This window comes from Tachypleus tridentatus, chromosome 4, assembly GCF_004210375.1.
Source record: "Tachypleus tridentatus isolate NWPU-2018 chromosome 4, ASM421037v1, whole genome shotgun sequence".
Classification (NCBI taxonomy): domain Eukaryota; kingdom Metazoa; phylum Arthropoda; class Merostomata; order Xiphosura; family Limulidae; genus Tachypleus; species Tachypleus tridentatus.
The window spans coordinates 95912681-96144095 of record NC_134828.1 but is presented as its reverse complement, the minus strand read 5'-3'; the positions used below and the strand labels follow the sequence as shown (position 1 = coordinate 96144095).

Here is a 231415-nt window from a genome sequence, read left to right as displayed (position 1 = left end):
AATATTATGCAGCGAGAATGAGGAACAGCACACAGATACACTGGATACATAAGATATATGGATGGGTAGGGACTTACGGGCCACCCTGTACTATTTGAGAAATATATGTATTCTACAAGACCATCTACATCTCAGTACAATCCATCTTATTCCTTTGTAACTCTGGCTGTGTATAAGGAAGGTGATATTTAATTAAAAGGTTTTATTGTTTACTTTTTTCTTGCTTAAATTCCTCTCTATGTAGCAGATATCTTGTTATTTAAAGTAAACTAAACTTAATATTCATCCCAAGAATGAAACCATCTGAGAATTTCTTCGTAATGTTGGTTTCTCTTCAGAGTCGTCTTTGTTACGTAAACATTATGCTTTGTTGACAGTAATAGCTGGTTTTGCATGAAATGTTAAATCTTAAAAAAAAATTCGAAGACCCAGTAATTAGGTATCTGTAGTTTCAGATGAGAATTATAAAAGCCTTTGTGCCATGTCAACACAGCAAAGCGACAACAACAGTAGTGACATTGGAAAAACATTATACATATACTGCTTAAGAAATACACTGTAGTCACCTTGTCCAATTTTAAAATATGACCTCGTAATTTTTATTATTTTTAAAACTGCGAATTTGATCAAATTAGAATAGTTATATCATTACAATTTAATATTCATTCTAATATGATTATTATGTGTGTCTAGTGTGGATGGTTGCAAAATCGAGAGGTCTAACGCTCGAATTGCAATAAACTTCTGAAGATGCTCTACATTTTCAACTTTAGGGAGGGGTTATTAATCTTTCTGTTTAGTTAGGCGTAGCCAGGATACTGCTTTGAAAATTGTAACAGATGTTTTAGAAACATGTTCTTCTAAGTATGAAACACCAATTTCTTATAAAGCTCTTTAATGATGAATGTAATTTGTTTCAAGTAGAGGCTAACTAGATATTTTAATGCCAGTAAAACTATTTATTTCTGGAGTGAAACGTAGTAACATACATTACAATAACATTGATAATCATTCTAAACACCTCAATCCTCACTATTTCATTACTACTTTACACTAACAAGACTGTTGTATATCAGTTTCAGTACATTTTGTCTATTGTTGCCTACAATGAGTTTCTTTCGTTACCAGAGATCACCAAGCAAGCTGGGTTTAAACACCCATTTCGTCTGTTGCTATCTATAAAGATCATAAAGAAAATCTTAACTACTAAAATAGTTTAGGTAAGTTTTTTTTTTAATTTCGTGCAAAGCTACTCGAGGGCTATCTGCGCTAGCCGTCCCTAATTTAGGAATATAAGACTAGAGGGAAGGCAGCTAGTCATCACTACCACCGCCAATTCTTGGACTCTTCTTTTACCAACGAATAGTGGGATTGACCGTCATATTATAACACTCTCATGGCTGAAAGGGCGAGCATGTTTGGTGCGAACGGGATTCGAACCCGCGACCCTCGGATTACGAGTCGAATGCCTTAACACGCTTGGCCATGCTGGGCCCTAACTATTAAAATAAATAACATTGTTATAAATCCAGATGGTCTGATAATATCTGGAAAGGAGCTAAAGGCATATGTTAAAAATGAAACAAAATGGGTGCTATAAACTCAACTGGTCTAGTAATCTTTATAGACAGCAACAGACGAATTGGGTGTTTAAACCCAGCTTGCTTGGTGATCTCTGATTAAACAATAAAAAACAATTTGAACCAAATTTTCCAATAAACATTACTGAGACAAACATAAGACCTGTCACAGATTATGAAAACACGTTACTAACATATGAAATATCCCTACAAGAACTACTTAAAGCAATAAAAAACAAAAAAACAAATCTGCAGGTGAAGATGAAATACAAGCTATCCTTCTAAAAAAGGGCACTCCGAAATTGTTTGACCACCTAAAAACACTTTTTATTCTATCCCTATCCTTAGGATACATCCCAGTTTCTTGGAAGCTCGCAAGTATATTAATGTTCCATAAGGAAGGAAGCCAGCAAATAAACCTAATAGCTACCGACCAATCAGCCTGACCAATTGTGTAAGCAAAATTCTAGAAAGAATAGTCAGTAATGGACTCTCCCCATTCTTGGTGATAACATCAAAATTATCGAAAAAACAAAATAGATTCAGGAAATTTAGACAAACAACAGATCACTTAATCAGATTAACCGAAATGATAATAAATAGCTTCAATAAAAGAATGCACTGTCGCTTGTTTCCTCGATATCGAGAAAGCATTTGACACTGTATGGCACGATGGTCTGATGATCGGAATAAATGAAATGGGACTACAGCGTGGAATTATTTTCTGGATATCTAACCTCATGGAAAATAGAAAATGTAGAGTGAATGTTGAGGGTACCTTTTCTGAGTATTTTACTCCAGAAGTTGGAGTCCCTCAGGGAGGGGTGGTTAGCTCTATACTCTTCATCATGTATGTAAACAATATGCCATTGAAGGATCCAAATCATGGATTCTCCTCACAGTTCGCAGATGATGTAGCAGTCTGGAAAAGTGCCGCAACACCAACGATAGCAGCCACAAGCATACATCCACATCTAAATAGAATAAGTGAATACTGTCAAAAATACAGAATAAAAATAAACACAGCAAAAATACAACTTGTCGTCTTTACGAAATTGACAAAACACAAAAAACAACACCCAGAATTCTATATGAATGGCACACTATTTCAGACTGCCACATCGGCAAACTTTTTAGATCTAACCTATGATTCAGAAGTAACTTTGATTAATCATGTCAATGAAATTAAAAATAAAGTCTGGCGAAGAACTAACTATGCTAGGAGTCTAACTGGCTAAAATAGTGAAGCATCAACAGACAACATACTAAAAATTTACAAAACATACATTAGACCAGTAATAGATTATGCAGCTCCAGCATGAATAACTGTAAGCAATAAAATAATTAAAACCAAACTACAAACAATCCAAAACACACTCCTCACAACTGCATACAGAGTTCCAAGAACTATATCATCTCAATTCGTACACAAATATTCAAACATACCAACCGTACCAAATAGACTCTTACATAGTACAATAACGTACTTCGATAAAAATTAGATGAAAAACGAACTCCTATGCGAACTAGATAGGTACCTCACACATGATGAAGTTAATCCTGAGCATCTCTCCCTAGTCAACTTATATTTTAAACATAAAAGAAAGAAATGCAAATAAATAAATAGACAAAAATTATAAAAATTAATTAAAAAACGAAAGGGGAAAAGAAGTGCCACCAACAAACTTGACATTCTGCTGATAGAGTAAAATAATAACTATATATGTACCACAATACATGGACATTGCCCTGAAAAGGACCAGAATAATATTCAGTTCAATAATTACAAATTCCAATACTGCAAGACCATAAGTACGGGGAGTAGGAAGAGGTCAAAGAGAGCCTGACCCTCCAGGGTGTTAACATATCTTACCCAAACACCGAGAGAGAGAGTAGTTAAGAGATGACATTTCTTCTGAAAAGGCCAACTTGGATTACATTATGGTTTTTAAGATGCTTTTAAACTATGTTTTTCATCAGTTCGATATTTTTTGAACCATTTCAAATGTACACGTATATACATATTTAACATATTTGTTCCTAGAAGCTAAAACGTATACATTCTTAAAATAGGATTTTATTCATATATTATTTCTTTCTCTTTACGTAAATGCTGCTAAAAACTAACGAGGACTATATATATATAAAACATATATAAAGAGCTATTTAACAATTAGAAAGCCTTTAGCATCAATTCTTCAAATATTAAAATTTTATTGACATCAGTTGCTAGGAAATTGAATAACGCATAAGAGGTACTGTTAAAACTAAAGACATGCGTTTGTTTAATCTAAAAATAATTTGCAGAGAAACTAATAAATGGTATCATCTGATAACTCGAGACTAAAGACACACAAAGATATTTTAATAAGAAAAGTTTTCAATGCAAGTCACTGTTTCATATTTGTAATAAGTAAAAACTTGAATGCCAGATAATGTTAAACGTCACCCAAGAAGGATATATTTACAATTTCCTCTGGTGTGCTTCAAAATTTCATAAGGTTGGACATAACCAAAAACACCTTTGCTATTCCACCAAGATCGGGTCTATAACAAGGAAAAAGCATAGAGTGGCAACTGAAATGTAACTCTAAACGAAGAAGTCGCTTGGACCAAAACTGAGAATTTTTGAATAAGTTATGCTGCGGTTTCATTTGCTTAACATACGTTCTTTAACAAACTTTTGATGTATTCTCGGCAGTCTATCTTTGCCAAAATTAAAAATGGCTGCATCAAAGATATAAAAATGTGAAGGACCATTTAAGCGTCATAGCTATGATCCTGATAATCTTACGTAGTGCTTTTAGTTGTAAATGAAAAGATATGATCAACTCGTGTTGCCAGCATTTTTAAGAATAGAATTCCATTTAGAAAAAAATGTTTTAACTTAATCCTTTAAAGTAGCAAGCATCCTCTTCTCGTCCATTAATGGCTATATTTCAAAGAAAGAATAATCTGGAACGAGTTGTTCTTAGTATCTTATATAAAAATGTAGTGTAGTTCATAACAAGTGACATAAATTGTCGGTCATTTGTTTGTCCATTGAAAAAATATTACTTTACTCTGAGTTACTTACACACAGTCTGCAACAAATGAGCGTATTTCTTACACACAGTAAAGTCAAATAAGACCATTGTCATAACCTCATAAATTTCAACAAACATTTATTTAATGTTTTTATAAATCGATTTAAAGAACATTATATGTTGCTATTTTGAAATAAGGAAACACTGCCGTTTAATAAAATAATTTTAAAAAATAACAAAAAATGCCTTAAAAGTTTTAGCGACTTCTAAAATTGATTATTTATTTACCAGGTTGATCAAAAGACTGGAAACTGTTTGTTTGTTTTGAAGTTAAGCACAAAGCAGCACAATTGGCTGTCTGTGATTTGCACACAGGTATAGAAACCCGGTTTTTAACGTTGTAAGTTCGCTGTGTCACTTGATGGAGGGAGGGATGAAACCTTACAAGTTTAATAAGTGTTCATATAATAAGCCTAAATACTTAGTGTGGGATCATATAGTCTATAGCCAAGGGCATAAAAGTAAAAATTATCAATTCGTTTTGAAACTCAAATCATTTCTGAATTAATCTATTTTCTGTTATATCACCAATGTTTTAACAAAACAACAAACCTCTTTAATCAACGGAAACCTTAATTAATAAATCAACTTTTTTTTTTATTTTGCTGTCTATATATTTCATTTCTCATTAAATAGACTAACAACAATAAATAGGTTATACTTTTCTTGCTAAGAAACATGGTACAAGAGCCATTGTAGATTATAGTGTTACTAAAACACATTGGATTTTTCTATATATTACAATTTCTCAATCTAACTGATTTATACCAGTAATTATTCCATATATATGCTGCGAATTCATTTCATGAATGATCTTAACTTTGATTTTTTCACACAGGAAGTTACCGACGTATGACTGCCTTGATTGTACCATTCTGCCTCATTTGTTAATCAAGCTTGATTTCGCAACATGTATTTATTTCAGTTAGTCATGAAATGTAAAGTTATGGGGGTGAAGTTCATTTTTCACGAGCTACACACTAGTAAATATGATAATGCATAATATCACGTCATGTATTATCATTCCATCTTTGAATTTTATTTATTTTATTATCAATTATAATTCGCATCTTTCAAAGTCTTAATATAATTTTACACAGAAAACATTCAGGCAGAATTATTATTAATAGAGTACTAGTAAATACTAGCTATTGACGTATATATTCGAATAGTTTAGTTTGTTTTGAATTTCGCGCAAAGCTACACAAGGACTATTTGCGCTAGCCATTTCTAATTTAGCAGTGTAAGACTAGAGGGAAAGCAGCTAGTCATCACCACCCACCGCCAACTCTTGGGCTATTCTTTTACCAACGAATAGTGGGATTGACCATCACATTGTAACATCCCTACTGCTGAAAGGGCGAGCATGTTTGGTGTGATGGAGATTCGAACCCACGACCCTCAGATTACGAGTCGAGCAGTCATCTATTTTTCTACTTATCAATACAATGCAATCAGTATAAGAAGTGTGTTGAATCACTTGCCTCGTTATATTAAAAATTAGCTGTATTACTCGTCCAACGAAACTTATGTAAATCCATTATTAATGAAAGATTATCTGAGCACATGAAAAGTTGTTTTCCCTATATGTAATTGTAAAAAAGCACCGATAGAAAGTATAAAAAACAAAATGTGAAACCGCAAATTTGCATGTATTTCTGCATGAACCCAAAAATCCTATGAGTCTTGTTGATTGCTTTCCCTTCAACCCAAATTTGGTGAAGATCCATCAAAATAAAGCAAATTACTGGTAAAAAAGGCAAAAATGCCCATAAAGATTAAAAACGCAAAAGTGAAAATCTGTGTGTGCTCTCCCATGGACCTAATAAGCCTCTATACCAAATTTGGTGATAAACCATCCAAAATCTGCGAAGTAATTACATGAACATACAACAGAAAATAGACATTACTATTATATATATTTATATATATATATAATTATTTAAAAATAAATAAATATCTTCAATTAATACTGCTAACACTAAGCCTGTTTTAATACAACTTTTAAAGCAAATCTGGTTATATCAAGAATTCAACCATTATAATATACTGAAGGTGAAGAATACCATAACGATAATTTAAAAACTTCATAAGTAAGAAAATCTTTCAATAAAGATTCACCTTATCATCGGGTTCTTTTATACAGCAAACTATTATTTTGATCCAAAAGTTATTAGTGACATATAGCAAGAGGCACTTGCAATAAAGTTGTATTTTTCTTCTATATATATTTTCACAGTAATAAAATATTTTTCGTATTTAATTACCGTTATAAATTCCCACTTATTTTTTATTTTCAAAATATTGTACTTGTGTACTTCAAGAACGTTTCATCACGCTTTAAAACTAACGTTTATTCTCATTGTTATTCTAAGTCGTGTACAAATAAATAGCACTGTGAGATAATCTAAAATTGCAAATCAAATATTTACTTTTAAAGAAACAAAGGGCAAGTGATTAGGGCGCTCGACTAGTAATTCAAGAGTCACGAGTTCGAATCCTTATCGTACCAAATATGCTCGCACTTTCCGCCGTGGGGGAATTATAATGTTACGGTCAATCCTACTATTCTTTGGTAAAAGAGTAGTGCTAGAGTTGGTGGTGGGAAGTGAGAAACAGCTGTCTTCCCTCTAGTAAATTAGGAACGGCTAGAACAGACGGCCCTCGTGTTGCTTTGCGCAAAATTAAAAACAATAAAGAAATATTTTTTAATGTTATATGAGCATCTAAGTTATTAGTTTTTGTGTTGTTTTTGTCACATCCCATGTAGTATCTTGAAAATGTCGCATACGTTGTAATCCGACCACCTGTCTTCCTCGCAATTCATATTTCACATGAGTATTCGAAATATCTTTAAATTTAAGTAGGAAACATCATTAATTTAAAATAGTGTTACCTAAAAGATACTAAGCTGATATTTTGTAAGGGTTTAATAGGAAGCTATTCAAGCATGCATTAAGTGGTTGTGGTTAGAATGGATGCAAGTACAGTGTCAGTTTAGCGTTGTTGTTGTTGTTTCCAGTGCAGCAACCACTTCAAGTAGGGATATATCATTAAAAAAAATACTCATATTCTTAAACATAACAGGACATTCACCAATACAATCGGTTGGTTTTGGTTTCGCTATGCATTTGATCTAAAGACTGCCAAAGCATACCAAGCAATAGTTTTATGCTAAAAGATCTAGTTTTATATTTGTTTGCTTTAGTTTCAAAGCCTTATTTATTGCACTCTTCTTTGAGTCAAACGATTATTTAAACACAATTATTTCATGTGCACGCCAACAGCTAGTGTACTGACATAAACCTATTTCAGTTCAAAACCTTGAATTTTTATTTTGAGATTGGAAGAGGCGAAAGAAATATAATAAGCATCAGATGTATGTTGTGAATAATCACTCCAATCTTTGTATACATGTATGTATAAGAAAGAAATTTTCCAATCTTCCATTTTTTTTGCTCGTCAATCTCTTAAACAAAAAGCTGGAATCCCGTAGAATAAAATAAAGTATTACTTGAATAAAAACCGGTGAAACTAAAAATCCTTTCTTGGTTAACTTTCACGTGTTAATAAACACACTGTGCATCTATATACATGTATATACGCACGTATAATTTCAATCGTTTCTTTATATTAGCGTGCAAATATAAAATAATTTTCGATATGTGATGGTACAGACTTTATTTTTCGTTTTCAATATTAATTCAACTTTTCTTAATTTAAAAACGTGTGTTCTGCGATCTTTTTTCAGGTTTTTACTCATCACACTATTTTCTTATTATCCCACAACTGTGCTTTATAACTGATTTAACATAAAAGATGAGTATTAGTGTTTACGAATTTTCTCATTATTTTCAAGCCGAACTGGATGATGAAGTTTGATTTTACCAGAAGGTTTCGAACTTCGACTTAAATGAAGAGGAACATGCAAAACTATGAATGTATTGTGATTGTATTGCTCTCTTTCTCTAGTTGTTTGGGTATACCAACTTGTACACCCGGGAAGGTTAGGTACACTAGACCTCTTCCTCCTTATTGCTTTGTTTGTTTGTTTGTTTTGTTTTGTTTTTAATTTTCGCGCAAAACTACACGAGAGCCATCTGCGCTAGCCGTCCCTAATTTAGCAGTGTAAGACCAGAGGGAAGGCAGCTAGTCATCACCACCCACCGCCAACTCTTGGGCTACTCTTTACCAACTAATAGTGGGATTGACCTACACATTATAACGTTCTCACGGCTGAAAAGGCGAGCAAGTTTGGTGCGATGGGAATTCGAACCCGCGACTCTCTGATTATGAGTCGAATGCCTTAACCACTTGGCCATGCCGGGCCCTTTGATTCTTAATAAGCGTTATATTTACACACTTTGTTCACGTGTGTATCAATCTGTTTGTGTTTGAGACATTTATTGTTTTTTGGAGACTATCCAGTGCACTTTTTCTCATCTATTAAACCCTTTAAACGCAAAAGTTTGCTCATCTTGATATTTAGCATCTGTAGTAAAATAACGACAGACAAAACCAGTAAATTTTGTCAGTAGATGCAGAGTATTCAAGCCAAGAATATGTTTTATACCATTCGGGTATGAATTTTTGTCCACTCTTTTTAGACACCAGAAGGCTCACTAAAACCTCGTCGAACTGATTCATCAATAAGCGTTCATGATACTTAAGCCTGACCAACTACTCTAAGAGTCGTCCTACACAGAGTTGATTTCCTACTGTTGTTGCTTGGCTTATGTAATTCTTCAATGCTGTCAGGTTCACACAGAAAAACTAGAAGGAAGGAAGCTAGTCATCACCACTCACCGCCACCTCTTGAACTACTCTTTTACCAAAAAATAGTGGGATTGACTGTAATATTAGAATACCCCCACAAAGGCGAACATGTTTGGTGGGTAGGCGATTCGAACACAAGACTCTCAGAGTACGAGTCGAGCGCCCTAATAACCTAAGCATGCCAAGCCCTGGGAGTAAAGGGAACACTTATTATCGTAAGATATATCTGGTTGAGTTCTAGCATACAAGAAAAAAATCATCCGGTAAGACGGTTATGCGCCTGCGAACGTGTTATCTTGTTTACACATTACGTTCGCTCTGAGTACCTAGAATACAACAGGGGAGCAAAAAAAAGTTAGCTAAGTAAAGGCTCTCTTGCCCCTGTAGTGCCGACAATTGTTATTTGAATTGTGAAAAAATCTAAAGAAACCAGAAGAAAAGTATTTGAGTGAAGAACGGACTTACAAAGCGGCAGAATCAATTTTTCTTCTGTAAAAAACACAAATCGTAACAGATCAAATATATTTGATATTGTCAACTGTGCATGTTAATATATTAATTAATTTATCTAAGTTACTTGAAAAAAATCATCTGATTATAAGAGTGTAGGCAAGTGATTGATTCCAACCAGTATACGAGGTCTGTTCAAAAAATACGCGGACTGACGTCATAAAACAAAATGTACTTTATTTGGAAGTTACAGGTCTGGGACCCCTTCAAAGTACTCTCCTCCCCAACGCACACACTTATCCCAACGGTGTTTCCACTAGTTGAAACAGTCCTGGTACGCTTCTTTTGTAATGTCCTCCAGTTCCGTCGCATTTGCCTAATCTCGGGAATCGTCTCAAATCTTCTTCCTTTCAAGGGTCTTTTGAGGTTGGGGAACAAGAAAAAATCACAAGGAGCAAGGCCAGGTGAGTAGGGGTGGGGGTGGGAAAGAACAGTGATAGAGTGTTTGGCCAAAAACTCACGAGTTCTGAGGCACAAATTTCGCAGCAACGCGGTGCATCTTCAATTTTTCGGTCAAAATCTCGTAACAAGATCCAACTGATATTCCACACTCTTCAGCAAGCTCCCTGACAGTCAGACGTCGATTTGCCCGCACCAGGGTGTTGATTTTGTCGACGTGTGGGTCGTCAGTTGACGTGGAAGGACGTCCAGGACGCTCATCATCTTCAATGGACTGTCGACCATCCTTAAAACGTTCATGCCACTTGAAACATGCCGTACGCTTCATAGCAACATCACCGTAAGCCGTGTTAAGCATAGAAAAAGTTTCAGTCGCATATTTTCCAAGTTTAACACAAAATTTCACAGCAAGTCGTTGCTCCTTCAGGTCATTCATTCTGAAATCCGCCAAACGAAAAAATCGCACTTCACTTAAAACCGCGTAGCTAATACACAAATGAAGATATCTCCAATCGGGAAATGGCGTCGTAATCAGGTGATCTGTGCAAACCTAGCGACACCAAGCGGATTCCCCTGGAACCAACTGGAGTACTAATTTATTAGTACTTACCAATGCATGAAGCGATATGTTAATTCATATTTTACTCTAATTTGTAGGTTGGAGTTTTTAGATAACATGTAACTAACAACATCTACAGAACCAGAGTTTAAAACGAATGTATCTGCGTCACATAGACAAAGATCTTTATGTAGACATGAGGAGTAAATTACCCAGATTAACATATGACAGTCTGATTTCATATTTGTTAGAGTTTTCAACAGATTTCAATCTAAAGACACGTACACTGAAAGGTTAATATCGTATGTTTACAAAGTACGCGTTTGATGTTTTATATTTTAGTGACTAGAGTTTCATTATTACAACAGACAATTTGATCTCAGATACTTTCCGCCTGGCATGGCCAGGTGGGTTAGCGCGTTCGACTCGTAAATTGAAAATCGTGGGTTGGAATCCCTATCAAAAAACAAACATACTTTCTAATTTCACTAACTGCATAATATAACAATTTATAAACTTTGAGTAACATGAATATTTTGCGTTTCAAGTTTTTACGCAGCTTGCGATTGCGATTTATGGATAATTAACCTTCATTCCTGCTGTGATTTGTGTGAAGAAAACGTAAATCTGTGACATTCCATGTGAATCTGTCGTTAGTTTGTTTGTTTGTTTTTTAATTTTGTGGCAATGTTACACGAAAAATATCTGCACTAGCCGTTCCTAATTTAGAAATGTAAGGCTAGAGGGAAGGCAGCTAGTCATCATCGCCCACCGCCAACTGTTGGGCTACTCTTTTACCAACGAACAGTGGAATTGACCGTCACATTATAACTCCCCCGCTGCTGAAAGAGCGAGTATGTTTAGTGTGACGGGGATTCGAACCCATTAATCTCAGACTACTAACCATCTGGTCATGCCGGGCACTAATATGCCATTAGATACTTTTGTAGAATTGTGCCAGTGTGAGCATGTTGTGGAACGATATCCACATGCTAGTTATACTTTATTAATAGGCTATGTACTCACCCAATAGGCTATCTAGGCTTACACAGATATGAGTTAATGAACATATTAAAAAGTAATGTAATTCAGATGATAAAAATGGTATATAAACGTAAAAAATACAGTTTAAGAAGTATATTTTTGAAGTGAAATATATTACATTGATTTTGCTCTATCCAAGTCACTTTGAATTAATTTTACGTTTTGAAATAGTATTTTATATAATTTCTAAGCCGTAACAAATTTTTTTATTGGCATAAGATTCATTTTGTTACATTACACTTTAACAAGTACTATAGATTTGTTATTATGCAAGTCCTGACATGCCCAGGTAGTTAGGGCGCTCGACTCTTAAACTGAGGGTTCCGCATTCGAATTCCCCTCTCAAAAACATGTTCTGCACTTTCAGCCGTAGGTACGTTATAAGTGACGGTCAATCCCGCGATTCGTTGATTAAAGAATAGCCCAAGAGTTAGCGGTGGGTGGTGATTACCAGCAGCCACCCCTATAGTCTTTCACTACTAAATTAGGAACGGCTAACACAGAGAGGCATCATGTATCTTTGCGCGGAATTCAAAACAAACAAAATCATTGTGCAAAGCCATACAGAAACTTACCAAACAAACGGTGCCTCTTAAAATGCATCATATAAATAAAGTTCAGTTACAGCTATAATGCAAGACATTTTTAACAGCCAGAATTGACGATGTACACGGAACAGGCTGAAGAATAGTTGTAATAATTCTTAAGTTAGTTAACAGTGTAGGAACTTTCTTATGTTGTAATTAATTGAGTTTACAGTTTGTTCAATACAACAAGTATCGGTGTATTGAACACATATTGAACTAATATTTATCGTTATAATAGTGTGAAATTACATAATATTTATGCTAACAGTCCGGAAGTTAGCAATAATAAATTAGGTGGAAGGCACTGAGGAAAATGCTATAACTCTCAGACTACTCTTTCACCAACGAATAGTGAGATTGACTGTCACATTATAATGCTTGCACGAATGAAAGGGCAAGCAGGTTCAGCGACGGGACCTCGAACCCACTAGTCTCATCACTAATGTAACAGTCAGTTGTAAACTTCGTTTTAAAATATTTAGGAAAATAAACATGCACAAAATCTTTGCTAAGTAAACAGTTCGATTGACACCAATCATGGTACATAAAGTTAATTCGTATATGTATTTCCTTACAATTAACGTTTAGCTAGTGTGACATCAGTCTCCACACAGAATATGTTATAACGGTTATGTTGAACTTTGTAAGCAAAACATAAATAGCGACAAAATATTGTCAATAAATTGTGCAACTTTTGTTTTCATAAATTTTTCTGCCATATTGATTACCATTCTTTTTAAGACCATAAGTGAAATAGAGTATTCGACATTCAAACAAAATAGTTATTTGTTTCAGCTGGAACAAAATATCAAAAGCACATCAAACTTTAATTGAATCGCTTTTCCATACTGAAAAAAATATTATTCTGAACCGACTGAACTTCTGACTAACTATTGTTAATATATTGTTGAAATACTAGAATTATAATTCGTTGTTTGTATTTCCTTGTTTGAAATTAGAACAAAGCTACACAGTAAACCATATGTGCTTTCCCTACCAAGGGCATCAAAACCCAGATTCTAGTATAGTAAACCCACAGACATATCGATGTGCCACTGAAAGAGGGGTTGTTCTTTATAAAGCTTACAATTTCTTACATATTGCTTAGTAATAGGTATGATAATTATGTAAATACTAGTGTATTGTGTTAATAAATAATTCAGAAGTGTAACATCACTTTATTTAGAGTTCGCGAATACGTTTTACATACATTGGCTTAGTTTGTTATGAATATAGCGCAAAGCTACTCGAGGGTTATCTGCGCTAGCTGTCTCTAATTTAGCAGTGTAAGACTACAGGGAAGGCAGCTAGTCATCACCACTTACCGCCAATTCTTGGGCTACTCTTTTACCAACAAATAGTGGGATTGACCACAACATTACAACGCCTCCACGACTGAAAGAGGGAGCATGTTTGGTGTTACGGGGATTCGAACCTGCGACCTTCAGATTACGAGTCGAGTGCCATAACCACCAGGCCATGACGGGCCTACATATATTGAAAAATGCATTTTTAACAGCGTGTAGTCTAATTAAATTGAGATGTTTTACTTAACGGAAATGTTTCAATACACATTTAGTGTTTTATAAAGAAAAGAGGATATTTACTACGTGTTGATTAAACGATTTATTTTCAATATTATGTTTTATACCTAATTTTTCAAATCAAATCTACAAGGCTGCGAATTTAAAATTTACAAAAGTTGTTTTAGTTTTCATGAAGGGATATTACATAATTCAGGTATGTACGTAGATATCGAAAATAATATTAATTATTTATATTATGCGAGAATGTTTTGGAAATTCGGAAGAAAAACCTTTACTTAGAACAATTTATTATTTTGTTTACAACAATGAACAATTTTTATTATTATTTTTCGTATGTCTAGATACTAGAACGATCGATAAGGCTCTCACGTCATGATTGCCCAGTAATTGTCAACATTTTGAGCATAGCAAAATGTAACCCGATCTAACGAAAATGGTTTATTTATGTGAAATTACATTCGACGTTTTGTGAAAAGTCTGTACGTAAAGGAGAGAAAATGATATTGTTTTCAGATTCAGAGTACATGAATTACACGTAAAAAATTCAAAACAATAAAAATTTGTGATATCAACAATATTGATGATGAAACTGAACCTGGAATTTTGTCATCCACCTCTCTTCTTAGTCGACCCAGCATAGCCAGGTGGTTAAGCCGAGGATCGCGGATTCGTATCCCACTTACACCAAATATGCTTACCCTTTCAGCCGTAAGGGCGTTATAATGTAGCGGCCAATCCAACTTTTCATTGGTAATAGAGTAGTCCAAGGGTTGGTGGTGGGTGGTGATGACTAACTGCCTTCCCTCTAGTCTTACACTGCTAATTTAGAGATGTCTAGCGCAGATAGATTTCGTGTAGGTTTGCGCGAAATTCAAAACAAACTTGGCTCCGCATATCCAGGTGGGTTAAAGCGTTTGAGTCGTAATCTGAGGGTCTAGGGTTCGAATCCCCGTCGCACCACACACGCTCTCCCTTTCAGCCGTGAGGGCGTTATAATGTGACGTTCAATCCCACTATTCGTTGGAAAAAGAGTAGCCCAAGATTTGGTGATGGGTGGTGATGACTAGCTGCCTTCCCTCTAGTCTTACACTGCTAAAATAGGGACGACTAGCGCAGATATCCCTCGAGTTGCTTTGCGCGAAATTAAAACAAACAAACAAACAAATCAAAACAAACCAAACTAACACTTCTTAGTAAAATGTCGATATAACATCATCTTGCGTCAATAAAATTGAAGTGTCTTTTACTGGCCTTTCTAACATTTGATTTCAGTATTAAAAATGACAATTAGAAATAATACACATACATTGAAATTTGTATTTCGTAGTTGATTTAGTATTGTTGAACATGCATGTCATGTCAGTTACCTCTTTCCTGTAGATGAAAGTCAGTTATATTTGCCCTGTAAAAAATGGTAAGTGTAGCTAATCTATAATAGTGATTAAGAACATTTATTGTGTAACAAAATGATTTACTACAAGGTTTATTAAATAGATATTAAAATTAAATATAGTGAAATAGGCATTGTATGTACATAAAAAATATGCATATTAAAAAGTGTCCTTTTCAGGAAATGAGATGTAAAAACATTAGAGAACGTAAACACTTACCTGTATGTTAAATCATTCGATATTTATAAAAACTTTCAGCATTATGTTAAATGTGATAGTAACACCAGCCAGAAGAAAAGCATATGCCATTATGTTATATGTGTTGACTTTTAGGTGTTACCATGACACTGTTTTAAAATATATTTTCCTTTTGAAGATATAACATTATATTGTTTGTTTGGAATTAAGCATAAAGCTACACAGTGCGCTTTGCCTACAACGGATTTCAAAACCCGGTTTCTAATGGTGTGAGTCTACAGACATATCGCCGTGCCACTGAGGGTATAACATTAGAAAATTCAAATAAAACTAGATTTTTTTTTGTTATAAACTAGGGTGTTAGCATTCAATGTATCATGAAATCTCATACATTTAAGATGTTGAAAAATTATTTTGATCTGACTGATTGTCGTAAAATACGGTGGGTTTACGTTTTTAAACTAAGGTCATGTCTGTATGTGCACATGCGTTGAGAGAACGCTGACCACGTGACGATCTTTGTAATTCTTAACAACTTTTAATGACACTGACTGGATTATATAATACTTTAGGATCCGGCATGGCCAGGCGTGTTAAGGCAGCCGTTGGGGCATTATAATGTGACGGTCAATCCCACTATTCGATGGTAAAAGAGTAACCCAAGAGTTGGCGGTGGGTAGTGATGACTAGCTGCTTTCCTTCTAGTCTTACACTGCTAAATTAGGGACGTCTAGCACAGATATCCCTCGAGTAGCTTTGAGCGAAATTCAAAAAAAAATATATATATATAATGCTTTTTCAAGTACAAATATTGTTCACTATCAACTAAAAATTATATAAAATTTTACTTGCTGAGTTGGAATGAATGTAATTTGTATGTATACTAACCCAAAGAATTGTAAAATATTATACTTATGGTACCTGGAGTTTTGTATGTATGATTTGTATAATTTTTAATTTAAAATATTATTCACGATACCGAAAATCTTAGAAACAGTCACTTTATTACTTGATCTATAATTAAAAGCTCTTATATTCATTAGGATATGAATAATTTTAAATAAAGGATATGGAAATAGAATTTCTAGTTTTTGAAAACGGAAGCGTTACTTGGATTAGGTAAACGATAAAAACGTTAAATACAGATATTGTATCAATAACTTTTTATTATGTTAAATCATTAATATAAAAATAGTTTTTTCACATGTAAATCAATCTAGTAACTGTTGGCATATTGAAACAATGAGTCCATCATCCTCCATTTACAGAAGTTCTACTCTGAGTAGCTACTTACAAAGCTACCATAAACACAAAATACTGAAAATGGAACTTTTATATTATTGTTTGATATTTAAATAAGCGTCCTTTATAGGTTGATAATTGCAAGACTTGGACTAGATATTAAAAAAAATACTGTAATCAGTAAGCTGAAAACACAATTGCCTGTCTTGTTCGGAATTTATTACCAACCTTTGTAAAAATGTATGCAATTAAAGGTACGCTGAAATCTGTATGCTGTCTTACAGAGGTATAGTTGCACTATCATCTTTTGCAAATCACACCCACTATATATCTAGTAAGATCATCTGTCTAACGGATCGCCTTGTAGTATTATCTACCTATAAAAACATCATTTGCCCTTGTAAAACATAAGTAATTAAATATATGACAGAAATATAAATCTTTATGTAATCCTAAGGAACACAAATCACCTTTGTAAGGCACACGATAGGACTGGAAACCCTTGCAGAACTTGTAATAGCAAGAACATCCATTTATAATAATACATCTGTAAAATCCTTGTAACACCGTTCGCATATAGTAACACATCCTCTGGCGCCAAACGTTGAAATTATCTCTGCTTAAGAAGACAATCTGCATCAGTGACATCTTCTGCCTATAGTATCTGATCCTCTGGTGTCAAACTATGTTATCATCCCTCCCAAAGATACCTGCGCCCTCTGGTACCACTGCATGTCCTCAGGTAGTAGTTGTTTCTGGTGTATGCACAATATGGAATAATATGCATTACACTCAAATGTATATTATGTAATACTTATGTGATACCTGGGTATATGTTAAAAATAGTTATGTAATACTCAAGTGTGTATTATGCAATAGTTATCTGACAGTCTGTTGTATATTATGTAATAGTTATGTAACATTCAGCCGCATTCTTTGATTTCTTGTTACTTGGCGACTTTCTAATGAGGCGATATTCTTTGGGCTCTAGGGATACATGCACCTTACATATAATAAGGAGTATTTCTACTGTTATTTCGTTTCTCTATCTCAGATACTTGTGTTGAGCTTCTAGAAACTTCCCCATTTCCAACATTAGAATCCTATCGTTCAACGCTCAGAGTAGGCTTTTCCGTCATTTTTGAGCAGTCTGTGTTTTTCTGCTTTTTCTAATATAAAATTGCTTAGTCCTTGAAAATGTATGTATTATATCATACATTTTTGAATTTCTTCTGCAAATATTGTGTAATTGAATTGTTAAAATTAAATAACAAGTTAAATATATATATATATATATATTCACTAAAATATTCATTGTTGTGTTTGTAATTTTCGCGGGTAGCAACACACGAGATCTATCCGCGCTAGCCATCACTAATTTAGCAGTGTAAGATTGGAGGGAAGGCTGCTAGTAAGCACCACTCACCGTCAGCTCTTGGGCTACTTTTTTAGTGTTTGACTGTTACATTATAACGCCCCCGCGACTGAAAAGGGCGAGCATATTTGATGTGATAGGGAATCAAAGCCGCGAACCTTGAATTACAATTCGAGTGTCTTAACCATCTGGCCATGACGTGCCTTATTATTGTGAACTGAATAATGAAAATTGTTGTTTATCAGTTATCAAGTAAGTACAAAATTAATACATGTTTTTATGTTTCTAATTAGTCCAGTTTGACTAATTTACAATTAGAACTTTAGGAGAAGCTTAATTTAAAGATAATCGTCTTACTTTTAATATTACCATTAGGTCTATTAAGTAATCATACATTTCATAACTATTAATGGAAGACAGTAACATTTTGTAATTTTTAATTATAGCCTTTTCCTTTAAACCAGGAGTTATTAAATAATAATTTAGAAACAACGTACCATATATTCTTTTGCTGACATTTTCTTCACCACTAAAATCATTTTCCACATAAATATACTTGAACTGGATTTCCACTTCGTTTCCCTTTGTCCAACTGCTTAAATCCAAAATTTTAGTCTTTTCTTTATCTTGGAAAAACATGTCTGTTGGTATTGTTATAGCCTAGTAAAAATATTCGGTAGATGGCACTTTGAATTAAAAACTAATATCGTGTTTTGACTCTGAAACTCGTATTGACATTGTGAATGTATCCTGATTAAATGGTGTATTAAATAAAGTATTCCAGCAGCGTGGGGTGATTAAACTTTGTTGAACGCCAAACTTCAGGATGTGTGATGAGTAATCGATTATTTGTAAAGTTACAGCAAGTTGTAAAAAGAAATAAAAAACTACCAGTATGTTCTAAGGTTATAAGAATATTACATTTTGCGCTCACTAGACGTTTTCTGCATGTCTTTTGAAGTTTTTTTATCTCGCTTTATTTACATAAAAATATAATTGCTTCACAAAGCTTTCTTTTAAAGATACATCCTTGACTCACACAATAAGTTTAATATAAATTGTTCCAGGAATTTGTAAATACCAAAAAGTACAAACAAACACACGCGTAAACTACAATAATCTTACTCTTTAAAAGAACATTGTTCTCGTGATTTTACAATACCGTTTGTTAATTCGTGTTTTTTTTTTAGTGTTTTTTTTAGCAAAGCCACAAAGGCTATCTGCTCAGCCCACCAAGGGGAATCGAACCCCTGATTTTAGCGTTGTAAATCCGAAGACATACCGCTGTACTAGCGGGGGGCCCGTTTGTTAATTGTATAAAAGTTATCATAGCTGAAAGCCATAAATGTAAATTAATGGCAAAGATGACAAGCCTTATTACTGGCCATTCTTGTAAGTTCCTTTTTTTTTTCCTACTTATCTACAGTGGCATTTCCAAATAATTAATATAGCATTTATTTTCGCTGTCATAATTAAACACTGTTTTTTTAAAACTGGCATGAATTAATATTTTTAAACTTTTAACACATTTTTAAACATTATTACCTAAAGAATGAACTTGGATAATTTTTATTTTTTATTTTCCTTTCGGAATGACAACAATTGATGTTTATAACCTTCCTACAATAGAAAGTTTAATAGTTTTCAACAATAGCAACCACAATTCTAGACATTCCAACACTGTTTATACAAGTTATTAAGATGCCTGTAAACATTCAGTTTTTGTTCTACAAGAGGGCATTTATCTAGGGGGTTACCACCAGTCTTTCGCTAGTGCTGCGGTAAGTATAAAGATTTACAACGCTAAACTCAGGGGGTCAATTCCCCTCAAGTGGACTCAATACATAGCCTGAGGTGGCTTTATTATGAAAAACCCACACTCGTTACTGAATTAGAAAATTCATTGATACATTAGCGACGAAAGCTTAAAAACTGTTTTTACTGCTAATATGACTAACTTTTAAGTTTTTAACACTTTCACGCAAAACTATAAACCATTAGTTTACCACCCACGTTTTATTGATTTAAAAGGTAAAATAAAATAATCGGCGTAGAAAAACTTGTATAGTGTACTTATCTATAGAACAAAACGTGAATGAACTTTCAAGAAATGCATGAAATGTTACGTTCGAAAATTTCATTAGATTTTCGTTTTTATGTTGGCAGGTAGAAACTGCGCTTCATTTTATAACGGCACATATATAAAAATTTGTGTGTAAAGTTTTTATCTTCTCTGTTATTTAAATTGAAAGGTTGCTTCATGTTCCTGAAAAAAAATTGTATTTCTTAAATTTATATTTTTATTATTACTTGTTTCTTCATTCCTTTATTAGCTCAGCGGTAAACCTGAAAACTTATCATGCCAAAAACTAAGTTTCAAGACCTGTGGTGAGAATGGTAGAGATATTTCATTGTGTAGTTTTATACTTAATAACAAAAGAACAAAAATTCTTTCCGCAAATACCAACTGAAAAGGGTGAAGCAATACAGACTCCCGCCATCTAGTGAAAAATGTTGACTTTTTTAGTGCAATATTAATAGAATTTCTTTTAAACATAACGTCTCATATACAATTCCATCTAAATTACAAATATGGCAGGCTTATTTGTTTTCCAAATATATTTAAATCTTATAATTTTAAAATACTTCAAAACAAACAAAAAACAATGGAAAACATTACTAGTGAAAAATACTAATTTAGACCAATTTCACATACAAGAGCTGGTTTTTCAAATGTTTTGAACATGTTAAATCCAAGTATCTTATTCACCAAACTCAATTATTGGCTTGTTGACTTCCAAATCACTAAAACATGGCCGCTATGTCAATCATTAAATGCCAATAACTTGTAAAATAACGTTGATATAATTATGATCTTTGTGTCTAATCCCATATTTATGTTACATGTAATTATAATGGGTGTATCTACCGAAATCATGAAATGGTAAAAAATGACACTAGAGACATCCTTAAGCTGGAGGATTAGTTCTTAAGTTCATTTCAAAATATACATTATCAGTTTGTTTAACACAAGGTAATGTTATGACCATGGTGATAGATTCAACATCTGAACATTTATACAAGAACTATCATTTTTATCACGGAAGTTCAGTCTATTCTATTACCAAAAACCTGGACAGACTCTCCAGCCATATCAGAACACAAAGCAGATCTATCAGGCTTGTTATCTATCCATCTTCTTTGCAATTGCCCCCCGAAACAAAATATGATTTGTTGTTGAGGGACTCAAGAAAGAAGATGAAACAAAAACGTCAGATTCAGCTGAAAACAAACACACCTGCTACGAGAGTATATAGCATGGTATTTCTTTATTGTTTGCACATAAACACAAATTGTGTTTTTGTTTTAGTGCGTGATATTGTTAAGCCAGTGCTTTTGTTTGGAAATTTTGACAAAACAATATGTAACAAGATGTGTATTAATACAAGCACATACAAAATACATCCCAGTGCTTAACGTCCGACAACGGTTATCCTTCTTCCTGCTTGTCTATAAGACCCTAGATTCTTTCCATACAACAAAAGGGCTATTTTACTACGAACAGAAGGAAAACTGTTCGGAAAAATCAATAACGATCACCACCTATTCAAAATAGTGGTAAAGGTTGAATGAGATGTGAAATTATCCGAGGCTCAGAAAAAACGTGCTTGTAAAGCGTACAAACAACATGAATACACAAAATTCTAAATTCAAAAAAAAGAAAAAAGGTTTAATGAACATAAATAAAAGAAAAAATCAGTTTAAAATTTCATCGAAAGAAAACTTACGATGGAACTTATGTAATCTTATTTTCTGCACAAGATCGAAAAGTAAAAACCAGAACATTAAAAGGGTACATAATAACAACCATGAAACTAAGTTTCAATGAAAACGTGAAAACGGGATTTAAAATAAAAGAATGATTCGAAACAAAAAATGAGAATCCTCAAGACATGGTCGATGACACCATCAAGAAGACAATACACGGACCAAAACACTCAAAGAGAGTAAGAAAAGAAATGCATATGTAGATAAATAAGATGTATAGGTATTATCAGTGAATAATTAATTAGTTTACGATACAGATTAGGGAAAGAAATTACATGTAAAATCTAAAATCATAACTACAGCAGAAACCCAAATTAAATTAAATGTTTAAACTGAGAAAGATTCTATATTGGAGAAACAAGTAGAAAAATAACAACTAAATGCAAGGAACATTAAAAATATAAATGAATAAAAAATAACTAATAAAATAAAAATGTTAAAATACTGAATGCAGAGAAAGATCTTAACATAAGAAAAAATTATAAGCACTGAGAATCAATATATTAAACTTTACACTGGTTGGTCATAGTTAAGCACAATGAGCTAGCTGTGCTCTGCCCACCACGGATATCGAAACCCTGTTTCTTGCGTTTAAGTCCGAAAACATACCGCTGTGTCACTGGGGGTCAAATCCTAAAGTCTATAAAACACCAGTTATGTTTTCTTATTTCTTTTCAATTACTAACGTTTAAAACATTTGAGTGGATAAATTTTGTAATTACATTCAAAAGCATTTGATTGGATATGTTTGTATTTTGAATGTTACACGTGATTATATTTTACAGTTAGAGATGAAACCTTATATTGAAACAAATCTGTTAATATTATTTCGTAATAATTATTTATAACTTACCGACGATCTGGACTGTAACATTCAAAAGGCGTTATAAATTTACGGTCAATCCCACTTTTCTTTGGCAAAAGGTTTGGCGGAAGGTGGTGATGAATAGCTGCCTTCCCTTTCGTCTTACACTGCTAAATTAGGGACGGCCAAAGCAGATAGCACTCGTATATTTTTTGCGCGAAATTAAAACAAACAAACAAAACCGACTCATTATTTGTAATGTACCTGGTGTACCTATCAAACTTCTCCATGGTTCCCAGTTACTCCTACAGCTGTTACACGTGATAAAGAAAATCGTTACGGTTATACCTGACCATGTTTGCCAAATATTGTCTTGCTGGCTTATAGGTGGAGTTATGAACACAATTTCAAACTTGATATCTGGGGAATCTGATGTCAGATTTGTGTTCAGTGACTCTGTAAGCCTACTCTTATACTTTTCTGGGGGTATTTTAGTTTTTGTCTCCCTTGATAAGAAACTATGCCATACAGATAAGGACACCCTCCCCAGGTTCTCCCGATTTTATCTGTCACGTTTAGTCTTGCTAGCTCTAAGTGTATGGGAGAAATTAATTAGACACACATACTTATATACAAAGCTACAAGTTGAATTAATATCGGAGTCAGTGCGAGTCTTTCAGGTCTAAAATGAGATACGATTTTCACTTTTACGCTATAAAGGTGACGTGACCTAAAACTGTTTCTGACCTAATAAAGCTTTCTTTTTTGCAAATTGAAACTTTTAAATGATAGAATTCATAAAACTTTAAGGTCGAACCATACAACTTCAAACAAAAATTCTATAAGCACTTATTCATAATTATTGTTAAGTGTACCTAAAAAAAGCTATTAGAAACGAAATAATTGCTTGCTATTCAACAATAACTTGTTCACTTCTTTAATGTTAGAATTTTCGCTCACTGGAACACCTTTTCTTTACTAAACAAGAACATTTTGACGAACAGGGAGGTAAATAAATTTTGTTTGCACAATGCAAAAATTATTCATTTATATACAACGAAGAATATCTGACTTCTTTAACCTTTAAGATAGAAAGCAACCCCAACTAGATCTGAAATCCCTGCAAGAAACTACAGAACAAAAAATAATATAGAACAATTCAAGTAAGTTTCGTTCTTAATAGGTAAAAAGCATGTTGAAATAATAGTGAGGAAATGAAACTGAACCAGCCTACCAATCAGAAAATCCTAGATGTCCCCTTAGAGATCACAGATTAGGATCAAAATGTTGAAACATGATATGAGTCAAGTGGCACACATACTCTTTCCATTTATTTGGAGCCAAATCACATTCAGATAAAAAATTTACACACACATCAGAATACATAAAATGTATTTGAAATGACAGAAACTATAACTTACTTTGCATCTCACATAAGAAATAAAAAATTTGTGAATCGTTAATAATTCTACTCTTAAGGTTATGAAATATTCATAATATATGTCGTATTTCATTGTAATGATATTTTTGTGTAAGAGATCACAGTTTTTAGTAATGTGATAGAATCCAATAAAAATCACAGATCTAAAAGTTTCAACTGTCATAATATGAGTATTAACCCGTGGGAAGAGTTGTTTTTGTTTTTTTCTCTAAAGTGATTCAAATATATCTTTCTAAATTACATCAGTAGAAATTATAAAGCACAGCTATCAGTTGACTATCGCTTAGCGCAAAACTACACAATTAGCTGTCTGTGCTGTCCCCACAACGGATATTTAACCCAGTTTCTAGCGTTATAATCCTCCAGATTTACCGTTGGAACACTAGAAAGAAAGAGGGACTGTGAAACTTGGATAAGAAATTCAAGCCAAATTTAGCAAAAATAATCTGAATATAGAGAGCAAGCGTTAGATAAGTTATCCCTAATTTAAACACATACATGAATAAATCCCCGCATGGCCAGGTGGTTAAGGCAATCGAGTCGTAATCCGAAAATCGCGGGATCCAATCCCCGTCATACCAAACATACTCGCCCTTTCAGCCGTAGGAGAGTTATATGTGACAATCAATCCCACTATTCGTTAGTAAAAGAGTAGTCCAAGAGTTGGCGGTGGGTAGTGATGACTAGCTAGCTGCTCTCTAGTCTTACACTGCAAAATTAGCGACGACTAACGCAGATAGTCCTCGTGCAGCTTTGTGCGAAGTTCAAAAACAAACAAACATGAATAAATTTCATTGAAACTGGCCAATGTTTTTTTTTTATTATTATGAGAGACGAGAGGTTATTTTTGAAAATGTTTTTAATAAAGATAAATATGAGCGAACACTGTTTTGTCAGGTTTTTCCTTCTTACAATGCTCGTTGTTTGAAAACTTGTAAAATTTAAAAGATTTCAGTTTACACATATGTCTACCATATTTGAATATTTCTTTACCTTCTTAGCTATAAGAAATGCATTATGTATAAACATTTGTGCTTAAATTGAATTCAAGGAATATATTTAAAAAATGGCAGAACACTGTGTTCTTTAAATACATCCATCCAATTCTTTCCGCCAACGATTCTGTGTTGGATCACCTTTTACATCATTATCAAAGTCAACATGGTGCTTTTTTTTTTCTTTCATTTCGAACAACGTCACTCTATTTGCTGTAATAAAACTCTATTTTAGGTATTTATTACGTAATAATAATGAGTGTAAAACTCATAGTACAACTCATAGTTATACCTTCCGTTAGTTTCTTGACATGTATTATTATCAACGCAAATATTCGAATAAAGATTACTATAATTTACATATAAATATCTTTTAAATAATAATCAGAACGTAGACATAAATGTTTTTCTAAGTATAATGGTGTTTAATATGAAATATGTGTATATTACAGTCTCAGATTTATATTACAAGTTATTTTTAACTTCTGATTAAAAGGTAGCTACCTACACAGATTAGAACTACAAAGTAACTTGGGAAATAATATTTATTTTATATGACAGTGTAACTGGCAGTATATGCCGTCCTAAAAGTGAAGTGTCTATTCATTATAATATATTGACTTATCATTTGGGTCCTTTCGCTTAAACAATATGAAACTGAAAAATAAAAACTACAAAAAGTACTGAATATTTAATAGATCATCAGCAAGTGTTTACAAATCTTTCACTGAATGGCTTCCCATGGCATGGTGGTTAGCACTCTTGACTCGCAAACTACTTGTTGCAAGTTTCAATCCCGTTTTCGAACATACTAGCCCTTTCAGCAGTAGGGACGTTACATTTTTACGATAAATCACACATTTTCTTGATAAAGAGTAGCCCAAAAGTTGTTACTGGGTGGTATTAACTAGCTGCCTTCCATCTAGTCTATCTCTTCTGAATCAGGAACAGCTACCACGTTTATCTCACGAGTATAAAGTAGTTTTACATGAGTGACTGTTATTCTACCGGTAATGAGAGATACAGGTGTGTGCTGTATTAACAATGGCTGTTTTAATTTCCTTATTTTCATATTACGATCACTGACCAGTGTTTTCAGTTTTTAAAGTTGAGTATGTGGTTATTTCTCCCAACATAACATTTATTATCTCTCTTCTAATTTCTGATATTTCTTTGGAGTTCAGTCATTCCAATTTGAACAAGTCGCTTGGGTTTTCCAATTTAATGTTTTAAGAAATCATATTGAATATTATAAAACCACATTTCCTAATTGATTTGAGGTTATCTTGAATCTGATCAGTGTGTTCCTAAGAGACAAGGAAGATCCGAAAATAATGTTGAAATTTTCAAATCACCATCTTATGGTTTCTAACTATTTGACACATATGTTTAGGTAATAATTTCATCCTTGGCTGTAAGTTTGAAAGACGGGAAATTATTGTTAAGAACGAATTTTATTGTGTCCTTGATCAGCTTCTTGCAGGACCTTTTCTTTAAGAAACTTAATCACAGTAGAATGTAAAAATGTACCAAATTGTTCTTCAGAAATATCCAGGATCGAATCACAATCAACACTGATTTAAATGTTTATTTATTTTAAATGTTTGCTAGAGGACACATACGTGTAAGATCGTAAAAGTAATTCTGGAATCTAGGAACTTTCTATACTCGACAGAAATGAGAATTTAATATGAAAACAATATTTCATGTGATCAAGCAAAAGAGTTTGTGCTTTTATAAGCCAATCAGGAAGTTAGCGTTTGTAAACAGTCAAGAAATTTGCTGTCAAAAGTTATTAGTGAATTAGGCTTAGAGTAGTTTTAAACTTTGTAGTGGATCTTGCATTAGTTTCACCATATGATCCATAAGAGTGTGTGTAAGCGTTTTCTTATAGGAAAGCCACATGGGGCTATCTGCTTAATTCACAGAGGGGATTCGTACCCCTGACTTTAACGTTGTAAATCCGATTCAGAAGAACCCGCCTAATGAAAACAAAATGTGTTAGAACAGAAACATTCTTTATCAGGACTATCATGAAGGAAGCAGTAGATTAGCAGTTGAAACATTGGATAAAAACTAATAAGTATCCAGTAGCTAGGTTATATAAGGAAATAACTACAAAATATAATTGAACTAGAGTGATCATCCGAGCTATCAAATATTAACCATGGTAATGATTGATATCCGATCGCTACAACCTTGCCGTAAGTACATAATTTAATTTGTTGACCGCATATCATCTTTTAAATTAGTTCTAGACTTACAACACTATCTAGAACAAGGTAAACGAAATTATACCCAATGAAGCTTTCAGCACTCGAGTGAAAAGCCTACACACAAAAAAACAAAAAACAAACATGCCCAAACATCGCATTGAAAAACATCTGTGCACTTTATATTATTTCTTAATATTACTACTAGATGGCAGTAGTTAACTTCGGTTATCCATCCACGTGTAAAACGTCATAGGCTCACGAGTAAAGAACAAGACTTTTGTTTAATAGTATCTATTCGACCTACTCGACAGTTCTTACTCGGCTCGTGAGGTATCTAGCGGTTATTCACGGCCGTTAAGTAGTTAACGAAGCCCCACGATTGTCCAGTATTCGTGACCTTTCCTTGAAGCTTGTCCGGTGGAATAACGATAGTATTATTAACAAAATGCTTTCTTCTCACCTTGTTCATTAATGTGATGTAACGTAAGGCTAAGAAGAAATGGTTAGGATTGTTTTGTGTAAATTTTCGTTCTCTTATTGGTGGACAGTGTCTTAAGTTTTCAGGTAAATTCACCAGGCGATATAATATTTGACACATTCCCCATTTTTAACGTCTCTATTTTTTTTAATATTTAAAATTATGAAAATATTTTTTATCGTTTTACTTTAAGGCGTGACTTCACTGCCAAAGCATTTCCGACCGTTAGATACGAAGCATGAAGTGTTTCGGAGAAAAGCCGAAAACTCGTCATTGCAAGATTTCGTTGTTAGACGAAACCGAGCTAATCCAGGAAATACAGGTAGGACTCAACGTTGTTTCGTCATCCATTATTCAGAACTTGAATAATTCCTTTTGAGTTTGATTGTCGGTGGTAAGAGTGAACGTGCAGATTTAGTGTTTTTTTAAAGGCTAAGTCAGAAATAAACAAAAAATACATTGAATAAGTAAGGGTGTGTGGTAGTTGAAATAATGAAATCAAATTAAAACATCTTCCATATGTATTACACAGGAATAAAATATTAGAATCATGTATCATTCCTACGTGTATCTAAAGTCTAAGCTTTCAAATCATTTATAACATGTACTCGAAGCTATTTATTACAATTATTTGAATTAATATACATGTTTTTATTCTATTGAAAATATTTCTAATGTTTGACGAACGTTAGATATCTATAACCTTTAATATTAAACTTTAAAAGCAATGTACACGTGCTAAAAACACGTGTAAAAAAAAGTGATTTGTACATTCCGAATTGGCCTGGTGTGGTCAGGTGGTTAGATCACTTGACTCGTAATTCAAGGGTCGCAGATTCGAATCCCCGAAACATGAAGAGCCTTTTAATGTTAGCTAATAAAATTTTATTGCGCATTTTAAACGATACACTTGGGCCTGGTATGGCCAGATGATTAGGTTGCTAGACACATAATCGGAGAGTCGGGGGTTCGAATCCCCGTCACACCAAACATGCTCGCCATTTCAGCAGTGATGGAATTATAATGTTACGGTTGGTAAAAGAGTAACCCAAAAACTGGGAATGGGTGGTGATGACTAGCTACCGTCCCTCTGTTCTTACACTGCTAAATTAGGGATGGCTAGCGCAGATAGTCCTTGCGTAGCTTTGAGCGAAATAAAAAAAAAAAAGACTTTCCCAACCAATCTATTAATTATTGGAAAAGTCGGTACTGCGATAACTGTATTTTTATTTGTTTTGTTTCACTCTTGTCAACTGCACGCATGCGTAGAATGTTCATAACTACTTGTTGAGAGGTTTAATCTCGTTAGGCTTGTATTTTAAAGTGAAGATTACAGTAAAGGTATTAATAAAATATATTACTAATATTACAGTTACCTCAGAGGTTATTTAAATATTAATACTACTTTTCATGTTTATTTCTCTTGCAACTTGTTGAGCAGTTTCTGAACAAATAATACAACTTGTGGTTCTATATTTGCGATTGAACTCCTGATGGTATAGTTCTTTTCTTGTACAAACCTGAATATAACATTCAACATATTTTTGAATGATGCTGGACAAGAAAAGCGGGGACAAACGTAATTTTTGCCAAAAACGACTATAGAAGTTGGGTTGGAGATTTTTTTCATAGAAAGTGTGGCGGTAGTGGTATTTTCGAGGACTTTTATCAACATTTAAAGCATCTTACCTGGTCTGTAGCTAAAAACTGTATTAGGATTACGTAGCTTGCTGCTTGTGAAGACGGAACTTCAGGGTACGACTTAAATTATGCACCATCTGAAGAAGCATAATAACTAAGTGACACTAGACCCCTCAACCCACCGAACTACCCTTTTAAAATACTGAACAGCAAAATAACATGAAAGAGAATGAAATCGAAATCTACCTAACAAACGTTACTTCTTGAAAAGTTTGATATTTTACCATATTTACGTACATACACATATATATATATGTTATCGGTAAGTCTATACCGTCAAATGTTAAATGTATAGTTATAATGGTAAAATCTATACCAACGTATTTACAGACTTCGGAAAAGATGACAAAGTAACAGAGTTGTTACAGAAATTGAATCTATGTTTTCGTCAGGTTATAATAAAAGACCTTATAAAATAAAATATTTAAGTACTTGCGACTGAAAAACCTATTTTTTTAAGACTGTAATAATTTAATTCACTTCTTAAACTGCGCCCAAAGGTCATAAATACCTCATGAATAGCTATTTTTCTGTCAACTATTTTATTACACTGTAATTTGCATAGTAATTATCTTGACTACGTCAATCAAATTTGAATATAACAGCTAACTAGATGTCTGTCGATATTACAAATGTGCAAAAAGGTTCCTAAATATAGAATGAAATCGAAATATCTATCTCGCCAGTGAAACAGTGGTTGATTTTTCTTCAGTTAATTAATTAGCCCTCGAAAAATTCATTCTAGTATCTACCGTGAGGGTTCGGGATTGTCATTACAGCTGTTGTAACAGATCGACAAGCGTTCCGATACTGGAAAACCAAGCAATAGGTAAAGAACATTGAAGGGCACTGGATCCCCGAGGCGAACCAACACCATAACATTTTCCCAAGAACTATCGCATCTATAGAGCAAAAGATTCGTGGAATTATATTTCCTTTACAGTACAATAGTAGGTCGTATTTAAAGTTACCAGGATGTAATGCGTGACCTTTCAATTATGGTGTCATCTGTAAAACATAAAAATATATTTTATACCTCTCCAATTGTTTTTCTTTTTGTGTTCCTTTTTCTTTCTTTTTTTCTTGAACTTTTAAGATTAAGAAAGTCGCATGTCCTTTTAATTTCAAGGCGTAAACGAAATATATCCATATAATAGTTACCTAACAACATCTCGGTGTACACTAGCAACTGGCCAGTAATTAAAAAACCAACGTAACGTTTGGAGTTAACTTTTTGCGCAACACATCAAAATGTTTTTACAAGCTGTGATCCCTTTTGAGGGTTAATAACACAATAATCGAAACAGTTTTGTAATCTTTAGGTTTATTCTTTTTTTTTACTGTGGTTGTTGGAATATTTAAAGACATTTCTATAGTCAAATATAGCGAACTTTATAACGTAATGATTCATCAATATTGTATATTGAAGCTAAAACTAACAAGTTTTCATTACAATTTTTTAACTACTTATATTTGATCTTTTGCTTACTTATATGTGTGTGTGTATATATATATATATATATATCACTGATTACAAATCATATGTGTGCAGACATGTAGGATCAATATTATGCTTCAAGTGAAAGAGGTTAAATTCTCATTTATATTAAATGCGTTGTTTATTCAAATATATTAAGATGAAGTTTTATGTTTTGTATATTTACAAACTATAATTATGCTCTGACTATCTGAAAATAGAACAAATGTGTAAGACAATTCAAAGTAAATGTTTGTTCCGATTGAAAGTCACATGTCACTTTTTTATGTGAATTCACATTTGATGATTTTTTTTTCCTACATAAGATACAAAAGGACTGTCTACACTAATCCAGCTATGGCTAATTTTGTACTGATAGACATGAGAGAAGACAACAGCACCCGCTGTCAAATTTTGGGCTACTCTAATGAAACAGTGAAATTTTACCGTTGCACATAACGTACCCATGGTTCAAAAGTCCTTAGCACCGTAATCATAGCAAAGGGTATGATTGGTTTGTTTTGAATTTCGCGCAAAGCTACATGAGGGCTATCTGCGCTAGCTGACTGACCATCACTGACCCACGGCTGAAAGGGCGAGCACGTTTGGTGTGACGGAGATTCGAACAAGCGACCCTTGGATTACGAGTCAAGTACCTTAACCATCTATCTGGTCATGCCAGACCTACTCAACGGGTATGAACCAGGAACAATCGAATTCATAGTCCGTCGTGCTAACTGTTGGACCACACCAGAACGAATAACTTTGGAGTTGAATCAATTATTAGGGACATTTGTTATTGGGTGTTTTTTCTTTCAGAACTACTATGTGAAAAAATTCCTGTTCAATACACTTCTGGTAGTTATTTAGGAGTTGTTCATTTCGAAAACGAATCCTGAACGATTTATCAGGATACGTGGTATTTACAGGGGTTCCTTCAAATAATGCTCTGAATAATTTTCAGACGTAAAACAAAAGACAGTGTTCGAAATCCAGTTACTTCTGAAATGCATTTGTTTTCAGATTATTTAAAACGTTTTTTATTCACATTTGTTAAATAACAATATGTGACAGGAAATGTTAAAAACTAATAGAAATCGTGACACGTTTTGGTTTGTACATATTACGTGAAATGTATATAAAGTGAGTCCTGTTCCCCCTTCCCAGTGGCAAAATGGCGAGTATGGAGACTTGTAACGCCAAAAAACTGCTTTTAATACCAGTTGTGGGCACAACACGAATAACCTATTGGGTAACGCTGCTATCATCTATAAACAAAATAAAATAACTCTAAGAGCACAAGTAACTGTAAAATATTGGTCCAGTATTAAAAGCTATGTGAATGATAACTATATGTATACATTCAAAAGTCATGGTTAAAAACACAAAATAAAGTGTCAAACTTCGAGATGAAGTCGGCCCGGCATGGCCAGGTGGTTAAAGCACTCGACTCGTAATCCGAGGGTCCGGGTTCGAATTCCCGTCACACCAAATATACTCGCTATTTCAGCCGTGGAGGCGTTATAATGTGATAGTCAATCCCACTTTTCGTTGATAAAAGAATAGCCCGAGAGTTGGCGGTGGGTAGTGATGACTAGCTGCCTTCAATCTTGTCAATCGCATAAATTGAAGAAATAGACTGCTCACATTTGAAACGCTTGACATTGTAACAAATGGAGTCCACGTATAGATGTATCCTTACCCAGTATTATATACTGTTTTGATACAACAAATAATTTCCAACGAAAACGAAGTTTAAAATTTAGCATTGAATTTATCCGTATAAATATATATATGTATAATAAAAATCAGTTTGAAACAAAAGACCAATAATCCCCAAATATAAAAAAAAACAGATTTGCACCCTCACGAGTGGGTGGACATTTACAAAAATCATCAACCAAACTTCATACGATCGATCAGAAAGGGACGTGGTATACTTTAACTACAAATATATATATTTGTCACTTTAGTGCAGAATTGCAACAACGCCAGCTGAAACTATTAATATAGACATAATTAAATATATTGATGGTCGTCCCACGGGTTAGCGCTGCGTTTACAGAAATGACACTATAAAACAAGTTAGATTCCGTAGAGCCATGTGGAAAATGTACAGTGAGGAATGGCGTTAGATCCCAAACACTTTCTCCCCCCACTATCACAGTTGTATGTCTGCGGACTTAAAATGCTAAAAACCTGGTTTTTGATATTAGTGGTGGGCAAAGCACAGATAACCTATTGTGTAGCTTTGTGCTTAATTTCAGACAGACAAACAAACCCAAACTTTATCAGTTTGACACTTCCTTATGTGAATAAAAATGTTAGAGTCCCTTCAATCTATAACTTTAGCATGGTGATTGAAAAAGAGCGCCGTAGTAAAAGCAATAACCTCTCCTTTCGACGTACCGTATCGTTTAGTTAAATCAGCATCTTTGCATCAGTCTGGATTTTGGCGGCTCCCACTTTGAGAAATACTGGTTAAAGACACTGTATCTTTGTTGATAACTTCGACTAGAAGCTTGTGGCTGAATTCAGCTTAGTGTAGGGCTTAACTTTTTTAATTAATCTTAAAATAATAATCTATGCCAATGTATAACTACGAATTAAGAGAAATAAGCATTTAAAGGTGTTATCTTTATCATTTTATCTTTTCTTTTTTTTTCAGTATCAAACTTAGAATGCTTAAATTGCATAGCACAGTGTGTTCGGGTTTTAAATATAAATAAAGCTACAGCTAATTAATTTGTAAAGTAGTTTTATTATATAAACAACACATGTGATAAAAACATTCCTAGTATGTCGCATTAAAATAATTTAAAATTCCTAAACATTGATTGCACTTTACTCATTCGTGGACTAAAACTTTTAGTACAAAATATCTACGCATTATTTGTTTATTTTATTTTTGTAGTTCGCGCAAAGCTACACGAGGACTATCTGCGCTAGCCGTCCCTAAGTTGGCAGTTTAAGACTACAGAGAAGGTAGCTATTCATCACCACCCACCGCTAACTTTTGAGCTTGTCTTTTATCAACGAATAGTGGGATTGACCGTCACATTATAACGATCCCACAACTGAAAGAACGAGAATGTTTGGCTTGACGGAGATTCGAACCCGCTACCCTCATATTACGAGTAGAGTGCCTCAACCACCTGGCCGTGCCGGCTCGTATAAAGACGTGATATATATAAAAGAACCAACCATATAAAACACAAATTAAAATTAAGTAAGTTAAACAACAAAAAGTGTAGAAAACTTTGCCTTTTTTCATATTCGTGCTCATTTATTGCTTGTTCGAGTCATGATAAAAGATTGTTTTTGATACCTTATGTTTATATGGCTGCCTCCTTGTTATAAGTTGTCTTTTTTTAAGCATACAAAAGGTTTTGATAAGATGCCTTGCAGTTTATAGTTTTGTGATTGTCGTTAATTTATTCGGTAAAACTAACTAGGGGAGTTTTTGTTGTTGTTTTTTTAATTTAAGCAGAAAGCTACACAATGGTCTATTTGTGTTCTGCCCACCACTGTTATCGAAACCCGGTTTCTAGCGTTGTAAGTCCGCAGACATGCTGCAATGACACTGAGGAGGCTGAAGGACTACGTCTGTAAAGAGGAAAATAATATTAAAGCATACACGATTTTATACATTAATAATACTGTCCTCTGCCTACTCAGTTAATATCAGATGTTAGACTACCCGGATGGACACAGCGCAAATAGCTAATTTTGTAACTTTGCGCTTAAAAAAAACGAAACAAACATGATTATACTTTATTTGCTCTATCCGTTGTATTACTCCTTAGTTTGTGTAGTGATAAAGAATCTGACCATTTATTGGGGGAAAATATTTTTATTTCATTTTTAGCGTATAACGTCACTTAGTGTAGTTATTGAGCAAACTGATCTTAAACATGTCGTATATGTAGAGTAATATACGTTCTCAGTAAGAATAAATTTCAGTAGCCTAATTTGTCGAAACAAAACAATTATGGTGTTTTCTCAGTGCAAAGCTACAAAATTAACGAAGTGCGTTCTGTTCACTGCAAAAAAATGAAACCTGGAATTTAGTTCTGTAGGTCTTGTACTTGCTTCTGACTCAGCGGGGGACAAACCAGTTCTGAAATGTCTTTTTTAAATATATAATTCCTGTTTAAAACTTGACGTTTTTGTCATAATTATAGAGCTACTGTTTGTAGTCAAGTCATCAGTAGGTGTCACCCTAAAACGTGAACATTAGTTGACAAACAAAATTATAAATATCAAAATGAAAAAGAATTATATTAAAAAATAAACAATAAGTGATTTACTTAGTTGTAAATGAAAAGAATATATTGCCTTGTTCATTTGACAAACAAATAACTAATCCATAGCGAAAACATGTGACATCGAACACCACGGGTTAAGATGATATAGTGATTTGCGTCTCTTTAACGCTAGAACAATCATTTTCAGCACTTTGAAGTCTGGATGCTTTATACGATTGACGGTTACATTCTACTATTTGGTATAATAAGTGTAGCCCAAAAGTTGATAGCTGATTGTGTTGTTCAAAATAAAGGAATGCTAGCGAGGAAAAAATGAAAAAAAAACACGTTGCGTAGCCTTACACAGAGTTAAATATACAAGAAAAACAATATTGTTAAGCTGTTTTCAATGTTTTCTTGTAGAAATTTAAATACGTCAAAGAGGGATTTCTGTCACCAGTTTTTAATGCACTTGATACAAGAGCCTAATAATAAATTTAAATGCCGACAGAACGAAAGTTTAACGATTCTTAAACAAGAATTTCAAGCTTTACCAATATTACTTTTGTCGCTGTTTCAACTTCAAAACAACTTGTCTGTTCGTCTTGGTCACCCGCTGTTACAGCGGTAAATTTTAAGATTTACGACGCTAAAATCAGGGGTTCGATTCTCCTCGGTGGACTCAGCAGATATCTCCATGTGGCTTTGTTGTAAGAAAACACACACTGTTCGTCTTGTATATACATTATCCTAGGCATCTAAAAACGAACTGTAACTAACTTTTATCATTGTTATTCCATATGTAAAACCTGAGATACAGATGTTTTTCTGTATGTATACCCTGTCCCCATGATATAAAGTTTAAAGACATTTGTTATAAAATGCAGCATATCTAAAGGCTAGTTTCATTCGCCATAAAATAGAAATGAATATCAAACAAGTATGTTTATTACTGAAAGAAGACTGGCTCACTAGTCTGTTTAATTTAGTGTTTTTTAATTAGATTATTTAATTTATTATTGAAAGGAGAACCATGTTTATAAAAACATAGCCAGAACTTTTCATTTAAAAGTTATGACTGTCTGTTAATTATTATATTAAATCTAATGTCTTAACATGAGACTTCCATACTTCAGATTTAATCGACAAATATCTGCGAAATAAAGATGTCATAAGAATTAAAATGTCATAACATTGAATAGTTTCTTAAAGTTTTTCAAAACAATTTATAGAAAACAAAAGTAGCATGTTATTCGGTTTAATAACATATTTTGAAGTAGCCGACACTTGATTGGGGTGCTAACCCTCGTCTTGTGTTGTTTTTTGTATTACCTGTAAGATAGCGTTGTTGTTGGCGCCAACATGGCTGCAAGATATTGGCTATTATCCAGTTTTAAAGGCCATATTTAAGCCATGTAGTGTACAAGGAAAAAAACGTATTGCCATTTTTTTATTACACTTTCTTTCTAGTTATTAAATGCAACCCGAGGCTGGAAAGAAGTTTGAAATCGTTAGGAGACAACGGTATTTGAGGAAAGTTTCAATTTCACCAGTATTATTTAATGTTTTTGTGCTGACATACTGGCGTTAATGTTATTATAATATCATAGATACACAATGGGAAATTCGGACGTAAACTTTCATACCATTACTCTTGTCATTCCGAATTGTCTTCCGGAAATATTTGTAAATACTTCTTATAAAGAAAAAATAAACAAACGGTACTCATTTAGTAAGGCACTTCTTGTATATCCACGCTAGAGGGAGAATATTTCTATACCTATAGAAATATTCAGTTTTATAGCAGTTTTTTCCTTAAATCAACGTGCGTACCTTAAACAGTAGCTGGGCTCTGGTATGGCCAGGTGGTTAAGACGTTCGACTCGTATCCTGAGGATCGCCGGTTCGAATCCCCATCACACCAAACATGCTCGTTCTTTCAGCCGTGGGAGGCGTTATAATATGATGGTCAATCCCACTATTCGTTGGTAAAAGAGTAGCCCAAGAGTTGGCGGTGGGTGGTGATGACCAGCTGCCTTCCCTTCAGTCTCGCACTGCTAAATTTGGGACGGCTAGCGCAGATCGCCTCGTGTAGCTTTGAGCGAAAATTCAAAACAAACAGACAAACAATTAAGAGTAACTGAAGTAGAAAAAACAATAATTATAGAATTGATCAGTTTTGTATTTAAGAAATAAAGAAGTCCTTCATTCACCGAATGATGTTCGTATTCCTCATGTTTCATACAATATCTCATCTCTGTATAGTTAACTGATACTGATATGTTTTATTTTGTTTTTGCCTGTACCAAGGCAAAAATGAACGACTGTTTTCTGTAGATGTGCTATATCATTTTATAGAGGTTGTGACTAAATAGACCTGCTTTAACATTAATCACAGAAACATCTGAGAATTATTTATTCAGATCTTAATGTATCGTCTAGTAAATATCTAAAGCAGAATAGTATTTACAAATACACACTTTTGAATGTGATATTATTACTGAGATTCTTTTACGTACGATATTTATTATATCAGTATGAAAAATCTCGCTTTTACAATGTGCAGTGTGACTTAGATGACTTTCTGTTTGTTTGATTTAAACAAATAATAAACTTTACATAATCAGCTGTTAAAAATCTCTAAGTTGGTAGATACGGGAAGAATACATTGGTAAAATCTACTTATCCCAACTCTGTGATCCTAAATAGTTTTCTTAGGGTAAGTTTGCGTTTTGCATGCAAAAATCTGGACTGCTTGCTGTTTACAGTTTCGTTTCTTTTTACTTAATTACATTCTCAACATGCATCTAATGATAACATTATAACAACTTGCCTCGTGGGAAGGTAAAAACAGCGGCATAAACAAACGAATGAATTAGTACTTACTGCTTTGTGTTAATTTTTGTTCATTACTACCAAACATACGAACACCTCAGGGTTTTGCCTAAAACATAATGTATATGGATTTAATAACGTATTTTGTTGTTTGGAGGCGGCACCCGTGATGAAGTCGAGTCTTTTATTATATATGTTATTTCAGGTTTGCTTTTGCGTGTGTACATGCCTGTTAGATTTCTTACCTAGAGTAATTAACCAACTAAGCTAAAATTGAAGCTTAAAATATATGTATCTGGTATGTTAAATATATACAATTAAGAACTAAACAGCAATAATCGACTATAACATACAAAAGAATGGTTTCGGATTTCTGTGTACTACGTGACTTCTGTATGTTAATTAGCAATCTATGTAAAGTGACTGATGCAGTGATTTAGTCTTATTTTTGAACAAAAAGTAGGTTTGGTTTGTTTTGAATTTCGCGCAAAGCTACACGAGAGCTATCTGCACTAGCCATTCCTAATTTAGCAATGTAAGGCAAGAGGGAAGATAGCAAGCTGTCACCACCCACCGCCAACTCTTGGGCTACTCTTTTACCAACGAATAGTGGGATTGACTGTAACCATTATCACTCCCTCCCGGCTGAAAGGGCAAACATGTTTGGTGTGACGAGGATTCGAACCCGCGATTCTCGGATTACGACTCGAGTGCTTTAATCACTTGGCCATGCGGGCCAAGAAAAAGTAGGACTATCTTTTAAGTATCATCAATAGTATATACGCTAAACCAAGTGTGAAAGTTCACCATTCTTTAATTTGAAATGTGACTACGTCATAACACCCCACAAACTTGTAAAATTTAAAATAATTAATTACGTCAGTATAAATGTATTTAGGACTAAACAGGTACTGGATTGATAACAGTCAAGGATGAGTTTTAAGTAAATCCAAAATTAAAATATGCGGTTACAACGTGATAGTCGCCCCCACTGATTCAAAAGTAATTTTGAAATTCTAGACGATAAAAATCGGGTTTAAATACCCGTGATGAGCAGATCGCAGGTAGCCTTATTTGTAGCGTTGCGCTTAACAACCACCAAAACCATACCAAAATAGAAAAAGTAATAAAGTCTGTAAGGCACATAAAAATAAGTAATCAGCCGTAATCAGCCGCCCAGATGAAGCTGGTTTGATGGAAATGTTGACTATTTAATTATTTTTGTCGCATCAGAGATTTTAGCCGTATCTGTATCTATTATGGTTGTATAGACAAAATAAGGTTCTTAGTTTTCACTTTGAGTATATGTGGCGCCATTTGTAGCTCAACTATTAAGTTTTCGTTCTTCAACTAACAGCAGTTTTCGAGTACGGAACTGTTATTTGATAGAACTGATTTACACGAAGTACTCTTAAAACATTTAGATGGGTAAGGTTTTATACGTAATTATTACTTAGCGAAAAGAACTGAATTTGATGTGTTTTTACGATCATTCTTCTTGTTTTTCACTGAATAATGTTAGTTTCACTGACAATGTGTATTGCTAAGCGTAGAATGAGTAATATAAAATAATAATAATAAAAACAGGATAGAAATCTGAATTAACTTGTCTGTATAGTTACTGTTGTGAGGATAGGTATAAAAATCGGCTAGGGTTAAGGGTAATGAAAAAGCTGCCAACCTTTCGTCAATCCCTAAATGTTAGGGGATTACATCACTAAATGGTTAAACATTTATTGGAGGGAGTGGCTACCTTAGTTCAATCAGATTTGGAAGTTACAAGAAACCCTGTGATTATACAGCGTCGTAATCCGATTACAAAAAACGTGTCCGACATAGTTGTTGGATGAAAGGAGAAAACAAGTGAGGGGAAAACCGGAAGATATGAGAGCGAACGAAGAAATCCAGAGAGGAAAGGAAGATACGCTGCCAGTTAGTTATAAGATCTAATTTAAATGTTATTTATATATTAATAAACAGAAATTTCTTCTGTTTAACTTTGGCTTGATTCACTTCCCAATAGAAAAACGTACAACTTTAAAATTGAAAGAGAAAGTTAAAACAGTCTGTGTTCTTTTACATTATTCGGGGAACAGTATTTGGGGAATTTTGTCACGACATCTATTTTTCAGTTAGTGAACGCTGATATCTAGAGGTTAAGACGATGACTAACTCGGCATCCAAACCATCACAGACCTGGAAATATTACTCCGGTCAGACTACATCAGTAAAATCTCGTATAACTACGTTCAGTACTACGTCAATAGACCAGAAGGTACTAAATCTTTCCATGGAATGTACGATAACATCTATATTATATAATTAATGTTGGTGCCTCAACACATTCACACATCGTTCACTTCTGGTGCTAAAAGTATAAACCCATCGATATTTGGTGAAGACATGAAACATTATTCACAATGATATAAACTGCGTGGCGGTTGCTGACATTTTCCATCTCAAGCGGACTTGCGCATTATAGCATGCACTTTGTCCGCTCAAACATTTTCAAACCAGCAAAACTTGATTTACATTAAATTACTTTTTATTAAATATTAGCTTTAGGGTTAATGTATTTTGTTAACACTGCATTCTATGCTTATTCCCCGAGCGATTTTTACAGTTAGAAAAATTTATAATAGTTTTTCAAATACACTATATTTGTCGTATAGAATTTCAACAATGCTTTCACGTATTCGGCTCATTAGGCCAGCTGGGACACAACAAGTTCGGTAGTGATTGAAACACTATTAATATGAGCTTTTTATGACAACAACGGTTGTTATTGTGTGAACGCCTTTTGAAGCTGGTAAAGCATGATTGTAATTAACTTGGTTCTCATAGATACAACAAACATAGTGCAAATGGAATGGTACTAATATTACATATTCTTGCAATTCTTGAACATGCCAGATGGACTAGATATGAGAAACAATGCCAACGAAAGTAAACGGAAAGAACGTGTACTCTCGCCCGTCTCTCCTTTTCGAGAGAGGCCCGGCATGACCAGGTGGTCAAGGCACACGACTCGTAATCTGAGGGTCGTGGGTTCGAATCCTCATCACACCAAACATGCTCGCCCTTTCAGCCGTGTGGGCGTTATAATGTGACGGTCAGTCCTACTATTCGTCGGTAAAAGAGTAGCCCATGAGTTGGCGGTGGGTGGAGATGCCTACCTGTCTTCCCTCTAGTTTTACACTGCTAAATTAGGAAAGGCTAGCGCAGATAGTCCTCCAGTAGTTTTGCACGAAATTAACAAAACAAACAAACCTTTTCCAGAGTACACGTGTGTCTATTGGATAACATCAAATTTCACCTTCAAAAACCCAAAATCCTTCCGAGATCCAAAATGGTCAACGATCCAGATACTTGAAAGTGGGTTAAAAAACCGATCATGTTATATATAGTTATTAACCCCAAATCGCGAAAATACTTTATCTCCGAATTCAAAGCGATTTCGAATCCAGATTCAGATCAAATATTCGCCCCTTCATGTATTATCAGGTTATTGTATGTATATAGGATATACTGTATTTTCGGTTCAACCAAATAGGATCCATTACGTCAGAGACTAAACACTTAACTTTTATGAAACCGATTTTATATGAAGAAGCTCATAAAATGATGTTTAAACTAATCTTATGGCTTAATAAAATTAAACTTAAATAGCATAACAGGCCTGTCCGTGATCACAACATTGAGGAAAATGTCGGATTTTAAAACATATTATCTATGTTTTATATTATTACGAATTACAACTTTTACACTGAGTACGAGTATTTATTTTAATTAGTTGCGGCTTTATTAAACCTAGTGCACTTGAGATTGATTTAGCCCAATAGTTGGTGGTGGGTGGTGATGACTAGCTGTCTTCCCTCTGGTATTACACTACAAAATTAGGGACGGCTAACACAGATAACCCTGTGTGATGGTTAGCTGTCTTCCCTCTGGTATTACACTACAAAATTAGGGAAAGCTAACACAGATAGGCCTCGTGTAGCTTTGCCCGAAATTCAAAAAAACGAAACAAACATTTATAAAGAATAAGTAAACAGAAAACGAAACTTGTGTAAATATGTTTGTCTGTTATGTGCTTAGTAGGAGCTTTGTCAAAGTGTGCTCTATATTTCTTTAGTTTTAAATATTTATTTTATTGTTACAATACATTGATTAAAAGTTTTTTGGTAAATTGAATTTCATTGTTTTTCTTAAACAACAGAAAGATGTTTCATTGTTGTTTTATCCATTTTTTTGCATTCCACATCATAAAGACATGTTATTATAACATTAGGAAACTCGCATTAGGAAACCATGTTATTGAAAATGTCATTAAAATAAGTATCGTTTCTTTCTACACTTTTGATTCTTTCTGTTGCTCATGGTTATTTAAATTGCACAGTACTGTGCAAAAGTATTAGGACAAGATATTATTTTGTGGTGTTAATTCTTCTATGCTATTACAGAATGTAAATTTCAACACTATGGTAATGTTTCACTGATCCTGTTGACAACTGAATAAGCCAGGGTGAGAATACTTATCATTCTTTACAATTCTCATATACTTTTACCAAGGGCATGTCATAAGAGTTCTGCTTGAATGAAGATACTGATCAAATTTAGGATCTAAAATAATTTTCATGTTATTCCATACAGTGTTTTAACTATATAAAAAGAAGCTATCATATGTTACCGGTGTATTCCAGAAGAAATCGATTTAATAGCACTCACAAATACGTTTAGATGAAAACGGTGTTTAACAATACATATTAAGTTTTGTTGTTACGTCACGACCCAAAAATATAAAGAATTGTCAGTAGAGCAAAGAGTTCGCGTAATGCTGGATGGACTCTCCAACAATTTGCTGCATACATAAAATGCTCCCCAAGTACGGTCCTAGTACATCCTAGATCTTGAGATCAAAACAGATAAATGTTACATGCATGTCTGTCTGTGAATTATATTATAATAACAAAAACTACTTTTCTGTGTACTTCTCTGTTAGTTTGTCTCATTAAACTTACGCACGTACATGGATAAGTAATACCCACGTGCACCCCCTCAGGGTACACTTAGTATTTGTTTCAAAATTTAATATTTTTAAGCTCTCTCTCTTGGTGGTCACACGCACACAGACCTATAGATACTCATTCCGATTATTATAAATAACAACACTTCGAAATAAATTCTTGACCGTTTATAAACAAGTACCTGGCCAGGTTTTCACACTAATATTGATAAATTTATAATATTATAATATTTATTTATTAATAAATCAATATAACGGAATTGAAAGAAAGAACTAGAAAGTAAAAACGTAATCCAACTCCCAAAAATTTAACAAATACAATTATCAAACAACACCTTTCAATTTCAACATCGAGTGACAAACACCAAAAACTGCACCCTCCAATAATCACTTCATAACCTCTGTCACTAGAGGATCAGCACCATGTGTGTGAGCATTTCCACCTCTTCTTTCAATACTGACAGAGTGCTCAAGCGAGCTATAACAGACGTACTAACTACCATAGTAAAACAGTTCTTTTCAAACACTAGTTAGCTTATATTTGAAATTAAATTGTTGCCAAATTAATTTTTCGATACCAAATTGAGAAACAAACAAAACCACAGCCTCAATGTAAACTGACAAATTCTATTTTGCTAAAATTCATAGAAAGTGGTTGCGAATGCATTAAATTCCGGAGGCCCGGCATGGCCAATTATGTAAAGGCGTTCGACTCGTAATCCGAGGGTCGCAGGTTCGAATCCCGGTCGCACCAAACATGCTTGCCCTCCCAGCCGTGGGGGCGTTATAATGTGACGGTGAATCCCACTATTCGTTGGTAAAAGAGTAGCCCAAGAGTTGGCGGTGGGTGGTGATGACTAGCTGCCTTCCCCCTATTCTTACACTGTTAAATTAGAAACGGCTAGCGCAGATAGCCTTCGAGTAGCTTTGTGCGAAATTCAAAACAAACAAACAAAAACTTACAAGATAGCACCTAGCAAATTAAATAACGCGTTGAAAGACCACAGTCATAGGTTTTATATCATTAAAAACGTTACACTTTTATAACACTAAACTTCAAGAATAACACAGGTCAACAAATTTTTTCGAAATCTCAGTTGCATAAGATTTTTTTACTCATTCTTACCCTTTGTGACCTGCTAAATTCAAATATGAAAACGGTTCAGCTCTACATGCTCTAGTTTTAATGCAATTTTAAGTTTTTCATTCTAGCCTTTTGTGGTCAAATTAACACGTTTCCTGCGATGCCTATATTGGCAAACCGGCAACTGCTGCGATGCTCTTGTACATCTGACAGCTTCAGTGCTGCATGAGCTATGATAACGTGAGGTTGTCGTTACACTTGTCTCTAGCCTGCAACTTAGTTGAAGGTAAGACAATAGTGGGACACCGGTGGGTCCCATCGCAGGAAACGTGTTAATTACTTACACGTTTATGTTATCAACAGAGATATTAAAATTGTTTAGATTTTGTTTCAGATCTGATCATGGCTACAAGGAGACGTCAATGTGAGAACAAGCCGGACGCTTTTTTGTTATATTTGTGGATGCTTCACGCTTATTCGTCAAAGGCGTAATATAACATCGTTTCTGAGGCGTGCTTATAAAGCGTACTTTGGACTTGCTCTTGGTGACCAAGACAAGAAATGGGCCCCACATATTGTGTGTCATAACTGCGAGAAAATGCTGCGTGACTGGACAAAAGGGAAACGTAAGGGTTTACCTTTCGGGATTTCCATGACCTGGCGAGAACCGATGGACCACACAACTGACTGCTATTTTTGTCTGGTCAATACAAAGGGCATTGGCAAGAAAAACAGACACAAAATCTCATATCCTAGTATCCCCTCAGCAATCCGACCTACTCTGCACTCTGATGAGCTCCCAATCCCAGTTTTAAAGGATTTCTTCCATCTGAAGATGTGGGTAGTGACCAAAAGCAAGAGACTGCTGATGAAACTCAAGAAATACTTTCAGAATCTGGCGATCCTTCTTATGAGACCCCACAGTCATTAACTCCTCAACAGTTTAGCCAGCCAGAGTTGAATGACCTTGTGCGTGATTTGGGTCTCTCCAAAAATGCAGCTGAAGTGTTAGCTTCCAGGATGCAAGAAAAGAATCAGATGAGCCATACAACTAAAGTGTCATACTTCCGAAATCGGGAGCAGACTTTTGTGCCATTTTTTACAGAGGAGAATATGTTTGTTTATTGTCATAATATCTCAGGTCTTCTCCAGGAATTAGGGATGCCAGTATACCATCCAATTTCTAGATTGTTTCTAGATTGTTCTAAGCAAAGTTTGAAGTGCATTCTACTTCATAATGACAATGTCTATGCAGCTGTTCCAATTGGACACTCTGTGTATTTACGAGAGGAATATAATGACATTAAGACTGTGATTGACCTACTAAAATACCACGAGCACAACTGGACAATTTGTGTGGACCTCAAAATGGTTACTTTCCTCTTAGGTCAACAAAGAGGATTTACAAAGTATCCCTGCTATCTTTGCATGTGGGACAGCCGAGCTCGAGAAAAGCACTGGAACCAGAAGGAGTGGCCCATACGTGAGACTCTGAAGGCAGGTATGCCAAATATTGTCAACGATCCAATTGTCAGTCGAGAAAAGATCATATTTCCTCCTCTCCATATCAAGCTGGGCTTGATGAAACAGTTTATAAAGGCGTTGAATACTGACGGTGAATGCTTCCAACACATATTTTCTGTGCTCCCTGGTTTGTCCTTCGAGAAGATCAAGGCAGGTGTTTTGATGGACCACAGATTCGTGCACTTGTGCATGATCAAGAATTTGCCAGAAAGATGAACGACAAGGAAAGGACTGCATGGCTTTCATTTGTGGCGGTGATGGCAAACTTTCTCGGTAATAAAAAAGCTGACAACTATGAAACTTTGTAGCGAATATGTTGTCAGCTTTTCGCGATCTTGATGTAACGTGAGTGTCAAACTCCATTACCTGTACAGTCATCTTGATAGATTCCCTGAGAACCCAGGAGCTGTAAGTGACGAGCAAGGCGAGCGGTTCCATCAGGACCTCAAGACCATGGAAGAGCGTTACCAAAGGAGATGGGACAAACATATGATGGCAGATTACTGCTGGAGCATTAAACGAGAATGCCCTGAGACAGTCCACAAACGCAAGAGCTACAAGCGGAAATTCATGCCTGAGTAGACTGCAATTGAGCTTTGCCTGCTCATAGTAGCAAATGTCTTATCTACTAATCAGTTTTATATAAATAAATTGAATTATAACTTTATATAAAATTGAATTTATATAAATAACTTGAATACATTTATACTATCTTGCATTTTCTTTTTTATTACCCAGCTATATTAAAGAGTTTTATAACATATTTTATCACATATTTTTCATGATAGACTACGACGTCAATGTGATGATGACGAAATTTTGAGATTTTCAAATACCTTGATTGCAAAAAAAGTAGAGCACTGAGTAAAAAACTAACTTCAGATCTGAAATCAGGGCAAGAAATTATGTAATACCAAGTGTTTGATATAAATGCAACAAAAACTTTGTTGACCAGTGTAATTATTTCGGCTCAAATTTTCTAAGTGCTATAGATTTTTTTGACAATTATTTATACACATTTTTACATAAGCATCAGACAAAACTATATTTGTTTTGGTGTTAATTTCACAGTTGATTACAAACATTTTCCTCAATCTGGTATTCAGATAACTGTTAGTGTTTATTAACAAGGTGGTGAGGGGTGCTTGTAAATACAAACAATTGGGAGTTAACACCAGAAGAGTATCGTGTTAAAGATACTTCTTCTACGTGACATGACTAAGAAACTTGTTTCTTTTTCTAATGATTGAAGTAAATGTTTCAAAGTTCTAAGGCAGCTGTTCGTTTATAAATAAACATCATATTTACATTTTTTCTGTTTCTAATTTTTTCACGCCGAATACTTTGTAATTAACAGCTGTGTTATCCAATCCAATAAACATGGCCTTAACCCCCAAACAGCGGCCATCATCAATTGATTCTGCTATCTACAACATTCCTGCTGTTTAAGGGTTAAGCAGTGCCTAGCTAATCGCCGTTGTCATAAACATGGGCCCACAGAAATATCTTCTTGAGGGTGGGAGGGCAAGTCATATATATAGGGGGATCAGCTTTCACAGTGTAAGTCAACAGATTGAAATAATTTCATTATGTGAACTTAAACGCAAAGTTCACAGTTTTAATCAAAACAATTCTTAAAAGTTTAGTTTAACAACCATATTAAGTTCAATCAACATTAATAGTGAATATGAGACTTTACTTTGTTTTAATTTTCTTACGTTTCGAATATTTTTAAATGTATAATTTAACTGTCGATGGTGTTTATATAATTTAATGGTGTTTCAAAATAAATTTTGCACTTAAAATAAAGTGTGCTAATATTGTATTCAACTTTACAGTTTAAAATTATTTGAATATGAATTATATTTCTTTATTTCCGGTTTTATTTAGAGGGCTTTATGTTTTTCGTTTTTCTTCTCCACGCTTTTCGTTTTTAATATAAAACAAGCTTATTTTTTACTAAAGTATTACGTAACCCATACTTTGTGAATAATGTCACGTTACCACTAACTTTTCAGCCTGTTATGTGAATAAAGAAAATACGCGGTGAAAACCCATAATGCTTGAATTTTAAACCTCTTGTAAGCCTTTCAGCAAATCGGCTAACGCTAGTCAGACAATGATGATTGGATAGTAAAGAAGTGAACTGTAGTAATTCGAAACTAAGATTGTTCCACTAAAAGCTGTTTAACCGTTTGACCTGTAACGTGCTTCAGTGTCTCTTTAATCTACATGTTTTAGTTCTGTCAGTTATGCTATTTCCCCTAAATAATAACAGCATCGTTTTTATTACACTCACCCCATACTCTGGTCAGAAAGATTGGATACGCCCACATTGTGGTAGGCGGATTAAAAACTCAAGTAATTCATGTATTGATAGTTTCTTGTGGGCCTAGCTTCATTAAATTTATATAACCATCCCACAAAACCTGGAATAAAAGTTTGTATGGAAACTTTCAATGCATATATACACACACCTCTGAGATAACATTTATCATTATCGGTTCTTTTGATCGTTAACGTTAATCACGTGTTATATATAACTGTATTTTTATAAGTGATCTCAGTATTCGGAACCTTTTTTACAGAAAATTATACGGTTAAAACCGCTCAACATAAAGACTAACGGTTTGTTCCAGGTGTGCAGTAATAATGGTTAAAGTTTATTATATCATCGATGAAAGTTATTAACATGTTATTCCAACAGCACAGTTCCCCTTCGGTAAGACTACGGTTTTATAACGCTAAAATCAAGGGTTCGATTCCCTTCGATGGACTCGCAGATAGCCCGATGTAGCTTTGCTATAAGAAAACACCTACACACAGTGCCCCTTCAAACTGGAACCTCAGCATTCGTAACGCATGTAATGAAACATCCATACTTCTCAGTTGAGTCGCGACAGCTTGAGTAAGGAGGCCTGATCAACTGATCCCAGTGTTCTCCAGACGTTACGCCTATGGATTTTGTTGTCGTGTTTCTTCAGTGTGGCTTCATGAAAGATTATATTTACATTAATAAGATTGAGAGTAAGGATGAATTGCGTTAAATTTCACAGGCCTGCGAATTTAAACTTCATTAAAGCTGGTTTGGTTTTAATAACCAGTTTTCCATAATTCAACTACATTTTGAAAATAATTTTCTTTTCTTTCTGTTATGTAAGAATTTTTACAAATCAGGAAGGAGAAAATTACTCGGATTATCACTTCGTTAACCACGATGAACATGTTTTATTATTATGTTTGTGTTCTAGAAGTTTTACCAAACCTATCGGAAAAAATGCTTATTCAAATCATTTGAACGGTCCTGGAGGATATTCTTCAAAACACAAAATGTGTGTGCATATTTACGGGTTTTACCTCCCATTGGGTCAATGGCAACTTTATTCACTTACAATGCTAAAATCCAGGGTTCGATTCCCAAGGTGAACAAAGCGCAAATATCCAGCTCTGTAGCTTTGTGCCGGGCCAATTAAGCAGTCAGTTTTTTTACTATTATTTTTCCAACATTTTTATTCATGTTGTCCTTTTCTATTACGTTAACTCTATTCCTCTACTCACCCATCCCTTCTAGCTTACCCTGCCGAGCTTAAAGCTCTCGTAGAATGCTTTGTACTATTTTACAAATTCATCTTACTGCTCCGTACACTTTCCTGCAAAAACCTCAGCATATTGTTGAAAAGACCACATGGATAAGTTTTATGGATTCTTCTTAATTATGTCATATTTCGAATTGAATTAAGTTTTGATAAAAATAAACGTTTCGATTACATAGCGTTCTATCCTCTTAATGGCTTGATGCAAGAATCGTATTATTGGACAAGATTTACGTTATGTTCATACTGATAAGAGTAAGGGAAAAATAATTTATTAAAATTATCAGTCAAGCTCCTTGGTCTGATGGTTAAGACACTCGACTCGCATTGTGGGGATCGCAGGTTCGAACCCCACCGCCGATTATTCGCTCTCATTTGGTAATGAAGAAGTTATAATTTGTTAAGTAAATTCCATTTTTTCATTGGTAAAAGTAAGTCAAAATTTAGTGAGGGGTGCTGCGAGTCCGCCTTCAGTCTAGAGTATTACTTCTAAATTAGAGCCAGCTAACCTTGATAGCCCTCCAACAGCTTCGATAGAATAAGCAAGTGCTCCTTGTAACAATTTATAGTGTAGTTGCTTTTCGTCACATTATTTTACCACTACCTTTCCCCTTTCCACGTAGCGCAACTATAAACCTGAGAGCTTCCTTGTAATGCTGGAATTCTGGGATACTGCAGATAGCCAATTACATCGGTTTTCGCTAAACATATATTCACTTTAAGAAAGTTGATGTTTTATTTGTTTTGGAACATCGCGCCAAGCTACACGAGGACTATCTGCACTAGCTATCCCTAATTTAGTAGCATAAGATTAGGGGAGAGTCACCTAGTCATCACCATCCACCGCCAACTCTTAGGCTACTCTTTTACGAACGAATAGTGGGATTATATCGCACCCACGGCTGAAATGGCGAGCACGTTTGGCGTGAAGGGGATTCGAATCTGCAACCCTCAGATTATGAATCCAGCGCCTTAACCACCTGGCCATGCCGGGCCGAAAGTTCACGCCAAAAATATCAAATACATATGGTGGTTAGAGTAATTATTTAATATTTTATAAGCAGTTTGTAAAGGCGATTCTAAAATGCAGGTCTAATCTTACACATGTACCGAGTTTTATGACATTATAACTTGTATAATAACTTCTTTTGTACCATCGTACCCGAGATATTGTTAATACCCATGTGAATTTTTAAATTGTCATTTACTTTATCAGTTTTTAAAGCTTATTTACTTTCTAATCTTATTTTTCTAAGCATACTTAATCTTGAATAGACTATTTTATTTCTTGACTCACCAGTTAGCTGCTCACGATGTCTGCAGGATAATAATGTTACTGCTACTGATAATCCATCTGTATCCATCCAATAAAAATATCAGTAATATCCTGTAAACATAATATTGTAAACTATAATTACCAAAATAAAACACCAAGACATTTTCTTGGGAAACGAGTTCTTCATTGTCATTGAAATTTGTCATAAATAATGTAATTCAAACAACACCTGCACAGTGCATATGCCAACTTGGTCATGTCTGTTGTATCTAGTTAAAATTAATACGAATACAATAAACTTGCCGATTTCCTCTTTGTATGATAATGCACATTATTCTGATTACATACTGTACTTTCAAAAGCTTGTTACGACCAATAACAAAAGCCTGTATTGTCTGTATGAAGACTTTAGAAACGAACCGACAAGTTTTTATTTTTATTACATTTTTTTATCTCTTTTAAAAGCGGCGCACGTATTGAATTATCTGACATGAGGTAAAGTATTCGACCTTTTGGTATTTTTGTGCGACAACGTTATATTCAAAATTTATTTTTCTGAAATTCTCACAATTAAGTGCCACTCTCAACACCAGTATGTATTTAAATACATTTAAACATTAGTTTTGTTTTTTAAGATAATTTCCTTCAAAACTTTTGTAAAAGATTAAGCTACATAATAGACTCTATACTTTTGTTCATGAAAGTATTTTCCGTAAAGCATCGTCCCACTCTGGTACAGCGGTAAGTCTAAGGATTTACAACATAAATCAGGAGTTCGAATCTCCTCGATGAACCCAGCAGATAGCCCGATGTGGCTTTGCTAGAAGAAAACACACACACCGTAAAATATCACTGCTATATGTTCGATTGAAAAATGAAACTGCTTATTATTACCACCACAGTTAGCTTTCAATTGTGCTGTTACTTTTTTTATTATTATTAGTCTTTACTTGTAAAATATGAACATAATATAAAAATAACAAAATTTTATTTTCTTGGTATGAACTTTTCTTTAGACATAGCCTCCTGTCGATCATGTTCTTTTTGTCACACTTAAACCATGAAGTTCCATTGTACAAATAAGACTTGGTAAAGAATGGTGTAGTTTTGTTCTTTTTGTTATGTTACACAGTCCTCATAGCAACTAAAGATTGCTTGTGATGACAATTGTAAAGATTTTGATCATGTAAACTCTCTTGAATTCATACCTAACTGTTTCTCGGTTGATATCGAAATGGCTTTCTGTTGCTATCTTTCCTTTGTATTTTAACGTTAGCGAGTACGTCATTGTCCGTTGAGTTCTAATGGTGACTTCGATGTTTTTAATTTTTAAATATAACATCTCCTACTTTGTATATTCTTCGCCAAGGAATATTTTATCAGATCGTGTAAGATAACTTCATACTGAAATTATTATTTTTAATTGTATTTTACGGTATAGAATTTGGAGGTTATTTCAAAAAAATAACGTAGAAGCGCAATGGTTATTTCGCTATAAAGTCTTTATTTCATGTACATACGGTAAGAATATCCTGCAATTTATTTAAAGGCAGATATGAAGCTGATATCTTTGATATATCATCTTGAGATAGTCATCCATGAATGTTGTCTCAGCATAACATATTATTACGTAGACGATATACGTGGATTTCTAATTGCTCAAATTCCACTAGAATCATAGAACAAAGTTTTCTTCGATGGTTTATGTACGTGTCATTTATGGTCAGTATTTACCTTTTACTTGCATTCTTGTGTACACTATTAAAACAAATAATAAAACTAATGAAAGTAACACTTTTGATATATAGCAAGCAACTGCGTTTTTCTTTGTGTTTCCTTTCTTTCACGCTATGAATACATAATTGCAACTCGATTTATGAGACTCGATTTAGTATTCATAATAACTCCTCCATCCAACCTGTTGTGGTGTAAGTATCATTTAATCAGTAGGGGCGTTGTGATAATGTACTTAGAAGATTTAACCTTGTAGTCCTAATGGGTGAGGTTTGCATGGTGATGTATGCTGCCTTAATGTAAACCATATATAGGTTTGTGTGCTTCTCCAAATCTTGTAAAGAATTTTTTGTTGTTGTTATTAACATAAAGGAGCACATGATATATCTGCTTTGTGTCTATTGCAACAATCGAACCTTCAATTTTAGTATTGTGAGACCCGAAGCTTACAATTGAGGCACCAGAGTGCTGCACAGAGTGACAGTTCAATATGTTCTTTCTAATGTTTTTTGTTCCAATTCACAATCACATAAAAAGCAATAAATGTCATCTTATATACTTGTACGGTGCACAAGTTACGATAGTCTATTATGTTATATTATTTCAAAATTATTATTTATAGCCTTTCTAATTTTAAAACGATGGATTAGTGAGCACAACTCATCACCAACTATTGGGCTACTCTTGTGTGACCGAATAGAAGGATTTGATTGCCACTTTTATGCCGAATTCACGTCATCAAAGTGAGGAGGGCTTTTTTTTTTTATATACCGTTTCCAGACATGCTAGCTCTATCAACCGTGGTGGCGTTATAATCGAACAGTCAAATCCACTTCTCGTCATCTTCCCGTTGGCTAACTTCCTTCCTGCCAGTCATCACTTCCAACTTAAGGACGGTTAACGCAGGTAACCCTTGATGCGCAAAATTCAAAACAAACACTTTTTTTTAGAACAGGCCGTCAATCGGATTCATAGTCTAAACACAATAATTACTGTAAGCCACACTTGACTCGTGATATGTTAGGATACGTCTGCATGAAACAGAACTGCAGCAATCAGTGAATTTTTATCTGTTGTGCTTCTTTAATTCTGTCGTTTTCATGCTACCTTAACTAATTTACAGCTCAAAAAAAAGAGTTACGAAATAGACCGTTGATTTTTTGTGTCTTTCATTCATCATGATACCATCCATGATCAAGTAAAATTATACGTTTGCAATTATCAAGGTATTTCCCCTTGTCATCTTTTTTATCTTAAAATTTAGTGCTTTTAGTTCCTGTTATATTTTTGTACTGCATGTTAAAGATTTGCAAATCGAAAAGTCATGTTTCTGAATAACTTATTAGGTAGGGGTTTTTAATGGATAATTCTTACATATTAGTTTTTACCTGGATAGAAATGCTAGTTCTATAGAATTCTGTTCAGTACTTAATAGATAAATTAGTTTTTACTTTCACTCTCTTGCGTAAAGGTGATAAAGAAATGAATCGTACATATTCTCCAGTTGGAAAGCATCCGTTCCTCCCCTCCCCCTATTTGCTTATCGTTATCAGTATCTTTATCTAAAGCTTATTTAGCAACCATTATGAAAATATCTTTCTCATTTTTTTGTATCTTTTTTTAACGAAGTAAATTTTCTTATTTTTTCAGACCGTCAAAATGGTAGTAAATATGTCAGGTTAAATAAAACGTTCTCCTAACGACTAATGAATGTTTTACTAAATGATGTGACAGTTGACCTTAAAATTCAAATTACCTCGTAACTAATCCCTGAATGTCATATAAATCTTTCACTGGTTGCTTAGTCTCCTTTCATTGATTATCTCGCTGCTTAGAATAATTCCATAACCATTGTGGCTTTAGTGGGTAAACAAATGAGAATTCTATTTCTAAAATAATTTTAGTGCAACAGGGGGCGATTTGTTTATTTCAAAGTTTTGCATTGATGTATTATTTTTCTCTGTTATTCTCTCCAATTTACTTTCGCACTTAAAAGCCTGCAGTTTATTATCAATATACAGAGTTTAATAACTACTAACGTACAAACTCTAGCTGTTTGAGGAACTAGAAATAAATATGCTCGAGTAACAGATAACTAATTACCAGTATAGAAACTCTAGCTGTTTGAGGAACTAGAAATAAATATGCTCGAGTAACAGATAACTAATTACCAGTATAGAAACTCTAGCTGTTTGAGGAACTAGAAATAAATATGCTCGAGTAACAGATAACTAATTACCAGTATAGAAACTCTAGTCACAGATAGCTGCCACAATGTAAATTCTAGCTATTGGAAGTAACTGATAATAACAAAAATCTTGCTAAAAGAAATAGATAATGTACATATTTTACCAAAATATAATTTCCAATATTCAAACTCTATCAAATATAACTACCTTCAAATAAACTTTTCGTAAATATTGTTGTCAATTTCGACAAGAGTTGTAGATAAATGCCAATATACGAACTTCAGCATCCTCAAGTTTATTAAATCTAGCCCTACAAACAATGGGCTTAGCATGACCAGGTGGTTAGGGCGCTCGACTCGCTCTCTAAGGGTTGCAAGCTCAAATTCTCTCACATCTAACATGCTTGCTCTTTCAATTGTGGGGAAGTTATGATTTACGGTTAACTCCACTATTCGTTGCTAAAAGAATAGCTCAAGATTTAGCGGTGAATGGAGATTATTAGCTGCCTTTCCTCTAGTCTTACACTACTAAATTAGGTAACGCAGATAACCCTCGTGTAGCTTTGCGAAAAATTTAAATAAAACCAAATCATTCCAGTTTTTTCTCTTTAGCACAACTACTTTTAGCTAACAATGCGTTAGTCAATAAACAGCGAAATAAAACCATTTTACCATCTAACGTTCCTGTTATTTGATTAAGTTGATTCTTTTAACTGAAGTTCTTGCCATTTAGTTTATTATTTTTATAATACACATGTATTTCAATATATAATTTTACCTATTTTTTCATAACTCAGTAAAATGTTACGATGAACCATAAGAAAAGCAAAATAAATACCGAGTTTGTTTCTTTCTCAAGTAAGAAACGTTGATACTTTTATTGTAACAAAATTTCTCTTTCATTAAAATAAATAAATTCATGCATCTAAAAAGTAACTTGCTAAAACAGCTTATTTATCGTTTGATGTCTAGATTCCGTGCTGATGATATATGTTAACACGAAGCCTCCAATTTTCTCAACTTAAGATTGTCTGGTACAACCTTCTTACAAGAAATTATTTTTACCTAAGCTTTTATTCGTTTTTTGCACTATAGATTTTTTGTTAAAGCGAAAACTGATGCTCCGTGTGGGAAACTTTTTAGCGTGCTGTTCTTCTATTTGGATGCACAGTTCATAAAATGTATATGATATGTGTTTAAAGTAGTTAAGTAAAGTAATTTAATAAGTTAGGTACGTAGAGTTCTGAACGAACGTAATAGCCGAAACGGACCTCTAAATGACTGCGAGGTTAATCTTATGTGGGTTAATACTGTTTCACAAAATGTGCTTACCGCCAAATAATTCTAGTACAAAAGATACTTTGAGGTAAATGTAGTAAAAAGTTGATAAACCGATCGACTTATCGTGTAAGAGACATCAGACCAAAACCTATGTTTTGGGAAAAATATGTTTTAATTACAGCTTATTATCTGTGCAATACCTTACAAGACGTTAAAGTATATTTGATGGCAACTTAAAACTCAATAACAGTAACAGTATCGGTACTCTAAATTACTATAAAGAACTGAAGAAATTTGCACATTCAATATTAACATATAAACACTGCTTGCTGCTTGAGGTGAAGCTCTGAGAAATGACAAATCATTTCCCTAAATATCAGGTCATCCCTTAAGTAATGTCTGATTTTAGGTTCAGAAAAAGAGAAAGGATTTCAAACATTTTAATATTATTTAACCAGTAATGTATGTTACATTATTATTAATTACTTCCTACCAACAATTCACAAGCTTCTGAATGCCACTTGTATAAAATTTTTGGGCTTTGGAGAAAAAGAATGTAGGGAAGATAGTTTTGACATCTTCAAGTGTTCCAAGCTCTTTATCATTAAAATAGTTCTGCAAACTTCGGAATAGATGATAATCAGATGGGGCAAGGTCTGGAGAATAAGGAAGATGTGGAAGTTTTTCCCACTCTAGCTCTTCAATCTACCTGTACCCCCCGCTAGTACAGCGGTAAGTCTACGGAGTTACAACACGCCTTTCCCCCCCCCCGCTAGTACAGCGGCGAGAAGTCTATAGAGTTACAACACGCCCCTTACTAGTACAGCGGTAAGTCTACGGATTTACAACGCTAAAATCGGGGGTTCTATTCCCCTCGATGGGCTCAGCAGATAGCCTGATGTGGCTTTGCTATAAGAATATAAGAAAAACACATGCACTCCTTGATCTTTGCAGATGCGTTCCTTGCTGTATGGGGCCGTGCATTATCCTGGTGTAACACCTTTACGAGTGATCAAAGCAGGTCTATTTTCTTCAATGCAACATTCAAGCGCTCTAACTGTTGAAAATAGAAGTTTGATGTAGTTGTTACATTGAGTGACAGTAACTCAAAATGGATCAAACCAACAATATCCCACCAAACGTTTAACAAGACTTCCTAAGATGGAGGTCCATTTTGTGCTGTGCTTTAGCCAGCTTACCTGCACTGAGCCATTGCCTGTGGTGCTTAAATTTTTATAAAATATCCATTTTTCATCTCCAGTCACTAGCTTTTCCAAAAAAAAAAAAAGTGAATTACGTTCACGAGAGTACAGAGAAGTGCAAATGTCCACTCTTGCTCAAAGGTTGGAATAACTTGAAAAGGTGTAAAAACTTGGAAAATGGGTCCCCCATGATTTGACACCTTGCCAAGCTGTTGCAGACGACGGTGAATTATTGAATGAGTTGAATTAAGTTTGTGCTAATTCTTCAACTGTTACAGCACAATCTTCATCAAGTGCAGCCAGCAGCAAGTCATCATTAAACTCAACAGGACGACCTGAACGTGGCACATCACTTAAGCTGTAGTCACCTAATCTGAAATTCTGAAACCACCTTTGACATTTTCTTTCATTGAGAGACTTCGCATCATAAACACCTTGAATGTTTCATGTAGTTTCTGCTGCACTATTACCTTTTGTAAACTCATAAAACATTATATGTCTAATGTGGTCCTCAGACACATCGATCATCATATGGGTTTATTTGGTTAATTATCTAAAAAAGTGGAGTTGGGTTAGTTCCTTTTATTTGTCTGAACATTTTTATACACGTTTTACTACATATTTTAGTTATTAAAGCCTTCTACAAAGACAGAAATAATGATGCACTTCCTGTATTAAATTTTCAGACATTATTTATAGGACGACCTGATAACATTTCCCTTTGCAATGTGCAGTACTATTTACATTCCCTTCCTTACCCATATGATGGCGTCGTTCCTACTTTTGTGTTCCTAATATTATTTTTGCAACGTTTACTGAACTTTAAAGTATTTTTCACTCACATATGGTGACGTCGCCCATAATTTATTGGTCCTAATTCCATTTGTTCGTAAATTACCCCAACGAGCGCGCACGTGTTAGTTTTTTAATTATGTACATACTAATCAGTTGTATCCAGTTGCCCTATTATTACGACTAGTATTTCAGTTGCTTTATTTTCTCTATTATGACTTACACATTTGTCTCTTTGCTAAAGAGAATGTTTACTTGTTTAATGTTTTTATTAGCGTGTTTGTATGCCCTCAACTACGTGTGGAAGTTATGTTTAGGGTGACATTGTGCATTTCTCTAAGCTTTCCAGGTTTGCATTGTGCCAAATTACAACTGTTGTTACAAAGGAAAGAAGTTTAGCTGAAATTTTTCACTAGTTTGAAATAAATCCTTCATTATTAAAGGTTCATATGTTGTCAGAAAGTTTATTGCATTTTATAAATGTAACCTTCCTTACTTTTGGAAAAACATGCTTATACTGTGTAAACAGACAGGCAGAATACATTGTTGAAATGAACCCTTTTATATTTGAAGGTGTGTAATTGAAAATGCTTAATTTAGTTGACGTGAATGATTAATAACAATTTGCGAAAAAATATTTATACAATGAGTGTGAGGCCGTGTTGATTTATTCACTCTTAAACGATTAGTTATGGCAGGTTAAAAGGTATTCAAAATCTCGTCAAGCAGGTTTGTTCCAAATTATGTCCACGAGAGTTGTGGTTTTGCAGCCTATATTTCAAAGGCTAAAAGTTAAATTATTACTGGTTATATGCGTTACATATTTTTCACACGTTTTTTTGCATTATAATATAAAAAATTAAACAAATGTAAATTGAGCCTTTATTTTAAATGAAAACGATGAATTTGATACAACAGAAGAGTATAAAAAAATAAAATGTAACACCAAAGGCAGAATAGGGTGTTTTTGAACTACAATTGACGGTTAGATAATTATGTTTGAATAAAAAAAAAAATTAGGATTGCAACTGGGCACAGGTAGTGGGTCCCCCGTTTTCTGCCTTCAAGTTTGGCATTGCAAAACGATAAGTAGGTAAGAAAGCATACGTTTAGGCACGCCGGAGGCAAACATGGGTGTTTTTTTTTCTAATGCACTTTTTTGTTCTGCTATAGGTAATGAAAGGAAAAACGTTGTTTTTTATCTCAGTGAAAAAAAGCAAATTTTTATAACTTAAAGTATGAGAGGTAAAGTCCATAGAGTAATGATGGACCTCTAATCTGAAATGTAATATAATAAATGCATTCTTTTACTTAACACTGATTTTATCATTTACGTGCATTCTAACAGTAGGTGTTAAATGTGACATTTAAATAACTCCAATAACTGAACGCAATCTAGGATACTAATTTTTACAAATGTAAATAGCTTGGAATACGTTTTTGTGTATCGCAAATTAAATACATGTCCAATGTTTTATGTCTCTCGATAAATCATTTATAACGTTTTGAGATTACAAAAATTTAAAGTTCATTTTCGCACTTGACTGATAGAAGACATATAGGGTATTATATAACATTGCGCTAAAACAAAAACAACCATCACCATGGCTTTGTAGTGAAATGTGTTATTCCATTCAACCTGCACCACATATAAAAATTCCAAGTACCTCAATTATGCAAATAAATTGAAACTTCGTTTATATTTCATTGGTAAAGTTTTACATATCTGAACCAATACCCGTTACACCAAACATGCTCGTCCTTTCAGCCGTAGGGACGTTATAGTGTGACGATTAAATCCCACTATACGTTGGTAAGAGAGTAGGCGAAGTGTTCGCAGTGGGTGGTGATGACTAGCTGGTTTCCCATCTGGTCTTACACTGCTAAATTAGGGACGGCTAGCGCAGATACCCTCGTGTAGCTTTGCGAGAAATTCAAACCATACTGAACCAAAAATCTGTTTGGGAAAGCATTAAATATAAGCTGCTAAAACTACATCCATATTTAATATTTTCCAAGAAGATATCCATTGATATGTATATAAGTACATACCATAAGTTAAAGGTATTTTCAACGAAAAACTGTTAATTCCTAGATAGACATTTTGTTGTCTTATTAGGTGTCATGTATTGATGTTTGCATTTTGTAAATCGTATGATCTTACTGAAACTCGCTTTTAAAAATAATCTGTAACATCTCTTTAGAAAATATACATACATTTAGTTGATAAAGATTTATTAATGTTGGTGACTTTGAGTTTTAAAAGATATTCAGGGATATCCCTAGTATTTAACAAATTAATATTCATTAATCTGGGGCATCAGGACCATCCAGAAAGAAGTATGCAACAAAGTATGCCAGCCATGATAAGCAAAGTACAGCATTTTGTAATAGTTGATAATTCACAAAGTACAGTGGCAAGAGCCGTCCACGTGCTCCAGTCAACGGTACGAAAGAAGTATCTTCGTCTATATATCATTTCAATACTTCTACTGACGTGGTAGTGTTGGTAATGGCGGGTTTTAATGCTGTTAAACTGCTCAATGGTAGTTTAGTAAATCCATTACAATACTAAACTGCTGATAAATAAGAATCATAAATCAGATTTAACGTTTTGAAGTTGCGGCAATGATGAAATTCATTCTGTCTAATAATATTTTCTTTGCGTGTAATAAATAATTACATTTTACTAAAATTTAAATATTGTATTTATGATAGATAGAATGGAGTTAATTGTTCAGCTTAGTTGTTTTAATGGGGAAATAATATTTTTAAGACTTAAAAATGTAGCAAATCACTAATTGGATTAAATATTTTTAAATAAGTAATTTATCGAAGCAGTTTAACATAACAGGTAGAAAGAAAACATCATTTGTTATGTTTCGCAAATCCTTTTGAGAAGTAAAGCAAAGAATATTAGCCTATACAGGGGTTAAAACATTTTTGTATAAATCAATAAAAGTAAAGTCCAACAGATCATATCACTACTAACATAGAAAGCTAATTATGTAGGTTAATTTCTGAAACTTATAATAATTTAACAATTAACCATTGAAAGATCATATATCACCATTGTTTTAGAAATTTGACTATGAAGGTTAATTTATGAAACCTGTCGTAATTTAATGAGTTGATAACCAGCATGATATTTTCATCAAGGTAATATCAGAATTTGATTGATAAGGTGCTATCACACCCACTTTTTTAGGTGTTTTCGAACGTATGAAGTAATAAAATTATCGTTTCACAAGTTCCCTCTTGCAACAATCTTTAACTGTCTTTTACAGGTGGTACCTCTCTTACGTTATATGCATGTCTGCGATAGCCAATTAGTACTTGAATTGATATCCACCTCTCTTACGTCATAGACATCTCTGCGATAGCCAATTAGTACATGAACTGTTATCGTTGCCTTAACTACTACTTTTTATACACATCGCCCCTTTTGAAACAACATGATGAAACGCTTGTGTTTTTTTGCTGTTTTTTTATGGTAAAGAAGCAAATATTTTATCATTATTTCTTGTATTATCCCAATGCAATTTTTAAGACCACAACAGAATTTACAACTAGCTCTGTCCCAAATCAGGACATGAATTCTTACTCCATTTTTGCATATGTTTTTAGGCTATCGTTATACGACCTTCAAGGGACCTCACGAGAGGTATCCATGAACCTAAGAATAACAACGATTTTAAGTAGTTGGGAAAGTCAAAAGTTACCAAAAGGTAAACAAAATTTAACGTGAAAACAAATGAAACAAAAAGGTGAACATAACTAAAGTATTATAATTAAGGAAAGGCAATAAGTTATTTATGATTGATATCCATTCTCCAAATAATTCATGATAACATTTAGAATTTATAGATCCAGTTTCTGTCTTGAAACCGGTTCCTTAGTGCAACAGAGTATGCTTCAATTATAAATATTTATACATATTAAATTACAGATGCCAGCAAAATATACAGCTGTATATAAGGATGGCTGTAGAGGGTGTATAATTTTCCTCGGCTGAACACCATGTCAAATGCAAGCTTTTTTGACTCTAAAGTGACTACATCACTAATGATAGACATGAGTATCGTGTTCTACGTAATTGAGTACGTTTTCATAAAGCTGGCACAGTCGTACCCCTTTTCATCTTGAATTGTTTGGAATGTGAAGTAAAAAGTGTAATAGTTTAAAGTATATACACAGAGTCGATGGAAAGGAGCATTGGTCACTTCAATGTAACCGTTACCTTCATCTCGCCCTGTGGATAACCTGTGTAACAGGTTGACGAAACCACTGCTCTAAGCAATTGTCTGTTGTTATTTTGTTTCAATCTTCCTTTTATTACTACATACAATTGCTTAAAATTGTGATAATTGTGATATTTAGTAGAAGGTACTAAATCTTTCGAAGATACTTGTACGTGAAAGCACAAACGTGAAGAAGTGGATTCAAACACAGCACAGTAATTGGTAATTAACTGAATTTTTTCAGACTTTTGTTACACGTACCAAAAGTTAGCAGAACTTGTACTAATTTGTTTTTACGTGTTTATAAATGAGATTTTTTAATGTGTTTAGGTAACTAACTTTAAAACGCACACACACAAATGTGTGTGGAGAGAGAGAGAGAAATAACTTGAATATTTGTGTAATTCAAATCAAATTGAACTTTTTCAAGCAGCATTAAAAATTCTTTAATTTCACTACATCTACAAGTTCCCCAAATGAAAATACCTTTCGGAATAGTTTTGTTTTCATACAAAAACAATAAATAAGAAACTGGCAAGAACTTAAATTATAATTCCTCAAAAAAACAACAATAGAATTAGGTCATCTGAAGTTTCAAAAGAGTAAATAACTTGTGTGTGAAATATATATATATATATATACATCAACTACAACTGACCATAAAACCATAATATTAAATAAGTAAAAGTAATTTAATAAAACTAACTCTAACAAGCAAGTCAATTTCTATTTTAAGGAGTCTGAGATCTTGATAAAAAACAATGCTTATATTTTCACCGTTAAAAATAAAAATATAAAAAAAGCTTTACCCTATCTTTGGACCTCAGTGCCATATCCTTTTGACAGACTAGGATATGTGACATAATGATAAGCTGATCAAGAAATAATTGTGTTAGTATTTTGTGTAACATGCAGACAGAGATACATTCACATCCATGTAATACTTATTTTTCTTAGTATTTTTCTTCGCGAAATGCGAAGTCCTTTAAAGAAAAACTGGCATTTATTTTCACCATGGACACTAAATAAAACAATCATGGTATAGCTATATCAATATAAAACCACTATTACAAAAAAATGTAGTTATTTCCTCCCTCAGCTCATTTTAAATACCTCAGGTATCTGATGACCAATGATATAGTCTATGTCATGTATGTATGTATGTCTGGATAGTGATACAAAAAATTAAATAGTCTTGTCTCATTTCTCACTTTCAAGCGCATCGCAAAGATTAAAGTGTTGAAAATTGTAAATGAGCCTTAAAAGGGTTTGAACGGAGACATTTGGATGTTTTTCTCACGTGAAGAGTCACCAGACAAATGAGTCGCAGCCAATTAAAGCCAGCAACTACATGTTTGGGTATAATTGTTCTAACAGACTTCATAAAACAGTGATGTGTATTGTACCTACAATGTATTAGTACAGAAAAACAACCCAGTGGCCCAGAGTTGTGTCTGCAGGTTAACAACCCTAAAAATCATGTTTTGATATCCATGGTGGACAGAATATAGTTAGCCCATTATGTAGCTTTGTGCTTAATTTCAATTAAACAAGCAATACGGAGAAAATTTGAGACTATTTTAATATCAAAGACACATTTAGTAGACCCACAATACACATACTAATGTTTGTAGCGGACAGATAAGACTTGTACTCGATTATAGTGAAGCTAAATACTGTATTTTATTTATTTCTTGGAGAAACATACAGTAAAGTACAGGTAAATGTAGCGACCTCTACATCCTGTGGAATATTAACATTATAGGAGAGACAGTTTTAAGCTTCCATACTTAGGTTTAATTGGTCCTCACTGCAGCCTGATGTCTGTCTAACAATGTTCGTCTCCACTGTACTAAACTGGTCGGCCCATTTCTCGAAGACCAAATGGTGTGTTTTGCACATTCATTGTACTTCCGCTGGCCACGTATGGATGCTCTTTGTAGATGCATTAAATTTTTTCAAGGTGTTTTAGACACGGTTCTTCGAGAGAAGTAGTCGAAAATTCTTCAAGAGCTTATCAATACCCTGATGTTCAGTATTCAACAACGATGCTAGTAACCTTTGCTGTTCGTGGTAACTATTTCATACTAAAGGCGACTGATTATGTCATGAACTGTAAAGCCATTTCTAGGAAAGGTTCATTTAGAAATGTACGATGAATGAGAAACCATTTGCATTCCATATCACATGATAAGATCAGATGTTCAATTTGCTTTAATAAATGAACTGAAGAGAAGAGGGGTGAATGACATTATTTTATAAGTTTTTTTTCTTGTCATAGTAAAAATATCATCACAAATTTTAATTTAATCGTTTTGTCAAATATAAATATCGATATTCACAACTTGTTTCTAACACTTTGTATTCTATCAACTGGAATGACATGACATTGATATGTATCAAATAAATTTTATGAGAATTCAGAGTCTGAATTATACCCTTCAAGTTATCTAAATTATCCGAGTAAATCATTCGATTCGTTAGATCAAGCTAGCTTTCAAAGGGGCTTCTGAAGCATGAAATCAAGCATGTGCCACAGAGGGTGAAGGGGGGGGATGCTTGTTAGAAAAGATGAGGCAAAAGTCATAGATCAATAGAAATTGGAACTAAAATATTCTAAATGGATTAGACAATATTTTTTTTTTACGGTCGTGATTTTACAAACACTCAAACTATTTGCAAGTACTAAGATTGACTCAGCAAGTGTTCTTCGTCTAGGCATAAAACTTATCATTTAGGCTTAACATTTGTTCTTGTTAACGGGGTACCTATATCTACATCTTTATTGAAGAGATTTGAGAAACAGTGTACTGCAGTTTTATTTATTGAGAACTGAAATTTAATATCGCACCTACCACCTTCGCAATGTCACAAATTACTAAGGTTACCTTTAAATCTTACTTTTGGTGTTTGTTTTTAAAAGAGCAGTAATAACCTCGAAAGTCAACTTAGTTTCATTTCATCACCCAAGAAAAGAATTTTTACAGAGATTCACGTAGTTCTACATCATATTAAAGTGTAATTCAAAATTTTGATGAAATAAAACTATTTGCAGATGGAACGGTGGTAGGTTTACTGACTTATAGATTAGAAGTCCGGATTTCTATTCCCCGTAGTGGACAGAGTGCAGATAATCCAATGTGTTGCTTTGCACTGAGAAAGTAATAACAATACAGTTTCTTTGTTAAGTACAAAACTATACAATGGGCTGTATCTGCTGTGCCCACTAGAACTATCGAAACATGGGTTTTAACGTTTTAACGTTCTAAGCCTTCAGACTTAGAGCTGAGCCACAGAGTGAAAGTAAAAGAAACAAAGTTCTGTGCAAGAGTTTAAACAGTATAAATTCTAACAGTATTTAAAAAAACAAGCGTTTCGGTTTGCACCTGTATATTGTTCAAAAATGTCACGATAAATTATAAGTAATTGTTTTGTTGTTTTTGAGTTAAGCACAAAGCTACACAATGGGCTATCTGTGCTCTGCCCACCACGGGTATCGAAACCCGGTTTTTATCGTGTAAGTCCGCAGACATACCACTGTGCCACTGGGGGGCGTTTAATAGAAATATTGGCATCACTTACTGTTTTCCCACTTTGAACAGAGGTTTATTTTGTTTTGAATTTCGCGCAAAGCTACACGAGAGCTATTTGCGCTAGCCGTCCTTAATTTAGCAGTGTAAGACAAGAGAAAAGGTAGCTAGTCATCACCGCCCACCGCCAACTCTTGGGATACTCTTTTACCAACGAATAATGGGTCTGATTGTCATATTATAACGCCCCTACGGCTGAAAGGGCGAGCATGTTTGGCGTGACGGGGATTCGAACCCGCGACCCTTGGATTACGAGTTGAGTGTCTTAACCACCTGGCCATACCGAACCTTGAACAGAGGTACTAGTGAGTAGAGAAATATATGAACATTACAACAACATAATCGCTACGTATTTTCGAAACCAAAGATTTATGCCAGTTTTTAAAGTCAAAACTGTATTAGCTTATTATATCAATCTTAGAAAACTCGTACGTTGCGCTTAAAACTCTCAACGTACGTGAATTGCGAGGATCAAATTATATGTTTTTTCACAAAATTATAAGCTGAATATTTCTGTTTCTCTTGATTAAAGTTTACAAAGTCGAAGTCGCAATTTACAGTATATTTTTAGAACATGCATTTAATGGTTAACGAACAATTAAAACTTCTTGTTTGAATAAGCAAACTATCTAATGAACTGTAAAACTTTTTATCCATTCCTATGTAGCTGTATTAGTTTGCACGCTTTAACAACTTTCATGACATTTGGGCAATTAACTTAGAGAAAATAACACCTGCTTTCTAAATGAAAATAATAATAATAATAAACTTATTTCAGTTGGTATTTTTGGACCTAGCGAGGCTGCAATGGTAAAAAAGTTAATTTAATGTTTTGATATTTTTATCAGGAAAATAAACGTTTTAATTTTCTATCACCAAAATACTTAAGTGCCTTCAGTAAACACTATAAGCTGCTAAAACATTTATGACACTTATATGAAAGTGTAAAAATGGATCTCTTTCTTTGATACAATGCCCCCAGTGGCACAGAGGTATGTCTGGGGAGTTACGACTCTATAAACCGGGTTTCGATACCCGTGATAGCCAGAGCACAGATATCCCACTGTGTAGCTTTGTGCTTAACTACAAACAACAATGATCCTGACATAAAGCTGATTTTCTTGAAACATTAAATGAACTTATATGATAAAACACGCGAAAAAATATGAAAAAACACACACGCACCTTAAAAATTCTATTGCTGACAGTATGATGCATATGACTGTATATTTTGCTATTAAATATTTGAAATAATACGTACTTTTAACAGCTTTTATGCAAAGGGTTGTGTATTAAAGTACAAATAATTATTTATAGCGTCTAGATCTGAACCTCAAGAAATATCTTATCTTGCGCAGGCGTTTCGATGTTTGATATCTTACAAACTATCATTTACTTCTGTTTTACTGCCTACATTCTAACTTCAAACTCTGATCACTAAGTAAGCACAAAACAGGATTTTGTTATTTGATTACCATCCTTAGATACCCTTCAGTATGTTACTACCACCTCCAGTATTTTCTGTTATCTGCTTTTACGAAGTAACACAACTTCCAGAAATGGCAAAGTGTCCAACAGACGTTGGGTAGTTATGATCCTACGGTTTAATTAGGTGTTGTGTGAAAGATTCATGACGAGCTGTCATTCGAGAAAACCATTACTCTCCACATATTGCCTACACATACAAGTGTTATGAGATTGTACTGTTTACATGTCTGAAATTTTAAGGGACCGTGCGTTAAGTTTCACGATATAATATGTAGTCTGTTTCAAACAAGAGAAACGAGTTCTTGATACAGACTGTGTTTGTTTGTTTTTTTAACTTTTTGGTAATATAAACTTGTGTATTACACACTCACATGGGTGGATGGATAGGTAGATTTAGGTTACCAGCTGACACCGGTACTCACGGATTTTATGTTTACCTACTTTTCAACGGTTTGTCCCATTAAAAAAAAACTAATTTACATATTAGTTTACGCACTGCATATTCATGCATTAGTAATTTTTCAAGTTTGTTGTAAGCAAATGTACAATGTTAAGAATTCTCATCTATTTAACCTAATTTGAAAGTTTTTTTTTTCTTAGAATAATACATGAAATAATACAAGTTACACGAAATTTCATGATGTGAAAAATAAGTTAATGTAATGTACAAACAATAAAAAATTAGAAGCTGTTATTTGAGTATGAACAATTCTTTCAGTTTTAGAATGTTTATTAAAGTCGAATTGACAAATATTAAAACCACAATGTCACTTTAATTTGATTATACAAAAATAAAAACAATTGAAATAGATGTATAACAAAAGTAAGCAGGCACTTGTTCATAATGGTGTATACTGCTACAAGTTTCACTTATACAATTTATACTGTAAATACGTTTTGTTTGAAGATACAGCTATCGAAATAAATTTATTTTAACAAACGACTCTTACAATGAGAAACTTCAAACGGTGTTATGCATAGGATGGTTCTTTCTTGCGTACGTGATTTGTGTACAGGTTTTAAAGCGTTTATTTCCTAATATGTGGTTCATTTCTTCTTTTTTTTTCGTGTAATTTATCGCTATTTATAACACATGTAAATATTTATTGAAACTAATAAACAAAAACTAATACAATTTGTAACAGGAGTTGTATGAAGCTCAGCACGGTGACTGGGGTGTAGCATAGTATTTTTACTGTCTAAAATTTGTGTTTCTACATCCAACGTTCTTAAAATCTACACCATTAATACAGTATCTAACACTAGTGCCTACATCTCAACTCGTGACGTTAGTGTCTACACATCCAAAGCTCTAACGATAATGCTTATGTTAACGTTATGGCCAGGAGCGTAGATCCTGGGGGGATGGGTGGGACACATCCCCCCTTCATTTTAGTGGGGGGGTATGGTGCATACAATCATCCCCCCCTACAGTTTGGTCTGTTGAATTGTTTTATTGCATCACAGGCCTACAAATTGTGTGTTTGTTCTTGTGATTTTCGTGTTCGTACCAATCGAATTACATAATTAGGCCTAGATGTAGGCTTTTTCAGTAGTCGAAATGCACATCTTTAATATAGGCGTGCTTCTAAGCTTTTCGATCTAAGCGATAGTTCATAAGTATCAGTCAGTATGCCTAAGTATACATGCAAGTATCGTGGAAACAAGGTTACTTTGTGACTGCATGTTTACAGCTTTTAGGATCATGTAATCACAGATTACCAATTTGCAAATTTAACAGTCCACATAAGTGGTTGCAAAAATCATCCCTCTCATCGGGTGTAAAAAAATCTACGACCCAGGTTATGGCGATAATTTGACATTACGTTAATTAGTCTTTTCTTATTGTTAGGAAACATTTTTATTAATTAATATTTGTAATAATAAAAAGCAGTAGCAATTAAGTAATTACACTTAAGTTATCATACAGGCTGCAAAACCAACAGAGACAAACCATCCAAGTTTTAACATTTATTTTCATATCAAAAAATAAAAAAGCTTAACCTTAATGTCTAACGCCTTCAAAGTTCTAACATTACCACCCTCACTTCTAAAGTTCTAAAGATAGTGTCTGTACGTCTACGTTCTAACATTTGTTTGCCTATCTTAACAAAAACCTGATACTGATATCTTCTCTCTAAGCTCTAATACAAGTGTATATATATCACAAATTCCAACGTTAATCTCTACGTTTCAAGCTATAACATTAGGATTTACATCCTAGTGCTAATCTCTACAACTTATAATTTTGATATCAGTGTTTATATTTCTGAAACCCTTACAATATAACCTACACCTTCAAATGAGCGTGTTGCAAGAAAAACGAACACGAAAGAACTTTGTGCTAACACTTAAAACTCAAGAGATTTACATGACTTGTTGGCACGTTCTTGAATGAATGTTCTGAAACCGTGTATTCAATAAATAAATTGGTTAGACGCCAGTTAACTAGTCTTAAGTACAAACTTATACGTTATCCTTGCATAATTTAATCCTGAGAAGAAAGTTAACGCTAGTCAAGCTATGCCTAATAAAATTAGTAGTGTATAAGTAATATAATACACGTAAACTGATCTCTTACATTTCAGTCGTGTTTTACTACACTCACATTCAAATTTGGTTCAATATGCAGGAGTTCCCCGTTAGTATAGCGATAAGTCTACGGGTTTACGAGTCTAAAATCAGGGGTTTGACTCTCCTTGGTGGACTTAGCAGATAGCTCGATGTGACTTTGCTATAAGAAGACACACACACACACATTCAATATCCAGTAAACATTAGTATGTATAAAATAAATGGAAGCCGTTTACAACCTGTCACATGTATGACTGTATATACCAAACCTTTTAATTACCGTTTATTTAGTTACACTTTACCCTCACATTTATGGAAGCATACTATTGATAGAAATCTAAGATTGGCACATTAGTTACTGGAGGTTTGTCAGTTGTGTGTATATAATAATCTAATATATAAAGTTAAGTTTCTTTATGTTTATCCACACCTTTCAACCATCTGTTCCTTAATATGTTTCCACATTTCTAAATCCACTCAACTTGTCAGGGTGAAAAAGGATGTCATGAGGGTGAGTTTGAACCCCATCTAATTTCGGGAAAAAAACCTGCTAAAATAGCAAACATGACACAGTGATACAGAATAACGTGAGGAAAATCATGAGGGGACTGGATCCCCTCTCCTATTTCGTAAGTAGTTTTGGAAAACTCTACCAAATCAACACAACTTGATACAGTGATGCAGGATGACATATGAAAGGTCATGAGGAATGGTTAAACCCCAGTCTAACTTCATATTGATAGAATTCTTGAAAACAGTATTGTTTTTTAAATATATTGATACCATATTCATTTTTATTGTACCTTTAATTTTTGCTATGTTAAAAAACAACAGAAATACAACCTCCTATCATTTTTTTACAAACGAGTTTTTATTTAACCCGTTCCACTGACGGATATTCTAACTTGTATATACTATTTTGTTGTTACGTTTACTTTTAACTACTTCAAGACCATACAAGTATTAAAAGGAATTTATATGCAACTGAAGTAATTTATGCGGGTGTTTTTTTCCACTATCACTAGGTATTTCTGGATGCTTCTCCCCATATAAATTATAGCTCCATAACGTAATGTTTCAAGCAGTGTATTATGATATATATTCATTCTTTACTTTAGCTATCATTAATCAGTATTAACTACCTCAAACTGATATTTTTAATCACATTCGCCTTTTACTAGCCTTCAGCTAGTTAACACAACTTGCCTTTACTTCCATCAAACTTTTTTAATAAAGAGGTTCATAAGAGGTTTAAGTACTACGATGTTCCTCCAAATGAATTTGTACATCTATGCAATAAAAACTACCGATTGAAGACAATTTTTCAGAACAGATATTACCAACTCGACATTCATTTCTATATAAAAGAAGTATTTTGGAGCACAAATAAAGAGAATAAAGAAAACTCAGTCCTACAATTCTTAACGCTTTCCACAGGTGGAGTTGTCGTCCAGAAATCTTTACTTGATGACATCCGAATTTTCCACATGTAGCTGAGCAGAATATAGTTCTATAATAACTTTAAATAAAGGTGGAATACTTTGTGTACATCCGCAGTATCTTAACATATGTGAGGACTCTTTTAGCTATCGTATTAGTACCTTATAGTCTGCAACTGATTCTCCTTGAAACTAATTTTGTAGCTCTCGATCACCTCATAATACATTTAAACGTCGTTGACCTTACAATGTTATGCATGGTGTTTATGTGGACACGTTTATTCACACCTAAACAGAAATACTCTAACATTCATTTGATATTTAACAACACATGAATTAAAACCACCAGATCAAAAAAACCCAATGGCACAATAGTATGTATGTGGACTTACAACTCTAGAAACCGGGTTTCCATACCCACAGTGGGCAGAGCCTAGACAACCCATTATGTATCTTTGTGCTATGCTTGACTTCAAATAAACAAAAATCCCAAGTTTTAAGCATAGCCGTCCCGATTATGAGTTGTTAGTATGTGTTTGAAACATAACCATTTCTAATTTAAAATACTGACTAGAATAAGGATAACCAGAAGACACCACCTGTGCTTTTAGTTTTAAACGAATAAAGGAACTAATTGTTACTTTAAATATGCAAACACAGTTGAAAGTGCAAAATGTGTTTGGTGACATACGTAGGTTCGAACCTTGAACTTCTGTGTCGCCGGCATATAATCACTAGATCACATTTGAAGCCATCTTAGTTACATATATATATTTTATCACATTACATACATACACATATATTGCATTTTGCGTTAAGGCCTTTAAGCAATACAGTAAATTATTCAAAAACAATAATAGTCTAAGAATAGTGTTTTATCAATGCCAAGTGATAATATGAAAAGCAAATATAGGTTTGGATATATTTTCTTCGTTTTGTATAAGTAATTATTTTCCTTGAACAACCAACTGTGCTTCAAGATTTTTACATATAACCCAACAAAATAATTAATATTAGTGCTAAGATATTTTTTACCCTAACTTAACGTATTCTGCTCATGCTCACAACCTCTACTTCTGCCATACTTAGGTTGGTATGACTTATTAGCCTACGTTAAAGCGATGCGAAAACAATTTGCTCTAATTAATCGTCCTGTCTATTCGGGTTGTAGGTGTGCAATTTGATTGGTAGATAATTTCTACTCCCTGTTACTCCTATCTTGATACTCATGAAGAACACAAAGAGATGTAAATAGAATAATGATCCTACTTAAAAAAGGTGTTTACTGTAAGAACTTTGCTTAAGTGCTCCCAGTGGAAAACATCAGGTAATAGCATTAATGGTTAAGTGGAAACCACGTTCATATTTCAATGTCAGTTAATCAGAAAGATTAATTGCATCACAGCCCGACACTTTTTAACATAAGATTAGTTTTCATTTTTTCTTTCTTTTTTTCCTTCTTTTAACAGGGAACCACTAGAGGCCAAGACCTTCTAGATGTCGTCTTCAAGCACCTGAATTTGTTGGAAACGGCATACTTTGGCCTACGTTTCGTCGATTATTCAGGTCACACTGTATGTTACCAATAGAAGGTTCTCATAGTTACGATAAGTTTAAATATATCAGCTCTTCGAACATATAATGCTCAATAAGACATTTTTATATATCACCATTCGTATGAAGACTTTGATGGCTAAGTTTTAATTCACTTGAAAAAGAAGTGACAGTTTAGAACTTAGAATCGTGAATTAGATCGTGGTCTTAATTTTCTATTTATCTGAGTAACTTATTGTAATAAGTAAAAATCTGTAAAATCTGATCATTTCTGAGCAGTTAGGTTTTATTTAACCAAGTTAAAATTAACATGTTTCGCATTAATTTAAATCATTTATCCATCGAAATTACATGCATATAATCCCAGATCAGTTTCTAAGTACGTGTGTAATTACGTAGTAACTACTAATCTTATGGCTCTAACCTTTAGCTTTCATCACGGTTTTATTCTTACATACATTTTTCTTTTCTAGTTCTTAAAACTTCCATTTCTTAAAACGATTAACAGTTTGGTTTGTTTCGAATATTTGCACAAACTTGCACAAAGCTAGCATTGTCCGTCCCTAATTTTGAATGGATAAACTATAAACTGTTATTCGACGGAACCAACCAAAAGTATTGTGTTATCCAATGGAATAGTTGTCTCAACTCTTTGCTGCAAGAACACCCTCCGCACTTTGGAAGCATGTGTGCGCTTTAAGAGTATTGGCCAAATCTTGCTATTTGATCAGACAAAAGATGGTTATGACTAAGTAACAGGCCTTCGCTCTAATCTATCAGTTCATAATTAGGAACAATTATGTGCATTACTCATAAAGTTGTGTAGCTTTATGCAAAATTCTGAAACAAAAATAAATTAATCGATGAAACAATTCATCATTGGTTATAAAACTAACAGAAAGCTGTCTTGACATACACACAAACATTTATAAGAATAACCATTAGAGCGTATGAAACGTACATTCCTATATTAGTATGCAATACCTCTCACACACTTGGCACTCAAAAGTTTATATATGTCATCGAGGCATTTCTGGCAGTCACTGGATTTAATATGTAGAGCCATCTAGAATAAGAGGTGGTAGTAAAATGTCACTGAGAAATTAAATTTAAGAATTTTTTTGTCCTTTCAGGTTTTCTACTGCTGAACAATTGAATAAAATTCCATATTTCTGCCTAATCGGACAACTACTTCACCCCTCCTCAATGTAAAACAGTCCTTTGCTATTATGTATATAATATGGCTTTACAGTTCGGCAAAACATTCACTTGGTGTAAATTGTGTTATATTATTTATGTTTTATTTCGCTAGTCTTAATACCTTGTGGTGTTAAATTGTTTGTAAAGAAACTAATTCATGAGATATACTTCGAAACTATTTTATCAGCCATAAGCTATTAACACTTTAAAGTTTTTTTATGGTATAACATTAATTTTCATTAATGTACAGTAAAGTAACCTTTTAAATTTATTATTTTTTATCTATCGCCCAATTATTCCTTGAGAAATATATTGTAGTTGCTTGAAAATCTATGTTGAGATTACTGCATGTGCTAAACCCGTGTAGGTTAATATCTAAAATTTAGACGAGAGCTTATTAGAAAATAAAATCAACCTTTGAAAACATTGTGAAAAATATCATAGATCATGGTTTTTACGGCCCGGCATGGCCAGCTGGTTAAGGCACTCTACTAGTAATCCGAGTGTCGTGGGTTAGAATCCCTTTCACACCAAACATACTCGCCCTTTCAGCCGTGGGAGCGTTATAAGTGACGGTCAATCGCACTATTCATTGGTAAAAGAGTAGCTCAAGAGTTAGCGGTGGGTGGTGATGACTAGCTGCCTTCTCTCTAGTCTTATACTGATAAATTAGGGATGGCTAGTGCAGACAGCCCTCGTGTAGCTTTGCGCGAAATTAAAAACAAACCAAACCATGGGTTTTTTTTATGTGCTGATTCACACACTACGTTTATAAAGTTAGTGCATTAATATTTAATGCATTGTTATTATGTTCTATCTTTTCCTTTTTATCTTAAACGTAGTATGCGCTTATGTCAGAAGTTGTTTTAGATTATCTGATATTAAGTGAAAGTGCGCATGATGTTTGCGTCGGAAATTTTTTGAATTGGTTGAAATTAAATAAAAACCAGTGTCAGTCGTCATGCGTTCTTTTCTTTTTCTCCTATTCAATAATATGTTGTTTTTTTATTATCGAAGCTTCTTTCTGTATAGCTAAATAAAATACAAATAATTATTCAAAATTACTCTTGTTGTTTCCAAGCAGATTAAAACCTCAGTCGATTCACATGAACAAATGTTTCATGATTTAGCTCGGTAATGTATAATATATATATATTTGTATTGTGCAACCTTGCACGTTACTTACCACGCTTTTTTAAAGTTCCACAGATAAGTAACAAAGATAAATGAACAGTTCTGACATTAAAACGGTATGTTCATTTAAACAATAGTTTTTACATTTACTACTTCTGTACTTTAAATACAAGTTGTGTGTGTCCTGCTTTATTAGCATAACAAATATATTAACAAAATTAATCATCTGTTAACATACACTCTTTTTCATAACCCATGTCTGTTTGAGTTACATAATACTCGCGAATCTTGTCCACCACGTGAAACAATATGAAACAGTAGACTCAGATTTTCCTTACTGTTGATCTGTATCATTTTATAGCTCATTTTGTCTTCCTATATTAAGTATATTACTTTGCTATAAGAAAACAAACACACACTCCTATATTAAGTATATTACTTACAGGTTTTTAGGTGTCGCCTAAAAGGAGAAAAACTGTTCTAGATTATTTTTGTCCTTGTTTTAAGTTCTAAAAACACAATAATTAAGTTTGTTTTAATACCTTCAAACTCTCCATATTATGAATTAGAACTTTACTATTAATGCTATAAGGACTGAGCGAGGCATAATAGTTTCTTTGTTGGAAAAAAGACCTGTTGGTTCCCAATTAGTGTCCCGTTCCCGAAAACAAAAAGAACAATAGCACTTCGAGACCGTGTTTTATGCACGTGACGGTGAAATCCCACTGATCGATCAGTCAAGAGTAGCCGAAACGTTGACAGTGTAAACTGATAGATGATGGGAAACCAGTTAGTCAATAGTATTCAGTCAAGTACGACTATACGCAGCTAATCCTTTTGTAGCTTTACGTGAATGCACAAAAACAATGAAAACAGTGAATTAGGTTCTTGCTACACGTACTAGCGTCTTTCTTACTGTGTAGGCTTCCAATTTAAAACATTTTCTTACAAGGTATATCATCCTGTTATTCGATGGATCCATCCTATCTTTTCACATGTTTAGTTGCTTTATTTTTTATGTTTATTTCAGAATAACAACTACAAGTTATTGTAGGCCAACTTGTCATTGGCGCTACCTAACGTAAACCATGTTGTATAGATTTCAGATAATTAGTAATAACGAATGTGCTACACTCTTTCCGAAAATGGCTAATGTCTTCGTTAATGTTTTCTGTTAATGATATAGAATTGTTTGGAAAAATATCAATGAAATCTGGAGTTTTTCTTTAAATCAGATGATAATTTATAAATTACGTTTGGAAACTCCTATAATTAATTAAAACTCGCCATAACAATTTAATATTTTAAAGTTAAGTTGCGACGGCCTATTCGGTTAATGGCGGTACTTACTCGTAGGTAAATTCAGCTTAAATAGTGCTAAATATGAAGTAATGCGAGATTAAAAACAAAAAACAAAATACATTAGTCTGTCAGAAGCAAACAGTTACATTTTTATTCAAAATTTTCCTTTATGGAATACATAACAGTCACAAATGCACACTGGTAACTCATACATACTTACACGTCTCTTTGTAAAGGCTTATCTACATACATTATGGGAAAATTGTCATGGAATGTTATTGAATTCCAACAGATCGACGGTATCCCATAAGTTCTCGATAATAAAGGAACAGATATTTATAACCCCGATCAAAATATATTTTATAAAATTTTCTTTCATATGAGAGAAGCACTATGCTTGACAAACCTTGCAAAATTAGTTTAAAATTACAGGCACGTTTGGCCTTCATCAAAGGACATAGTACTGCTTATTAACTCAGTGTAAGTGCCAGAGGCTGAATAGCAACCTCTCACAAATATTTAACATATCGAAACGGATTGTCCTTGTTATCTACAGGTGAAGATAATTATGACAATAAATTCTTCTTCCAAATAGTTTAGCTGTTTTTGAACGAGCCTTTCATCTTACAGCTATGTAATTAAACCTTATTAACTGCTTACGCTAAACAAACACATATGGTGTATAGAAGGAAAAACATATCTGTTCATCTTAACTCTAAGTGAATCGATAACTGTAGTTTTTGGTCGTTTTTACGAACTCTAAACACCTGTAGCTGATGTGTTTTTTTCTGTTTTATACACGGAATTATCAAAGGCTTTATTTGATTCGTATAGTATACGTTTCATACACTTCAGATATAAAATATTTATTTGGCATTATGCTTTAAACACGTATATGCGTTGTAGACAGCTTATAATCACAAATAAATATATGTAATTATGTGTCCTTGAGTTTTCAAGGCATATGTAGTAATTTGTATTAATAATGTATGTATATATTTTTACAGCATTGGCTAGAACCAACCAAGAAAGTGGTGAAACAGTTGAAGGGTAAGCTAATTTCGATTGACATTATTATGAGTTTTATGAGTAACCTCTAAACAGGAATATTGAATTATGAAGAGCTTTTTCAGCTTTATATATTTATCTTACTGCTTTTTCTTTCTGCAAAGTAGCATAATACACGTGTATAAAGAAAACAATGAATAAAACATGTTAGCCCCTAAATTATGTTATGAGCACAGAAAATCTCCCATTTTCTTGTTGGTGATTTAGCAAATATAAATCTTTTCGTTCTATTCAGAAATTAGTAAGTTTACATTTGCAGCTTACACTGGAAGAGAAAAATGAGCATATATTTATTGTGTAAAAATTTGTTATCAAGAGTAATAGAAATTAAATGTGCTTTTAAAAAGAAACCGATACCAATTAATCGTTCCGGATGTTTTTGATATGTCACCGAAATGCGTACATCTATGTTAAGAATGACATTTGAAAGTGTTCAAATACTGTCATATGTACAGCCTGAAATACTTTCAACGGTCAGTGTGGTTACGGGCTAGATGTTACATAACGGTTTGCAGTACCTGTCTGTAGATCCAATAGTTTAGGGGCCCGGCCTGGCCACGTGGTTAGGACACTCGACTCGTTATCCGAGGGACGCGGATTCGAATCTTCGTTACACCAAACATGCTCGCCCTTTCAGCCGTGGGGACGATATAATGTGACGGTAAATCCCACTATTCGTTGGTAAAAAAGTAGCCCTAAGGCGCTCTGCACTTTGTATCTGTGGGTACTGTTGCCTTACCTCTAGTCTGTTAACTCAAAATTAACGACTCTTTGAGTCGCTTTACGTGAAATCCTAAACAAACAACTGGAAATATTTTAATTTTGTATTTAATATCATACTGAACTCCATAATTCTTCCTCCGTCAACTTATGTATTTATTTAGTATTTTATTCGTATTTTGTGTTCTAATAATCATGTACTGGTATCTGAATATTTTTTGTCATACATTCAACGTACACAGATTAAATTCTTATTGAAGATCATAATACATTTTTATATCTGTTTTAATTACTTTTAAATTATCATTGGTGGCATTCAGATAAAATGTATTTAGATTTCTGTGTGAGTACATCTAAAATAAATAAAGCTGTTCCCCCTTCAACAAGATAAGTTTAATTCGCTAGTCGACTGGCTAGTTTCTAACTTCTCTTGTGGTAATTTCATTTACAAACTCTTTTAGAAACCATGATAGCGTTTTGTATTATTTTTTTAAAAAGTAATTTGTACATTTATCAACGGTTCTGCTTTACAAACTTAAGATGTGCTTGCGATACAGCTAATCCCCCTCTCTCACCCAGCGGTGGCTCAATGGAAAAACCTGAGGCCTTATAAGCTGAAGTTCTTGTAGACTTTGTCTTCCAGTTTTGTAATTTCTGTTGACTGTCGGGCCTGGCATGGCCAGTTCTTTAGGACACTCGACTCGTAATGTGATGGTCGTTGGTTCAATTCCCCACGGTGGTGATGAATATCTGCTTTCTCTCTAATTGGAGACGGCTAGCGCAGATAGCTCTAGTGTAGCTTTGCACACTCATTGGCCTAAGGAGGAAGAGATCAGTATTGTACCCGACCCTCCCAATTCTACACAAAGAACTTAAATACCGGTGAATAGAAACATTGACCTAAACAATATAAAAAAGTGGCCTGAGAGTCAACTGGAGAGCTTAATATCAACAAGTCAATAAAAAACATCGCAAAGAAACACCTAGAGGAATGAGGGTAATTATTTTTCTGCTGACTTTAGGCAGAAGTATATGCACATAAAAGAGTCTAAAATCAAATTATATTAAAGTTAATTATCAAATGAATTAAATTCGTCTAGCATAACTAACTTATTACAGTTCTTAGTTCTCAGTCATTTACGTTAGTTACTCACTCAACATAATATTTTAATGCTCACAAGACTTTCAACGTGTGTCCTTAACCTTTTTACTTCGTTCCCTGCTTTTAGGATCTCTTTTTATTATATGTTCACTTCATATTACTTTGAACAGTCGTTAAACCGTTTAAACATAGGCCCGGCATGGTCAGGTGGTTAAGGCACTCGACTCATAATCTGAGGGCCACGGGTTTGAATCCCAGTCACACCAAACATGCTCGCCCTTTTAGCCGTGGCGGAGTTATTCGTTATTAAAAGAGTAGCCCAAGAGTTAGCAATGGGTGGTGATGACTAGCTGACTCCCTTCTAGTCTTACACTACTAAATTAGGAACGAAATTTGTACGAACTTCAAAACAAATCAAACTGTTTGAATAAGTTCAAGTAACATCGACCAGCTTTCAAAGTCAAGTTCCTACAGTGTTCACTCTCAGGAATCTAGTAACCTTGCAGTAAGCACTTGCCTGGCACTAATTCTTTAAAATTTATATTCAAAGTTGTCCTAGGCAGAATTCCAACTATCGACCTAATAACTACTTAAACAAATTTTGTTACTGTTTTTTCCGAACTTGGACAAAAGTTGAAAATCACAGCATAAAAGTTTTTGGTTGCTGTTTTTCCGTCTTACAACATTCAAATAATAACCATGCTTCACCAACTTGTAACTCTAAATAGGAAGCCTCTGCTCTTTACAAGGACAAAAGTGTTTCCTAACATATCTTACGGCAGTATTTGAATGTCACACAAAAATTGGTTTAACTTTCAACATTACATTAGTAACTGTATCTTTATATGGCAATCTTACGTTATATTTTGTTGTTTTTTTATTCAGATCTTACTTTATAGTATGTAAATTAACATGTTTGCCTATATTGCTAAAAAGATCAAAATAAGGTTTCAGTTTTATTAATTAATTTAGTACACATGTTACGTGTGTATACATGTTGTGTACACATCAGTAATTTGACAGTCTTTTCAATGTTTATACAATGTGACCTAATCTGTCAGCTGGAATATTAAGGTTCTTATATTAAGCTATAAAGCATCAGCTAGTATACCACCTTCCCTTGTATATTGTTAACGTGTGCATATCTTTTAACTGCATCTGACTCGCCCTTCCATGCTTAAAGAGTGATAAGCATCTTAAGGCAATAATTATCATGTATTTCAAAACAAATTTAAATGAGTATGGTTTTTATGTCAGTAAGTTAGGTTTACCTTCGTTTAGGATAAAATTATTTTGGTTAGTAGGATTTCTGGTATATTGTGAGAGACAAGTTATGCATTAAGTGTCTCGTGCGAGTTGTTATTCTAAGGCAACAATGTCGTTATTTTAGAAACTTTATCGACAGTATGTTCAGTGTAGCATGGAAAAGCATTTCTCCGGAACAGTGCATTTGTCTGTTGATTAAAAAGCATTCACCAGGGTACCTGAACTATCTAGGTATAATAAACGGTGGAACCCCCACAGGTGGTTAACACGAACGTCTTACGCCCAACTCGCAGAATGCAGCCCACACAATAAAATCACTACCACGGTCTTATTCACATTTGCAAAGCGTAATCTCGGTTATATTTAACATTTACTTAGGTTTAAAATCGCATATGATCAACGTTTTTAAACTAGCTAAAAATGACTTTCATGTCTCTACAAGAGATTTTGACAGTTCTTAAGGTTCCAGTAGTTGCAACCTATTTACAAGACCAAAGGGTGCCAAGCCTTCTTGGAAAGAGTGAGAGACAACTTGCGTCTCCCACTTTCCAAAACACCAACACTCATGAATATCAGGCCCGGTATGACCAGATGGTTAAGACACTCGACTCGTAATCCGAGGGTCACGAGTTCGAATCCCCATCACACCAAACATGCTCGCCCTTTCAGCCGTGGGGGCGTTATAATGTATCAGTCAATCCACTATTCGTTGGTAAAAGAGTAGCCCACGAGTTGGCGGTGAGTGATGATGACTAGTTGCCTTCCCTCTAGTCTTACACTATTAAATTAGGGACGGCTAGCGCAGTTATCCCTCGTGTAGCTCTGCGCGGAATTCAAAACGAACTAAACCATGAATATCATGTTGTAAATATTTCACCGTGAGACCAAGACAAACTGTACGAGAAGTAACAAGTCCTCAAAAATTAACGCTTGAAATTCATTTACCATAAATGGTTTATGTTTTTCTGCAAATTATATCAAAATAAACATGATTAAATGTCTCCTGCGCTCATAAAATTACCAAAATACCGGAAGGCCGAATCACTACATGTTAGCTATAAAACTGTATAAACAAAATAAGGCATTCCTCTGTCATCTGAGAACCGATTAAGTTATATTGTTTAATTAGTTACTATTTTTAAAATTGAAAAATTTTAAAGTTAAAAAAGTTCTCTTAATAAGTTCAATTAGTTGTTGACCAAGCAGGGCAACAGAAAACAACAGTCCGTGCCCCCCAGTGGCTCAGCGGTATGTCTGCGGACTTACAACGCTAAAAACCGGGTTTCGATACCCGTGGGGGGCTGAGCACAGATAGCCCATTTTGTAGCTTTGTGCTTAATTTAAAACAACAACCCAAGTCCTTACGATAGAGGAACAAACAAATAGAAACCTAGAGAATCACGATAAATTGTTAATAACAATAAAACATCAGCATATAAAAAAGAAAGCTCTTTAAGATAGACTTGCTACGCCAGTATATAACGAAGTACATGCCACTGAAATTGTACATAGATGTGGAAACAAAAATAGGTTTATGGCAATTCAAAATTATTATCTGGGAGTTACGGGTGTTGAAACTACAAAATATTAATAATAATATATATAACAACCAGTTATCAACCAAACAACTATTCTTTTCGCCATTACTACATCAGATGATGACAGTTTCATATAAGGACAGCCATCACTGGAATTGGCTGGTATGAAATTTGTGCATTTGGCCAAAAACTCAAATATAAAAACAATAAATCAGTAAAATAATTGTAATAGTCTATAATTTACAACATCAAGTTCATTAACTTATTACAATTCAAAACGTGTAACCCGGGCGATGGAACGTGGTTTTCTTCGAGACCCGCCCAATATCAACACTAGTAGAAGTTTTTGATATTAGCATATATTAGTGCGTTGTGCTCTTCATGAAACCAGACCTTTCCGTGTTCTAGAAAATATGATAATATCTTCCAAAGGCGTGGTTTGCTTCTTAATATTATCCACATTTGAATACCTCATCGTGGTATGAATAAAATATTTATTAAAATTTAGGAAGGTAAGGTAATAAATCAACAAGCTACTGATTTTAACCGGTTATTACAGATAAATTATTTTAAGCTAATAACATTAAAATGGTTTGCAGTTTCAAAATATTTTACAACAAAACCTTTTATGATATTTTTCAACAGCTTAAAATAAAGTTTTATATACTAAACTTACCAATCTGTTATTTCCAACGGATTTTAGAACATAACTGTTTTCCAACACATTTAAATATTTAAATCATTTCCACAATGTAGAAAAACAATGCTGAAAAAATTTAAGACAAAGGAGAAATTTAAGTCTTTGTCATTTCATTCGGCTCTCGTTATTTACCCTCAATTAAATCACAAATTGTGCTTTATAGCTCTCGAAAATAGGTCACTTAAACTTAATTACTGAAATTAATAAAAAATAATTGAGACAATGAAACTTTAGCCAAAACTACAAAAATATATATTCCAGAGATTGCAGCCTATCCTTGCTAATAAATAACTTCTCATTTGTTATTCACGCAAGTCACTTCTTTTCGTGTAATAAAATCATTTGTTTTTGTACAAATATAAAGTAATTTTTAAGAGTTTCATAAACGTGTAATGTAATTTTTTATTACGATTTAGTTTGGTTCGTTATGAATTTTGCGCAAAAATACACGAGGGCTATCTCTGCTAGCCGTCCCTAATTTAGCAGTATAAAACTAGAGGGAAAGCAGCTAGCCATCATTATCCACCGCTAACTCTTGAGCTACTCTTTTTACCAACAAACAGTGGGATTGACTGTAACTTTATAACGCTCCCACGGCTGAAAGGGTGAGCATGTTTGGAGTGACGGGGCTTTATTACGGAGAATATAGTTGCTTCATGTACATAGTTGAGGTTTTATAATCGAACAGCCTACTGATGAAAGCTGTGCCGAAGTAATTTAAATTTTTATGTTATTCATTTTTTGTTACAGGGGGGGGGGGCTCTTTCTAGTAATCAAATACGGTGTTTCTTGTCTGAAAGTATTTAGTTAATAACAAGTCACTTTTATTATGGAGAAAAAGGAAATTTTCAGTTATTTTTACTTTCATTACAGGGAACACCTGATCATTTGAAAGTAAGTTTGTTTTGCAACAAGATCCTTCACCTTATGTTTTTCAGGCTTATTCAAGTGCACCATCAATAAACCAGAGTGTTTGGTATTCATATAAATATATTTAACTTTCCTATTGGTGTTTACACCTTACTGTTGTAATTAATGTCAACTTCAGAAATAAAAACTAAATTCTAAGTTCTGTCCTAAAATCAAAGGTATATTATCATATTTATAAATTTATCAGTCATTCCTCATAGGGCTGAATTTCTCACTTACTTGATTTGATTTGCTAGCCGTTCCTAATTTAGCAGTAATGGACTAAAAGTAAGGTAGCTAACCAACACCACCTACCGTCAACTCTTGGTCTAGTGTCTAACCAACGTACAATTAGATCAGCCATCACACTATAACGTAACCACGGCTGAAAGAGTGAGCATGTTCGGCGATGGGAAATCGAACACTCGACCCACAGGTTGCAAGTCGAGCTCTCTAACCACCAGGTGGTGGTAGGTCCAATCAACTTGAATATACTTTAAGTTGAAATGTTTATAAAGTAAAAGTTAATGCCATTCCTTTAGGGGCTTGATATGGCCTGGCGAATAGGGCATTCAGTCCGTAATCTGTGGGTCGCAGGAACTGACTTGTCACCGAACATGTTCGCCTCTTCAGCCTTGAGGGCGTTATAATGTGCTGTAAATCAACTTTTCATTTGTAAAAGAGCAGCCCAATGGTTGGCAGTAAGTGGTGTTGACTAGCGTTTATCACTTCAAAATTAGGAGGAGCTAGTGCAGGTGAACGTCGAGTAGCTTATGTGAAATCAAACAACCAATCCTCTCATTTTGGTTTTGTATGCATTTGTTACAAAGTTGTGATCTAAAACGTAAGCTATGATGTGGAGAAATCTACTAATTAGCCCCGTATAATCTTCTGCTTTAGAGTTTGATAAACTTCAAAACATGATAGAAGACTATAAAAATTAGATGATCCCTCCCGGACCAGATTGTATATCTAGGTCTTGTTAAGTTTGTTTTCTAATTCGTGTAGTAAACATTATATTTCTATACATGTATTATAATGTATCAGTATTCATTATATTGTACAATCATTCCAATGATTAATCTCATTCGTCAGCTGTCAGATTAAAATTCTTGAATGAATTTTTTTTTATAGCACCAGCTTGTTTGCCGATTTCGCTTACAGACTGTTAACACATGTTTATCTTTAACTGCATCTCACTTACACATCCACACTTAAAGGGTAACTGGTATCTGTAGACAATAACACTTGTTCAGCACTCTAAGTCTTTCCACAACTCTCTACTCTTAATAACATAGGTATAATGGCAGTCATCAATTATAGAACTTCAATAAAACACCAATATTTTGTTGGTAATAGAGTAACATCATTATCCAACTAAGAGAATCCTGCTGTGGAAAAAATATTCTACTGATAAATATTCTTGTAAATATCTTCCAAATGAATATTAAGTTTCCAAGGGCTAAACATCAGATTTCACGTACAGAATTATTGATGAAACGTTTATATATGCTGCAAATGTTATTCGTGTTCCTTCAAACCAAGCAGAATTCTTACGAACTTTGAAGTGTCTATTTGAGATGGACCGCTAATCATATTATGCTTAAACCACATTTCTCGGTTACTTCCAATACACAGAACTGACATACAGTGTAGAAACGCATTCAGGTAATATAGTGCAGCTAAGTTAAAACTATTGTAGAGAATATAGTCAAAGAAAACAAATCCTAGAATGATGCAACGTGTACGTTAATAATTGAATAATTTAAATATTCAAGAGCAAATGTGTATTGGTTTACCACGCTAAAACAAAACTTCAATTCAGTCTTAACCGTTATAGTGTGTTTAGCGTAACAAAATTAATACACAGTTGTTTTTATTTATTTTGTTGTTTGGTATAATATAGAAGAATAATGAATGTACATTCTTTCGAATGGTTACGTCATCTTGAAAAGCACTTAAAATACAGTTTTAGAATGATACAACTTTGTTTTTTAATTGAGGAATAACATTCAAACACAGCACAAATTTTATTAAAAAATACACGTTCAGAATAACATACGGCCTGCCATGGTCAGGTGGTTAGGGCGTTCGACTTGTAACGTAAGGGGCGCGGGTTCGAATCATCATCACACAAACATGATTGCCTTTTCAGTCGTTATAATGTTACGGTCAATCCCACTATTCGTTGGTAAAAAAGAGTAGCCCAAGAGTTGGCGGTGGGTGGTGATGACTAGCTGTCTTCCCTCTAGTCTTACTGCTAAATTAGAAATGGCTAGCATGTTAGCCCTCGCCCTCGTATAGCTTTTCGCGAAATTCAAAAATAAACAAACAATAATAAATGTTTTATTAAGAAACGAAAGTTGAGACAGTAGCACGCTGTTTTATGAAAGAAATCTTGGGATAGTACAGTGTTTTATTAAGGAGTGAGAGTTAATACAAAAAAAAACATGTCACCTGTCTATATATATAAAGTTATGGTAGTGTGTCGTGCGGCAAAAAAAAATAAATTAAACCGCACAACACCCAGTGTGTTATTAACATGAATCAAAAACTATGTTGTTTCAACCATCCATGTGATAGTTTCCTTTAGTCCAAACTTTCCTAATTTTGTACAATAGGTCTTCCAGATCTCCTTACTTTACAAAGCAAATGCTTTAACTCTTACTGTTTTACGAACTTAACTTGACATTCTTAGTTTTCTTCTTCTCACCAATGTGAAGAAAAACTTCTTCAATCGATTTCTTTCAAATTTTGTATGTCGTTAGCGTATATATATATATATATATATATATTTTTCCTGGCAGGAAAGCAAATTTGGTTGTATTATTTCAAGTATTCTCAGATATATGGGCACAAATTAAGCTAAAATCACATACATTTTTGCACCTGCTTTCAAAAACGTTGGTTAAGTCGATCGAGCTAAATTTTCTACCACATATTACGATATTCTTAAAAGAGGACTGTTTTTTTATTCCATAACAATCGGTCTTGAAATTCGAAAGTTACGAGCCCAAAACAACCATCGTATAAAACGTTTCACATGCCTCTCAGAATTTTTTTTTACATCAGACTTCAAACAAATAAAAACGCTTCACGACACATGACTGCCTTCATTTCTGGCATATAGCTAGAATATTTCATAATATCACTTTATCCACCATATAAAACTATAAGAGGAAAATTATATCTACTGACTGAAAAAAATTGAGAGAGAATGAAAAGTTATTTGTACTTGAGCAAAGTTACATAAAGTGCTCTGCCCACCAAGTGTCGAAACCCGGTTTATAGTGTTGTAAGTCCGCAGAAATACCGCTGTGCCACTGAAGAATATGAACTCAGAGTTATCGAAGAAACTTACATGCAGTTATGATATATCCAGATTTTGTAGGTGCTTTATGCTATTGTTATTCCAACCTATATCTGGGTATAAAATGTATGCTTTTTTGTGGTTAATTTTACTTAATGTAGAACAAATAAAAAAGTGGCATCTACCAAAAACAGCACAGCTGTAAAAACAAAAGGTACGACAAATAAAGATATTAATTGCAACAGAATATTAAAGTTTGCAACGAAAAAATAAAATTCGATGTAAACTATTATGATTAAGCATTCAGAATTTTACAAATTTTTTAGCGCATGTGTACTTACAACAAGGAATCGAATGTGCTGCTGCTACGTTCAGCTATACACCAACAACAAAACGGCGCCCCCTGTAATTTCTTGAAGTAACTAAGCATACTCTACAAATTTTGAATTTCTGTTTTTTTTAATTTCGCGCAAACCTATTCGAGAGCTATCCGCGCTAACCGTCCTTAATTTAGTAGTGTAAGATTAGAGGGAAGACAGCTAGTCATCACCACCCACCGCTATCTCTTGGGCTACTCCTTTAACAACGAATAGTGGGATTAATCGTCACATTATAACGTCCCCACAGCTGACAGGGCAAGCATGTTTGGTGCGAGGGGAATTCGAACCCACGACCCTCAATTTACGAGTCGAATGCCTTAACCCACCTGGCCATGCCGGGCCTTTGAATTCTTACTGTCATCAGATTGCATAGAAAATCTGTAATCATTATATTTGCAATTTAGACGTAAAACTTTGATCTCGCGTCTTTCAGTAGAAATTATATTCCTTCTTTTTTGGGAGGCGCACTTTTTTTTAAACAATTGCTGTTTTTAGTTACATTTAATATAAATATTCTTGTTTCATTGATAATGTTGTTCTTTAGATTAGAAAGAATTGCGATAGCAGTAGTTCGATGTATCTATTTATCCTAAAATGATATTTTATACAAAGACCATCTGAACACTGATCAGTATTCAGTTCTGCCACGCCATGTCGCAGGATTGATCTTTATAAGAAACTTTATTAGTGAGAAAAAACGTTAGCTTACCACTGTAATGTGTCAGAAGCGGACTGGTGACGTAACGACAAATAACGAAATGATGTGCAGTTTCTTGCAGATAATTGAAGGCGTGAAATAACAAAAATGATCGACATCGTTAACTAACTTCGCTATTCATATTTTAACTTGTTTCATTTATGGAAATGGTCTGTTTAAAATTAAGCACAAAGCTACACAATGAACTATCTGTGCTCTGCCCACTACTAGCATCGAAACCAGATTTTAGCGGTGGGAGAGGACTTGTGGAAATGGATCAGACAGGAGTGACAAAGAAACGAAAGCAACATTTGAACCGAAGATGTTCTCGAACACTCATAAACATTGAAAATTAAATATAAAAGTTGTAAAATCTCTCCTCCGACTTTGTAGCCAAAGATGCATTTTAATATTAAGAGTCAAATTCTATTATTTAATTAGAGTAGCGCAATATTTAAGGGGGCTACTATTGAAAAGCTCACTTCTCCCTAATTTATGAGCTCAAAAATGTGGATGGCTAACGCTGATAATCCTTGTTTAGTTTCGCGTGAATATCCTTAACAAACAAATTATATTTTACTTTAGTTTTCAGTGGCAACCATCTCTTGATTTATATCTACCAAAACGAAAGTCATTATTTAAACTAGTTTGTTATATATGAATGCAATGGAAATTTTGCAAGTAATTTTAAGAAGGCTTGAATCTAATAAAAGGTTAAATTTATTGTCGCCAGGACTGGAACATAAAGTTGTTCCTGTCTTTTGAAAAAAACTAGTTTTTGTCACTTTAAATCCTTGCATATTTTAATCGTGTCCTTCAGCTGACTCCCTTCTACTGAATGTAATATATAACTCAGTTTGAATTTTTTTCGGGTATTTGATTAAGTGATATATATTCTCAGTTCAAAGTCAATATCGGATTTTTTATTTGTTATTTACTACTTTACATGGTATATATCAACATTTTTATGCATTTCTGTCATTTTTTGGATCTTAATTCAAAGTAATTATATTTTTTATGTTATGATATAAGAGTTTTCACTGACATGTTAAAGTATTGCTAATGTATACAGTTTATTTACTGACGTTATGATCAAAAATTGAGCAGTAAAGTGATTTTGTTTCATGTTGTTGGCACTTAAATTTTATCTCTTATCAGTAATGTATTTATTTTATATTTGATTTAGCTGTTCTATTCAGACGTTGATTATAATTACAGCCGTATTAGCTTCACTAGACACTAAACGACCAATTTATTTCTTTGCAAGTGCGTATTGTCACTGTTCCATTTCCATTAGAATGTTTCAATTTAATTTCTCCATTATGTTCAATTCATATCTCAAGCTTATTTAGGTGAAGCAGAAATACAGGTTTCGTGGTTCATTAAACCGGACCATGACTTTGATGCAGAGGAGGTGTTTTTACTGTGTTTAACAGTCATAAGAGTTGTCTGTACGTTAAATAAAAAAAAAAAGTCTTGTCAGAATTTTCCACAGAATGCGATCGTAGGAGGGTTTTGCTTGTATCATGATTCAATTTCAAACTAAACGTTTGTGATAAATTTTCTTCAGATAGATTCGTTTCTAAACATCAACTAGTGATCAAGAAATTTCTATAAAATTCAATGTCCTCGAATTATTTTATAAGTTGTATAATTTCAGTTTCATTGGAATAAGCTATTGTCCCTCAACAAAAGTGGTATATGAACGTGTTCCTGAACTTAAGAATGTAGAATAAATTTATACGTTTGTCACTTGTACGTGAGGTACATACATTCTATACTTACATTCAAAATATGTGTACACACATTCGGAAGATCTCTCCAATTTTTATATGATTTTTATATGCATTTTCCAATGTCGTGGTTATGGTTAAGAACTATATTAAGATATTTTTGCCCTTCAAATCACTGAGTGTAAATAATATGCATTTATTTGCACAGGTTAAGGGATCAAATTGTCATTAAAAATTAATTCTGATATTGTAGAAAATATTAAGAGGGAAAGTGTTGTTGGTGTAATTAGTCAATATTTAAGAAGATAAAAATCTTAAGAAAATATGCTATTGGACATTTTAATAGTGTATTAGTTATATTTCTACAGGTGTAGAGTTTATCCACAACAACACATTTCATTTTCAATCTTCGTCCATTGGTTATATATATTACAATTACATATCTATGATGGTGTCAGAACGAATTTCAAAAATTCGCCAGCAATTATTGGAACCTATAAAACTACGAAATTAGATAATGAAAATATCATGGTCCATATCTCCATTCTTTTCACTTTTAGACAGAGAGAAAATACGTATTGAAATCTAGAGTAAAATGTTACTCGTTTTAGATATTATCATGACTGAATGTTTTTGTACTTTGACAGGAACTTCGCCGTGCACCTTGTCCTTTAATGTTAAATTCTACGCGTCTGACCCTTGCAAGCTGGCTGAAGAAATTACACGGTAAGTAACATTATATTACATTTTGCTGTACTATTTCATAATGGAATTGAAATATTTTGGGAGGTGTTATAAGCTTATAGTAGGACTGACATCGCCTGGTGGTTAGGATGCTTGACAGTGAGTTCGAATACCATCACCGATCATGTTCGTCTTATATTAGATATGGGCTGGGTCAGCCACCCAAGGGTTAAAATTCTTGGCTTACGAAAATATCGGATAACCCAAACTAGATGGAAGTCAAGTCAAATGGGAAGAACAAAAACTTAAATCATGTTTAATTCTCAAATCTTGCCTAATCATTCACGAGAATATAGTTTGTGTATAAAATACAGACATCCACCGTAAAATCGTTTAAGCATTTGTATTGTTCTAATAGTTGCCGCTAACCAGAGGGAAGTTGGGCAAAATGTTTTGGCTTGCTTCGTATCCTTTAGAGTGTGTTAAAAGAAAATACACTTAGTAAGTAGTTTCAAAGGCTAGTCGTCTGAAAAATATTTGAAATAACCACACTTCTACGGAACAGTGTCAGGGAGCGATACAATTCTTACTTTAGAAAATCGTATATGGGTTATTATGTATATAAAAAAAAATATTGAAAACTATCTGTATTTTCATTTGACAGGCCCGGCATGGCCGGTGGGTTAAGGCGTTTGACTTGTAATTTGAGGGTCGCGGGTTCGAATCTTCGTCGCATCAAACATGCTTGTGCTTTCAGCCGTGGGGGCGTTATAATGTGACGGTCAATTTCACTATTCTTTGGTAAAAGAGTAGCCCAAGAGTTGGCGGTGGAGGGTGATGACTAGCTGCCTTCCCTCTAGTCTTACACTGCTAAATAAGGGACGGCTAGCGCAGATAGCCTTCGAGTAGCTTTGTGCGAAAGAAACAAAAAACCACTTTGACAACCAGCGATATTTCGTTTTAAACATTTTGTTGCTTGGTCATGCATCCTTAGAGGATCCACGCGGAATGATGTCGGGGTCGGCATTCGGATCTAACTTCTTGTGTGGCTCCAGAGATTCTACCCTATGTTTTCATCACGCGTTAGATTACTACGACTTTTGTGAAAATACTTATTGGTACATTGTACATAATTTGTATGCATACTGTCCCAACAACACAAGATCATCTCTAATTATAATATTTTTCAGTAAAAAGATATTTGAGCGCCAGTAGCACTTAAATCATGTTTTCATGCCCGCGGTGAGCAGAACAAAGAATGTGTAGTATTCTGTTTAGAAAACAAACAAAATCTTTAAATACACCACAACAAAGTAATGCTTTATTAAACCCTTGCTACACATGAAAGTTCATGTAAGGTGCAGTGCTGGATTTGCTATTTTTCAACAACGTCAATAAAGTGATATGTCTTGTTTTATTTTACTGAAAGAAACTATATATACGACACTAGCTTGATCTTTATAAGGAACAATTGAATATTTCGTTCTAATCACTAATTTCATTGAAGTAAACAATAAATTCTCCCAAGATTCCCATAAAATGATAAAATCAGATAGCAGTAGGCGCGGAAGTAAAAAGTATTTTTCATTTTTAACTTATAAAAGACCTTCCTGGTGGTCTGGTGGGAAACCAAAGCGCTTAACCGTTAAAACCGTATAGTTTGAACAAATATAACATATGGTATAGCATTAGGCTTAACAACAAACTATATGAAAAAACGGCTCGTTTGGGTTGAGAAAATATTTTACATAGAAGGTCGAAACGTTGTTCGCTCTTCTATGTAAAATATTTTCTCAACCCAAACGAGCCGTTTTTGCATATAAATTTCTCAACAAGTGGGTTTCTCGACATCACTGATAACAACAAACTAATTATGCAAAAATTAACAACATAGCAGACCTTATTCACATTCGAAATTGTAATGTAGAAGAATATCGGGTAGTTGAGGTCATAAAAGATGACCTTAAACAGAATACATGTTATTGAATTTATGTACTGTAACCTGTTATTCCCGTTTCTTTCAATTATGTTGTTCTTCCAGATTTAGTTGTTACCTTTATATACTTCATAATTAATTACTCTCGTTATAACTAAGTGCAAAATAAGATAAACTAGTGTCGTTTTCCCGAACGGAATGTGGTGTTTGTTCTGTACTGCATTGAAGGACTTGGTTTCCAACTAAATCTCGACTGAAGTTGATTTCGCCGACTTTTATAAAAGATAGTTGTAAGGGAAAATTACGAATACTATATGCAAGATTTTTTTTTTTCGAGTTAGTTATTTTCGCGAATTTCTTTTTTTTTTTTTATTATTACTGAAAATGAAACGATAATAAACTAAAAGTTTAAATCATCAGCTATTCCAGATGGCGTCTAGTTAATCGATGTAAAAGTTATTTACGATATATAATTTGTTTGTTTGTTTATTTGTTAAATATCAAGTAAAGCTACTCGAATGCAATTTTTGCATAGCTGTCCTTAATATTGAAGTGATAGAGGAAAGCAAGCTAGTAAACACCACCCACCGCCAACGTTTGGGCTACTTTTTACCAGCAAGTAGTGAGGTTGACTATAATATGGTCATGTCTCCATGCCTGAAAGGACGAGCATACTCAATGACGGGATTAGGTTATTAGTTTCAAATAAAGTTTCGCCCCAACATAAATGTTTATTTTGCGAATTGTCAGAATATCGCCTACGTGCATAATTTGTGCTTTTTATTTTTTAATAACTTTTCTCTAGCATTATCAGTGTTACGTATTTAAAAATGTAAGACTTTAATGTTTATTACTAAAACACCTTTTGCAGTGTTTTAACATTACAGAGAATCAGGGTGTAGATTTTTTACACCCGATGGGGGTGTTATTTTTGCAACCACTTATGTGGACTGTTCAATTTGCAAATTGGTAATCTTCGCTTACGTGAACCTGAAAGCTGTAAACATGCTGTCAGAGTAATCTTGTTGTCACGATACTTGCATGTATACTTAGGCCTACTGACTGATACTTACGAACTGTCGCTTAGATTGAAAAGCATAGAAGCACGCCTGTATTAAAGATGTACATTTTGGCTACTGAAAAAAGCCTACATCTAGGCCTAATTATGTAATTCGATTGGTAAGAATACGAGAATCGCAAGAGCAAATACACAATTTGTAGGCCTGTGATGCAATAAAACAATTCAACAGACAAAACTGTAGGGGAAATTGTATGCACCATACCCCCAATCTAAAATGAAGGGAGATGTATCCCATCCATCCCCAGGATCTACGCACCTGCGGAGAATAATGAAAATGCAGTTGTGAACAATAGTTATCCATTTGTTTTATTTTTGTTTTTTTTCAATTTTTAATAGAAAGTTATGGTTCACATCTAAACGTGTTGCATCTTGTTGCTTTTAGAACGTACTTTTTCGTCATTTAAGCTAATTTACTTGCATTAATGCCAGCACTGAGCATTAAGACCCACGTTTAAAAATACAGTATTGGATTTTAGAATTAATTTAATACTTTAAATGCACGAAGTTTTATTTTATTTTTGTATATTAAACGGCTTTACTTTATTTGTGTTTATTAGAAAAAATAATTATGCTTTATGTCTAGATCAGGTATGCAACTAGAAACCGGATTTCGATACCCCTTGTGGTCAGAGCACAGACAGATCGTTGTGTAGCTTTGCTTAACTACAGACAAACAAACACTCGTGCACATCATGTCGTCAAATCAGGTGGATATTGTCTACAGTCGCTTCGTAAATTCCACTTCTGCAAATATATCAAAATCCAAGACATATTTTAACTCCTTAGATGCCCGATAAAATGACGGGCGTACAACGTTTAAATTTCTGGCTCAGTTCCCTGCGGTGAACATAGTAGGCAGTCCAATGTGACTTTGCTCTGAAACAAACAAACAAATCATTCCTCACACAAACAATAAAACTGTTGAGGTATTAAAGTTAGTTTTCCTTGCTGTTGCGTATTTTCTGCTGTCTATATAATTTCAAAACTTTTATATAAATTACTCTCACATTCCTGTTGCAATTTAAATGTCATGATAGAGATTGCCTGTTGTAATAGCAACCAAAAGCTTTGAGGATATCCCATCTATCAGATAAAATCTAAGCGCAAATGAAAACCTAGTCAGCAATCATGAATATTCAATTGAGGGTTAAGAGTTGAGTGCATATACCCACAGCGTCACAACTCCTACTGTCCAGTTATTGGAAGCTAGTAACCTTTCAAGAGAGGTAGTAAAGTGAAAATTAGAAAAATAAAACCACCTAAAAAATATTTAACACTAAATATTACCTACCATCCTTCACTATTAAAAATTCTACGGTAGAAATATTCCCCAGACTAGCTGCAGATAATGAATGTGTGACTAACAGTTGGCTTGAAGGCCCTTTCAAAAATATTTTTATCTGCTCAACTGCTGCTTTCATACAGGTTTTCAACTGCGATTTGTTAAATAACTGGAGAGACAGGATATCGCTAGCATAGCTTGGCTGCTTCTATCGCTGTTATTTTTTGTTTGTTTGTCCTATTTTATTATTTTATTTTTTTGCAGTTCTCATATTTGACACAATTTTAACTTATTTAACGCACAAATGTGTTAATGCTCTTCTCACTGTTCTGTAATGTTGAATATTATCGCTTCATTCTGTTCAACCGTTTGATACATGCTCATAAAATAATACCATTCATTGTGCAAAACTGGAATAATAAAATTAAACTCTTTTTACTACTGATATTTAGCGTATGCCTTTGAATGATGGAATGGGTGAGGAATAATCAGACTTACCTTTTTCTTGGGACAAGATTAAAATTATAGTTTTAAATATTTAATTTGTTGTTCGAAAGGATTGTCAGTATATAATATTATTTTTCCCCATTAAAGAAGTCTATTTCTCCTGGTTTCAAATGTAATTAATAGTTTTAAGCATACATAAAATGCAAACGCGTAAAATGTATCTTTATATTCTTGGAAATCACCGTTACATTAAGCCACGGCTCAATGATTCAACCAAATGAGTAAGATATGAGACTGGGTTCTATAATAAAAATGAAGAAAAATACATTGGTTTACAAAAAAACCTACATTTTTTTTTTTTATTTGTAACTACACCTAAACCGACAGCGTATATTAATGACGAGAACGCCATGGCCACAGTAATCCAAGACAAAGAAGGTTTTTAATAAAATTTTGTAATAAATAAAGTTTACATCATATTAATAAATGCTGTATTTTATTTTCATTTGAAAATAAACTCAACATTACCGGACCGGCATGGCCAGGTGGTTAGGAAGCTCGACACGCAATCTGAGGGTTGCAGGTTTGAATCCCCGTCACACCAAACATGCTCGTTTTTTAAACCATAGATACTTTATTATATTACGGTTGGCGGCGAGTGATGATAGCTAGCTGTCTTTCCTTAAATCGTATACTACTAAATTAGGGACGGCTAGCACAGATAGTCCTTGTGTAGCTTTGCGCGAAATTAAAAAAAAAAAAAACAAATGACATTACACAAACTCTATGACGAACCTTTAGACTGGTTATTACCAGTATTGTCATAAGCATTTAGAGACCCCGCGGCGGAAGATATTGGGGTAGCTTTATGATATAATGGCAAAAAGTCTTCCCTATGTGTTAATAATGCAATGGATTACTACAACCCTTTATAATGATAAACTTATTGGTGTGTCATATTCACACACGTATACAGTGCTGAGCAAAATTATTAGGACAAAGTCAAAAATTAGATTTCCAAAAAGCAATGAAAGGTAAATCACGGGAGAAACATCAAAGTGTTATTAACCTTCATATTCAAACTCAGTGAAAGTATTTTATTTTAGCTACCAGTTAATATTTTTTATGACCCTCTTTCTCCTTAATAACTGCATACAATTTTTCAGGCATTGTTTTAATATCTTGAAAAATCAAGTGGCCCTTTGGGAGTATAATCCAACTATCTTTAAGACACTCCCCATAAAGTTTCTTTGAAACTAACTTTTCACTTGTCAATTTTTTGATTTATCAATCCCAGATCTGCTTAACTGTGTTGAGATCGGGCTTTATGAGGCGCCATTGCATCATTTGAAATGACTCCAGTAGATTTCTCCTCACCCAAGTAATTTCTGCAAAAGCTGGATGAGTGTTTGGGGTCATTATCTTCTCAGTAATATAATTCTTTAGTAATATTATGCAAACTAATGGGAAAACCATGACGGATCAGTATCTGATGGTACTTGAGCTAGTCCATTATGCAGCTTTGCGCAAAATCCAAAACAAACTAAACCAGGTAATTTCGAATTTTCAAATGTACCCGCGCCACCGTTGTGAAAAACTGAATTATGTATTTCTTCGTAAAGCTTCCAATATAGCTGTGACTAAGTTAGTCGAGTAAAGAGTTGTTATTAATATATATGTGCATGTGTGCATGTGATTCTTTGAGGTCATTGGATTGTTAATTTAATTCTAAAACACGCGAATCTACAATACCAAAGACTGACAATCCAGTGTATAAACCTTAAATTCATCTACTGAATTACAAATTTCAGGTAAGACGATACGGAAAGCTGGATTCTTGTTACTTATTTTACATTTGTCTCACACCCTATCCCGTTGCTGAGCTAAGTTTTTTTTTTTCCAGTGTATATTATTACCCCTCATAGTATTGCGTTACATTATGTTTTGATCACCAGTCCAGTTTTCTTGTCAGCGAGCTTGCAGTTGTTGAAACTGAATAAAAGATGGTGCTTCTGCTTCAGACAGTTCTAAGTTTATTTTTTTCATTAACAAACGTTTTGCGGAATTATCAAAAGCAGCTCTGAACGTTTTCAAAATTTAAATATTTCGCTATATAGATATACTATTATTTCGTGTAGCCAATACACATCTTATCATTGAAAGGCTGACGAAGATTTTTGAACGAAGACAAGAACACTGTTAAACCAGAAATGTGCGAAAATACATTTGATAATTCAAGTTGTTTTGTATTGGGTTTCATTAAATTATTTTGATAATTTGCTGTTGTATTTTTTTTAAATAGCTATATTCTCTTCTTGTTTACATACGAGTTATTAGATGTTTGATTTTATAAAATCAACGCTCTTCCAAATATTTGAAAATTATTTTTATGTAATATTCTTATTTCTTCTGTTGTAAGAAACAAATGTTGTATATTAATTTTTCCTTCTAATGCAGGAAAGGAATTTTGTTTGCTTATTATTTGTTTCCACTTTAGTCACTTCACAAAGGAAAACTGGAATGCAAATTACACTTGGAAAATACAGAATGTACAGAGCTTCCAAATATTTCAAATTGTCATATATGAAGATTTCTTTGTTTTGTTTATCTTCAAAGTAATTTCTGATTTGCTGCTATCTGCCATCACAATATAAGTTATGTAGTGACATTTTAATAACTTTAACATACGTTGAACCACCCTTCACTGACTGAAGGTTTAAAAAATGGCTTGTTACCCGAAATACCGGTGGGGTTAACAAGACAGAGCAGTAGGATTAAGGGTCTTATCTCAGTTACTGATTCAGAAATGTTGTATGCCAAATAATTAGTTATTTGTTGTTTTTCCTTCGGTTCTCTGGCCAATTTTTTTTTATACGACACTTTGAAGGTTTACAAGAAAAAATAAATTTTGTTAGACTACGTGGCGAGATTAGGAATGTAACATATTTTTCGGCTATTTTTCTTCTCTATCATCGTTAAAATCAACATTCTGTATAACATTAGCAACTAAAATTAACATGCTTAACACTGGTGATGAAGGTTTGTATAAATACTTACAAATGAAAAACAATCAGATTATATAAGTAGTTTAAAACTGTTCATTCTTATTACAAGTTTATCGGTTAACAAAGACCTTGCTCATCTTAAACAACCTCTAGAAAAGCGAACCTAACAGCAAGTCCGAGTCAAACTGCTAAACACTTCTTTCTGTGAAGGTTAGTTATGATTTTGAAACCTTATACACTATCAGTATAAATTAAAGAACATAAAATATAACTAACTTAATGGCGATTTTGCAATCATGAGTTCTATCGAAACGTTATTTCATATTTTAAACACGCTTACCTTTAAAGAAGAAAGAAACAGATGTGCAGCATAATTCAACTAAAACACTGAAGTTACTTTCCTGCAATATAATATTTGACCTATACAGCAGCGACGTTATTGATGCAACATTTTGATAATAATTTTGAATTATAAATAAATATAAATGCTTTCCTACAAATCTTTCAAAGAACTAAAATTTTTCATGTCGATGATCGAGTACTATGAAGTAGATCTCGTGTCACCAAGAAAATATCCCTCTTTTTCTTCGATGTAACAAACCACGATGTTTAATAACGATTATCATGTTTTTATTTTACATACCAGTTTATCTTTCTACTCTACGTTACAGTGAAGGACGGACCTTGACCAAGGGAAAAATAATTCTATGCATAACCTCATTTTAGTGCCATCTATCGGCACAATATAAATTACGTATGTGTTCGTCAGAATACAAGCTTAAGGGAACTAAATATTTATCATGGTAGCTAAAGGGGTATACGATCGATTGTTGTATGCAATAAATCTCAAAATTAATTTTTTCTGTCTTTTTCGGAAGAATTTTCAGATGGTAAACTCTAATCAGCTTGGCATATTTTATTTCTCTGTTGTCATATCGAGCAGATTTAGTTAATCCCACTGTTCGTTGGTAAAAGAGTAGCCCAAGAATTAACAGTAGGTGGTGATGACTAGCTGTCTTCCCTCTAGTCTAACATTGCAAAATTAGGATCGGCTAGCGCAGTTAGCCCTCGTGTAGCTTGGCGCGAAATTCAAACCAAACTTTTCATGGTCGCAGTTAACCAAAATACAATAGTAATAGATGATCTGAATTCCAAACACAAAAACTTTGGATGTAATTCTACAAACTCCAGACACCTATTACAATTCATAGATAATAATAGTATTTCTCTTATTAATGATAATACACCGACCCATATTAACTATACAACAAACTCCAATGATATCCTGGAAATATGCTTCACTTCTTACAATATGAGGCAAAAGTTAATAAACTTGAATATGGGAAAAGATGTTGACAGCGACCATCTCCCAATATGGTGTGTCTTCGATCTCGCCCCCCATAAAGGTAAAATCAATAGGCAGGATAAATTTGACTACAAAAAGGCTAATTGGCAGGAATTTCAAAAAATGTTAAACAGAATACTACCAGAAAAAACTAAACATATAATGAATCAGAAATTGACTCTTATAGTCAAATAATCATGGAGTGCCTTCAAAAAGCAGCTACAGATACGATACCTAAACAACAATATAAAACCACAAACATTACATGGAAACCAACAAAACAACTATTATCTATGATAAAACAAAGAAGACAATTAAGAAGACTATTTATAGCAACAAGAGAACAAGAAATAAAATCACAAATTAACAACATTAGAAATAAAATTAGAGCATAAATTAAACAACTTAAACAAGAAAAATGGAACAACTTCTGCTCTAAAAATGAACAAACTGATCCCAAAAAGTTCTGGTTACACTTGAAAAGATTCACAAATGAACCCGCCACAAGAAAATACCCAACACTGGAATATAACAACACCTTAGCACATACCAACAAAGAAAAGTAGAAACCTTCAAACATCAATTACAAAACACATTTAAAACACACAATGATACCCACATGAACAGCTACTACTACAATAAAATAAACAACCACGTAACAGACAACACAGAATTATATAAACCACACATTCCAGTCAACATCAAAAACAGCAACACAAACAAAACATATGACTACAATACCCAACTACTCATCAAAACAATCAAACTAAATGAACTTGAACAACCAATCAAAAATACAAAAAATAAAGCACCAGGAAATGATGGAATACAAGCAATACTTCTCAAAAAAGGCACTTCAAAATTATTTGACCACATATTAGCAATATTTAATTTATCTCTACACTCTGGATACATCCCAGTTTCTTGGAAGCAAGCAAATATCTTAATGTTCCACAAAAAAGGAAAACCAGCCAATAAACCAAATAATCATCGACCGATCAGCCTGACCAGCTGTGTAGGCAAAATTCTCGAAAGAATAATAAGCAATAGGTTCTCCACATTTTTGGAGAATAATGCAAAATTACCAGAAGAGCAAAACGGATTTATAAAATATAGGCAAACAACAGATCATTTAATTAGGTTAACTGAAACAATAATAAACAGCTTTAATAATAAAGAATATACTGTTGCCTGCTTCCTCAATATCGAGAAAGCATTCGACACTGTATGGCACAATGATCTTCGGTTCCGTATGTATGAAATGGGACTACCACGTGGAATTATTCGCTGGTTATCAATTTTTTTGGAAAATAGAAAATGTAGAGTAAACGTAGAGGGAACGTTCTCGGAGTGCCTCGAGGAGGGGTGGTTAGCCCTATTCTCTTCATCATGTATTTAAGTAATATGCCACTAAAAGATCCAAACCATGGATACGCGTCTCAGTTCGCTGATGATGTTGCAATTTGGAAGAGTACCCCTACACCAGAAGTAGCAGCCACTAACTTACAACCACAACTGAATAGATTATGTGAATATTGTGAAAAATATAGAATCAAAATAAATACAGCGAAGACGCAACTGGTAATATTTTCAAAATCTACGAAATATCAAAAAGTTCAACCCCAAATCTATATGAATGGGGAACGCCTTCAGACTGCTACATCTGCAAAATTTTTAGGATTAACATATGATTCAGAAACTTACATAGATAAAACATGTAAATAACATAAAAAGTAATATTTGGCGAAGAATAAACTAAGCTATGAGTCTAACTGGTAAAAACTACGGAACAACACCAGAAAACATCATTAAAATATACAAGTCATACATTAGACTTGTAATAGACTATGTAGCTCCTGCATGGATCAATGTAAGTGTAAATCAAATTCAAACCAAACTCAAACATTACAGAATACACTAATTACATCAGCATACAGAGTACCTAAAACCACTTCAAATTTCGTGCACAATGACTCAAACACACAAGCAATACCAGATAGACTTCTACAGAGTACAATAAAATATTTTGATAAAAATTGGCGAAAAAATGAGTTGTTATGCGAACTAGACAGGTATTGCATATATGATGAAGAGAGACCTAAACACCTTTCCTCGTTAAATCTATACATTAGATCATTAAGACAAAATCATTTAAAATAATAATAGTAGTATTAGAATATAGATAAAATAAAACAAGCCACCTGCGTTCTAGACTTATTAAATAATAATAATTAAAAAAATCAAAGAACAATATAAATGAACATTGCTCTGAAAAGGACCAGACTAAATTTATGATATCACTTCAGCCATTCTGTATTTAAATCGAAATATATATTAATCTGGCCACTCCAACAAAGTTATAGAAGGAGGAAGAGGTCGAGTGTACCTGACCCTCCTGGGTATACAAATAAATATACCCAAACACCAGAGAGACTAGACTAGACTAGTTTGTCCGCTCTTCATCTTGTGTGTCATTAATCCTTATATTAACACTTGGAATAGTTATTTTCGTCAACTATGACTCGTTTACTTTTCACACTGTTTATGTTAATGGATTTTTTTATAATGTAAGCCACAAATTCAAGAACTTTTTTTTTCATGTGACACCTAATTTAATATTGGCAATTGGTCGAAGTCTCTATGTAAGTGATAATAAAACATTTGTTTTTAGCAGGAGTTTCCTTCCTTTAAAAATCAGGGTGGACTCAGCAGATGGCCCGATGTGGCTTTTCTGTAAAAAACACACACTCGTAAATACTGTAAGAAATTTTCACGTACTATTCTGTTCCCCACATTTATATCTTAACAACAGCGTTTAATGGAATATTATTTACTTTGTTGCTAATTAAGTGTTATCTCAACTATTATTTATTTTTTGTTTGCTAATGAATATAAATCCATAAAATATGTAATGTACTTGTAAGACCATAATGTATGATTTCCATGCATATCGGCGCTGAACTTGTTCCGTGTTAATAATTAATATAGATAAGCACGTGACTTAGTCATATTAGACTAGCGCAAATCATATCTCTACTTCAATTTTCAAAAACATTTGGAAATCCTTTTTGTATGCTAAAAAGTGATACCTTGAAAGTAAATAATATAGTTCGCATATAAAAAGTTAAAATATTTAAAACATAATACTCAATTTTTCAAATTCTATTTTAAAAACATATTGTCTTGTTTAACAGTTTATACGATGTCATCTTAAGTTTTCGGTATTAACTCAATATTTGTTGCTAGTTTCTTACAATATTTACTTGTTTTCGTGGACATCCTTTTGCCCCAGTTCTTAGTTGAAGTCTGTAAGTGCATGATAAATTACAACAACGGTTTTCACGCTGGTTGCTGTGAGTGCACAAATATGTAAATGAAGATAGTATGTGCGTCTATACAACCAAACAGATGTATAAATCCTATGTTAATTCTGAGAAACTATCCTTCAACGAGAAATGCTACATAACTTATGATGTAAAAGGTCAAAGTTAAATAGATCCTTAATAAATCACTCATAAACTATTTGTAAACATTACGTTATAGTACTGTAGCGATGTTTTGTTTATTAATATAACAGGTTTGTTACAGTAATATACATGAGAATACCATAATTCAATGAGTAACTGCGGGAACTAAACTTTACGCTTTTGGATAGTTATTAAAAGTGTAAACTCTAGTCTCTTCCTTCTCTTTTATCATCACAAAAATCTCCAACTTTATTCCCTCTTATTTATATGCAAGTTACATATGAATGTGTGACATCAGTTTAAAATCATTTGCATGACTCGTTATGTTAGATATGTCATTCTATTTCTTATTTTTTTCTGGTTCTGATATCATACGTTGTCGGTTAAATAATTTGACTGGCTACTTTATTAAAATCTTTCCTTATTCCGGGTTGGGCCACGTTTTGCTGCTATAACAACCTGGATTTGGCATGTGGGAGACTCCGCCACATGTAACACCCTGTTTTACTCGTTTGTCGCCCATTCAACGATGAATGTGATTGTTTCACACGTAGTTGTAGAGGATTGCCCATATTGATTAAGATTTGCTAGCACAGAAAAATGTGTGAAGTCTCAGTCATGGCATTTCTCACCCTTCTAAAGCGTTTATATTATTTAATTCTTACCGGCCAGGTGGTTAAGGACTCCTAATCTGAAGGTCACGGGTTCGAATCACCGGCACACAACATATGCTCGCCCTTTCAGCCGTGGAGGCATTATAATGTGACGGTCAATCCCACTATTCGTTAGTAAAAGAGTATCCCAAGAGTTGGCGGTGGGTGATGATGGCAACCTGCCGTCCATCTAGTCTTACACTGCTAAATTAGGGACGGCTAGCGCAGCTATCAGCTAGCCGTCACGTAGCTTTCCGCGAAATTCAAAACAAACCAAACAAAGAAACTAATTCTCACCACGAGAATGTTTTCTGCCTCATTACATCACCTTCAGCAGCTTGGTCTTTTAGAACATCATCTGCAAGGTCAAATACTTTATATGTTTTTTCTCCATATTTTAATTTTACCCTCAATATAGAAGAAAGCTGAAATGCGACTCATTAGACAATACTACATGTTCAGTTTTCGATGTCCACCGTATTCTAAAAGTTAATGAAGATCCTGGGTAACTGGTTTTAGGATTGCTGCCTTACGACAGCATTTTCAGCGTACACTTGTAAATAATCAAATTATGACTATCCTTCAGCTAATCGGTTTGTTACACATTACATGACTAAAAAATAATTATTTTTACTTTTCTTTAGCATACCATAATTATTTCACCTCTGTGCATGTGTACTCCTGGTTTGTGTGTTGTCTTCGCCTTGTGCAGTATTGTAATATCTTTATACTGTTTGTTGTGGCTTTTCATACGTTTTATAATCCAGGTCAGTCAAAAACACACTCAAAATTACAATTTCTTTCATTCGAGAAACAGATTAAAATTTCAGGATCTTTTTTTTTTCGTTGAAAAATACCATGAAAAATCTAATAACACTGCCTTACGTAATGAAATTCAGCTGTTCCGAAACAAGTTTTTCATTACTGCGCGGTGCTACTATGGCCGAAGTTACAAGAATGTCAGGACCATGTGAATAATATACATATAAAAAGAGAGGTAGCTGAAAAATCTATGAAATGTGCTTACACTTTGATCTTCTAGTCATATGTACATCAGAATATCACTATGTTGTCCCCAAAGTAGACTTGGAGTAGTGCAAAAAAAAAATCCAGAAGCTAGTAAAACATGAGAAGAAAGAGGAATAACTTGATGTTATTGTGGTAACATGTGCTTAAGAGGGTGTTTCATTACAAGATTTGGATATTGAAATTAAAGATATCTTAGATGGAAACTAGAAAAATGTTTATTCTCACTATTTGTTCATTGAAATTGATTACTAACATAAAATAATATAAGTTGTTTATTTATGAAATTGATTACTAACATAATTGGAAATAACTCCAATATACTGACTGAAATTAAAGCATTCCAAATCTTTCCTTTGAGGCCAGGCAGGACAAGACCAGGTGGTTAGGGCGCTGAACTCGTATTTGAAGGTCGCGGGTTCGAATCCCTGTCGCACCAAACATGCTCGCCCTTTCAGTCGTGGGGCATTATAATATGAAGGTCAATCCCAGTATTCATTGGTAAAAGAGTAACCCAAGATTTGGCTGACAGTGGGTGGAGATGATTAGCTGCCTTCCCTCTAGCCTTACACTGCTAAATTAGGGACGGCGAGCGCAGATAGACCTTGTGTAGTTTTGCGCGAAATTAAAAATATAAACAAACAAACTTTACTTTGAATTTCTGGGATGTTGAGAGGTAGTTGATTATTTTCGCGTACTTATCTGCGATCAGAAATAATTTTTAAATTCTGAAAACTGTTCTCATATTTTTACACCATTCCGCACCTATTACGCTTTTATTTTGTATACATTTTTTGTAAAGTGCTCACGGCAGCTCTAAGAGTGGGATTCTCGTTGACCGAAATCTTATAGCATTCAAAATTTTGATCTAACAGTGGGTTGTTGTTGTTGTTGTTTACTAATTTCTGCATCATCTTATAAGCGTTATATTGTCCTCATTCAATCATGCAGTGGACCCTTCAAGACAGTAATATATTTTATCATTTCTGGCAAGTATTTAGTTTTTAATTTTACATATCATGCATTTTTAATAGTTTCAATATCCTAGTGACCACCTAAATATATAAAAAAATAAAAATATGTATTAAACATCAATTAAAATAACCCCCTTGATGAATGCAAGTTGTAGTTTGAAAATATCTATAAAACCTCCTTTATCCGTTACCTATATATTTAATCGTTATATCATTCATTTTTCTCATTGTCAAAAGCCATAGTCATATAAAAACATTTCCTTCTCATATAGTTCCACTTAAGCCTAATTAAAATGCGAAAATTAATAAATTACTTTCCATTGTGAAATCCCCCCAGTGGCACATCTTCATATCTACGGATTTACAACGCTAGAAACTGAGTTTCATTACCCGTAGTGGCAGAGCACATGTAGCCCATTGTGTAGCTGTGCTTAATTACAAAAAAAGTCTATTTTGAAACTGTCATATGTGAATGCGAACAATGCCTCTAGAGATTGTTTAAACCTTTTATGAAAACAAATAAGTCACATTTAAAACTGGCTTAGCTGCTTCATAAAGGAAATTGTCGACAAAATCTCTGTAATGTTAAATGTAACCTAGTCGTACGTTTAGTGACGTCTTCTCAAACTCTAATACAACACTTGTTTCTGGTGATAAATTTAGAATATGTAAATTTAATGTTTATTTTTAATGAATACGCACCCTTTGTTTGGTGACTTTATTTGTTAAGTTTTAAAGTTTGGTTCATCTTGATATTTACATAAGCTGAAACCTCAAATGATAATGGTTCTTATGCAGAAGTCAACCATAGTCGCGCAAGAGGCTGTTACTTACTTGTCTGTTACCGACAGTTGTATTTTTAGTACAACCTTTTCTGGTATATTATTTACTTTTTCTTTGTTAATTAATATAACAATAATAAATGGATAAAGGACTTGTTGTAATAATCTAATATAAAAACAGCTGAATAAATACTTCATAAGTTGCCCAGAAATGGTGTTTAATAGTCGTAATGTAGAAAAGCGGAATGCACAAACTTACCAAAGTAGACTTATTTAATTACAGATTTACAAATACAATCCACGTAGAACGTTAGCACAAACGTATATACGTGTAGCAAGTGAAATATTTAGTGTCAAATTTATTCTTATAATTGTAGCAGAAAACTTTCTATTACAGTTAGTTTCAGTTAGGTAACTGTCTATTACAGTTAGTTTCAGTTATGTAACTTTCTATGACAGTCAGTTTCAGTTAGGTAACTTTCTATGTTTTTTCTTTACAGGTACCAATTCTTCTTGCAGGTCAAACAAGATATTTTACAAGGTCGACTACCAGTCTCGTTCGAGTTAGCTCCTGAACTTTTCGCTTACAGTGTTCAGTGTGAGTATACCAATGTTCATAATATTTTTCGGCAAAGATGACGCCAACGAAATGTTCATTATATCAACGAAATTAGCAACGATTCCAGCACTGTACTACGAATGCATGTATTATTATGTATTGCATATCTTAAGCAACGACTTTTGACAAGATTCTGGGAAAAGTGAAAAACATTATTCAGGTTTGACGTCTTGGTCAGTCTATTCCTTAACTTGAATGTGTAAATAAATTAATGTTATAATAAAAAAAATCAAAAATGGCTTGACGTCGGAAATTCCGCTCAAAATTTGTCTGCAAACCCGTCCATATTAAATTTTTACGGGCTGTGTTAAATAATACAAAGCGTATTAGTCTTTTAAGATCCTCCAGTCTCAAAAATCCGACTCAAATTTAGAAAACAACGTCTGGGCCGAAAAGCCAGACGACGTAACCGTAATCAATAATCCAATCTAAAAAAGCTTCTTCTTCTGATTGAACAAATATTCTTAAAAGTAAAATCTGTAAGATGCCTTACCAAGAACATAAGCATAGAAAGGAGACTGTGGTCTTTGTAGATGCTGCTCACTTTTGGATTCGTGCTCGAATAATGTGAATCGCATTAATCGGAAGTGAAAAATGATACTTAAAGTGGAAATAGAAGAGTACTAAGAAGGACAAGTGACCTGAGAGGTCAAAATCGAATCAGATTAGAAAAATAACAAATGGGTTGGTTTTTCGTGACCGGGGATCTTAATATAAAACATGTATTTGTTAAATGTATCGTGAACGATAAATAATGACGCAAATGTTAATAGACTACACATAACTATATTAATAATGATCCAAAAACAGTAGGTCAAGAATAAGTTTACAAATTTACAACTCTAAAATCTAAGGTTTGACTCCTTGTGTAATTTTACAGTACAAAAAACAACAACAGAATGATAAGATTTGAAATATTTTAAAATTACACATAAATTAACAAATACGCAATTACAATTAGAATTCTAGGTCGGTGTTTCTCAATCAGCGGTTGGTCCTGCATTGCCTGGTGTTAAGGCGCTCGACTCGTAATCCGAGGGTCGCAAGTTCTGAATCCCCGTCACTCGAAAGATGCTCCCCCTTTCAGCCGTAAGGGTGTTATAATGTGACGGTTAACCCCATTATTCGTTGGTAAAAAAGTAGCCCAAGAGTTGGCGGTGAGTGGTGATGATTCGCAGCCTACCCTCTAATCTTGATTTAAAACGTTAAAATCAGAGGTTCGATTCCCTTCAGATAGTCCGATGTGGCTTTGCTATAAGAAAACACACACCCTCTTGTCTTACACTGCTAAATTAGGGATGGCTAGCGCAGATAGTCATTGTGTAGCTTTGCGCAAAATTCAAAAACGACCAAACAATCAGCGATCAGTAGGATTTCACGAAACAATCACAGTTTCATAATCCTTATGGTATTTTTTTCGTTCTGTTTGTGACAGTCAAATTAATATGTAACAAATTCATCATCATTAGTGAATACGTTTTTTAAAAACTTCAGATCCAATGTCATAAATCAAAAGCTAAAATAATACCATAATTTTCAACTGTCAAACTAATTTTACATTAACTCAAAATATCATGCTGTTACAAGTAAAAAACATTATTAGTTTTCTTTTTGACAAGTACGATATTAATGTGAAATTTCCACAAAATGCCTTGATTTTTTAAGCTCGGTTAGGGTACTTGATTCGCAATCTGAAGGTCGTTAGTTTGAATCCCCGTTCCACCGAACATGCTCTCTCTTTAAGCTGTGAGGGTGTTATATAGTTACGACCAATCCCACTATTTGTTGGTAAAAGAGTTGGTGGTTGGTTGCGATGACTAGTTCCCTTCCCTCTAGTGTTACTCAGGGACGACTAACGTATATAATTCTCGTATAGCTTTGAGCGAAATTCAAACCAAACGCTCTTGATTTTATAGAAAACATTCAAATGAATTTTAATCATTTTTTGTTATATCTTTTATATCTTTGATGCTGGTAGTTCGTTTTTGTTTTATAATTAAATCCTGTAAAATCCTTTTCTTATCATATTTTTCGATGAAACGTTTGTCTCTTTTAGCGCAAAATCGCATAATGAAGGGAGGTGAGATGTGCCTCCCACAAGGAATCAACTCGGATTTTAGTTTTGTAACTCTGTAAACATACTACTGACCTCTAGTGGTCATCTCTGATATAGTAATAAACGGACTTACACTGTTACTGTTCTTTAAATACTCGTATTTTTAGAGCGTATTTAACGATTAGATGTACCATAACCCGTAGGACTGGCATGGTCAGGGCGGTTAACTTCCAACTGTGGGGTCATGAGATCGAAACCTGTCACCGAATATGCTCGCCTTTTCAGTCGAAGCAGAGTAGGGTTATAATGTTTTGTTTATCACCATAGCACTAACCACTTCGTTACAATCGTCCTATACTTATAGGATCCATCCAATTTATTTCAGTTGTACGAAATCATGTCAAGAACTGGTTCATACTAATGTACGTAACAAATCGTTTTGTTATTATAACCAACAACACATAGACTTAGAATTACGTTTATTTTCATACTGGCAGCATACTACTTCTTCCTTCATCTATTTCATTTTATTTGTTTTATCCTACGTATCCTGGTTTTGTATATCTTTATTTTTTTTTCTGACTTTGTACGCCGTTTTAATTACAATACTTCAAAACCATAAAAGCTTGGCCCGGCATGGCCAGGTGAGTTAAGGCGTTCTACTCGTAATATGAGGGTCGCGGGTTCGCATCCACGTCGCACCAAACATGCTCGCCCATTCAGCCGTGTGTGCGTTATAATGTGACAATTAATCTCACTATTCATTGGTAAAAGAGTAGCCCAAGAGTTGGCGGTGATTGGTGATGACTAACTGCCTTCCCTCTAGTCTTACACTGCTAAATTAGGGACGGCTAGCGCAGATAGCCCTCGAGTAGCTTTGCGAAAAATTTTAAAAATCAAACAAACAAACATAAAAGCTTCCGACCTCCACAACGCTGAACAAAAAGAGACGACCGCTCCCTCTAAACGTTTCCCAATGATTTAGAATGCTGTAATACCCTAATTCCTTAAGATTTGAACAAAATTCAGCTTCGTCATCGTCTCTCTCAACCCCAACTAATTGTAGCTTGGGGCACATTTCGATTGGGACACAAACAGCAATATCATATACCAGTCAACAGAATTCTCCTGTAGCATAAAGTTTAGCGTGACCTTAACACTCTCTCATTTGCTCTCTCTCCCATTTATTTGGGGTTAACAATGACAAATGTGTTCCGTTTAACTCCTGTCTCTTCATTAAATCGTGCATTATTTTCAATTGAAAATTGTTACCTAAATATGATAAAAATGATTCAAGATATCCAACCCGTGAGAATATTATTATCAGATCTAGTGTTATTTTCTCTTCTTTCGTTGAATATGTTGCTACACGTGCAGTGGCAGAATCAACCACCACCAGGATGTATTTAATACTTTGTTCTATTACTGGAAATGGTTGAACAATATCGGCACTAACAGAGTTAAAGGATTCACTAATAATGGTAAAGTAGCCATTGGATGTTCTACTTTTATGTCCCTTGTATAAACTAACTAACATATTGGATAAGTCTTTACATACATTTCTTTATCTCCAAAAATATGTAGCCAATATTAATTTTTTACTAATTCAACCTTTTGTTTTAACTAGTTTAAATGTCTAGTCAGTATTTCCTTGTGTTCTAATTCTAATAATCACTTTCTATATTACTTTGGAAGTACTATTTGAGAGCCAGGCATGGCCTAGCGCGTTAAGGCGTGCGCTTTGTAATCTGAGGATCGCGGGTTCGCGCCCGACTCGCGCCAAACATGCTTGCCCTCCCAGCCGTGGGGGCGTTATAATGTGACGGTCAATCCCACTATTCGTTGGTAAAAGAGTAGCCCAAGAGTTGGCGGTGGGTGGTGATGACTAGCTGCCTTCCCTCTAATCTTACACTGCTAAATTAGGGACGGCTAGCGCAGATAGCCCTCGAGTAGCTTTGTGCGAAATTCCAAAACAAACAGTACTATTTGATTCACCACTTTACTTACATTACACTTATGTCTTAAGTAATAATCATTTCTACTGAGTTTAGTTATTTCCGTTTCTACTAAACCGTTGCTTCACTGCAGCATTTGGCTTGGCATAGCCAGTTGGTTACGGCACTCGACTCGTAATCCGAGGGTTGAGGGTTCGAATCCCACTATTCGTTGGTAAAAGAGTAGCCCAAGAGTTTTCGGTAGGTTGTGATGACTAGCTGCCTTCCTTCTAGCGTTACACTGGTAAATTACGGACGATTTGCACGAATGGCCCTCGTGTAGCTTTGTGCGAAATTTAAAAACCAAACAAACACTCATCACCAACTCAATTTTGTTCTTCTTATGTCTGTCTTCTAAGCATTTAATTTCTAACTGTATCTCAGCCAGTTCTAGTTAATTACAATAACCTTCATGAACACCACTCGCAGTTCTGTATTGTGATGAAATGGAATATTTAGAATATTATCTACTATAACTCCATTACAAGTTCTCCTATTTCTTTTTGTTTTTCTAATTACTGCTACATGATTTGCTCAGTTCTCTACATTAATTTACCAATTGACTATTTCTCAGTGATTTTTAGTTCTCATCCATATTAGCATGAATTATCTACTCTTAAACAATGAACTACACAATTTATAATTGGTAAGAATTAACTAAAACACCGTCAAAACCGAAACAGGGAAGACGAGAACGAAATGGAAACTTGTAATCTTTCCCGGCTTTATTGTATTAAGTTAATTTTATTTCAGATATTTTAATTTAGACAAACAAAAAACAGAAGAAGAAAAAAATAAACGTTCCATTTGAGGTCGAGAACCTATAGATCCAATCTGAGAAAAAAAATTGCTTGAGGGAAAACGACAGTGCCCCGAGAAAACCCACTTTCACGGTCAAGGCGCATATACCTGGAAGGAATAAAAGTCACGAGTTAAGAAACGAGGTTAGAAACAAGAGGTTAAAGCTCGAAGAGAGGTCGATGGCTGGCTGTAAGTTGATGAAGGCAGAGAAAGTCTAGGTCATAATCGACGGTGGCTGTTTCGTCAATGTGGAACGGTGGTCTAAAGACGTTGGAAGTACTAAACGCAAACTAACGTGGCAGAGGTTTAGTTTAGAGAGAGAGAAATCAGAAGAGTTCTCTCTCCAGCTGGGGTGTTCAGGAACTTTGTAGTTCCTCTTCGTCCCCTTACATGAGAATTGTTTTAAAATATCCGTGGAATTTTTACTTTATTTTTAACATTTCAAAAAATGGAGTGGTGTATTTGTGAGTGAAAGGAAGGACGGGAGAACTGGACGAAAGCAGCGAAAGTGAAGTGAGCCAGACCTTGGCTCGAAGACGGAGTACACTGGCGGCTGGCGAATTGATTTTTAAAATTTACTGTGATTGATTAGATACCCTTGACTGGGTAAACGGACCTTTTCAGAATGAGGCTGGGACCTACAGGTCCGATGCCAGAGATTTTGCTGTGGGGAAACAGGAGTACCCCGAAAACCCACTTTCACGGCCTGGGCGCCGAATAATCTACCCAGACCGTGCCCGGAAGTAGCTGGGAAGAAAGAGAAACAAAACAAACAAAGAAGAAGAAAAAACAAACAAAAAAACTGATGAACTATGTTGGTGGTATACGTGGAAACTGTTAGCTGCAGTCTTGTAGGTCGGGTGGTAACTTCATCATGAACTTGTTTCCACACTTGAAGCCCATTGGTGCAAGTGAGAAACGTGGTCTTGGTGGTGGAACTACTGGCTGTTCTTCGGTGAGTTGTTCTTCGCTGGTCTGTGATGCTTTGTTTCTTCTCGAGATTTTGGTTTGAGTTTTCTGCGTGGAGGTAGATTGTTTTTCAGTTTGTGCTGTCGCGTCGATGGTTATCTTCGTAATGGTTTGAGTCTGGCTGGTTGTTGAATTCTGTGGAACTGGGATTGAAGTCTGGCATGAACTGTCCTTTTTCTTTCTTGAACTACTGGAACTTGGCGTGTTGCTAACAATGGGAGTTGTCGTCTTCTGAGTCGGGTTGTCTGAATCCGTCTTCATGTTTCTTCTAATACGGTCTGGACTCGGCGGTATTTTGGTAGTTTCATGTTGGAAGATTTCCGTTGGTTGTTTGCGATATCTGGGTGCTTTGTTTGAACCATTATTGAGTGGTCGTCGATGTGGGCGTTCGGCTCTAAAATGAAATATATGATAATAACAGCCGTCTCGTAAAATACAGTTGGCACTGTACTTCGACGTTGTCACTATCTTCATGAAGTGTGTGGGGTGATTACTGTTCTTAGAATAAATTCGATGAGCTGCATATACCTTGGCTTGTATTTGGGGTTCTATGGTTTGTCTAATTTCTTCTGGTTGAATTGATGGGTCGACGCCCCTGAGGAATACAGAATAAAGATTGACTGGACTTTTAGTAGGGGAACAACTTACTTTAAATTCAGTGTTCCATGGCTGGCACAGATAGGTTTGGTCTGCGGTAGTGGCTGGTTGGATGAGGATTCCTCCCCGGCGTAAAATACGGGTCCTGGACGGTTCGATGGTTGCCCCAGGCTTGGCTCGGGCGATCAACGTGGCGACTTGGTACGGCGTGAGGTTCGGCGGTAAGCTGTCGACGATTACCGGCGGCACTAACGGCCTGAATGGCGAGGATGAACGTTTCGTTCTGAATAGCATTTTGCCACGTCTGACTTGCTCGGTGACTAGCTCAGGTCCTAAAAAACGTTGGAAGTACTTGCTGATTAAGAAACGTTTAAAGTGGGAAAGCGGACCTTACAGAAGGCGTATTTCATTGTCATGGGGTCGTCTTGGACGGGGGAGGCGGGCTTTGATGTCGACTCGGTCCCGATGGTCCTCATCTTGGTTAGGAACTAGGTGCGTGTTGATTGATGGGCTGTTGTGGTAACCAAAAAGTCGTGGTAGTTGAAAATTGAAACTCTTTTGTTAGAGTCGCTTGGTTTATAGAAGATGGCGTGATACGTTATAGTATGAATAAAATGTTTGTGTTTTGTGGTTGCGGCCGGTCCCTCTAACCGTTTCCTAACTGATAGTATTCTAATACCCCTCTTAGCGCCTGACCAAAATCCGGAAGCTTTCCCATTTCTCAACCCTAATCGGTGTTCTTTATACTTAGCTTCGTAAAAAATGTAATGACCAATCTCATTATTTGTTGATAAACAGTGTCCCAGAAGGTTGGCGATGGGTGATGTTGACTAGCTGTCTTCCCTCTAATCTGTCACTTACAAATTAGGAACAACTAGCGCAATTCAACAAAATTAAAATCCAAAGTTCATGGATTGGTCATGCTCCTGCGTTATCTGAGAGTGTATAAATTTTCAATTAATTTATTTATATTTTTCAAACCACTTTCGTCAGTATTATTTTTTTTTCAGCGTACATAAAACTGACAGTTGTGTTGCCATAATCTGTTCCTTCTACTACGATAAATCTAAAGTTTCTCTAATATGTTCATATATTTCTCTCATCCAGGTGTAATTATCTTTAACATTTGCGGCCATATATTATAAGTGTTATACTTGGTGATTTGTCACTCCTGTTTACCGTTGTTAATGTAAACGGCTATTTTGAGTTAAAAAAAACAACAACAAACAACAACAAAAAACAAACAAAACTTATTACCGTATTTTTCGGTGTATAAGACTCACTTTTTTCCCATACACCGATGGTAAATAATTTTATGCCTCTAATACTTTTGAAGAATTCTAAAGAATAATAAAAATTATACTGATGTTGAACAAATAAATAAGTGATAACTATGATAAATATTTTTTCCCCTGAAAGTAACCTTGAAAATAGGGGTGCGTCTTATACACTGAAAAATACGGCAATGCAAAGTGATGCAGACACCTTGTCTGCTATTTTAGGTTGAGTAAGCTTTGAGATTGATATCTTGTTCTTTCGAAATTCAAAAGAATGTATGAACACTGTGCAAGGCCGATTGTGTTTTTGTCTTTTATAAAAAATATATACTCTATTATTTCTCTATGCTCACTTTCATTAAAAGCATTGGGCAGAATATCTAATATGCCTAGTTTTATTACTTTGTTTTGTTTGTTTGTTTAGAATTAGCACAAAGTTACACACCACGGGTATCAAAACCCGGTTTCCAGCAATGTGAGTCCGCAGACATGCCTCTGTGCCACTGGGGGGCATTAGTACTTTGAGATTAAATTTTATACTTTAATTATTGAGTTTGTTTTTCATTGTTAGTTTAGTATATGCATTTAGAATTAACCGAAATATGTTAAACTGACTGAACCTCGTGAGATATCAGTGGGATTGTTGCCAATAATATAAGAACGAGGGTTTCCAGCTTATGAAACAAAGCAACCTAATGTTTATAAATAAGAGCGTATGAAAAATATACTTAACTGACTCAAGTTATTAGCGATACCATGTTGGTTTTAGTTTCACCTTCAGCACGTAACTTGCTCTGATTGGAAGTTAATATTACTGTATTGAGTATATCCGAGAACAAAAGAGTAGTTTTCAGTAAATATCTGAAAACAAAACTTACGTTTGAGCATTCCAGTACGTGAGATAAAGTTGTAGTTATCTGTTCAAGTATGGAGATTAACAGAAGTAACAGAAACATAGATTTGTATAAATGTCTTGAAACGAAACTTTTTGTTATTGTAACTGGAGGCGTTTCACTGACTTTGTTTTTGTTCACACTTGGCACCTGTTCAACTTAACGAGTGTTTAAAATTTGTTCCGTTTTCCAACTGGTTTTAAATTTATGAACTTTTCGGCTTTGTAGGTATTAAAATAAAAAGGTTTAAGCTCATGTTAGCATTTTTACAGGATTATAACTGCTCTTTCCTCCGTCCGAGGCCCAACATGGGCAGTTAGTTAAGACAATCGACTCGTGATATGAGGGTCGTGAGTTCGAATCCCCGTCACATCAAATATGCTCGCCCATTCAGCCGTGGGGGCCTTATAATGTAACGGTCAAACCCATAATTCGTTGGTAAAAAAGGAGCCCAAGAGTTGGCGGTGGGTGCTGATGACTAACTGTCTTCCTTCGAATCTTATCGTGCTAAATTAGAAACGGCTAGCACAGATAACCCTCGTGTAGCTTTGTGCAAAATTCAGAAACGAACAAACAAACAAATCCTCTGTCCGTCATCTTCGGAAACAACAAGCGAGAACTAATATTTAAGATTTTTTTCCCAAAATGACAAACTGAGCCCAAGCTGTTAAGTACTTAGCATCATAGAATTTGAAATTACTCTTGACTGAGTACCATTCGTTACTCCATATATTTTGTGATTCAACAGCAATGTATTTTTGTTATTTAAATACATATTCAAGATCTTAGAAGATTGTCTTTTACTACTTTTCTCTTGTCATAGAGAGTTGAATTAACATATTGTTAGTGTTCTTTGATTCCAGTTTTAACTGTCGGTTAGAACATGAAATAAGCTGTTTAAAACTTTTCTTGCAGATGATGTTACTGATAAACAGGCTTGAAAAGAGTGGTTTAGATATTTCTCAAATATTCAATAATAAATCAGTTTTTGTTTTTTGTTGCGTTGCTCATGAATTAAACTTGCTAATGCTAATGATTTAGTGTAAATCTTGTAAATAATTTAATTTCTTTTTGAGCATAATTATTTCCCACTGTGAACACACACAACCGATGGCGCAGTGGTATGTCTGCGGATTCACAACGCTAGAAACCAGGTTTCGATATCCGTGGTGGGCAGAGCACAGATAGCACATTGTATGGCTTTGTACTTAACTATAAACAAACTCAAACTGTTTGTACTCTTCTCACTTCAGCTATCGAAACACAATTTTGAGCCTCAGGATTATTGCTGAGCCAGCGGGAAAGACGTACATCATCGAATTATATGAACTGTTTGTGTTTAAAGTGAATACAGTTTTAAAAATAATGATCTTCTGGTTGTAAAACTAATAAATTAACCTACATAAACTCTGTTTATAGAAGTGGTTAATAAGTAAGATTTAAAAGCTAAGTTAATGCGTTTATTTTTTACTTATATTTAAATATCTATTAGAATATTTTTATAATAATTTTGCTTTAATATACTCAAATATTTGGACCATTAATCGTAAAATAATGATAAATAATATTTTGAAAATCTTCGTAGCCACTATAAACTTAAAGATATTCTTTAAGACTAAAAATGCTTGATATTTCTCGTTAATTCACCACTTCAGATAAGATTTGTAATGTAGCATTTAAGAGGTTTAAATGTCTTTTCAGCACTTTAAGCATTGTGTTTGAGTTGCGTATTCAGGTTGTCATTTACCCTAAAACAGTTTGTTTGTTGGGTTGTTCGACACACAATTTGTAGACTGTAAAATTAAAACCCATCACCGAACATGTTCTCCTCTCTAGCTTTACGTACCTTTTAATGTTACGGTAAATCCCGCCATTCGTTAGTTGTAAAGTAACCCTAAAAATGATGGTGCATGATTTTGACTAACTGCCTTCTTTCCAGTTCATAACTTGAAATTAGGGATAGCTGTAGCAGATTACCTTTAAATAGCTTTGCATAAAATTCAACAAACAAAAAACATACATTTTCTATCACACTTGATTTTGTAATTAACAATTCAATATTATTTCCTTATTAATATCAACAGATACGTTACTTATATCCAACTGATGAGGAGGCAGTACATAGGAGCCGGGGCTGAAAATCCGATTTGAATATCACAAGCGGGTGTTATAGTGATACAATACTCATGAACAGAATGCCACTTCACCACAGGTTAACTCCCGGCTACCTGCTATTACCTATAATATAGTTGAGTAAACAGGGACGATTGGAGTAAATTATCTTAACTGCGGACACAACATGTCTCGAGCACACGTCTAACTCCTACTCCAAAGCAAGAGCCACTAGAACACGCTGTCCTAATAACCTTTAAAGTTTACTCTAATCACGCGAAAAGATTCCAAAAGTAGACTCATTATTGACAAATGAACTTTATTCATACTTCGAATTGAATGAAAAATCCTATAAAGTTATATAATAATGTGATTTTTTTTAAATCAGTTTATTTGATTTATTTTTCAGTTTAAGTACGGCAGTATATAAACTTTCCGAATCTTCTTTAAAATTCAGATATGGGCCGAAAGGATACTAGTGATATATGGACTTGGATAATGAGAATCCATGGTTTGCGTCCCTTTACAGCAAAAACGAGCTTAGCTTTGCACTTTGGGGTGTGAGTGCATTATAAGAATGACGATAAAATCGTACTACTCAATTAGAGTACCAAGAGATGGCTCTATGTGCTGTTAAGTAGCTTCCTTCTCTTTAGTCTACTAGTTACAACTTAGTACCAAGAGATGGCTCTATGTGCTGTTAAGTAGCTTCCTTCTCTTTAGTCTACTAGTTACAACTTAGTACCAAGAGATGGCTCTATGTGCTGTTAAGTAGCTTCCTTCTCTTTAGTCTACTAGTTACAACTTAGTACCAAGAGATGGCTCTATGTGCTGTTAAGTAGCTTCCTTCTCTTTAGTCTACTAGTTACAACTTAGTACCAAGAGATGGCTCTATGTGCTGTTAAGTAGCTTCCTTCTCTTTAGTCTACTAGTTACAACTTAGTACCAAGAGATGACTCTGTGTGCTGTTAAGTAGCTTCCTTCTCTTTAGTCTACTAGTTACAACTTAGAAAACGATTAGTACACATAGTATTTGTACCAGTTTGGGCGAATTATAGAAAAAAGCTTCATAAGTGTATCACAGCCCTTAAACACTAAAAATTAACTTTCAGAGGAAAACTATATAAATATAACAATGGAAAAATAAATAGGATGGATTAGAAATATTTCTCCATAGATTCGAAATGGTTGCCAACGGGTGAAAGTTATTGTAATAGCATCTTAGCAAAAAAAAAAATCTTTCAAGTTAAAGTCACTGGCCTTGATCTATGATCTGCTAATGAACTACTTATGGGTACTTAATTACTTCTGAGTGCTGAGTTACATTATGTAGTCAATAATATTTTCAGTTTGTTGGTGACTAACATTTTTTCTGAGATTTACATTTTTCGTACGTCTTTAAAATAAAGTATTTTGTTTGTTTGTTTTGGAATTTCGCACAAAGCTACTCGAGGGCTATCTGTGCTAGCCGTCCCTAATTTAGCAGTGTAAGACTAGAGGGAAGGCAGCTAGTCATCACCACCCACCGCCAACTCTTGGGCTACTCTTTTACCAACGAATAGTGGGATTGACCGTCACATTATACACCCCCACGGCTGGGAGGGCGAGCATGTTTAGCGCGACGCGGGCGCGAACCCGCGACACTCAGATTACGAGTCGCACGCCTTACGCGCTTGGCCATGCCAGGCCGAAAATAAAGTATCACATGTGTATCAAACGTCTATGTGAAAGATGTACTCTTGAATTTCTTATTTTAATGTTGTGGTGTTACATATGATAGTTAATTTCTGGCACGTATTACTACCTGCTAATTATTGTTAAACAAAATCACAGAATAGTTATTATTACAGTAGGATTTGACATATATTTATTTATTAAATGAGAAATAAATAAAGCAACTCCAACATCTCAAGATGTATTCAACCTTTTGCAAAAGTAAAAACTTTAGCCTTGAAATAACAACTATCATTCCCTAATGTGATTTTTATCATACGGGAACCCAGATGGCTATAATCATATATTTTGTATGTAACAAGTTTTCCCTGAAATACCTAGAAAAATAAAATATGTATTTAGACTCAACTCAATTTATTTGGCACCAACAATGTGTGGATCACGAATGTGGTAGGTTTAAAATGGATATCGTTAGGATCTAACTGAATCAACTTTTCTGAAAGAATAGTAAAGATTTCACACAGAGATACCAAGTAGCAGATATGGGCAGCCTTTCGTCACCTTTAGGGCAAACTTTTGATTTATGACCCAAACCCTGTTCCGTTCCTCATTCAGGAAGTAGCGTATATTGCACCCAAAGAGGATCGAAAGGCAATATGTGAGTCTTAGATTAGGATATAACTCTTACTTGGCATCCTATAGACCTCCCTATATCCTATCAGTTTGACACCGAGCAATACTATCTGTCAGAGTAAAATTTGATTCTATACAGTACTTAGTGTATCATTCTTTTTAATGGTGTATTTAATTTATTTTTGATTGTGTAACTATACGGAAGTACGAACTATTATTTAAGTAGACGCTAAAACAACATCGTAAAATCTTGATAATTCTGAAAACGAAACGAAGATATTGTCTTTCTAGAGTGGGTAACGTGTAAAATGCACGAAAACAACTGTGCACTCTCACAACAGGACGAAAACCAAACACATATATATTAAGATGGAGTTCGACATCTCATCCGAGTGCAACTTCCATGTCATGTTAAAACGTTTCTATCTAAATTTGTTAGTGTAGCATACCTTGAAACAGCACATCCTAGCTATTTGCTTCGTGGTGATTGCTTAAACTTACAGATCATTCAGTATTAAAATGTTTTGGCTTCATTAGGTATTATCTAATTTAATTTACCAAAATACGTGCACTTCCCCAGGTCACAGGGTCAGTTTTTTTCCTAATCAAAATTGCCTTACGTTTACATTGTATAACGTTGCATTATTATTTCTTAGAACAGGTTATTTGTAACTAAAGTTACTATGTCATTTATTCGCATGCTTTCTTGTATCTCGAACTGCTGTTGCTCAATAATATATTATGTATATATTTTGTGATGTTGAGACCAAAGCATAATTTTATCCATCTTAACAGATTTCACTGCTTATAGAGATGTGCACACTGGAAAAAATGAAAGAAAATAACATTTTAAAGCGACTTACAAAAATCTTATATTAAACATGATCAGGATATTTTGTACAACTAACGCTTCAGATGATATTTAAATACAAAACTGTTTCTCGATACAAAATATTTAAAACGTAGTAAAGGTACTTACTGATCAAGTTCACAAAAACAAAACCATATAACATACTACTTTCCCTGGCATGTTGTCAACTTTCCCAAGCCCTTGCAAACAAGGGATCAGATATAGTCAAATTCTGATGTTTAAATGAGGTCATTTAGCCTCACAACCTCTTTTTCGCCGCTCACATGTCTACCTCTTCTGTCCATTGACATTATCAAAATTAATGGCTTTGCCTTTATTCTTAAGTCCTACCATACTGATATCGTGACATCGCTGTGTACTTTCATGAAAACTGAAGGACATGCCATGCCTTTGGCTAGCCGTACACAACAAAGATTTTACTAGATATTTCGGATTTAACTGTTAGGATTAGGACAATGTGTTTTTCAAATTATTATTTTTATTTTGCAATCTCAATCTGATATGTCTTTATATATTTACATATATTGTTTACTTTCATTTTTTTTAATAATCACATTCCACATAAAAGAGGTAAGAGTTCCATGCATCAGAATGGTTTTAACACACTTCATTCACCAATATTGAATTAAGCCTATGAGAGAACGATGATTCTATCTACTATTGAACACGTATTCCTCAGATCCGTAAAACAGATTTTATGAAGACATTCCCCCTTGTAGTCAAAACTCGGATCTTATCAATTTTGTTAAAAGGGAGAGAAGGCTTGTCACGAGTTTCGCGGAATGAATGATCAAACCTTCAACGAAAAAGGATAGTCAAATAACCGAAACGCTTTAGCGTATTTCGATAGCAGTGTAGCTGGTTGGTTCGAAATAACATAATTCATTACAGATACACTTCTACGGACTTAACTTCCATTAAGCTAGCTAACTTCAGCTCTAAGTTTGGATTAATTAACGCACGTTTAAACGAGTTATTTTAAACTTTCTTTCAGCGTTTCAAAGCGCTTCTTTAAATAATCATATGTATATATAAGTTAGGTTTGTATAATTTAAATAGGAGAGAATCCTCAGTAGCCGTGGCTGTTAGTATATCTTAAATCGATCAAGAGATCGAGCTATGAGCTAAAAGTTTATACTTTAAAAAAAAAAAATGGATCCACTCTATGAGTGCTATGCCGCGACTAAAAAGTGTTCTATACTAAATAGAAAAGTACATTTATCATATTCAAACGGATATTTCATGTTGTTTACAGAAAACTAGCTTAAGATATCCATCGATGAAACAAATATTGTATAAAACACAATTTTAAATAATGTCCCCTTTCGTCTTTTTATTACTATTATTATTACTAAATCCCTCTTTGCCTCGTTAGACGCTAATTGTATACTATGTTTTGTGAAGGTAGTAATTGCTTCAGCTAACTGATTAAGTAGTTTTGTCTTTAAATTAAAAACCAAAAGTGTATTTAAAACAAAAGTTGATTTTCTTCCAATTTCTCAGGCAAACAAACTAGCCCATGTACGTCGGAGTACAGTTTGTAGCTACCATACTGACATTTACGGTAATCGAGTCAGACAACTATAAGTGATAAATGCCAACACAAACACGTTGACATACACACATGGATCATCTTTTTAATTTTCTCTGTGTTTATGACACTAAAATCAAGTTTCGATAGCCTCTTGTGTAGCTTTGTACTAGCTACACATCTTCGTAATAGAATGAGCTTGTTTATATATGTATTAACGTATTTGAATTTAGTCTCTCCAGATACTGAGAAAAGCTGTGTTTGGAATTTTTAAATTTCCGTAGCAGTGCAAAGTGTTGAACTGAAAAACAAGCTTTTATTCACAAATTTGAAATAAAAAACGTGTCAATAAACCTTATAAAAAGACGGTCAAGTAGGAAAAAAAGTTTAACACTAGTTAAAAATATTCTTTATCATACTGTTTTGTCCTCCCAAGATATAGTCTTAACTACTATAAAATGCGACTGGAAATAGACGTAACAAAAGTTTGCCCAAAACAACTCGTTTTAGTTTTCATGTTCTCTCTCGTTAAAGCAAACATTTATACATCTTTTCTTTATAATTATTGCTGTAAATGATAAAACAAACACAGTAGATAAGCTATAAAGGTTTTTGTTTGTTTCTATTCATGCTAACATAAACATTCCAATCAGAACAGATGTAAAATAGTAAAACTTTAACGACTCCAACGCATTAAGGGAAACGTTGCAGTTTCCAGGTGGCTCAGGCATTTTTTTTTTAAATGCACTTTAATGCTAAATAACAGTTGTTGTTTTGTTGTTATTGAATCAATAACATTTATGGTTCATTGGAAACTGTTCAAGAAACCATTCGTTACTTAAATATCAGCTGTGCAATATCAAACCAACAACTGGTGAGTGTTATAGACAATCTATTGCAAAACATAATGGTTAATTACACAGATAAGGCTAACCAAGCTCTTGTAACTCGTTCAAATTGTGAAATGCAAAGCAATAAAACAACTAATTAACTGTGACAACCTCAACTCCAAACAAACTCTTTAATATTCAATATTACTCACCTTTCATTAACATCTTCATAAATCACCTAAGTTAAATGTATTTTCTCATAAACCTCATAGCCTCATATATAGCTCCCATCTTTCCCCATTGCTCAGCAATAAGTCTGACTTATTACGTTAAATAATGGATTTGATACACAATAATTGTGTATCAATAATTGTGTATCACACAGATAACGTTTTGTGTAGCTTTATGTTTACCTATATTGTAAAAGTTGTGTAATTGTTTCTATGGTGAATATGGATTGGTCCTATGGTAGAGCTCTCCATTTTGGAGTTACTGCTCTGACCTCGAATCTGTGCAGTGCTACAAAATGTCCCTCGCACTTTAATCTCTATGTAAGTTATCAAAATGACGGTGATGATTGTTACTAGTGTGCTATTTTCTCTACGGTTAGTGTTTCAAAACTGTGGACGACGGCAAGTAGTCTTAGCAGAGTTGCCATAAATACAAATACTGTCTTTCTGGTTTTTGTACTTGTTTGTACGTTTCTGCTTTTAATGTGTATATACACGCATTAGATATAAACTTATCTGCTACGTGCATCTATGAATTGGCAAAACATAATTATTCGTCACATCTAAATTTCAAAATGTCTTTTTATTAGTGATAATTTTAATATTTCTCTAGGAAGTGTTATTTGCATCACCTACGCCACAAGGTGGCCTAATAATTATTGGTTTGAGTTTCAGAATTCGAGAAGTAACTTTGGATAACACATTTCATTTGTGGGCGTGTAGTAATAGTGACACTGAATATTCTTATTTATTCAAAAAGCCGTATAAAACTCTATTAGCAGCGATTGCTGCTACCTGGATTGGCTGCCTTCTTTTTGTTCAGTAATTATTCAGTCCACGTACGCATAAAGTGAAAATATATGCTGTTTAGATTGGAAATTACAAATCCAAAGCGTTATTTATAACCATTATTGCAGTTGTTACTTCTTCTGGCAGACAACAGCTACCCCAGATTAAAATTTGGAATGCAAAAGGTAAACTATATTTGAAGAAAAACTTAAACAAATAGCCATTTTCTAAGTTTCTTTAGGCTTGTCGTCCCAGTTCTTATGATTCATGCTTTGCTGTATATGTTTTTATTTAATTTCCAACTAACTGAACTCTCTTCTTTAGAAAGTTCTAATAATATGAAATTGTAGTAATTCACACTTTTAATCAAATGAAGTGGTTTATTTGTCGCTTACTTCAATACGCTAATAATAGTGCGCCAAGAAAATGGAAGAACTTTGGTACAGTTTCCGAGTAAAAGTGACAACATAATAAGAAACGTTAGCATGAAAGACATTTTTTTTTTCTAATGAAGGATAAACACCGTTCTAGTGGCTTCTGTTGTTGAGCAGGTTCTTTTGAATTATTTGGTAGAAAAGAGAATACAAATATCAATCCATTTACTGGAAACGAACTTGTTTTAGTCCTTAGACTACAAGTAACTAGTGTTGTCTTAGTTCACAATAGATTCTAGTTCAATAAATTCACGTGCTTGCTAATTTATCTTGGGCTACACAACAAACAAAGTATCTTTCACTACAACGTTGGTAACACAAACTTAATATCATAAAACTCTAATTGGTAAACAAAATCAATTAAATAATAACCCATTATTTCAGACTTAGTGGGGCCCGGCATGGCCAGGTGGTTAATGCACTCGACTCGTAATCTGAGGGTCATAGGTTCGAATCCCCATCACACCAAACATGCCCGCCCTTTCAGCCGTAGGGGCGTTATAATGTGACAGTGAATCCCACTATTCGTTGGTAAAAGAGTAGCCCAAGAGTTGGCGGTGGGTGGTGATGACTAGTTGCCTTCCCTCTAGTCCTACACTGCTAAATTAAGAACGGCTAGCCCTCGAGTAGCTTTGCGCGAAATTCACAATAAACCAATCCGACTCAGTGTAACTTGCTAACAGATTAAAAAATTAGTACTTATTTACTTTAGTCTAATTAGCTTCTTACTGTTCAAACTGCTTCGAAATCTTTGGAGGAAATGTCAGACTTTAAACCACGCTGAAGATAAACCTACGTCTGAACAGATATATAAATGAAAAAACACATCCAACAACAATACAAAAGTAGATTTATATTGTACAGAGACACCTTTCATATTAATAATACTTAAAGTTGCACGACACGTGACATATATTTTCAGAGATCCGTCTCTTCGATGATTTGGAAGAATTAATTTGTATTGAAAATGTTTCTAACAAAAACAATACATTTGCAAAACTCTCAAACCAGTATAATGGTTTATATTATTAACTTGATCACTGAAATAAAGTCTTACCTGTAATCTTAACATAAAAGAGATCTCAGTCTATGTATTATAACTTTTTATACTAAAAATAACGTCATTAGATAAGGTAGTTTTTCGTTTACGAATATTTTCACACAGCTACTAAAGCTCTCACCTTACAGACTGGAAGGAAGGGCACTGAATGACTATTCTTTTCTGACCTAATAGTGAGAATTGACTTTTACTCTTGTAACGCACTTGTAGCTCCAAAATGCGTTTTGTTTTGTTTCTTGCGGTAACTGGACACGAAGTTTGAATCCATAGGTCCACAGTCTAGTGTTCTAATCACCAGACCACTCAAGGCCTTATTAGACAAAGAAATGTGTAACCAACCTGTTCTTCATTTTTCTTCTTTAATTTTAAATCGATTTCAGTTTCTTCTTATTTTTACGTATTTTATTATGACTAAGATTATCATATCTTATGAACATCCAATACTAACCGTCACACGCGTTTTGGTTATATTTGTATTATCTTAGTTAGTGTTTTTTTTAATATAGGTAATATTACTCTTGCAGCTGAATTAGGTGACTATGACTACAGAAGGCACCACTCAGGGTATATTTCAGAATTCAAGTTCCTCACTCATCAAACAGAAGAGTTGGAAGCTGAAGTTCTTGAACTGCACAAAGGGCTTGTGTGAGTAAGCTCTCTCGCACTTGTTGAAATACGCATATTTAAGGTTCAGTAAAAGCTGAACTATATATGTTTTGGTCTCGTAAGTTGTATTGAATATACAGCACTAGATATCGTTTTCTTATTTCTAACTTCGAGTTACCTTTACACACTTTATAAAATATACTTGTTATAATTTTGTGTGATGAAAGCCAAAGTAGCGAGAGAACACTTATAAACGTAAAACAAGTTTTGATTTATTCTATTTTGAGGGATTTTTTCATAACTAATATTAGCATATATTACTAACTATCAGTGATGGTTATCAATTTGTTACCTATTTTTATTTGTATTTTTTGATGTGATTGATATAATTTCTACAATTGTACAGTTGAATTACATGGCTATGATTATGGAGAGTGGGTATTAGAATAATACGATATTATATATATGAAGATAGGTCAACACATATTACATACGTAGATAGTAAGAAATGCTGTGTTAGCTAAATGTTTTAGGTTTGGTAAGCCACTGAAACATTCACGGGATGTAGTTAAATTGTATTTTTCACTTTAATCCTGAAAGAAAATTTGTCCTTGCCCTAGTATCAAAATGCACAAACGTATAATAAAACGAGAGAAATAGTGTAAAATGTTTACACAAACAAGTTAAACTTCATATTTTGAAGTCGTACCCTAGCCGCATGCAAAATGAAATATCTTCATCATAAGTGGAGGGATACTAGAATAATTCATGGGTTGGAAATTTGTGGAGGGATACTAGAATAATTTGTGGAGTAGAAAGGTTGTGGAGATATACTAGAATGATTTGTGGAGTGGAAAGGTTGTGGAAGGATACTAGAATGATTTGTGGGTTAGAAATGTTGTGGAGATATACTAGAATGATTTGTGGAGTGGAAAGGTTGTGGAAGGATACTAGGATGATTCGTGGATTGGAAAGGTTGTGGCTCTGGAGATACTAGGATGATTCGTAGTGTGCAAAGGTTGTCATACAAGAACAGCTTAAGATCTCTGCTAATGCTTTCTATTGAAAGTAGAGGAGCTAGAGAGGATCTGATTGAGGTGTTCAAAATTGTTAAGGAAATATATAATGTTCATTCATCATATTGTGTTTCATACTTATTGGCGAGAATGATAGGACTAGGAGACACAAACATTGATTTTGATAGGATAGGAGACATCTTTAGCTAAGAAATATTTATCTTTCTAACAAAATGGCTAGTTTTTAAAATGGATTACCTTTAGATATAGTTGATGCGGTTAGTTTAAGGAAGATCTAATAGACGCTTGAATGAAAAGGACTGGCTTTGGGTGTGTCATTTTTATTTAAAAGTTTACTCTAGTGGATGGAACAATAAAGATGGAATAAAAGGTTTTAAATTATATATATACACAGAGAGAGAGAGAAGACATGTTGTGTAGTTATGCTAACATATAGTATCTGAATTTCGTTCCAACATTTTCTTTGATAATATTTCTTATTTCCATAGAGGTCAAGAACCAGCAACAGCGGAACTGAACTTCTTGGAAAGGGTTAAGTGGCTAGATATGTACGGAGTTGATCTTCATCCTCTTACGGTAAATGCTGGGTTTTTTTATATTATAATAGTGTTCGAGGTCCGTTGTTACTAATATCCAAAGTTAAACAAAATCTATAAAAGTTACAATATATATTTTTTTAAGAAAACACAAACCACAACGATTGCAGTGGTAAAAAGCATGAAACAACTTTTCATGTTTAGTATTCGATAACATATCAGACTGGAAGATTAGATCAGTGATCATTAACAATTTGGATGCTAAAAGGCTGGATGAATACATGGAACATTACTGCAATGTATTTATAATGAGCGTTTGGGCCTTGTTCCGCACCACATTCGAACTGTAACACTTCCACAAAGGTCTCAGCACCTAATGACACATTCACATGGAATGTAACAGATTTCTTATTTCTGCACAAATTACAGCAGAAATGAAAGTGTTAATTACCCGTAAATTGAGCGCCGCATGTTACGTAAAATCTTGAAATTCGTAAAAATTCATATTGCTCAAAATTTATAAGTTGTTATATTACGTGGTTGGTGAAATTGGAAAGTATTTGAAATCAAATTCTCTATTGTAATAATAAAAATCTAGTCACTAATATATAAAACATCAAACATACGATATTAACCTTTCAGTGTACGTGTCTTTAGATTGAAATCTGTTGAAAACTCTTACAAATATGAAATCAGAGTGTCATATGTTAATCTGGGTAATTTACTCCTCATGTCTACATAAAGATCTTTGTCTATGTAATGCAGAGACATTCGTTTTAAACTCTGGTTCCGTAGATGTTATTAGTTACATGTTGTCTAGAAACTCAAACCTTTAAATTACAGTCAAATATGAATTAACATATCGATTCATGTATTGGTAAATACTAATAAATTAGAAGCATTTTACATTAAATAATATTGGAATCAATCACTCGCCTACACTAATATCATTAGGTAGTTTTTCAAATAACTTAAATAAATTAATTATTACATTATTATATAGGTTCACAATATCAAATATATCTAATCTATAACGATCTGTCTTGCTTAATAGAAGAACAATCAATCCTACCGCTTTACAAGTCTCGCCCAGCATGGTCAAGTGTTTAGGGTGTACAATTCGTACACTCGAATTCTCGCCCCATCAACCATAGTCGCCCTTTCAGCCATTGGGTATTATTATGTGACAGTCAATCCGACTCTTCGTTGGTAAAAGAGTAGTCTAAAAATTGGCGGTGGTTGATAATGACTAGTTGCTTTCCGTCTAGTCTTACACTGCTAGATTAAGGATGGCCAGCGCAGATAGCTCTCGTGTGGTTTAGTGCGAAATTAAAAAACAAACAAACAAATACAAGTCCATTCTACACAAAGATGATTTTCTCCTGCCTTAATTAGTTCTTTTCTCAATTAAGATAAACTGTTTTGTCATTTTCTTGTTGTAACGCTTGATGAAAATGGCGTTCACAGTGTCACTGTATTGCTGTGAAAATAGTAACAGAATAATTGTGAACCTACTTCAATGATAAAAATCTGTTTGTTAAAGTCAGGTATTCTAGAATCTCGACTATTCAGTTATCATACAAGCTACAAGACTTTGCTGCGGCTGAAGCGAGAAAAGCTACTTTCTGAGTTATGTTCTGTAATAACACTGTAATTATTTGTTGTAATTTATTATTATCTATACATAGACTGAATATGTTATACTGATACAAATTTGGAGACTCACCACGTCGTTACATTCCATGACAACACGTCTGGCCATGATATATTTGACGACCGAGATTCTTAACAATAGTCTTCTGTAATTGTGTAGTTTACATTGAAAGGCTGTTATGTTCAAGGCACAACACTCTTTACTACGTGGTTTCGAATCAATGTTTACGGGGCCAACGGTTTCCCAGTGTCTGTTTGAACAGTCCGATCGCAAAAAGATCTGTTGTCCTACTTCCAGTGAACGGATTGGTATGCAGGAATAGCCGTTTTATTCCCCCAGCTACTTGAAGCATACGACGGTTTTCGGTTTGAGGTATCTCTTATTTCTCTTCACCGTGCTGTGGTAAAGTTTATTATATGAAAGGTATTAACTCTTATTGAATAATAAATCGCGTACGTTATTGGTTGCGCCCGTACTTTCGAGCTGAAATAGCTCTCATCAGTTCATCTCGTAACTCGAAATGCTATCCAAATTGACTTCAGATATTTTATAGGTGTGCTAAATATAATAGAAGAATTAAATATCCTCAAAACTACCCGCCTTTAGTTCGTCAGCGGAATGTTAAATTTGGGTTTCGATTCTCCGTTGCGCAAAAAGCGAAAATAGCTTTGCGCTAAAACAAACAAACATACCTCAAAACAGAAAATAAAGACGCGAACAAGTAACTAATAGTTAAACCAAACTCTTTCTCACCTCTAAAAACATAAGTCTCATTTATTCAGTGTTCCTTAAAATGATTGCCCCCAGTGGCACAGGTTTCGATACTCGTGGTGGGCAGAGCACAAATAGTCCATTGTGTAGCTTTGTGCTTAATTACAAAAAAATCAAAACTTAAAACGACCGAACTAAGTGGTTTATAATAGGTATTGTATGTGATTTGTTTTAAGAAAATACGTTGAATATCGTATTGAATCCATGAATATGTCTTGAAAAGTACTTGCATTACGTCAAATATTATTTCACCAGAGAGATACAGAAAAAAATCAAGTTTTGTTCAAGAAAGTTTGCAATACTACGCAGGACTATTGCAAATATCCATTATTTTGTTTTTTGTTCTTTTTAAGGTCTGTACTCAAAATATTAAGCCTAAACTGGTTCGTAAAAAAACTACAGTAAGCATTATCTATTATGAGTAGTGAACACTGATACGTTAACTTACACGAAACGTGATTTAACTACGCAGTGTAATATAGTTATTAAATGCCATGTACCATGTGTTGAACATCGCGCAAAACTTCCCACTGCCAACTCTTAGGCAACTTTTTTTACCAACAAATAGTGAAAATTATCGTCACATTATAACGCCTCACGGCTGAAAGGACGAGCATGTTCAGTGGAATGGGAATTCTAACCAGTGACCCTCAGATTGCGAGTCAAGCGCCATAGCCATTTATTCTCCATGCTATGTCACATGAATTTTCTGAAATTAAATAAAACTGACAGTACTCGATATTTTTGTAGTAAAACTGAAATTACCTGACAAGCTGTTCTTCTACTTGTAGTTTCAAACGGCTGATTTTGTAACCATTAAATAAAAATGGTGTAAATATGAATTCGACTATACAGTAATCCTTTTTGCTAACAGTTTCTTCTGCTGTATTAACTTTGATTAAGAATACAGGCATAATTTAAATTCATCTGCAAAAATAATCTGAGAAATTTCTTTCAGTAACCTATTACAAGCTAGAAAAGTAAGGATATTTGGTTCACTTACGATATTTATAAAACTATCTTTAACATTTGTTGTTATGTGTGTTTTCTGGTCATACTGTAAGTTACGTTTGTTTAGATTAAATACTGAGTTTTTCTATATCTTTATTGAATCTTTTGATGACGTATGTGTCACTGCAACTCAATTACAGTAATTTAAAAATGGTTACTATTTTCATCCTGTTGCCACAAACGCAACACTCTGAAATAGAAGATACTGTAAAAAGTATATATAGATTTTGTTTAATGGCATGGTAGGAAACCCTAGTATCAGTGTAGAGTTCATCCATTTCGAAGTCTTGGTGCAACGTTTAAAAGCCGCTAGTGGGCAGCATTTGTTACCGCTGTAGCAGATAAGTAGTGTATTTCCCACAATGTATTTAGCCCCCACAAAACTAACAATTTTGAGATTTAGACTGTTGTTTTTTTTTCAAAATTTGGTAAGTGTTCTGAAACATGAAGAGTAGGTTTTAAGAACTTTTATTAAAGCCTGCAAAGATTCACAAATAACTAATATATGATTTCAAATATATTGAGCTTTAGAAATAATTTGTTGACGGCTCAAATTTAGAAACTTTATAACCCGAGCGCTTTCGAAAAGTGGACCGTTCTTCTTCAGGGGCAAAAGTTTGTTCCTGACGGAAAAAACTCCGCATTTCGAAATTTTCGGATTATAGAGTTTCGTATTTTTTGTTAAATTAATTTCTTAAAGCGATGTGTTTTCATAAATTATTAACAACAGATATTTTTGTCATTCAATTACAATGCCAAAACTTTACCTAACGAGGAATAGAAATTAACTTTTTACTTCAGTTTCTTTATTTATTGTTGTCTCCAGAGAATAATGTATAATTTTATATAAACATAAGTTATCTGTGTAGAAATCTGCTTCTATGATACTGCCTATTTTTCGCTGTCACAAGAAATAAAAATATTTATTATGCATACTTTCAAGAGCGAAAACAATATTGAATATTTTCTCGGACTGACTCCTAGTGGAGTGATTGTTCTTCGCAACAATTCCAAAGTTGAGAATTATTTTTGGTAAGTTCATTCACTTAGATATAACGCTTGACTATAGTTTATTATTTCGTACATACAGTTATTCTCAAATTATTACATAGTTTCAAGGCAACCTTACGTAGGCACATTTTATAATTATTCTAATCTCAGTAAAAATATATCTTTCTAAATGTTGTCTCAACTTCGCAATCGTAGATGAATATGGTACAACAAACATTAATTTTCGTGATTTTGTAACAGTTTTTTGTCATGAACCGGTTTCAATTCATTATACATTCACGCAATAACTCTTCTTTCTTTTAGTTTATGTGTTCTAAGCCATATTGTTAAAAATAATTACTTACATTATAACTAAGCCCAAATTCCCATCTGTGATAATACTTGTACTTTTAAGAAAAATGAATCAGCATACAACAGTTAATAATCAATGTTATTTCAAATAACTTGTGGTTATTTAACATTTGTTTGTAGTACATAATGATGATTATATTACTTCATATGTCTTCACAGGCCTAGAATAACAAAAGTTTATTTTAAGGGAAAGTACTTCATCCTAAGAGTTAGAGACAAAGATGTAAGTATATCTTACTGTATTTTGTTGTATAAATTATATTGACAATGCTGTTGTTACGTTTTCTATTATTTGGTAAAAATAATAATGCAAAATCCAGTCCAATTAATGACAATGAAAGCGTTTTTTTCTTTAACTTCATCTTCTATAAATTAGCTTAACTAATGTTTATCGATAGGCATAAACTCTCATTAAACGCCAATAAAAGTTTCACTTATTGCCACTTTCGTACGTGCGAGAATTTCTGTTTTCATCGTCGAAATATAAATTCAATAATTACTGAACTCAACAAACAAATTGTTAGAAAACTCACATGTTCAGTAATTAATTATCTACTGTATTGGTTCAAAAAAATTCAATAATTTACACGAACGTAAATTGCGTTTTTATACTGCCCAAACCATTTCCTAAAGTTTCAAGAAGGTTCAAATTATCAAGCAACGCCAATCACGTGATGTGAAAATTTCTCTGAACATTGCTAACTGACAAGACATTAAACCTGAATAAGTGCTGAAAGTGAAATAAAAGTTTGATATTTTATAACCCTTCTTCAGTTTTCTTCCATGTCAGACCTCACAACTATATTAAATAAAACCTTTTTATTTTATTTATTTAACAGATTGGGCATGCAGCAAAATCAATCAATGACTGAAGCCTTTTATTTATAAATGTTGAGGGAAATCACTTCTTTTATTAATGATAATTAAAAATAACTATTTTACTGTATATTTGTTTTCACTATGAGTTAACAATTCTCACTTTGATTTTAACAAATTCTCAATTTGATGTTAAAAATTTTCACTTTGATGTTAACAAAAATAAAAAATTTACTCAAAACCTTTTTATTCAAAAAATTATCAATATGATGTTAACAATTTCTCATTTTGAATTCAAAACCCTGTAAGGAAATTATTTACTTATACCTTAATATTTATTTAAATTTTAAAAAGTTTTCTTCTAGATTTTTTATTTGCAAAGTCATTGATCAAGTTCTCAAAACTAATTTGGTGTAACAAATCTGCTTCTATACTTAGCAGAGACAAAACTATCTTGTCGCATAGTTGCTATTTGGGATTTTTAATACGCTTGAGTTGAAAAAATGAACGCTCAGCTATGCAACTTGTGACCATTAATATTAAAAATATACGAAATGCAATGTCTACGTTTGGAAAAGCACACTCAATTTTGTCTTCTGAAATTATTTTATAAAGTTCAGCATGACTGAATCTGGTTTTTATAGTTTTTGTTGCACTGAACTTATGGCGCACACATGAGTGAAACTACTGAAGTTCGGCAGAGAGATTAGTGTCCAAGTCTTCTGGGTAAGCACCAGTCAGCTTTTGGAACACTGAGAGTACCTTTCAGTCTCAGCTGATGAAGTGACATCATTTGTCACATCACTTAGGAAAGAAAATCTGTTTGCTATATCTTTATATACCTCTCCTCTTCTTCTCATCTGGGTTTCCAGTTTGTCAATAATTGTGTAGAAGGTGGTGATATGACATTTACCTCTGGTATTCAGATCTACTTCTTGTGCATTTCCATCACTGAGTACCTTCTTTCTGACACGTTTGTGAGTTTGAGCTGCATTGTAATCAACATCTAGTAGTATATCCTTTGCAACTGCTTCAAATCTTTCAAAGTCATCCCTTAAAATGCGTAGTTGGTCAGCTAATGATCCGTAAAGAGCTTCATGGTTTTAATTTCACATCCTCACGTTGCAGAACTTGACTTGCTTTATGAAACTTTTGCAAAATCTTATCCCACATGATCAACATAAAAACAAATTATAGCTCTCGTATTGTATTTGCAACATTGTCTGTTTTTCTTTTAGTGTCTCCCTTTTGTGACTGGTCTTCAACTAGATATTTTAAAGCTTCCAAAATCTTAAAGAAATACTTCAAAATTGCTGTTGTTGCCACAGCATATGCCATCCATCTGGTATCAAATAAGGATTTTAACTCACTTTCATTTCCGAAAAAAGCTACAAGAATTTTCCACTGTCTGGTTGAGGCTGAAAAAATGTATGGAGCAAATACATTGTAGAGAAAAAAAATAAATGCCATTTGACAGCAGTCAACAGCATTTCGGCCTTCCAGATTTAGTGAATGGGCTGCACAGGGCATATATATAGCAAACTTATTTTCTTCTAAGTTATTTTTCTGCATCCCCTTATACCCCCAGACATGTTAGCAGCACTATCGTAAGACTGATCCTACATTTTCAAAAATTAACTTTGCAAACTTCATGTAAGTATTGCTTGTTTGTTTGTTTTGGAATTTCGCACAAAGCTACTCGAGGGCTATCTGTGCTAGCCGTCCCTAATTTAGCAGTGTAAGACTAGAGGGAAGGCAGCTAGTCATCACCACCCACCGCCAACTCTTGGGCTACTCTTTTACCAACGAATAGTGGGATTGACCGTCACATTATACACCCCCACGGCTGGGAGGGCGAGCATATTTAGCGCGACGCGGGCGCGAACCCGCGACCCTCGGATTACGAGTCGCACGCCTTACGCGCTTGGCCATGCCAGGCCTTGTAAGTATTGCAATAATTGGTTTGCTATTTTCTCACCGATATGGTATTTCAGTTCCAGAAAGTTTAAAAAAGTGTTCAATAGGCTGCCCATCTGTTAAGTATCGAAGTACAACACTTAACTGATCTATATGTGATAAATCTGGCGTCGAGTCAACAGACAAGCGAAAATAACCAGAAGGATTTACAACATCAATAATGAATGCGTGGACCTTCTGAGCTATTGGTTCAATGAGGTCTTCACAGGTAGTTTTGAACAAGTAAGAAGGATTTCCGTTTCCAGAATTTCCATGTTTCAAAATGTGCTCTGGATCAAACTGACTTATGAGCTCAAGCAACCCTAAAAAATTTCCATTCTGCAATGAAACAAATTTTTCATTTGTTCCTCGAAAAGCCAGGCTACGTTCAGATAACATACGAATAACAGCTATTACACGGTCCAAGACATATTCCCAGTAATTGCACTCTTCTCAACTTGTTTTACCAACTCTTGTTGCAAGCCTAAACCTTGTCTGCGAGTTTAGTATGTTAGCATAGAGTATCGGTGAGTTGTGCTTCTTTCATGATAATCAATTACAATAGTATTTCGCATGTCACTGAAACCTTCTCTTTCAACAAAACGCAAGGAAAATTTAAGGCCAAAAAGTTTACAAACAAAGCAGTAAACTGGCCCTGTTAATGATGAATACAATAACCACTATCTCTTGTATTGCTTACCATTGGCTTTTACCCCAAAGAAAAGTTTTTGCGAACATTATCTCGTTGGTTTTCCACTATTGAAAGTATGGCAAAATTTGCCAAATGGCCCATTGTGTTATGGACAGTCAGTTAGTCCACAGGCAATCCAATGAGCCACATCAGCAGCAGAGAAATCGAGCCACAACCCTAGATCTTTTGCTTTAGTTTCTTCATCTTTTGTAGACTGAAGCATTTTATGAAAGTCTGATGGACTGTGGTTTAGTGGACAAGGATGGAAGGCTGACTAATTTTTTCACTCAATTTACACAAGATGATCTTCCAAATCAAAACCCATTTCCGCTATCAGAAATTACTTGTACTGCATTTTTTCTACTTCAAGGTCAGAACATGGTGATGACGTTGAGGTGTAAGGCTAGCTTAACTGGCACAAGTCTCACAACTGATCTCACTTTGCCTGTAAATTGAGTGAAAAAATTAGTCAGCCTTCCATCCTTGTCCACTAAATCTAAACCCTTTTGTTGGTTCTTTATTGCCAGTTTTCTCGTTTGCGCACCACTTAATTGAACACGTTTCATCTTGTAGTCTAAAAAATTTAGAAACATAAATTAAGAAAAACAATGTAAAAGAATATGAATCATATTTAGTTATAATGATCAGAACAACACTGGGCTTCATGAAAAAAAAACGTTGGTAAAACAATCAAAAATACTAAATTCTTGGTCCACATTCAGACCTAGGCCCATCAGCACGTAAACATGAATTTTTAAAAAAATATATCTTTATTGATTTGCTGCATTCTTATTGGTTGAAAAACCATTCGAGACTGGCTTCAATCCATTTTAGGAGAATGAGGTTTCAGTCATTGCAAAAGTTTCATTAAGGTTGTTGCTGTGGTAGCTGTATACAAGAAGCAAAGTCAATGGTAACATACAAATCCATTGAGGGCCAAAAAGTATTCTAAAACAATTTGTGATCAACAACACATATTGTAGTAGCCTATACACACAGTGAACATTCTGTACTGGTACACATACATAACATATAATCAATGTTAAACTGTACTGCACATTGAACTACTAAATACTGGGTTAGGCACAAGTTAGAGTACCTTAATTCTAATCAAATATCTGAATGTGTTGTAACCTCAACGTCGAGCTCAGTTTTGACCTGGGGACTTTAGATGAGCGAACAAAACATACATCAGCAAAATACGCATATGTCTGAAACTTTATCTGCCTGTCTGGATGCGAAGGCAAATTCAAAACAAGGGCCTTAAATTTGGAATAGTCCACTTCATTATTCCAAGCTGCAGTAACGTTCCCAGTGTACGTACACTAATCTAGTTTCAGTATTTAAGCCTTACGTTATTTTCACTTACTTCTCAGATAACAACACTAACGTTAGGCCTAATGCTAATACACTGCAACAGAGGCCACTCACGTTTAAGCCTTAATACTCAGAACTAACTTTGCTCACATTAACTTGTTCAATCCATGCACTTTTCAGACAATTTTAAATTAACTAAGTTGATTTGTAGGTTCTTTACGATATCTCTGCATGACCACGGTGCCACAGTACTGTACCACTACTAGTAGTATAGTGTATCAATAACGTTAATAATCACGTTGTCGTACATGTCTAACGCAGTTTGACCTAAAAGGTCGAATTGCCTTTAGACAGCTCCGATCAATCAACTGCTTTCCCAGCTTTTCAGAAATGTAATAGAGCACATACGGATCTGAATTTATAAACGCAAAATAGTTGAATTACACATAAACGTTTGTCGTCATTGTCTCTGTATTTCTGTCTTAGCTTTTTCGATCGTCTCATAAAAAATATCATATACGAGGCCCGGGCCGGGTACGGTTGGGGCATTATGATGTCAAGATAGGATCAAGAAAGAAGTAAGGAGAATATAATTGTGATCTCCATTTTTGGGTCTAAAAAATGGCATAATTGACAAAATTATTTTGGCTGTTTATGAATGGGAATAAAAGCAAGGGTGCTCGGTCTTAACTTTGATTTAAGATCGGGCACCCTTGTATTTATTCCCAAAGTAAATCTCAACTTCAGATCTGTTTATATTATTACATAATCACAAGAGAATACATATATGCCCAATTACTTACTATTACAAGTTACATGTAATCTATGAACAGTGGCATTGCTACAGCGACATTCCTTTCTAAATTTTTCTTGGTATGATAAATTTCAAAACATGTACTCACGCACAAAGGTTTTTTTATTTTTACAACAAGTTGTTTGAAGCCAAAACTAATACGGCTCATAAAACTAGCCACGTCTCTGTACACATCTATTACCATTTCGTTTGCTTAACTTAAGAGATAATCCTCTCTTGTGTCATGACTGTTACAGTCATAATGAAATCTACTTTTATCAGCATTCATATCAGAGCAACTTTTTATCTTATCATGAGATGATTTAAGTTTTTCTTGGGTCACATATTTCTTAGTCTATCTACATATTCTGTGTAAAACTGCTGAGTACTAAGATACCTCAATTGATCACACAGCCAACAAATCCATCATTCCATCCAGAGCATCTGGATAACTAGGCAATTTATTCCATATCTTCCATAAGCTCACCTAAGGCCTTGTCTTTTCTTCTTGCTCTGCTCCTACACTTTGTGTTACAAACTTCCTTCTCATGTGCCACTTGAAATCTGTTTGATAAGGTAGCTACAAATGTGTGGTAATTGTTATGACTCTCAACTGGAAAGTTGGTATGCTAATGTTACAAAAGTTGATCTATTAAATGTGCAGCAAAATGCTTATTCACCTCCACCCATTCACTGTGATAATAATTTCAGTCTTAGACTGATATACTTCCCAAATAGAGCCAAATTAATGCAGGGGTTATAGGGTATGAAGGTGGGAACTTCAGATTTAGGGAGAGGGGCATAAAAATATATAGGCTGTAATCTGTTAAGCAACAGATAAAAAGCAGTGTATGACATTATGGATCAGGATTGAACATGGTTGTTTTAACAACATCTTTCATTAAAGCAGCAACTACCCAGTAAAAACACAATCTTGCAGTCAAAAAGAACCCTGTATGAAATATCAATGCTATCATGACTGCATTTGAAAAGTTGTGTTCCTTATTTATAGTTATTATATTATTAGTTTTTAAAACATAAGTATAGTATTCAAAATATATAGTTCTGTATATCTGAAACCATGTCACCCAGGTTTTAGTACAAAATATTCTTATTTACCTATTCAGTGCAACATGTTATGCAACAAAAATGAAAATTTTTAAAAATTCATGCATCAAGACTACAATTATAGAACACATAGAGAAAACGGAGAAAGAACAAATATGTTATTGGTAGATAGCATGATGTTCACAAAAAATATGTTTTATTAATTAATGTGTTTATTTGAAGTATTACATATAAATATACATGTCTTCTTTACACATTACAAATAATTATTATTGATTTGGTTAAAACGTGTAGAGATATTGTTATATTTGTTCTTGCACTTTTGGTTGCTTAATATATAATAAAACACTTCACTTATTCTCTTTATCTCCTGTATAGCACTTTATCATCTTTATTTCTTATGTAGAAATACTTTTACAAAATTGAACCAAAAATATGTCAAGCTAAAATATGTACATAGTGTTTCTCAAACCAAAGCTGAATATAATTATATTAAAAATCTCCATTTTTCAATTGCTATTTACTTAATCATAATTTTCTGAGATATTTATACATTATATTACTTATCCTTCAAGTACAGAGTTGTTTTAAATTATGATGCACAACTTCATAAAAATAATTAAAATTAACAGGCATTTTATTTCATTTTCCATTTATTAGTAACTGAATAAATATAAGGTATGTAAAATTGTTTACAATTACCTTTTATTTAAAGACTGGTGAGAGCACTTATGGATATGAACTTCCCAGTAAACAGGCTTGTAAACATCTCTGGAAGTGTTGTGTTGAACATCATGCTTTCTTCAGGTAATCCTTCAATGTGTGCTATTAATAACTGCAAATAATATATTCATTATATGGAGTTCAGTTTATTTAGATAAGTTACTTCTCCAAGAGTGTTTCCTTCACAAGAAAATTCAGTATAGTAAATACAACTCTGAACACATGACACTAATGGACGACAAGAGTCTTTTTTGGTTCATTATACCATCTTCAGATATTTGTCAAGCTCTCTCTTAAATTTACTTAAATTAACTGCATCTACTACATAAAAAAGTAACCCTTTCCAAAGGTCAATCACCCTGTTAGAGAAATAAAGCAGTCTGAGCTTAAAATGATTTCTGGCATGCTAAAATTTGTGTTTATGCTTACCATTCTCACTATTAAAAAGAAAAAAATGATAAGGCATCGGCACTATAAATTCTGTTAACAGCCTTATACACCCCATTTACATTCCCTCTAACTCGTCTTTTTTAAGTGAAAACAAATTCAAAGATCACAAGCTATCACTATCCTCATATGACAACCTTTTCACCTAAGAAATCATCCTAATAGATCTTTTTTTAATCCTTTCCAACAATTAAATGTTCTTTCCATGGAAAGGAGTACAAGACTAAACACAGTACTCCAAATGTAGCCTAACCACTCACTTAAACTGTAGCATTATAACCTCTTTAGTTGTAAATTCAGTATTTCTGTAAGTACAACCTAAAATCCTATTTGCCCTGCCACTAACAACAGCTACATTGCTTGAATGGTTTAAGTGACTTATTGCCAGAACACCAAGTTTTCTTCTATAACACTGAACACTATTAAGGTTGTTACAGACAAAATTATACTCATAGTTCAAATTGTGCTATTTTACATGTATTACCTTGCATATATTTTAATCAAAAGCCACCTGCCACTTATTTACCATACTCCCAAATAATACTTTTGTAAAATAGTAGCATCCTCTTAACAGCCAGCAACATCCAAAATTTTGATGTCATCAGCTAATTTAAATAACCTATTGATGATTCCTTTATTTCTATCATTGATGTGAATCAAAATGAGCAAAGGTCTTAATACCGAGCTTTTAGATACCCCATGTTTTCAAGACATTAATCCAATTTGACAGAAGTTTATTTGTAACAACAACCTGTTTCTCCCACCTAATTAGGTTATATTCAATGAGCCATCCTACACTACACCCCACACCAAAACAAGATGAGACGATTTGTTACATGCTCTTACAAAATACAGACACATCAAATCCACCATACCCTCATATACTTGAGCAGTAACCTCATCAAAAAATATTTAAAGATTAATTAAGTAAAATGTTTTCCACAGTGAAACCATATTGACTGTTGAAGACAATTTTGAGCTTTGTTAGATGACTTTCCAAAACATCTTTTATCAGACTTTCAAAATTTTCTCCACCAATTATGTAAGGTTAATAGGCCTTAGTTACTAAGACAATCTTTACCTCCTTTGAATAGAGGAGTAACGTTAATAAACTTCCAATCTTCTGGCTCCTGCCCACTTTTCAAAGACATCAAAAATGGTAACAAAAGGCTCATTCATCCAATCCATAATCATTTTCAAAACCCTTGGATGAATATTAAAAAGCTTTATCATTTTTAAACTTTCCTTTTGTTTAAAACAAATATTGAATTAATGTGATCATACTGTCTGACCCTGACATAATTTCCTTCCAGCAACTGTTCAGAATGGGGAATGTTGTTTAAATCTTTATTATTAAAAATTGTAATTAAAAGTAGAAGTTACAAGTTAATAACCAGTTATCCCATAAACATCAAATATTAGCCTTCTTGTATCATCCTTAAAAGGCCCTGAAGTTTATTTACCTTAATGTATGAAATTCTTACTATAAATTTTCACATTGTCCCCAACATTTTCTATGATACTTTCTGATTTCCTAATTTACCATTTAATAACTCTCTTGATCTTCAATAATCCCAATTCTTCCACCATTGCAGTCAATTTAAACATTTAAGAGTATAATGCTTTTCTTTAACTTAATCCTTTATACCCTTTGTGAACCAAATTGTTTTTTTTTACTTGCAGTCACCCTATTTTTTTTAATAAGGAGCATGCCTATTTTGGGTGTTAAAATATTTTTTAAAGAATTTCCAATATCTTCAGTTGCCCAATTCATAGCAGGCAGTTCTTTCCTCATCTCTTCAACTGAAAATAATTTCTAGTAAAGAGAATAAGAGCAGAAATTGAGGTCACCATGTTCACCCAACTGAAAGAGGAAAGGCCCAAGAACAACAATGGTGTCATGGCTAGGCAACCCAAGCTGCCCAGATCTTATGAACAGGAAGCAATATGCTTTCCTAGAGATATGAAAGATTTCCCCAAAGTCAGAACTGGGACAAAGGCAATTAGCAGTCTATCTCCATTTACTTCTCACAGGAAAAGGCCTATAAGTATATACAGGCATGATGTCATAAGATACCATGAACTTTGACCAGTTCAAAGTGACCTTACTGAAATTCTATGGATTTACCAAAGAAGGTTTCATTGGAAGTTGAAAGAAGTCAAACCTGACACTGAAGAAACTATATTTCATTTTGTGGCACATCTACAGTGATACTTCACAAGATAGACTAACATGGTCAAGTATAAAAATAATTTTGGGGGACTGACAGATCTACTGATATGAGAACAGTGCTGGCAAGAAACTAGAAAAAAGTGACTGTCATCATGGATGTTGTTGCGGGAATAAACAGAATGGAGATAACTTATCAGGTTCACCTGAAGAAGGAAGTGCTATCATCATGATTAAATAGTACAAGAGTGATGGTCATCTCAAGTAAACAAATGAGTCAACAGTACTTAGTTGGAGTATATCATAAACATTAAGAGGTGCCAACAAACCATAACATGCCAATAGGTGAAGGCTATGTCAGGGACAAGAAAGTGCTAAAAGATACTTTGTGCAGTAGTGAAAACTAGTCTACCATATGATGACTAGATGATAGGAAGGTACATCTGTTGAGCTGTTTGATGGTACAGAGTGTAAAAGTTTACTATGGCAAGAATAAAGGTGGACACTCCATAATACATGGGAAATCTTGAGGCTATGTGTATGAAACCACCTATCTATGACTTTGTGATTGATAGTATATCAGACAGTGAAAGTTTGGAGAAACTAAACATAAAGAAGACTGATGAGGCATCTGCAATCACTACAAGAGTTCGTGAAAAGAAATGCAAGCAAAACATCAAACTCCTGAAAGTCTTGAAAAGTGGCATCCCTAATTTAGGTCTACAGGAACAGAAGGAAGCACAGCAAAAAGACCCTTCAGTGCAGCATCTTTGGAACAGTGCCTAGAAGAAAGTCAAACACAAGATCAAGATGTGAGGGACTTACAGAATAGAGGACTGGAAGGGAGTACACAAGGTTTATCAAGTCAGTTCTACTAGGGATGTAAAACAGATCTAAGCACCACTGACTTATTTTAACATATCATTTTCAAACATGCGGGCTGTTTACTATTTTTTATTGTTGAAATTTATTGTTAACAAGTCACAGACACTTATTGTAAAGAACCTGACACCCTGAGGGAATTAAGTTATTATACACCATTTATTTCACTGCTTATATCAGTGCCTTGTACATAAAAATAAGCTCCTGTGACCTAACCCCTTCATCATTAGCCTCTATATGTATTAAAAAGACTGTAAAACTGTTAGTACCCTTTAATATATCATTTGTTCTGTCAACTATATTATCCACCCTTTTTCTGGATAGAATAATCTAGTTCTTTTCTTCCTATATAACCTATAGACTATTCTCTTCATGTGTTCTATTAAAAAGAATCTCCTATAACAATAACCTTATTTTTCATTCTCATTTATGTCTTCTTTTTTTTCATCCTCTTCTCCTCTAGTTCATAATCTGCACAAACTGTATACACTGATGTACAAAATGTGCAATACTTCTGTATGTTTAATAAAATGTTTTATTCCTGAAGAATGAGCCATTGAAGGCTTTTTACTTACATTAGACTTCTGTACATGATAATAAAATAGGAAGTTTATTAGGTTGATAATAAGTTTTTATCTAGTTGAAAATTTATTATTGTAAATGAATCAAAAGAGTTTACTTTCCATATAGAACCCTGTTGGATAATCTGTAAGGGCTGACAAACTGATAAACAGACATTCATACAAAAGCAGTTTTAAAAAGTCTGTTCATCTTAGTTAATAATTAAATATATTTGCAATTAAACTGAATTCTGACTCGACTGAACTAAAAGAAAAGTATGGCCACAAAGTTTCACAATAAAATAAAACATTTTTTATTCAATAAGCACAGAGTATGACAACAGTATGCAGAGAAGAAAGGTGATGGCATTTCTTTCTCTTAGTATTAGAAAGATATATGCCAGTGAAAGATAATCCTGAGAGAGTCGATCATTATTAAATATTTGTTTAGATATGATCAACCATCATGAAGAGAACTGGTCATCCACAACAATTATTAATTTATGTTAACAAAACTAGGAAAGGCAGATTCTTTCAGGTATTTCTTAATCTATGTGTGGCTGATGTAATTGAAAAACTCATTTATATAAGCCTAAGGTATTTTCTAACATAATCTTCTATGGGAAAGTTAAAGAATACTAAGAGAAAATGACCCCTAACGTTATGTAACTAGCACAAGAATAAGATCACCTCAGTCCAAAATCATGTTACATGTACATGATGTGCATATAGTTCAACATGTGTAAATATAAAAAAAATTTAATGATAATAAATGTTCACTTTTCTTAGCTGAAAAAAAAAACATCATAGATATATTAAATCTACAGTACACTACTTCATATATTTTGTTCATGAAACTATGTTTCTAGCATCTAATATGAATAACAAACATTGCTAAAACATTCAGTATCAAACACATCAGGCTTTTCTTACCATTTCTCTTTCGTGTTTATCTGTAAAATATAATCATTTTCTCATATTTATACATATATAGTGTTACAGTAAATGAAGGTATTAAGAGTATATTAAATTCAATATATATAAAATATAGGTAAATCACAGCAATTCATTTCCATCAATGTTTTTATTTTTGTTTTAATTATTAAATAACATGTGTCACATAGAAGACAATATAATGTGCATGTAATATAATAAGTTTATGTAGTTGGTGAGTTGCGTATTATACTAAATGACTGATCATGAAGAGTCGATAGAATACTAAAATAGTTCCTTGTTATTTTTAATATTTACAAGAAATAGAGAGATTCACAAATATAGGTGTATTTTATAATAAAAAATGCTTACAGTATGAACCTCAGTTATCTTGTTTAATTTTGAGTACCAAGTATAATTCTGAATAAAACATAGGGAACTACTAACATTTAGTATACAGTAGCTGTCTTTATTTAAATTATTTGGCAGAATTAAGAGATGAATAATTTAGGTGCATATGGTATGTTTTCATTTTTAAAATTGTAACGTTTTTTATTTTTGTAATTATTAGATTAACCCAATTTCGAGAAGTCCCAGGAAATTCAAGGAAAGTATTTGGTTTAAATTCAAGATTTCATTTCAGGTATCTTCCTTTAACATCATCTAAATACCTTTATTAATGAATTCCAGATTTAGTGTTTATTTATTTTTGTCTTTTTTTCTAAACTTTTCTTCAAAATATTAATGTCATTAAATCTAAAAAAATTAATAATACTTTTTGTGTAACATAATTAGCTTTGCATTTAATTCAGGATTTAGTTAAATGCTTATATTTTATCAATTAATATTATGATGAACAGATGTTAAAACGTTTCTAAATTACTTACTCCTAAGCTAATAGTTTTTGTTCATTTTTATTATGATTTTTACTGCTAAAAATCACCAAACTTCATGATTTAATACAATGTGGTACTGTAATTACTGTTAAAAGCTTTAAATCATTTAATTTTATGTAATTATTAGTGTATCTATGATATTTTACTTAAATATTGATTGTTTCTTGTAATGCTGAAAATTAAAGCATTCATCTTAAGACATGAGTTCAATTTTTTTGGGTAATATTTAAACCGTAAATAAAATTTAAATTTACATCAAATGCTGACCTTAAGTCTCTGCAGCTTCTATAAATCCTTTACTATTTTTCATCATAGTAAAACACAAAAGCAGATGCAAGTAGACCTGGAACTACATAGACCACAACCAACAGTAACTCGTGTCCCCAGTAGACGATATAACAAGAAACTGTGTCAACCAGATGGTGCTGATGGTTAGAATATGTTTCTTTGTCAAAAGTTGAATAGAATATTATATAAAAATTTCTTTAGTGAATGAAAGATTGGAAGATCTTCACTAATTGACTATTATAATTGCTGTAATAGCATAAAAACACTATATACTCAGGTATTTCAGAAAGTAAATTAAGCATTGAGAGTGTCTCAGGTATATTGTTTTTAAGATGGAACTGATACCTTTTGGACAACATGGATAGCAAGATGTTGTACTTATTTGCCAAATAATTACAGTCTCTAAAAATAGTTAAGGCACTTCTATTACTTATTGAATTGTATATCTGTGTTGACAGTATATTTATAGAACAAGATACTTAATATATACACATGTGTAGCTGTTCAATTCTGGAGCATGAACCATAGAAGTAAATTTTGTTTTTTTAAGCAAAAGAAGGATATAAGAAATACACATTGTATTGGTACCTATGGATTTTCAAAATTACAACTAAAATAGGTTTCTGTACACTGTAAGAACTATGATGACTTTTAGTTTCAAATATGGTTGTTTTCATACCAACTAGAACTCGTGAACAAAGCAATTAGTACATTTTTAAAAATGCATAAACAAATTAGTTGTTTAGAAATTATCATTGTGACGTTAAAAATGTTAATTTTTTATTCATAAAAACGTATATTAAGTTTAATTTTTACTTTTACTTTATTCAGTAGGCAATAAGTTGAAAGAAGAACCTAATGAAAATGGACTTTTAGAAAACAGGCTTAATACTTCAGTTCCTGAAGTAGTCACACCGTAAGTGAAAATTTCAAGTTCAAGAAAAGGAATTATAGTGTTAAGTGATATTTAAGCTAAATATATGATATCTGTTTTCTGTAATACATTGTAGACAATAAAGTTAAATGAAATTATAACTTTGTTTTAATAGCCTACAGCCCATGTGCAGGTCATCCTCTGTTCCATCTGCTTTACTAGTTTCAGAATCACCTCGCAATGCAAGATCTGCACCATGGGAACACAACAATCACAGGTGCAGTAATGTAGTTACACAATGATTTTATTTTATCTGGCTAGAGATTGCTTTTAATATAATTATTACAAACTTTAATAGGTCAGCTCAGTCTTTATTAGTATTCATCAACATCATTCATTGATGTTTTAAGAAGTGTAGGGCATCTATTGGGATTGGTTGTTCATGATGCTTTAGCAGTATGATGTTCTAAAAATCTTCTTAATTATGATTTTTGAAAATTATTAGACTCATAAATCCCATAGTAATCATACTATATGTATTTTGAAGTACGTGTAAAATCTAATAATTTTTCCTTGATATTTATATTTTATTTTATCATCTTTTCTCTGCTTTCTTTTTAATTCTGTATAAATTCTTGTGCCTTACTGTATTGCTTATTTCAGTTGTTTAAGTGTCATTATATAAAATTAAGTAAAAGCATTTCTATCATATGAAAGCTGGCACTGTGCTGTCAACAAAAACATTTCTTAACCATGCCAAGTTTTTTCTGTTGTGTAATTAAGGAACACTTCAGATTGTTTATTATGATTTGATTGGCTGAATTTATTTATACCACTTTAACAGTACTGCATATAACAATATCATATACTCTGTATTGAAACTAATGTAATTCTTAAACTTGTAAAAGATACATAGAATAAACATTATAACATTATATTAACATGAAATACAATAGGAGGCATATACATACTGTAATAGAATAATAGAAAAGTTTAATATAATCATTCTGTTTCGCATTGTATACCCTTACATGTTCTCTCAATACTCCCAAAATACCATGCTGTCAATTCCATAAAAGCTTTAATGTTAATAGAACTATAATTATATTAAGGCTAGTTGTAACAGATTTGAGTATAATATGCTCTTGTTAACTATGGTGATTTTGTTTGGGAGAAACTTAGGTTTGTATAATTATATTTAAATATTGCAAAACAAAAACATTTTTTAATGAAAGCTATGTATTATACATTTCAACTACCTACCACACACAAGTTCTTGATGTTATTAACTACATAAAGATCGTTTCTTAGATATATTGGACTACATTGTACAAAAGTCAATGTTGTTATCCTTCAGAAAAATCATTGAGTATATAAAACTTGTTTATTGTTGGACATACACAGTTTAATATTGTAACCATAAATATTATATTCTGTATTTATAACAATAAACAAGTCTTACGTTTTATATAACAGAGTGCATTCTTTAATTATCTAATGATAAAACACATTTTTTATGATTATTACTGTTTGGGAACATTATAGATTGTCACACTCAATGAGCCTAATTAGTTCAGCTAGATTTTTTTGGAAGTTAGGTATCCTTGTATCAGGAGTGAATTGGGAAATAATGAAAGAAGTGAAAGATTTTATGAGATATTCAGTTTTAAGGAGGGTAATTATTTTATAATTGCCTTATCGTGATGAAACTAAAGGGTGCAAAAATTAATTGATATTTTCGTTAATTAAAGACAAATTATACGTACAATATTGCAGTTAAATAGAATATCATATACACTTAGGATATGGCATGTTGAGATGGATTTACTATTATATATTTATTTTACTATTGATGTTGGTTTTAATTAAAAATATATTTAGAAATGCATGTAATTTATATTGTTAAATGTGTATTGAAACATTCTTGCCTATTCATCAAATTTGTACATGATTCTTGAGTGCATGAATCAACAATGTTTGGGTTAAATTATAATACATAACATAATAAATTGAAGACCCATCCATGATATGAATCAGAGACAAAATTTGGTCTAAATTAAAATTCAAATCATAATTCAGTTTATATATATCAGTGCCAACAAGAGTTGTTCATGTCTGATTATCAAGGTTTTCTTAAATCACCCTCCCTCAAACAACTAGAAAGTTATAACAATAGTGATTTGCTCAAAATTGCTAAAATTCTAGAATTAAAGTTTAAGAAATCAATGAAAAAAATTAACTATAAAAAGTATATTACTGAAATAATAGTTGCTGATGATTTTTGTTGTCCAAGGAAACCAAAGGAGAATACTCTAGATGAATGATAAAGATAAGTTATAGATCCAGCTAAAACTCAAAGAAATTGGGCTTGAACATGCCTGTATTAAAGCTGAGAAAGAGCAAGCTCATATCGAAGATGAGAAAGAGAAACCTGTATTAAAGATTAAAGAAAAAGTAAACTTCTTGAGCTCGAACAAGCAGATAAAAAGAGAGAACAAGTTTGTATTGAGCCAGGAAAAATATTAGGCTGAAAGAAATGAAAATTGGACTCTGATTTACCAAGGAAAACTGACTATTTAAAACCCTAAAAGTCATCTGATTCCACCATTTAATGTAAATGAAGTTGGTAAATATTTTTAACAGTTTGAGAATATTGTCCAAGCCATGGAATGGCCCACCAAAAATGGTCATTATTATTACAAATTGCTTTAACTGGTAAAGCACAAGAAGCTTTATCACTCTCTCTAGAAGATTGTGTCAATTGTGGTAAGGTTAAAGCAGCTATTCTCAAAGCTTACGAGTTAGTACTGGAGGCTTATCACCATAAGTTGAAAGGTTATTGCAAGCAAGATAATCAAATGTATGTGGAATTCACCCATGAAAAAGAGGTTTATTTTGATTGATGGTGTAATTATATGCATATTGGCAACATCTTCAACAAATTGAGACCTAATTGAGGAATTTAAACTGTGCAAGTGACAACTTCAGAACTTGCCTGGATGAAAAGAAAATTTAAATACTATGGGAAATAGCGACCTTTTCTTATGATTACACTTTTAACACATAAAAGCACTTTCCATAAAAAGAAATTCCTGCTATCTCAGCAAAAACCAATATCTGTCTAATCCACTAAAGTTGAGAATTCTTCTAAAAAATCCTGCTCTTCTATTTCAAAATATTCTGATAGTCAAGATAAGACTTCATCAAAACCATCAAGACCTGTCACCATTTCTCTAAAAAATCTGGTCATGTTATGTCTGATTGAGGGGGGTGGAAAAGAAAAAAACGTAGGCAACACTCAATGCATTCTTGTAGAAAAATGAATGTAGTTTCACTACATCATACAATGTGTTTTATTTGGCCAATGATATAAAGACTGGTGTAGTTAGGAGGAACTTAGAACTTTTGTATCTGTTGATTCTGCATCTTTGACAAATAACACTGCTAATCTGCAATACATACATATTACACATGATACTGGGGCAACTCTATCATTGTTGTTAGAAGGTATATTGGTTTTAGGTTTGAGTTCTTCCAATGATAAGTCTGTTATTGCTCAGGGTATTGAGGGTTTTGTTTTTAATTTTCCTCTTCATAACATTTATATAACACCAGACTTAGTTTCAGGACCAGTTGTGATTTGAATAAGACCTACTCTGCCAATTGTGGGTGTATCATTAGTGTTGGGAAATGATTTGGCTTGGGCAAAATTGTTGCCAAATCTAAAATGGTTAGTTAGCTGATTGCCATTTCATCTAAGGATGATGTTATTGTTGAGAATAATCCAGACATCTTTCCCTTGAGTGCTGTGACTTGAGCTCAGACTAAGAAATTAGACCAAAAATAAATGATAGACACGTGTCCACTGAATGATATTATACATTTTTCTCAAATATTTTTATGGATTTGACAGGGATTTTGTGAATGATTGTCCTAGAGATAATTCCTTGGTGAGTAACAATGATGGGTGTGAGGGAGCTGGTTCACCTGGTGAAGTTATGTTTGCTAGAAGTAAACTGATCACCAATGCAAAGAAGAATCCACTGCCTCTCTTCACTATTTAAATATGCACTTCCAAAAAATGAACTGGAGAAAGTTTCACATGGTTATTTTTTAAAAAATGGTGTGCTAATGAAAAAATGAAGAACATCAGGTGTGCTACCTTCAGAGGATCGGGCTGTAGTTTATCAAATTACTCTTCTAAAAGCATGTCATTCTGAAATATTGAACGTTTCCCATGGGCAATTCTTTAGAAGTCAGCAAGACATGTGACAAAATTAAGAGACATTTCTTTTGACCAAAATTTAGACAAGATGCTCCTCAGTTTTGTACAACTTGCCATACATGTTGATTGGTTGAAAATCCTACTAAGAAAATTCCTGTTGCTGCTTTGAAACATATCACAGTCATGTGATTGTTTGTTGTATTGGGTCTTTACTAAAAAGGTAACATTTGTACTGAAGCATTTCAAATGTGAAGTAATTTTATGACCATTAGGTTGTTTGGATTGATTGTGTTATTATATACTATCATGATTACTGAAGTTGTATAATTCTTTGACAATGTACTATATTTAGTGTGTTGTTCACAATGTATATGTTTATGTAATATTGTCTAATGCCAGTTTTTAATTCCCTAAGTAGAGAACTTTAATGGATTTAGTTTTACATATTTATTTTAATATCGATGTTTATTTTAGTGAAATATATATTTAGAAATGCATGTAATTCATATTGTTAAATGTGTATTGCAAAATTTCTGTGTATCATTAAATTTGTAGATGATTCTGGAGTATAAGAATCAACAATATACTATGTGTGTGTATAAATGCTAGTGTTTGTCATTATTGTTGCCAACTGAAATTTTACAAGAGATAGTGTATATTGTTGGTTTGATATACAGTTGGTGTACTATAAACCTCAGAACATATAACTGTTATTAATACTTATTAATCAAGAAACTACAGATAATTGACCAGGAACTTTTATAGAGTCCAACATTACAAATTGTTTACCTTCAGTAGATTAACAACAGACATTTTTAAGAAGACACTATATAACTTCAGCAGTGAAAAACTAACATGTAATTATCATGAGTTACTAGCTCATTATTAACTGAATAGTACCAATATCAACTCAGAATTAATTCACTCATCATGAACCCCTGATATAATATCAAGGAAGCTAAGGACCAGATCGTTATTATAAGTTATATTATAAGTTATATTATTTGTATATTAAAATATGTTTGTATTTAGAAAGAGAATTCTCTACATCACACTTCTTGGCTAACACCACAATTTTGATAAATCTCTACATTTAATTAACTTCCAAATTTGAACTAAAATTTAATTCATATCAGGTTATTTAAAACCATAATGCATAACATGATAAACTGGGGACTTGTCTGGGCTAAATTATAATACATAATAACAGGTTGTGAATGTTGTTGGCAGATATGAATAAAACATAAAAGAATGAAATTGTTGAAAAAACTTTTGGTTTGTGATGTAGTGAACACTGTTGCTAAATGTGGTAAACAATGGTGCATAATGAAGTCCTCTAAAGTTATTGAACATCCCCCGTTATCCAACATGTAAAGTTTGCTTATGTGATGGTCAGTAATCCAATTAAAAGACTAATGAATTTGCAAAAGAGCACCTCAAGAGACTTTCCATAATGCGTTTGTGTACCTTTGCAAAAATTCAAACAAACAAACAAAATATTTGTATTTTGCTGTACAAATATTCTTCATCAGAAACTGTTTTAACTTGTATCCTCAAAATCTAAGTCTATCTCTGATGGGATTGCTCTGTTAAATGGTATGGAAATTCACTTTGAACAAAATACATAAGTATTTAAATGTCTTCCTTGGTGCCCTAGAACTCACTTCTGCAATGACACTCTACTGCACCAGCATATGAACATTTTTTCTTAAATTATGATTAATCCTCCAACATTATTAAATAGATAAATGTGTATGTACCATTCTTGTAAGGTTGTATTATTGAGCACAGGTTAGAATCTCTGAAATTATTTTATCTTGAAAATAAAGAGGAAGAATTGAAGAAATTTCAAGTCATCTGTTTAAGACAATTAAGAGAATGAATACTGCAGATGCATAATTTTTGTCATACTTAATAGTCAGAATGATAGGACTGTATTGGATACAGATATAAGTTTTGGCATGGTAGAAGTTTATTTTCAGTTAAAACAGTTTTATTTTTCCAACAAGGTGGTTGTTTTTTTGGAATTTGTGGATGAAGTAAATTTAAGGGAAATTTTGATAAATATTTGAATTGATAAGGAATGCTGATTTTGAGTGTTTTAATTTTAAAATTTAGTGGATGGGAGGTCCAAAGGGATCAAAAAGTCTATGGTTGCCCTTAAATAAATATTAATTACCAAAATAAATGATTTATTATAAAATAATTGATTATGTAAACTTTAACTTACATTAATTGAAGGTGTTATTCATATAAAGACTTTTTATTGCTTTAGAAATTAAAATGATAAACTTAAATGAATAAATTGTAGTCAAAATTATTATATGAAAATATTTATGTAAATTACTTTGTTGTTAAAATTAATTTTATTATGTATTAGTTTGTTAATAAAATATAATTGACCTATTAGTGCTTCCTGTGTGAGTAGCATTGAAATTGTTTTCAGTACAATGATAAATATTTTACTTTATAATTAAGTCATTTTAGTGAATTTTGTTTTATAAAAAGGTTATGATAATTATGCAACATATGAGCGATATATACAAAAAGTTTTCAACACTCTTTTAATTTGGGTGAAGGTTGACTCTGTGGTAGGGCTCTAAATTTGAGAGCTGGCAAGATAAGTTTGAATCCTCAAATTCCACAAGATATTCTCTGCAGTTTAAACTGTGTGTGACTTATAGATGTGACAATAAATGCCTTAATTTAAATGGTGCTAATTCAATACTTTCCATTTGATCAGTAGTTGAAAATTATAGAAGACAGTTGCCTTAGTAGCATTGCCATAATACAAAATGCAAATGCTTATTTAATTACATCGAGTACAGAGATTATATTTGCACATTCATTATAATTCTTTTTAATACACTTCATATAGGGAAAATGGCAATATTCTTGGTTATTATTTCTATATATTAAATTCTTGTACTATTTGTACTATTTGTAATAATATGTAAAATAATAAATTTAGTAAAGTTTGAGTTGTGCAATTGACAGGGGTCTCTATTCAAATTCAACCAACCCTTCTCCTCGATCAGTAAAAAGTTCTGGAGGACATTCATCATCACACTTTCGTATCCATCAACGCTCAATTTCAGTGGAGAGTGATAGCAGTTGTGATTCCAGGAGAAGACGGTGAACTAACTTGAATTTGTTTTTGATAATATTTTCAATCATTGAAATTTCTGAGTGAAACATAGTAGTATATGTGTCACATTAGCAATGCATTTATATAATTACTTAATATCTTACCAGCTGAAGTATTAATAATTTATTAATTTCTGTAACCATGTTTTTATAATCCGAAGGCACCATCATAGTAGGAAAAGTTCTGATAATGATAGCGAGGTGTCAAAATCTTCCAGAGGGTCTAAAACCTCAAAGTCATCAAGAAATAGTATCAGTAGCAGGAAACAGTGGTAAGAAATAATAATGTATTAGTATATCTCACTTAATTTATTTTAAATTTAACAATCAAAGGGTTATTAGGATAAACTGATTAACTCTGCATAATACAATTTTACAATGAAAAAGCAACATAATATCCACCTATTATTTTCCTCAGTAACTGATCAAATTTTAAAATATTTCTGGCTTATTGCTAATCTTATGCAACAAATCTCATAATGTGTAACTAAACATTCATAAATTTTAAACATTTCACGATCTTCTTGTTCAATTTCAGCATATTATAATTACTTTTGTACATTTTTGTGTTATAAAAGTTAGTAGAGAATAGAATGTTATCAGATAAAACAAATATAAAGGGTCAAATTTTCTATCTGATATTAATACGTGCTTTATAATTATGTTTTTCTTTCCCAACTATTTTTTCTCATAATTACCACCATGCAATTATATTTTTCATTCACATATAGATAATAATAATATTTCAATGTAATTAAAATATTTCATTTTCATAGTTCACAATATAAAGATACATGCAGTGGCAGTGAATCAGAAGGCCAGAGGAAGCACAAAAAGCACCGAAGACACAAGTGAGTTTTGAAGTATATATTTATATGAAATTCATTAAAACTTAATAATGTATTTCGTTAAGTTTAATGAAATTGTACATTACTGCCATTACAGGTTTAATGATTAACAACTTGATTTCGAGTTAGTTAAAACAGAAAGGCTATTTGTAAAATAAAAATAATAAAACAATTTCATGAGCATATTGAGCCATATATGTGTATTAACCTAAAATACAACTTGCAGATAAATTATCTGCTTTTAAAACCAAAGTCAATAATTTAAAAAAAGTAATAAACTAGAATACAAATTACTGTTGAAAGTTAAACAAAACTACATATGTTATGATACAAAATTAAGTTTAAATAGTTTACTTTCACCGTGAGTGCTACATGGGTAGTACTTAAAAATATATCTTTTCATGTTAAACTACTATTGTACAAAAACTTAAGATTAAAAAATGACTCACAGGCTGATTGACAAAAAAAAATTAGAATTAATAAAACAAAAATGTTCTTTATTTACAGTTACTAAATGAATTAAGTCATAGCTGAAGAATTTGCTAACGTTTTGCTTCTTTAACATGATACAGAAATTACTTGACAATTTACTTCTGTAGGCCTCAGATGAAGTTTCATTCCATTTGGGTATTTAACTCAAATACAGAAACTCCTGAAACAATTTTATACTATAACACAGCCATGAACTTGCTACAGTTTTTTGCACCATATAGAATTTTCCAAAGCTTAATTTAGCATTAAATGCAGAAAGGAAATTACTGAAGTGTCTCTTCTCTTGAATATTTCATATGCAGATGAATTAGCAAACATTTTATTTCCTCCTTGTTACACTATACCCAACACAATAATATATGTTCTTACTTTAAATACTAATTCAAGCTTTCTAAATTTCTATTATATATTTGACATTTCACTAACTCTTGCTTTACTTAAGAGATCTTTTTATTGCATCTCATTACAGTAGATGTTTTTTAACAGTTTTGATCAATCAACTAAAACTAAGTTCTCATAGGCTTAACAATACAGAAATTTAATGGTAGACTAATAAATCAAACTTGAACTATGACACTGTATTATTTAATAATGGAAGTGGCAACACATGATTATAACAATAATTGAAGAATATTAAGATTATAACAGTATTACATTGTACTTTCTGTACAACCATATGTTATAGACTCTTCATTTGCTTAGCATATAATTTTTTATTACATATAATTTGCATAATATTTTTTTCATATTTATAGATCCATTTTTCCCCTGAAAAATTCATAATATTAAATACCAAGCTATGGTATAGTAACAGAGATATTAAAAGTAGCACACTATCTGGTTTCAGTTTTTACTAGCTCAGGTACATTGTAAAACTGAAATAACCTTACTATAAACATGATTAATATATTTTTATTGTTATATTTGAATTTTCTTCTATAAAAAATTAAATGTTGTTTCTAATATCCTTTAGATCTGGGAGTACCTATGAGTTAGTTGATTCTGAAGCCCAGTGGAAACTTGTACAACAACAACAACAGGAAAACAACTATTTAAGGTGAATAATCATAATTACTAAAAACCAAAAACTTCTCTATTTGAAATGGATTAAGTTTCAGTGATCTGATACTCAGTTCTAAATACTTTGTCTTAATTATAATTCAATGTTTGTGGAAGAAGAAACATTTCAATGAAATTGAAAGTTAAGAATTTTGCTTATTGTAGGTATTTGACATCTTTACTTGGTTCTCAGATAGCAACCTTCATGCTTAACATCAATTTGACATCTTTACTTGGTTCTCAGATAGCAACCTTCATGCTTAACATCATTAGTGCTTTTTGTGTAAATGATTCATGCACTAATATCAGCTATTAGTTTAAATAACAGTTAACATTTATTCTATGAAATTTCTAAGGCTATGTTTAAAAGAAATGGACTGGAAAACAAACAGATATAGCTTTACTTTGCATAAGATTGTTCATAATTTCTTTTATAAATATGTTTAGTATCTTTCAAATGTTTAATACAAAAATATAAATACATAAGAGATTGTCTTAATTTCATAATATTTCTGGCTAGTCTAGTGAAAATTTGAATTACATTAATAAATGCTATTGGCGTTGTTAGATATACACAACAGTTTATGTTTAATGCAAGTGCTATGATTTAGATAGTTTATATAGTATGGTATCATATTTGGTTTTACTAGAAACAATAGTTTATGGTAAGTTTGTTAAAATAACTGTGTTTGAATCATGCATTGTATAATTCAGCTCCTTTCAATTAGTGATTGTTTACAATAGTGAGATGATTGCATCATTTCCCTTAAACATTTTTTTTGAATACCAAGTATTGCATGGAATGTTCTATACTTTCATTGGGAAATAAATATACATCAAAAGTCATTATACAGTTCTATTTCTGGACTTTGTGATCATGAGTTTAGTGATAAAGAATATACAGAGGTGATTTTTAAAATGAAACTGTTTTGTAATAACAGAGCAGAGAAGAATAATTCGTTTTATTAGTTGTGTTCTAATTTAACTGAATGAGTCTTTGTGGACTGATGAAAAAGAGAATTATTTGGAACTCTGAATATAGCTGTAGTAACCAACAATGTAATGAACATTTATATATATACATTTTATTTATTTTTATATATTATTTTAAAACAAGCAAATATGTTTTTTTCAGTTGAAATTTACCATTAACAAGTCACAGGCATCTAGTGTAAAGAATCTGGCATTATAAAACCTGACAAACATAGTAATGAAGACTTCAGGAGTAGATTTAGGAAGTCTTTGATCATTCTTTGATTTCTGATTGCTTCTCTGTCTGGGTGCTCCAAAATGTTTAAAATTCACCCAACATCACAATTCATATTTCTTTCAACAACATTTTTTTGGGAAGGCTATTGCAGACATTCCCAAGAATGCTTTATGGACCTCTCCCTTTCAGAAAACATGCTGAATCAGCTGTGGAAATATTCCTAATAATTACTTATTTTTTACCTTCTTCCTGTTGTTTATAATTATTATTTTTATTTTATAGCTAGATGATTTGTGGAATTTGCTAATTGAGTAATTTTTGGGCTCATTAATCAGTTCATAATCAAATATTCTGTGGCCTCCCAGTTGTCAGTAGTATGTCTGTTGACTTACGACAATAGAAACCAGGTTTCAATACCTGTGGTGGGCAGAGCACAAACAGCCCTTTGTGTAGCTATGTGCTTAACTTCAAACAAACAATCAGTCATTTGGAAAAGACTAAAAAAATTATAAAAATCAGACTTTGATATTTGCAGTGAACAGAGCACAAACAACTCATTGTATAGTTTCATACTTGCAACAAACAAATATATTGGCAATATTTTGATTACTTGGATAGTCCTTTGATATATTTAGGTAAACAGAATGTTCATTCATTCTATTTTATAGGCCTTATAAACATCATTAGATTTCCTTAAGATATTACTAGAGAGTAATACTAACTGAGTCAATGTTGAATGAAAAACTGAGAAAGGATAAAAAAGTGATACACAAAATGTACTATCTTTAATATGCACTAAACACAATGTGTGTACTTGCATTTTACTTATGTTGAATTGTTGCTTTCATTGAATACTTGGATTCATTAATCATGACTAAGTTCTACTAGACTTTCAGTGATGTTCCACAACAGATTGCCAAATTCAAAGTTTCTCTGTTTCAAATAAACCTCAGATTCACACTAAATAACTTACTTTACTACAGGATGGGTTATTTCCCTTACAGAAAAAGTAAGGACATTAATCTTTAGACATCATCCTAACAGTCACTGAAGATAATTTCTGGTTATAAAGTGTTTTATTAAACAGTGTTCACCACAGTGATAACAAGTGTTACCTACTTCAAGACAGACAAATGTAACTGGAAACGACGAAGTTATATATATATATACATACATAAGTTTCAAGAGGCATAAATTCAGAATAAATATTTAATACAACAAGAAGATAGAAATTCATGGTGTTTCCCGATACCACCGTTGGAATACTTGAAAACAGTAGTTATTTGAAACCCTCAGTTTGGTTACTTGATTGTCTTCATGAATTATGACACTGATCATATAAGCCAAACATGGTCGAATTATCAAAAATATTAAAAAACCAGTTACTAGACACACCATTGTGCAAATTAATTGAAACAAATGGTCATTTTACAATATTTTCAGCATGGTGGCCGGCGTAGGTTTGCTGGACCCACTGATTTCCTTGAATAGTCATTTTTTCACATAGACGGCGTCATTTGCTGTGTTTTGCAGCACGGTCGATCTATTTTTGGGATATATGACGAAATTTTGAGGAATATTACGTCATTCGAAATTGCGTTAAAAGGGCAAGAAGACCAGTCAAAAAACAACTTCTTACCAACTCAATGAAGAAAAAACGGTATCAATGGGGTCTGAAATACAAGAACTGTACGCAAGAACAATGGAGGAAGGTGTTATTCAGTGACGAGACTCATTTCTTCATACAGGGTCAAAGAAGTCTCCATGTTCGCAGATCTCCAGGTGAGAAACTTTGAGAATCTCACATCAATCAGTTCGTAAAACATCCCTTGAAGAAGATGGGGCTTTTTCAGCTACTATGGCGTTGGAGACTTACACATCGTAGAAGGTATGATGCGAGGACACAGTACATCGAAGTTTTGCAGAGAAGAGTCGTTCCAGAATTGAAAAGAGATTTCCAGATGGATCTGGCATTTTTCACTAAGATCTGGCTCCGTGCCACACATCGAAACTTGTGAAGAATTTTATGACTACAATGCGAATAAAGGTGCTGGACAAGGCTGGAAATTCTCTAGACTTAGGTCCTATTGAAAATTTTTGGGCGATTTGTAAAGAAAGACTTCGGGGAAAAGACTGTACTACGAAAGATTAGCTAATTAAGGTGTGGTACTGCGATCCAAAAGTTAGTAAAGATTGCAATCAACTCGTGGACTCGATGCCAAAGTGGATTAATAATCTTCTGAAAAATAAAGGCAGTCATATTATGTATTAATTTGTGAGTAATTTTTAGATTCTCAGAAATAAAATGCAAAAAACTGAAAAAAAATAGTAATTTTTCTGTCTTGTTTCAACTAATTTGCACAAGGGTGTAGTTGGAATGCAAGTAATCAATTATATTGATCTGTTTAGTTGATTATATATTTCTAAGTGTAATACAATATTATTCTCTGACATATACTGCATTCTAATGTCATATATTTTTTCTTTAGTAAATTTCCTGATATTTCTTTCCAAGTTATTTAGAACTTAATTGATTAGATCATGGTATTTATTTTATTCTGAAATGGGTGTATATAATATAAATGTATTATCATTGTAAAGTTTGCATTTATCAATTTTAGCCTTTTTAGGTTCTTTCCAAAACAGCATATTTATTATGTTAACTACTCATCACAATAACAATATTTAACCGAGTACATATCCATATATATATATATGGATAAAAGAGATAAGTGACTTGGGTTAAAAGACTGTGATCTAAGGGATTTTGATCTATGAGAGTTTGTTGAACAACAAGCAAGATGTGGAGAGGTACAAAAACTAAAAAAAGAAAATGAAAGAGAAGAGAGATTACAAACAGAGAGAATAAGAGCATAAACTGAGAAAGAAGAAAAAGAGAGATAAGAGAAACTGGAAACAGAAAGTGTAGAAGCACAAACTGAGAATATCAAGCTCACTCAACAGTAAGAGGGAGGACCAAAGAATAAAAATGGTGTCAGGACTAGGCAACCCAAGCTGCTTAAATTCGATGAACATATAAAGATGACCTGTATACTTTCTTGGAGAAATGTGAAAGATTTGCCTAAGGTTAGAACTGAGACAAAGGTGACTGGGCAGTCTGTTTCAGCACCTTCCACAGGAAAAGGCTTACAATTGTATGCAGGCACGACGTCAGAAGATGCCATAGAATATGACAAGTTAAAAGTGGCCTTGCTGAAACTTTATGAGGTTAGTGAAAAAGGTTTTAATCTGAAGTTAAGAGAAATCAAACTTGATACTGCAGAAGCTGCACCTCATTTTCAGGCATGTCTATGGTGATACTTCTCAAAATGGATTGATATGGCCAAGTGTGAAAATAATTTTGAGGAACTAGAAAACCTACTAATATATGAACAGTTCATGATCATGTGCTCAATTGACATGTCACTTTTCATAAAGAATGGAACACCAAAAGATGTGGATGTAATTGATCAAGCTGGCAGATCAGTTCATGAAAGCCCATAGAGGGGCTGTAACTGGCAAGTCCAAGAAAAATCTGTTAAAGTCGAAACCAGCGATGGCTTTCTAGAAGCAGGAGTCCACCAAAGGTAAAGGATATTAACAGGCAAGTTGAAGAATATATTCTATATGTATTATAAAATATAATGCACATTGCAAATGAGTGAAACCATGATAACAACAACCAACAGCAGAAATCTCAACATAAATCAGGTGGAGTTACCTACAAAGATGATGCTGGCAAACAAGGTAAAAGTGACTATCATCATGGATACTGGTGCCAGAAGAAATAGAATGTAGATAACTCTTCAAATTTCCATGAATAACAAGTGCCTCACTGATGGTTAGCTCAAGTTAGTACATGGATCAACAGTGCCAACAGTGATTGCAGAATGTGACAGTCATTGGGAGGTGCTAACAAAAAACAACATGTGTCAGTAACAAGGAAATGAAGGTCCTATGAGACACTGAATACAACAGTGAGAACCAGTCTAGCATCTACTGGCCAGATGGTGGGCAAAGTACATTTATGTGTGCTTACTGATGTAATGTGTAAAGGTTTACCACAGCAAAAGTAAATATTCTATACCATCTAGGAGATTATGAGGCCATGTGGATGAAGGAACCTATCTATGATTTAGTGTTTAGAAATATACCAAACATTAGAAGTTTGAAAAACCAGACAGAAAGAAAATGGATGAAATATATACAGTCACCAATAGGGCTCAAGGAAAGATGAACAAGCAGCAAATCAAACCCCTGCAAGTTTAATATTATTCTGAACATAAGTCTGCAGAAATGAGAGGAAGCATGGAAGAAAAACTCTTCATTGAAGAAAATTTTGAATAGTGTCCAGGAGAAAGTCAAGAACAAAAACAAAATAAAAGGGGTTTATAGAATAGAGAATAGGGGGGGAACACTACACAGGACATGTTGAGGTAATTAAGGGGAAAGTTATGTAAATTATAGTACCAACAGAATATCAGACTCAAGTATTAAGTTGGATCATGATTAAATCACCAAGAGACACCTAGGAGCAAAGAAGATGGCAAAAAGAACCACCAGTAACTTCCACTGGTTGGGATCACTGAAGTCATGAGCAGATTCTGCAGGCTATGTGACATCTGTTAAGGGACGATATCTAGATGGAAGACAGACAAAGTACCACTGGTAGAGATGTGTCTCACAAAAGAGCTATTAAGCAGAGAATCTATGGACTTGATTGGACCACCAGCACCTATTTCTGACAAGGGCAAGTGGTATGTGCTGACAGTAGTTAAATATGTGACATGTTATTCAGAAGTCATAGCACTACTAAAGATAGAGAGAGTAGTAGAAGTCCTCCTGGAAGAGGTATGCAGTGTGGGCTTCCTGAAAGATGTCCTGAGTGACAGAGGAACCCAGTTTACTTCAAAACTGATGCAAGAGATGTGCAGACTCATAAATACTAAGGAGCTCCATACCACCTTGTGCAACCCTAGACTTTGTGAGAAAGCTAATGGAGTTTTAAACAACATGCTGATGATGTTCCAAAAGAGACTACATGATTGGAATGGGACAGGTACCTGCAGGAAGTGCTATTTGTTTCTTGAGAAACTTCATAAGCAAGTACAGGGTCGTCATTGTGTTACTGTATGAAAGAACAATACAAGGTTTAATGTAGATATTGAAAAATCTATATGTAGGAAAAGAAGTTTCAGAAGTGATGAACACATACCATTACATGTTAGACCACAAAAACCAACTGAAAGAGACCTGTCAACTAGCTCAAGAGAGCTTACATGCACTTACTTGGTATAGATGAGACATACAAAGATATAAACATCAGTGATGAACTTATTGGGCATCTTTTCTTCTACAATTTTTAATTATAGAATGTAATAGAAGTAGCTAAATTAATAGAAAAAGAAATCACTGAAATAGAACAGATATTTTAAATGTTTAAAACCCCTTGCTTTCTTCACCCATGTGTATCTTTCATAGAAAATTGATATTTTAAATCATTTATTTTTCTTAATAATATTTAGGCCACAGAATGCTGTTGTCAGAGAACTGTCAAACAGAAAGAGTGGGTAAGTGTGTTTCATTTCATTTCTTCTTTTAAATTTTGAATGAGTGTAAAAATATCTGAGGTAATCCGATTACTCGTATTACTGTAATATTTGTATGATAATACAGTACTGTCAAATAATTATCACCACAGCATAAAAGCTTCCAGTTAAATACATGCAAATAAAAAGTGACTATAATCATTCATTTTTATCTTATACCAAGAAGGTAAGAATTAATTTTTCATTCATTTCATGGTAAAAATCATTTTGTCAAATTGTTTCTTTTATAGCTACATATATAAAGTCCATGCTTTTCAGGATTCTTTTTATATATATATATATAGAGCATTTAAATATATTTTCCTGTCAGAACAACACAGCTTTATCAGGCTCTTGGATCAAGACAGTTTAATGATTTTAATAATTTTCTTTTAAAGTATTTCCACAAAATTATAGTAATTCAAAATATTAAGAGCAAATCCAGTTTATGAAGTAATGCTCTCAATATGTTTTGGTAGTTCATGTATTTTAAAATTTATTAATATTTATTTGTTATTACAACATATAATTTCTTAGCATCATCTAAATTCCTTTTTAATCCAATCTGACTTTAATAAAAGTTCTCTCCATTGAGTGTTACTAAATACAGTGTCAAATTAAATGTATAAATATTACAGTTTTTACAACAAATTTGAGATCAGTTTAAATTTAATGCTTAATATCAAGCTCTAAGTTGTGTTTATTAACAATCTTGACTATAAACCATGGATATTGCACAAGAACCTATTAGATTACAAATGTGATGATATGCACTCTCTGATAGTGTGTATGTCATACTTAGAGTTCTTTAATATTAAAGGTCTAGTTTGAACCCACTAAATCTAGTCAAAGTAACATGTTAAATTCATTCTTAGACATTACTTTCCACAATAGGATTCATTTATAGAAACTATCTCCTGTTTCATTATGCAGTACCTTTGATTACAAGTTTACAATATTCTCATTAAGCAGATGTACTTCCAAATTCTTGTAATCAGTATTTTCTATTGGTCAGTTACAAAGTTAATGTGAATTTTGATGGCATTTGGGAGTGTTCAACAAGAGATTAGTTTCTGTTTATTTGGGTCTAAGATTTGCTCAAAGTACTGTCTTTTTGTAAAGGTCTTTTATTTCATCCAGCTAAATATTTGACTTTTCATTATGCAGGGAGGAGGAGAGTTACCTGTGTGTCATTTTTAATCAATACCTGGAGTACCATGATGTTATATTTGTTTAATAGTGCTTTAAACTATCTTTCAAAGAAACTTTGTAATATAATACTTTTTGTTTGTTTTAAGATGATTTAACTTTAACTTATGAATCATCCAAAAGAACCCATCAGTAAGAAAACGATTATTTAAGAAAATATAGTTTGAGAAACTACTTCTCTTTATACTCATTTAGACAAAGATCATTTTTTGTCTAATAAAACTGTTTAAAATATATTTTTAAAAATTTACATTTGAGCTGACCAACTGTAGGCTCACAAGGAATCTATTAATTTCAGGTACCACAACTCGGGAATGGAGACAGAATCTGAAGCAACCTTTCAACATAAGAAAAAGCATAGAAGGTAACTATAATGTCACAAGAATCATATTCTGTAGAAAACATTCAAAGTGAAACAGAAAAGCATGAAAATGTTTTATGAATTGACAATGGTGCATTAGAAATTTATGTGAAACTTAAAAAAATCAATTTATTCAAGTGAATGACCATTTAACACTACCAGTTGTATTGCTGTGTCTGTAAGATTTATTCACTCCTGAATAGGTAGGAATTACTAATTACAAACAATGCATGTTAATGTTAAATTCTTAATTTCTGTAGCAAGTCACATTTCTGTTAGATCATAGAGTATTCAAGAAGTACATTTTGTGGTATGATTTTAAATAGAACAAAGCCATAATTTTTATGTCTACAGTGTCAATCAAAAATAAAAGTGTGGTTGAACTACCATTTGAATAGGCTTATTAACTGTGAAATAACAATTAGTTCATCAGACTATCATATTTTGATTAAAATAATTTTTTTGCTTCAAATCATTCAAAATGTAGGTGTGAAAAATGTTTATTTCTTCTTTTCATAAAAATATTATTAACTACTACTAATAAAAAATTCCATGATATTTTGTTTATAAGATTACTAACCAAACATAGTTTTTGAAAATTTCATTAGTTTGAGAGTTTCGTATGGACATAAAATACACTTATATCTTAATATATAGAAACAATGGTTAAGACTTAGAAAGATATATGTGCTTTTGTAAACCAGAAATGTAATAAATAAATAATTGTAACACCAGTTTTTGTAATTTAGTTTTTTTTATATTTCTATAGACATAGATCAAGGTCAAAATCCCCAGAAATTAAGAAAGGGTTACCTGAAGAACTGAAAAAGCACATTGAGTATGTTGTAGTCATATTTTTATTTCCATAAAGCATGATAATGGAAAAAAAATCTTATCTAAATTTAAAGTTACATTTGCAAATGTCACTTTTGTATGAAATTCTTTTTTTTACTGTATTTTTATTTTCATTCTGTTTTCCTGTTTGTGTATATATATATACAGGGTGTTTGGAATGTCATTGTGCAGTTTTATAATCAGCATTCACTCAGACTATTTCAAGCCAGCAACTGATAGCGGTGTTTAGAAACAAAATAAGGATCCAAGCCTGTATTGATGCCAATGGGGGTCACTTTCAACATTGTTTATAATTGTCATTCATATTTACCTCCTGTATTCTATATTGAAACATGTCTGTTAATAAATATGTAAGTGCACAGTGACTTTCCGAACACCCTGTTTATATGGTAGAGAGAACTGATATTGGTATAGAAAATGGTAATCATCAAGTTGAGAATGAGATGTTTTATTTTCTAAGACCTATGATTATCATATGTGAGACTGCATTTGAACAACACATAACTGAATCATTCAAACCTCAGTAATAATGGCATCCTTTCTAAGAAGGAAATTAGGACCTTTATTAAACAATAAATATACTTGAAAATTATGAGTTGAAGAACTTCTTAAATTGAATAATTAAGAGTAATATAAAATGTTTAAAGGTACCAGAAAAATTATGATGTTGTTTTTTTTTCAAGTGGGACCTATTTTATATGGATATGTTTGATTAAGAATAATTTGTACTTAACAATCTTACTAATATGCCTTATTTTGCAAACAAATGTAACTGTAAACTTAAGATTATTTTAACAAGTTATTTTTATCTCTGTAATAACAATATTCATTACAAATGCATTCATATTCAGGTATACACTGATTGATTCTGAAACCATGACAGAAGAAGAAAGAAAGAATATTAAGTACACTAAGGTTGAGTAAGTATTATCCAGATTGTCTTCATTTCAAATGTCATTCAAAAAAGTGTGAAGTAAACCAGGCATCTGTGTAAATATAATAGTACTGTGTGCATGTGTCCATATAACTACTTCTCAGGATGTGAATGGATCTTCACTGCATTTGGTTTGGAGGTTCATTTGGTTGATGAGAAGATAAATACAGATTTTCAGTTCTGCATTTTCATTTTATAGTTTTTATGAGCATTTTCACATTTTTAGACAATTGCATATAAGTGAAGCAACTTTTCATGTCCTAAGATAACTTTTCATTAATCATAAATTTATATAACTTCTGTGTAGGGTATAGGTGCTACAGCTGTCAATTAATAGTATCTATAACATAAATTTCATCCCTCGAGGTTGATTCCTATAAATGACGAGGAACCTCCCAGAGCAGGATATGTACTTTCAGTTCACTTTCTCTGAGATCTGAACATCCACCCACAAGCAACCCATGAAGGGGAGGGGAGAAGATTTTGGTGGTTGAGGGGTTCAACCCCAACACAGCACTTTGGACTTCAATTCTTGTAGATGGGAGGCCTTGGGGTGGCCCCCTCCAAGGGTAAATCTGCTTGTCATTTGAGTACCAGTTTAGGATGTTCTCAACAGGTGTTGTTGACATTGTGTGTAATGTTGGTATTTGGGTATAGTGCTCATGAAAATCTGGTGTTACTGCAGTCTCCTTGTTTGACATTGTAATATGTGACCTTGTAGGTCTTAATGGTAGGTGGGGTCAGTGGGTACTGAAATGTACTCTTATTTATTTTGGATACCTCAATCCAATAACAAAAAAACAGATTATTGGAAAACAACTATGCATAGATAATTGTTCCATGCCCACCATCACAGTTCGATTCCATACCTCAGTTTCTCATCCTTCATTTCCAGAGATGCCAACCATTATGATTTGAGCGTAATCATTACGATTTTGGTGTATACATTAAGACTATATGCTCATACAGACTTGTTGCAACTTCCAAATTATTATATATTATATAGGCCAATACAATAAAGTGATAAATTGCTTCCCTAGGGCTTGGAAGGGGTGAAAAAAATTTCTAGTAAGATACAAATAAATTTTGATAATAAATAAAAGACAGTCCAAATGGCTACTTGCGATAATCATGTTTGTGCTTGAAATAATAAAAAAATATTTGTATCTCCAATGTCTACCAATAGTTTGAGTAAGGTGCTTCTCCATACTGGGTTCGTGGGGGAACCCACAGTTACATCATCAGTGCTTGTCAGCCAATCAGAACTCGCACAGTAGTTGGTATTTCTCGTTTTCTAAGTGGCATAGAAACACCAATGCGATCGTTCCCAGGTTGGAAAAAAAGAGGCCTCGTTCACCAGATTGTCTTGTTTCTGGCAAATCTGAAAGGACTAAAACTGTGAATTAAAAATTTAGGAAAGAGTATAGTGCAAATTATCCGGTCATTGCATCAAAAGTCAGTGACAGTCATGCGTTTTGTACAGTTTGTCACATCAATTTTTCTGTGGCGCATGGCGGGATAAACGATTGTTCCAGACATACAAAATTGGCATCTCACCAACAAAAGGCTGAGGCGAAGACAAAAACAATGCAGATAATGACATTTATGAGTAAGAATTCAGAATATGAAACCATAAATGCAGAATAATTTCTTTATTAAATACACAAAACACAGTCATAAATGAGCAATCTATAGCAGTAATAAATAATAATAGTTATAATAATAATATAATAATAAACAGCTTAGAGACATTAGTCAGGCCTAGTTGCCACAAATGATAAAGAGCTCTGTCTACAATCATTACGCTCAGTGAGTTGAAATAGTTAGCATCTCTGCATTTCTTATCTAAGAAATTCTTAGAATAGATGTCTCCCTTATCATTCAAATGAGATTGCAGGAGCTTGCTGACTCCCCCAAGTCAATTAGAAGATTGTGCTCTGGAGACATTTTGGTGGAAATATCTACACCACAATGTACGAAACTCTTCCTAAAATCAAAGGCCATTGGGAATTACCCATCAAGGTTACTCCCCATGCTACATTGAATTCCTCAAGAGGAATTATTGTTAAGAGAGATCTAAAAAACATTCACAAGTCAGAAATCCTCACTGGCTTCTCCAGCCATTTCTGCAGAACACTGTATCTCTACCTGTAAGGACAAATTAATGGTGCTTATTGATGTTCTTATTTTGACATTTACATTGTCACATCCACAAGCCACCATCAAGGCAGGTTACTTGAATTGTAATGTATGGCCATGTATTCCAAACTCTCTTTCATGTTTCCAGTGTCAGTGGTTCGGTCATTCAAAATGGTCTTGCTGTTGCTCTTTGATATGTGCTCGATATGTTGGCAAAGATTACTATGCCTACAAGAAGGAAGTGGAACTACACTGTAATTGTTCCCACCCCTCTTACTTTTGTTCTTGCCCTAAGGAAGTTGCTGATGCCCAGAGCTTTTCTCATGCATCTAGCACTTCTGTTTCATCCCATACCTTCTAAGCCATCAATACTTGGGCAGAACAATCTCCTCTGTTCTTTCGCGCTGATTGTCTCTATGACTGTAATTTCACCTCTAGACTGGTGTTACTCAAGCTTGCTCTTCATAGATCTAGCAGAACATTGTTTGGACCTGATGATGTTCACTACGAGATGCTGCACCATCTCTCTCTTGCTATTCTTCTGTTTGATTTTAACCTGATCTAATAGGAGAAGCTGGGCTATTGTTCTCCCTTTCTTAAGCCTGGGAAGGATCCTAAAATTCCTTCAAACTATCATACAATTGATTTAAAGAGCTGTCTCTGTAAGATCCAAGAGAGGATGATTAATACTCATCTTGTTTAGTTCCTTGAATTAAACAACCTTCTACTGCCCTTCCAGTGTGGGTTCTGACGACTGCACTTCACCATGTATTAACTGATTCAACTTCAAATGTCAATCAGAGGAGCCTTTCTCAAGTGACAATATCTTGTTTCTGTATTCTTTGACCATGAGAAGGCTTTGATACTATGTGGAAGTACAGTATTTTGGAAGACTTCCACTCACATAGATTATGTGACCATTTACCCACTTTTATATGTAACCTTTTTAATGGATCAGTGATTCCAAGTCTGTATGGCTTTGATGATTTCCCACAGGAACACTGAGTCACACAGGGCTGAGTCTTGAATATCACACTTTTCAGTGGGAAGATTAATGATATTGCTGCACAATTTCCTCTTACTGTTGCAAATAGACTCTAAGTCAATGAATTCCACATCTCATATCAGTTGTCAAACATAAAGTTTATTGAGTGGCAGCTTCAGACTGCCTTCAATCATCTATTGAAGTGAACCACAGCAAACAGTTTTACCTTTTCTTTCTCTAAAACCGTTTGCATGCACTTTTGCTGCCAACAGGGTATTCACCCCAAGCTCCATCTTTGTGAGGTTGTTCTTCCCATGGTCCCTGAGACAAAGTTCTTGGGGCTTATCTTTGACCATAAATTAAACTTCATTCCACATGTCAAGCAGTTGCATGTCAAGTGTAGAAGGGCACTGAACATCTTCCATGTCCTCTATTCCAACTCTTTGGGAGCAAATCGATGTTTTATGCTAAAGATCTATCATGCTCTGATTCGATCCAAACTGGAATATGGGTCTCTGGTTTATGGTTTTGCTAGAACCTCATCCTTAACGATGTTCAACCGTGTTCACTATCTGAGGCTTAAGATTTGTTCAGGAGCTTTCCACACTTTTCCAATCCAGAGTTGGTAAACTTAGTCTCAAGAGCCTCCTCTACACCTCTTCTGCTTGCAACTTTTTTATTCTCTGCTTCAAAACTTCGATCATTATCACAACATTCAATCTGGGGTTGTGGCTTCCTTCCTCAGTGAGCTATTCCTTTTTAAGAATAGATGGTCTGCCATTGTTCCCTTTGGCCTTCATATCCAGACTTAGTTAGTTGAAATGGGTCTGTCCTTGGATGATGTTGCAGTCTCCACTGGTCAGCCTATCCCATCATGGCTTATACAATTCCCAACTGTGATCTTTTTTAGTCATCCGAGGAAGGCAGATACTCCCAATTGGAAGTACTGTTTTGTATTTACCAAACATCTTTTAAGCCATTCTTTCATTCTCATTTATACTGATGGTTTGAAATTAGGTGACTCTGTAAGCTCTACCATAGTTTGTTGGTTGCACACAGGATCTCCTCTGCAATTTCTGTGTTTATTGCCAAATTGATTGTACACAATTTTTCTTGCCCTGGATCTTGTAGAAGGCTATTCAGTACATCATTTCTACTATTTATACTGACTCACTTAACTCTCTACTGGCCCTGGAATCAGTTCACATTAGTTCTTACCCTTTTCTTGTCGATATTCAAAACTAACTGGCCCATTTCTCTTTATCATCCATTTCTATGCAGTTTTTCTGGATACCACTTTGGTATTTGCAGGAATGAGCTTGCTCACATTGCAGCTAAGACTGTTTGCTCTAGTGCTATAACTGCTGTACCTGTCCCATATATGGACAACAGTCCCATATTAAAGGCTTGGCTCCATGCCACTTGGCAGTTGACTTGGAGTGAGCAATGTGATAACAAGCTTTTCCAGACCAAACTCTATTACTCATTACTTCTCTTGTTTTCATAAGGATTGGAAAGAGGAAGTTTCCCTGGCTACAACAGGCATTGGTGACAGTTTTGACTCAGTTTTTTTTTATCTGGGACTGATACACCACTATGTGATCTGTGTGACACTGAAGTCATAATAGCCCTCATTTTGTTGTCCACCTCACTTATGTTTTTAAATTTTTTAGGGCCATTGAGCATTTTAACTCTAAGTTTTTATTCGAAATTTGGCCATTGTTTTAATGTTATTCCTTTTTACATGTTTCAATAATTGTACTTTTTTTTAATTGGTTGTTTGGTGTAGATAGTGTGGTTGCTTTGCACCAATAAATGCCAAACAAGGGAATAGAACACCTCCCTGCCATCTATGATATACGTTCATATCTCATAATTCTTCTTTTTTCATAGAAATAATAAAAGACAATAGCTGCTGGAAAATACTTCTCTTCCTAAATTGTTGGAATTTTAAGAAAGAACATACTTTTAGCAGAAGGAAAATATACCATGAAATATCAAATGCTGTTTCCAAACTGATCTGAATGAAATACATTGGACAGAGATATTTTTAAATTCGCTAAGTGATAGACCCTGATATATCTTTGCATTTGAAAATGATTTGCAAGAAGAGTAGCAGTTGGATACAAAAGTTTGTGGTCCAAGTGTCTCAGATTCTGAGGCACTGGTTCCCAACCTTTTTTATGCACCACACCCCTAAAAAATATTTATATGTTCTTGCACCCCTCACAGTAATTATTTATTTAAGAATGGAGGTGAAGGTGGCCAAAACAAATTTTTATAATTAGTTTTTATTGATATAATTAAAAACGAAACATTTGGAAAAGAAAATATATTACAACAAACTAAAAGTTGCATAAACCCTACATGGCCTACAAAAAAATAAATTTTCATCCATGCATGAAATAAAATTTCTTTGAATTTGAAATGTTAAAATGTTCATAAGCCAATTTAAATTTATTGACTCTTTTGTTCCTGTTTATTTCTTACGAGTTTTTCAAAGCATGGCATTTTGTTGCTGATAGCAATCCGCAAGTCTGCCTGTGCACCCAAGCGATTTCTAGATTTTGTCTTGATTGACCAAAGGGCACTGAATTCAAACTCGCATAAGTATGTCATCGCAAATGGGATGAGCACATTTAGTGCTTTTTCACAAAGTCTTGGAAACATGTCCATTGCCGAATACCAATATTGTTCCAAAGTTTTGCTTTCAAACTGCATTTCAAGAACTCGATTTGTGGACAGTTCAATAAGATCTTCCTTCAGTTCTTATCATCCAACATATTATCCAAATTGAAGGAGTATGGATTCATAATCCATTCTTCAGAAGTTTCCAGTTCTCCTCCAAAATATCCATAAAATGACTGATAGTATTTCCAAATGATCCACAATTTCTTCACACACACATGGAATTAGGGACTCATCCTCACCTACCATTTCTTCAAGTGATGTAAAATTTGGAAGATTACCTCTTTTAACTCGTCAATACCAAAGATGTAACTTTTCTTTGAAAGCATTTAACTTTTTGCAGCATTTCAATATGTTTATGTTTTTCCCTTGAAGAGATACACTCAGGTCATTCACATAAATGAAAATATCACTCAAATAGACTATCATTTGCTTGTATTCTTGTGATTCTATTTCTCTGGACAGATCATAGTCACGTTCCTTCAGAAAAGTTTTGACTTCTTCTCACAGTTCAAAAAAGAGCATTAAAGCTCTCCCACATGAGAACCAGCGGACTTCTGTGTGGAAAAGCAAAACTGAATGCTCACTTCCAAAATCTTCACAAAGCGACTTGAAGAGGCAGTGGTTCAGAGCGCGACCCATAATCCAGTTGATGGTATTCACAGAAGTGTCAAAGACCTTTTTCAACTTTGGAGGCAATGTTTTTGATGCCAAACCATGTTGATGAAGAAAACAGTGAGTACCTTGCAAGTGCAGAATCTCTTGTTTCATCAGTGCAAAAAATCCTGATTTATTTCCAAGAATAACAGGGGCACCGTCGGTACACAAAGAACCAATAATTTGGATATCTAAATCATATTTTGCAAAGAAGTCCTTCACACACTGGAAGATATCTTTCCCTTTTGTGGTTGTTTTCAGATCTTCACAGAACAGGAAGTCTTCCATTATGGCACAATCATGGACATACCTCACTAATGTGATGAGTTGACCGCAATTTGCAACATCAGTTGTTTCATCCAAATGGAGAGAGATTTTCAAGGGACTAGCCCTGATGTCTGTGATAACTTGGTCCAAAATGTCCGAACTCAAATCACCAATTCAGTTTTGAATAACATTATTTGATAAAGGCACTAATTTAAGCTTGTTTGAAGCTTCATTTCCTAGAACAATTGTTGCCATTTCTAATGCATACAGTTTTATCACCTCTTCTGCAATTGTATGGGTCCATGAGGAGCAACTTACTTTTATGTCAATACACAGGCATTCATCACTTGACAGGAATGCTACCTAGCTCTATTCTTGTTTAGCCTCACATCTTACAAGCTGACTTTTCCCAGCAAATATATTTAATGTCCTCATAGAAATAATAACTTCCAAAGTAATTCACTAAGTTGAATGGTTTGTAAAGTTCAAAATTTATAATGTTCCTGGCCAAATTCTGTAGTTTTCTGATTAGTAGGCATTAATCACAAATGTAGCTTCTTAGGAATAGCACAATGACTGTAGTTGATAAATAATAGTCTTTTTATATTAGTGTATATTGGCAAGCTAGTATTTATATGAATTAGACTAGTTTATAGAATTTTCAACAATGTTCTAACACACTGGCACATTTTCATAAAATAACTATTCATAATTCTTACTCGAGAACAGGTGGGACTTGCTCAATATACAGTAAAGAATATATGTCACATGCAAAAAGGAAACTACACTGAATCAAATGTAGGCACTAAAATAAATATATAACAGTAACTCTGTTACACTTGTCATATCCATGATATTAATGGTTTGAACCACATTTAAAAATTTTGAAACATCATATGAGGAACAGAAAAAATAAACATAAAATGTCACTACACTTAGAATTTGTTTGCAAGATAAGTTCATGTCTGTTCTATCAGATGTATAACAATGCCTAGTGGGAAGTACTATTAAGAGAAAGTTCAAGTTGTGAATAATGACAGCCGTGGGCCTCAGTATGAAACATAATATCTTCCTTCTCAAAACAGGAAAGATGTTCTAAAATTCTTGTCAGTATATTCTTGTAGCCACACTTATATAACCTTTTATTTTGTTTGCACAGCATTTAATGAGTACTGAAATACTGTCAGATTACTAAACTAAAGTACAATACATGATCAGATAACTAGGCCTCATCAAATTTATTCAATGACATGAAACTTAAAAATGTTTAGAAAGGTCTAAAAGACAAAAACAAAACATTCTTTGATGATTCATCAAAACACAGAGCTAATGAATAGCAGCAATTAGCATGTATGTGTGATATTACATCACAATAACTTGAATATTAATTTAACTTACATGGTTCTTTACTGTTCTAATACAGATTTCTAGGAAGAAAAGTGTACAAACTAGCATCTTGTCTATCTTATGCTTCTGCTAAAAATACCTTTTTCTTTATACCAGAAACCATTAGTCTGACTGAATTGTAACATAGGGTTAATTAAAATGTTATTTATGTAAATTATTTATGAGATAAATTTTAAAACATGGAAATCCTCATCTGGCAGCACTTAACATTTTATGTGTGTGTATTTCTTATAGCAAAGCCACATCAGACTATCTGCTGAGCCCACTGAGGGGAATCAAACCTTTGATTTTTAGGCATTGTAAATCTGTAGATTTACTGCTGTACTAACAGGGGCTAACATTTTATAAAATATGTTTCATGTTATATTAGAATAAGACTGGTAATGATGAAATCACACCATTCATTACTGCCCCAGATGCAAGTTTCAATAATTTTAATTATATATACATTTCAAGGACAACAGAGAACCTGTTCTTCCATCTAGGCTGTCCTATTCACTGACCTAATCTTTGAAAATACAAATGAATTATTAAGGCCAGCTCTTACCATTAAAATATTTATCAAACCTTCCCTTAAATTCACTACATCCACCACATTCGAAATAAAACCATTTTCAAAGACCAACCACTCTTTTAGAAAAATAAAGCTATATTAGCTCAAGATGACTATCACCCTTCTAGCATCCATATTTTTGTATCCTCTAGTTATACCATTCTTGACATCAAGTACACTTGAAATGATGCATCAACACTATTAATTCTCTTAACAATCTTAAACACTTCAATGAGATTTCTTCTAATTAACTTTTTTTTAAAAGAAAACAGTTTCACAGATCTCAGCCTTTCCTTGTTTGAAAAACTTTCCATCCAAGATATCATTCTAGTAGCCCTTTTTGAACTATTTCTAACAAATCAATGTCCTTCCAAAGGTAAGACATCAAAGACTGCACTCAATACTTCAAATGCTACTTAACCAATGACCTATATAGTGAAATTATAACCTCTTCAGACGTTTTGTCAATATTTCTGTAGATACAATCTAACAAAACAAGAAATATTTGTTGTGCAATGAGTAGCTGTGTTATTTGGAGACTCTCATGTTTAAAGATAAATTTTTAAAAATTCAATGCAGATACATATTCCTTGTAGAAAAAGGAAGGTGAATGCAAGTTAAAAACCAGATTGTCTCAGAAAAAGTATAAGAGATAAAATTAAAGAAAAGCATCAGAAATTTAGGAACTTTAAACTGATAGAAGGTTTAGCATAAGAAAGTTCGTCAAAAAGAAAATTAGAATATCAAAAAGAATGTGTGAAAAAAGCTTGGCTGAAGATGTAAAAATTAAGAGTAGAGATTTATTTAAATACATTATGAATAAACAGAATATTATGATGAGGTAGAACCCATGAGGGGTGATAAAGGAAAGCTTGTATCTGATTATTATGATTGTTTGTTTGTTTGTTTTGGGCTATCTGTGCTAGTTGTTCTTAATTTAGCAATGTAAGACAAGAGGGAAGGCAACTAGTCATCCCTACCTACTGCCAACTCTTGGGCTACTTTTTTACAAATGAATAATGGGATTTACTGTCACATTACAATGCCCCCATAGTTGAAAGGACGAGCGTGTTTGTGCTATGGGGATTCAAACTTGCAACCCTCAAATTATGAGTCAAATGCCTTAATCCACCTGGCCATGCCAGGCCTGATTATTATAAAATGGCTGAGTTATTAAATTCTACTTTTTCTTCAATTTTTACTAATGAAGATCCAATCATTATTCCTCATCTTGAACATTTGATAGATGGAAACAAGGATGAACAAGATGTTTGTTTTAATTCCGAGTTTATTAAGAAATAATTGGAAAGTTAAAGAATGATTAAGCTCCTGGGCCAGATGATATTTCACAAGAATTTTGAAGGAGGTTAAGGATTGGATATGTGGAACCACTTTCTACTATTTATTGCAAGTGCCCTTGAATAGTGGAGATATGATAGATGATTGGAAGTTAGCTATTGTTATCTTCTTTTCAAGGAAAGAGATAAAACTTTTAGAGTAGTTATAGGCTCATTAATATTACATTAGTTGTTGGAAAACCTTTGGAAAATCTGATAAAATATGCTTCACAAAGTAATCTAACAAAGCTTAGAATTTTATTGGATAGTTAATGTAGTTTTACTAAGAGAAAATCTTGCCAACAAATATTTTGATGTGATTTTAGGAGGTTACTGCTTATGTAGATAAGGAAAAGGGTGTAGATTTAGTGTGTCTGAATTTTCAGAAACCATTTGACAAGGTGCCACATAAAAGTCTTGTAAAAATTCTTTATAAGTGTGGGGGTTAAGTTAATTAATGAGAGAGTAGTTGGATAGAAGAAAGCTGAGGCCTGTTATAAATGAAGTTCAGTGAAACTGGATTGTTATAAGTTAGGTACCTCGTGGTGCACTCTTAGGACCTTTGCTCCTTTTTATTTACATAAATGAAGGAATGTAAATCAATTACTTAAATTTGCTGATGATATTAAGGTCTTGCATGTTGCTGTTTTGCTGTTTTACCAAAGGATCTAGATCATTTAGTGACTTGGGCAAATAAACGGCAGGTATGTTTTATGATAAATGTAAAATTATGCATGATTGGTTATCAAAATTTGAATTACAATTTGGATGAGAATAACCTTCACAGTGTCATAAAAGAAAGGGATATTGGTGTAATGGTTGCTCAGTCTGTTAAGCCATCCAAGCAGTGTACTGTTACTAGTTGTCAGGCAAAAAGGATTTTACTTTGTATCTACAAAAATACTATAATTTCATTGTATAGGTTACTAATTAATCCACATTTGGATTATTTTATTCAGACTTGGGGTCTTTACCTCAGGAAAGGATTCAGGGGAAGATTACAAGAATGGTACTTGAGAAGAAGGGGTTGTCATATGAGAAGAGGTTAAAATCTCTGAAATGTTCTCTCTTAAAAAAATAAAGTTAGAGAGGATCTAATTAAAGATTTAAGATAAGAGGAATTGATAGTGTTGAGTCATCTTTTGCTTAGAGAACTTTATTTTTCTGACAGCTTCTGGAATGATTTGCTTTTGAATTTTGTGGAGGCAGTAATATTAAGAGTTTAGGAGAAAAATTGATATTTATATGAATTAAAAGGGCTATTTTAAGCTTTTTTAAAATTTATTTATTTAATAATTTTAGTTTAATTCTGAGGATGGGACAACCAAGATGGATCCACATGTCCCTAAAAATGTTATCCAAGCTTCCTTGACACCAGCAACAGTGCATTCCTTGGATGGCTTCTCTATCATATTACTGTTAATGTGTCTGTCCTCTAGGTGTTTTTAATATATGATTAAAGTTGCCTGATTAAAAACGTCTTGTTTTAATTATAAAGTTACCAACATTCAGAAAACAAACTACATTTTCATAATTATTCTATATTACAGTTACATTCATTTTTTTTTAAATATAGAACTGACAGTAGAGTTTTCAAAATACATTATTCTCCTACAACTGGTCAAGTGCGGTGTAGAATTGCACGAGCTCCTTCAAAGTAAGTTCACAAAATATTGTAATGCTCTTTATTGATATATATTTTCTTTTCAAATATCTAGCTTAAATAATTTTTCAAATGAATATAATTAACACATAGACTTAAAATTAATCCATTCCAAGCACCATGTAAACAGTTCATAAAGCATGCAATTTAATTTAGTGTATCTCAGTGTAATAAAATATTTTTATTTCTCAAACTATACGGCTATCTTCTGTAGAAAGCAAAAATTATTTGTGTTTATTTAATAGTTGTTATTAATTATACAGAAGAGTTGTATTATTTTTATTTGCATAAAAGTTCTATAAAGTAAAAGTTTATAGAACTTTTAAAAGTTTAGAAGTAAGGGTAGATTCTTTGATTTTTTAAAAATTTTTTATTATGATAAAGATATATATTTATGTCAGTATACAGTTATTATCTTAAAGAAACTGATATTTTAGTAATTCAATTTATCTCTTCAATCCGTTTAAATTGACTAGCTTCAAAATGTTTGCATTCAAAATTACAATCTTTGAATTCTAACAAAATTCTAGAAATTCACCAGAAAAACTAGTAAACCAACATTCCATTGGGAATGAAGACAGTCCACCACCTCCTTATACAGAAAACAGTTCTATGCCACAAGGAACCTCTCTTATGCCAAAACATACAAGTTCTATTGCTGTGACAACCCAACTGAAAGATACTGTGTTATCAGACAACAATAGTAATATCATAGCAAGTTCCAGGCCAATAAGTGGTGTAAAAAGGTTTTAAATATTTATATATTAGACAATATGTTCTTGTATTTTTTCATAAACTCATTTTTCTAGCAGAGTTATTAAAGTTTTCATGAACATTAACTAGTGCAATCACAAATGAATAATTTGTGTAACAAAACAGTTTCATTTCTGTATCTTAAACTATGAGTAAATCTCAACAAAACATTATTAAAACTATGTACAAATGAACTATTTGATGTAACTAATTTTTTAGATATTTTGAAATATTTCCAAAACAAATATGGGTCATTAGTTTGATTACTCATAAATTAAAATTTCAACTATTAACAGGTTTATAGATTTCCATGTGAGATTAATGTGAATAAGGTTGGACAGTTAGTGGAATTTGCTAGTCGATTAACTGTTAGTTGTTGGTGTACATCAGGGATAAAATTCTGCTGGTACTTACTTGGTCTACTTAATAAATTACACTCAATTAATCAATAATTATAACAAAAAATCAATTTGATATGACTTTCCTAACAAAAAATGCTAAAATTGTGGTTTAATACACATGGTGAGCAAACCACAAATTGTCTACTGTGTGCATAACAACAAACAATAGCAGCAAAATAATTTATTATGTAATTCTGTAGGCTCAACTTACCCATCCCAGTATCAAGTATATCCGGTGTTTCACCAATGCTTGGTGAAGGATTTGTACAGGCACAGTTGATTCCTCCTAAAATTAACCACTCATTCATTCAAAATCAGGTAAAACATGATATCATTACTTAATATGAGTTAGTTAAATATAATTTTTATATCTGTGAAGTATGTATTACATATACAACATTATGAAGCACTCATACGTTTTTGTTGATCTTTGCCCTATTGAAATGTTTTGCTACATTTAAAAACTTTTAGATGTTATTAGTAAAATGTATGTATACTCTGTGATAAGTTAAATGTTCTTCAATAACAGGATACTCAGCGAAGGTCAGTAAAGAAAGGTGTGAGGGATATGTTAATCAATTGGATATAAGAAGGCAAAATATTGTTATAAATGTGATGTGGTACCACAGAGCTCAGTCTTACAGGAAGGAATGGTCCATAAGTTACTTAATTTTGTGGATGATATTGAGGTCTTGGCTGTGAGTGTGAGTTGGGCAAATAAATGACAGATGTGTTATAATTATAATAGATGCAAGGTAATGCATGTGGTTTATCATCATTTGAATTATATGTATAATTTGATGGGAATAACCTTAATAGTGTCAGGAAAGAAATGGATCTTGGAGTAATTATCAATTAGTCTCTAAAACTATCCAAGCAGTGTGATGTTGCTAGTGCTATGGAAAACAGGATTTCTGGTTATATCCATAGAAATATTGATACAAGCCTAAAGAAGTTGTAGTATGCATCACTGGTTAGACCACATTTGGAGAATTGTGTTCAGTCTCAGACTCTACCTTAGAAAGGACATTGACTTGTTGTAAAGGGTTCAGAATAAGACTTCCAGAATGGTACCAGAGATGGAGAATTTTCAAACAAGGAGAGATTAAGATTTCTGAAAATATTTTCTATTGAAAAAAGAAGCGTTAAATGGGATCTGACTGGCATGTTTAAGATTGGGAAGGAAATTGCTAGTATTGATGAATCATAATTTATTTTCATACTTAATGGTTAGAATGGTAGGGCTAGGGGACATATTTTGGTAAGGAAAGTGTTATTTTATTATTGTCATTGATTAAAACAAATATAGTATGCCATTTCCTTTGATGTAATGATTGTTACTCGTTTAACATTTCTTCAATTTCTGTTATTATTTCTTCAAACCTGTGAGTAAATTTAATGAGAAAAAAAACTAAACTTTAATTTTGTTTTGAAATTTGATTGTTCTGTCATATATTCTCTTATTGATAAAGTAGAAATTTATGTATCTATGCCAATTTGTTAACAGAATTTAGACACAAAGAACAATAGTAGCACATTACATCCTGAATACACTGGCAGTCAGACAAAGTTACCAAGTGCAAGGTAGGAAAATAACTGGAATATTTTATATTACAGAAATTTTTGTTTATTAAAATGTTACAATAAGAAAAAGATTAACAATAGACTCTTTCAAAGATTGAACATTAATTTATGTATTTCTTAATCCACCAGCTTTATGGTATCATTTAAATTATCCCTTAGTCTAAGTAGAATAAACACATTTCAAATTTTGTCTTAAAAATATCTTTTTCTTAACTTAAGAGTAATCATTAAATAAAATAGGTACTAAGAGATAAATAAATAGAAATTTGCCACTTAGATAATTGTGCATAAAGAATTACAACTTAATTTTTCTTTAATACAAAAATGTCATTACAATGAGTCAGCAAGTTGCTTATAGCGATTATTTCATCAAATAAGATTGACATGAATCTTGCAACAAAGAAAACAGTATTTGCATATTAGAAACATGATACTGTTTTATTTACATTATACATTTATTACTGGATTGTTCTGTTAGCAGCCATTTATACTGGCTGTTTGGAAGTTATGTAATCTGAACCATTGTTTGACAAAAGTCTGTGTGTGTGTCTGCTTATAACTGACAAACTGCCACACATACTGTCACCAAACCTCGCATGTACTGTACTCTTAAGGCTACCAGGGATTGATATAAGGAGGTCCACTTTTGTATTGTACGCCTCTATGTCCTCTCCCCAGATGTCTTTAAATCAGCTACTAATAAATAAAAGAAGAGAACTGAATTATCAAAGGGGAAAATTTCAGGCCACAAAGAATAGTATAACAAATAATACACATGATTTAGGATATTTGATACCAGATAACATAGGTCCCTAGGTATGAAGCTGAAGTAATACAAAATAACTTTTGTTAAAAAATAATTCACTTAACTTTGCATATGTAAAACACTTCATTATGTCACATTATTGAAAAGCATGGCTTATTTCTAATATAAAATTATGTTTCTGATCAATGATGGTTCTTAAATATCCTCAAAATAAGTACTGTTTGCTATGTTAAAAATGTAACACATTTTGTTCCCATTTTATATTATTAAACTGTTGTTATTAGAAACAAAACTTAACTTAAAATTGATAAATGCTTCAAAATAAATTCCATACCTTATAGATCTAATTATTCACTGCTCTTAATAGGTATAATATTAACTTATTTCTTCTATTTTAATAAGAAAAGCAATTTTTGATTTTGTACAGTTTCTTCTTTTTTCTGTTATATAATAACTGTTTGTTGAGACATTTTTCAGTATACATACTTCATGTGATAAATATTCTATCCTTCAAGATTTCAGTTGCTAAAGCATCTAATTACCAAAAGTATTCTTATCAAAAAGCTAAACCTTGATCAATGTGACTACTTGAAAACAAAGCAAAGAAAACCTATTCATCAAGAAAAAAACCTTATATGTGTATAGAGAAGTGAAACTAGTATGGATTGTTCAATGATTTCTATTTTATGTTAGTTATTGATATTTTCTATTTTATTGTTCAAGATAACTGTATTTAAGAAGCTATAAAGGTGCATTTTTCTGGAGATATTTTTGTACAATTATAATTTTTGATTTCACAGAACCTTGAATGGAAAGATTCATATCAGTGGGTTAATTAGTACTACAACAACATCTTCACCACGAGTCACTTTTCAAAGACAAATGAAACCGATTGCTGGAGAGGTGATTATTACATTAATGGCTTACTATTCTTACTTCATTGGCCTTCTTAGTACCTTTCAATTTACCTGCCAATTAAATTATATATTTCTATCAAAAATCATCTAGTTAAGTACAAGATAAAAGTATAAAGCATATACTGCACTGTTAAGCAAAATTAGAATTTGGATTAATATTATTTGTTGGATAATTTTTTTAAAATTACATTCATTTTGTCTACAAAATTTTTATAACACTGATATACTAGTTATATCTATAAGAAATATTAGTTAATATTTACTACTTAAACAACTATAAAGATATTCATTTTATAGAAGTTACTTTTCAAAATTTCCTTTTTTCTTAACTATCCTTTTTCAGGCTTTCAGAAAACCTTTAAATCCAGGATGTTCATATACACCCACAGACTTCTTAAAATCCACAAACGGACCCAATCTACAGTGTCAGGATAATTTGGAAATGAGCACTGAGCTTTAACTAGTTACTATCCAGTTTTTATTGAAATTTTTACCTTTTCCGTAATGTTTTTGCACCTTTATAGTAATTAGAAAATAAATATCAAAACTAAAATAGCCATTGTGCTTTTCACATTTCATTATGGTATAAATTTCAAAAATAACATATGTACAAATATTATTTGTTTAAATTTTTACAACTGTTATAAAATTTATGAAATTTATTATTACCATCTGTAATTTAGTGATGAATAATTTAAATAAAGACAACAATTAAAATCAATGATAAATATTTCAATCTTGGATAAAGACAACTTAAGGCATTTTTACATTTCTCATATGTACTAGAATATTATGCATAAAGCTTTGATATACTTTCAAAAAAATCGTTCCCCTTACAAAGATTCCTATAAAAATAAAGCTTGTACAAGTGCTAAACAATATGCCTATTTTACTTAATTCTTGGTAATTTTAGTACTTTCAAATTACTACATTATTTTGGAAACGTGTATATTTTTGTAAAAAAGACCAATAATTTCTTGTTATGTTTAGAAATAAATAAATAATGTTCTCAGTGAGCCTTAACTAATGTATTTTATATATTTATACATTTTTAACAATTTAACTGATTTTGTATTTAAATGCTCTTAATATTCCAACCATATTTGTACAATAACTTGTGAAATAAGTAATACACAATATCTAATTTTGCACAGATGTTTTAAAATATCTTGTTATATCTGTATTCACATGAACTAGTTAAAATCCTTTATTGAATTTATAATAAAAAAAGTTCTTTATAAAGTGAAAAATTTATTAGTTGACTTAAATGTGAATAATATTTTTATAAATATATATTCTAGCTTTAAGGGCAAGTTCTTTGTTGATATTAACTATTGTTTGTGTAAACAAGTTGTAACTAGTGAAGAATAGGCTCTTTGATATTTTTTTTACTCTTTCAAAGTCCTCCTGTTCAGTACAATATAAAGAAAGGTTGCCGTTGAATGATAGATCTTAACACTCTATAGCACTGTTGTTTCATTGTTTCTTTGAAGTTCTGGCTCTTCTAAGTTACTGGGTGAAAATAAGGCCAAATTTTGGGAATGATGTTTATATAGAAAGAATATGCCTATGATACAACAATTTAAAAATAAACCTACTTGTAGAAATTAACTGAGTCAAGTAATTGAATGTTTGAGGTAACCAGCTTAGGTCCTTTTTTTTAATACTGAAGCTAAATCTTCACTGTAAATGGCTGGCACTTTATACAAAATGAAAGCAAAGTAATGATACATTGCTTAACTTGTTTTCATATATATAATCCACTCTTATATCTTGATACTCCCTTAATTCACTATATTCTTAACATCAAATTCAGAACTTTCTTGATGTTCAAGATCTAATTTTATGCAATGCACACTTTAGTCTAGATAATATATAAATTGAAATGTTAAAATATAGTTCACAACAATATCCTACCAAAAGTCTTGAAAATCTTTAAAAAATATCTGCTTACTATTGTATGTTTTTGTGGGTTCCTGATTATCTGAAAATGAGTTTTTGTTTTTTGGTTATTTTTTGGTATGTTTTCATAACCTTTTTTTTCTATTTCATTAACAGCATTTGTATATACTAAATTTATACTGTGTTGTTTTAATGAATGAAGAATAAGCATATATCATACAGATATTCATCTGTACCTCTTTTTACAAGGTTTATGATTTTAATGTTTCAAGTACTTGAATGGTAGAAACATTTCATTGAAATACTTAAACTTCATTTTTCCAAGATTTGATTGTAATAAAACTTTTTTATTTTGTAAGAGGAAATATGAAGCCTCACAATAAGTATGTTGAATACTAGATAGTGCCATTTGTAAATGATATAGGGGTTATGTAGAAACCAGATTTTTATAATTTTGTTTGTATTTAAATGAATTACATTAAACAATCAATAATATTTTTGCAGTTTGTATTTATGACACATTATTACTTCTGGGTATTGACAAGTTTTTATGTCTTATTTAATATTTTTCAAATGAGACTTTCAATTGAATTTCCAAAACAAGTAACTCATCACAAAGTTAGTTTGAAATTAAGATACTTTTCATGTTAACTAACAGAACTGGACAACTGATACAAGTTATAGGTGCAAATTGTCATTCCTCAGTGAATATTGTCAAGTTCTAATAGTTTGCATATTAAACTGAGTGTTATCAATAATTACCAAAGTATAAGAAATATACTGATAATCCCCTGATAGTTATACTTCTATTGTTTGTTACCTTATCACTTCAACAACTCAAAGTATTCCTTTTATGGATACCACTTAATTTAATTTGTGAAAACTAAACTAGTATTAATGTAATAATACTTGATATTTAGCAAAGTATGTAATTTATTTCAACAAGATTTTTACCATTATCATACTAAAAATCATATCTAATGTTTCAGTTGAATAAAATACTCATAAAAATTGAAACCTAAACAGATAAGTTTACCACTTTGTCATATATGTATATTTTAGTGAAAATTAATGTATTTTGATAAAGTAAGCAAAATCACAAGGAAGGACTGCATTAAAAGTGGCAAATATGAATCTCTGACTAATTATATTACTTTGTTATAACTTAAAAAACAAGCCAAAACAAAAATAAATTAAACAAAAAATGCTGCACTAACTGCAAAGATCCCAGAGTACAAACTATAATGTAGGATTATAAAATTACCCTAGGTTTTGGAGGTGACTACTGAAGTAGATGCACATTTCAGCAGGGATACACCATATATCACTCTTAACCTTCATCTGCCAGTCTCACATTGGAAATAAAAGATTAGTAATAGAAACATAAATTAGGAAAGAGACGTAAGTGCTCAAGTAAACAACATCTCAGATCTATATCGCCCTTCACTGCCTGCAGACAGCTGTAGGAAGGTGACTGCTCTCTGAAGTAATATAAATTGAAATATGGTACTACTATTTGGGGGTAAGGAAGCTGAAAACATGCCTCCCAAAGTTAAAATTCTAGCTCCCAGTTTGATAGAAAAGCAATAATTGATAGCACTGAAGACAAATGATACTACTATGGAACATCCCACCCAGTTATCTAAACAAACTAGTATAGCTCCCAACCACTATGGGTCATTCCATGTCAAATCATCCAGGGGACTGCAGGTGACCCCCACAGAATGCCTTGAAAAAATTCACATGTGCTCATCTACTTATATAATGAAAAATTGCCAAAGATTAGATCAATATCTCTAATAGTTTATGATTTATAGCACTGTAAAATTTAGTTGTTTTTTTTTATTTTTGGCGAATTCATTTTCTGGCAACATTGGCTGCATAAACCTGCAAAAGTAATGGTTGTAGAAGGCTGAAATTTGCTACACTGACTGAATTCACAGAATCCAAAAATGGTCTAAAACTAAGTTTATCTCTCTTAGGATTTTCATAGTAAGGCAATAAAATCACCTGAAAACCCAAAATTGTAAAAAACATTGGTTTATTTAATAAGCCATAGCTCTAAGCCTTAATATGATACAAAGGTAAGTGTTTTTTTCTAATTTCCTATAACATATCAGTTGATAAATCAGCAGTTGTTGTGATTAAAAGTCTGTTAGATCTCCTGTAAAAAATTAATAGCTTGCAACTTTTATGATTTAGCTAAAAATAGCCCTACTTCAGGCCACAGTTTGACCATGTCACCAGTTATTCAGCCTTTTGAGATATTTACTATATATTCTTACATATCTGAATATGATCTACAAAAAAATCAGGATGGTTTTTGTTTGTTTGTTTATAATTTCACACAAAGCTACTTGAGGGCTATCTTCGCTAGCCGTCCATCATTTCGCAGTGTAAGACTAGAGGGAAGGCAGCTAGTCATCACCACCCACCACCAACTCTTGGGCTACTCTTTTACCAACGAATAGTGGGATTGACCGTCACATTATAACGCCCCCATGGCTGAAAGGGCGAGCATGTTTGGTGTAATGGAGATGCGAACCCATAACCCTCAGATTACGAGTCGCACGCCTTAACACGCTTGGCCATTCTGGGCCAAATCAGGATAGTATTCAACCTACTTTTTGAGTTATAATTGTTTAAAGTATCCTCTAACCATACGTTTTTTATTTTAAAAAAATTCAGTTCTGGTGTGTTACTGTGTGCAAATATATCCATACAATTTTGAAAAATACCTGTCAGAAGTTTATGAATCCCACTGAAATATTCTAACCAGCCTTTCACAATGTTAAATAATGAAGTTATAAGAAACAAGAAAGAATTAATTCACTTCTGAACAAGTTTATTGGCATAACTAGTTAGATCACATGGCAATCCAAATATATTATGCATCACAGACATGCAGATATAGCTGAGTTTAAGATTCATAATATAATAAATACAAAGGTTAATCAGACACAAAAAACACAATGCTACAACAGGGTATAACTGAGAAAGATTATAGTTACACCAAACTGCAATAATCACGACAATGAAATGTTTCAAAAACTGCTTTGGCGATAAATCAGCCTTAACAACATCAAATAAACATTGCTTTGTTCAGACAGCTTGAATAAATTTTTGAAATTTGACTTTGATTATGTTGAGATCACTTTGACTTAAAACGTAGTGGCAAGCACTACTGCCTTGCACTGTAGGTGCACTTATCAGACAAAGAATATGTTGGAAAGGAATCCAGCTTTCATCTTTACATGACCTTGCAGACCATGAGAACAGTTTGTTTCTTGATTTCTTCATAAATGACACCAACACATCGGAATGTCCATCTGATCTATCTTTTATGTTTCCCACATAACATTCCTGATTGTATATGCATGCTACATATTTCCCTGGCTGATAATTGTCATTGCTATCATTAGACCCTATTTGAGCTGCTGCAGCATCACTTTCACTGCTACTACCAACAGTTACAACTGTGCACACATCATCATCTGATAGCCTTCTCATGTACAGTTTGTTGGTAGAATAAAGCTATGATGTGACCTGCCACAGTTTTGTATTTTTCATGGTGCTTATGTAGATCAAACTTTACACAATTCTGCAGGACTGATTCCTGATTGACAAGAAAGGACTGAATGCCCTGAATGTGGTCCTTTGCCCAATGGTACATTTCAGAGACACTTAAAATTTGATAATTTATTATTTTTCACAACCTTAATTTTTTAAAGATCATGTTCAGAGATGTAAGAATATATGGTAATGGCTGATTAGAATATTTCAATGGGATCATAAATTATTTCAAAATTGTATGGATACATTTGCACACAGTAACACACCTGAATTGATGTTTTTTTTCAAGTAAACAATGTAGGATCAGAGGATACTTTAAAAACTATTGAACACTATCCTGATTTTTTTTGTAGATCATATTCAGAGATGTAAGAAAATATGGTAAATATCTGAAAAGGCTGAATAACTGGTGACATGGTGAAACTGTGGCCTGAAGTAAGGCTATTTTTAACTAAATCATAAAAAGTTGCAAGCAATTAATTTTTTTACAGGAGATCTAATAGACTTTTAATTACAACAATTGCTGACTTATCAACTGATATGTTATAGGAAATTAGAAAAAAAAACACCTTTGTATCATATTAAGGCTTAGAGCTATGGCTTATTAAATAAACCAATATTTTTTATGATTTTGGGTTTTCAGGTGATTTTACAGCCTCACTGTGAAAACCCTAAAGGAGATAAACTTGGTTTGAAACCATTTTGGATTCTGTGAGTTTAATTCAGTCAGTGTAGCAAATTTCAGCCTTCTACCACCATTACTCTTGCAGCTTTAAGCAGCCAAAGTTGCCCGAAAATGAATTTGCCAAAAATAAAACAAAAGTAACTAAATTTTATAGGGCTGTAAATCATAAACTATTAGAGATATTGATCTAATCTTTGGTAATTTTTCATTATACGGATAAATGAGCACATGTGAATTTTTTCAAGGCATTCTGAGGGGGTCACCTGGAAAATTTTCCAAAATATGGATGATTTGACATGGAATGACCTATTTATTTATTACGTCTGCTGTGACTATCATGCTCTAAACAAGCCTTTATATGCAACAAAGTATACATCTGCATAAAGTAGTGCCAAGTTGTTAAATTACCTTATTCGTAACATTTTGACTTCTGATCCCTAGCGTCACTACTATGCAAGATATACGTTAGACATCTTCCTACATGACTGGTTCAGCAATAAGCTATCACTGAAGTTTCTAAAAAAGCATAAGTCGAATAGCATGCTTACTGGATATATACTACTATCACAGTTTATCATTAAATCTTGTCTTAAAATATCACCTCTCTCTGAATTTATCTACTTACAGATGTAAAACAAATTCTCAAGTTGTAAGTTTCCATCCTCTACTTCAACACAATTTCCTAGCATTTTGACCAGCTGCCCTGTAATATATGTTAATTTTACTTGTATAAATGGTTCAAAGTGTGAGCATCACAAAGTTACTTTATCACACATTTAGGTTAATAAACTTGCAAAAAAAAAAAAAACGCAGTTCATAACTCTAAATTATATATCATGAAAATTTTAATTTCTTAATACCAAAGGAATTCTTTACAAATTCTTATTTTTTATTTCTGTGTTGCATGCATTGCATCTCCCCATTTTTTTTTAATTTTACTTTAATTTACTTTATTTCCTTCTAAAGCTAGCCAATAAGAAATTGAAACTATAGATATCAGTAGGCTAGAAGGTAAAATTTCAAACTCTAACTTCCTGAGCTAATGATTTATAAAAAAAAAAAAAAAAATCTGTAACACACACATATAGGACTCTTCTCATCTTGTCATAGTTTGAATGAATTTATCTATAACTTGAATCATTATTTTAATAGAAATCTTTAAAACTAATAGAAAGAGAATTTTATCCTATATGAGAATCTTCAAATTTTTGTCTTTCTTCTGGTGCAAAATTGTAGACAGTTTAGCTGATATTGTTTATGTGTGATCTATATTGTTGAGTTCTGAGCAGCTAGAATTTTTTTGCATATTTGTGGCTTAGATACGAAAGATCCTTTACATTTATTTCATATTTTCAACTTTCCATTTCATCCTAATTAGTTGATTTTGCTACATTTAATGTTAGGGTAGATAGAATAGCAGATAAGGTGTAGAGTTTCACTCACAAAATACTTGATATTCAAGAGGTTCTAGGAAAGTTATAAGAGAAAAAATGTATTTTTTATCCTTAAAATGAAAATAACGTTGCATTTAGTCAGCATCTGAGTCATACTGACTTGATAAAGATCTTCATCAAAATCTGTAACAGTTTTGTACGAGGGCTGTTCAAAAAATACGCGGACTTACGTCATAAAACAAAATGTACTTTATTTAGAAGTTACAGTTCTCGGACCCCTTCAAAGTACTCTCCTCCCCAACGTACACACTTATCCCAACGGTGTTTCCACTTGTTGAAACAGTCCCGGTACGCTTCTTTTGTAATGTCCTCCAGCTCCTTCGTCGCATTTGCCTTAATCTTGGGAATCGTCTCAAATCTTCTTCCTGTCAAGGGTCTTTTGAGTTTGGGGAACAAGAAACAATCGCAAGGAGCAAGGTCAAGTGAGTAGGGGGGGTGGGAAAGAACAGTGATCGAGTGTTTGGCCAAAAACTCACGAGTTCTGAGGGCTGAATTTCGCAGCAACGCGGTTCATCTTCAATGTTTCGGTCAAAATCTCGTAACAAGATCCAACTGATATCTCACACTCTTCAGCAAGCTCCCTGACAGTCAGACGTCGATTTGCCCGCACCAGGGTGTTGATTTTGTCGACGTGTGGGTCGTCAGTTGACGTGGAAGGACGTCCAGGACGCTCATCATCTTCAATGGACTGTCGACCATCCTTAAAACGTTCATGCCACTTGAAACATGCCGTACGCTTCATAGCAACACCACCGTAAGCCGTGTTAAGCATAGCAAAAGTTTCAGTCGCAGATTTTCCAAGTTTAACACAAAATTTCACAGCAAGTCGTTACTCCTTCAGGTCATTCATTCTGAAATCTGCCAAACGAAAAACTCGAACTTCACTTAAAACCGCGTAGCTAATACACAAATGAAGATATCTGCAATCGGGAAATGGCGTCGTAATCAGCTGATCTGTGCAAACCTAGCAACACCAAGCGGATTCCCCTGGAACCAACTGGAGCCGCGCAATTCAAACAGTCCGCGTATTTTTTGAACAGACCTCGTATAGTGTTCTTGTGATGTTTACTAAAAACATACCAAATATGGTGGGGATATATTCAGTAAATTTGGAATCATAATAACCACACCAATGAATAACATCTTAGGAACTGACCTGGCATAAAACAGCAGTAACAATCTCTTATGATGCATGTTCAGCCCTATGCAACTTTTTAAATAGATCTTTTGTGAACATCTGTATGAACAGGCACATTTTCATGTAGTCCACAACTACAGCATCATTTTGTTTAATCTGCATTTGGTTCATTCAGCAGTACTCTCTAACAACATACCTTTGAAATTCACATTTAACTTATTTAATGCTTTATTTTTTTATTTTGTTGCCCCATCTTCTTTATTCTACAAGGCCTGTTTCTTTTAACCATAGAGTTCATCTAGAAATACACAGATTTTTATATTTGTTTTTCTAAGCTCTTTTTTCATAGGTAATTCTATTAAGTCTAATTGCATTTCTTATAGTGTGTGTCATTACTAAATGCATCTCTTTTTGTAATTCTCTTCAGCCAGTGATTCACACTGTTTCATCTGTACCACATAAAATACTTTTAAACATTTTCATCCATCTCGCTTTAGCCTGTCTAATGAAATAACTCATGCATTATTTCAAACTTATGTAATGTTCTTAGTGAGATCCTTTCATGTTGGCTAAACTTATTTAATGGTAGAAAAAGTGTAAATGCTTTTTAAATGGCTTGAGACACAAAAAGAGAAATATTTCCAAAGTTTAAGGCAGACAGAGCCAATTTCAACAGTAGGTACAAGATTTCACTTATGTTTCAGAAATAAAGAAATAAGTTGTTAACGTTATTCAAACCACACCTAACAATTGAGAAAATGAAAGGTTATATAAGTATCCAGTGTTTTTAGCATTTATAAAAATGAGTGTAAATATAGTTTGGCATTACCAAAACACTTTGAAATAATAACATTTTTATAATGGCCAATAGTGTTGCAAAGACGAGCATAATTTTATGTATTATACTACTGTGTGTTAAAAATGCTGATGGGCTTCCCTGTTTCTTTGATTATTTTGCAAACGCATGTGGTGTTTTCGTTGAAGTAATTACAGATCAGGTCACTTAACTCTGAAAGCATGCTAATCGACCAATTATCCTTTGTTAGTAAACTCTTCAAGGGAATCCTAAATTACACAATGTCCGAGAAATATGCTCCTGGTAGTTTATAAGATTGTTACAAGACTGTCAGTTAAGGCTACTGAACTCGCTAAGAAGTTTAAAGCAGTAGCCTCCTAACAGAAATGTACATTAATCAACGTATTTAATGACGAGGTTATATGCAGTTAACATAGAGTTAACTAGGATTAAGCTCCTAGTTACGACAGTATGCCCTTTAACTTACACCTTCAAAACAATTATCACTATTAAATTGTTGGTAAACAATTACAGAAAGGACAGACTGAAAAAATAGCTGGTTAGTAAAAATAAAGATGTTGAGAGATGTGTAAATATCTCAAGAACAAACCAAAAAGAGAATACTTGTAACATAACATCCTATATGTAACTTCATAAAAAGAACCAGAAGAGAAAAAATTCTAAATGCCTTTCTGAGATAAAAGATATAATAACTGAATGAGGAATCTTCATGTAGATATTTAGCTAGGTAACAGATTCAGGTATGCCTGGATGAACATAGAAATAACATTAAAATATCTTCACATTCGACAACTACCTGAATCACTAGTTTCCCCAGATAAATTGTACCAATGCCATCTGGAACACCGGACTCTTACATACTGAGAATAGTTACTACTACTTTTAACAGTTAGGGCTTTCAACTCAAAATATACAAACTGTCAACTCACTGGAGATACTGCTTAGGTATTTTTGTGGGATGAAATTGTTGAAGTAAGCACTGGAGTTTTTCCAAACATATTATATTTGCGCTTTGCCTTCCCTGCTTATGTCCATCAACTTTATTTACATTCAATTTATGCTTATTAAGAATTGATTCATATCAATATAAACATAGAAAATAGCTGTTTGTAATCAATAACATCGGTTTTGAACTAGGTCTTCTCTTTTTGCTGACAGTATATTACTTTCTTCCTTCGCCTCTCATGGTTTATTCTTTCTCTCACTCATATCTTCCGGAGTTTTTTTTTTTATTTATTTCCTTGGACTCCTATATTTCTTTCTCAAACTTGATTCGAACTGGTTCCTTCACTTGTAACTTTGCATGTTTTCCCAATATATTGGATGATTCTGGTATGGAGCCTGTAGTCTCCATACCAGATGAATCTGAAAAATAGCTGCTATATTCACTTTCTCAATTCACTTTCTAATAACTCAAGTACTGTAAAACCAGCCCTAGATTAACCATTAAGTAAAATAAGCACGTGCTTAGGGTATCAAGGGAAGGGGATTTTCCCCGAGCTATCTATCATGCCCTTAACTCTTTCACTGCCACACTCAACTTAAGTCGATTTTTTTTTTTTTTTTTTTTGTAATTGTCCTTATCTGCCTTGTTCGACTTTATTCTGTATTGGTAAAAAAGTGTTTTCTTTGACTCAGTCTCAGTGACTATAGTTTCGGGAAACTACTAAACTATGTATCTGAAGTACGAAGTCATTGATTTGCGAAATATTACTGTAAGAAACAGTACAAAATGTTGATAAAACTTCAGGTAAAAGATGATCGTATGTTAAGATGTATGACCTTGAAGACGAAATATTTTACCCAATCATTCCTTTTGTTGTGGCTATTTAAAAGAAATTTTAGACAGTGGAACTGTTTTGTTTTACCTTTTACTGGTTTATTCAGTCACATCTACAGAAAACTAAGATAATAAAACAACAGAAACATAAGTCAAACGAAATGGTGTGAGATGTGTACAGAGACGTAGCTAGTTTAATGAATTTTTCGGCTTCTGTTTATGTACGTTATATTTGTGTTATTGTCTCGTTTGTTTTAGTTTTACTTGCGTTAGCATTGTATTATTCATGTGTGATTTGTAATATTTTTATAAGTGTGTTTCTCACTGAAGCTCTTCTGAGCCGTACTTTTTTTTACTTCAAACAACTTGCTGTAAAAAAAAACCTTTCTGCGTGAGTACGTGTTTTGAAATTAATCATACCAAGAAAAAATTTAAAAAGGAATGCAACTGTAGCAATGCCACCGTTCATAGAATACATGTAACCTATAATAGCAATTGGACATGTATGCATTCTCTTGTGATTATGTAATAGTATAAACAGATCTAAAGTTGAGATTTACGTAGGGGATAAATACAAGGGTGCCCGGTCTTAACTTTAATTAAAGTCAATTTAGAATTGTCTGAAAAAGTGCATGAATTGAACAAGTTCAGGTAAGCAAAGTTAGTACTGAGTACTGGGCTTAACGTTAGTGGCCTCTGTTGCAGTGTATCAGCATCAGGCCTAATGTTAATGTTGTTATCTGAGAAATAAGTTACAATAACGTTAGGACTAAGTACTGAAACTAGTTTAGTCTAAGAACACTGGAAACGCTACTGTAGCCTGGAATAATGAAGTGGACTATTTGTAATTTAAGGCCGTCGTTTTGAATTTTCCTTCTCATCCAGGCAGGCAGATGAAGTTTTGGATATATGCTTATTTTGTCGATGTATGGTTTGTTGGCTCATCTAAAGTCCTCAGGTCAAAACTGAGCTCAAAGTTGAGGTTACAACTTATTCAGATATTTGATTAGAATAAAGGTACACTAACTTATGCCTAACCCAGTATTTAGTAGTTCAATGTGCAGTACAGTTTAAAATTGATTGAGTTATGTATGTGTACCAGTACAGAATGATCACTGTGTATATAGGCTACTACAGTATCTGTTGTTGATCACAAATTGTTTTAGAATACTTTTTGGCCCTCAATGGATTTGCATATTACCATTGACTTTGCTTCTTGCATACAGCTACACAGCAACAACATTAATGAAACGTTTGCAATGACTGAAAATTAATTCTTCTAAAATGGATTGAAGCCAGTCTCGAATCGATTCGAGACTGGTCTCGAATGGTTTTCAACCAATCAAAATGCAGCAAATCAGTAAAAGTATTTATGAATTCATGTTTATGTGCTGATAGACCTAAGTCCTTGGATAACTTTCTGACAATCTTTGTCTAAATGTATACCTAGAGTTTAGTATGTTTGATTGTTTTACCAACGTTTTTCTTCATGAAGCCCAGTGTTGTTCTGATCATTATAACCAAATATGATTCATATTCTTTTACATTGTTTTTCTTAATTTATGTTTCTGAATTTTTTAGACTACAAGATGAAACGTGTTCAATTAAGTGGTGCGCAAAAGAGAAAACTGGCAATAAAGAACCAACAAAAGGGTTTAGATTTAGTGGACAAGGATGGAAGGCTGACTAATTTTTTCACTCAATTTACACAAGATGATCTTCCAAATCAAAACCCATTTCCGCTATCAGAAATTACTTGTACTGCATTTTTTCTACTTCAAGGTCAGAACATGGTGATGACGTTGAGGTGTAAGGCTAGCTCAACTGGCACAAGTCTCACAACTGATCTCACTTTGCCTGTAAATTTTCCTGATATTCCTAGTGTTAATGTGGATGCACGCTGCTTTACAAGACTGTCTGAAGTTAAAATAACTGCTGAAAATGGAAGTCTGCTGGACTGTGGTAAAATGCTTCAGTCTACAAAAGATGAAGAAACTAAAGCAAAAGATCTAGGGTTGTGGCTCGATTTCTCTGCTGCTGATGTGGCTCATTGGATTGCTTGTGGACTCACTGACTGTCCATAACACAATGGGCCATTTGGCAAATTTTGCCATACTTTCAATAGTGGAAAACCAACGAGATAATGTTCGCAAAAACTTTTCTTTGGGGTAAAAGCCAATGGTAAGCAATACAAGAGATAGTGGTTATTGTATTCATCATTAACAGGGTCAGTTTACTGCTTTGTTTGTTAACTTTTTGCCCTTAAATTTTCCTTGCGTTTTGTTGAAAGAGAAGGGTTCAGTGACATGCGAAATACTATTGTAATTGATTATCATGAAAGAAGCACAACTCACCGATACTCTATGCTAACATACTTAACTCGCAGACAAGGTTTAGGCTTGCAACAAGAGTTGGTAAAACAAGTTGAAGAAGAGTGCAATTACTGGGAATATGTCTTGGAGCGTGTAATAGCTGTTATTCGTACGTTATCTGAACGTAGCCTGGCTTTTCGAGGAACAAATGAAAAATTTGTTTCATTGCAGAATGGGAATTTTTTAGGGTTGCTTGAGCTCATAAGTCAGTTTGATCCAGAGCACATTTTGAAACATGGAAATTCTGGAAACGGAAATCCTTCTTACTTGTTCAAAACTACCTATGAAGACCTCAGAAGGTCCACGCATTCATTATTGATGTTGTAAATCCTTCTGGTTATTTTCGCTTGTCTGTTGACTCGACGCCAGATCTATCACATATAGATCAGTTAAGTGTTGTACTTCGATACTTAAAAGATGGGCAGCCTATTGAACACTTTTTAAACTTTATGGAACTGAAATACCATACCGGTGAGAAAATAGCAAACCAGTTATTGCAATACTTACATGAAGTTTGCAAAGTTAATTCTTGAAAATGTAGGATCAGTCTTACGATAGTGCTGCTAACATGTCTGGGCGGTATAAGGGGATGCAGAAAAATAATTTAGAAGAAAATAAGTTTGCTATATATATGCCCTGTGCAGCCCATTCACTAAATCTGGAAGGCCGAAATGCTGTTGACTGCTGTCAAATGGCATTTATTTTTTTCTCTACAATGTATTTGCTCTATACATTTTTTCAGCCTCAACCAGACAGTGGAAAATTCTTGTAGCTTTTTTCGGAAATGAAAGTGAGTTAAAATCCTTATTTGATACCAGATGGATGGCATATGCTGTGGCAACAACAGCAATTTTGAAGTATTTCTTTAATATTTTGGAAGCTTTAAAATATCTAGTTGAAGACCAGTCACAAAAGGGAGACACTAGAAGAAAAACAGACAATGTTGCAAATAAAATGCGAGAGCTATAATTTGTTTTTATGTTGATTATGTGGGATAAGATTTTGCAAAAGTTTCATAAAGCAAGTCAAGTTCTGCAACATGGTGATGTGAACTTAAAACCGTGCAGCTCTTTACGGATCACTAGCTGACCAACTACGCACTTTAAGGGATGACTTTGAAAGATTTGAAGCAGTTGCAAAGGAAATACTACTAGATGTTGATTACAATGCAGCTCTAACTCGCCAACGTGTCAGAAAGAAGGTACTCAATGATGGAGATACACAAGAAGTAGATCTGAATACCAGAGGTAAATGTCATATCACCACCTTTTACACAATTGTTGACAAACTGGAAACCCAGATGAGAAGAAGAGGAGAGGTATACAAAGAAATAGAAACATATTTTCTTTCCTAAGTGATGTGACAAATGATGTCATCATCAGCTGAGACTGAAAGGTACTCTCAGTGTTCCAAAAGCTGACTGGTGCTTACCCAGAAGACTTGGACACTAATCTCTCTGCCGAACTTCAGTAGTTTCATTTATACGTGCGTCATGAGTTCAGTGCAACAAAAACCTTAAAAAACAGATTCAGTCATGCTGAACTTTATAAAATAATTTCAGAAGGCAAAATTGAGTGTGCGTTTCCAAACGTAGACATTTTATTGCGTATGTTTCTAACATTTATGATAACAATTGCACAGCTGAGCTTTCATTTTCTCAACTCAAGCATACTAAAAATCCGAACAAAACAACTTTGCTACAAGACAGGATGGATGTCTTGATTTTGCTAAGTATAGAAGCAGAATTGCTAAGACATATTAGTTTTGAGGACTTGATCAAAGACTTAGCAAAAAATTTAAATAAATATTAAGGTATGAGTAAATAATTTGCTTATAGGGTTTTAAGTTCAAAGCAATACATTGTTAACGTCAAAGGAGAATTTTTTGAATAAAAGGGTTTTGAGTAAATTTTTCATTTTTGTTAACATCAAAGTTAACATCAAAGTGATAATTGTTAACTCAGCGTAAAACAAATATACAGTAAAAATAATTCGTTTTAATTATCATTAATCAAAGAAGTGATTTCCCTCATCATTTCTAAATTAAAGGCCTCAGTCATTGATTGATTTTGATCCATGCCCAATCTGTTAAATAAATAAAACATTTTATTTAATATAGTTGTGGGGTCTGAACTGGACGAAAACTGAAGATGGGTTATAAATGTTCAAACTTTTATTTCACTTTCAGCACTTAATGATTCATCCCCATCGCACCAAACATGCTCACCTTTTCAGCCTGGGGGCGTTATAATGTGACGGTCAATCTAACTATTCGTTGGCAAAAGAGTTGGCGGTTAATTGTGATAACTAGCTGCCTTCCCTCTTGTCTTACATTGCCAGATTAGGGACGGCTAACGCAGATAGCCCTCGTGTAGCTTTGCGCAAAATTCAGAAACCTACTGAGTCTTAATGTCTTGTCAGTTAAGTAATGGATGGGCCTAGGGGGGGCACCATTGTTGGGCTGCGCTTAGGGCATCAGTTGCCCTTAACTCGGCCCTGTGTAAAACCCTAATACTTTAAACAATAACCAAAACTCAGTAGTTTTCATACACACATTAAACTTTAACCAATATTATCTTTCAACTAACTTCATAACAAATGTTATGCGTCACAATGTGAAATAACCTGAAAGAAAGTTAAATGATAATTTAAAATTAGTAGTTAAATAAATGTGGATACGCATATAATTTATATTTGCCACCAAGAATTTTCTGCTGATGTCGAGAATATATGGTATGAAGCAGTATATAGTTTCGTGATTTTTTAAATTCGTGGGGTATATTTACTTTTGTTAGTTGATTTTGCTTTTTGTCTAGGTGTGTGTGTATTATGTTTTCTAAGGTTTATGTTAGTGAAGTATTGTTTTATTTTGTCGCTAATTTTATCTGGTGAGCATAGTTTTATGGCTGTGTTTATTTGGTTTCTTTATATGTTGAGTTTTTGTTGTGTTTCTTGTGCTGAATCCCAAGGAATGTATAATCCAGTATGGGTGATTTTTCGATTTATTTCTGTTTTAAATTGTATATCAGTTATTGTAATTTTTAGGCTAATAAATGATATGTGATTGCTTTCTTGCTGTTCATATGTGAAGTTAATGTTGGGATGTATAGAGTTAATTATATAGAGTTTATGTGATTGAAAAAATTATGTGTGCGTTCTGTAAATGTGAATCTCGTATTTGTGTCGTCTACATATCTGTACCAGTATAGTGGTGGATGTAATGCTTTGTTAATTGCTTGTGTTTCAACTTGTGTCATAAAGAAGCCTTACTTATACAGCAACTCAAGCCCAAAATAAACCAATATAAAGGAACACCTTAATACCTATATTAATAAATACAACCAAACATCTAAGCACGCCCTCTATATTTCTAAACTGAATTAAACAACCTCCTTCAAACATGCGGTTAGCCATCGGTCAGTTACCTCTTTCTTTTTTTGTGAGCCTGATGATGACCGAAGAAGGTCGAAACGTTGTTTGCTCCTTTACATAGAATTTTCTCAATCCATACCAGCCGATTTTACATATACACTACACACATTTTTTATTTATTTTTCCTTTTCTTATATTTTCATCTTTCGAAACTCTACTCAAATAAGTTGTTAAGTCTGACAACGCAATATGCATATTTTTTTTTATGTTCATTGGTTTTACGATTATGGCCAGCAGTGTATATAGCTTGTAATTATTGTTTTTCATGATAAGAAATAAAAAGATTGGACAGAAACACCGACAATTTAAAACTCATAACAACACCATCAGTTTGATCACATAGGTTACCATTAAAAGGGAAATGAGATTTCTCAGTTTCAAAGCTCATCAACTCCAAAAATATTGATTTGGAGATGGGCAAGTTATCAGAATTGTTGTTAAAAGTTAAATCACCATTGACTGCATAGTTTCTTTCAATGGTATGTTTGTATACAGTGGTTCAACATCAAAGTTAGCGCAATGAACATTGCTATAAAACCTCAATTATTATATTTTGTAATAACGTACAAAGCTGTCTTTCAAACTATATTCAACTAAAATTCAGCCAAGGTATGTTAAACACTATAGATCGCGACAGTTTGTTTTGGCCTGTTTTGAATTTCGCGAAAAGCTATACGAAGGCTATCTGCGCTAGCCGTCCCCAATTTAGTACTGTAAGACTAAAAGGAAGGCAGCTAATCATCGGCAACTTTTAGGCTACTCCTTTACCAACAAATAACGGGATTGTCCCCGTCACATCATACATGCTTGCCCTTTCAACCGTGTGGGCGTTATAATTAACAGTTAATCCCACTATCCATTGGTAAAATAGTAGCCCGAGAGTTGGGGGTGGATGGGGATGACTAGGTGCCTTCCCTCTAGTCTTACACTGTAGGTTTGCGCGAAACTCAAACTAGGAAACGTCAAATTAAATTAAAATAAGTTTGTCACAACATTGTTTATTTATGTCAGCAACTGATGTTATTTTACGAAATATGAAAATTAATTTAAGTTTCAAACGAAAGTAAGAAACATCTACATTGTAAACTAAGTTCTCCTCTTGTGTATGTTGAAATCCTAACTATAGGATAAAGCTATGAGACAAGATAAACTAATCAAACTTAATTCCACCTAATCTAAATACAAAATCTTCTCTTCCGTATAGAAATGATATTATAAAAATTAAAAAATATTGATATAAAAATTAGAAAAAATACAAATAAGTAAAATAAAAATAAGTATATGAACAATTGTATTCAGCTTACATCTAAACAAAGCAGTTTTTAAACTTTTTTTCAGTCGCTGATGTGGGTCAACAACTTTTTTTATAGAGACAAATATATTCAATTCTGACTGTTCATTGATAGATATGGATGATAGACAGATTTGTAGAGTTGGCCAAATAAATTATATTTAATTTATATTGGTATTTCTTCTTAATGGGCACCTACTATCAAATACCCTCTGAAAGTTTAATTAACCTTGTTTTTCCCTCTCTCATACTGACATTATGATGACTACTATTATGTTTTTGTATAATTTAAGTAATCATGTGGTATATTACATGATCGGCGATTCTATATATACAACTACACACATTGGGCTGTAAGTACGAGTCAGAAACAAAATAGTCATTTGTAATAGTTCATTTGTCCATCCCAAAGACTTTATGTTACACCCTTCAAGCGGTTTTATTTGGCTTTAAAATGTTCATTGTTAAGCACATAACTTATAAATTTGTAGTACATGAAGCAAGAGTGCTATTTTAGTCTATTGTTTAGTATTCAGAAAACATTTCTTTAGTTACTAACATTTTATACTGATGATTGAACAGTAATTCAACAAGAAACTGTTGAATACTCATACTTTTAAACTCTTTTAAGATCCAAAATTCGATAGATCACTTCAATAACATTTTATAGCCAGTAAACAGCACTAAAAATATTAACTGAAGGATAGTGTATTAATAATGAACTTACAATAATGTTTGATATTTATAATATATTCCTATATGTTTTGAAATATTTGACTGTGGGAAAGGCTAGTGTGGAGAAACAATTAGAAAATATTTTATTGAAAATGAATAATTTCATCAATTATCTAAGTGTTTTGAAATCTATATATTTTTGGATCCTTCTAAACTGTTTATTTTTTTTTCAAAAGAAACGTTTAATGGCACTTTTATTCAAACAAAAAATAAACAACGCCGTTTATTAACTATTTTAATAAACCCTATTTATAACTATCAGCTTAATTATGATTATGTGACATAATCATGTCACACCAGATTATCATCACGAAGGTAAACCCATCCACTATGAACAAACAGATAGCATTTCTCAGAACTTCCCTGAAAACTTTAGCAAACTAATAACCGAAACTTATGTTTCTTTTAGAAAACGGGGATATCTGTTGTGTTTACTGTGGGGAATCGAACGCTGGCTTAAATCGTTTTAAGTGAGTACACTTATACTGTTTCACTGAAGGACACTGAAAGTTATGATAGAAAGTGGTTAGTAATTACTATCTAAATAATTTTTTCTTCACTAACTAATAACTACTATGGTGATCATGTTAGCTACTAACTGTAGCAACGATTGATATCTGATCGCGATATGCTTATCAACAGTACTCATCTAAAATGAGTTTTTTAAGAAACACTAAGTCATTTCATTCATTCCGTCATTACATAAATTGTAAATTACTTTTTTAAAAGAAACAACAAACTCATTACTAATGTTGTCCACTTTGCTAAGATACCTATTAACGTTCTTTATCTCACGTACCTCAGCTGTAAAATGTTCTGTAGTATTTTAATACTCCCTTAACCTAAGGAAGAATTCATATAGATGATACTCCAAAATAGTAGATAATGTGTGAAAATAATCTGTCCTAATTCCTAAACACCCAGCAATAAGTTATTATTATATTTATTACGGTTTGTTTGTTTGTTTTGTTTTTGAATTTCGCACAAAGCTACTAGAGGGCTATCTGTGCTAGCCGTTCTAATTTAGCAGTGCAAGACTAGAGGGAAGGCAGCTAGTCATCACCATCCACCGCCAACTCTTGGGCTACTCTTTTACCAACGAATAGTGGGATTGACTGTCACATTATAACGCCCCCACGGCTGAAAGGGCGAGCATGTTTGGCGCGACAGGGATGCGAACCCGCGACCCTCAGATTACGAGTCACACGCCTTAACACGCTTGGCCATGCCAGGCCGTATTTGTTACGGTAAAACCAACACTCAAAGTATATTATGTTCTCATAAGATTTTGGACAGCATGACAAATTTCTTACCAGATGTATTTTATATTTCCAATAAAAGAATGGCGTCGTTCGAACAACTGTTATAGTGTGAACGCCTTTTGTTAGCAAAGCGTCATAACAGTCAATTATATATGTCGTAAAACAAGAGTATTATGTTTATTATATCTTTAAACATTTCATTTCTTGTTCAGTCCCATAGAAAATTTTCTTTATGTGGTTGTTATATTTAATGAGCTAATTTAGAGGTTGCAGTTTAAACACTGCTCCTCACTGTGTTATCCCCTGGCAGGAAAGCGGTAAGTCTCCGGACTTACGATGCTTGTTTATTTGTTTTGAATTTCGCAAAAAGCTACACAAAAGTTATCTGCGCTAGCCGTCCCTAATTTAGCAGTTTAAAACTAGAATGAAAGCAGCTAGCCATCATCACCTACCATCAACTCTTGGGCTACTCTTTTACCAACGAATAGTGAGATTGACTGTAATATTATAACGGCTGAAAGGGCGAGCATGTATGGTGCGACCGGGATTCGAACCCCGATCCTTAGATTACGAGTGAAACGCCTTAACCTACCTGGCCATGTCCCAAAGAAGGAGGTTTTGGACATATCTCTTCTAGACAATATTTCGTTTGTTAATTGATCACTTTTAAAGTGTAATACAACATCCTCAAGTCTTCATACTAGCAAGTATTAAAGTTTATCCACTATAATAAATTTAGTATATATCAATAAAGCCATTATCTCAGCATTATTAACAAAGCAGTTGCCAATGTATTATCATTCTTGTATCACCTCTTAATGTTTAGCTTTCAACTGAGATTCGAATGATTTCACTTTTGATTCGGTAGAGAAGGTTTAAGCATCACAATAGTCAGCAGTAGGATTGGATAATTTTCAACAATAATGTTCCCCACTGGCTCGTAAGGGCCTTTTTAATTCTGTTCTCGGTTTGTATATTTCATTAAACAGTTGATACGTATTTTGTTACTTTTGGTAAATGCATTTCAACGTCAAGGTGTTTATTTGATCTTCTGATAATAGTGAACATGAAAATCAAATATGTTTAGCATTACTCATGAAGTAATCAATAACTGTTTGTTTTCTGACTAGCAGTGGTTTATTTTAAAGCAACGTGCTCAGGTTGGTGCAAGTACAAGTAAAGACCTTTAACAAATAAAATTATACTTAATTAGAGCTACAGTTACAGTCTGTAGTTTACAAATTACTGTTTAGAAACATTAGTACACGTTATATCATTAAACGAAAAGTGAGGGTCGGTTGGATTCGTTAATTCTCGCCATCCTGAGTAGGGGTTGGCCAACCAGGCGCAGCGACCCTGTCCTTTGCACACAGTTTCTGCACATTTTAAGACGTTCTTTGTTATTGTTTGTGTTGCTGGACCAATCACAGACGTTACATATTCGTCCAATGTGTTACAGTCTTCTTGACTGGCAACATGAGACGAAGATCCCCAAACTACAACACCTTCCATACCCAAGCCTGCTGTCTGAGCCATCATTCGGTAAAAATCTTCCTAAAGAAACGATAAGAACAGTATTAATATACACAACATACACACACTATAATGTGCTGCTAAATCACTTTTCAAAGTATAATTATAAATATACTTTTTCTCATCTATGTTTTTCAATAACCTCTCATGATTATGAAACTATGTGGCTAGAAATTTGGATTTTGAAAACATTTTAGATCATAGCGATTCGTACATCACATCCTGCCCAACAAGAGATTTTATTTTGTAAGCACATTGATAGTTAACTACATCTTGAATTTCACATTTATAGATTAAAAAATGAATAGAAGTAAGTTTTAATAGATGAATGTCATTGCACTAAATAATTTAAATAACATTTCATTCCTCTAATATTTGACACTCTATACACACGTCCATTCTTCACTGACAACTGATGGGACCACCTTGAAGTTTGACAGCTCTGCAGCGAATCTACACTATATCGTATAAACCTACGGTAACAGCAATCATTTCAAGTATGTTGGTTTCATTGGATATGAACTGTGAAGCAATTTATTTGAACTGATTTGATATGTTTCGCATATTCGGGCCCAGATACACTGAGATTGCATGTGGTAGTCATCGATAATTTTGAAATGAAAGGCTTGAGCGAAGACAACACCACCACCACAAATCATTGAACTACGCTAACTGAAAACTCGGGATCACGTTCTAGTGCGATATCCATTAGATCATGTCTGGGCCTTATTTGTTATGAAACATGATTAAATGAACATAGTATATCATACTTTCTTTGTTATTAAGCTCAAATCTATGCAATGGGTTATTTGATCTCAGATTTCTGCTGGTATTGAATCCTGAATTTTAGCGTTTTAAGCTAAATAATCTAACACATAAAGCATGGTTTACACATAGTAAACACTTAGTAGTTGGTTTGTGATATAGAAATCCATAATAATTTTGCTCTTTGTAGTATTGACACTTATTCTGAATTTATTCTTTTTTCTGTTTGTATGTGTAGGTTTCACGCATCATACATAATTACAAAAACAATTAAGCCGATTTTGTTTCATATTAGCTTTCTTCCTGTGTTATTTTCCAAATGGCCAGGTGGGTTAGGGCGTTCGACTAGCGGGTTTCAATCCCCGTCGTATCAAAGATGCTCGCTCTTTGTGCCGTGGGAGCGTTATAAGTGACGGTTAATCCCACTGTTGTTTGGTAAAAGAGTAGCTCAAGAGTTGGCGGTGAGTGATGAAGACTAGCTGCCTTCCTTCTAGTCTTGCACTGCTAAATTAGGGACAGATAGCTCTCGTGTAGCTTAGTGCGAAATTTAAAAAAATTCAAATACATGTCACCTGTTATTGCCATTGAAGAACATTGCTACATTTACTTTTGTAATTAAGGCAATATACTTTCCAGCTGTAAAGATAATCCCTACAGAACACAGTCCCATAAATATATGGAAAAAAAGGAGAACACTCACTCTAAGTAAATGTTAAATTTTGTTTTATGTAGAAATATTCAGTTTAGTTAGTCTAAAGGATGACCCTGACTTATAAACGTTTGAAAAGAAGCGTTTGAAGAAACTTAGAGGGCAAACGCTATGTTTGTGTTTTATATATTAATATAGATTTTATTGACTGTGTATCACACATACAATGTGTTTATTGTTCCTTAGATTAACTCAGCCAGTATTAATTCAGCATTTTTTTTGCAATACTAAGACGATTGGGTGGACTTATCCGCCGAGATGTAGAATTATACTAGATTCATCTGACTATTCGAAAACATTAAGAAATGTTTTATCAAACATAATATGTTGTTGGATTCAGAACTGAACGAAAAGAAAACTAACCTCAGGTACAGTTGAGTGACTCTCATACAGAAAGTAATTTATGTATGGATAAACAGGAGCATCAGAGCTTCGGACGCGTAAAGCTTCCGCCAAACGACCATGGGTAAACCAAACACGTTGTGTAAAATTTTGCGCATCGAGTTGTGAATTGCGAAGATAAATTGAAGGACAGATGGCACTGCTCGATTCCCATAGCCACTTTAACCTAATAAAAATTATAATTAAAATTTAGACATCTCCAATAATTAATAATTATTTTTAGCTTTTTTAAATTTTAATTTTAATTTTGAGTCATAATCAATTTAACTAAAATAAAAGTGGTTTAAGTTTGTTTTTACAGAACTAAAATATTCACGATGTTCTAAAAACACTTAGATCCAAAAAGTCTTGATAAAACTGAAACAGAAACTTTTATAACCAGAGCGCTTTCAAAAGGTGGATCTCTCTTCTTCAGGGGCAATCTGGGAATATTGCTATTGCTATTAATTAATTTACAAAATACTGAGCTAACTGTACCAGAAAATTTAAGCAGATTTCATTTTGAGAAAAGTTATTCTGTAAAATAATTTAGGCATAATCAGTAGGCAAAGCTTATCTATCTGTTTTACTCCCAAAACCTAATGTTACTAAATACATTAGATATTATGATCTATAATCTCTGTAATACGTAATATCATTTTATAATGTAACAAAATAGCTTACGTTAGCCATTTTTTAGTTATATTTTATTAATATTTGTTTGTAATTTCGAACACAGCATGTCGCGGTCTATCTGAGCACCTCGCCCTAACTTAGATATGATAAACTAAAAGGAAACCCAATCAATACCGCCAAATTTTGGATTACATTCTACCAACGAATAAACAGGTTAATTACCTCAGTATATTGATCATTGGCTTACAAGACGAATTTGTTGGATGAAGGTATTTTAACTCATAACCCGCAGACTGCGAATCAAGCAGAAGGTCATATCAGTCTCCTGCATTTGATGTTTTGTTCTATATTTATTATTTATTAATGTAGAGCACTAGAGTAGACTTTCGTTATTCCCGAAATGTTATTATTCCACTTGATCTGATAAAATATGTAGTTTAACAGTATTTGTATGTTTAATTTTGAACCATTTTACATTAACATAAAATGTAACTTTCAAACGTACTCCGTTTAGGTGGAAATGGATGTTCTGCATCTATATTCCGGATGTACATATTGATGTGGGCGAGTGTTTGACAAGGAGGAAAACGAATCAGTTAACCAGATAAATAATATTCATAAAAAATGTGATCTTTAAGACTTTAACTCTTCTTCATATTCAACTTATGTTTTTATTTTCTGATATTTGGTTTTTAATCTCTAATCGTCGCTTTCAAGAACCCAATCTTTATTAAGCGAATTCCAGAATTACTGCCCAGCATGACCTGGTGGGTTAAGGCTTTCGACTCGCAATCCGGGTGTTGCAGGTTTTAATCCCCGTCACACCAAACATTCTCGCCCTTTCCGCCGTGTAGTCGTTATAATGTTACGGTCAATCACACTATTCGTTGGCAGAGGAGTAGCCCAAGAGTTGATGGTGGGTGGTGATGACTATTTGCCTTTCCTCTAGTCTTACACTGCTAAATTAGAGACAGCTAGCGCAGATAGCCCTCGAATAGCTTTGCATGAAATGATGATAAGAGAAGTATTTTTCACCTTCCTCGGTCGGCATGGCGGCTTATAATGTTACAGTTCTATATTCGGACTCCCGCTGTACAACTGTGCTTAACAACGAAGAAACAAAATCCGTGCTGCAGAGCGGTATTGAAACGTATGCTCAAAATATTTTTCTCTTCTGGAAAATTCTCAATTAGTAGCAACACTTTAGAGAGAATTTTAATATCTGAACCAAGAAGCTCAGTTACACAAAGTTCCAACCAATGAATCAGTTAGCACAAAGCGTACACATAGTTAACTCGTCCCACCAATCGAAATGAGTAACACCTCATCCCAGGAGAGAATGACTCAAACAAGGTCAAGCAAACAACAACCTTAGAAGAAAACTACTATTTATCTCAGCTATAAGATCAGCCTAGGTTTATAACGTTTTCACATCCAGTTTACGAGGACATTATGAACCATATGCATGAACATTTATAAAAATACACTTCAATATTCTTAAAGACATATTGTTCCTAGGTATGGAAAAAGTGAAGATTAGCAGTCATTTTAACAACAACACTGACAAGCAGATAGCTTTCTCACTTAATTTAGTACTATATTTTAGGTAATTAGAATAGTTAATAAAATTGATACACCTTTTAAAATCACAGTTACTTATTATTCCTAACTATTCTTGTGAATGAATAGATTAAAATAATTTATGTATATGTTAACCGAATTAATTTTGTTAATAATAATCTGTCAATTGTATATATATAGGGTAAACTTTATATTAATTGCTCAGAATAACAGGTATCATAATGCAGATTACAAATGTAGCAAGCTCTTATTTGAGTTCGTTAATAATCACCATTTGTGAACTAATTCTTTTTATCAGAAATGTAGTAATAACACTAATTCATTAAGTTCATAAACTGCAAAATTAGTTCTTTAACCCCAATCTTCAAGTGAATTGTTTCTAAGTCACAACTTGTCAAATAATTCTTCTTTAAGTTGTCCAAGAAACATTCAAAATATAATATTTTTCTATTCTGAAAGGATACTCACAGCTGCAACAATCCAGTTCTGAAAGAATAGCCACAGTTACAACAATACAGTTTTCAAAAGATAGTCATAGTTGTATTATCTAGTTAACGATTAACAACGTGTCTTCGAGCAAGTTATTTAATTAAACAACAAAATGACATATAAAAAGTTGTAATAGATATTCTTACGTAAATATTTTAATATAGGCATTACACTTACTTGTTATTCCCAGCTTTTATATTTTCCGAGCAAAAGTATTGATGTGGCTGGTCTTTTCCATTATAATTGTAACAGTCAGGAAATAAATAGTAGCACCATTCACCAAGAGGGCGTTCAGTTTTACCCATCAGCAACGTATCAAGCATCCAAACCCTATTTTTTTTTATAACAAGGAAATGTATTAATAAAAACCAAATCTGCTCCACAATAATACACAAACACGACCTTATAAATACACTACCCAGTTCAGTAACATAAGCTGAGTTGTATATTCAAAATTAATTTGAGATTTTCTCTGAACAGAACTTTTAATTGTTTTGAACGTTTAACGGTAAATATTGTAGATAAAAATGTTCATATCACTGAAGTTTTCAGTTTTCCTAAACAAAAACATCTTAATAACAGCAATAATCAAAAGAAGAATACTGGAATCATAAAATGTAATGAATACTAGTTGTTTTCAGTTGTGAAATAATTAAATAAAATGAAACTTGATCATGTTAATCACATTCGGTTTGATTTGAATGCATGTTTTCTTATAGTTTGTTTGTTTGTTTTCGAATTTCGCACAAAGCTACTCGAGGGCTATCGGTGCTAGCCGTCTCTAATTTAGGAATGCAAGACTAGAGGGAAGGCAGCTAGTCATTACCACCCACCGCCAACTCTTGGGCTACTCTTTTATCAACGAATAGTGGGATTGACCGTCACATTATAACGCCCCACGGGTGAAATGACGAGCATATTTAGAGCTACAGGGATGCGAACCCGCGACCCTCAGATTACGAGTCGCACGCTTTAACGCGCTTGACCATGCCGGGCCTTTTTTCTTATAGTAAAGCCACCTCAGGTTTAATTTGAACTAGTACTCTTTTCATGTAAGGCTGTTTGTCATTCTAAAAACGTGATTCTGAGTTTTATGTTAAAATTCTGGCGATCTCTTTGTTTTATTCACTGGCTTTGACTTTTAAACTGATAGATGTTTCAGTAGTGTTTCCACAAGCGAAAAACACACATATCTAAGATCGTTTTGGCGATCAGTATTGCACATTGCAACCGCACACGTAACAAATCTATTTTTGTTGCTTAGTACAAAGAGTAGCTTCAATTCAGGAGTTTAATGCTATTACTTCTAGGTGACAATGTAAATAAGCAATTAAACTATTTTTGTTGGTTTCTCAATTGGATAATGTTACTTTGGGTGACGTACTTTTTCTAAATTACCAAAATATATTTCTCGTAACACTTCTTTTGCATTATAGATCCAGTTAAGTAAGAATTGTACATTCATGATGCGTGCAATAGAGGGTTAAAATATGGCTTATTTCACACACACACATATTTACAGAAAAAGAGTCTTTGTATGCTATCTATAAAAAGTTTCTATCTGCCCTTTAATTATTCAAGCACTTTTAAAAACTACCGGTTATTGAGGGAAATCTATTGATTGGACAAAGATAATAAAATCTTATTTACATTTTACGAGAATAGTAAATATAACTTCGTGTTCTGTTCAAAATAATTGTAAACTGCCACTTGTTGCCAATAAAAAGTTTTGTTTTTCTTATTGGCTGAATTTAAGAACATGAAACAGTTAGTTAACCCAACAAACAAATAATTATAAATTGAAGCACAATTAGTGAAGAGAAGAAGGCTGTTTCTGAATTTCGTGCAAAGCTACACCAGGGCTATCTGCGCTAGCCGTCTCTAAATTTAGCATTGTAAGACTGGAATGGAAATCACCTAGTAATCACTACCCACTGCCAACTCTTGGACTACTCCTTTACCAATGAATAGTGGGATTGACCATAACTTTATATCGACCCCACGGCTGAAAGAGCGAGCATGTTTGATGTAACCAGCAAGAGAAGAAAGTAATTATAATTAAAAATACAGAGAAGAAATCTTGTCCATATTGCTTTTCTGCAGTGTTAGATACATCTTTCCAATTTTATAAGTTGTGATATTAAGTTATAATAGTATTCTCAGAACTAACTTTCCAAACTCGCAGAGATAAAATTTTGTACTAATAGAATCTACAAGAACCTCCACATTCGTAAAAGAGAATTTAGTGACTGTGATTTTCATGTCTGTTTAGAAAGACTACTTTTCAGCTTCATCAAACCCACAGGAAACAAATTCGTTTTCTTTAGGATTGTGAACAACTCTCAAAAGTAGAAAAGGGCATTTTGAGTATTAAAAATAAAAACTACTGACAATGTATTCCAGTCTGATTAGTTCTATGAAATTGAGTAAATCCTCGATAAACGTCTCTTGGTGGGATAGTGGTAAATTTACAGACTTATAATACTAAATTCGGGACTCGATTCCCCGTGATGGACACATCAAGTTGATTAACTGTTAACTAGTGTTAATCTTACTTGGCAGCCTCTTCCCATTCAGCTGCAGCTTTCTCGTCCACTTCTTGTGCTGACCAGTTTGGATGTTGTTCTTTTACAAGCTCACGTGATATTTTCTGGTACTGCCGAAAACCGCTCCAGTTGAACTCCCACACGGGTCTCCAAGATTCCCAGTCGATAACGGCAAGACCATTAAAATCTTTACTTGGTATTTTTGTTTCAATATCATTCTTAGCCTTCTCAAGGTGCTTATTCAAATAACTAAGCTGAAAAAGGATAGCGAAGTCTAAAATTAGAACAAGAAACACTTACGTGGTTTATTATTCAGCGTCTATCTGTTCTGTTTAGAAGTTACGTAATCTAAAATATCATCGCTTTACTAAATACTCCTTTTCTACATGTCTATATTGTATATATAATAAGCTTTAAGAATAGTTTTTTTTTTAAATTAAATCTTGATTTATATTAAGCTCAATATTATTTTGTAATGTTAATAATAGTATTGAAGCTATTTATTTCTTAATAAATACAGGGGGTGAATTGTCCCTTTGACAATGTCGCTAATTTGTTATATCTTATATTAGATAACAGAAAAATATGTAAAACTATATATTTTAGAACACATTCGACAAAACCTGTTCAAACACGGCCTCAAATCACAATTCCAACACTGGATATTGTAAATGCCAGAACTTTTCATGATTTTAATTACATTTTTTCATAAAAAAATGTTTTACATCTGCTGTAGAGTCTTCGAACTTCTTATTCTAATTATCCTACACAAACGTCACACAAGTTTTTCTGCAGTTGTGGAATGGTTTAGAGATATTTTAAAAATAAGAGAACTAATGTAAAGGAATGGCCACGTCTGTCACTTGATATCAATCGAATTGAAAATTTACGGGCTGAATTAAATGGATTAACGAAAGATCGCAAGTCAAACACGAAAGATGACCTTTTTTTGAAGTACACAAAGCAGGATGGCTGTCAGTCACTCAGAAATAGCAGCACAACCTCATTCAAAGCATGACACTTTCATGTGAAGCAGTACTGAAATCCAGAAAATTGTCAGCTGTATCTTAACTCGTGTAACTGGTTTGTGTTGTTCTGAGTTTAATTTTTACGTTCGGTTATTACCAATAAACGTGATTGATCAAATATATAGAGTAATTGAAATAAAAACATCAAATAAACTACAACAGGTGTACAATACGTTTTGCAAGAAAATGTACCTAAAGTCATGAAAATTTCAGGAACTTGCTAAACCAGTATTAAACTTAAGATTCGAGATAATATTGAAAATATATCTTGTCAACTACTTTAAAAAAAATAACAATATTTACAAGGAAAGGGCACTTTTTTGTGCACATCCTATATATAATTAGCCCTGTATTAAAGCGAATAATTTTTGGTTTTCAAAAAATATATAAAAAACATGAGAAAAACAATGTATAAAATAATCATGGAGCAATATCTGTGTGCGCTTTAACTATCAAAGTATTTTACTTTAAAGCGATAATTTCACAAATAGTATTTTATTGAATTTCATATCCACCTTCATGTCAGTACACCATGTAAAGTAAAAAGAAATGTCCTCAATATCTCTAAACACTGTATTACGTCACCAGATTTTCGATAATTCACAGCTACTTCACAACAATAGGGAATTTAGGACTTTTGAGACACCTTGTACGAGTGTATGTATAAATATATATAGATACATATTTATTTTTTAGTGAAAATAAAACATTTTAATGACGTTAAATAAGCAAAAGCACAAGGAAAGATTGCATTAAAAACAGCAAATCCAAACCTCTGACTAATTATATTAGTTTGTTATAACTTAAACAACACGCCGAAAAATTAACTAAACAAAAAAACAACAACGCTGCACTAACTGAAAAGATCTCGAGGTATAAATTATAATTAGGGACTATAAAATGAATCGTAGGTTTTAGAGACGACTGATTAAGTATGACCCACATCACGGCGAAGATATACCGTCTATCAGTCCTAACCTCCATTTGGCAGCCCCACATAAAAAGCAAAGGAAAAGCAATAGATATAGAAACAGAAATTAGGAGAGCGAGATGTGGGTGCTCAAGCCCCCTACATGCCACATCTGTATCACCCTTCACTGCCTGCAAACAGGTGTGGGAAGATAACTGCTCTCTCAAGTAAAGAAGAAAACATAAATATAAAAGGTACTACAATCTGGGGGTAAGTAACTTGAAAACTCACGTCTTAAAGTTAGCATTCCAGTCCCCATTATGATAGAACGCCGCTAACTAACAGCACAGCAAACAAACTGTACCCGCAAGAAGCATCCCATCCAGATACCCAAACAATTTAATATAGTTCCCAACCACCACCCATTCACCAACCCAACTGTGACTATAATGTTCTAACAAGTCTTTATAATATGCAGCAAGGTGTACATCCACATAAAGTAGTGCCAAGTTGTTAAATGACCTTATTCATAACTAAAAGTAGTTATTAAAAAATGCTAAGTAAAATTTCCTTTAATTTTATTTCTTTATATTTATTTAATACATTCTTATATTTGTTACAGAATAGTTTAATAATATTATTTAAAGTTTCTTCACTAAATCCATTAACTACTAATTCTTGTATCAGTATGTCAGTATTACTGATAAAATATTGTAATTTATTACAAATTTTACAATGTCTGAATAATTGCGAAGTTATAAAGCTTACAACAGAAGGGTATGGTACATTACTATTAAAAGAGGGTAAATCATAAAGTGGAAAGGGAAAATATTTTTATTTATCAAAAATATTTACATTGATATTCTTATCAAGTATTTTAATTTTTTAAAATATATTTATACATATTGATCATCAATATATATATTCAAAAATAAGTGTAGAAGAAAGCAAACCTAAACAATTGTGTTTTCTTATAGCAAGAAAACAAAGTGCTAGATGCTCAGCCCACCGAGAGGAATCGAACCGCTGATTGTAGCATTGTAAATCCGAAGACATACCCCTGTACTAGCAGGATGCATGTCAACCTTCCCAAAGTATTGAATAACTTAAATAAATTATATCAAGGAAATAGCAATACATATATTTATATATTCCGTGATGGCGAGAAACCCACTTGAAGTAAAAATATATTCTCAAGGCGGCTGATATTGGTATCAGAACTTTGATTAAAATAAAGTACAGAACAACGTTACGACCTCCTTAGGTCATCTTCGGGGTAATAAGGAGAGTTTGCAAAGGACAGTTGCCAAGATCATGTCTTAGGGACGAGAGTGTAATGAGTATGGGATTGCAGGAGGCGTTGCAGTTATATTTTAGGTTATTACTATTATGGGTATAAAGATGTTTCTTTATATTGGTTTTAGCTGTTGTATTAGTAGGGCTTCTTTGACTTTGCGTTGGTTTATATTTGTTTCCCTATTTAGTATCTGGATGTTTTCTGTGGTTATGTTGTGTTTATATGATTTGCAGGGTTCAAAGACATATGTAGGTGTTTTTGTTTTCTTTAAATCTGGTTTCCATTTTTGTGCTTGTTTCTCCAATTTAGAAGTCGTGGCTGTTGTTGCATTGTATTTTATAAATTATGTTGGCTTTGTGTTTGTCAGTGTAGTTTTTACATAGTATGGACTTTAGTTTCGTACCTGGCTTTTGAATAAATTTGGTGTTTACTGGAATTTGTGTTTCGTTAAAAGATTTTTTCCAAATTTTGGTTATGTTTTTGCTGATGTCGGGAATATACGACATGTAGCAGTGTAATGTTTTGCAATTTGTCGTATTTTGGAATTTATCACTATTTGTTTGTTTTTGATTGTGTTCTTGATCTAGGTATGTCCGTATAAATTTTTTCAACGGTTTTTGGAGGAATTTTATTAATGTTGCTGAAGTGTGATTCTATTTGGTTCATTTCATCGTTAATTTTATCAGGTAAGCATAGTTTTGTGGCTCTGTTTATTTGGTTTCTTACTTAATATGTTAAGTTTTTGTTTTGTTTTATGTGCAGAGTCCCAGGGAAGGTATAGTCCAGTATGTATGATTTTTCTATGGATTTCTGTTTTGAATTGTGTATAGGTTCTTGTGATCTTCAGGTTGAGAAATTCTATTAGGTTTGTTTTATCCTGTTCAGAGGAGAACTTAATGTTGAGGTGTAAAGATTTAATACGGTTGGAAAAAACTAAGTATGTGTTCTGTAAATGTGAATCCAGTAGTTGTATCGTCAACATATTAGTATAGTGGTGTGTGTAAGGCCGAATAGATCGCTGATGTTTCAATCTGTGTCATAAAAACATTGAGAGCAACTTAAAAACATAAAATAATTTCCTAGTAATATATTGATAATTATATAGAAATACATTAAGGCCATTTATTTGTAGGTAGTTTAAATCATTGAACATAAAATTAGTTTTCGTGATAGTGAATTCTATAAGGATTGCAAATTGCTTGCTTAGGGTGTGTATCAATGGGTTATTCGTTATTATATACTTTATTTTAATTAAAGTGCTAATACCTGTACCAGCCGTCTTGAGAATACATATTTATCTATTTTATTTTCATTAACTTAACTCATTTAACTAAAATTATCATCTTACTTAAGTTCTATTACGCAATGTTTCTTATCAGAAAATACTTTCTACAAAACTTTATGCTAATGATAACCAGGAAGTGATTATTTATTTCTCACATCAGTAAATAAAACATACCTGAGGGTGTCCGCCATTAATGTACGAACCTTCTTCAATCCTTGGATAAAGCCCAAGATCCTTTGCATAAAATATTGTAATAGAGTCTCCCCTGAACTTCTCTTCAGTATTCACAAGCACCCCAAACTTTCTTAGTGAGTCGGTGACATTTATTCCATATTTGTTTGAACATTTATAAGAGGGAACATTCCAAAAACTTTAAAGTTTACATCTTCTTCGGCAGCGTATTCATCAAGACTTATGAGTAATATAAACGTGAGACAACAAATCAAGGAAAGCTTTATCTGCATTTTATAGAAATAGTTGTTTTTTTTTTATTTTCGACTAGGAATTACTTAGTCTGAACGAATGCCACACTTGCTAGGTGTGAAAGCTTTTATCTTGCCTAATGCCTGTGAATGGTCGATTACTACAGGATATATAGGATTAATGTAACAGGTGTTATTGAAAGACAGCTTGTTTTGATTCAGTACACCATCTCCAACAAATGGGAGCTTCGCATGACTCATTGCTTAACCCCGCCCTTCAATATGTTTTGTTAAATGTACAATTACTCTAACTTTATTGAGTTCCGTTGCAGAATGGTTACTTATTATGAACTGATGAAAATGTTAAAAAATATATGACAGTTGGAAGTAAAATGTCTGAAGTACACAAATTTAAGATAAGAAGTTCATCTAATTTGGTTAAAACACAATAAATATAAGATTTTTATGGCGAGCGCAAATATCTCTCGTATGTGTACTATTAATAAATGGTAATATTTTACTCTTCCAGTTCTTTTATGTATAATTGTTTTTAAGAATATTCTAATATCAAGTAGAACATGAAAACTTCTAAAACCAACCTTGAGCTTTGAGAAACAAACAGTTGGTTGATGATAGTGGGCTCGCAATGAAATAAGATTAGGAACACGTGTCTTAGATAATCATAAACTGTTGTAGAGGACATATATAATATAATAATGCGAGTTTTGTTACCTGATTCAAACTTAACGTATTTCATATTGCAACTAACTATGAAGCTTCAAGGGTTAAATTATAGCATTGTTTATTTTGAATTTCACCCAAGTCTACTCGAGGGCTATCTGCGCTAGTCGTCCCTAATTTCGTAGTGTAAGACTAGAGGGAAGGCAATTATCTCATTACATCTCACCGCCAACTTATCGGCTACTCTTTTACCAACGAATTGTGGGATTGAATGAAACTTTATAACAGTCACACGCTTGAAAGGATGAACATGTTTTGTGTGACAGGATTCGAGCCCACGAAAATTAGAGTAACCTCGCATAATTTATTGATTGTTTATCCTCGTATAGTTGTTGGTTTAAGTGTTCGTTTCTGGAGATTTGATCTTTCTATAAACGATTTGGATACGATAATACAGCATTTTAATAGTGGGATTGACCGTAACATTATAACGCCCCCACGGGTGAAAGGGCGAGCATGTTTGGCGCGACCGGGATGCGAACCCGCGACCCTCAGATTACGAGTCGCACGCCTTAACACGCTTGGCCATGCCGGGCCTTGAATATCGACACACAGAGTTTTCTTTCTTAACAAAAATATATTTCACTATAAAATCAATAAAAGAATTCATTTTAACGGTTACTACAAATAATGGTTTGTACACACCAGTTTTACAAATATACAGATAACACTACAAATAATGATTTATATACACCAGTTTTACAAATATAAAGATAACACTGTGTCTTCTGTCCGATCTCGTACTTTTGTCTAGAATATTTTATCCTCTTTCCAAGTCCACGATAAGCAAATTAATTATGAGTTAATATTGCCACACGTTGCTTTAGCTAGCTAATTTGGTTGACCTTACACCGCTTATAAGTTTGCTTTTTACCGACAAAATATTTCATATCGTGATATAAATGCAAACCCCCGAAATTAATTCACTTAAGTTAAATGGTTTGTAATGTTTGAAATCTATAACATACCTGGTCAAATTCTGTAGTTTTCTGATTAGTAGGCGCTAATTACAACTATAGCTTCTGAGACCTGTAACACACTGACTGTAGCTGACTAATAATAATATTCAACTGTCTTTCGACAAGCTGCTTTTATATGAATTACTCTAGTTTATCGAAATTTCAACAATGCTTGCTTGCTTTCGTAAAACAAATATTGTTGATTCTTACTCTCAAGAATTGTCTGCAAATTTAGAGATCAGGCGGAAATTGCACAATACATGGATGGTCAACAATATACGTCACATGTAAATAAGAAAATCGTACTGAAACAAGCTTAGGTATTAAAATAAGTGTACAACAGTAAATCTGTCACGTGACCCACTCACAATTCCTTGGTGAGTGACAATAATTGTTGTGAGGATCTGAAGAATTCCCTTTGCTTGAAGCTAGCTGATTGTCGAGCAAAGCAACAATCTGTACTATTTAAATATGCATTTCTATAAGATGAACTTCAAATAAATCCTTTTTTTTTCTAAAATGGTGTACTTATAAGGGAATGGAGACCACCATAAGTGGCAGCTTCAGAAGACTGAGTTGTAGTTTATTAAATTGATTTTTAAAAAGCAAGTTATTTTGAAATATTGAAAGTTGTCCATGAACTCCTCATGAGAGGTCATTTAGATGTCAACACGGCATGTGACAAAATAATGAGACAGTTCTTTTGGCCAAAATTGGATAAGATGTCTTTCAGTTTTATAAAACTTGTCATGTCTGTCAATCAGTTATAAATTCTACCAGGAAAATTTCTGTTGCTTCTTTGAAACTAATCTTGCCTTTCTGAAGGACCCCTCAGTCATGTCATTATGTTAGGTCTTCACTGAAAAGATAACACTTGTGTTGGTGCACTTTCGTGTGCTATAAAATTTTATGATCATAAGGTTATTAGATTTGATTGTGTCATATAAAAATATATGTAATTTATATTGCTAATATTGCTAATTTTTTTGATTATTGAAAAATACCTGACTATTCACAAAATCTGTAGAATATTTTTGAATGTAAAAATCAACAATATACTGTGTGTGTTTACAATTAGTACTCATTGATCGTCAGTATTGTTGCTAAATGAAATTTTAATAATCTCGCCTATCGGTAATAAAAAATAGCCCTCACAACACATTCAGAGACTGTATATGTAATTGGTTTGCTATAGTTGATGTACTATAAACCTCAAAAGATATAACTGCAATTAACACCTAATATCAGGAAAATGCGAATATTTGGCAAAAATCATCTGTACATTTTGATCATCACAAATCGTTCATCCAAAGTGGATTAACTTTTGACATTAGTATTTTTAAGAGGACATATATAACTTCAGAAGAGAAAAAACTAACCTGTGATCATGGCTCACTGGTTAATCCACATTTAGATTATTTTATTCAGTCTTAGGTTTTTTATCTCAGAAATAATATTGAATTTTTGGAAATGATTCAGCAGAGGGTTACTAGATGGTTCTTGGGATGAATGGGTTGTCGTATAAATTGTTTTCTCGTGAAAATAAAAGGAGATCTGATTGAGGGTTCAAGATTGTGAAGGGAATTGATAGTGTTGCTGCATCATTTTTCTTCATAGTTAATGGTGACACTAGAAGGAATAGGGTACATGCAAGCTAAAAATCATTTTCTGTTTCGATAATTTTGTTTTTCTAACAGCTTTTGGAATGGAGACAGAATGATTAAATATGTTTGAGAGAAGGCTTGATATCTTAATGATAATAATGGCTGGTTCGGAGCTTTTAAAAAATTTATTTGTTTATTAGTTTCAGCTTAATCCTAAGAATGGGACAGCTGAGATGGATCAATAGGTCCCTAAATATACCTCTAAAGCCAACCAAGCAGTGTGATGTTACTAGTGTCAGAGCAATTTTTTGGCCTTCTTTTTTCTCCAATATATCAGAATTCATATCCACAAAAAATATATCAACTGAAATTTTTCTTCTTCATTGGGGCTTTAGGTAATTTCATGTGCACTGACTACGATTGTATTATATTGTAACTTTTGAATACTGTAATGAATGTATGTTTCATAAAGATCATCTCCATGTTCTCAGAGAGACGTTATCTATGGGTAAGCTTAATGTATGTCAGTAATTGTCTTTCTGTTTATTCATTGTGTTTGTATGTTTCGCTAATATCAGTGCTGTGCATCCAGTGCTGTGAAATGTTGTGGTAATGTGTTTTTGTGAATTATTTTTAGTTTTTACTGTATTAAACTTTTGTTAATTCTGTAAACTATACAGTCCATGACTCCTGTTCTTAAACTGTTGATCATTGATCATATTTAAAGTGCAATACAACATCCTCAAGTATCCATACTAGCTAGTATTAAGGTTTACCCACGATAATAAATTTAGTATATATCAATAAAGCCATTATCTCACCATGATTAACAAAGCAGTTGCCAATGTATTATCTTTCTTGTACACCTCTTAATGTTTAGTTTTCAACTGAGATTCGAATGATTTCACTTTTGATTCGGTAGGGAAGGTTTAAACATTACAATATTCAGCAGTAGGATGATCAGACAGGAATACTTTGAAAGTAGCTACAGGCAAATTATTGTACAGATCTTGCTGCACAATATTTACCGAGGAAGTTCTAGCCAGTTCCTGAATAACTGTGTGTGTTATTTTGAAACTTCCATGATTCTTGTGATTGGCCGTTAAGCCCGTGATACATTGATGGATTTCAGTCACCTTCTTTCATAAAATCAAACAAGCAGTCTCAACGGTAAGTGACTATAGGAAGTGTCTACTTTTTATTCTGTAAGAATGCCTAAGTAATTTATCTCAAATAAAAAAAAAACCGGATTGGATAGTTTTCAACAATAATGTTTCCCACTGGCTCGTAAGGACTTTGTTAATTCTGTTCTCGGTTGGTATATTTCATTAAACAGTTGATACGTATTTTATTGCTTCTAGTAAATGCATTTGAACATCAAGGTGTTTATTTGATCTTCTGATAATAGTACACATGAAAATCAAATATGTTTAGCATTACTCATGAAGTAATCAATAACTGTTTGTTTTCTGACTAGCAGTGGTTTATTTTAAAGCAACGTGCTCAGGGTGGTGCAAGTACAAGTAAAGACCCTTAACAAATAAAATTATACTTAATTAGAGCTACAGTTACAGTCTGTAGTTTACAAATTACTGTTTAGAAACATTAGTACACGTTATATCATTAAACGAAAAGTGAGGGTCGGTTGAATTCGTTAATTCTCGCCATCCTGAGTAGGGGTTGGCAAACCAGGCGCAGCGACCCTGTCCTTTGCACATAGTTTCTGCACATTTTAAGACGTTGTTTGTTATTGTTTGTGACATTTATTCCATATTTGTTTGAACATTTATGAGAGGCAACATTCCAAAAAACTTTAAAGTTTATATCTTCTTCGGCAGCGTACTCATCAAGACTTATGAGTAATATAAACGTGAGACAACAAATCAAGGACAGCTTTATTTGCATTTTATAGAAAGAGTTTTTTTTAATTTAAATTTTTTTTAAATTTTAATCTGAGATAAAGCTACACTTGTTGGATGTGAAAACATTATATTGTCTAATGCTTGTGAATGGTCGATTACGACAGAATTTATAGGATTAATGTAACAGGTGTTATTAAAAGACAGCTAGTTTTGATTCAGTATCTCATCTCCAACAAATGGGAGCTTCGCATGCTCATTGCTTAACCCCTGCCCTTCAATATGTTTTGTTTGATTTTGAATTTCGCAGAAAGCTACTGGTGGGCTCTCTGTGCTAGCCGTCCCTAATTTAGCAGTGTAAGACTAGAGGGAAGGCAACTAGTCATCACCACCCACCGCCATCTCTTGGGCTACTCTTTTACCAACGAATAGTGGGATTGACCGTTACATTATAACGCCCCCACGGCTGAAAGAGCGAACATGTTTGGCGTGATGGGGATGAGAACCCGCGACCTTCAGATTACGAGTCGCACGCCTTAACACGCTTGGCCATGCCGGGCCAAATGTACAATTACTCTAACTTTATTGAGTTCCGTTGCAGAATGGTTACTTATTATGAACTGATGAAAATTTTAAAAAATATGACAGTTGGAAGTAAAACGTCTGAAGTACACAAATTTAAGATAAGAAGTTCATCTAATTTGGTTAAAACACAATAAATATAAGATTTTTATGGCGAGCGCAAATATCTCTCGTATGTGTACTATTAATAAATGGTAATATTTTACTCTTCCAGTTCTTTTATGTATAATTGTTTTTAAGAATATTCTAATATCAAGTAGAACATGAAAACTTCTAAAACCAACCTTGAGCTTTGAGAAACAAACAGTTGGTTGATGATAGTGGGCTCGCAATGAAATAAGATTAGGAACACGTGTCTTGTATAATCATAAACTGTTGTAGAGGACATATAGAATATAATAATGCGAGTTTTGTTACCTGATTCAAACTTAACGTATTTCATATTGCAACTAACTATGAAGCTTCAAGGGTTAAATTATAGCATTGTTTATTTTGAATTTCACCCAAGTTTACTCGAGGGCTATCTGCGCTAGTCGTACCTAATTTCGTAGTGTAAGACTACAGGGAAGGCAGTTATCTCATTACATCCAATCGCCAACTCTTTGGCTACTCTTTTATCAACGAATTGTGGAATTAACTGTAACTTTATAACGGTCACACGCTTGAAAGAGTGAACATGTTTTGTGTGACAGGATTCGAGCCCATTAAAATTAGAGTAACCTCGCATAATTTATTTGATTGTTTATTCTCATATAGTTGTTGGTTTAAGTGTTCGTTTCTTGAGATTTGATCTTTCTATAAACGATTTAGATACGATTATACAGCATTTTAATTATTTTTTTTTCATCATCTGTGTAACATACATTTTTATGAAGCTCTTGGTTTGATTTTCGCACAAAGCTACACGAAAGCTATTTGCGATAGCTGTTCCTAATTAAGCAGTGTAAGACTAGAAGGAAGGCAGCTATTCATCATCATCCACCGACAACGCATGGAATACTCTTTTGCCAAGCAATAGTGGGAATGACGGCTGAAAGGGCCAGCATGTTTTTTTGTGATGGGGATTCGAACTCGCGACCCTCGGATTACGAGTCGCGTTTTTACGTTGTGATGTGGTGATTTTAATGTTGTAGCGAACTCCAGCGACCCTCGGCAATGAGGATGCGAGAAGGAATATTAACGTTACAAATAATAAACTGATCTAATTTAAAACAAAATTATCTGAAAATAAATGCACTTTGAAAATAATAAACAGTTGTAATAATAAACAGTTACGGTTTTAAACGATCGAAAACAGAAGACAGCAGCTTAAAAACCTAAAATAATTTACTATTACCATAATAAACTGATAATTTCATAAAAATACATCCAGCTTTCTATATAGTTGTTTAAAGTTAAAAACTAAAGGTTAATCTAATTACATTGGTGAATACGAATTTGTAATCTGATTTAATGTAAAAGGAACATTGCAGTTTATTGCAGACTATATCTTTTGTCATGAGATACAAAACTCAGAAGTATATCACAGTATTTAAAAACGTCCATTTTAATATTCATGATGCTTACTTTTACGATGATTTTTATGTAAACAAATGTATTTAACACATTATGTGTCCTTTATGTTGTACTAGAACAGCAATCAGTGTTCTCTGTTGTTGTTTATCAGATGAAACAAATTAGTTTTTGGTTTCATTACATGATTAGGAACGGATTATTCCTCAAGTAGTAGTCATATTACCAAAAAGTCAGGAAGAGAGTTCAACTGACTAGAAAGGTATAGAAAAATTTTTCACTAACTGTAATGTTACGTTACGAAAATTAATTTAATATTGGTGTATTATTAGTTTGTCTACTACTCATAGGAAATTACTTCTCGGATAAAATTGAAGAACATAGTCCAAATTGCAAGATTATTATTATTTTACATTTGTAAACAATTACACATTCAAGAAGTTAGACAAGGTATATTTACAGATCTTGGTGTGGATATTGACTGCATATTTACCTTTCTGTATTGTTATGGATTTTTTTTTTAACTATACGTTAAGTTCCACTTTTCCAAGATCCATTCTTCACTGTTTAAAGTATAGTCTACTTTGATTCGAAACGTGTTGGATTTATAAAAGTGTGAAAGAAAGATGTGTATTTTCTTGTCTTTTATGGGAAGAAACTTTGAAGATAATTTTTGGTTTATTTTCCAGTTTTATAAAAGCACAAGAATTACCTGTTTCTCTTAAGTGTGTGGTCATGTGAATACTGAATAAAAATGAAATATTTAGTCCTAATGTTTCACTATTTGGTATCACTTATTAGAAAATTTCGTTTAGATTAAACATGTATATAAAGACATATCTACAGACATGAGTTACGAGTGTATATTGTTATGGCTAATATATCCATATCATATGATCATCATCTCCCTACAAAATATTTTAGTGAATAACCTACGTATTTTGTTTATAGAAATATGTTTTATTTGCAAAGTCATATGACTGAACATTTATATATTCCTCAACTGCATCGTAACTAGGCCATTGGTTTAAAACAAAACAAACACAGCATATTTCAAATCAGGGTTTGTACTAAAGATACTAAAGAAGAATGCTATTCTTATTCTGAAGAAAAATGTTTTATTTAAACATGCAAAATTTAAAGGTACTTTTCAAGACTATCGCATCCTGAAAAAGAGAAACCTATAATTAATATTTGTCAAGTATAATTTATTATAAAAGACTAAGCTAGACATATTTAAATGAATATGCTATTAACTAAGATAATTTTCTGGAGAGTATGTTAGTATATCTTGATTTTTTGTTAACAATTGTTTCAGTATATATCAAAAATTCGGCTGAGATGTTTTCTTAGTTTTGTAAATTAATGTTTAAATTTGTGCAACAACTGTCTTATTGCAGTCTGCGGTTTTACGCTGAAACAGCGACGAACAATTATAGCATCTGATCGAAAGTTTGTTAATTTTCAACAATAAAAAGTAGACTCTTTGTTGTTCACTGAACTTGGGACTAAAATTATCAACGCTATTGAGAAAGAACTAACTTTCTCACCACCATTTGTATAATGAAATTTCATATGTCTTACATATTGATATCTAAGTAGATATTAAAAGTAGATTTCTACATTACTGAGTAAAAAATATAGGCTAACCAAAATGTTCCATCAAATACAGAGAAATATAATAACGTAAATACACATTTAATGCTTTGTTTCACTATGTAAAGTAAGATAATTATGTACACTGAATTTTAAAGTATGTTGAGCATTATATTTACGTAGAAAATATGTGATCATGTAGAGTTTGAATCGTTTACCTTCAACTTTAAGTTTAATGTAAATACATTGGTAGCGACAATGCATTATAGTTGTGTTATTCAACTTTTATATTAATAAAACATTTTCTGCCATATTGATCACCAACTTCTTTCAGTAAAAACATAAGTTAGATAGAGTGTTCTACATTCAAATGAAAATGTTCTCTGTTTTAGCTAACATTGAAAGTCAAAAGATTTTCTAAATATGACATCCTACTCGGTATATTTTAATCGAGTTGGTTAATGATCTTAAATATCAAATATCAATAACTTGATTTGTGAGTATAGGTCCTTATTTGTGTGTGAAGACTAATAATTTAAAAAGTGTATACAGAAATAGAATTTTTGGTTTGAAGAAAATTAAAGTGCTACTTCGTTTAGACGAACACAAGGTCAACTTGTATTCAGCTGTTATGCATCAGTGCCTCGTCAAACTGAACTTTGAACTCTATCAGTCCACCTATTCTTAGTAAAAGGTCCACATAACCTTGCCTGTAAGATTAGGGGAGTATTGTCATTTCGTGATTGTATGCTTCCAGTGTTAATGACGTTTGTTAGAAAAAACATACATACAATCAACTTTGTATTCCCTACTTCACGCTGGGTTTGAACACGCGGTGTAGGATAAATCTCTGATACAGAAGAAAGTTGAACCATATCTGTTCTCAAAGTTTCAGTTTAAAAAATGGGAAGTGTTGATATTCTATAATAGGGTTTAAACACAATTAATATCTGGCAAAGTGATTTATTACAAACTTTATTTACAAGATGTTAACATGCGTTGTATGTGTACAGAAAGTTTGTATATTAAAAGTGTCATTTCCACTAAGTTAGAAAAGAAACTACTATTTGTATGTTAAATTTTTCAATTTATTTTGTTTTTTATACAGATTATTGTAGATTACTTGTCTCTTTCAAATGAATTTATGATAAACTAGTATGTATAACAGTTGTAATAGTTTTTACTCATGGCACTGATGACGTACTGAGACACTGGAAATAAATTGCCTTTGTAGCACAAGGTATATGTAGAACACCATTACGTTTGTAAACTGTGTAAACGGGAAGTACAAAATAACGATAGTAAACTGGTTGTCGTAAGTTTGCATGCTAAAAGGCTCCTTTTTGGAACGATAAGTGATTTATATATAACATTCGGGAAAAGTATTATTAAATATTAAACTGATGAATTATTAGTTTACACGTAAAGTGACTGTGGTTCAATTTCGTGGAATTATAACGTTATGTGTGTCTGTAATGGCGGTCTAGAACACGCTCTTAACACATTAGTTTATTTATTCCTGAACGTTTCTACAACTTATTCAAGTTTTTGGATAAATAACTTAACAAATAATATTGAGACGAAAATATTTCGGTAATGTTGCTGATATTAATGGTAAGAAAAAACTTTTTATTCTACGGCTCACCAGATGAGAAACAGAATATAACGTGATAATTAATATTGACCTACATATTTCACTGAACCGACTGGTACTATCAACTGAAAACTATTCGCTTACCACAATTGCCTCATTGCTTTACTGATAGCGCGTAAGGCGTGCGACTCGTAATCCGAGGGTCGCGGGTTCGCGCCCGCGTCGCGCTAAATATGCTCACCCTCCCAGACGTGGGGGTGTATAATGTGACGGTCAATCCCACTATTCGTTGGTAAAGAGTAGCCCAAGAGTTGGCGGTGGGTGGTGATGACTAGCTGCCTTCCCTCTAGTCTTACACTACTAAATTAGGGACGGCTAGCACAGATAGCCCTCGAGTAGCTTTGTGCGAAATTTCCAAACAAACAAACAAGCTTTACTGATTTTCATACTTATAAACAAAACTCTTCTCGAAATGTACTGACACTTGACAGCAGATTTAAAACATTCTTGATATTTTAGGCCTACTTTGAATATACTTTTTGTATTGACGTGATGCGTCCTCTAGCTAACATATAAACAAAACATAGAAAATATAGCTTACAATAATAACTATGTGCAAAAGTGAAAACCACAGTAAACGAAACAAACTGTTAAAGTCTGTTATCAGAGCAAATAGTTTCGATACATTCGTGCGTCCTATTCAATCTCACATTTTCTTCTGGCAGGAAAAAAAAAGGTCAATAAACGATTGCAGTTTGTTCTGTTTACTGTAGTTTTACACTAACTGCTGTACACGATATTATCATTATTAACAACATGCAAAGTTTAAGTTTAATAACACTCTCACACTCGATTTTAATAACACACTCAGTAAAATGTATTCATAATAATTACAGTTAATTATTATAAATATCATAATAATTATATAAATATATATATATATAGGTTTGAAAACTAATAAAGCAATTATTTTAGCTTTTATTTAGTCTCCAAACATTGTGGCTTTTCATAATCTAAAGAGTACCCCGCTGGGACAGTGGAGTTTCCATAGATTTACAATGCTAAAATCAGTGGTCCGATTCTCTTCGGTGGACACAGATGATACCTTAATGTGGTTTGCTAAAAACAAACAAACAATATATCAAAGAAAATTAAAAGTATTTTACTTTGCAACTCGTTCTTAGCTTTAACAGTTTTAATCAGTTAAAAACTAATACAAAACTCTATATTGTATCAAATGCAGTGACAGAAATTGTCTAAGCTAATGAAGTAAAGTTGCTTTCTAAGCCTCACAAAGGTGATTAAAATTAACTTCAAATTAGTCTTTCACGGATTCAGATTTAAGTGTTTAAAATAGCACTCAATTGGTATACATTTTCTTGTTCTCCACAAAACACTGTCCAAGAGGCGTTCAGCTAAATACAGTATCAGAGGTCATTAACTTGGATGGATTTTTAACACTCAAAAGGATAAGTAAAATTAATTTGTATAGATTAATGAGCCCACGAAGTTTATAGGAGTAAAGTTATTATTTGCATTCTTTTCAATCAGTACTTATTTAATCAGAATTACGTAACTAGACGATCTAAACATACATACACAGTCAATCAGTACTTTTTCTAAAATACGAATTGTGTAACTAAACGATGTAAAAATACACACACAATCAAAATTGACTTGTTATTTGCTCCTGATATGTCCACACTTTGTTACGTTTCATAACAGTTATTACTTTCTGAATCTAAATAAAAAGTTGCTTATGCTTTATAATAAGTAAACGAAAAATATTTATAATACCTTATAGTTTTTAGAAAGATCAGATACAAATTGTTTAGGTTTGTTTATTTCAGATCAAAGTCACATTTGTCTATCTGTTCTTCCCGCCTCAGGGAATTCAATCCTAGATCTTAGCATAGTTAAGTCAATAAACTTATCACTGATCCACCGGCAAACGCAATTTAGAATACCTTTACGTAAGCAACATCATGTTTTGGTTGTTGCAAACTCGGTTTATATTTCTAATTTTTTCTTATATTTAGTATCTACAAGTAACATGTTCATCATACGTGCGTAATTTTTGATAATTTATAAAAGTATAATAGAGCGATAACACTGGGTGTGCACACTTTATCTATCTCATTCTGTAACATCTAATCAATGTAGAAAGTGATGTTTTCTGGCGAATGACTATATAAATACTATTGGCAGAGAAGATACAACGATCTGCAGTAACTTTCTTCTAACAGATTTTTTTAGGAGTATATGTTTTGTAAATGGGATATATTCACCTGAATACTTGAAATAATGATAATAGAAAATGAGACCTTGCAAACAAAATTGGCAGTCAACTGTATCCTTTCTAGTACTAAAGAACAAGGAACAATTATAGGCTTCTTTAAGTGCAATGTTACAAATTCTCAACTCAGTGCGTGAATATTCGTAAGCTAAAGTGTACTGCATACAGTCATAGATTAACCATAAAGCAAAATTAGCACGTGCTTAGGGCACCAAGGGAAGGAGGCACCATAGAGTTTTTCCCCCAGTTATCATGCTCTTAACTCTTTCACTGCCGTATTAAACCTTTTGGTAATTGTCCTTATCTGCCGTGTTCTACTTTACTCTACATTGTTAAAAAAATCTTTTCTTGGGCTCGGTGAGTGACTAAAGTTTCGAGAAACCACTAAACTATGTAACTGAAGTAAGAAGTCATTGATTTGCGTAACATTACTGTAAAGAGCAGAACAGAATGTTGATGAAACTTCAGGTAAAAGATAATTGTATGTTATGATGTCTGACCTTGAAGATAAAATATTTTTCTCAATCATTCCTTCTGTTGTGGCTATTTATAAGAAATTATAGGTGGTAGAACTGTTTTGTTTTACCTTTTACTGCTCTATTCAGTCACATCTACAGAGAAACAAGAGGTACTACCACAGAAACATAAGTCAAACGAAATGGTGACAAATGTACAGAGATGTAGCTATTTTATATGCAAAATGTTGTTCGAACAACGTTGTTCGTTTCTATGTAAAATATTTTTCAACCCAAACGAGCCGTTTTGCATATAAATTTCTTAACAAGTGGTTTTCGACATCACTGAGAGATGTAGCTAGTTTTATGTTTTCCGTTTTGTATTATATTTGTTATTGTTTCGTTTGTTTTAGTTTTATTTGCTTTAGTATTGCATTATTCATGTGTGTTTTATAATTTTTTAAAAGTGTGTTTCTCACTGAAGTTTTCTGACCCGTATTTCTTTTAGCTTCAAACAAATTGCTGGGAAAAAAAACACGTCTCCTTGGTGTGTGAGTACATGTTTTGAAATTTATCATACCAAGAAAAAATTTAGAAAGAAATGCCACTGTAGCAATGCCACTGCTCATAGATCACATGTATCCTATACGAGTATTTGGAGATCGATGTAATTCCTTGTGATCATGTTATAATATAAACAAATCTGAAGCTGAGATTTAGTTAGGGGATAAATAGCCAACAATAT

At 33.2% G+C, this 231415-nt stretch overlaps 2 protein-coding genes across 4 annotated transcripts; one reads left to right on the top strand and one right to left on the bottom strand.

The window, feature by feature from the left end:
* Positions 1 to 27833: 27833 nt before the first annotated feature.
* On the top strand, positions 27834 to 186490 carry LOC143249724 (band 4.1-like protein 4). Of its 3 annotated transcripts, none has more exons than XM_076500039.1 (29): positions 27834 to 28143; positions 28251 to 28379; positions 72819 to 72923; positions 77547 to 77589; positions 90610 to 90688; positions 107145 to 107242; positions 126539 to 126659; positions 128146 to 128233; positions 132573 to 132661; positions 133151 to 133214; positions 140348 to 140439; positions 145919 to 145990; positions 146559 to 146674; positions 147366 to 147447; positions 147581 to 147682; positions 154628 to 154765; positions 154939 to 155049; positions 155554 to 155628; positions 157091 to 157174; positions 163912 to 163956; positions 165482 to 165547; positions 166314 to 166382; positions 167251 to 167319; positions 178943 to 179023; positions 179560 to 179775; positions 180384 to 180501; positions 181691 to 181767; positions 183334 to 183436; positions 183794 to 186490. In XM_076500039.1, the coding sequence occupies exons 2-29, from the start codon at positions 28296 to 28298 to the stop codon at positions 183908 to 183910; spliced, it is 2604 nt and encodes an 867-aa protein (XP_076356154.1). In that variant the 5' UTR covers positions 27834 to 28143; positions 28251 to 28295; the 3' UTR covers positions 183911 to 186490. The 3 variants fall into 3 exon arrangements, with proteins under 3 accessions (XP_076356154.1, XP_076356155.1, XP_076356153.1); XM_076500038.1 differs by having other exon boundaries at positions 27835 to 28143; positions 147363 to 147447; XM_076500040.1 differs by lacking the exon at positions 72819 to 72923 and having other exon boundaries at positions 147363 to 147447.
* An 18512-nt stretch (positions 186491 to 205002) lies between these two features.
* Positions 205003 to 217422, bottom strand: LOC143248169 (hyaluronidase-1-like; the record flags this gene model as incomplete). Its single annotated transcript, XM_076496601.1, has 5 exons — positions 205003 to 205444; positions 207261 to 207465; positions 210162 to 210314; positions 212540 to 212784; positions 217225 to 217422. Coding segments are annotated over 5 exons (1113 nt in total), but the record flags the coding sequence as incomplete, so codon positions are not given.
* Positions 217423 to 231415: the final 13993 nt, after the last annotated feature.

Coding starts and splice junctions, on each gene's coding strand:
- LOC143249724 (XM_076500038.1), top strand. CDS start 28,296: ATGAAGTGTTTCGGAGAAAAGCCGAAAACTCGTCATTGCAAGATTTCG. Junction 107,243..126,538: donor TTTCGCTTACAGTGTTCAGT/GTGAGTATACCA, acceptor TTACTCTTGCAG/CTGAATTAGGTGACTATGAC. Junction 183,437..183,793: donor TGAAACCGATTGCTGGAGAG/GTGATTATTACA, acceptor ATCCTTTTTCAG/GCTTTCAGAAAACCTTTAAA.